Raw genomic sequence first — 281724 nt, 5'->3', positions numbered from 1 at the left:
GTTTCTCATCCATTATTCCCTTCCTCCCCTCCCCCACCCTCCTTTATTTTTAAATTAAAAAGAAAAAAAAAATGTTTCCATAGGAACTTGGTGAGAGGCTGATATCCCGACCTCATTATTTGCTCAGTGAAAGGAACTTTATTTTCGTCTGTTTGTGTACATTGTCAGATTTTGGCTAAACCTACTTTCCTGACTTTGTACAGTGTGTTCTTTTAAACTTCATTTCAAATGCATTCATCCAGTGGCTTAATTTATCCCATATTGTGATCAAATTTAGCTGAAAGTGATCTGCTTTGCCAATTTTGAATATTCATCAGCTGCCTCATTCATTCACTGAAGCAAACCCTGCTCAAAGCAGGCGGCTGTGTCCGCAGCAGCCTCCGTGGTATGCTGGCAAGTGGGACATTTGCTCAGGGCGCTGCCTTTCCTCTTCCCATTATCTGCTGCAGACACGTCCCCTGCAGCCTGCCGCTGGTGCTAGTGTGAAGGCGAGCTGTGTGCTCGCTGGCTGGCGGTGCTGGCACACCGGGAGCCTTGCACCACGCTGGCTGACTCACCGGGAACAGCCGGCCTCAGCACAGGCTCCTTGGTGGCATGCTGCAGTGCAGCACAGCGTGGTGCAGGGCCATGATCACAGGGCTGCTGGTACCATTGATTTTGGACCTGTCTGAAGCAAGGGGAAAGGAAGCTGCCGTGCCCAGAGGGAGAATCACAGGAGATTAAGAGGTGGATGAGGTGTATATCTTTGCCAGGGCCACCAGTAGGGCTTGGAGGTGGTTGAGGACAATTCTACTTCCCTCCATGCCTGTTTGGGATTTGTGCACAGACAGGATCTCCCAAGCCCCTCCTCGTGATCCAGTTGGCCCCCTGTTTATCCAGAGGGTTTTATCCTCTTGGCAGTGTGTGAATGCACAGGGAGGTGATTCTTCCCCTCTGCTCCACTCTCATGAGACCCCACCTGCAATGCTGCATCCAGATCTGCGGCTCCCAACATAAGAAGGACATGGACCTGTTGGAGGGAGTCCATGTGGGAAGGCCACAAAGATGATGAGGAGACTAGACTACCTTTCCTATAAAAACAGGTTGATGGAGTTGAGGATGTTCAGACTAGAGAAGAGAAGAGGAGAGGAGAGGAGAGGAGAGGAGAGGAGAGGAGAGGAGAGGAGAGGAGAGGAGAGGAGAGGAGAGGAGAGGAGAGGAGAGGAGAGGAGAGGAGAGGAGAGGAGAGGAGAGGAGAGGAGAGGAGAGGAGAGGAGAGGAGAGGAGAGGAGAGGAGAGGAGAGGAGAGGAGAGGAGAGGAGAGGAGAGGAGAGGAGAGGAGAGGAGAGGAGAGGAGAGGAGAGGAGAGGAGAGGAGAGGAGAGGAGAGGAGAGGAGAGGAGAGGAGAGGAGAGGAGAGGAGAGGAGAGGAGAGGAGAGGAGAGGAGAGGAGAGGAGAGGAGAGGAGAGGAGAGGAGAGGAGAGGAGAGGAGAGGAGAGGAGAGGAGAGGAGAGGAGAGGAGAGGAGAGGAGAGGAGAGGAGAGGAGAGGAGAGGAGAGGAGAGGAGAGGAGAGGAGAGGAGAGGAGAGGAGAGGAGAGGAGAGGAGAGGAGAGGAGAGGAGAGGAGAGGAGAGGAGAGGAGAGGAGAGGAGAGGAGAGGAGAGGAGAGGAGAGGAGAGAAGAGAAGAGAAGAGAAGAGAAGAGAAGAGAAGAGAAGAGAAGAGAAGAGAAGAGAAGAGAAGAGAAGAGAAGAGAAGAGAAGAGAAGAGAAGAGAAGAGAAGAGAAGAGAAGAGAAGAGAAGAGAAGAGAAGAGAAGAGAAGGGTCCAGAAAGTCCTTACAGCAGACTTCCAGGACCTAAAGGGGGCTACAGGAAAGCTGGGGAGAAACTATGTGCAAGGGTATGTAGTGATAGGACAAGGATAATGGTTTTAAACTAAAAGTGGGTGAGTTTAGATTTGATGTAAGGAAGAAATTTTTTATTCAGAGGGTGGTGAGGCACTGGCACAGGTTGCCCAGAGAAGCTGTGGATGCCCCATCCCTGGATGAGGCTTTGGGCAGCCTGGTCTGGTAGGAGGTGTCCCTGCCTGAGGCAGAGGGGTTTGAACTGGGTGGACCAGTTTTTTTTTTTTTTAAAAAAAAAGGCTGAATTTGCTGTAAAGACTTGGGGTAGGTGTAGAGAAGGAGCGAGAGGATATATATATGTTTGTAAGGTCTCAAGAATCTACAAAATATCAGGGTTCCACCCTTTCCCCTTCTCCCCTTGGTGTGCAGAGCAAGAACCCCACACACCTGCAGCACTAAAATGGCATACAGGTGTGTGGTTTGGGGGATCTGAACAGCCCCAGGCAAACATCATGACCAAAGGGAGTTAGCAAAGCGTGAGGCAACATTTGTAAAAGGGAATGAGCCATTTGTGCATCATCTTTCTCTGCAGAAGGGCTAGCATGAGATGCCCAGTAAATTCAGAAATTCATGCATATTGCTGCCTCCAAGTCTCCCATTTAATCCATCTCTGGGTATTAATGTCACTTTACAGCTCTTGCACTAGTGTTGCGCTGCCCCTAGAGACTAGAGATTGCTGAGAAGGAAGCACATTGGTGCTTTGTCATGGGCTCCCAAAGCACCGTGCCACTTTACACTAGCTGAGCATCTGCCCCTGATCTGGTTTAGCCAAATACAGCTCAACAAAAACACTAAGTGGATTGATTCTTATCTCTTCTCCACTAACCCAATCTGTGAATTAGATCTGTCTGTTTTTTTCGCATGGTGTACAAGTCTGTCCCTGAATCATTCAGGAAATTTGTACTGTCAGGCTGCCTTGGTGGCTCAGCATAGTCACAGAGCTGGCTTGCTCCAGCTGCCTAATGCCATCCGCAGCTGTGCCAACCCCTGAGTTACTGGGCACAGTAAATGCCCCCTACCCCATCTCCTCTGTGTCCTGTGCAGACCCAGGTCACCTCCCAGCTCCCTTTGGCTGTTGCAGCAAGGGAAGCAGCAGGTTCCATCCCTGCACCGATTCATTCATTCCCTTATCAGCAGCCCTGTCCACACTGAGAAGACTTTGAAGGCAGCAGCTGGGAGTCCTGCTGGGGCAGCTTTCCTGTTTATTACTGTGCTGGCAAAGGCTCTGGCACAGTAGGAGGGACAGGGGAAGACGAAGGGATAAGCAGGGTCAAGGCTATTGGAAGTTCCTGTCCTTCCTTTGACTTTGGCAGGACTGCTCCTGCCTCTTGAATCCTTCAGGCTACTGGGCCAGTGATACAGCACAATGCTCACAGCCTATCTGCAATTCTCTGCCTGCTTGCACCGGAGACAGCACCTTACAGCCCTGGAGCAAAATCATACAGCCCTGCCAGGACATAGCATTGCTTGCCTTCTTCTCCCAGGTGAAGAAAGCCGAGGTGAAGAGCAGGTGGTCAAGGGCTCCATTTGGGCATCCATTTGATGCCCTCCAGGGGCATCATCTAAGCTCAGGGTGGTGTGATGTCCCCCAAGCCATCAGGTCACATCTGCAGAGCCCTGTGAAAACAGAGCATCCCTGCCTCCACAACTCCAGGCACAGGGCAGGAGCAACGCTGTCCCAAAGCCAAGACTGAGACAAAATATCCTGGACTAAAAGCCCCTACTTATAGAAAGAAATAAGGAAAAAAAAAAAAAAAAAAGAAAAAAAAAAAAAAAAAAGGAAACAAACAAACAAACAAACAAAAAAGTACAGCCCAAAGCATTCTGCTCCCCAAGAAAAATGGGGATGAAAGGCATTTTAGCCCCTGAAGCCCACCTTAACCCCATCATCCTTTCATCAGAGAGCAAGAGGTGGCCTTAGCAGAAATGAGCAGACTTAATTATCTCCCTGCTGCTTGCCAAGGACAGGCTGTCTCCAACCAACAGCACTGCAAGATGTGCAGTTCCTGCTGGAGCCACATTACACCAGAGATGTGCTTGGCCTTTTGCAACCATCTTTATGGCTCCCTGGCCTTTCTGATTACTGGGCTTGTTGCTATCATTTCTTGTTTGTGGCTGGTGCTGGCTTTTTAATTTGCCAAGCTGCTTGCTAGGCAAGAGCAAATTGCCAGTTGGAATCAATTGAGATTGGATATGTGTTCTACCAGGATAGCCACTGTCTTGGGTTTCTTTGTTTGTTTGTTTCTGTGTTTGTTTGTTTCTTTCTTTAAAGAAAAATATAACCACCAAAGCTTTCAGAGACAGGTTAAAGGTCACTCATCTCTTCAAGGCTCCAATTTAGCTCAGCTTATTCATATTGTGAAGGTAAAGGACAGAAAGAGAATAATTTCTGGACATGTCCAGAGAGCTCTTCTCCTCCCAGATGTACACCTGACACAGCTCCCTTTCAGTCCCAGCTGCAAGTGTAGCACCTTATGCTCAGCTGCTACTAAGCATCATTTGCAAACAGGGATGCAGCAGAGATGAATGTTAGAATGGTTTTGTGACACTAAAACACATTGAGAGAGAGGCTGGTGTGAGGTTTTATGCTTTCAGATGGCCATTCAGATCTAGACCCGCTGCCCCTCTGAGACCACCACTCCCCTCTACTCTGCCTGAGCAATGGCAGTGATCCTTCTACTTATGGTGCTCCCATCTCTCTCCAGTGAAGACTGAAAATGAGGCTGACAGAGCTGGAAACCACGATTCTCTTCTATAGCAAACAAGGTGGGGAAAAGACACACACCTCCAAAACCCCAGGCCACCTGGGACCTTTACATCTCTTCCAGGTTGCTGTGCTTTCCCTCATGTCTTACCTCCTTTGTGCGGATGCACACGCAGTGCCCTGTGCTGTAAGTTCTCTTTCGCAATGTCCCAGCGTGCCAGCATTCAGCACTAATAACAGCTAGTCACTGGGCTGACTTGATTTTTGATGGCAGAACAAGGTAAGTGCTGTGCCTTGGCAAGACCTCACCCTCCTCCCTCAGCAGTGCTGACAGGAAGATGAGGAAAACGAGGCAGACAAATGCTCCTGGTTGTGTTTTGTCCCTGGGAGCAAAGAGGAGTGGAGAGGAGCTTGTGGTATGTTGGCAGTGACACCTGAGCATCCGATATGTCATGGGACAACCAATCTCACTTCACCACTTCTCGTGACTCTTGGGATAGAGCCCTGATGCCAGCCATTATCACCTTGTATGAACAACAGGCAGCAAAGGCCTCTTGGTGCAAACTGGGAGGATTTAATCCCTCTGTGAGCAAACCAAGGGCAGAGGAGGTTTGCCATGTTCAGCCTCACCCATGGTGGTTTGGAGCTGGTGTCAGCTCTCGTGCTGTGTTGTCCTCGCTGCAGGCAGGACTGGGAAAGCCAGTGCCAGGCAATGCTGTAGATCCATAATGGTTCCAGTGATGGTGGCTCTAAATGTTTCTTCACCAGTCTACAATTGTTGTCTGAGCACAACCACTGCTGTGGGCCCTGCCCACCCTGGCTTCAGCCCACTTTGGCCCCTCTCACCAGAGCACCATGTGAGGATGTAAGATGGTCACCCAACTTTTCAGAGGTCTCAAATCATCTCCTTCAGACGCGTAACTGGCCTCTCTGAGTCTCCTAGCCCTGGGCTGGTGCAGGATGTGATGGCTTTAGGACAGACTTCATCAACCACAAGAGCAAGGTGATCAGCACCCCAGGGGCAAGCACAGACCTACGAAAAGCCCTGCACAAGGCACGACTTCTTGGAAAAGTGGCAGGGTGGGAGGGAAAAATTAAACTGTGCTTTCTTGTTTCTCTTCAAGCAGTGGATGAGCTGGAGAAGGAAGACTATCAGAAGACAGCTTCATTTCTTACACCTGCTCTGAAGCACATGACGTTTTTAATATTTTCAATTAAGGCAGGCAGAGGAAGCTAACTATCACAGGGTATTACAGAAAATTGAGGAGTTCCGCACTCTGCACAAAACCTGAGCAGCTGAGAGGTGGCTTTGAATAAAGTGCAGAAATCAACACAGAGCACAGAAGAGTTTGTGGCTCTTACAAATCTAGAAAGGCAAAATCACCAGGGCTACTGGATCCCTGATAAGAGGTAAGATCTCTTAGCAATTCAAATATAGGGGGAAAAAACACAGAAAGTCAACAGAAAGACACAGAATTAACCTCAAACCAGGTAGGATTTGCTCACCAAAGGAAGATATCCAAGCTGGCTCCTGGAGCACGAGTAGTCCTGTTGCTGTTGACCTGTTAGAGGTCATTGCAGAGGGAACACCCTGGCTCAGAGTTTACAAGCTGCAGCACACGGGCACTCGAGTAAAGTGATCCGTGGGGAACAGTGGTGAAGGGGGACAGCCACCCTCCCTCTGCAAGGTGTTGCTCAGGATGGGGAAAGAAGCAGCTGGTTCATTCATGCTGGAGGGGTGCGCTGGAGGGATGATACACAGCAGGTAGCAACAGGGGAACATGAGAACCATTTTTGGTTCAGTGTCCTGTGCAGCATGGTGCAAACAGAGGGATGAAAAAAAGCCCATATCCCTTCCCTGGTCCTTGATGAGTAGAAGGAGAGCTGAAGGAATACAATGCATCTCTATGCAAGTAAGCATGTTCTGCATGTTCTGCTGTCTCAACCAGCTCCCCCCACAAATAAATTCCTGCCTCAGGTGAATCCACAGTGATTAATCTAAGGGTGATGCCCTTAGAGAAAGCGAGCACATTTTTTTGAGGATTCAGCATCTACAACAAGAGGTGTTTTCATCTTTGTCCATTGTCTTCAGCATTGAAGTACTTCCCAGAAAACGGTCCATTTTGGAAAGTATGGCAGGCCCAGGTTTGCCACTGATGTTTTTTTGATCTAAGAGAAACGATCAAAGAACATGACCAGACCTGTGAGAAGTTTTGTGAAGAGTCAGGTCTAATGAACTAAATTCATGAAAAGGATATCCTCAGTAAATAATGTCTGGGACAGTGATGAACAACATGAGGTGCCAGACTTGGCTCTGGGAGATCACTGGAAAACGCCAATTATAGCAGCAGGAGGGACATCTGGCCCAATTAGCAGCTGTGGGAAGTTGCCTAATGTCATCCAGACACCCAGGATCCCCAAGTCTCACTGAGCTGCAGGGGCTGTGCTCTGTGCTGCTGTCACTGAAGGAAGGACTCAGAGAGGCCATGAAGGAGCTGGGGCCACTGCCCCTTGGATGTGGACGTTGTCCGCACGTGACATCCATTGCCTGAGGTGCTGGTCTGTGCCACAAGGGTTCTTACAAACACCCATGTGGGGATTTTCCTGTCCCAGTACTGGAGCTGAGATTAGTCCCTGTGGTTACAAAGGGCTGTCAGTTTGCTGAGACAGCTTCACACAAAAGATCTGTCAGCTTCCGAGGCTGTCTGGCAGGAGGGTGACAGTGTGCTGTGCCAGAAGCTGCTGTTATCAGAAAGGGGAGAATGGGAAATGTAACGACATCAGAAACAAACTGGGCAAGAGAGGGGGAATGGCGAGGCTTGGGGTGACATAGGCAGCAGCACATTTTGGTAGCTCAACTGGAGGATGAAGGATCTTTGCAGTGCCCACCTTCCCCATCTGTATGGCTGCAGCCAGGCCTTAATGCTGAGGAACCCCCATCCCTATTGCTTCCCCTGCACTGGCAGCATCCTCCACCTTCCTTCCCTCACTGTAGGGGAAGATCAGGTTCAAGACCAGATAAGGAACCCGAAGGTGCACAAGTCCATGGGGCCTGAGGAGATGTATCCCCGGGTCCTGAGGGAACTGGTGGATAAAGTTGCAAAGCCACTGTCCATCATATTTGGAAAGTTGTGGCAGTCTGGTGAAGTTCCCACTGACTGGAAGAAGAGAAACATAACCCCCATTTTTAAAAAGGGAAGAAAGGAAGAGCTGGGACACTACAGGCCAGTCAGTCTCACCCCTGTGCCTGGCAAGATCATGGAGCAGATCCTCCTGGAAACTGTGTAAAGGCACATGGAAAATAAGGAGATAATTGGTGACAACCAACATGGCATCACTCAGGGCAGATGTTTCCGGTCAAATCTGGTGGCCTTCTACAATGGGGTTAAAGCACTGGAGGATAGGGGAAGAGAAACTGACATTATTACGTGGACTTGTGCAAAGCACTTGATACTGTCCCATACGATATCCTTGTCTCTAAATTGGAGAGACATGGATTTGATGGATGGACATCTCAGTGGGTGAGGAATTGTCTGGATGGTCACGCTCAAAAAGTTACGGTCAATGGCTCAATGTCCAGGTGGAGATCAGTAACAAGTGGTGTCCTTAAGGGGTCAGTATTGGGACTGGTGCTGTTTAACACCTTTGTTGGTGACGTGGACAATGGGATGGAGTGCAAACTCAGCAAGTTTGTGAATGACGCCAGGCTGTGTGGTGCAGTCAACACGCTGGAGGGAAGGGATGCCATCCACAGGGACCTGGACAGGCCTGAGAGGTGGGCCTGTACGAACCTCATGAGGTTCAACAAGGCTAAGTGCAAGGTCGCACACCTAGGTCAGGGCAATCCCAAGCACAAATACAGGCTGGGTGCAGAATGAATGGATTGAGAGCAGCTCTGATGAGAAGGACCTGGGGGTGTTGGTGGACAAGAAGTTCAACATGAGCAGGCAATGTGCGCTTGCAGCCCAGAACGTCAACCGTATCCTGGGCTGCATCAAAAGAAGCATGGCCAGCAGGTCGAGGGAGGTGATTCTCCCTCTCTACTCTGCTTTCATGAGACCCCACCTGGAGTCCTGCTTTCAGCTCTGGGACCTCCAGCACAAGAATGATATGGAAGTATTAGAATGAGTCCAGAGAAGGACCTTGAAAAGGATCAAGGGGCTGGAACACCTCTCCTGGGTTGGAAGCGACCCCAAAGACCTCCCAGTTCCACCACCCCTGCCGTGGGCAGGGACAACTCCCACCAGACCAGACTACTCAAGGCTCCATCCAACCTGGCCTTAAACACTTCCAGGGTTAGGGCATCCACAGCTTCTCTGGGCAGCCTGTTCCGGTGCCTCACCACTCTCACAGTAACGAATTTCTTTCTTACATCAAATCTAAATCTCCCCTCTTTCAGCTTAAAACCATTACCCCTTGTCCTATCACTATACACCCTGGTAAAGAGTTCCTCTCTATCTTTCTTGTAGGACTTGTAGGAAGTATTGGAAGGCTGCTTTAAGGTCTCCTCAGAGCCTTCTCTTTTGTAGGCTACCAGGCGATATTTATCTTCTGTAGGAGTTAAACGACCCTGTGTGGTCTTGTCCTTAGGCTGCTGCTGGCTGCTAAGCCTGGGTGGGCTTCAGGGTCCTATCTCTGCCATATGAGAGTCCAGAAGAGCCTCGAACTGGCAGGATGGAGTGAGAAAGGGGGAGTTCCCCCTGCCTTCAGCCGGTTCCCTGCCAGAGGCTTGTTACACACCAGCTGCTGGGGATTGCCTGTGCAACACTGTCATGCTGACCAGCATGATGTTTCTTGGTCTCTCACACAAGGACAGCTGGCTCCTTGGAGGAGTATTTCTTGATTTGTGTACATGTGCTGGCACATGGGGGTGGACAGCTTCGCCTCACCACACCAAGCCTGCCAACAGCAGTTGTCTGCATCCTACACAAAGTGACATTGCTTTCTGGGTACCTGTCACACCCAGAAGCATCTGAAAGTGCCATTGTCACCTCCCCTGTTAGGCGTGCAAGCCACATTTTGCCATCCCAGCATCTGCACCGGTGGGACGCTGCAGAGCTCCTGGGTGCATCCACCCATGAGGGCAAGGCCGGCAGGGCTCCAGGCCAGGCACAGCATGGCCAAGGGTAGCTCCAGGAGGCTCCGTGGTGGCCAGCCCTTGCCACAGCCCAGCCTGCAACCGGCTGGGCCCTGGCTCTGCTGAGCCCATGGGTCAATTTGGTGGCATCAGCCCCGGCATTCAGCACTGCTCTGGCCTTGCTGGGTGGTTGCTGCTTGTGTCCAGCCCCCATTACTGCCACCAGAGCAAGGCTGAAAGGGTTAGTATCCTTTAAACTGTGGTGAAGGAATACAGAACGAGCAGAAATCTTGCTTTATATAATATGCCATGTGAATAAACATGGTTTATGCATCTGGCTAGGAATTCCTGCAGTGCTTCTGGATGTTTCATGCAGCCAGGGGAGCCACAGAGAGCAGCATACTGTCTCTTGCAGAGCATTATCAAGGATCAGGGACCAGGAGGACAAATTGCCTCTGCTGCCCGATACCCAGCTCCTTCCCAGACCACAGGCTAGGCACTAGAAGCCATACACTTGCTGTACATTTGCACACGAGAAGAGCAGTTACCATACAGGGGAGGATTTTGAGGAGAGGAGCTCAAAGCTCTGCTGCCAGAACAGGCTGTGGCCAGTAGAGGATGTTTGTGAGGAAAAGCTTAAGAAGCAGAACAGGCCCCAGCTGCCCTTCCTGGCCATCTCATCATGGTGTCATGGTGTTCAGAAGCTTCTGAGGTTCTGTGCAGATCGTCATCTCAGATCATTGTTCTAGACCTATTCCATCTTGAGTCCCTTTATTCTCTTTGCCAATCTGATGCCCTGTGGAGGTCCACAATTTCCTCGTACATTTGTATGGACAGACCCTTCCATTTCCAAGTTTTAAGCCTAACAGCTTCCTTGCTGGCTCAGCTCCTGTATAGTGAGAAAGAGTGAATAACTCTCTCTGACTTGTGTTCCCATCCTCCTTGTCTCATCACCTATATCCTGCAGACCCTGCAGGAGCGGTACCCAGCCACTGGGCAATGTTTGACATTTCTGATGGAATGCTTCCCTTCATTTTTATTATTTATTTATTTACTTACTTACTTATTTGTTTATTTATTTATTTTTCTCAGAACAAAGTCTTTTGTCTTCCTGAAATTCTGAAATAAGGTGCAGGACAAGTTTATAGTCTGGCTAATGCTCACAACAGGCAAGCAACAAACTGGATTTCCATGGCTTTTTCTGCCTGGGTCCCTGGGGCCTTGGTAGAGCCAACAACAGGAGGCAACCTGCATTTCCCTGCCTACCTGCCCATGCCAGCCAACTGCTTCTCTTCTGATCTGATCCTGCTTCAGCAGGAAGTCCAGCCCTGGATTGTATAGCAACTGGCTAGACAAAACCCATCTGAATTAGCAGAAATTAAGCAAGCTGTATGTGAGACAAGGAGCCTGGACTGGGCACGAAATGGCTCTGTCCCTCCCCTGCAGTTAATTTCTAGATTGTCAGAGCCATTTACAGATGTCTTCCTGCTGCAGTCTTCTTGTCCAGGAATACAGCAGTAGCCAAAACAATGACAAATAATAAAATTCAGTGGTTTTATACATTAATTGTGTCTTTCAGGCGCATGTTCACATACACAGTACAGCAATCTCAAATTACTTGATAGGCAAGAGGCTGCAATGCTACCAGATCTCTGGGTGTGTTGACAAGAAGGTGAATCACTATCTAGACAGATTCAGGCAGACAACTGCCATGTGAGCACAAACCTAGGTAGACAGAGAAGGGAATAGGTACAGTAGCTGATCAGTAGGTGGAAAAGCATTAAAGATCCTTTCATGGTTCATCTACAGTGCAGTAAATAAGATTCATCTAGAACAGCCAGTACATCTCTCTGCAGTCCGCAGGAGCACAAGTGATGTACATTTGGCATGGTCTACACTGAGAGCAGATGTGGTCCCTGGTTAATAAAGCCAATGACTTTTGGCTCCTAATCTTCCAAATCTGGTCATACTGAACTGTGATCTGAGATGTGCAAAAGAAAGGAAAATCTCAACTCTGCAGAGACAAAATTTTAGGTTTCGGGTACAAAGTTTTTCAATTTCTGAGATTTTCTTTCTTAAAAATTGAGACTTTTCCCTGAAACTCACAAAATGGATATGCTGAGAACAACCCAAATCACACTTGTTTATTTATTTATTTATTTATACTTTACTGAGTAAATAAAGAATAGGTCATTTTAATGTAAAAATTTGCAGTATTTTTGAAATCTGTTGTGAAGAGAGGATGACTTGCATTTGTAATGAAGGATGAGGAGACTGGCAGAGAGCATTTCTCTATTTCATTACATGTATTAATCACTTGATGAGTGGAAAAACAAACAAACAAAAAAGAGAGATATACAGATGCACAGGCAGTAAGAGAAAGAAATCCGTAGGAAAAGAGCATTTTGTGAATGTCCATTCAGATGAGGGACAGAAAATGGGAGGAATTGGATGGAATTTGGGCAACATGTAGGTAAATAGATATTAAACCTGGATAAAAGAATACAAGCGGGAATGGGAAAGTGAGCACTCTATGAGAAGCAACAGACTGCATATTGCAGGAGTTACTCCACAGAGAGTGAGGAGAACCTTCTGCCCTGCACAGGGAATCAGCTGCCCAGCAGAGCTGGCCATAGTGCTCATCCAGTAGATTGTGCTCAACGAAGATCACCGAATGCAGCAGCAGCTGACCCAATGCTGAAACACCAGCCCTGGGCTGGATACTTTGCAGGACTGCATGTAAAAGCCTCACAAGCACCAGATCATTTGTCTGCAGGGTGCTGCAGAGCACCAGGAAAGCTCAGCCCTCTGTCCCAGGACACTGCAGCTGTGCAAACACTTTACCTAGACTACTCTTCATCTAAGTTTAGAGATGGACAGGAGACAGACAGCTTTCAGATCCACCTACCTTCAAATCCCGTCAAGTCCTAACATTTTTTATTTTTTTTCAAATTTCACTTGGGAAACAATATTTACTCGCAAAACTAATTTTGTTTTCAAGATCATTAGTCTAGTTCTCTGTTTTGTATCACTTATTATTTTTATATGGTGGTCCAGTGTACATATCACCTCATCAAAAGACACATCACGGTGTGTACAATCATTACTGATATATCCTAATACAATTGTTTTGTAGTGAAATGTTTTGACAATTCACACAAGATAGTAAGACAAGCACACTGCATACTAATTAGAGGACCAGAAGTTTTCAATATATTAAATAATGATTTTAAACTAACACAGAGCTATTGTGTCAAAATATTTCATTAAAACACAACGAAACACTTTGATCTAGAAAATAAGATGTTTCGGTCTATGCTAAGTATATTCAGAATGATATAAAACAAATACAGTAATTTGAGTAAAATAATGGAAGAGCAAGAATCCTCTACCCCAGTGTGAGTCTGATGCATGTTACACAGTACTGCTGTTGACACATCTTGAATGACAGAAATGTAAAGAAATGCAATTTGTATCCATGAGGGAAAGAAAAAAATAAAATAAAATAAAATAAAATAAATAAAATAAAATAAAATAAAATAAAATAAAATAAAATAAAATAAAATAAAATTGTATGAAATGAACATTTTATTTTGAAACACAATTTGTTCTTTTGTTTTCCAAACTATATTTGTTCCAGAATTGCTTATTTTATAGGACAATTTTCTCCTGAGATGAAATTAAAGCAAGTCCTCAAATGTGCCAATTTCATATTAAAAGCATTTTCCAGGTTTCGGTGAGTGGTAACAGCAGCTCATTGTCCCTCCTTTGGATATCTCTTGCCTGCCCATGGATGGTGCAGGCCAAGCACCGCCTGCCTGCGCCGAGTGGCAGCGAGTGCCAGGCTCCCTGTGGGCTGCAGCGCCCGTGTTGCAGTCACGGAGCCTGGTGACTGCAATGACCATGGCCCAGACTGCTGCAGCAGGGCCAGAAGTGGGTCTCCCTACTCTCCTGTGATGCTGACACTCTTTGCAAAGGTTTCAGGCACACAAGGATGGAGCCGACACTGCTGGTTCCTCGCCAGGCTCCCGCCGGCACAGAGCAGGGCAGTGCTGAGGGACAACTACTCTGCTGGGAGTGCTGGGATCCACCATGGACCTACAGCATCGTTGGAGAAGACAGCATCTAAGGGAGTCACTGTCAGCCTCCAGATTTCCCTCTGGGCTCCAATTCTGTTCCTTGTTTGCACAGGTGAGGCCCAGCTCCCTCGTGGGGCTATGGTGTCACTTTGAGTACATCCTGAGCTTCCCAGGAGCATATCCGACCTGTGTGGTCTGTCACTGCTAGCACTGTCACTGTGTCAGACAGAGGACCTGTTCCCCATCCCACGTACTGTGAGGGGGCAGCCTGGGGTGAGCTGCACGTTGTTCACCCACTCCTGGTTGCACTCGTGGCTCAAGCAGGTCCAAGGAGCCACACAGCAGTTTCCCTGCAGCACCACGCAGCATTTTCCTCCTGTCCCCAAGCCATGACCCTGTTTCTTTTCTCACTCTGAGCAGTTCTCTGGCCCCCATTCAAATTTCCACAGCGCGTGTGCCAGCCTGCCCCAAGAGCTGCACGCGGCAGCCAGGACATCCCATTGCTCAGCCTCCCTGGTCAGGCGGCAAGCCTCATGTCTTCCCTTCAGCTGGGTGTTTCATATATATGCTAAGCAGGTAATCCTGGCTGGAAGACATAACCCATTCATCTTACCTTGGCTTGAGATCCATACATTTCTTTCTCATGCTTTGCAGGGTAGTGCCAGAACTCACTGGCAGTACCAGCAGCTGGGGAAGTGCCGAGATGCTACAAATCTGTCAGGGGCACTGCCCAAATTCCTTGTTAGGCACACAGGTAGTGCAGCTCTCAGGCATGTGCACAGCCAGTCCCATTCACCTCTCACAGCCTCAGTGGGGCAGACAAACAGATGGACAACAACCCTCCCTCATGCAGGTCCCGCAGGCATGCAGACGACCACCCTGTGGGGGTGTCTGACCGGAGCACCTGGCCTCTGCTGCCCACCGCCGTGGCACTGGGCACCCTGGGGCCCGGAGGGATGAGGTGGAGCAGAGAGGCTCCTCGCAGCCACCTCCAGCTGCCACAAGAAAAAGCAAGCCTGAACGCATGTGTCCAGGGCTCATCAGCTCCCCCCCCTTGCCCCCCCCCCAGACCCCACACCCCAGTGGCATCTCTGAAAACTTGCGTGGCCTTGGACCAGGTGCTGCTGCTCCATGAGAGGCTCCGGGGAGGAGCTGGGATGCTGGGCTGTGCCAGAGCTGCTACTTTTAATGCCCCAGTCCCACACAGGTAGTAGCAGCCATCGGGAAATGTACAGATTGTCAGTAAAGGAGACAAAAATGGCTCTCCGTGAAAAAAAATATATATGTGTATGTCACTAAGAATGACAGGATAATTCAGAAAAGTCTGCTTTTCTTCCCTGCAGCTTCAGTCTCTCAGTGGTGTCAATGCCTTGAACAAATGTGGATGAAAGGGCTGCTGCTTGTTTCAAAGGTTCAAAATCATGGATTTGGTATAAAGGGGAGGGCTGCTCTCATGGTGCATGCCTGGTGTGGTCTGTCCATGCTGTTGGTCTGTCCCAGTTGTCCCTGGCCACAGGCAGGGTTCTTCCTCTGCATTTTGAAGCAGGTGATGTGCCTGAACCACCCTGATTGTGGCCCAGGCACAGCTGGGAGCCGCTCCCATGCAGGTGATTGCTGCTGACCAGGTGGGCTCCCACCTGTCTTGGGGACAGACATGGTGGGGACTTGGTAATTTTTCCTTCCAAAACTGGTCCAGGGAGTCAGCCATCTGAGTCAAGTCCCGCGGTGAACCTCCATCCCCAGCACAGATGTGATCCGATCCTACTTTGTGAAGGGCAGGAGGATCTCCTCATCTCCCAAACACAGGGACAGGCTCTATGTAACCCTGGAGAGCCCTACTCACAGCCAAGACTTCCCTTCCTGCCTGGCACAAATCCACACAACCTGGAAATAGCTGCTTCCCTGCTCTGCCTGGCTTTTGGTGGTTCTCTCCATGCCTTCTGCTGCCCAAAGCCTGGGAGACCCAGTGTACATCTTAGCCATACAACGGCTGACAAGTTGTTCTAGGTGGTGCCTTCATGAAGGCCTCTAAGGCTGCATCTGCTCCATCTCCTTAAGTGAGACCTGAGTGGAAAGCAAGTGTGCACTGCTTGGCTGGGTGTGTTGAGTTCAGCCCTAGCCTTCTCCTGCAGCTCTGCTTGCTCTCACCAAAGGACCCTTCCTCTACCGACAATATTGTCAAGGCTGTTCATGGGTTTTAGAGATGTCCATTAAAAATAGGCCTCAAGGAGATCTGTGCTTCTGATCTGCTCACAGCAGTGCCAGATGTACCAAACCAGATGTGCTATTTACAAGGACTATTAAAATTCTTCCCAAATTAATCTGTCCTCCCCAATAAGGGATGTAGCTCCACTCTCAGACTGGAATCACTGCTGTGGTGGTCCAGGGGAAAAAAAAAGAAATCTCAAAACCCAGTGACAATAATTAATGTATGCCCAGCTGTGGGGCCAGCTGGCCCTGGCTCTGGGCTCCACCCATGCCAGCAGGAGCAGATGTCAAGGAAGGAGGAGGAAGAGGACAAGTTCACATCAACTTTTCTCCTAGTATTACCCAATATTTTCAGCTCAGGGACTACACAAGCCAGATCTGGTTTGTGGATATTTAATAACCTCCCTGAGGATTTCACTTATTTCCATTTATTAATTTATTTTCTTGCTTGCTATAGGTGAACCCTCATGCATTTCTCTTTCAAGCATTTACCTGGTCTCCTTCTATTCCCATACGCTCTTGGCACCTGCAACATCCGATGGCAAGGAATACCACAGGCCTGCCCCTGCTGCATCCCAACACTCCCATTTGGCCCAAGCCTTGCTGCCATCAGTTTAGTGAAACTGATGAAGTAATATGCTGTGAACTTTCTCTAGTTCCAATTTCTTTGTGTGCTTGGGGGAAGCAGAACCGCAGCTGGTGTTCAGGAGAGGGCAAAATCGTGGTTTTCTGCTTGCCATCTCCTTCCTTCTCAGCCTGACCGCTGCAGGGCCAGACAGCATCATGGTGCTGGGCAGCTCCTGGGGTCCCATGCAGCCCCCTTGCCCCACGTGCCCAGGCCATACGTCCTCTGAAGGATCAGGGAGCCCTTCCACTCCTGAGGCACCACAGCATTCCCTGCACTTTACAATGGCCTTTTTATTTCATCTCTAAAATGTGCCTTGTGTGCTTTCTGTGTCTGAAAAATAGAAGAAAAAAAAAAATGAATGTGCTATCTCCACACTGCAGGGAGGTAATTAAGACTAATAATGATCTGTGTTGTAAGTGATTTTAAAAACAAAGCACAGCTATTTCTATTTCTATTAGGCTTTTGTAAAGCTTTTATAGGCTTTCATGAAGCTTATAGTTGGCTTTTTTAGATAATTAACTGTTGGCCCTATCCTATGGGATGCTGATGCTGCACCTTCAAACCCGCCATACTCTGCCACCCTGCACCAAGAACCCCTAGTCTGTGGATGCCTCTCAATCCATTGAACAAAATACCTCCTTGTGTTTCTTGACTTTCCTCCATGCAGGTGTTAAGCTAATTGCTCTGTGATAGCTCAGCGATGCCACTTGTTGAGTTTGCCAATCCTCAGCCCCTGGAAATCTTGCCTTTTTTGAGGGAACTCAGACCTGATCTTTATCTGTAAGCTACATTTCTCTTGTCTCCAAGTAAAAGCTGGTCCTTTCCTCAGCTGAATTTTTCTAAAGAAGCACCCTGCAAAATGGGAAGTGACACCTGACAGTTGGGTTTTTGTTTTGGCCAGGAATGGTATTTGGAGATGGTACCTGGAGATGGAAGCTCCTGGTCACCACCACCTGCCATACCCTCACCTCTGCGGCCACCACTTGCTAATGAGATGGAGCAAGTGAAGGAGATTTTTGCTGATATGCAACTGCTGTGTTTTTTATAAAGCAGTAGTGGATTTGAACCAAGAAAAGGAGATTTGATTCCTTTTGTGGTAACTTGATGGGCTTGATCATTAAGCATGAGAGAAAAAAAAAAAAAAGAAAAAAGAAAAAAAAAAAAAAAAAAAAAAAGGAGTCCCTCTGTTCACCATTGAACATTTTTGCCTCACTAACCAGAAAGGATGATTTTATGGCATACATGATGTCAGACCCTTAGCCCCCTCAGGAAAACAGAAGTGTTATTTGAGACATATCTTTGAGAAGAAATATCTCACACTGGGCACAATTTCAGAATTGCTTACTATATCCGAAGCAAATAAAGTAAGGTATCAAAGTCCTTTTGAGAAAGCCTTTTACAAGGTAACTGGAAAAGCTAAAAGAAAATGTGTTAGGTATGACCTGCCAATCAAACGTCTTATGAGATCAGCTGAATATAGCATGAAGAAAGGCAGGGAAGATGATGAAAAAGATTAGTCTGGTACCGAGGCCTATTCATCATGGTAAAACATACCCAAAATAGCAAGAGCTACTGCCCAGCAGGTCTGTGCATACCTGGTTTCCAAACCAAGTCCTCCCTGGGCAAACCCCAGTGTGGTTTGGGTCAGAGGTACTGGCAAACAGACAGGTTTGGAAAGGTTTCCCCAGCCTGAGCCAAGCAAGTACAATCCTGCAGCCATCAACGTGGTGGTGGATGTCTGCCCACCTCTGCTTTGCTCTGTAGATGACAGTTTCATCATTTCTAAGCGTTTTGGTTTGAATTCAGTGAGGTTGTAAAAATATTCATTTTATCACTAGCTCAGATGTTGAAATCAAATGTCATTTAGAAGCAGAAACCCAGAATTATTCTGTGAGAAAAATGCTAAAAAGAGGTTCTTCAAAACTTCTGTCCAAAAATAAAATTTTCTACCAAGGCAAAGTGCTCCACTAGCTCCCGTGCTCCCTCAGCCCGGCTGCCCCTAGAAGAGTCTGGTCTGTGCATCTGCTCTGGGATCTTTCCAGCATCACTGCACCCATTATCATACACCTCTGACAGCGGGGTGAGCACACCCATCAGCTCCAGGTTTCACCAGGAACTTCATTGAAAGTGCAACCTGCGACAGTGCTGGCTCACATGCAGGCAGGTGTCCCAGCTACTCTCCATGCTGGGGGCACGCTCATGTAGAGGAATTGGAAAAGTACAAAGTGTAAAGGTTTATATACCAGAAAGCAAATACAGCTACCAAAAATTATTATTTTTATCCTCTCCAAATCTGTAGTCCGATCACATGGATTTAAGAAACAGCAATTTATCCTATTGTACTTTTCAGCGAGGCTGTTTTTTTCATGCTTGGACTTCACCATGGAGTTACCCCTTGCTCCTACCAGAGAACTGGTGCCACAGCAGCCTGGGTTTATTGTGTCTGCTGACTGAGCAAAACCAGGAACTGGGCTGGGTGAGAGCTGGGCTGCCTTGGGTATTATGGCTTGCCTTTAGACTCAGCTTCCTGGCATTCCACACACCAGTTTCTATAAGGAACCCAATTCTCATCAATCACTGACCAGTTGCCAGTGTAGGATCCTAGTGCCAGGGGAAGACACGGGTACCCAGAGGGATGCTGCACTGGGAAAGCCAGGCTGTCAGCTTCTCTGTGCAGCCTGTTCCCAGGTCCAGCCCCTGTCATGGACATCTCGTGTGGCCAAGTGACATTACACCATTACACTGCCATCTTTTTGTGGTTAGAACACTGGCTTTTCTGTGCACATATTTCACCTGCATCCTCCCTGGCAGAAACACGGCTTGCTCCTGGTCGTTTGCATGCTGAGAGCTATTACTGTGCCCACTGCAGCTGAGAGCAGTGTATAAAAATACTGAGTTTTGGGGAGGGTGCGTAGATTTTGGGTGCATGGTTTTAATTAGAAATTGACATTTCTAAGCCTTTGGCTGCCAAGCAACAAGCATCTAGAAAATTATCTCAGTTGTGATATGTAGGTACCCAGAGTCCATCCAGTATTCATTGCTGCATTTAAAGCCTCAGACAGGGCCACCTCACCATTCTTTGCACAGGCATTCGTCAGTGGTTGTTGGCAATTAAACTGGAAAAGAACCACAGCACAGTGGCTGACTTGGGATGCCATCACCCCCCCCCAGCACTGCTGGAGTAGCAGAGCATGAACATGAAATGAGGTGGGAATTAAATTTGGTACCAGAGGCAGCAGGATGCTCTAAACATGGAGTCTAAGCCCTGGCTGAACGGGCCCTGGATGCTCTGTGGGTCAAGCCCAGGGCTTTCCACATAGCAGCCTGGGAATTCATCCCTGTATTTGGAGGGTGACCGTGAGAATGCAGCCGCAGCCCAGAGCCCATACAGACAAAATGGAGCAGGAGGCAGGGAGCACAGAGAGACACTTGCACAGCAGTGCTGGCACTGCCATCTAGCCTCCCCAGCCTCGTTCCTACAGAACAAGCAGCTTCTTCCTCATCCTTCCTTCCTTTCTGGAAGGGATTCTTGCCTCGCATTAGCCGACTGACTCACTGCACTCTTCGCAAACTGTTTTGTCCTCCCTGGCTCACAGCACCTCCCCTGGAGCTCTGCAGCTGGGCTGGCAGCAGAGGAGAGCAGCGAGGGACAGCCTCCAGGAGCTGAGCGCTGCAAAGCAAAGTGCAGACACTGGCACCTGGGCACCTGCTGGCTGGTGGGGAAGTGTGGGTGAGCACAGTGTGCTGCCCTGTGTGGCCCTGGCCCTGATGGCTGTTACACAATTACCCAGAGCTTTGCAGGGATTAAGTATCTCTCAAGGAAGAGCTGGGCAGTATTGTGAACTGTTTCCTAGTCCCCAGGACATGATTTCTTGCACTAGAATGTGCAGTCTCACTGGAGCAGACTGATGGCCTGTCTGGTGTGGCACTTTATGTCCAACAGTGGCTCGTGGCAAATGCTCCCAAGGAAGTCATGAAGTGTGGATAATGTGCTTAACTCTGCAGTCCCTCTTGTTGGGGAGATTCCCCTGATCCAGCTTGCCGGCAGCTTCTGTTCTGTAGCAGGAGGTCAGCTGTCCCTCATTCACTTCCCTATCTGACCTAGTGTGGCTGCAGATGCTCCTCTTCTCTCTAAGTGCCTAAGCTTTTTTTCTGAAGTGCCTGAGCTCTTTGATTCAGTTTTATCCCATTACTCCTCAGCCTTCCTTCCAGACATCGCTGCACTTAACAAGATATGGCCTTACACTCTTAGCTCTCCTGCACTCGTTGCTCATCTTATGCATTGAATTGACTTTGGTGCCTTACAAATACCAGAGTGTGGCTGGGTTTTGTCCAGTTAATTATTTCACCTACCCAAGTCCTTAGTTCTTGGTGTGCTCTCTCCTGCACACTCTCTGAAGTAGTGCTGTTTACCATCAGCTACAGGTGATGACTGTAGTTTGTGTGGAACCTGCTTCTCTTCAGATGTGCCAGTGGTCTGTCTCATTCAGGTAGGGTAAGAGATCCATAATCTGGTTTTAGTTGCCCAAGGGACAACTGCCCCATCCTTCCTCAGAAAGAAGGTGAGTTTCAAGCCTCCAGTGAAGCCACATTGTCTGGAGGAATGAGACATTACCTACCTGGTTAGGAGAAATTTTATGACAAGGGGTAGAAGAGGCTGGTGTGATGGACCATTCCTCTTTGGAGGGAACAGACTTTAATAACAGCTGCCACCAAAAACGAGTGCAGGGGGACAGGGAGTTATCTTCTGTGAGAAGGATACAGAGAGCACAGGGAGTCTGGGACCAAGGTTTGGGCATGTGTGCATGCTCTGAATAGTGTTGTCTTGATTTCTTGGTGGTTAAGCCAAAAGATCAGCTGTGTAGGACTTTCCCTCATCAGGCAGGCAGCACTGGTAGGCACTAGTTTCATACTCTGAGTTTTGTTTTCTGTCTCCTAAAAGACAAGCCTTTGGTTTTGCCTGGAGAGCCTGGAGACTCCTCAAAGTGAGACTGCACTGAAGCTGAGCAGTAAGGGGGACCTTTATGGGTCAGTTCTAGTTTTTGTGACATCTGGTCTGATTCTGGCTTTCACCTTTAGCAATTTTTTTTTTTTCTTTTAGGGGTATTGCAGCCAGGCTGTTACTCAACAGTGTTTGCTTTCAGCAAGGATCAGAAAGGAGAAAAGTTTATTTCTAAGTATTTCAAGAATCAAAGCAAACCAGGCCTGTGCTCTGCCTAGCTGGGACACTTAGGAGGCCTGCGCTGAGCCTTTCTGAGCTGTGCACATGGCTCTGAACAATTACAACCCAGTCCTTTCACCCCTCAGTAGTCTCCTGAGGTGCCTGCAACATCCTGAACGTGCAGGGGGCTGTAGGTTCTCAGAGGAAGAGCCACATCACTCTTCATAGGAAATGCCAATTTGTCTCGTGTTCAGTGCATCTCCCCTTTTCTGTCCTCCTGTGTCTGAGAGCACGGGCACCTGGGCCTGAGCCTGAACTGCAGTGCCCCTCTTCAGGCTCACTGTGTGCCTCTCCCTTGCCCACTCCAGCTCCACAGCAGTTACAGTTGTTATTCTCAGTCCTACAGACTCAACAGCTCCAGCACTGCTTTGTGCACGATCACCACTACGTCTATGACTCTACACTGCCTCATACAGTGCTATAGTGCAAGTCTCATTGAGATCTCAGTGAGAACTAAATCAGTTTTCTTTGGCTTTGGTTCCTCCCTAAATGACTCTGTTTCTCTCATCAAATTGACCTCCCACACAGCCTCCTGCCACTACCTTCGTAAGGGGTGTGAGAGATTCTGACTTGGCCAGTGCTATCTTCTTCTGCTCCTCTGTGGAACAAATCCCCCCCTGGCAACTCAGTGGGATTCTTACAGACCCCCCTGTTTCCCCTGGCCACCCTGTCCCCTCCGTCCCATGGGGACAGCCCCCTCACACCCTTCCTCTCCTCTGTTCTGCTCACTCCCTAACATCCTGCTGTGCTACAAGCCCTTATGCTTACAGTGCAAACATTTCTGTGCCTTGAGAAATCCCCTCAGCCTGTTGTTCTTCTCCCTCAGGCCTTCTCCTCCTCACCTCTATAGCCACACCATCTCTGTTCTGTCCCACTTGCTCAGCACAGAGTCCAGGTTTCCCGTGGTGGTTTCAAAGCTATGCTCATTCTTCATCTTTGATCTTTCTCCTAGTCTCTGCACATTCAGCCATGCTGCTTAGAAGTCTGATCCTTCTGGGGTTCGCCGATGTCCTTCCCTGGTTTTCTGCCTGCCTTTCTCATCTCCACTTCTCTGCCTCTTCCTTACGCCCGCCTCTTCTGCTGGATGCCCACAGCATCCTGTCCTTCAGCCCTTTCTGTTCTCCTTTCACACATTATCTCTGGGTAATCTCCACCACCCACCAACTCCAACTGCTATCTCTATGGTGACTCTCAGATCTACCGTGCTGTGCCAGACTTGTCTCTTTCTTTCAAAAAAATAAAAATAAAAATCAGCCAGCCTGGCTGATGTTTCCTTGTGGTCTAGCCCATCAGCCCAATTCAGCCCAGTGAAAGGAAAGTTCACCATCCCTCACGGCAGCCTTCCCTTGTCTCTGCTGAGCATAGAAGACCTTGGTGCTGCCCTGCCCGGCACCACCTTCAGCTTTGCTCCCTCATGCACCTGTGGCCCCAGCTATGCCTGAGTCCCACAGGTTCTCTCCATAACGTGCTTCCAGATAAAGCCTTTCATATTAATTCATCCTGCTAGAATTCTTGTCTGGGCTTGAGCACACTGCAGTTTGATTACCACCAAATTCTTCCGTCTGGCCGGACAACAGCAGCCTTTTTAATGAACTACACTGGTTCCTGTATAGATCTTTTCACCTTTGCCTTGACTCTATAACATATCTTCCTATGCCCCCTTGATACTTTCCTTTACCACCAGGAATGTGATCCATATGTCTTTACATGGAAAAGCCTCTACAGCCAGCTGCATCTTTCCTATTAGTGTCCTTGTCCCTTCTTGATTCCTGTACACCTGAGAAGTGAGACCTGGGGCTGTTTTCCAAATAAACCTCTTTGCACTCTCTCCCCAGCTGCCCTGCATTCCCAACATCCTTCCTTATTTCCCTCCTCCCCTTGTTGAAAGCATACAGGTAGCCTTCATTGCTCTGCAAAAGGAGCCAGGCACCCCTGGAACTTGGGAGAGGAGATTGCCTGGGTTAAGAAAGCCTTTAGAGGGTGCAGAGAGCACTGTGGGGCTTGTTGTTCCTCTCTACTTGGTTATTTCCCCTTGGGGATGAACTGAATGGTCAATTCTGTATTCAAGGCTGTGAAAGCAGCTGCACTTTTGCTGAATCTGCTGCAGGAAGGAAAAAAAAAATCTCTATATTTCCATTTTCCTTAGAGAATGAAGCTTTTTCCCCAGAAAGCCAAGCTCTCCATTTGGAAAAGGACTAGGGTGAAGTGATGAGAAAATATCTGTGCATCTTGTACCCCTGTTATCCCTCAGGTCTGACTCCAAAGCCTCTGAGCCGCACAGCAGCTGCAGGGTTAGTCTGCAGAGATGACCATGGTTTGGATCCCCAAACGCCTCACTCTCATATGGGACATCCCTGGTCATCAGGCCTCCCAAACTCCTGAGTTAGCAGCCACCTCCAAAACCACAGCTAACCGAACTGCCCGTGGCCAGGCTGTGAATCCATAGCAGGGGAAGTAGCCCAAGAGCCAAAGTCTTGCCCCTGAGCACAAGCAGAGCTGCCCCCTTCTGCCTTGGGCCCACTGGTACTTAGGAGCTCCTTGCTTGTCCAGCACACACCAAAGGGGCATCTGACAGAGGGACCGTCTAGGTGCCGGTGCTGGTCCCCAAATAGGATCCTAGGAGGGGGCTGTGCACGGGCAGGGGGAATTCCTCCCACCTGGCTGCGGATAAATGGTGCTGGCAGGGATGACCAAAGGAAGCTTGAGGAGTGGGGCTCCTGCTGCAGCCCACCGCCGGCTGCCAGGCCGGGCAAGGTCACCCCCAGCCCATGGCAAGCTGGTGCCTGGGAAGACATCAGGCAACGGAGCAATGGGCGAAAGAGGAGAGACAAGTGAACAGTTGATCCTAATTTGTGCAAGGTTGTAAATGAAAATCGCTGCGGCAGATGGTCAGTGGATTAATTTCCAGAGGGTTAAGAAGGCCTCAGATTAGGAAAATCTGAGCAACTTTGATGTGGGGTGCAGGATGTCGTGCTGGGGTCCAAGACCCACAGAGGTCAGTGCTTTCTGAGGGGCTCCCAGATGCGCGTGGGGCTGGAGCCTTGGCTCCAGGATGCAAAGAAGGGGCAGGGGCAGGGGCAGGGGCAGCGGCAGGGGCAGGGGCAGGGGATGGCCCATCATGCAGGCTCCCTGGCAGTCCTCACACTGGCCCAGCTGCACGGAAAGGGTGCCCCTGCACTTGATGCACGTTGGAAGCCAGGCTGCTGGCTGGGGAGGCTGTGCCCTGGCTGGTGCCAGCCCTGTCCTAGGGGGACACGGTCCTGTTTCATGGGGGGGCCCTGATGCCAGCCTGCCCTGACGGCTGCCCACATTCCCCAGGCTTTCTCTTGCCCCTGCCACCGCCACAGCACCCCCGGGCGCAGTGCTCGGCCCGCTGGGGGGGCTCGTGCTGGCCCAGTTCTGCTCCCTGCTCCAATTTCCTTGTGGAAATCCCGGAGTCTTCTCCAGATCCAGCTCTGGTTTTGGGGGCAGCCATCGCCCGCTGTCTCTCCCGCTCCCTCTCTCTCTCTCTCTCTCTCTCTCTCTTTCCTCTTCCCTCCTTCTGCTCTCCTTCCTCCTCCTCTCCCTCCCTCCTCTCCGCACTGTGCTCTCCGGGGGCTCCGGGTACCGCTGCAGTATCTCCAGCCACCTCCATCCAGGAGGCTGGGAGCGCGGGGCGGAAGGGGAGGGCTGCGGGGGGGACAAGCTGAATGAATGGGCATCGCCTCGGTGCTGCTGGAGCCTCCGCATAGGGGCGAGGCGGCCGGACCGCGCCGCGGGCAGGGGGGCAGCGGCTGCCGGCCAGCGGCCGGGGCCGGGGCCGGGGCTGGGGCCGGGCCGGGCCGGGCCGAGCCGAGCCGGGCCCCCCGCCTGGCCCTCCGCTGCCGGGGCGCTGCGAGGAGCGGGCGCTGCCCCGCCGCGGGACCGCTCCGGCACGGGCGCTGCGTCCCGGCGCTGCGGATCGAGGTGAGCGGGCGGCGGTGGCTGCGGCGGGGCCGCCCGACGGGGCGGGTGCGGCTGCGGCTGCGGCTGCGGGCGCGGGTGCGGGTGCGGGATGGGGCCGGCGCGGCCGGGGAGGGGTAAGGATTCTTAGGGTGCGGGGTGAAGCCGGGCCCCAGAGGGGCTAGACGGGGCGGGCACGGGGCTGGACGGAGCTGGGGCCGGGATGGATGGTGCTGGGGCCGGGCTGGACGGTGCGGGCACGGGGCTGGACGGGGCAGGCACGGGGCTGGGTGATGCTGGGAGCGGGGCTGGACGGTGCGGGCATAGGGCTGGATGGTGCTGGGGCTAGGATGGATGGTGCTGGGGCCGGGGTGGGTGATGCTGTGGCCGGGATGGATGGTGCTAGGGCTCGGCTTTATGGTGCTGAGGCCGGGCTGGATGATGCTGTGGCTAGGCTTTATGGTGCTGTGGCCGGGATGGATGGTGCTAGGACATGGCTGAGTAGTGCTGGGGCCGGACTGGATGTTACTGGGGCAAGGCTGCAAGGTGCTGGGGCCAGGCTGGATGGTGCTGAGCAGGGCAGGATGGTGCAGGGCCAGGCAAAGAAGGAGTTAAGTGTGTGCGGAGCATTCGGTCTCTGTGTATGTGTGATCGGCACCCCCCGGGGGGCGTGGTCCCTCCCACCCCGGGGTGTCGGTGCGCAGGGTGAGCACGAGGCAGTGGGGAGGCCGAGGCATGCAGGTGCTGGGTGCAGCGTGTCAGAGCTCCATGGCTGCACAGGGGTGTGCGACAGCCACGGCGAAGCGTGGCCCTGTCGCTGTGTTCCTGGGAGCCACACTGCACTTGCGTGTGTGAGAACCCCAGGCTGTGTTTGTGTCTGCGTGCATGCGTGTGTGAGCCACTGCGGAGCCGGTGTGCGCGTTTGTGCCGGGGTGTGAGCTCCACAACAAGCCTGTGTGTGAGATGCAGAGCTGAGCGTGTCCTTGTTTCTGCAGGCATGCAAACTGCACCGAGCCTGTGTGTGGGAGCAGCCCCAGCCTGAGCGTGTATGTGCATGTGTGCGCGTGCTGGTGCATGCTTGTGCACTGCTCCCCTGGTGTGCAGTGTGTGCATGCGTGTGGGCTGGTGGTGATGTGGGTGTTGGGGTGTGTGTGTGCTGCAGGGTCTGTGTGCACGTTGGTCTGCGTGTGTTTTGGGGGCTGCGGGTGGGTGCTGGGCAGCACACAGGCGTGGAGAGAGCAGGCACATGTGGGGAAGGCAGGGGGGTGAGCGTAGTCTGCGAGCACCCATGTGCAGGGCTGTCCACTTCCCCCGTGGGCTGGGGATGGTGTCTGAGAGGAGCCTCTAGCCCCAGGCTGTCTCTGGGTTCCTCTGAGTGAGAGGGGCTAGGGGCTCCTCCAGCCAGCTGCCCCCTCTCCGGAGGCTGCTGGCACGGGCTTCAGGTGCCCCAGGGGAGGGAAGCAGGAGCTCAGCCCTCCCTTCCCTGGTGGCCCCCCTCCTTTTCACGTGTGTGTGGGCAGGCAGGGCGGCCAGCCTGCACCTCAGCCTCTGCTGCGCTGCTAAAGGCACTCCTGCTGTGTGCTGGACAAAACTGACCTGGCGGGCCTGCGGGGAAATGAAACCTGCTGGCAGCAAGCAGTGGGGCTGTGCTCTCTGTTCCCATATGGATGCAGCTTCAAGTAGGCCTCCTCTGTGCATCTCTGACAGTAGCAATGGCACGGATGAGCCCTGCAGCAGTGGCAGGGTTGCTACATTTGCATTAGGCTTTTGGGGGGTAGACCATGCCCCTCCAGGAAAGAGAACAAGCTCCCTTGTGGGCCTTTGCCGTGACGCAGTTAGGAAACACCAGTCCAGGATGAGGCCCAGGCAGAAGCAGGGTTTAGAGCCTTGTTGCCATCATTTTGATCGGTTTGGCACTGAAATGCCTGTGAGAAGCTGCGTCTTGGTGATCTTCCCACCACCATGCCACCATCATGACGTCGGGCTGGTGTTGGCTGTCCTGTGCACAGATGTGACAGGGGACTGTCAGCCCACAAGACCTGGGCATCTTGCAGCGCCTCCTGCAAAATGGACTCTCAAAGGCTTGCAAATCCACCTCCGACTGCTGCTCCTCCAGTGAAGCACAAGGCAGAGCTCGCCCAGAGGCTTCCTGCAGGAAGCTAATGCCTGGTCTGAGCACCACTCCCGCTCCTGAGACCTGGGGCTGCTTTGCACACCAGCAGGAATACGGCACTTTAACAACCTGGGGCTTGGCAGCTGGTGTGTGCGAACCCAGGTCTGATCTCCACGGAAGCTCAGCTCCCTCACTCCTCTTTGTGTACACGACATACCAGTGCAGTTTAAGTGGTGAAGGAATAGAGCAGTTCAAGGGAAATGTGCCACTGTGCAGCAGGAGACCTTCGTGCCTTCTTACACCCTCATGCCAATCAAATGGCACTGGGCTGAATTTCACCCCTGGAGCATAAACATCTGGCAAGACAGAAAAAATGTAAATCAAATAAACATCGGTAGTAACTGGAGACCTGTTTTGAAATTGATTTGATACCTGCATGCCTCCCAGGCAAGCTTTTCTCATGTTAACCATTGTGCATCTTTGCATGAAAAATGAGGCTTTATTTTCAGACTGGGTAATAGCAGCACAGCATGGACAGAAATGAACACGCTGTTTCCCCTCTAATCTGTCCACAATCAGCCTTCACCCAAGCACTGAGCTGATGCTGCAGTCGTCAGAGATGAATAGTCCTGTACCCAGATGGCAGCCTGCTTTCCTTGGTGCCTGCAACATCCCTTCGCCATCCGCAGAGGAGGGGAGCAGCATGCGAGGCAGTGTTCCCGGGAGGACCACGGTGCCTGTAGATGCCCTCGTCCCTGGTTTTGCTGGCCATGTCTCGGGCCAAAGCCGTCAGCTTGTGCTTAGCGGCATAAACCACAGGCGAGGCATCACCTGTTTGCCAGAAGCTGTGCTGACTTCCGATTTGCTTTTGGCCACGATTCAAGGTGCTGATTCTGAGTTCTGAGCTCGGCGTGGTTGCTTTTCTCACCGCCTTGCAGCCTGTGTGTCCTGCCAGGGGCTGAAGCTGCAGCTGACAGGTGTGCCCCTGCCGGCCGGCTCCACCAGCCCCTGGCTCAGGCTCTGCCACCCCGGGCAGCCTTTTTGGCCCCCTGGGTGTGGGTGAGGAGTGCTGAGTCAGACTGGGCCAGGCCAAGCAGTCACCCTGCCCTGCCCACGGGAGGCTGGCTTGGAGGAGGTGACTCTCAGCCATCTCTACCGAAAGCAAAGGGGCTGCAGGCAGACCACAGGCCGCAGCTGGAGAAAGCTGGGGGGATCATAAGGAGTTATTTTGATCTGGGAGCCAGCTTGATTATGCTAAATTTTGGAGGGTATTTTATGTGTGTGCAGAATAGATGGACGTGAAGATTCAGCTCTTCTGCTTAGGGCTGGGCTGGGGGTGTGAGGGAGGTCCTCAGCGCAAGCAGCTGTTCCAGGTGCTTTGTGCTGCTGCAATTTGGTTACGTGACAGTGAAGCTTTGCTGAAACCACACTCCCTGAGATTTTTACCAATCTCAGCTTGTACTTGATGGTGTATTCCACTGTCTGTGGCATAAATATGGTGATGCTTTGTAGAATGTATCCACATTTCACATTTCATAACTGCTTTCCATGTCTTGTTCGGGAGCTTACCTAGCTTCCTCTGTGGATGCTGTCTGACAAGAACCTTGCAACTGCTAGCAGTTGTCAGTGGACTCCTTGTGTGAATTTGCATTACAGTTTTGTGTGCTCAAGAAAAAGGGCACCTCTTGGTTGCAAAGGCATTATGCAGGGAAAGTTCCCAGAAGGCTGGGCTCTAACATGCCTGCTCTGCTTTTGCTCAGGCTCTCATGGATGTCATCCTTTCCTGGCTCTAATGGCTGTCTTTTGGGCTTAGATCATGGGCTGTCAGGAAAATTACCTTTCTTGAGAGCTTTCTCTGAATGAGGCCTAGCTCACTGCAGCTCTTTCCAGCAGCTTGAAGGAAGCACATTTCAACTTCCAGAGCTGCTATGGCAATCTCTGTGGTTCCTGAAACTTTATGTCCTCTAAGGACAGAGGGAATGTGTGACAAGCAGCCACAAACCTACACTCTGATGGCTGCATGATCATTTAGGCATGTCCCCTGGGTCTGGCTCCTGCACACCCTGGCAGGGCATGGACCCTTCTGCACATCCCTTGGGCAATTCTCACATGGGGGACGCTGCTCCCTCAGGTCCCCATCAACTGCATTCGGGTTTGGTACCCCTTTCTTCTCCAGGGCTGCCTATAGATAAGTCGCTGAGTAGCTGGAGAGCTCTGCTGGGAGGGACCCAGGAGCTTTGAAGAATGGTGTTGACACTTGCGGGTGGGTAGAGATCTACCCTGTGGGCAAGGCAAGTAACTAGCAGCCTGTGTGCGCATAAAATATGTACAAGGCAGATGTATTAAAACTACTCAGCACTGGCTTAACCCTGCGTTGAAGAGGGAGCAGTATGAGACCAATGACAAATGTCATAAAAGTTCCTTTATATAATATCCATAATATTACATGACATATATATATTCATAATATTATATGATATATATATATTCATAATATTATATATTATATGATGCATAATATTCAAATCCATCAGACATTTGTTGCAATGTGCCCTGGCAGGACAGGGGCCACCCACATAATTTTCCTTGCAAGATGACAAATGCGTGACAGAGCAGCAGTCCAGCTATTCCCCTCACTGCGCAGCACTCTGGCTGGCTGGCATGGCCAGGTTGCCTGGACCCTGTTCCACCCTCTTCCTTTCCATTTGTCATTCACCTCAGACATGGTATTTTCTTCATCCACATTATCTCAGGGCCTTGGTAGAGGAGTAGACACTGGAGGTGGGTTATTGAATTGTCACGTTTGGTGCCCAGGATGGCCCAGATGATGCCCAGGGCTTTGCAGGGAGCAGCTTCCCTCTGTGCTGTGTACGCTGCAAAAAACTTGTGACAAATGTCACTGGGATATTTGAGGGGACCTGCTTGTACCTGAGGAACCTCAGCTGCTCTTGTGTGAGAAGCCCCTCTGCTCCTGGGGAGCATAGGGAAGGGCTGGCTGGGTGTATCAGGCTGGTCTAAGTCAGTCTGAAGTCCTCAGATGCAGAGACAGGGAGCCTCACTGTTTGCTTTGCAAACATCCTTTGAGTGCCAATGCTTTCCATCTTCTTACCTCCATCCCCTTCAACATCTCCAGGGCCTGTACAGCCCATGTCACATCCCTGCCAGCCACAGCTGTCACCCAGCCAGTGGGATGTTCCAGCTGCCCCAGGTGAGCCTGGCCATAAGGCGTCCTTCTGTCCTTGGGTCCCCTCCCCTCGAGGAAGGGCCAGGCAGCTGCCAGCTCTGCCGATGGCTGGGGCTTCCCCGTGAGGCTGCTGGGACTGGCATTGTGGTGGGCAAGGGACATGTCCTGCTGCTCCATCAGCAGAGCAGCACCCCACGAGATATTTATAGGCTCCATAATGTTATTCCCCTGCCAAACTATTACTGAAATAGGCTCAGTGTGTGTCATAGGAGAGAGGATTTTAATGGCACAGTTTCTTCACTGCAGGAATGAAGTTGATGCTCCCTCACCATTTCCTTCGTCTGATTAATCCTTTTGACACAGAGCAGCTATGAGGGGATGGCTAGTCCCGTGCCTTGGGGGGTGTTCAGCACCTTGTTTGCCACACTGCCCTTCGTGAAGTCCCCGAGACAGGCAGCCCAGGCACATATTCCCCACCAAAGGAGGGCTGGGCAGGAATAGGCCACCTGAGCTCTTCAGCCATTCCCTGGGGCTGGCCAGGCATTGTCGTCTTTACTAGGTAGTCCTGGTCCCAGAAGGTCAGAGAGGTCTGTGGGGTATGAGCCCTGAAGGCGGCATGCTGAGGAGACAGCAGCCCAGCACATGATGTGCAGCAGCACCGGAGCAGAGGTGGCCGTGAGTGCCCTGAGGTTGTGGGCTCTGAGCCATGGGGAGCTGCGTGATGTGGGAATGGGAGGCTTTTGGGCACTGGGGCTCCCTGGGGCTTGTAAATGGTTTTTCCTTGGGACACTGGGAGAAGCAGCTCTCGTGTAGCTGGTGGCCATGAAACCCTTGTTCTTGAGATCCTGCTATACGCTGGGGACAGAAACCTCCCTAACCCATTGCTCCCAGTCCCTGGTGGCCTCTGGCGCTGCCCACGTGTGACACACACAGCCACCTCTCCTGGGGGTCTGGGGCTGGTGGCTAGCAGCTGCCAAGCACTGGGCCCACTGGCCACGGCCACCCCACAGTGCCGCTGACAGCACAGCAGACAGGCCCTTGCAGAGACAGATTGGAAACTGAGAACCAATGCGACGAAGAAAAATGTCCTTCCCACACAGCCCAGCCTGTCCTCCTCCCTCCCCCAGCAATGCTGCTGGCGAGCTGCAGCCGTGCCAAGCCAGGGCACTGGGGGGCTGGCAAAACACTAGTGCCTGTGGGAAGGAGAGAGCCGAGGGCAAGGGCAGGGAGCGCAGATGGAGCAGGCAGCCTCAAGAAGGCTGCTCCTGTGATGCAGCAGGCACCTCCTAGAAGAAACACCTGGGGCTCTGCAGGCCTCCCTCTGCCTCCTGGCTCAGCAGACTGCCTTTCGGTGGAGGTTGCTTTGGATGGGGCTCTGGAGGTGGCTGTGTGGCTCTGGAGGCTGCCTCCTTTCCCTGCCCTCCTCCTGCCCACCCATCTTTTGCCTCCACCTTTGCTTGCACCTTCGCCAGTGGGCCAGCTGGGCCCCTCATCCTTTCCTCCCCAGTTATTTTCTGGATGGTTGTTCCTCTCCTTCCAGTGGCTGTATATCCTGAGATCAAGCACTGAGTGCTCTCCTCCTCCTCCTTGCTGTGTTGTCCCCTAGGACAGACCCATTCAGCTTGCTCCTCCTCCTCCTTTTCCACTTCATTAATGAGTCTCTGTGCACTAAGAAATAGCTGCTGGGGGACCTGGGAGGACAGGCTGCACTGGGACAGCAGCGGGGCTGTCAACCAACCCAGCTCCCATCAGGATCTAGGCTTTGGGGCACTGGGCGCTGGCTTGGGGTTCTGCTGTGGTTGCCCAGTGCTGGCTGAACATGGCACTGGCTGTGCAGGGCTGGAGGGAGGTGGCAGGCAAGGAGTGCTTTGTGCTTCTCACCTGCAGTTGCAGGAGGTAAATGAGTCAATGATGGGCAGCTCCCAGCTGCTCCACTGTGGTTTTGTACTGTCGCTGTGGAGCGCAAAGCTCCCCACACTGCTTCAGGGCTTCTCCGTCAGGGTTGTCCTGGGCAGAGGGTGTGCAGCCCCTGGGATGCCCTCCCAGCTCTATCCCCACTGCAAAACGTAAGCTCCTGCAAAGGCCCCTGCCTCTCACAGGGGTCTTTCCACCGACTTTGGTGGGCTTTGGAGCCAGTGGGCTCCGTGGGGGTGTGCAGCAGCCTCCAGACCCTCACCCAGCAGCTGGTGCTGCAGCCCAGTATGTGCTTGTCGGCAGCAGGGGGACCTGTCCATCAGCTGTATGTGGTTCAGAGCTTTCTTAATGAAAATGACTTTCAACGCACATTTTGTGGGCAAAATGTTAACTTCACCATGTCTCAACACTCTCCAAAACCTGAGAAACAGAGATGGTTTCTTCTCGGTGGGGAGGGAGGCTCTTGTTGTCACTCTCTTTCATATGCACACACACGCAGACACACACACAGTGGCTCTTCTTTCTCTCCCATCCCACTTTCCTCCTCCAAAAGACTTCGAACACTTTATGGAAATGTTATTTTCTCCCCAAACTGTTGCCTTTCTGCTGCGTTCTCACCAAGCAGCCTGCTTGCTGGCTTTCCCTGGGCTCCGCTCCCAGCGCGGGCAGTTGCAGCCGTCCCACAAGTGCAACGTCAGCGACGTCCCTGTGGTGACAATGCTGAGCCTGTGGAAGGTGAAGGTTCTGGGGTGGCCGTGCGGAGCTGCCAGGGTCCGGGCCACCCCATGAGCTAGCAGCACACCTCCCTTTGCTTCTGCTGGGGCTGATCTGAAACCTCTTAAGTTACTCCAGACACGATTAAGGAAAACCCTCCTTCCACCATCCAGCCATGCTCTTCAGGATGCCAAGGAGGTCCTGCTCACCGGAAGCACATTTGAAGACATCCACAGCCCTGCCCACAGCTGGCCTTCCTTGGCAGCTGCCTTGCCCCAGGGGTGCTGTGCATGAGCCTGCTCCCCTTGCACATGCCCAAGCGTGGGCTTCATCCAGGGGTCCTGCAGGAAGGGACAGGGCCCAGAGACAGGCTGGAGGTGGGCTGGAGTTAAAAAACCCTTTGTTGTCTTGTATGAAGGGGACTGACTCACTGCTCTCCCGTGCTGTCATAAGCAGATGGATGATTTAATCACCTAGCAACCAAAATAACGTCAGGTGAGGAGCGCTACCCCAGCCGCTCTCGGCCCACAGCCCTTCCATCAGCCTGGTGGCAGGGGCCAGGCAACCTCCAGCCTCTCCCCAGTCCTCGGGCTGCCCTGGGCTGAGGCTGGCAGGGACCCTCTCCTGTCTGCCCCACCATGGCACAGTGCAGGGCTGTGCACATGCAACTGGCAGCCCGACAGAAGAGGCTCTCAAAGCCATGGCTGGAGTGGGGTGCACAGGGCCGTGAGGGGAGCCCCCAAGGCCAGCTCCTGGGAAGGCTGAACATCCTGCCAGCATCCACAGAGTGGCCAAACCTCCAGCACTATTTCAGCAGGTTTCTGACTATCTGGAGCATCCAGAGGTCCCTTATGAGAAGAGGGTGGCTGGTGATGGCTGGGATCCACAAACTTGTCTGGATCCCCTTGTCTGCATGCACTGTTCCAGGGCCAGCCCTGAGCATCTTTGGCTCCTGCCAGGTCCTCTTGCCTGGCACCTTCAAAGGGTGAGAATAACCCTAGGAGCCAGTGTGTTCCTTCATCTTCTTCTGTTAAGGACAAGGAGGTATTTGCCTCCCCTGCATGTGCTCATGGCATAGACCTGATGCTGTCACCCCTGTCCTGAGATATCAGGTACCCCCTGATGGCTCCAGTCAGGCTCTTGGCATGAGCCATTCACTACAACCCATCCTGGCCCAAGCTGGGGCTGCAGGTGACAAGATCTCATGGAGCAGATTCTGAGCTGAGAGGGATAACCAGTACTGGGCAGGGAGAGGGCTGCCACAGCCTGACCTGGTGAGGCTCAGAGGCGAACACAGACATGTGGCTACTGTCACCATGTGCAAGGTGAGGACGCATCTGCTCAGGCTATGAGCACTATCTTCCTTGTGCATTTCACACTGCAGGACTGCCCAGGACTCTTTCCTTGAGTACCTGATGCTTGGACCTCTGTGTCAATGTGAGATTGCTCCCAGTCCTGGGCTGGAGAGTGGGATGGGGCAAGGCTGCTTGATGAAATGCTGACCTAGTCCCATGCAACCATCTCCCTCCCTCCAAAACAGCCAGCAAATGTCTGGACTGGGGATTGGGTTGTGCCTCACTGCCTCGTGGATGTGGAGATGTGGGTGGTGGGGAGCAGTTACTCCCCTCCTCCAGATGATAGGCCCAAAGGATGCGGGGCCACCATGGCACCTGGCTTAGGGACAGGCTGGCACCAGCATTGCATCTGCCAGAGGCCACGTAAATAGGGCACCCTGTCTCCCAGATCCTCTTTGTGGGACAGAGCTGATAAAATTAGCCAATACACCCTGTTCTGTGCAGCATGCTGAGGAAGTCTCTGTGCCACCATGGCCCAGGGGAACCAGGCAGCCCTACTTCGGTGCCTGCTTGTCCCGGTGAAGGTGAGCCACTTCCAGGCGACGAGTCCCAGCCAGGTTGTTCCCTGTGCTACTCCAAGAAGTTACAGGTCTAGGCAACCATGTCCTCTGTCCTTTGCTTTGGGGCTTGATGGCTTTGGTAGACTCTGCTGACTTAGGAGGGAGGCTGATGAGGTGATGCTGGCTGGAGCTGAGCACAGATCAGCAACTGAGGCTCTATACAGGCTGATCCAAACCCCTGTGGGTGAACCAGGGAGGGTTCTGTATGTCATTATTTCACATACCAAACAGCATCTGCCTTGCCCCTGGAGTTCCATGTCCCTGAAAATATGCATGCAGCCATTCTGGGGTAGCTCAGAAGTGCAGACTCCTGGTAGCATGTGCTCCTGTCCGAGTCTGATTGGGATCTGTGAGTGCTCCCCATGGAGCTTGGTCTAGGAGCATCCCTTGTGTTACCTCTGCCACAGTCTGCCTCAGAAACAGCTGAAGTCTCTAGAAACCCAGGCAAATTTCAGACAGAGAAAAGGGTTTTGAATCCTGTTTCCACAAGTACATGTTTATCCTGGTCTACTGGTTGACACTGGAGAAGTAAAGCTTCGTTAACCTCCCTGTCTTAGAGGGGTGTAAAGGGTTGTTTACATACATCAGATGAGGTGCTCAGCTCTTCAGGCTGCTCTCCCCAGGAGTCAGGCCCAGTCTCCTGTCTGAGGACAGATTTATTAACTCACTCAGAAGCAGTCTCCACACAGCATCACTGCCTGCTCCTCTAGCAGGTCAGCCATGGCTCCTGGGTCGCGCTGGTGGAACAGCTGAGTGACCTCGTGCACAGGGGACAAGCTGTGCACTGACTGCTGCAGTGCTGCCCATCCCGTCCCGTCCCATCCCATCCCATCCCATCCCGTCCCGTCCCGTCCCGTCCCATCCCATCCCATCCCATCCCATTCCACCCCCTCTGGGGTGCAGGCACAGAGCTGTGGGCAGATCCAGAGCAGGAATGGAGACTGACAGGACCCTGGCTGAAAGGTCAGGAGCAGACAGGGGCTGACTCTGCTCATCCCTGCAAGCTTCTGCAGCCTCCCCATGGAGATGTTTCAGCTGTACTGGGGAGGATCACAGCAGTCTCTCTCTCTCTCCAGACATGCTACATACAGCACTGACTGACCACCAAGCCTGGGAGGACATAACTGGTGGGAGAAAAGAGGAGTGAGAAGGGCAGTTGTTTAGATGTTTCCCCCTGGGCAAGGAAATGACCCCATGTGGGGAATAATGGGACTTTTTTTCCATGAGAAGAAGTCACAGCACATTGTAGCCTTCAGGGAACCTCAGGCTGGTGCAAGGAGGGGCCCTCACTCACCTCTGGCCCTGGGGGGTGCGGTGCTGGCAGGGTGCCTTGGGTGAGCCAGGTGCAGGCAGGGCCCTCCTGCCTCGGTGCTGGCACAGGGACATGTGGATCAAGTCCCATCAGGGTCATACTGGGGTGGAGGGGAGGAGTATGTCTGCCTTTGTGCCTTGAGCGTGTGGGTAATGCTTTTGAGGTCTGTCTCTCTCCTATGGCAAGTCTTTGCATGGAGCTTGGAGCCCTTCTGGAGGTAGTTGAGGTGGTGGTTATGTACTCATCAGTGGTTTGAGTTTTAGAAGGCGTGTGATGCTGGGGAGTGTGAGTCAGCACTGTTGGGCGCACCATCCTTTGGATGGCTTTTGGGAAGGCAAAAGTTGTAGAGCAACTCCTGAGATGGTCCTAGACTCACTCGCCTGATATACTATTTGCCCTGGAGCAAGGAGCCCAGGAGAAAGAAGCCAAGTCCCACAAGGATCTACATAGGAAATAAGGAGGCTAAGACCCCGACTAGGGACAGCAAGGACTCCTGTAGGGGCAAGACCATCTCCATTGTTTCTCTTTGTGTAAGAGCTGTGTCTGGACTCCAGACACTGTCTAGAGGAAGTCTTTGGAGAAGTCTCCACACACATGATGGGTATCCCCCAAGACACGTGCATGAGTGCAGCTTCAAGCCCTGACTTTGGCCTCGGGGCTGGAGTTGTCTCTCTGGGGTGCAGTCAGGCCTGACACACAAGGACTGTATTGCTCCACGGCCCTCAGGGCATCCCAGCAAAGTGCAGAATGGCCAGGCTGGGCTTTCCTCTTGCAGTCCTTCCCCAGTCAGAGCTGCTACCGCCCTGCAACCTGCAGCCACGTGGAGAAGGAGACAAGGGGGGAGCTCCAGGAAAGGTGGGAACAGCCTGCGGCGCTTGCTGTGTCCCTGTGGGACTTGGCAGCAGGAGGGCAGGAGGGTCTGTGTCCTCCTAGGGACAGCACAGGTGGCTCCAGCCTGGCACCAGGCTGCCCTTCTCTCGGAGCAGTGTGAAGATTCAATTTGTCTCCCCTGCCTTAGGTTGGCCCCACTAAGCAGGTTTTAATTTTGTTAAGTAAATATAAAGTAATGGCAGCGGGGATAGGAGCCAAATGGCCTGGAGACATCCTGGAGAGCCAGACGAGATCTGCAGCAAGGCAGGGCTCCCTGCAGGAGCTGGGCATCCAGCAGAGCCTCCCAGGGAGAGAGGGAGCGGGACTAGTGGGGCGGGCCTGGGTTTGCTGGCATGGAGCAGATGCAGCTCCATGCTGCCGTGTGCTTGCAGCACCTCCCTGCCTTCAGAGCAATTTCTAAATGGCTGCTAAGCATCACTGTCAGAAGCATGCTCATCTTCCACTCCTAATTAGTGGATCAGGCAGTAATTTGTAATCCTTTTGAATAGGACTATCTTAGCATCTAGCACTGGAGCCTGGGAATGACATGGGGGAAGGCAGAACAGAACAGAGCAGAGGTTGCTCCAGCAGGCAGGACTGAGAGGAGTGGAAAGCAGAAGGGCTTTCTTCAGTTCCCTCAGTGTGCACAAGTATCATTGCCTCCTGCTTCTGTGGTCCAATGCACCTTCCTCTTCTTTCTCTCCTCTCCAGAGTTTTGGCATTTTCATTTCTCTCTGTGTGAAGTAATCAGTGTGGCAGCCCTGGCGGGCTCTCCACTCAGCTCCTGCTCCTCATCGAGGCTGGTGGGGCTGCAGAGAGGTGCACCCGGCAGGAGCTGGAGCCCCGCACCCATGGCCAGGCAGCGGGTCACAGCCGTGCCAGTGCACAGGAAGGTCTCCTGTGCAGCTGGGAGCAGGTCTGGCCTTTCCTGTGCTGGTTTGCATTTTGCATTTTCAAGGGTGAGGATAAGATGGCACCTGGGAGAAGAAGCAGCAGCAGCCAACAAGCTGAAAAGTAAGATGCAAAGAGTCTGAGCTCACAGGGGCTTGGGAGAAGGTATGAGGGCAGTGTGTGGATCTGTCATAGATGGGCAGTGGGTGATGGCCCTGGGCCAGCATGGAGATGGGTTGGACTGGCAGCAAAGTGCAGCAAATGAAGGAGAGGCTTGATGTGATGGCCACAGCCAGTCCCAAGTGTTAAGAGCTCCATGTGGCCTTACTCATGCTCCAGGGGGTCAGAAGAGGTTAGGATGGCAATGGAGGCTCACAAAGGGAGTGCATGTGCATGTGCATGAGCTAGAGCAGGGGAGGGGAGGGCAGTTGTGCTGGAAATGGGGCTGAGCCAGGGAGGTCTGCAGGCATGGGGTGACAGCTGGTGTAGGGCTTACGGAAAGCTCTGGGTGACAGCGGTGTTAGGCAGGAGTGGGGCTTTGTGTAGGCTGAGGGGGCCAAGTAGTAGTCCTGCTGTGCTGCATGCAGCACTGAGCAACTCCTTGCTGTTGGTTGGTGTCTTTAGCATCAATCCATCTGGTAAAAGCTTATCTGTCCTGAATGCATTAACCTTTATAAATGACTTAATGTAAGGTACAACCACAAAGAAGGGGAAGGGTCATGGGAGTGGTGCAGATGCATTCAAGTTGTCGCCTTGGGCCTCAGTGGCATGAGGGTCCTGGCCCCAGGGGCCACAGCCTTGTGGGGGCAGGTGCCTGGGGGGCAGACGGGGGAGGGGGAACAGAGGGGGAACAGAACCGTTCCAGGTCATGGAGCAGAGATCTTGCTAGACGAAAACAGCTACTACCAGTGACTTCAAGGAACACCGCTTCCCTACTTTATTTCTTCAGCCTTTAGAAGAAAGTGTTTATAATAGCATCAGTGACTCACTGAGCGCTCTTTACTCACCAGTTAATGACTGAGCAGAGTTCCAGTGCTCTTAGTGATTTTGGCTTAAATAAACTCCATCCTTCTTTCAGATTTCCGATAATATGTGAGAGTGGTCTTGGGCATTCAGAGAGGGCAGGAGATAAGCACACAGAAAAGGAGAGCATCTTCTTACCCCAGTGTCAGCACCCCAGCTATTGTGGTGTTGAGGGTCTGCATCCCAGCTAAAGACAAAAGGAAAAGAAAGTGAGGCCAGGCAGTCTCGTATGTAGAGACTTCAGAAGTCACACGTTCTGGTTTTGGTGTTCATCGTTGCAAATAGGTTTTATTCACCTCCCCAGCCATCCTCCATGCATCTCCACCCAGAGGCAGCTGCCCACATTTGTGGAGAGGGTGCTGAGAGCCACCCCATCCCCAGTCCTTCCATCTTGGCATAGCCTGGCTCCAGAGAGGGACAAGCTCTGGCTTTCTGTGAGGGAATGTGCTTGCCCTGCAGAGATGACCAAGCTCCTTGAGACATGCTGCTGCCCCAGGGAACTGCTGGTGCCATTCAGTGTGTGCTGACTGCAGGGGTCCCAGCTAGTTCCACTGGCACCGGGGGTGCCACAGGGAGCCTGTCCACTGCGTGCCAGCCAGCACGGTGCCAGTGACCTTCCTTGTGCCATGACTGCTGGCTGCTCCTGCACCCACCTTGTGCTGCTGGGCTCTCGCCCCCAGCCTGCCACACTGCACTACCAAAGCAGTGAATCACGAAGCCAGGGTGAGCAAGTGCTTGCAGGTAGTCGCAAACCTGTCATCACGGTCGTGGGCTTTGCCCTCCAACCTGCCATGCTTGTCATGCTCTTCGGGTTTGGTGGCCCCCGGCACACCAGAGTCAAACCCTCCCCGGGTCCTCTTGTCTTGGTGCAGCTCTGAATAAAGCCACTCTGCATGAAGTGGCAGCACTGACATCAGCAGTGGCACTGATGAGATAAACCACAGAAATGGTGCAGTCAAAACCCTTGTGTGCCCGCAGCACACACAGATTCAGTTCGTGGGGGACAGGGCTTGGATGGATGCAAGGGCTGCTCTTCTCTGCCACACGCTCTCCTGGCCTGTTGTAAAGCCAGGATGTGAAGATGAAAATACAACTGATGCTCAAGTGCCTGGGATGGGGAGGGGACTCCTGGGAAAGGAGATGGGGAGGGTGAGCTCTGCACTGAGACCAAGAGCCAAGGAAAGGGCCCAGTGTCTGCAAATAAACTGCGTGCTTTGGGCTGCTTATTCTGCTGTAACAGGGTCCTTTGTGGCTGCCCTGCAGCCTCTCTGGGCTGCAAGGTGTCATCTCTTCCATGTGCTGGGATCTGCCCTGTACGTCCCCAGCCTGGGTCCCCCGGGGACATCAGGCTGTCCCATTCACCCCCAGCCCCCAGCCAGGTCACAGAGCTCACCTGAGCCATCAGCCACAGCTCTGCGTGCGTGTGAAGGATGGGGAGGTTGTCTCAAACCTTTGCACCAGGAAGGGGACAAACAAATATTTATAGAGGAGATAAGTGGAATGAAGAATTCATTTCAAGATTTTTTTTCCCCCGCTTTTCCTTTTTCTCTCAAAATTACCAAATCTGAGCCAGAGAGCTGGCTGTTTGCATTTGTCACACATACACACGATGTTATATCTATACATTATCTTGACATCAAAGGGAAAGTGTGACATTTTTCTGGCTGTGCAAGAAAGGAAGGACACCGACTGCTTTTGGGAGAGAAGCAGTTATTAACAAAGAGTTAAAAGACAGCTCCTGGAAAGGAGAATGAGAAATAAGGAAGGAGAGCACAGAACTGGGAATGACAGCCAGGAGCTGCAAAAGTAAATTTTCTCCTGGCCTTTTCATCTTCCCTCTCTATTAAAGCAGGGTGACAGAGAGTCTCTCAAGGCACTCACTGAGTTATTATTTTAAAGAAAAGGCAGCTGCAAATGTGGTAACAGCAGAGAGTTGGGGGATTTTGTTCGAGGAGGAGACCAAAGGAAACCTGTCTGCACGCAAGGCATCACCACAGTGAGGTGCGAGGTTAGGCCGACACAGCCATGTCACGCAGCAGGCCCAGGCCAATGCTGCACACCTCATGCTGGTGGCAGTTGTGTCACCGGGGCCCAGCCACAGGGATGGTGCAAGGCCCTCATCCTGTGCAGGACACTAATCCTGCCCTGCCAGCAGGCATTGGGCAGGTCCCAGAGGCCAGCTGGTCCCAGGGTGACTTTGGTGTCAGCGTGTGTTGCTGTGTGTCAGGTAGCTGGGCTGGGCAGCCCAGGAACCCAGCGCTTTAGTGCCCGTCTGCTTTCAAACAAGAGAGAATTGCTTAAATCCTTTTCCTTCTTTTGTACAACTTTTACATGAATGTTTTCAACTTCACGAGGCCTGCATGTAACCAGACTTGTGTCAAAGAAGCAGGTCTGGGCGCAGCTCCCCCAGGGGTGGTGAGCCAGTGCATGAGGACAAGGGGTTAATGGCAGACACACACCCAGCTGCAGTGGGGGATGCAGAAAAACCCATCTGAGCACAAACAGTGCATGCATGGGCAGCTGTGTGCCTGGTGCAAGAAATGTGCCTTGCCCCAGCGGATGTTTCCCCAGCCCACCCGTGCTGCACGCTGCCAAAGCAGTGCAGCTGGCAGAAGCAAAGCGCTCTCAAGGCAGAAGGGGCAATTCCTAAAGTTCCCAAAGCTGCCCTGTCAGCTCCGGCCAGCTCCAGCAGTGCTGGGTACTTGACAGGGCAATCACTCCTGATGTGGAGAGCTGCAGAGCCACCATCCTTCTGCTCCGTCTGCCCCAAGGCTGTGGTCTGGGTAGCCAGGAAGAAATGCAGGGCTGTGGCTGCTGCTGCCCAGCTGTTTTTTTCCTAAGGGACCCCACTTTCAGCCCTTGCTCTCCCCTGCTGGTCACTACATCAAAGCAGTGTGGCTGAGCTCCCCTCTTCTCTGTGCACCCGCTGTGGGAATGCAAACAAACCCAGGGCTGCAGGGAATCTGGGTATGAAATACAGTCAGGAAGAAAACTCGCAAGCCTGAGGCCAAGGGTAAGCCCTCGAGTTGAGTTTCTGCGGGAGCAGCTGTATCCCACCCGGCACGCAGCACGATCAGCTTGCAGCATTTCTGTGGAGGCAGTGGCAAACGGAGAGCAGCAAAGCAGGCGGGCAGGGTGTGCTTGTTGTCCCTCCTGCTGGAGCTTCTCATCCGCCTCTGGGGGAACCTGGAAGGTGAAAAGGCTCCTGCTGTCCTTGGAGTGGCCAAGGTCATTCATGGGAGCCGGAGCAGATGCCACATGTCCCATGGCTCACGCCAACAGCACTGCACAGCAATTAGCTGGAAAGATGGTCAAGCAGCATGGGCAAGGAAAGAGGGAAGACTACAGGGCAATGCCCGCACAGGGGCAGAGGAGGAAATCTCTTCATGAGGGGCCTGCACAGTCAGATTTTCAGACCCTGGAGGTATGGGAGGACTAGGTGAGATGAGGACATGGGCTGTCTTAACTGCCCAAATGGCATCTTGGTTCTGCACCAGGGTAGCGTGGTCTGCCCATGGGGCCTCTGCGGTGCCCCCAGACATCCCTCCCCAGCCCTCCATGGACAGATTGTGTTTGTTTCAGCTCAGCGCGCTCATTAGATTAAAGTGGAAGAGTCGATCTGATCAAACTTGGAAACAAAAATAAACGTGCTGGGTTCAGCAGATGGAGGGAACAGTCTGGCAAGTCGGGCGAGCCCTGGCAGTGCCCCGCAGCAAACACAGCAGCTGTGTCGCAGCAGCCCCCTCAGACACATCTTCCCTGCACCGGTGTGCACAGTTCTGGCCCAGCGGGATCCCAGCTGTGGCCTCAGAAGGGGGCTGTGGGTGATGGGGTGTGCGCTGGGGGATGTCTGGGCCCAGTGCAGGCATGAGGTTTTTCCTCCAGCACTCGCAGCTGCATGCTGTGGAGGGTTTCTGACTCACACCTTTCTTTTCCCTGTTTTGCTGTCCCACCACTTTGCTTCTCCTGAGCCCCCTTGGCCATGCATGAGCCCAGGGCACTGCTGCTGCTGCCCCCAGGTAGCCTGTGCTGGGGGTCCCAGGACAACCACCACTCCCACAAGCATTTACCAGGGGCACAGATTTGCTGTGTGCTTCCATCGTAAACTGCAGCAGTGCAAACAATTATTCTTGATCTCAAAGGATTGTGCCTGAAACAGAGATGAATGAACCTATGTGCTATAGTACAGCTGCCAGATGAACATTTTATGGGGTGTTTACTTTGCTATGTGATGCTGAAGTACCTCTGGAGTTCAAGCACTGCTGAAACACATCTCCTCTGTTCATTACACATCTCATCTGCTCATTAACACCCATACCCAGCCAGGCCCACAAAAGAAGCAGCAATGCCTCTCCTCTGGGGACCTGATGCATGCTGTCTTAGCAGAGAAAGCCCCCTCCAGCAGGGCAGAGGAGTCAGGGGGAGTCTTGCCCTCAAGCCATGCCCTCGTCCTTTCCTGGATCTCACCTCCAGGCTGGTGGCACTAAGAGCCCTCCTGGCAGTGTCCTGCCCTGCATTCCTGTGAGCTCCCCAGCACTGAGGGGGTGACTACACAAGCAAGAGCTCAGCCAGCAGAAGGGAAACTGCTTCTGCTGGAGACATCTCTGGTCTGTCTCAGCTGGGATATTCCCATATATTTTGCCCCTTACGTTTGGAGTCGCCTGACCCCCAGTTACTTCCCTCCTCCCCCAGCCCAGTGAGGGCTGCTTGTGCCTAGACCTTCTTCTTAGTTAAATCTCTGATGGGTTTTGCCCGAATTGGGGGGGGATCCCACTGCCTTGTGCCTGGGGGTGACAGGTATATCTCCTCAGGGTGCACAGTGGAGATCTGCCCAGGGTGGAGACACTGGCTGCTCCAGCGTGACTGTCCTAGAAAGTAGGTCCTGCTCTATTTGCATGCTAGAGGACCAGGCTCCAACACTGATACTACAGTATGGATTTTACATCCTTTTTGGTGGATTTGAGCTGTATTTAAGAGATAGCTCCTGACAGTAGTGATCCCAGGAGCTCTACTCAGTGGCTGGATCAGGATCTGGTAGTTCTCTGTTAAGTGCATCTTGCTGCCCAGAGTGTGCTGCTGCTGAACCAGAGTGGTTTTTGGGGAATGGTTCTGCACAGACCATGTACCTTCTTATCCATAACCCCCTTGCCTCTGAGATGGATGCACTTGGGGTCACTCTGGGTTGCAGCCAGCTTGTGTGCTGGATAATGAGGCTAAAAGTGTGGGAGCTGGGAGATGCAAACTATTCCTGGGTCTTCTGTTTGCTCCCTGATATCTCCTGGGCAAGTCATTACTCCTCTGTGCCTTGTGATACCTAATTGCAAGGCAGTTGTAAGGATCATGAGACATACTGGGGATGGTTTTGTGCAGTGGTGGGAGCTGTAGCGTGGTGGAGCATTTACAGCAGAAGCAATATAACCCCTCTCTGCAGAGTGGTGGGACAGCCTGGGCCAGCCTAATGCCATTGGCCCCAACCTACTCGGAAATGATGGGGCTGGGATGAATACCTCTCCCTGAGCTTCTCTGGGAAACCTCCCTACTGGCAAATACTTCTGGGTTTGCAGACCCCCTCGTGGGTCTGCAAATACTTGGGGTTATCCAGGACACTGAAGCAAACTGGTTTTTAAAGAAAAGTAAGACTTCAGGTCAAAACTATACTTTGCATTGTAGCAGGTGGCCTGCTTGGGATCAGGCAATCACATCTGCTTGCAATTTCAGCTGCGTTATAGAGTCGATAGAGAATGAAATGACTTGGGAGACAGCTGGACAGGAGGATTCTGATTATTGCTTGGTACTGAGGGAACAAGAATTGAAAGCTCTAGGGAGCTGCCTTGATCCTGACAAAAATGGAGGTGAAGCATGGGGAGACTCATCCCTGGGCTGTGCCAGGAGGGTGTGGAGGTGCTGTGGAGGTGATCAGGTGCTAGGCAGGGAGGCTGGTACAGCAGTTTGCATTTTCTAATGGGCCTGGGGGCAAATAACTGCAGCGTTGAAGGTAGGAGGTGGAAAGTCATAATGCTGGCGGAGACGGAGCTGTGACCTCCCCTGTCTGCCCATACCACCACAGCAGAACCCCCTGCCCCATGGATGGGACTTATCTCCAGGCTGCTGAGCAGTTTGACTGCTGGCCACAGCTCCTCTTTTCAGGGGCGGCCTCTGTCTGCTGTATCCTGGAACAAAGAGGGGAGTTTTGAACTCTCTTCCGTCTTATTAACTCAGTTTGTATTTTTATATACAAATGTCTTTCTCCCCTCTTGCCAAGAAAGCTGTCTGATCAGCAGCAATTAACAAAGCAAACTGCAGTGATGACTTTTATAGTGTGTTCTGTGTGGCCTTGCTGAATGCCCTCAAGAAGAAGATGTCAGAAGTTTGGGAATTTCTGCTGTGCAAAGGCAGGGCCAGGACATGACCATGTGCAGAGGGAGGTGTGCAGGAGGGGCTGTGCTGGGCAGGCAGTCGTGGTCACTGGTCTCTCTTGGCCTCATGCTGCTGAGCTGTGCCTGGGGCAGGCCTCCATAAGCGTAGCATCTGCAGGCATCCTAACGCCAGCTGGAGGATGCAGGACCAACACTGGCTGCAGGGTCTCTCACCAGGACTGGGAAACGTAGAGCTCAGCAGGGACTGGGCCTCCTGAGCTGCATAGGTCCTGCAGGCACCTGTGGCACCCCGGGCGCTTTCAGTGGTTTGCTCTCAGCTCTCCCTGTCTTGCTGCTGTTCAGGAGTACATCCAGGAAAATGCTGGACTGCTTTTCCATCCATCAATGATGATTCTCTTTTCATTTGCTTTTTGGGCTTCACCCTCTTAATCCAGCTGTCTCTTGCCTTACAAATGTTCTTTCCTCAATTACTTATACCAAGCTGCGGGGCTGTTTCGGTTGGTCTCAGGAGCACGATGAACCTTTGCTGTCCTGCAGGCACAAGCCTAGTGTGGGAACAGATCGCCCACCTCTGCCTTCATCAGAGGCTTCATCATTATTCCCTCCCTTCCAAGAAGTGCAGATGCAGGGTTATGTCTCAAGGCAAAAGGAATAAAAGGTGCCTGGCTTTTTCAGAGGAGCAAGACGGAGAGCAAGGGGCTTGTGTCTGTTCTGCTGCAACTGCTGTTGAGCTCCTGTATGGCCCACGGGGCACATGCTGGTGTTAGAAGTCACCTGGGTGATGGTGGCTATGGGTGAATACCAATAAAGGAGGAGCAGGCAGAAGAAGGACTTCCCGGAGGAGGGAATCCAGTCCCAGCTTGGAGCTGAACTGCAGCCGGTGCTGGGAGGTGCCAGATGCCCTTACAGAAAGGAGGGACTATGGGGAGAGATCCAGTTCAGGCCATTCCTGCACCAAGGCTGCTTTATCCCCACTTCATAATGCTCTTATCTTGAAGGCTCTGCTCAGATTAAAGCCCAGGCAGTCAGTCCCCTCCCTAGATGTTTTGCAATGAAGTTTTCTTCCTTTAATCCGATGAGAGTGTAAGCTGCTCTTTTCAAAGTGCACGGGGAGGACAGATGTACATGTCACTGGTATGGTGAACTAGACTGACTGAGGGCAGAGGGAAGGTGCCTTGTGCTTCAGCTTGGTGGCACATGTGGCTGTTGTCACAGCTTGAACCCCATTTCTCCTCCAGGCCTCTGGGAGCAGCTGTGTAATGCCCAAGTACAGCAGCAGTCATAAAGGCTAAAGGCTCACATGGGAGCAGGATGAGTTGTTCAACAGATGAGTCTGTTGACCTTCCTGGACACCTTCAAAAAGCTAAATCCCAATTTTGGTCTCAGACAGCCATGGAGGTCCTAGAATCAGGGGAATGGTGCCAGCCATTTCAGTGAGAACCCAAGGGTGGAAACCTCAGCAGCTGTTTAGGTGGTATCTGAGGACGTGGCCTTAGCTGTGTGACTGTCACCTAGCCACAGTGGGCTGTTTTTTCTCAGTGAGCTCGTGAGTCCATGGCCATGAGTGGGCTGTGGGAAGGCTCGGGAAGATGGTTCTCTTGCAGCGGGGAAGGGACTGGAGTTAATCCATGCCTTCCTGAACTTACAGCTGTCTTTGTCCTCCTCAGCCCAAGGAGCATTGTCAAACAGCTGCCGCCTGGCTCTGCCTGCCCCACAGCCAGTGCATGGACCAGCAACATCCTCCAGCTCATGCATGACAGCAGTACACTGGCAGAAGAGGCACCTCAGACAGCAACGTTCAGACTGTGAGTGCTCTGGGCACCATGGGCGGTGCAGGACCCTGGGGTCATGATTCTGCTCCTGCATGGAGTGTCCCTGGGGTGAAAGGCGAGAGGAGCCTGTGGGTCTGGGGAAGCTGTGGGGTTCTCCTTTCCCATGGGGACGGTCCAGCATGCAGAGCTGATCTGATGTGAGATGCGGGCATTGCCTCAGCAGCCTGGAGTAGGCAGATAACTTGGGCACAGGGTGGCTCCAGGACTCTGTTACTGATGGGCATGGGGGGAGAAGGAAGAGCTGTGATCCTCTCCAGCAAGCCAAAGGAGGAGGTTGTTGCAAGGGAAGGCTGAGGTTGCCTTCAAGCCACTGCTTTGCCATGTGGAACAAGCTCAGTACGTCTGTGCGTGGATGCAAAGCCAGGTACCGCTGCATATTTGCTGAGAAAGATTGTCCAGTTCTGCAGCCCTCTCAAACACATGGATAACCTGTATTTCTCCCCTGTGGAGACAGATGAACTTGTGCCAAGGACAGGGCTCTGGATTTAAGGAGTGTTGTCGCAGCTGCTGGGGTCCATTGGGAAGGAACTTGTTCTGGAAGCAGCAGACACTTGAGAGGTGGTAAATAGGCATGGTAAACCTATGGAGGAATTAATCACATGCCTCTCCTGCATCAGGAGCAATGTCTTGCCATGTTCTGGGATGTGACACCAGCAGCTCAGACAAGCCCAAGTTTTCAAACGGTCTTACTTTGCCTCCCAAAAGTACATGGCCATAAAATCCAATAATCACCTTGAATATGTTAGGAGTCTGGTTCGATTTTCCTTCACAGCCCTGCAGCCTCAGTCAACAGAGCAACTAAGGGATGCCAAGGGGTGGTCGAATGGAAGACAGTGCATAGGCTGCTGTGGGTGCTCTGTCCTGGCCTTGACACTGTTTGGAAGCAAATAGCTGTTACTCCAAAGATCACATACTACGAGGAAGCTCCTAACCCTCACAGGACATGGCTTTCTCAGCAGTTACAGCAGCTCCTAAAATCCTTCTCTGAGCTGTTGTTGCAGAAAAAAAAAAAAAAAATCCATGACACTTTATAAATCAAGTTGATCTTTTTGCCCGCCATCTAGGTCAATAAAAGAGCATCTTTGTAACCTTCTGGGGTCATTCAGAAAGAAGAGGCATGTGATTTTCTGCAAGCCCAGAGCTGACATATACGGAGATTTCTCTTTGAAATTAAGTCTTTGGCTGGTGGTGCAGACTTCAAGTAGATCTGAGGATGGGGTAGAGGTTGGGTATGTGTGCATTGAGGAAGGAGTCGTGCACCTGGCACGGCTGCTGTGTTGGGTTGTGGTTGTCACACACAACCCTATCCCCTTCTGTACTTCAGGAAAGACCTTCTCAAACCTTCCTACTGAATAACACATGCGCAAACACAACCCAGCCAACAAATTGAGCATGTGGTTTGGTGTTGAGTGAGACTCAGCAAAGTTCTAGGTAGCTTCTGCATGCTGTAGTGCTATGGACAAGGAAAGGCCAGAAGGAACTGAACTCTGATGGGCTTGGGTTCTTCTTGGATGTTACATCCAAAAGAATGGGTGAGAGGGAGTCTGCTGTCTAATTTGGGAAGGAAACTGGCAAACCCACATCTGCACCAACTTGACTTTTGTGCCTGCATACTGGAGTCTTCCCCTGGTCTGCACTGGGTGGTGCCGTGCTGTGTCCCACACCTTTGGGAGGAACATGTGTCTCTTCTGTCTTTTCTGACTTTAAATACCAGGGAAACACCAAGGAAGTAAAAAAAGGCACGTCAGTCCCCAGCAGAGACCTGAGAACAAATGGTCACCGTTCCTATGGGGCACAAAGGTGGATGGGTGCGTGGGGGGACAATGATGTCCTCAAGGTAGGAGAAACTTCTGGGGTCACTCCTGGGCACTGGGAGGCCTCCTCACTGGGCACACGGCTGGGACTGCCCCTCTCCCACAGGACCCATATGGCAACACTGGCCCTGGTCCCTGGCTGGAGGAGCACTGGGCAATGGCAGCAGGGACTTCCCCACTTCCCCACTCCCTGGTAATCACCCACCCGCCTCTTTATTCTAATTGCAGTTATTTGATCTCTCTCTGGGTTCTCTCTCTCTCTCTCTCGTTCTTTTTTTTTTTTTTTTTTTTTAATGTAGGAGACACATGTTTTGTTCCAAGCACTTAACTACCTCTTGGGTTGTGTTTCATTTATTCACTAGGATAGAAATCGGAGTTGTCAGGTTTGCTTTTTTTTTTTTTTTCTGTTTTTTTTTTTTTTTCCTTCTTTTTGCTCCTTCTCTATTTTGTAATGAAAGCGATAAAAATCCATGCATACTCCAGCATTCCCAGCCCATCTCCTGGCCCCAGCTCCTCCTATGGCTTCGGAGCAGAGGAACAGCAGTGGGGAGGAGCAGTCCTCCCTGGCAGGCTGCTGGCTCACATGGCTCCTTGGGAACTGGGAGGTTACTGGTGGTGCCAGTTCAGCTGCCACACTGATGGAAGTTGCTTGGAGGTGAGGGCCAGGTGCCAGGCACTGCAGCACAGGACAGTGCTCACGAGGGTGCTGTTGGCTGAGACCCCTGCCCCCACTCCAGACCTCTGTCAGGCTACAGAATTTGTCTAGGGCTAGAGAGGTGAGTGCCTGTCTCCCTGCCTGCAAAGCAGCACTCCTGCTCTGGGTTTGGTGTCTCTGCCTCATCAACACTGTCCTGTTCAGTAAGCAGCCTGTCCTCCTGCTCGTCAGCCCCTGGCACCTTCCCTTACCAAGAGCCTGCACAAATACTTTGCACCTCCTGTGCTTGAAGTTCAGCAAGGTCGCGAGGCAGTGCTGGATGGCCCAGGGCCGTTCCCCACCTCTGTCGTGCAGCCATGCACACCTCTTCTCCTTGGCTCCATAGGACAGGCGGTGGTGTTTTGGTTTGATTTTCACACTCTGAAGGCCACTGATGGAGACAACTGTGCTCATTCTGGGAGCTTGCTTGCTTAGAGACTGAATAAAAGCAAATAAAAGACTTTAAGGCTTGGTGACTTAGTCACCAAGCACCCAGACCTCTGCATTTTCTGGCTGGCCCAGAAGTAGAGCACACTTTCTTCCGTGTAGAGAAACACACAGACGCATATTGGAGCTAATAAATGGAGATCTTACTAGTTGCCTGGCTACCTTGCTTGACAAACAGCAATCCAGACAGCCAATGGATTTGGGATGTGTATAGATAAAAGAAAACTACAAAAAGACTGATGGACAGCCGTGCAGGTGGATGAATGGATGGATGAATAGTTTGTTCTAAAAAGATGAGCTGAATAAATTCTGACATGAAGAAAGCCTATGGCTGTAGTGGGGAGGATGGGACTGGACAGGCAGATCTGCAGGCTAGCTTGAACAAGGGCAGATGGATTGGGCAGCCCCATGAACCTGCACATCCTGATCGTGCTTCTTATCAAAAGTCTTGGTGCACAAAATCCAGGACCTTGTCCTTCTCATGAAAGGGTTCCTGGTCCAAATGTGGCTCTCTGTAGAAAGCCATCTGCACACCTACTGGACCTCAGTTCCATAGTGCTGCTGAACCTCCCCAAAGGCTTGTCACCTGCAAAAAATCTGCAGATACTTTCCCTGGACTTCCAGACTCTCAGTCCCTCAGCACCTGTGTTAGGGAGCACAAAACCAACCTCTCCTTGGCAAACGTTGAGTAAGTTAGCTCCCAAAAACTTGGCAATGGAGGAACTTGTACACCAGTAAACACAAGGATTGTTTTGCTGTGGATTCCCAAAAAAATCTTCGTAGCCAAGTAGTGCTGTGTCTCCAGCTTGAGAACTTGCTGTTCAAAGTGGGAGCTTGCAGTTGCAGATGAGCCCTTCCATGTATTTCTAGGTAAGGACCGTGGGTCTGCTCTTCGTTATTCTCCGTAAACCTCAACAGTTTGCAGCATACGGTCACTCCTCGGGGAGCCCCATGCTCTAGGGGCTCAGGCCACAGTCTCTCATACAGACCAGGCAGAAACAAACCCAACTTGACATGCCAAAAGGGCAAAAAATCCCCCCAGTCCTCATTCTTCCCATCCCGGATCCTCCAATGTGTCGATCAGAGGGACTGCACAGAAGCACAGGTCACACTGATGCATGGCATGGCGCTTCCCAGGAGCTATCTGGGCCTCACTGCTAAGGGGCCGCAGCCCCGTGCCATGAGCCCTTGGCTGTGTCGCTCCCACCATTTCTCACAGCTCTTGTTCTGCTGCCAGCCAGCCTCCGCAGACCTGGAAGCCTTCCTCCCTCTGCCTTTTCCTCCTCTCCTCCTGCTTCCTAAGTTTGAAGAAAGAGCCTAGCCAGGGCTATCAGTGCCAGGGACAAACACAGGAAAAAGGGAACGGATGGTTCTCGCTCTCAGCCAGGCTCTCTGCTAGGGAAGCTTTAGCTTTATCTATAGAGCTAGGCTCTCCTGGGGTCAGTCCCTGGACTTGCTTTGGGCAGAAGATGCCAGTGCTATTCCGGACCCCTTTCCTCTCCAAAGTGGTTGTTTTCCTTCTAAGCAGCACTGCAGTGCTCAAATAAGAAGGGATTTGCAATGCAGAGAAAAACCTCCCACCCGCCACTCAGCAGCGTGTGGGCTGAGAGCAGAGCTAGGAGCAGCTGTGCCACTTTGCTTTAACTGCTCAGGCTCAACAGTCCTCCTGTCCGTACCCTCAAGCCTCGGCCACTTTACAGCAAGTTCTGGGTCAGCCTGTGGCTCTGGTACCTCCCAGGTAGTGCCCTGGATTGTGGAGTGCTGCCCAGGGACCATGGAGGTGCTGGTTTAGGGCTTACTGCTTCCTTGCAACATTCCTTATTTTCCTGATCTGCTGAGCAGGGACAGTACAGCTGGCTTCACTCTGTGCCTTCCTAGGCATGAAAAATGCTATAGAGGGAATAGAAGCATAGAAGACAGCAAGACTTTTATGTCCACGATCCAGGAGATTACTGTGTTCGCAGAGGAAGTCGGTGGGTGCTTTGGGGCCCCAGGGAGAGGGCCAGGAGGGCCGAGAGGGACTGCAGGTTAATCCTGCACCAGAAGGAAGGACCCTTGATACTCAGGGTCCTCTCAGGTCTGGGTATACTTTGTTTTCTTGCAGGGAAAATGAGGATGAGTGATGGAGGCTGGTTTTGAAGGGTCAGTGTATGTTTTGTCTTGGCTGTCCCCCCCCACGCTGGGCCAGCAGAATTTCAAGCAGGCCAGGTGGGATAGGGCCCCAACCCCAGACTTGGAAATTCAGTGCTGACCATATGTCCTCTCCTGGGAGGACCACCACGCTCTGTTCCCTAGGGAAGCTTCAGTGTTATTTACAGAGAGAAGGAAGCTCCCTGCTGGACACAGGAAAGCTATTTGTGCACTTCCCAGTCTCAGTGGGACAGGAAAGGTTTGGGTGATCCCAAGGTCACCCCCTCACTGGGGCTGTGATGAGGGAGAACACAGTGGTGATGCTTTGCACTTTGGGCTGCCCACCCTGCTTCCAGCCTGAAAAAATTGGTTGTGGTATCTTACATTGCTCCACCCTAAAATGAGAGGAACCTGGGGATCAACTGTAGGTAACATGCTGTAGTTGCTTGGTTCAAGGGAGCCCCTGAGCCCATGCAGGACAGGCATCGTTTCTCCAGCACTGGCTAATGAGCTCAAGCATGGAGTCCCATCTCTCTTCCACCCTTATTTTCGTCTTACATGGCTGAGTGTGGGGTCTGAATGTTTGCTCTGGGCAGCTGGAACAGAGGGGGAGCACTTCCCTTCCCCAGGGTGTCGTGCTGCTCTGGTTCCTTGAAGAGTCATAGCGTGGCCATGGGTCCCTTGTGGCCCAAGCACCCGCTGACGGTGGCTAGGAGCACTGGAGGCCCAGCTGCTCCTAAAGCCTCTGAAGCTGTACCATGAAAGCCTGGGGTTTACCTTCCAGGAGTTAAAGAAGCTTAGCTTCCACTACTCCCCTCTTGGTTTGCCAGTGGCTGCTAGGTTGCCTTTCCTCACTACCCTGGGGGGAATTTCTGGGGAGCTGGAAAGAGGGCAGCTGATAACCTCTGCGCAGATCTGCAGGGATGTGGTGGCTCAGCACAGGGGGATGCAATGGGCGCAATTCGAGGGATGCTGCACAGACTGGCAGGGACATGGTTCTTCCTTGAGAGACTCCACCACAGACAGGCAGGTGCTGTGAGAGGAGAGGAGTCTGAGTTCAGTGCTTCTTTTCACTGGCGCAAGAGAGAGAAGCAAACTCCGTCCCCCTCCCAGGTTCTGGTTGCTCTGGCTTGCAAGGGGACACAAAAGACCCCAAGGCTCTTGGGCTAGGACCACCTGGGACCTCACTGGAAGGATGTGTTTTCTTGCTTGGAGCACAACTGTCAATGGAAAAGTCTCAGCACAGACTTCAGTGCTCAGAAACACTGTGGGCTGGGACACTTTGGGGAAGATTTTTAGTGCAGCAAAGAAATTTGGCAGCTTGGAAGCAATCTAATCATCCTCCTCCCATATGCTTGGTTCTATTTAAAAGGGAGCATGTACCCAATTCCTTCCGACCAGCACGGTGACATTTCCAGAGTGCGTTTGGAAATAAATTTGGCATCCGCTGTCAAAATCTCAGATTGAGCCCAGTGCAGCTAATTTGGGCTCTGAATGCCTTTGCCACTGCAGAGCACCTTTCCCTGCTGACAGATCCTAAAGACGGCAGTGGCAGGGGTTGCTTCCCGCCACCGGTATGGGGCAGGCACTGGCCAGGCTTTAGGGGCGAAGGGGATGACCTCTCTCTCCAGGAAAGAGGACAGCATTGGCAGCACAGTCCTGGTTCAGGAGAAGGTACAGTATCTACAAACTCCAGAATCAGCATCTCTACCACAGGGTTCTTCTGGCTGTGTGCAGAGCAAACCCCAGCGTGAAACTGTTTGCTCATCCTCAGGTGGATTTAAAGCCTCAGGTGACTTTTGGCAGTATACGTCCTGTTTCCAGTGAAGTTTCCATTGACTTCCCAAGTGATTTGGTTACTGAAGGTGGCTCAAGACCCTTTTCAACTACCACTAAAGCTGAGGAGGCCATTCCCAGCTGAGCAGGAGCTGCGTGCCTGGCTTTGCTGAGCCATTCACAGCCCAGCATGGAGGCAGCAGGAGCAGTGGACACAGAGGCTTATCCTGCCAGCCTCCCAGCACAGACAGGGTGGCCTCCTTCCCCTTGCTCGCTAACAGAATCCCAGACTGGTTGAAGTTGGAGGCACCTTTGGAGAACATCTGGTCCAAACCCCCTCAGTAAATGAACTTCTCTCTTTACATCCTGGTCTTTGCCACCTGCCTGCAGCCAAACCTTTGCTCCCTGGGCTCATAGGCTGCGGGTGAGGTAGAGCCCAGATGGCGCTCCCAAGGAAACCTGTGGCTTTGGGGCTGGGATACACAACTCATGGACAGCAGCAGTGGTGACAATAAGACTCGATGCCACATGGGTGCTCCTGGGAACACTGCACACAAGGCACATCACCTGGTTAGATTAGAATTGATGAACTCTATCTAGAAATGAGAGCAGGTACTACATCTCTGACCGGGAGCAGTTCACCCCCCTCACCCAAAATCTCCACTCCCTTACCCACTTTGTCTCCCTGGTCCTACCAAACCTCTGCTCATTCCGGTCTCTGACACCAGCTGCTGCAGGCTGGTAGTGTACAGAGATGGGAGTGCACATGTCCACCCCTTCAAGGGACACTCTTTCTCCTTTTCTCTTTCTTCCTTACAGGTTTGTTCTCCCCCAGTGCTTCAGAAAACATTGGGGTGGGGGTGGAAGAGTAAAGCAGGTTGAAAGCATATGGCCGGATTAATGCTTTATCTCTGCCTCCTAGCTATACATGTGTTCCTTCTCTGACTATACCATTAGCTTTGTTAGCACCACTGGAGTGATGGATTAAATCCAGTGAGCTGTGCAATGAACCTCATTGCTTGAGTCAGTTTTAAGGATTATGGCAAATTATGTAGATCAGAATCAGACAGCAATCCTAGCATGGCCAGTTGTCTCGAGGGGGTGACAGGGCTGTAGATTTGCCATTCGGGAAGTTTGCTGTAATCTAATCAGATATTCAAATAGAGCCTCCTGGCCACAGCTACGCAAATGCCTGCCTGCACTTACCATTCTCTTTTCTGTGCTCAACTTTGCTCAGTGTCTGTAAACTGCACGGTCTGGGCTAGGCCAGGGGACAGAAAGGGGCAGGATATGTTGTGATTAGTGTCCAGCTGGCAGAGGGTCCTGGAGCCATGGAGGGAGTGAAAGGAAGGAAAGAAAGGTGGGAAATGAACAGATCCCATCTGGCATCAGGTAGGAAGCAGGACTTGATGTCTCCCTCTGCCCAGGCTGAGTAATACAGGACTGAGGGGACGTGCCTGGGTGCGAGGCGCACCCCTGTTCCCCACTGTGCAGGTCTGTGTTGAGACATACATACTGTTTTTTCCTGTCTCTCTCCTTGACCCTGTTTGCTCTGCAGTGATTTGAAGTGACACTGGCAGCAGCCAAAACGCCATGGCCCTGGGGGCAGGGGAGCAGCCTGTGCTGCTGGAGAGGGCACCAGTTGCCAGCATGCCCTTGCCATATCCTTCAGCATGCTCAGCCCCAAGGACTCCAGGAGAAGGGCTGAAAGGCTGGGGCTGCAGCATGTAACCAGTGCCAGTGAGCCAAGGCCAAGGTGTAGTGGAATGGAGAGGTTTCTGATCTTGGCCAGCTCTGGGTTTCCCTGGCTGTTTCAGCCAGGTGAGCATGACAGGCTTGAGGGCCTGAGATCAGGTTTAAACATTACTGACTGGAGAGTACCTAGGCAGACCCCTGTCCTGTTCCTCCAGGCTGATGACTGTACGAACTTCATGACGTTCAACAAGGCCACGTGTAAGGTCGTGCACATGGGCGGGTGCAATCCCAAGCACAAATACAGGCTGGGTGCAGAATGAATGGAGTGAGAGCAGCCATGAGGAGAGGGACCTGGGGGTGTTGGTTGGTGGGAAGCTCAACAGGAGCTTGCAGCCCAGAAAGCCAACTGTATGCTGGGCTGCATCAGAAGAAGCATGGTCAGCAGGGCAAGGGATATGATTCTCCCCCTCTGCTCTGCTCTTGTGAGACCCTACCTGGAGTGCTGTGTTCAGCTCTGAGACCCCCGCATCAGGAGCACATGGAGCTGTTGTAGCAAGTCTAGAGGAGGGCCACAAGGGTAAGGGTGCCCAGAGGGCTGGAGCACCTCTCCTATGAAGACAGGCTGAGAGAGCCGGAGTTGTTCAGCCTGGAGAAGAGAAGGCTCCAGGGAGACCTAATAATGGCCTTCCAGGATCAAAGGGGGTCTGCAGGAAAGCTGGTGAGAGACTCTTTGTCAGGGAGTGTAGTGATAGGACAAGGGTAATCGTTTTAAACTAAAAGAGGGTAGGTTTAGATTAGACATTAGGAAGAAATTCTTTACTCCAAGGGTGGTGAGGTACTGAAACAGGTTGCCCAGAGAAGCTGTGGATGCCCCATCCCTGGAAGTGTTCTAGGCCAGGCCAGATGGGGCTTTGGGCAGCCTGGGCTGGTGGGAGCTGTCACTGCCCATGGCGGCTGGAGGTGGAATTAGATGGTCTTTCAGGTCCCTTACAATGTTATTAAATCTGATTTAAAAAAAAAAAAAAGAAAAAAAAAAAGAAAAGAAAATCCTTTCTATGACTCTGTGACTCTATGGCTCTCTTCGGGACAGGAAGAGGACAGGCCTTGCAGAAGCACAGCAGTAGCTCTCCCCCAGAGCTCAGACTGAGCAGTGAGGGCAGCCAGTGCCCAGTCCTTCACAGCCTGCTCTAGCTGCTGCTTTGCTACAATAGATCCATTAGGATTAAATGAAGAGTGAAACTTGCCCTTGTGTCTCTCTATTGTCACTGTTGTTCTTTGCAGTATGAGGCTATAAATTCTCTGCCTTGACCAGGCATTAAAATGCTCTCCCCCTTCCCTGAATGCTGGAAATAGAGCCAGGCTAAGGCTGTAGTTCAGCTGTACACAGCGTGCACTACCTCACAGCTCCTCCTTCACCAGGGCTTCGGAGGCTGTGAGCAACATGAGCGTGGCAGTCCTCCTGTAAGCCAAAGGGGAGCCAAGACATTCTGCAAGAAGTGTGGAGAGCTGAGGCTGACTTAGGTTTGTGCAGCAGGTCAGTGTCCTCTCAGGAAGGTCCACTGTCCTCTCTGCCAGCCATGGCTGGGGGACAACAGCTGTCCTCTGCATTGTAGGGCTGCTGCTCTCAAGATACTCCACAAATGCAACCTCTGCTGTCCCCAGCACCTCCCTGTGAGAGGTGCATGCGTGCACTGCCCACTCCCAGCCTCCCAGACCTGCTGTCTGTGGGACTGTGATGACCCCACTTGCACCCCAGGTGAAGGAGTGCTCTGTGAGCCAGGGAAACCCAATGCCCACCGGTGCTGCCTAACCCTGACTCCTGTCTAAATAACAAGGCCAGGATAGCCAAGAGCCTGTGCAAGTCCTCTAACTGTGCCAGAAAATAAGGAGGCTGAATCCTGCAAGACAGGTGCACAACAAACAGAGAGTTTCTGACTTGCGGGGTGTCCCAAGCTGAGCATTCCTTCTGAGCTCTGCCCATCCTTCCTGCTTCATTCTTCAGCCACCCCTCGTCTCACTGAGCCCTACCAAATGTTTGCACCACAAATGAAGCACAGCAGAGAAGGAGCTTGTGGTTTGTATTCATTGAGCCCTAGGCAGAAGTCCTAGGGGCAACCTATACAGAGACCATCGCATGAAGTGTTGGATGCAGAAGGGATTAGTCTAGCCTGAAACATCTTTGGCATCAGTGGTAGCAGTGCTTGTCATGAGTCTGTTCCTGATTTTGTGGATGAAAATATATCTGTTGGTATGAATCAGGATAACCTCAGCAAAATCTCAGATGGGCACACCCCAAAACAGGAAAGGTCTGGCTCGCGTGGGTTATTCACAAGGCCTGTAAACAAATGGGTGACAGATGCAGTCTCCATGACAACCCACAGCTGGCTGGGCAGGCATTAAAGGGCACCGTGCTTCAATGGAGTGCCAGCGTCTCAGATTCATCTACTGCTTGTAACTTGGATAATTACAGAGGCACTTGAAAATGTGCAGATCCAAACATGTTCTCATTTTAAGCCCTTTGGAGATAAGCAAATCCAAGTACAGTCATCCAAAAGGCTTATCTGCTGCTTGAGCTCCTGCCTCCCTGCGGTTTGCCTCCACAGCCGCTTCCCCTGCGCTCAGGATGGCAATGTGAATGGTGAAGCCTCGCCTGTTCTCCAGCAGCTTGCTGGAGGAGGAGAGACACTGGTGCCAGCACACACGACTTTTGTGTTTTGCATTGGGTTGTCTGGTAAACTGGTGGTTTGCAAAGAATCCTCTGTGCTCTCAGCCATGCAAATTAGCTGTAATAGGTAGAGAACAATTAATGGCAGGTCTAACTGAACACCATCTCGCAAAAGCTCTGCCCCATGGCCTGGGCTTCCCTTGCTGTAAGGACACAAATCTGACGGATTCCTGATGCTGGAGAAGTTTGTCACTGAGATGTTGTTCTAAGGAGGGCTGCTGAAAGCAGAACCTGCCCCATTTAAATTTGTGAAGGGACTTCATCAATGTAAAGAAACAAATGGAGACTGGTCCTCTCCTCTGAAAAATCTCTTGCTTGTTATTACTATAATAAGTCCCAAGTCATGTGTCTGAAAGGGCTGAAGGGAAAAATCTATTTTTCTCTGTTTTTTTTTAGGCTGCTGCCTCTGTGACAGTCGCTCTGCAGTCGCTGTGCTGGGTTCTGCGTAGAGGTAGCCAGTTTTTCCTGTTGTTTGTGTGGGTTTTTCACATGGCAACGACAGAGATAAAATCTTTTTTTCTTTCTTCTGTGTTTTGAAGAAGCAAATGTGATTGCATTTGCAAGGAAGAGAGGGGAAAGGGACAGGAACACAGGCATCAGTGTACTTCAGTCCTTTCTCCATTTTGGGACCAGTGCAGTTATTGTGTGCTTCTCAGACAGCCAGGCTCAGGTGTCATCTCCACCATCTCTCCAGAAAGAGACCCTGACTGAGCTGCCTGTGTATGTTTCCAAATGGCCAAGGCAGAAGGAGCTCAGCCTGATGCTGAAATTTTGCAGGCAGGCTCTGCCACACAGTGCTAGAAAGCATTAGGGGTCTGGATGCTTTGGTCTTTGGAGACCCTTCAGAAAGCTGACATAGCAAAGGGAACAGGAGGAGGATGCTGTCAAGGGAGTGGTGCTAAGCCCACAGGAGACACACCAGTGCTAATGCACCCTGTGCTAAGGCAGCTCTGGTGTGCTGGTGTCTGCAGGGGAAGGTGCCACCCTGCTACCCCCATGCAGGGCAGCCTTGACTGTTTATGGGCACCTCCCTTGCTGCTTGTGCCAAGCTGCTCCTTCCCAATCCTCCTTGCTCTGACCGCGGCCACTGCTGGGAACCACGTGCAGGCTCCAGGCATGCTGTGCTGCTCTCTGCCCACCAGGCTGTAACAGCCCGCCATGCTCCCTTGGGAAACTGTACCCTTCTTCAGTCCATCACATCCCTCCCACGGCTGGTGCATGCGTCACTTTTTTTCCCCTTCTTCATACAACTGCCCTTTAGATATTTATATAGTGTTATCATGTTCCCCCTCAGGCATCATCTTTCTAGGCTATACAAATTAAATTCCCTTAGTCTCTGCCCATAAGTCATCCTCACCAGTTCTTGTATCAGTTTGGCTGCTGTTTTCAGAGTGGCTTTTTACTCTTTCTCTATGTGATGTCTCTCTTCCTGTAAAAGCCACACTGGGTATTGTAGGGCACATTTACTACCACAGTGTTAAAAATAGGATTAGGACCTGTTTTGTCCAGTGAAAGATCCGTCAGGGCTCAGAACTGCAAACATGCACTGCCTTTCATCAGGCTCTGTGCTGCATTCCCACCCGAGCGCTTCCAAATCTCTGGTCTATGGTTGCTCTGTAGCTGATTGTGTGCCTGCTTTTTCCTCACCAGCAGCTCCTGCCCAGCCTGTCCTCCTTCCCAGCCCAGAGGGTCTCAGTGTGAATCCTCACTATCATTCTTGGTGTGAACCCATGGGAAAATTTTGCCTGCATCTCCCTGGATGCCCCCTGGTTTGTGGTAGCCCCTCATCAAAGCACTCGACCTGCTTGCATGCCTGCTGCCTCCACTGGCGGTAGCTTGGCAGTGCCAAGTGCCCTGTGACATCCCACAAAGAGCAAAGGAAAAGCCTCACCATTCTTCTGGACACACCTGGCTCAGTGACCGAGGAGGCAGTTTGGGAAGTGCGGGGAAAGGTGGCGTGGTCCCAGCTCCCAGCTCCTTGCTGCTTGATGCCAATGAAGCATTGGTTTGTCCTTAGCCTGTAAATGAGTCAGTTACCAGAACTGAATGCAATTAAATACTTGCGCTCTCTACCTCAGAAACCTGCAGCTGTGGTGGTAGAACTTGGTGACATTTTGTGCTGCAGCCATGGCTGTGGCAGAACGGACAGGGAAGAAAACATGTTAACATCGCCTACCCTCGCAGTGCAACAGAGGCCATGCCAGCGCAGTAACAAGTGCTTAACAGAGAATAAACTCATTCACACAGCAGCTACATTCTATTTTGCTCCTATTTTCCCCCAGAAAATTAGATTTCATCTCCAGCTGTTGCTTCTTTTTTACATTCAGTATAAAGTTAACAGAATGATGTGTGTTAATGGGGTGCCCCAGAGCAATGCTGGCAGGGTTTTCATGCCTACCTAGCAGACAGCCTGGCTCTTACTGCCTTTCCAACTCTGCTGCAGTGAGCATGTGCAGTTGCAGGGAGGCTTCTTGGGGGGAAACTTTGTAAATTTGGGAATTCCCATCAACCAAAATGCTTTCTGTAATTCCTGCCACCACATTTGGGATCTGTTCTTATATTTTGTCAGGCTCTATATTCAACCAAATCTATTTTTGGGACAAAATATGTGTGTGCGTGTTCACCAATACTCAGTCACAAGGAAACACCTGCAGAGGACGAAGGGAAGCAACACGATGGGCAGAGGCCAAGGGGATGACGTTCAACATGGCCAAGTGCCGGGTCCTGCACTTTGGCCACAACAACCCCATGCAGTGCTAGAGGCTTGGGGCAGAGTGGCTTGAAAGCTGTGACGGTGGTGGTGTCACTGTCCCTGGGGCTGTTCAAGGAAAGGTTGGACGTGGTGCTTTAGGGTGTGACATTGGTGGTAGGGTGATGGTTGGACCAGATGATCTTGGCAGGCTTTTCCAACCTTAATGATTTTATGATTCTCTGATTCTATGAACAGTGCTTGGCCTGTGCACATCAGTACCAGGGACACAGGGTGCCCACACCTGACCAACAGCATGTGGCCAGCAGGCCTACATGGCGTACACACCCTGACATATGTGTGCTTGTGCTAGTTTTTCTCCTAGACCTTGCCAGCAGGGGTCTCGAGTGTGCTGGGGTGCAGAGAGCTGCCTCAAGGCTCAGCACACCACTGCAGAGAGACGGGGGATAAACCAAAGCATGCCTGTGTCTGGTGGATTTGCAACCACCAGCCCACTGAGCAGGAGCCTGCACCCCTAAAGGATTTTGTTCTTATCCTGGGACCTCTTGGAGGTTGGCTACTGCCAGGCTTGACTTTGCCAAGCTGTTTGCCTCCTGGGCTGTCTCCCCTTTCTCTCCAAGATGTGCAAACACAGCCCAGATGCTGCCCTTCTCCAAACTGCTGCAGCACTGAGCAAAATACAGCTGAAGGACTGGGAAGCAGAGGGATGGCAGCAGGCTTGGACAGTCTCTGACTTCCACATGCCAGGTTAGGTTTTTCTCTTGTTGCACTTGGAATGTCATCTGGGGTGGTACCACCAGAGATCTGCATAACAAATGAATAGAATAGAATAGAATAGAATAGAATAGAATAGAATAGAATAGAATAGAATAGAATAGAATAGAATAGAATAAGAAACGGAACGGAACAGAAAGGAACAGAAAAAAAGAAAAGAAAAGAAAAGAAAAGAAAAGAAAAGAAAAGAAAAGAAAAGAAAAGAAAAGAAAAGAAAAGAAAAGAAAAGAAAAGAAAAGAAAAGAAAAGAAAAGAAAAGAAAAGAAAAGAAAAGAAAAGAAAAGAGAAGAAAAGAGAAGAAAAGAAAGAGAAGAGAAGAGAAGAGAAGAGAAGAGAAGAGAAGAGAAGAGAAGAGAAGAGAAGAGAAGAGAAGAGAAGAAAAAAGAAAAGAAAAGAAAAGAAAAGAAAAGAAAAGAAAAGAAAAGAAAAGAAAAGAAAAGAAAAGAAAAGAAAAGAAAAGAAAAGAAAAGAAAAGAAAAGAAAAGAAAAGAAAAGAAAAGAGAAGAGCAGCTCATGTGGAAGGGGCCTTCAAAGATCCTCTAGTCCAACTGCCTGACCTCCTCAGGGCTACCTGAAAGTTAAGGCCTGGTAACGAGGGCATTGTCCAAATGCCTCTTGAACACTGACAGGGTTGAACACTTCATTAACCACCTTGCTAGGAAGCCTTGTCCAGTCCTGGCCACCCTCACAGTCCAGACTATTTTCCTGATGCCCGGTCTGACCCTGGCACAGCTCTGTGCCCTTCCCGCACATCCTGCCATCAGTCCCCAGGGGACAGAGACCGGCACCTCCTTGGGAAGCTGCAGAGAGCAGCGAGGTCGCCTCTTGGCCTCCTTTCCTCCAGCCTGGACCACCCAGGTGCCCTCAGCCTCTCCTCACAGGACAGGCCTTCCAGCCCTTTGTCCAGCTTTGTTGCCCTCCTCTGGATGCTTTCAAGGCCCTTAACATCTTTTTCACACTGCGGGGCCCAGAACTGCACACAGTATTGCAGGCAAGGCCCCAGCAACAGAAAAGCATCTCATGAGACATGATGAGAGGATTACAAAGGTAAAGTTAATAACATATTTTACTTTGCAGCTTCCCTTTAAGCTGGGTTGAACTGCCTAGACAGGTGGGGACATGTGAGAGACAACATACAGACTGTCTTGGATGACTTACAGACTGTTATCCAGCAGTCTGGATTTGAGCAGTGAGTGCCTTGCTGGGGGGCTGTCAGCCACACAGCCCTGCCTCACTCTTGCACTGTGGCAGCCTGCACATTTGGGATTGCTTGAAACCTTCTGCTTTCGCCCTCTTTTCCCTTAAAGGGGAAAATCTCCACAGGATTTGTCCTGTTTTTAAATCTGCCGTAACAGCATCCCAAGTCTTTGCTCTGCATCGGTACTGCTCTGACTTCCCCTCACTGGTCACATCAAATTTGACAGGTCCTTTTGATGTCCTGTTTAATTCAGTCGGGTGGCACTGGAGAGGCTTTTTGCCTGCTGGAAAACAAAGAGTTACCTTTTTAATGTCTGTGTAAGCCTTTGGGAAGAGTGGAGCTGGGGAAATTAATCCTGAAATGAAAAACCTGCTCTTTGCATTGACAAGGGTGGCTGAAAAAGGAAACCATTAAATTACTGGAAAAGCAGACACTCTGGGGAAGACAAAGAATTAGGGTAGCATGTGTAGATTTGGAAACATAAGAGCTGGCAGAGGAGCAGAGGACAGCAAGAGGAGATATGATATGTTTTAAAACTCATTGGATGGATTCTGATCTCAGCGACAAGCATTTCTCTTGGAAGTAAGGCTGCTGGGTTGTTCCTGCCATGCCAGACCTGTCTAGATTTTTTTTTTCTCCCCCTACTGCTTCTGACTTTCTGCTCAAGGAATAAGAGCAAAAGGAAATCTTGTTTTCCGAGCTCTTGCAAAGCTGTCAGCATCAGCAGGAAAAGTACAGCATAGCCTGGATAGCTCCTGCCTGTGATCTTGGATAGTTCCTGCCTACCCAGGAGCAGAAGCCTGGGTAGCTCCTGCCTGTGCTGAGGACTAAACTGTGCAAGCAGGGCAAACTGAGCCCAGAACATGGACTCAGAGTACAGCTAGACAAATACAACACTGATAAAACTGCTGCCTGAAGGAAAAAATCCCTGAGCAGGACAATTGGTTTCCATCCCTTTGAATAACACGATTGGACCATCCCTGGGTTTTATTCTGACATAAAGCAGCACTTTAAAAAGCGAATGAGTGAGAGAGCTCATCTTGCTGCGCATGCATGACAGAGAAAGAACAGATTTTCTGCAAGACTGGCAAAGCACAATTAGAAGTTTAGCCATTATAATCTGATATGTGTGTCGTCCCCGTCCCCCCCCCCAGCTTCTCCCCTGGTGTGTACAGTTGCTGTGGGTGTGTCTTGCTTGTCTCCTCACCGTATAGGCATGCACAACATCCTGATATGCTTTGTTTCCTAGCTGTCTGGAGGATAATCTGAAGGATAGGCAGAAAGGCTCGTACCATGGTATGCTGAGTCCTCTGCATGTCGGAGCCACTACAGAGCACCAAGAGTCTGCAGTCCTTCTGCAGAGCTGTTTTTCCTATCCCCAGCATAGTACACAGTACCTACAGCCTGCTCTAAGCATCTCCTCTGGTTCTCAATGTCTCCTTTCAGCTCACCTCATGACAACAGGCAGCAGGAAAGATGTGGTAGAATAACCTTGGAAACATTATAGGGAGGCATTGCATGAATGAAGCTCATCTACCCTAGGTGTAGACAGTCCCGGGCACTTTGTTCAGGAAGGACACTGCCAAGGCAGGGGCTAAGCAAGTGCCAGACCTGTGTAAAACATGGATCTAAGATGATAATGGAGACTAGAAGTGAACATTTCACTGTTCATCACAAAATGAGGGCTGCAAAGGAAGATGGTGACTCCCTAAATACAGCTGGGTGGGCACAGTGGAGGGAGAGAGCAGCCCAAGGTGAAGAACACTGCTGGCACCAGAGCAAGTGGGTTTTGACAAGTGCTATTGATTATAGCTGTGGAGGAGACCTCCTACTACTGGAAATGTACTGAAGCCAGCCAAATGTCAGGGCAAAGTCTGAACTGCATTTTGTCTGGATCTTGCTAAAAACACTTGGCTGAATGCACAGGACAAGCCCTCCTATCCTGTGTCCATACAGAAACTCAGGGAAGTTAGAGACATCTACTAAGATGAGGCTCCTTCAAAGGCATGTACTGAGCAGCTGTGAGGAGCTCCCATATCCATCAGATGACAGAAGCAGAGCTACAGATGGACTTTGCAGCTGGGCCTGAATCCCAGACCTGCTGAAGACAGGCACCTGACCCAAGCATTACGCATCACTGCCCACCGGTTCCATCTTCTCCCACACTCCATCGTCTCCTCCCTCCGGTGCCCACCTGTATCACAGATGCCAAGTTCTTCTAGGATATGGTAAAAGGGCTGCGTCTCCTCTGCCTGCAGCATTGCTTGGCCTAAGGTGGTTGATGCAAGCAGACTGGAATGGGAGCCTGGTGGCACAGGGGCACCAGCCCAGGTTGGTCCCTGGGGAGCACTGAGAACACCAGAAAGGGACAGCTCTCCAGAGCTCAGGCTAACACTGGACAGAAAAGCCTTTTTAGTTTCCAGAGACATAAACTATCCTACACTAATGCCAATTAAATTTTACAGGCATTTAAAAATGTAATCTGAGTGTAATCTCCTTTGCCAAAGCCATGAGTCTCTGATAAATATTTTATTTTCCTCCATTATGAGTCCTTTACCCCACTTTGGCCCAATCACAGGATCCTGCTTTCAGGCAATGCTACCACCTGCCCCACGCTGCCCGACATGCCAGGCCACAGAGTCAGCAAGCAGGGGCCAGTCAGATGCTTTTTGCACTGTGTGCCTCATTGAGCAATTTGTAAAAACTGCCTCTGTAGATAATGAGAGAGTTTTGCTGGTTGCAGCAACATTTGAAGAAGGAAGAAAGAAAGGCAGATGAGAAGGTCACTGCTTTCTCTTTGGAGGGTTCATTTTTCCCTCAATGAAAGAAGCTGCTGTTTTCCTGGTCATTTGGAAATTGCGCTTATAGTACAGTGGCATGCTGTGTTGGCACACTTCATCAACACTCTCTGCTCTCCTCAGAGCAGGGGAGTTTTAAAAAGCATTTTTTTCAAAACCCATTGTAGGTTATGGGAAATGCAGCAGTAATTAGACTCCAAATGTAGCAGCAATAGACGAGATTTTTGGCAGGGAAAGATCTTCTCAACTTGCTAAGACAGGGAAGAGTTTTCTGTGGATTCATGGACATGGCTTCTTACCTGATGAATGAGCAACAGTAGTTGCAGGAAGATGAATGTGAAAGAAGCAAGCTTTCAAGAGAGGGTGAGTGCAGCTTCATGGTAACATTGGATTGATGGAGCTTGGCTGAGTTATAATGGCTTTGTCATGGAGCAAGTGGCTGCACAGAGGAGAGAAATTATATTATCACAAAATCTCAACAGAAGGAGTCCATGAAAGTCCATTCAGTGCACACACAAGGAAAACCTGTCAGGATAAATCTGCTCCCCAGCGAGAGCAGGAGGACTGTTCTTTCTGCATTGGCAGAAAGCAAGCCAGGAGGGGTCTGGAGGAAACATACTGGGCTGTTGTTAGTTTTTCCTGCTGTGAAATATTCATCTGACCTGTGGTTTTGAAGCCTGTGGTAGATGGCTGTTCCCTGGGAGCCTTATAAGAGCCATCTCCATCATCCACCCTGTGTTGGAAACTATCTCCACTGTGGCCCTCCATGGGCCTCCAGGGTCAGCCACAGCTGATCTGGGACGTAGAGGTGGTGGGACATGGTTCCTGGTGTGACAGGTGACATTCTGCTTGCCCACCCAACATATCAGAGGAAAATTGAGCATCTTCCCCTCAGCCCATTGTCAGCTTGTCAGAGGAGGCAAGAGTAGGCTGTCTTGTGGTCCACCCCGAGCTGGTGCAGTTCTCAGTCTATAGTAATGCTGGTGGCAGACCCATGAGCCACATTCATGGGCAGACCTTCTCCCAGCACCTCAAACCAGTCCAAAGCACAGTTTTGTAAGTAAATCCATCCACTGGCAAGTGGCAAGCAGGGTGGGTGGCAAGGCTTGGCTGACAGAGGTGTTACACTGGCCCATCAGCTGCAGCCTTGCTCCCCTCTGGGCATGGAATGAGCTGGCATGTTACACCATGTGCACTGTTGTGGCAGCTTTTTTCCTGTAATTCTTTATTTTTTTGGCTCTCTGAGATAGTGCTTGTAAAAACAGACATAAAGAAGGTAAAAGCAATGTGCTGGCTCAAAGGAGTCATTCAATATCCTTATTAAAGATCTGCACTGCTAGAGCCATAATAGTTCGTGGCACTCCGAGGACACCTTTCATCTCACAAGTTCAAGTCACTTTACAAGCGCTAATGAATTAAGCTTCATAACAGCTTCCCATGAAGAGCCTAGCAAACAAATTATTCATCTGTTCTCACAATATAAGCATTAAATAATAATAATAAGCTGGTTAATTCTGTCTTTCTTCTGGTCTGGGGATTGCCTCCGAGCTGGTATCAATTCCCTCCCGTTTATCCAGGTCAATATTACTAATGTGCAGGATTGGGTGAGCAGGGTTTTGCTGGCACACTCAGCAGCCAGCCTTTGTGTGGGCACAAGCAGCTGGCTGGGGGTCCTCCCCCAGGCTGGGGATTCACGCTGGCCAGGCTCTGAGCCTCGGACCCTGCCAGGGGCTCCGCCTGGCCCAGCAGAGCTGCCTTAGCTGAAGCACACGAGCAGTTAACATCCAGGAAAGCGCTAACCTTCCAGCAAACAATACATGTTCTGTAGGGTTTTCCTAGCTGGAGATGGAGTGCTTCAGAGGGTGAATCCAGAAATATGTGCTTGTGAAGAGTCATTCTGAATTGGTCCAAGTGCTTAAATTAAGCACATTCTGAAGATCCCGTTGCATCAGAGTATGGGTGAATGGTCTGTTGATGGCAGATATTGCCATCAGAAAGTTGAGGTGAGCGCAGGGCTTCCTGGGGCAGTTCTGAAAGTCTGCGAGGGAATCGGTTTGGTTCGGACCAAACCAGGAAGCAGTGACACTTCTCAACCAAGCAAAAATCATAAAATCCACTCTGAAACAACTTGAAGTGTTTCATCTAGTGGAAACTGAAGACTCTCATGCCCCATGGGACTGTCTAATCTCTGAGACTATCTGATCCTCCTGCTTTTGCTCTTTCTCTGCTAATTTGTGAGGTTTTGATGTTTAAGCTAAAAAAAAAAAAAAACCCTCACAGTTTCAAACTGGCACGGGAGTTTTAGGTTAGATGTTAGGAAGAACTTCTTCACTGAAAGGGTTGTGAGGCACTGGAACAGGCTGCCCAGGGAAGTGGTGGAGTCACCATCCCTGGAAGTCTTCAAAAGATGTTTAGATGTAGAGCTTAGGGAAATGGTTTAGTGGGGACTGTTAGCATTAGGTCAGAGGTTGGACTCGATGACCTTGAGGTCTCTTCCAACCTAGAAAATTCTGTGATTCTGTGATTCTGTGATATAATGTTGAATAGAATAAAGCAGCTGTTTCTGCACACCTGACACAGAAGTTATCCCTTATATACAATAAAAGGCTCTTCAAAATGCCTTTTAGATTGACACTTCCACCTTCATTTTTGGCCAAAGCTCTTCACCCAATATTTAATTGAAGCAACTAGATTTAGTCTAGATTAGTTTCAGCACCAGATGGTTTCCCTTGGTCAGGGCACATTATAGAAAGATGCCGCGTTGTATTGACGACATTGGTGGCACCCTCCTGGAGACGCTTGCAGAAATATTGAGGGGCTGAGACACAGTGGGGACTCTCCTGGTCCCAGTGGGTATCTCTTACAAAGAAATCTCCCCATCTTTTACAAAGAAATAACAAAGCATGTCAGGGGTCCTGACTCAGCTGCCAGGAGTGAGTCGCTGGTACAGGCCAGGGTGGCAGCAACAACTGGAAAACTGCCCAGAAATCCCAAGGTGAGGTGACTCCTGCCCCATGTCCATGTCTAGAACCCAGGACTGATAGCCATGGGCTCTGAGGCCATGGCACTCTCAGTCCTGGCCCCAAGGGCAGTGGTGCAGCAGGCAATGCAGAAGCACAAGTAGTCAGTATCTCTCCAGCCCTTGTTCTGTGAAGGTCACTGGTGTTGTTAAATGGGGTCAGTCAGCACTGGGACATGCCAAAAACCCCAGGAGCTTGCCTGTGCTGGAAACTGGGACAGTTAGGCCACACAACTGCTCCTGAAGGCTGCTGGGGCCAGCACAAGCTGGCCATGGCAAACTGCAGGCATCTGCCCTTGCAAAGGGGGGCTCATGGACCTGCTGCAGAGAAAGCAGAACGGGCACTGAGCCTACAAAGTGACTTAGAGCCAAGGCAGACCTCTTGCGTTCTGGGCAAGGCTCCAGCTGTCTCCCCAAGGCATCTCTCACAGCCCCTGGCTATAAAAATTGATACCTGTTTTGTGTCTCGATGTTGCCAGTCTTGTGGTGGCCATAGGGATGTGGCACTGAGGTGTCCCTGCTCTGTCCCTCACACAGCACATTGGTGAGAGCAGGGGAGTGCAGCACTTATGTTGGGCTCTTCCTTTCCCTTCCCAATCCCAAAAGCAGTAACAGCAACAGTGTGGACATGCTTGTCTTCTCCCTGGTCCCTCACTCTCGTACCAGTCTCCCCCCTTCTGTTGTTTTCCATGGCATATATTTGGGCAGTAATTATAAGGATGCTGCGGATGAACTCACTGCTATATTAATTTGTCTGGGTGCTGAGGTCACTGTCTTCACACTAACAATAATTATAGCTATAAAACACAATAAAATAAATCTCCAGTTGAAGCCCAAGTCTAAAGGAAGAAAAAATAATCTCAGGAGCTGTTTCTCTTGCAAGGATGTGAGATAAAGGGATGCTCACTAACAGGGATCTGCCATTTTCTCCCTGTGATCTGGAGAACACGAACACATTAGTGCGCTCCTGCACAGAATTTGGATGGAATGGTATGGCAGAGCATGAACAAGTCAGGCGTTCATATCACCATCATGGGCTGGGCAGCGTATCCCAGCAGAGGGTGCCGAGCCTCCCCAGCAGTGGGGCCAATGGTTGTCTCAGTCCAAAAAGCTCAGGGGAGTGAGAGCCGCACAGGGCGGGGACACCGGGGCATTGGCCCTTGCTGTCTGCCTCCAGCACCCAAAGCCTCTTGCTAGGGGTTCCAGCACTCACAGAGTCCCACAGATAATCTGTCCTTGACACCTGCTGTGCGTGTACACGTGTGCAAGGGGCTGCACATGGCCCTGGGCATGGGTGTGACAGCAGTGCAAGGCCTCGTGTTGGCATTGCTGGGTACTGTCACCTGTAGCACCTGGCTCTGCTCCACCCGAGCAAGAGGCGATGTCTGAGGGCTTGGAGAGCAGAGCCCGTGATCACAGCTTGATCTTGCCTGATCATTGCTGTGTCAGTGACCGGAAATCAGAATGATTTCCATGCCTTTCTGAGCATAAAAAACAGTTAGGAACCGGGCGCTGAGTGTCAGCGGAGGGGTATGTGTGCGTGGAAATAGCATAAGATTAATTACAGGAGGAACAACTACAATTGTTGATAAATCAGCTCCCGTTAGGAAAGTACCCATGGTCCTGTATCTACCATTCTCAAGCTGAGATGAATGAACTAGCTAATTGTTTGCTGTGCTGAAAAGCAATCTTCAGGGAGCAGCACATTACATTAAATGAGTCAGCTCCATGCTGGCAGGACTATTATCAAATATTATAATATTTAGCTGGACGATTTCTACTCAAGCTCGGAGTCGACAGAGAAGGGTGTTGTTTTCATCAACGTATAAAGAAAGAAAGACATCAGATACTGTTTGTTTCCTGATGAGCAGAGATCTGGCAAAAAAATGGGATCATTTCACTTGTTAGTGCACTTTTGAAATGAGTCATGCGTATTTCAGCACTGCTTTCAGAAACTTAATTGAAAGTTCTGGTGTCTGTTGTTGTAAGGGGAGAACCATATGCTATGGAAAGACATGACTTGTTTTTTATAGTCCAGAATGATTATAACAGCATCAAAACCCAACTGTTGTGGCAATGAATTCAGAGAGCAGGAATAAATCTAGGAGCTTCTACTGTAAGGAGATCAAAAACTTGACAACAACAAAAAAGGAGAGACTGTGAAAACACAGCTTTGTTGTGCTGTGTGATATATATAGGTATAGGTAGTCATTGATGACTGATCTACTTAAGGGCAAATGGCTGCAGGACTGTCTCACTCTCCATGCAGTGGTGCTTGGCTGTCCTGATTGCTGGCCCATCTTTGATATCCTGGTTAATCATCCCATACCATCCCATTCATCCTTTCTTATTATTATTTGCAAAGCTCTCTTGGCTGGAAAATAAAGTCAGTGAATAACATGCTGAGAAACAAACAAGCCTCATGATGCCAATCCCCAGCAGCATCAGGAACTCAGCCGTGAATCTGAGGAGTGTGGTGGTAAGAACATTGCTCCCGACATCCTCGTGTAACAGCTTCCTTGAGAAGTGCTGGAGTCCCTCTGTGACCATCTCATCAAAGACCGCATCCAATTGTAAAACAGAAGGCTTGCTAAGACGGCCTCTGCAAAATGACTGAAAGAAAGCAAAATGCATGAAACAACAAGAGTGATGATGTAAGTTGTTTTGTGTAGGGAGAGCAGTGAGGGTAGCTGAGGGTGTTTATACAGTGCCATCCCAGAGAGACTAAGCCCTCATTCATCTATTGGAGATGTGTGGACATAGTTTGCCAAGCACGAGTGTCACAGATTAGAAGAATAAGTTTACTTGGTGATGTCATTGAAGAGTGATAAGAGTTGGGTTATTGCCTTTTGCTCCTTTAGTTGGGATTTCTGTTTAGGTAGACTTTGAGCAGCCCTTTCACTTACATGGCAATCCTAGTACAACCCCACACCTCTCCTGTGCCTCCTCTACCCACTGTTTCACATTTAGTCCCTTCTTTCTGCAAGTTGTCTTCAGCAAAGCTTGTAAACCAGTGCATAGCTTGAAGGATATTCGTAAGCTACAAAATAAATTGAGCCCCTACTTAAAGTTAGAAACATGCTTAGTGTTCTGTGTGCCAGGGATGAAAGGGACAGTCACCCAAGCAGGGGCGTGTGTCCTGGACTGCTGTATCCCAGTCAAGAACCAGTTGGAGCAGGAATGGCTCCAGACCATGTTTTCATGAGGCAGCGAAGAAGAGAGTCCTTTCACTGTAGGTGGGACTGCAGTAGATACAGTAATGAAATAATAACAGCCACGTCAGAAGTGGTAACTCAGCCTTTTCCTAATTCTGCATTTCCTTCTTTTATACATATGCCATATGCTACAGTGGCATCTGTCAGAAGATAAATTGCATGTGGCAGAATAGTACATTATGTATAACTTGAACACAGGCTTCCTATCATTGATAGATTTTTCTTCCTTCTTTTTATTTCTTTTCCTCCATTGTTTATCAATTCAGAAAACCTCATTTCCCCCAAAGATGACCTGAGAGCATGCAGAGCGGTTCACTGCAAATTTAGACAAGGGCCTATGAAAATGAGCATAATTAAAGAGCAAAAAGGGGAGAAACTTGGCTGAGGGGTATCAACTTAAAAGTAGGGTGATAAAATTGAACTGGGTTTTTCCATGGGTACAGATGATATCCTTGGGTTATTAGCACAAGGAAAAGGTAAGCAAATGCTCAGAGGTGTGATGCTTTGCTGTTGGAAGGAATTTTACGAGGGCCCACCAGGCTTGGCTACTGAAGCAAAGGTACTGAGTTCATTTTAGCTAACATCTATTCCTCTCCTTAAAGGGGCCCTGTAGGATATTATGGAACCAAAAAACAACAACAACAACAACAAACCTGCAATTTCTAGTGCTCTAATGAGATACCTAAATAGCTGGGGGGGAGGAGAGGTGGGTTTTTTGTTGTTGTTTGCTTGTTTGTTTTTCTAGTTATTTTGTCTCAGGCACAAGAGTGAAAACTCACTTTGGCAAGGCTGATCCTGCAAGTCTGGGTTGCTATGCTCCATGAATGGGGGAGAATGACCTAGGACCTTCTGGGGCGTGTTTAGCAGGTTGAGTGATGATGGGATCAGACTAAAGGTTCAGAAAAGCCCAGTCTGACCTAAAGAGACAGTGCTGGGATCCAGCAGCAGGCTGCTCTCAAGGCCTTAGAAGTTTGCCGGTCTATGAAACCTTCAGATAAAGCAGCTGCTCTGGAACACATTCATTCACTTGCACCGCAGACAGGATGTGACTATCTCCTAGACACAATTCAGAGCAAAGAGTCAGGAAGAGCATCTCTCAGAGCACTTACAGCCTGGAGTGACACAGATACAACAATCATTTTCAAGTACGGCAGCGAACTCCCCACAACTGCAAATGGGAAGCCAGGGCAGGGAGGTGAGGATACAGATGGGCACCTCACTCTGAGGCTGTGCCCTGGGAGGGGGGAGATGCACCCTTCTCTGCTGGGGCCAGAAGTTGCAGAGGGCACAGCAGTGGGGAGGAAGGCACAGAGCCTGCATTTAGGTAGGGGTCTCTGTAGCCTCCTCCCATCTCATCCAAGTCACCTGCAGTAGCCATCCCTTGGAAGCGCCCTGGGTACTGTGCTGTCAGCAGACTGTCAGAGATTTTCAAGAATTTATCATTCGTTTTGGAAATCACCATCTTCCTCCCTCAGTGTTGGCAAAGCAGGGCTGTGGAATGCTTCTTCTCTGCGCTGCATATGAGAACAGCAGGAGCACTCACAAACTCAGGGTCATGCAGGAAAAGCAGATTTTGAATGGCTTGATGGGTCTTTGATTCCAAATTTATATATATATATATATATAGCATTATGAGTCATGACAGTGCTCTGGAAGAGCATCAGCTTAATAATCCACAGGAGGACAGTAAAAAGTGTGTCTGACCACTAGCTAATTTTAAGAGCTCCCTCTGTGCCAGATGCTCACCAGTACTGAGACACTGCTGACCTAGCAGATCACAGGCCATTTGGGAACTCAGCAGCAACCAGGATCCAGCCTCTCACCGTGTAAATCAAACAGCAGCCTGAAAAAGCCCCTGTGTGCCTATTCTGTGCAAGGCATTGAAGAATATCCTGTTGCCTTTCATTGTGAAGCACCATATTCATTTTAAGCTGCAGATATAGGAAATGGCATTTCTGAAATAACCAAGTGTCTATTCCCTCCATCTCTTCTCTGTAGAGGTAAATTCCATCTTGCAAGGGGCTCACACAAGGACAATGTCCCTCTTGGATCTCTCCTTTGCCCTTCTATGTTACAGATTTTTTGGCAAACAGCAAAGGTTGTAGCAACCATTACTGTAGGCCCACAAGTTGATATTCCTCCTGTTCCAGTGGCTTAGGAAGTCCAAATGGTCTTGCAAACCCAAGGCTGGCTGTATTGTTTCAGAAACAAATCGCAGAGATGCTAAAGGAAGCAGACAGAAAGAAGACACACCAGTCTGTGCTCTTCTGGAAGCACATAGAGAAGTAGGACCTCTTAAGGAGGAGATGTCTGCAGGTGGCTGAATTTAAATTCCCAGTGATTAGGACACACAAACACACCATGGGAGGCATGTTTTATAGATTCGTGCTGTATGCAGAAGCAAAGCCAATTACAAAACTTGCAAACTGGAAATTTGGCAGCACCAAATAAACCAAATTCTGCCATCAGTCAGAGAAGAGGGGAGCTTTAAACCCAAGCATGAGATGTTGTCCATTTGCCTGCCAAATTTCAGTCCACATCTGACTGCTCTAATGGGCCCAAATGCTGCAACACCCCACAGGGCATGCAGGGATCTTTGTGAGACACAAGCAGTCAGTGCCTTTCCACATCCCTCCCTGTGTCACTTCTCCTCTGCCAACAGCTGAAAAGGCTTGCCAGAGGTTATTGACAGAACGTTTCTTGCCATTAGGAGTGTTGTTTTTGCCCTTTGTAGAGCCCCAGCCGTGGCAGCCCCAGGGCTCAGAGCCACCCAGCAAGCTGAGGGCAGCATGTGGGCAGCCCCAGGGTGCTGGCGCCTCCAGAGCACCCAGTGAGGGGCTGGAGGCCACTTGGCTCCCATCTGAGGGCAAGTCAGCAAAGTGGCCGAGCTCAGTTATTCACAGGCTATGACCAGGCAGTTCTCAGTGTGCTTAGATGAACCAGTTGGGTATGTTTGTTGGAGAACAATAATTTGCCCATGTTGGCAGGTCCCTTCCTCTCACTTCTCACGTAGTACTTCTGTTTTACAGTGCACAGAAAGGGAGAATGAGCTCAAGCCCAGCAAGACACTGCTGAGGAAGGAGATCGTGTGAAGGTCATAGGTGATGGCTTCCTTTACTATTTACAAGTTTTGTCTCCTCAAGCGCTTCCACATGATGCTTTTGTCCTTCATCCTGTTTTGGAGAGAAATACTGTAAGAAAGCACAATCCACAGTAGCTCTTTCCTCCTTAATAATTATTTCCCTTGCTGCAGCTGATGTATACACAGCCCAGGGCAAAGGTTTTGTGGTCTCTTTGCAAGATTCTCTATGGCCAGGATGCTCTCTGGGTCCTGCTGACATGACTGGGTGGAGGGAGGGCAGGGTTGTGTTGTAGGGCTGAGGAGGCAAAGTCACTCGGAGAAATCACCTCGAGTGAAATCCTTACCCATAGGCAGCAAGACAAAAATAGTGTGTTTTCTGAGTTGTTGAAACAGGAGTTGATCAGCTGTGCAATATAATGCTGCTTGGTAATCTACAACAGTAGCACACTCCATTTATTCTCACACAGCTAAATATTGTCCCAGTGGCACAAATGATAAATACAGCACACCACACGTCATCTTCACCACCTTCATGGAGCAGGCAGACAAGTGTCTTCAGTCACCCAGGAGGACAGGGACCAACCACATCTGGGAGCTGCATCTGGGGAATAAGCAGCCCCTGGGGACAGCTGACCCCTGCCTCTACCAGAAGACAAGGGAGTGAAAAAGGGATGGGAGGAGTGGGAGGTTACAAAGAGCCCAAGGGCAGGTCCTGGGGCTCTTAAAAGAAAGATCAAGCCACGGACAGAGCAAAGATCCAGCAGCAGTTAGCCCTGGTGCTGTGCTGGAAGGAGGGCCCTGGCTGAATGGGGGAGGCTAAGGGCATTCACAGGGTGTGGGGGGGATACCCTGCAGTCTTGCTGGCTGCTGGACTGAGCACTGCCAAAGCTTGAAAATCAACTTGCTGGAGCCTGAGCTTTGAGCTCTGTGGCATCTTTTCACAAACACGGGGCAGCACGGGAACTCTGTAAGGGCCTTGAGGCTCCATGGCTTCATCTTCATTACCGGGTGTTTACACCTGTTTGCTGTCTCCTCTTCACAGTGCTTTGATTGTGCAAGCAATTAGCAGGTCTGGCGCTAGGGAAAGGTGTTGTGGCATGTGCTGTGGACAGGAGCAGGAGTTATTTTTAGTTCCGTAGAGCTGCAACCATAGCACCCCTGTGGTGCACCTCTACCCAAGGCAGCACCCTTCTGTCTGTCAGGATTAAGATCTGCCAAAGGGGGCAGAGGGCTTAGCCAATGACCCCAGCACCCCTGAGCTACTGCCTGCTTGCTAACACTTGTGTCGTGCCGCACAGCTGACACCCACTGCCACGCTCATGTCTCTTCATATTGAAACAGGCAGGGAGACTGACTCTTAATGGGACAGTCAGGGGTGCATGTTGGACCAGCCAGGTAGGTTAGTGGAAAAAAGGCATCTTCACAGCCAAGGAGAAAAGTGTGTTTATCTGGACCACCAGTGTGAATGTGGAAAGATTATGGCTAAATCAGCTTCTAAATCAGCTTTTTTTTTTTGTTTGCAAAAACTGTCTTGAGTGCCCTGCTGCAAACTGTGCAAATCTCTGTGCACATTTAGACCTCACACATCTGAGCCCTGCTGGAAGGCGGCATATGTTCCTGGAGCTACTCCTGGTACAGGATCAGAAGCCTTTGGCAGCACTCAACCCTGTAATTGCAGAGTGCACACCTTCTTAGCTCAGTCTGGACCAAGAACATCTCAAGAAGGTGACCCTAAACATGCCTTGACCTGTGAGGCTGGCAGGAACAAGGTGGCACCCTGAGGCAGCTGGCCAGGCAGGACCCTCGAGTTGGATACAGTCCCAAAGGCAGCCAAGCAGAGAGCTGAAGCTGACAGCTGCCTGCAGGGGCCAGGGAGCTCTGGTGAAGGAGTCCCTCAACTATCCAGGGGAGCTGTCATCATCCCTGTGGCTTCAGGAAACTCCCAGAGCAGCTTTCTCATGCTGTGGGAATGATTCATTAGCAGCGTATTGGCCTCCCTTCTGGCTGCTACATGGGATGTGACATGCTGCACTCTGTCCCGGGAGATCTGGCTTTGCCCTGAGTGCTGAAACTTAAGGAGTGAAAAACCAAACCAGTTGGAGAACTCTGGAGACCAAAGGCAGAAGTCTCTGTAGGCATGGTGCAAAGCCTTCCAACAGGTAGCTGTGTCATCTGGAAGCTGTCCCTGCCCTGTCCTGCCAGTGGTGTTCATAGAATCGTAGAATATCCCGAGTTGGATGGGACCCATAAGGATCATTGAGTCCAACTCCTGGCACCACACAGGTTGGTGTTGATTTCCTTTTCCTTGTCAGGGGATTGAGTGGAAAAGATACAGATACCAACCAATACTTATTGGAACACCTTTTATTAATGAAGCTGTTATTATTAATAGAATCAAGCTGTTAGCAACAGGTTGGTATTCACACAACAGTAACTAACTCCTACCTGCAGTTCCCTGGCTGGAACCCCAACAGGGAGCTGACCCTGGAGGGTCACAGTGATGTGCCAATGTCTTGTACGCTGAGAAAGTCCTTCAGGTGTCCCTTGCATTCATCAGATTTATGTATAACCTGTAGCCATAGTCTGCAGGTAGCACACACACCCTTTTGGGTGTGATCCCAGTATGATCCATACACAGCCGGCTGTGTATGGCAGTGATGCTGTGCCTTGTAACCTTGAGGTTACTGGTTCTTGTGGAACCAACAGCAGTGCCGAACTCCTGACCATATCCATCTTTGGAAGGCTCCACACATGTGCTTTTCTTTTCCTCCTCACAGCCCATGTGCCTGTTGGCACAACCATTCCTGGAGGGTGCCCTGGACTGGAGGCCAGCAGCTCAGGTTGGCTGATAGTTGTCATGTGCCACCCAGTGTGTGCTGTGCTGTCTCTCCTGCCACCTCAGCCTTGCCAGAACCCAGGGCAGGCATGTTCTTGGGCTTTAACCTGGTGGCAGCTTAGCACCATGCAGCCTGCACTGTGTCACTGTCCCAGAAGAAACTCCATGCAAGGTATGATGTGACTCACACGGTAGCTTAGGTTCAGAGTGTGTCATGTGTGCTGTCTTCAGGTCTACAGACCATTCCCCCAGGTTGCTGAAGTCTCCACTTCACTGTGCTATTGCAATGAAGTCCCACTCTGATCCCAGGATACCCACCCCAGACTTCTGGGACAGCTTCTGCCAAATCCAAGGTAGAAGTCTCTGGGTGCACGGGCAAGCACAACACTGCTGAGTTGGAAAGGGAGAAAGGAGGTGGCTGGTGGGAACAGTGGTGCTCCCTGGTCACCCTGTGCCACAGCCAGCCTTGTGCTCCAGCAGGCAAAGGAGCAGTTCTGTCACAGGAAAGAGGATACATGAGGTAGGAGGAGGAGGTGATGCAGCAAATTTTCCTCTTCAAAAGCAGGTCTCCGAGTAAGTAACAGGCTTAGCACTTCATCTCCACCTTGCCTGACCCAATTGCATCGGGGAGTCTCTGTCCTGAAGGCCATCTGTCTTGGCATCTGGAGGATCTTCTTGTTTGCTTCTGCCGTTATTTACTTATTTAGTCTTACATCCCCCAACCTAGAACCCAAGTAGAAGACCTCTAGGAAAACCATGCATCTCTGTGTGCCTGACAGCTTGATTTTTCTAAGGCAGAAGGTCAAAGAACAGCACCAGCTTACAAGACCTTGGAGACATCATGAGAAAGTAGGCAAAGATGACCAGGAATAGTCAGGAGAAAATGTGACGAAGGTGATGAGAACTGTTTTTAAACATCATGAGATGATTCCTTGTCTCTGGTACACAAAAAACAGGCCCTACAGAACCCCACATGGAGCTCAGCACCGTTGATTTGAAGCAGTGTTGCCCAGTGACGAAGCAAAACAGAGATTATGAGAAGAGGGTGGTCTCAGGACAAGTTGACTGGGACTTTGAAAAAAATCATCATCTCTGGGAAAAATTGTGATGGTGGCCAAACCCCCTGCAGCCTCAGCAGGGTTTTGGATCTGAGGTGGCTGGAGGAGCTTTTGCTGTGACACACTGTGCCACAACACACTGCAAGTCTCTGAGCCACTGAATCCCTCGTGCCCTGCACCCCTCATCCTAAGCTGCAGCGTAAATGATGGCAGAGGAAGGAAACACCGCTTCCTCCTGGCAACTCAGCTCAGCCAGAGAGCTGTCATCTGGGGCCTGCCTGTTCTGACCTGCAAGCTGAGAGCCTTGGTCTGGAGCTGCTGGGGGCTTTCCACTGGCCGCATTCTCTCAGCCTGGGTACCAGGCTCCTGTCCACATTGCTCTGTTTCACCAGCTGGGCTCTAAAATGGATACAGTGACATTTGCTGCCAGAATAATATTTTCTGCAGGAAGATGCTGAAGAAAGCAAATTAGGAGGGGAGTTATTTGTCCCTGGCGATGCCACAAGCTGGTAATGGATATTGTTTATATCCTGTACAAAAGTCCCTTCCCTCCACCCCAGGGCAGAAGCAGCAGGGACAGCACAAGAAGGCTGTACATGCCCAGGCCGTGCCCTCACATCTCCCCAGCCTCACCACAGCAGCGAGCCCGCTTCCCCAGCCAGACCAAGGGATCCGTGCTGTAAAGGCAGAAGCAGAGTCTGTTGCATCCCCTTGTGCTGCCTGTATGCTCTGGGACACATCCCTCTAATGAGGCCATGAAATCACTTGCATCGCTCACTGACCAGCTGGCCAGCCTGGCCAGGCCCTCAGCCCCTGCTGCTGCTGGCGGGTGGGTGCCTGCGCTGCGCCGTGGCTATGATGGGACCCGAGGAGCAGACCAAGTCCTGGCCTTTCTCCACACGGCTGCTGCCAGCAGCTCTGCTCAGGCTGAGCTCCACGACCCGCAGTGAGCGGGCACCAGAGACACCCAGACCCGTGGGGGGAAGGGGAAGGTCAGTCAGCGTGAGGCTGGCGGGGCTGTGCCAGGACAAGGGCTCGGGCAGAGCAGGGCAGCCAAGCTCCCTGGCTTACCCACAAAACTGGCCCGGAGGTGCCAGACTTTGTCTGCAGGGAAGTGAAATACCCTGCCTGGCCCACTCTGCCCATGCTGGAGAGGCTGGCAGCACAGCGACCGGAGCTGGTGGAGGGAACAGGGTTAAAGGCGAGAAGGAGGCTGGTGGCAGGGCTGTGGGTTCAGCAGAGAGCTGCATCCTTGTGAGGGAATGTGGGACCCTGTGAGTGCCATCACGCGTGGCTTTGCAAAGGGACACAGCACCGGTGCTGTGCCAGGTCACTGGGGAAGTGACAAGGAGCATGTGTGTTTCTTTGTTGAAGACAAATGAAACATTTGTCAGTCCCAGAAAGCAGTATCTGCACTGGGCCTTAATGAAAAGTCAGGTAGCAGGTAATATAATTACCATCTGGATTGTCAATAACAAATGAAGCCCTGTTTAGGCTGGATGCTGGCTTTCCTCAGGGGTTATTTTCCACAGGTAGAAGATCATGCAGGCGCCTGAGGGTCAGAGCTTTTCTGTTATTTGTGGGGATCTTCTCTCTCATGGACCAGGTCCCCAAGTTTCTCCTGCCCTGGAGCATTCAGCCTCCTGCCTCTTCTGATGCTGCACAGGCACAAGAGGCACCCTGACCCTTGATGCCCTGTCCTGCAGGGACAGATGACACCACCAGGACAGTCAGACCCCTATCTGTAGGGTGCCAGATGTGCTGTTTCAAACTCTGCTCCCAGTCTGGGCAATTGTCGACTGTGGGAGAGAATTCAGGGCATGTCCTGAGGGATGCTGAGTATTTTCAGCACCTCAAGAAGAGAGAGGCTTTGTACACACCACAGCTCTGAGTCCAGTTGCTTACACAGGAAGTGACTGGTCTGCTACCTCACTCCTGTGCCCTGAAGAAAGACCTCACAGCAAAGGAAGGTTGAATGTACTAAACTGGGTTGCAGTAGCTTTCTGGGCACAAAGTTCTCCTGGGTCCCCGTTCACCAAGTTAAAGCTGGTGCCAGCGTCACCCCAGAGCAGGGATGAGCCTGAGCAGATCTTCAGCACCCAGCCAGAGAGTGGGCCCTACACAGGACCATGCGGAACTGGGATCACAGAGAGATGCAGTGATCCCTGTCTAGAAAAGACGCTTATGGATTTCCACTGGGCTTGGGCTCCTTGGCCCTGTCACTTCACTGTTGCCATTTCCAGTACCAGTGTCCGTTAAAAAAAAAAAAAAAAAAAGAAAGAAAGAAAAAAAATTTGCTTGGCAGCCTCCAGCAGAGGTCATTAAAGCTGGGAGGGACATACTAGGACATGAGTGGCAGAGCTGCCACTACCCCAGGCAGTGAGTGACAGCACATCTTTTTCCCTTTGCCTCTTCCACACTCCTTGTGCTTCCAACTCCCTTTTTTGACCATGCATGACATTAGCAGCTGTTCTTAGATAATCACAGATGTACGGGAAGCCAAGACAGCTGACGGAACAAACATCCCGTCTCTTTTCCTTCCCCTGTCTGATTCTGCTCTTGGTTCCTCTGGCGTGGAGGAGACCAGGGCATGTCACCAGGCAGCTCTGATGAGCACGTGGCCTCCCTGCACAGCAGATTTCTCTGAAAGCCCCAGTGCCAGGAGCCAGGTGAGGATTTCAGTTGTCCCTTTCCCTAAAGGAGGATTTTGTCCTGTTGGTGGCAAAAAATGTGCTTCCAAACATGCCTTCCAGTGGGTTGACAGCCAAAATAACTGCCTTTGCCTGCATCTCCCATCAGCCCCAGTCCTCTAAGTGCAGCCTGAGAATTTCCATGAGGGGCCCGGGCTACAGGAGGCCAAAAGAGAGTGAAGCATCCTGTCCCAGTGTCCATTTGGGAGGGCTCACAAGCACTTTTGGGATCTGTGGGTCAGAAAGGCTTGTATAGACAGGCTGGTCCAGTCTGCTGCTGCAGAGCAGGTGAGGGCTGAAGCCACACCTGTAATGTGCAGTCTATTCCCCTTCATTCTCTTGCTTCACATTTAGGCAAAATCTCCTCTCCTGGCCCTTTGAGTAAGAGTGCTGGCTATTGTGCCAGCCCAGACCCAGGCAGCCTCCTCGGCAGCAACCCTCAGAAGCGCTGAGGGTTCACAAGCGCTTTGGCTTCTTGTGCCATATGCACAAACAGCTGTTGGGAGGATGGCTTTAAATCCCACTCTCTGAGCAGCTGGCAAATGCAAGCTGGCACACACAGGCAGACCAGGACCCTATGGAAGTGCTGGAGCATGCAGATCAACGCTGAGCTGTGCTGCCAGTTTCCACCCTCCTGGCCTCCCCGGGCACCACAAGGCAGGCAGGGGTGTAAGCAGGCTATGCCAGCCTCTGGGGGACACTGTCCCTGGACAGGGCAGCCCCACAGGCGGATGAAGGGATGGGCTTGGGCATAAGGGCATGTTTTTGCCATCCTGGGTAGTGGAGGATGCTCCATAGCATCCTGATGAGGTCTTGTCTCTTGAGGTGCTTCTGATGATAAATCAGCTCATCCTGCCTGGCAGTACATCACACTTACCAGGCAGCACAAGATGCCCTGATAATAAATAGTTTCAAAGACAAGACTAGGTAGGGCCCAATATATTATCTTACTATTAACACAGAGCTTCAGGTGCCAAAAAAAGCAGCTTTCCTGGCATGTTTTCAGGGCCATTATGCCAGACCTGTATCCCAGCTGTAACTTTGACAATGACAGTCTTGAGCTGTACTTATTCAGGTGCAGCAGGCAAACAAACCACAGAGCAACCAAGCAATTAATAGGATTCTCAGCCTGGCCTGGCCCAGATGTTATTTCTGAGCATGTCCTTGGCCAGGACTGCTCAGGGTATTTCAATACCATGGACTGAAGGTCCCAGGGATCCCTCCCCTCTGGGGCTGGTCGAGATGAGGAGCTGCCTCCTGTCCCTGTTGGTAGGTCCAGCCAGCAGCAGGGCTGAGCCAGATGCCCACGCAGCCTGCAGGACTGCTGAGCACAGAAGGACTCTCAGGCATGAGGGCAGCACTGTGTGGCTACCCATGGGGATACAGGGTACACAAACAACCCCATCCTCCTTGTGAGGCTCAGTGAAAAACCCTTTCATGAGCATCCTCGGTACACAGCTCCCAGGCCCTCCATCTCTCCAGGATTTGACTCCAGTACTGCCTCTTGCACTCACTGGCTCGTCTGTCTCAAATTCACTGCTGGGTCTGGATCACACAAGGATGATCCACACACATGTGAGGATGCACAACAGGAAAATCAGAAACGAGGACAGACTGCATGCTTGTTCCTCTGTGATCACCTGGATCCCTCCCTTCTTCCACCAGGAAGCCTTCCCTTAAACCTTCCCATAACAAGCCTTGTGCAATCCCCAAATTGTCATGTTCAGTCCCCAAACTTCCCCTACATGTCCCACAGGAGGCTCCTGGGCACTTTAGCTTGCACAGCTTTCCAGAGGGTTTCTTCTGCTATGTCCCTTCCACAGCAGCAAAGATGTGACTTCACCTCTGTGATGGTTTAGGGGTACCTGTGTGGAGAGGCCAGGTTAGCTGAGGTCAGCACTGCCTTATTCCCACTGGTCACTTTCTACTTGAATCATCCTTCTACAGCCACCTTGAAGGAAAAGCACTGGGAAGCAGCAGGGAAAGTGTGAAAGAAGGATGTTTATCACAGCTCTAGGTGAGCATAACTCTCATTTAAGGTGTTGCACCTCTGTATCATGTAAATATGTGTGAACACACAAGCACCATAGCAGCCCTGTCTTCGAAGAGTATTTGTGACCCCTTATCAAAGTCTGCAGTGAAAGAGAAAAAAAAAAAAAGATAAACTAGTGTTTGTGAATGCTGAAGCTGAGGCCACCATACTTGTTACATGGAAGTGCAATTTGCTAAATTCCTGTCAGCATTGTATTTCTCCTCACTAGATGCAGCACAAATGATCGCATTAGCCCCAAGAGAGCCCAAAGCCCCAGTGTGCAAGTCAGACACAAATTCGTATTCAGTCCCAAATGGCTTATGAGTTTTCCTGGTAAGACAGACAGATGAAATATAATAAGCTTTGCTTTCCAGATGGGAAATTGAAATACAAAAAGGTTGAAGTGATTTAACTGGGTTTTGGAAAGGAGGCTTGCTGCAGCCCAAGCACTGGAGCTTCCCTGGAAGAAGTCTTGACCACTCAGCGTCCACCTCATCTAAAATACTGGCTGGCACAAAAAGGGAGGTGCCAGCACCTATGGGAGCAGCATTCATGCTGCCAGCCAGCTCCTCCTCACTGCATGGGGCTGGTGGGATGGAGGGAGCCCTGGCAGAAAGCTGTGCCCCTTCCTATTCCAATCCTGTGGGCAGGGGCTGCCCCCTCCTCCGGGCAGCATGCACAGAGGGCACACGGAGCAGCACACAGGACACGAATGATGCTTGCACAGAACTGATGCCATGGTTAGAAAAGCAGCTAATCTATAGGTGTGAATGAGGTTCATCAGCAGCCCATATTGCTGGAAGCCTCCAGTGCACACTGGCACATGTGAGGAGAGCTCTGGGGCTGGGTGGGAGCTTGCTTGCAGGTCCCAGGGAGCCCTCCAGGTCCTGCTGAGGTTGTGCAACTCAGTTTCTCCCCTACCAGCTGCTGTCACCTAGACACTCCTAGGGTTTTCTCAACTGATTAGTCTCCTACTGCTTTGTTTCTCCTTCTCTTGGGTACTTGCAGTGTCTCTAGTGTGTTTTGTTGTTGCCTTGGGAATTGTGTCAGCACCTACCTTGTCCCTGCTCATGTGTATGTGTGTGCATCAGCATGTGTCTGTACACACGTGTGAACGTACAGACATGCCTGAAAGGGGAGGGAGAACCCCACAGTGTAAATAATCTAGCTCGGTATCTTGCTAGTGCTGCTATTGAGAATGACTGGGTTTCGGCAGAGGCCTCGGTGAGAGCTGGAATGCAGTGCTCCCGGGTGGGGGCTGTATGCAGTGAGCAGGATCAGTCCCTGAGGACATTCAAGTCAAGGCTGATCCACCTACTGCGCACAAGCCCTCAAGGCCTGTGGCTCCCTCCATCTTCAGTACTGATCTGGAAAGTGTTGGGGGAGGAGGAGGATATGTGTAAGTCCCCTGGCACCCTTGGGGGCTGGGGTTCCCCAAAGATTGGTCACCCAGGCACCTGAGGTGGGATTACAGAGTCAGTCCTGGCTTTCTCTTTTCTCTCCAGCACAGACAGGTTTGGTCAGCATGGGGTGACAAAGCTTTCCTGCACTTTGTAAGACTTCAGGAGGAGGCCTGCAGAAAAATTAATATTCTTAGAAACAACTCAGGTTTCCATACATGGGAGATCAGGATACTCAAAGCTGGATGCTGGGATGTCACATTTGGCTTTCTAGACAGTCAGAGATTGCAGATTTTGAAAATGCTACATGCTGAGACTTTTTTGGTTCTTCCTGATTTTACAAGCTCTTTGCCATGCTGTCATCTCACTGCAATCAGAAGACCATAGCTTTGTTACTTAAAATACAGAAAATCAAGCTCAGATTTGGCATAATCCCACAACTCCAGGAGCAGCACCGCTTGAAGACCACACCAAATACTGTGAGCTGAGAAGTTCACACGAGTCGGCCAGGGGCTGTGCATGTTTGTGAATGAATAAATCACCGGATGGACTCCGAGCAGGGGGGGGAAGAGCTTTAGAAATTTCCCGCAGAAGTGCAAAGTGACAGAAAGGCACTGCAGCATTTGCAGCCTTGGCACGGAGGCTCCTGGCTTCAGCCAGGGAGGGACATGTCTCAGAGGGGCTCCTGCAGGCTCAGGTGTGAGTTGCTGTGCAGCCAAACTGTCCCACGCTGCTTCACACCCTCAGCAGGCGGGCTGGGAGCTTGGCCAGGCTGCAGTGGGCGCATGGACCCTGCGTGCTGGCAGCACTGTGCAGCCCTAGAGGTTACCCAATCACCCCAAGCCCCAGCAGCAGTCTATTTGCAAACCAGTACTTTGGAGGGTTAAAAAAAAAAAAAAAAAAAAAAAAAATTAATTTGCTGCTGTTCTTTTTCCCTTGCCTTGCCTTAAGATGTAAAGTGCTTTAGCAATAGTGGTGGATGAAGGTGCTGAGATGGCACAGGACTTGAGGAATTGCTTAAGAGAGCAGGTGTGTGGCAGTGTAATTGGAGGTGTGAACGCCGTGCTGCAGGCAGTGTTGGGGGGGGGTGGAGGGGCGGGGAACAGGGATTTGCAACACAGCTGCTACAAATTTTGAGCAAAAGGACCTTGGTGGTTTTTAATCTCCTCACCTGATGAGGAGTTCCTGTTTCAGAGCATGAATTGCCCCTTCCCTGTTTGCAGGGAACCCAGGGCTGCTTCTGATAAGCCCTTTCTGTCTTGTTTGATCCCTGTGTTTCTTTGGGACTGAGTGTTTGTCATTGTGGCTTTCTATAAATATTAAATTATTCTGAAGCTATTCTATGCTTACATGAGGGTCTCAGTTAATACCTGGCTGATCTCCTGGTCCTTGTGAAGGAAAGCCGGCCACCACAGCCTGCCCGTGGCTCTCAGCAGGCTGCAGTTCCCAAGGGCTTGTCAGGGCTGTTCCCCCTGGGGAGCTGCTATGGGAAGATGCGGTGCTCCTGGGGGGACTCAGCTGGTGGTAACTCTGCTGGCCCTGCTCACGGGTGTCTGCAGGGCACGCAAGCCCAGCAGAACTGCCCGTCCTGTCCTGTCTCGTTTTGTGTCTCAGAAACAAGGAAATAACTGACCAAGAATGAGATTTTTGAAGTTGAAAGGCGACTGTGTCAGATGTGGTGCTGTCCTTTTTGAGGCATTCAGGACATCTGCAGCCCAAAGGGACAGCTTTCCTGCAGGCCCTGCCCCTGCCATGCCTGCAGGGCAGGCTGTGCTCAGCCTCCCCACAGCTGTGCTGCCCCCAGCCAGCACGGGGCCCACGGCCCCAGCCCCAAGCAGCGTGCTGTGTCCTGGTGTAGGCAGTGCTCAATTTCTTTTCTGTTCTAAAACCCAGCAGGACTTTCCTCAGTCTCCCAGATTTGCACACACCTCTGGCCCACCATGATCTGCAGATACACACAGCTCTCCAGGGACTGCCAGGAGCCAACAAGAAAGCTTGCGGACCTAATTTTGGTGGACCCTACCACTGCATGTTAGAGTTAGCATCCTGGCAGACCTGGTTTTGCCTGTTTCCTGGCTTACAAAAAGAGTGAAGCAAAGCTTTCTGGCCTCCTTGGGAGACAACTGAATTCCTCAACCAAACCGTGGTGAGAGACCTGGGAAGCTAGGAACCTGACTGCAGCCTGCAAAGCACTCCTGGGTGTCCTGCTAGGCCTCAGTCTCCTCCTTTGTGACAGGGGGTGGCTGCTCAGAGCCACGGGCATGCGGCACTGCTGCCAGCAGGCACCCAGGGCAGGGTGCTGGGCAGAGGAGGTTAAACGACGACTTCAGCCACCCAGAGCCCTACGGCTGCAGTGTGCCCCACTCATTGATGAAGATGTGTGTGCTTCATATGAGTAAATAGTAAGAGTGGGATCAAGATGCTAAAAAGTGAAATGTTAAAGAGAAAGCAAGTCCACAAAAAGGCATCAGATGTCTGGAGTCTGTTTAAGTAGCAGTTGGTGTCAGATCTCCTTTCTGCTTGGGTTTTTCTGTAGGAACAATAAAGATTTCAGTTTTCTTCATGCAGCTTCAGCAAGAAACCTCTTTGCCTGTCAAAAATTTAGGGGGCAGTGGTTTTCACCTGGCAACTGGCCACTGTTGGCTGCCCACCTAGGGCAGTCCTGCACTGCAGCAGACCAGAGAGTTGTCTAACTCATGGATAAAACACAGCACTTTCTGCTACCCAGGGCTGCAGTGGGTGACAGCACAGGAGCAGCAGCAGCCTGGCTCAGCTATGCCGACCTCCCTCACCCTACCCCTGTCCTGCCAGTCCAGGATCTCTCCCAAAGGGCTTTTTCTCTGCCACATTTGCTAGACATGAAGGCAGGTCCTTGAAGGCTGGTCCATGAAGGCAGCACAGCCACACAGAGACAAACAGCCTGCAGAGTTTTTCTTCTCTCTTCTTGGGCTCCTCCTGTTACTTGTTATGGGTTGTTTCCCATAGGGAAAATGGGTTGTTAGGGCATTTTAACAGGGACAGAACAGCGGGAAAGCCACATCTTCATAACAGTGTGACTCAGGAGCAACAGCTTGTCAGAGCAAGGAAAGTGCTTTCATGAAGAGGGGCTTCTCGGCAGCTTCAGCATCACTGAATTAAGACAAGAGTTTTGGTGGGCCAGTAGAAACCTATCCATGCAAAACAGAGCCTCACAAGGCAACTGTGAGACCTGGTCCAATTTTGGCAAGGGAAGTGCCACACAACTGCTATTGCTGAGCTGGCCTGAGTGTTTTTCCTGACAGTCGAGGAACCACAGTGAGGAGGGACGGCAGAGCAGGGTGCTTGGCTTCATACCCACCCAGCACAGGGCTCGCCCTGTCACTGTCCTTGTCCACTGCCAAGCACTGCAGTGCGTGCTCCTCACAGGAGGCTCCCACTGATAGCAGCTCCTGGCAGAAGCAGCTCCTGGGGCTCCCTGCCTGCCCATCTCTAGCACCGCACCTCCTGGCAACAGCCCTTCCCTTCCCTTCCCTTCCCTTCCCTTCCCTTCCCTTCCCTTCCCTTCCCTTCCCTTCCCTTCCCTTCCCTTCCCTTCCCTTCCCTTCCCTTCCCTTCCCTTCCCTTCCCTTCCCTTCCCTTCCCCTGAGCCCCATTTCCTAGTGCAGGAGCATTGAGCACTCCCCACCTGCCTCTTGCTAAGGCTTATCCCTTCAGGGTGGGTCCTCCTCAGCCCTTGGCCTATTTTGTTTCTCTGATTGAGTGTGAGTCACAGAACGAATGTCTCTGTGACTTGTCTCTGCCCTTGTTATTTTTTTATTTTTTTTTACTGCTGACCTATTTTAATGTGCTTTGCTTTGCACTCTTCATTACCTCACCTTTGTCTTAGCAGTGGCTGAACGTTTTGAATGCAGACCAGTGCACTCCACAACAGTAGTTTAAGCTCAGCCTTTTGGTGTTCCCCGGTCTCTCCAAAACCATCCCTGTGCACATCCTATCTACACCATACCCCTAGGTGGGGGCATCTCTTGAGCTGAGGCCATTCTGCTCACTGGAAGCAGGGGCTGGGCACCAACATCTGACTAAAGTTCAAGTGCTGGGCTATAGCGTGGAGGGGGTGGAGAAGTGGTAAGCCTTGTGCACAGCCAGGCAAACCCATCTGTGCTGTTGGGGGGAATTTTGTGCCCCTCTGCAGACCACAGGGCTCACACATAGGATAGAGAGCCCTGCAGCTGCTTGCACTAGGGCATAACATCATCCTGTAGCACCAACCCAAAGGTTTGTTTTAGAAGGTATCTCTTCATTAGGTGTGTGCTTCCCACCATTTCTGCCACCGCCACTCTACTTTCTCAAACCCTGGCAGCAGTGCTGTGCCTGCAGAGCACAGGAGTGTGCCCCATGAGGCTGCAGGCTCAGGCAGCCACTGCCCCAGCTCAAGCCGCAGCCAGCTGAATGTGGAAAGAAGGAGAGCTGCAGCTTGCACCGACACAGGCAGCTGGTATGCCTCCGAGGCAGATAGCACGCAGGCCCCTGCAGTAGTCATCATAGCCAGAAATACTGCTTTATTTCTTGAACAAAAAATGGTATTCAAGTGCAGTGTGCAAATCAGGTACTTGGAGTATCAGAGCCAGAGAGTGCAGGTGCAGGACATGGGGAGAAAGCAGAGCTGGTGGTGATCCACCTGCAGGAGGGCAGGCTGGGGGAGGCATTCAGATGCAGCAGGCTCCTGCAAGCACCAGGCAGCGCCGGGCTGAGCTCTGGTGGGAGAGCAGGGCTGAGTATGCTCACCCCCTGCTCTCCCACCCCTGATTACATGGAAAGCCCCATGGAGCAGAGGTAGATTGATCAAGTGATGAAGGGCAGCCAGTGCAAAGAAGCAGAAAGTGATGTCTGGCAGTCCCTCAGCGTTGCTCTAGGCCCATTGCATAGCTGGCCAGCATCTCTGACCAGAGGACTCCTGCACTGACTCTTGATGCTTTGTACCATTGCTTAGGGACAACAAGCCTTACCTTCCCCTGGGCCCTGCAGATTCCTGCTCATGCGTGGGACATTCATCAGACAGAGCAAGAAACAAGAGACCCAAAACCTAAGTCCACGTACTCTGGCAATGGGGAGTTTCTTGACAGTTCTGGTGTCATCCCCGAATGACATGTTTGATCACACTCTCCAATCTGGAGATCCCCATCTGAAGATTTCAAACCCCAAATATGACTTCCAGGACCGCTCAGATTTCTTCAAGCTCCCTGCCCATCCCAGATGAACAGAATCCTTGTGACCCATCACTTTGGTCTTTGAAGTTTGGGTCAGCTCTGCCTGGAGCAAGGAGAGCAGTCACCTCAGCTTGGAAGTCACCCCATCCATTTGGGGTGACTTCCCTCCTTTTCTCATCCTCTGACTCTCCGAGTCTGAGTGACGAAGAGCTAATCTCTGCCTCAGCAGAGGTGAAGGCAAGACAGGGCAATAAGGTCCCATGCCCATAGGTCTCCTCTCCATTGCTGAGTGTTTGCACAGTCCTCTACTGGGAAACAGCTCAAAAGGCAGGGCTGGATGCATTATGAGCTGGGACCCATCCCATAAGAAGGGCTGTTGTAGGAAAGACAGCAGAGGAAATAGCAAGGTATCTCTGGGCTAGTGCCAGCTGACCTGACACCTCAAATTAGTGTGTGATCGGTGCAGGGCCCCTTAGAGGAACAGGAACTAAATGTACTGGAACCCATCCCTGTATGCAGAAGGGCCAGAAAAAAACAGTCTTCTACCAAGTGCATGTGTCTGTATGAGATGGGTCAAGGTCTACTTCAAAAGCACAGCCTGTTCTGTAGCAGGTTTTCTCCAGCCTTAACCAAATGAAGCTCCCAGAACTAGACATAGCCATCTCCAGAAAAATTCTGTGAAAGGACTGTAAGATCTTATGCAAATGGACTGTGTCTTTCCAGACCTGTGGGCAGATGAGTGAGAAGAACCTCTGATCTCTATTTTTGGCCTTTGTATGCTGCTGTGTTTAAAAAAATATTAGGTATAATTTTGGGCACAGCAGGCAAGTCTCTCTGTGATGCAATGGACTGGTCCAATTGAACTCAACCTCCATGAAATCAGCAGGACCTTGGCTTGACTTTGGGTTTCCTAGATCCTTGGGGATTCCCTGAAATTGTAAGCCTGGAGGAGTCCAGGAGGTGAGACACAAAGAGAGGGAACAGCACCAGCTGTCAGCAGGGACCCCTGTCCCCTGCCAGCCTCAGTGGCAAGCACAGCACAGTCTCACAGATGGACATGCATCACCTGGCAAGGGGGTTTGTAGCCAAAATCCTTCCTAACAGCCGGCTGCAAGGAGGCTGAATGCAGGTCACATCTTACAGGACAGGGAGTGATATCCTAGTATGCAGTGATCCAGAAAAGGAATTAGGGGTTGAGATAGAGGAAGCATTGAATACAAGCTCCCACTCAGGCAAGTCCTAAGTGAGTACAGTCAACCTGCAAATCCCAAGGATGATAAGCTTGTTCAGGCTGTTGAAAAAAAAAAAAACAAAAACGTGATGCAGCAGCTCTCTAGTGATGCATAATGGGGTAAACACTAGAGAAGAAAGAGTTCAGCAAGAAAGGTCACAAGAAATGGTGCAATGTTTGGAGATGTTTAAGCTGGGAAGTCATACGAAAGCACAAGCGAGCACTGCAGGGAGGTGCTGCAGCAGCCCCGGCCCCAGCTCCGTCTGGTTGTACATCAATAGTGGGTGAGTTCCGGCTTTGTCTGGGCTGGGGAATACATGTTGCAGCTAGTGATGCTAATTAAATGGTAACTAGACTAATGGAGATTCATTTTCAGGCTTCTTGATAGAAACTTGTTATACACAGCTGGGAAATTGAAATCTGACCTCCTGCTCATTTCCTCTCTTCTCCAGAACAGCAGTTAATTACTGCAGTAGCCTGCAGAAGCTATGGGACAGGCTCGTCCACACTGTGTTCCCTTGGGGACACCCAGCCAGGCCTGGCAGGAAGCATCTCCCCAGCCTGGCTCCAAAGGCTGGGCCTCATCTTCCTGCATCCCAGACCCAGATCCAGGTGATCAGCCGTGGAGGCGGCTGGGGGTGGCCTGGGGTGGTCTCCCAATGCCCCTGCCTTGCCTTCCTGCAGCTCCCCAGGGAGAGACAGGCTGTTCACAAGTGTAGAGATCTCAAAGCCGTGATCTGCTCCTTGACGTGTTTTCTTCCATCTGACTTTGCACACATTTCTATCTGTGCATTGTACAGCAGTCTGGAGTGTGGAGCTGCTGGAGCCCTGAGATCTTCTTGTCTATGTGGAGCTAACGGGGCACTGCTGGACCACCCCAGGTACCTCCCTGTCTCCTGGGCGGGGTGGGCTGTGAGTTCCCTACTGTGGGGCCAGCTCCACACCCCTCATCTCCTTCAGTCCGCAAAGGAGAGATGGTGCCAAAGGGATGCAGGCAGAGGGAAAAGCAGCAGCTGCCTGAAATAGGCCTAAAGGGCTTTGCAGCACATCTGGCTTAGCGCTGGGGGCCGTGGGTCCATCTGCTCCCCATCACAGCCAGCAGCCTCAGCCAGCAGCAGAGTGGAGGCCTGCCTGAGGAGGGGCACAGTAAGTGGCACTCAGACTTCTGGGTACCTTTAACCCTTGCATTTCAGGTGGTGTGCAAACAAAGCCCACTGCCTACACACAATCTCCTGGTTAGCACCAAGAAACAACACAGCAGTCACCCACAATGCTTTTATAATCTGCTTTCTGCAAGATGACTGTTCCCACAAGAAAAGAGGAGGAGACATGATTAATTTTCATTAGCCTTGTAAATAATAAGCTAGTTTCCGCTAGTCTTGCCCTGTAATTAGGGCTCTGGTTCCAGGGACCTGCAGAATGAAGCAGGTGACTCATAGGAAGGCAGGACAGCCTGGCCATCTCCCATCCACCCACACTCCCCAGGAAAAGGGAAGCGGCTGAGGCACCGCTCAGAAGGGGATGGGGTTAGGGTTGGGGTTGATGTTAAGGTTAGGGGAGGTTAGAGAGCAAAGCCCACCCAAAGGAAGTGCAGGCTGAGGCTGGCAAATCTTAATTATTCAAACAAACAAACAAAAAAATAATGCAAAACTTCTGGTCCAGGACTGGCAGCGTCTGACCTGAACATCTGGATGTTGTGTGGATGTAAGGTGATCTCAGGAGGAGCCAGTTACATGGAGGTGAGGTGCAGAATGGGCGCCTGGGTGCCTGCAAATAGTCCAGGACTAAATAACCAGCAGCCATCAGCACCCAAGCACACATCTTGTGTCCAAGGTAACAGTGGAAGTCACACTCAGGAACCGGAGTAAACAAACCTCTACAGCTGAGGACACCACTGTGCCTCTGTGAGAGACACCACACAATGGAGATGGGTGATCTTTTGGGTAGATATGTGACTTGAGGGAGCTCAAAAACTTTCATGAACAAGAGAGGAGTTTTTTGAACCTCCGTTTCCATTTTGGTGCCTGCTAAACTAAAAAAAAAAAAAAAATCAGTTTTTAATATGAAAATATAATTCTGATATATTTTAAAAAGTGTTATTTTACAACAAAAAGACTGAATGGTTTAATAAACCCAATCCAAATGAAAGTATTTTATTATAGACCAAAGAAAATGGTCGTTCTCATCCCCAAACATTTTTCTTATGCCAATTCCTTAAGAAAAAAAAAAAAAAAAAAAAAAGTAATTGAAGAAGAACCTTCAAAAAATCAGCACTTTTTTTCCTAAATTTAGCCAGAAACTGAATAGTTTCTGTGCATGCAGATTCCCCTGGCCCAGTCTCCAGGAGCTGTACATATGTGGTTTGACCTTCCCTACTCGGAGTTGCTCTGGACAAGGTGGAACTCACCAGAGGAAGAAAGGACCTGGCTTACGCTCATCCAAGGGAATTGTATGAGAGGTAGACCTCGAACCCAGCTCATCTGTGCCCAACATATGAAGAGCAGGGCTTGGCACTACCTTACCATACACCCTGTGCAAAGCAGGGGTGCCATGCTCACCACAAACTCTTCTGTTTTTCCCCACAAGGAACATGCATTTCACTGCCTCTCTGATTTTATTCTTCCATAGTTTTACTGAGGCTGCATCATACCCTCCCTTGCTGGAGGCTGGATCCTATGAGTCTGTGTGCCGCAGAACACCTTTCCAGCAAGACATGTTTGGACACAGGGCTTTGGCTTGGCTGGAGACAGGTGGCCAGGTAATGCAGTATTTGGCCATTCACTTCACCCAGTGTAGCCTTATTGCTTGGAACCAAACCTGTGTCTGAGCACTGTGTTTGCCAGGTCAACAGCTCCCCCAGGGGTAGAAGATGCAGGATATTAGGCCAGAGCAGAGGTGACACAGCCACTGTAATAGATGTCTGCAGAAAAGTGTAGTCAGAAAATGTAGTGCCTTTAGGAGATCTGACGGATAACTTCCTGCTGGGAAACAGCATTCAGGCAGCGTGTAGGTGGCAGAGGGCAGCAGTGCTGGAGGCAGGAGTGCCTTTAGCTGGTCCTGTCCTGCAGTGCGGGCTGGTGTTCAGGGAATGCTGCCCAGCCTGCCTGCCCCAGAGCAGCCACACAGCAGCAGGAGGCTCGTGGCTGAGCAGCACAACTTGTCCTGACCCAAAAAAATCACCTGGGGAGAAATACAAGGGAACTCATGGGGCTGAGATCTGTGAAACAGAGCATGTTCCAAAGCAGGGAACTCTGCTGCTTTGGTGAAGCTTTTCCCTAACACAGGGACAAGGTGAGGTCCTTTTTCACAAGCAAAATTTACCTCTGTCACTCACTGCCATGAGATAGGTATCAGAAGCACAAAGCTAAAAACATTTCAAAAGGGAAAAAACAAAAAAGAGAGAGAGAGAGAGAGAGGTGAATAAGAATGTCTCTGCCTGAATGAAGGAAAAACACTCATTGGGCCCCCTGAAAAATGCCAGGGCCCTACTACCTGCACAGATCACCTCCAGGACTGCCCCCATCCTGGAAGCATGCACATGATCCCTTCTCGGGCCTGCAGGGCTCTGTGTGCAGCTCAGGTGGTGTGAAAGTCTCTCTGTGCACCTCAGGCAGCCTGTGAGCTGAGCTGCCTCTGACATACCACAAAGCCAGCCAGGAGCCACCGAGGCAGGGCAGACCTCCAATATCTGGATGCAAGGGGATGCAGTCCTTCATCAAGGCAACAGCCTGTCACAGCTAAACACTACAGCAGTCAGGGAAGTCATCCCTTGTTGAGGTGACCTTTTATTTTACAGCCACCCCAAAAGTCAGAGAACAGCAAGCGGCTCCTCTGCTGGGCACTCATCCCTGGTGTGAGCCATGGGCTGGCAGGACACAAGCCCTGTCCTGCAGCCTCCTTGGCAGGAGCCTCCTGCTGAAAAACACAGCCCATTCTGGGAACAGACTTTACCCAAAACAGCAGATGCAGTACAAACCCATCTCGAAAGAACAGTTCACTAAGGAAAAACAATTGGCACATTAATTAGAAGTGACTGATTAAAGAACTGAAAGGGAATTACTCATCTTGTTAGAGACAGGCACCTGCAGAGTTCTTGCTATCAGAGCAACAGCATCCTCCACACCACTGATAGGACACTGCTGCTCAGCAGCACAGCACATCCTCTCATCAAGCACAAACACACAGCCACCAGCCCAGTGCATTCCAAAGCCCCACAAATCGATCCACCACAAGGCAGTGCTAGCCGTGGCCATCAGGACGACAGCACAAAACAGAGAGTGTGATGGGCCAGGCTGCCCAAACAGTGCAATTCACACCCAGACACACAACACAAGCAGAGATACATACAGAGGGGAGCACACATGCATGCATGCTCCCTCTTCTGGGTAGGCTGTTCTCTTCTAACACCAGCCTGGTCTGCCCTTATTTTGCTTTTCCACATACAGCTTCTCCATGTGCTTTGTCTCTTCCATCCTTTGCAAAGGTGCAGCTGGTGGCTGTGTCAGAGCAGGATTCAGGCAAGAAGCACAGAGTAGAGACCTGTTCCAGGCAGCCCAAGTGTTTCTGTATCACTGGCACTCTCTTAGGTGATACAGGTTATCCCAGGTGTTGTGCCAGGAGCTTTGCATAAAAGCTCCTCTATAAACTCTCCATAACACCTCACTGGAGCAGGGAAGTTCACCAGTGCTTTTCCTGGCCCAATAGAGGGTCTGGCATTTGGGCCAACCCATCCATGGGACTAAACAGTACTGAGATGGTATGTCCATTTGATGCTGTTCTGCAACTGTGGTACTCACAGTGCTATTTTAAGGGAAAAAAAAAATGCTTTAAGTCTGGTCTGTCTTCTGGAAGACGTAAACATGAAATCAGAGGTCCTGAACTTGTGTGACTGTCCCATTTATCACAGTGTCCTAACACTGAAGTACAGCCACTTCTGGAAAGGTAAGAGCAACTGAGGAAGAAATAGCTGAAATCATCTATCCTTCAGATCTCTGAACTGTGTTTGAACTAAACATCTTGGGAAAAACCTCCCAGGTAACTTGAACTTTTGCCCAGGATGGAGAATGCACTGCTGCACTCAGTGGAGAGTAATCTTTTTAATGGCTGATTGCTCTTTTTAAAAAATACCTTACCTTTCCTGTGGTCTGGACTGGCATACGCTTTGCACTGCCTGTCCCTGGATGTTGTTGGTGTTCTGGAGCCTCTGTTGTCAAGCTTTTATGGACTTTTTTTTTGTGTTCTGCAGTTAAGGCACTTCTGTTCCTGGTATCTCCCTGTGTGAAGCCACATCATGCACTCACTCCCTGTGGCTCTTCTCTAAACTATCTCTAATTTATCAACACCCTTCCAGACACCACCTGCTATAAAAGGACCCTCTTTTCCCGTAAGATACCATCTTTGCCACGCACAGGTCCTGCTACTACAGTGTCCTTCACGCATCAAGGCAGAGTGCATTTTAATGATCATTTTGTACAGATGTCTTGAGTCCAGCTGCTGAGTCACCGTGGCCTTCAAGTCCATCTCGGAGGGTCATACTAGGACACAGTTCTCAGCACAGGTCACTCCAGTTAAGTTCCTTATACCAAGGCAACCTGTTTTCCATGTGTATCTGTGGTGATTTTACTCAGGAGTAAAATGCTCCAGCACAGGTCCCCCACAGGCGGCAGCTCCCCCCAGACCCCTGCTCCTGCGGGGGCTCTCCATGGGCCGCAGCCTCCTCCAGGCCACATCCACCTGCTCCACCAGGGCTCCTCCACGGGCTGCAGCATGGAGATCTGCTCCATGTGGGACCCATGCGTGCAGGGGGACAGCCTGCTCCACCAGGGGCCTCTCCACAGGCCACAGGGGAACTGCTGCTGTGTTCCTGGAGCACCTCCTGCCCCACTTGTGCACTGACCTTGGCATCTGCAAGGCTGTTTCTCACTTCTCGCTCCCCAGGTGCTGTTCCCCAGCAGCTTTTTTCCCTTGGAATATTCTCTCACAGAGGCACTAACAACATCACTTATTGACTCAGCTCTGGTCAGCAGTGGGGCCCTTATCTAACATGGGGCAGCTTCTGGATTCTTCTTTCAGAAGTCAGCCCTATGGCCCCCTGCTACCAAAACCTTGCCACGTAAACCCACTACAACATCACAAAGATGCCTACAAAGCAGGCTGCTAGGCTCACTTAGACAAGCTCGGGGGGTTGGAACTAGATGATATTTGAGTCCCTTCCAACCCAAGCCATTCTAAGGTGATGAGTTGTGAAAGGCTCTGTACATCTTCTGATTTCTCTGATAGAAAACAGAACTGTGACCATTCGTTATCATGTGCTTTACAGGTAGGTATGACTCAAAAAGCTGCCCTTGCCCCTTACCAGCATCATGACATTCAGTGTCCCTCTTTGGACCCTCATTCCTCCCTAAAGGCATTGATTTTAACATTTGTTGATTTTAACATTCCAATTATATTTCTCTCCTAGCTGGATTCATGCTCATATGTGAGCAGAGTTTATTATTCAGGCTCCTTCTCCTCAGTGTGAAGGCAATTAAAGAACTTCTTCTCTTCAAGTCCTCTTCAAGAACTCTTCAAGTTCTTTCTTAAAGTCTGGAATGACTTTATGCTCAATACCATGATGTCAGACTAAATGAGGTCCTTCCTACTTGTCCTTCTCCTTCATTGTTTCATATCCTGTTGGGTACTGGATGCCCTGTGCCCTCCTTGCTCCCCATCCCCTCGGAGGAAGGTCTACCATCATGAGCAACATCTCGTAGTCTGCTGCCATACCAGACCCACCTCATGCCCTCAGGCTGCCTGTGGGGCACTGCCACAGGAACCTTCAACATGCAGAGACATAAAGGCTCCCCAGGGCAGCTGTTGCCTGTGAGAAGAGGCATTAGTGCAGATTAATGAAACTCTCCTCACCAAGTACAGGCTGCCCAGCCTTTAGTATCAGGGCCCCAGGGAGGGAATGCACCACCTGTCTGGGGACACCTCAGTAGGAGTATCCCTCTTCCCTGCTGGGTGTCATGATTATCCTACTGCATGGACTGGACAGGATTCAGTCTTGTTCCATCTCTTGTTCCTCCACCAGAAAACTCAGAGCTGGTTTCTGCTGTTTGCACGCTAAGAACTAGTGACCTCCACTCACAGGGAATTGTGTCCTCTGCTCTTCTCTCCAGTGCTGCTGGCCTCTCTCTAGTCAGGCAGAGCAGAACCCAATTGTCTCTGTGCTAATTTAGTAAATTAATGAAATAAAATTTAATAAAGAACATTACTGGAAGGGAAGATGGTATTTCTTTCAAATAAAACATATTTCAGTCACTCAGACTTATTCTCTTCTAAGTCTTAGTCATGATCTCACAAGCTCCAAGACTTGTTTCCTGGTGGTCTTGCTAGTATCATCTGTAAACAAGAAGGAAGAAAATGAATGCTGCTGTTGAGTCCCCACTACATCTCTTGGTTCTTCTTGATGTGGATTTTGGGTCACCCTTTAAGAGTTAATGGCTGCTATGGGTGGATTTTGCCACAACTTCTTGCTTACTTCAATTTCCATAAATCTTGTGCAAGAATAGTGCGCATTGTCTTTGTGTCCTTGTTCACCATATCTTCCTGTCAGGAAAGTAGGAAAAGAAACAGCATATGCAGTGTTCTATAACCTCGTTTTCCTCCTCCCATGACCCAAACACAACTCTTCTGCTGACATATCATCTGTGCAGGGACCTTCACACAGCACAGCCCTTATGGACCCAGAGCAAGGAACACGGTTTAGCAGGACTTTGTCACTCTTCCCACCCTTGATTTATTGTTTCCTCTGATGCTTTCATACACAGATTTTCACATTCATACCTCCTTCAAACCAATCTCAACACTGACTACAGATCTCTTTGTTTATGAACAGACATATCTCATCTGTGCTCTCCACTCTATACACAGCATCTTTTTTTTTTTTCTTTCTTGAATGTGAGGCAGCGATAGCTCTCAAATCAGGCCACAAGCATCCTTCAAATGAAATTTAATTCTTTCTAGGAGACACAAAGGAGTTCAATCTATTTGTTTTAACCAGATAAATGGTTATAGGATTAAAAGTACAAGAACACAAATATATTTATTTTCATCATTTCTGTTCCTGGTATTGCACAGAGAGATGTTATGGTCTATTATATAAAGGAGAGCAGACCAGATATTTGTAATGACTATAGCTGAACTTTCAGCCTGTAAATCTAGATATTAGGGGGAACTTGAGTTATGGATGATAGCAGGAAGAGGGGAACATTGCATTTTCAGCAGTCCCTGCCATTACTGGCAGCTGGCATGCCTCACTGTGCTCTTCACCCATTTCTTATCGCCCCTGTGTTGGAGCTGCTAGTTGTGGTCGTCTCTGAAGTGGAAACACCAGGGATTACAAATCTCAGATCAGTGTCTCCTCAAAGTCTTTCCCAATCACATTTTAAAGCCAACAGGACCATGTGGGTACAGATCAGCAGGCTGTGGCCCACCTCTCCTAGACCAATGCTCAGAGGAACCAAAATCATGAGCTGATTTTATTTACGTCCCTTTTAAGGCCTTACTGCTAAGGTCTTTCCATATGCTGGTTACTCACAGCAGCTGAAATGATGAGGAGACCCCTCTGGGAAGGGTGCTGCTCTCCCACTCCTTCTTCCTTTGGTGAATAGGAAAACTTCCAAGTGCTAACATGGGTGATTTTCAGTACAAGGCAAAGGAAAGGCTGGGCACGTGTTAGCCTCAGGCTGCAGATGGACAAGAGGAAGCAGGCTGCAGTGGTCAGTCCTGACAGCCTAAGAGGACAGAGCCTCAGCAACAGGTCTTGATAGAGAAATGGTCTCAAACATCATGCTGCAGGTGACATGCAGCCTGAAATATGAGCAGATCAGTTCCTCCAGTCTTGGAGGAACCAGGTTCAGGGCAATTTGGCATCCTAAACCACACATACAGACTCAGAAGGACTATACCTGCACCGAGGAGACACTTATGGCTCTAGACAGCAACACCAGGCTTATTTGCTCTGTCTTGGTGCAGGCACTGCTGTGAGGGTGACACTGGATGGGACAAAGTTAGGGCAGCCTTGGAAGTGGGTGGCAGGAGGACTGGAGTCCAGCAAAGCCCAGGAGATGACCAGGTTTCACCAGTGAGGTTTGGCTGCAGAACATCTGAGGCCCTAGGTCACCAAAAGTGTCTCAAACCACGTGGCGGAGAAAGATCAGTTTATCAACAGGGCAGTTCTGAGAAAACAACGTGGGAGCATACAGACCATGTTGGCAGCCTCCTGTGCCTTCACTGCCTGGAAGCTCAAGGGCCCCAACGTGCCCCCAGCTCCCCACCTTCCCCCTCACTCTGCAAACCACTTGCCTGAGGTCACACCACCTCTCATAGGTGTCCTTCCACACACGTCTCCAACCTCACCCTCTCCATGCAGCAGCCAGGAGGTGGTGATCGAGCTGCTCCTGAGAATAAGAGAAAGATGGGGATGATCGACATGGATGTCCGGTGGTTAACATAATGTAATTGTGCTGGTGGCACAGGGGTTCATTTGCATTTCCTTGGGGCGTTTATGTTGATATTAATTAAAGGTAATCATAGCACTGCTTGCTCAGTGCAACACTAACATACAAAGACAAAAGCAGTATTATAGAAAAAAAAAAAAATACTACTTCCTCCAGAGTTTCACCTTTTGTTTTGAGAAACCTGCAAGGTGAGTGGAGGCCTGGAGCTCAGGCACTGCTCCTCCCACACATCACAGCCACTCTGTGGCAAGGGGCTGCAGGATCATCACCATCTCCAGAAGTACCCCAGGATACGCTGACAGTGCTGGTGGCAGACACAGAGGTGGTAGGTGATGGTGTTATGGTGTTACTGGGAGCAGATACTTGCAGCACAAGGAGCTACTAGTGGTGATACAGGATGCTGGGCAGTAGGAGTGAATACCTGGGCACGCTGGAGGGATGCTGAGAGCATTGCTAGCAGACACTGGTGACTTTCATAATGGACACTGGTGGTTCTAGTGACATATAGTGTTGCCCTTTGTAACAGCACTGGTGGCATTAGAGCAGGAGGGCAAGATGCTGGTGCTGTGGGTATCTGCGGGTGGCACTAGGCACAGATTCTGTCTGTGCTAATGGCTGCTGCAGTCCCTGCATGTCTGGATTACTGCCTCAAAGGTAACCCAACTTGTCATGTGGGGAGAGCTGTGAAAGTGCTAGGTGGTGTCAATGCAATTACTGCTGCATGGCCATCTGCAGCAACCAGGCTTGTCATACCTAGTCTTATCACATGCACAGAGTGCTATATTTAGTGATGGGAGCAGTGGCCTGTGAGCAGCAACTTGCAGCCTCATTCACGTCTCTGAGCTCGGAAATGTCTGAACTTGCAATGCGTAATTGTCCCTTGTCTTCAAGAGCTGATGCCTCCACCATGAAGGCCTCCTTGGTTAGGGAAAGCATGTTTGCTGAGGCTGCTGGATAGAGTTTCTGTCTCTAGATTTCACAGCTGAGTACATACTCAGCAGCAAGAAACTCAAAACAAACAAACAAAAAAAAGTGTTTTGGTGTAGACAAAGACAGGCGACTTCTGGGGAAGGACACAATTGCCTTGTCTAAACAAGAGCTGTCTCTTGCTTGGTTCTCCCAGGGCATTTGGTTTTCCTTTAGCCACTTCCTCTGCAGCATTGGAGTTCAATTGGTACAGAACCAGTGGGAAGCAGAAGAGGGCTTGTACCAGACTTAGGAGGGCAGCCTTCTGATCTTTCCAGGCTTTCCATTCTTCTGTCTGTTGGGATATCCATTGAGAGTCTCTAAACACCTCTTGAACACCAAATACTTCTACCTGTGCTGTATCTGTCTGTGTATCTTATCTAGCCTTTCAAGACCCAAGTGGCTCTTTGGTCCAATGAACAGAACTACCAGCAGAGGAAGGCTGACTCCTCAGGCTGTTACTGTGCTGTTCCCATCCCTCGCTTCTCAGCAGTGAAAAGCTGAATGCCCCAGATTGTCCTAGCAGAAAACACACACACGCACACACCCACCTTGGAAATTAATTGACATGAAACCCAAATAATATTTAATCTCGCTAATAAAATAATGCAAGCTGTGCTCTATGTTGTGATGCATAGGCCTTAGAGAACATTAAGAAATGTTATTTTTAACCTGTATTTACTTTTTCTTTTATTTACTTTCCTAACAGGGAGTATTTTTTTCTGTTGGTTGCAGTGTGGTTGATGGTGAGTGACAATAAGGGAAGAACCACAACATTTTAGCTGAAATATAGTAGCACCTAGTGACCAGTTACAATGTGGTCTGCTCAAGCAGAAGTTCAATGAGTACTGATAAATGAAAGGAAGCTGCAGATTTTGGCAGGGGTATAGCTAAACACACCAAAGGTGGCTGGCCACTACAGGGAAGGTGTTTATCCCCAGGACCAACTTACTTCTGTTCCAGACTCTTCTCCCAGGACTCAGAGCAAAGTGAAGAGCCCAAAGGATGAGGCACAGAGGGCTGCAGAACCGTCTCTGCTCAGGACAGTAAGATCCTGGCATGGCTAAGAAACAAAGACAGAGCCATGGGCAGCAAGGGGAGTCCTTGAGGGATTATTTCAAGACAGAGAAACAAGGGAAGGAAAGTCAAAGAGCACCATCCCCCAGCCCTGTGCCCCCAGGCTTGCACAGTTTCCTCCCCACCCAGCTGGTTTCCAGTCCATCCTTTCACTCCATGTGTGATGCAGAGGAACATGGGACTCACTTCCACATCTTCCCACCACAGGCATCACCTTTGCCTTTCTGTGTAGGATGCTTTATAGCATTTTCTTTGTGCCTTTGCTGAAACTTAATGAAGACAACCTGTGTATCAATCAGAGTTGCAGCAATTTTACATCTGGGACATTTGGCAGGGAAGCACTGTTGTGCTCTGTGACCTGAGGACATTTTCCCTTTTCTCTTTGCCTGACAGGTCTTCATGAGGGACAACTCTGGAGCCCAGAGAGGAACACGGTGCACAGGATGCTGAATCTGGCCTAGTCCTGAAACCCAGCAAGCTGTGAGAGGTACGGCATGGCCCAGGGCTGGCTGCGGGGCTCCTCAGAAATGGTTGGGAAGGAGGGGGGGTAGCTCTGTGCATGTGATTTAAGAAGCGGTGGTGGGGAGGGAGAAGGAGGCTGGGGAAGGGAAGCTGAAGAGGGCGTTTCAGTAACAACCCTCCCTCCATCTAGTAGTGAATCCTGCAACACACCCATCGCCAGTTATGAAAGTTATGAAATCTAATATTGATTGCTATAGTAACATCACGCCTCCACGCTGACCTAGTTTGAGACAAAGGAAGTACTCCCGCAGCTTTGAGCATGCAGGATGCTGCAGATGAGTTTCAGTGTGTTCTCTGGGAAGAATGGCAGACGGAGCTGCTGAGTTTTCCACCTGCTCCCCCTTGCCCCAGGACCCTCAGGCACCATGAGCTGCTTTGTCTCGGGCACGGAGCAAACCCAGTGCCAGGGAGCATCTCCATCCTGCCTCCCTCATGCAGGCATTAGGGCCCACCTAGCTTCATCCAGGCATTCAGGTAGCAGGAACGTCTGCCCTGGAACCAAGCAACGTCCTTGCAAGCTGCAGAGATCCAGTGGTACAGCAATAACAGCCAGTGCCATTCAGAGCACCCTGTTACTGTGTCACAAATTTTCACTGCAAGCATAGAAAGCCTCCATCCCCAGGAGCAGCAGCATACTCTGTAAGGTAAAAAGCAGATGTGTAAACTGCTCTTCATCCTCTGCCTGCTCCATGGAGGGCTTTGCAAACACACACACACACCTCTAGGCCTCTTGAACAGCACTGAACAGAAAAAAATCATTTTTTTTTTCCCAAGCTGTCTTATTAGCTGCTCTTCCAGAGAAGCCACAACATGCACCACCATGTGCCCAGGGTGCCTTGTAAGAGAGGACATACATGTACCTGCAGCTAGGCTTCAAACCACAATGACCCTCACTGACTTCCTTGGTCCTTCTGCTCCATCTCATCAGCTCTCCTGCCTTCTTCCTAAAAACTCTCCCTTTCTTATCTTATTCGCCCTACTTAGTGTTTTGCATCTCCTTCTTCAGAGCAGATCCCATCTCCTGGAGAATTTTGAGAAACTTCTATTTAGGGACAGTCAAATAGGTTGTAAAGTTTCTGGGTTTTTGTTCCCTTGAGAGTTGATTATATTACCAGTGACATTTGCATGAAAATAAGTTCTCTCTCTCTGGGGCTCATCTGCTCCTCCAGATTAGTCAACATCTGAAGTCAAAATTCTTTGTCATATTGCAGTTACTGATTTTCACTGAAATTGGTTGTGCTGATACCAAAAAAAAAAAAAAAAAATGTTTCTAGCATACAAGGAAAAAAGTTATGTTCTGTCTGTTTTGGGTGTTTTGGGATGTCTCCAGCCACATCCTGTCCCTCCCCATCACCACAGTGGGCATCAGTCAGTCCCAGAAGACCCTTCCCTTTGCCCAGAGAACAAGAAGGATATGGCAGCTCCCAGGGCTGCTGGAGCACACTGTTTATCTACCACGAGACCCTGGGAGCTGTATGCAGATTCTTTTTTTACATGGACACAAAATACTCATTCCAGTGTGAAGTCGGATGTGAGTCGGTCCCTCCAGTGGTGATACGGGACTCAGTAGTTTTGAGAGGTCAGTGCTGCATGCTTTTTTTGGTCTCAAACACCACCATAGCCATGCTGGGATTAGCTTCATCTATCTGTAGCTGCCTGGAAGGTGGATGAGTAGATGGGCTGGGTAAGCCCAGCGGGACACCTTCAAGTGGTGGGACAGACTGGCCCTTCTAAAGCAGGTAACCCACCTTCCAAGGAGGTATCTCAGGCAGATGGGCCAAATCACTTGCAGGAACCCCCTGTCCTGCTCCCGTGCTGTACAGAGTGAGGGGGAAGGGTGGGCGAGCCTCAGCTCCTGGTGATGCTGTCACACATCTCAGTGTGACGTTAGCCCTGGGGGGGCTCCCTGGGGGACCCTGGCTTAAGCTCTCAGTAGTGGTCCACAGCATGCAGCACTTCTTGGCCCTCAGTCCACTGGAAGGAAGCTCCCTGGCAGCACTGGCAGACTGCCACGGGAGGAACAAGAGGTAGAAGGAGCCTGGAGGAAGGTCTGATGTATAATGAATAGCACTAAGCAGAAACTGGTTATTTTTATCCCCTGCGATTAGATTCTGAACTCTTTGAATCATCATTAATGCAACGCCCTGGAAGCTGGCGGCCCCCCTCGCTGAATGCCACATGAAGTGTTCCTGCTAATTCAGGGAACATTTGAAATCATGCGTGTAGGCAGACCAACGTCACCCACACCACAGTATACAATTTTAAGCTTCTTGAGGTAGGGTGTGAGGAGTCATTTTTCTTGTGCAGGTTGCAAATCATTTATTCCGTATCTAGCTAGTTATTAGCATGCTGCTAGGTTGCTATATATAAAAGCCACCCATGTGTTTGCAGCCAGCTTGGATGGCTGGGCCAAGGTTTACGTGGGCGGTGATGGTACACGGAGCCCTGGCAGAGCTGATCAGCAGAGGGCACAACTAGTCGACTCCCAAGGGTGTCTGCAGCCCCATCAGGGTTGGGGCTGGTCCCTGTGGAGGGCTTACGTCCTGAGTAGCCTCGTGTTATGGGCTGCCAGCACCTGAATGGCCTCCTGGCCCTTCATGGACAGCCCTGCCTCAGGATATGTCCGTCCCCAAACACTCCTGCTCAGGCAAACCCTTCTTCGAAGGTTGTGATCTCAAGAGGTCTCTTCTACAGATGAGCCCATGATTTTTATCTGTATGCCAGCCAAGAAGGCGCTCTGACTTCTCACTGGCACCACTTGGGCCAAAGGCTGGTGTCTGGTGCATTGATTTTGTGGTACGTTATGTTTTAATAGGGGATATGTCAGAGGTTAGGATGAGAGAGCTGAGCTGTCCCAGGAGATATCCACCATAATAAGGTCCTCCTTCTGCTTAGCAAGGACAGAAGCCCCTGGGCTGGCATGTGGGTGGAGGCACAGCTTTGGTGTTTCCACAGGGAGCAGACTTAGAAGCTGGTGGAAAGCTCTGCTGCTGTAATTCACTATGACTGTGAACTGACCTGGAAGAGAGATGGGAACTGCAGGAAAAGCATGGCTAAGCTGTGAGGGGGAGGCAGAAAAGAGAGGGAAGCAAGGAAGGAGAGGAATTATGCTTTCAGTTGTGATTATGTAGCTCTTCAAGTGCCTCTTCAAGGCACCTCTCAGGCAGGGCAGCCACAGCTGTGTTTGCAGATGAGGGTGGCCAGGGGGAGGACATTAACTTCTTGCATGGAGGATGTGTGCCAAGGGCATGGTAAAAGGGAGGGAGGCAGCACAGAGCCTACACCTACTGCTGGCAGGCAGGAGGTGAAACACGTCCATCCCTGCAGCTCTACAGCTTCTACAGGAGCAGAAGCATCCTCATGCATATTGCAGTCCCTCATGCTGTAGGAGCTGCAGAGGTACAACTGGCCTCCTTCTAGGCTACCTCTAGCCCAAGCCCTGCACATGGGTCTCCACCAGACACACACACAAAATCCGCAGCCCCACAGATGTGTTTGTCCTCATGGTCCACTCCCAACATGCATGCACAAGCAGCAGAAGTCTGTAACTTGCTCATGCAGTTCCTCCAAACAGGCGTTACAAAGTGTTATGCTCCAAACATCCCAGGTAACACACACCATGTTTAGTTTTTAAACACATACATATCTCAACAACCCTGCTCTACTGCAGGGGGCACACTGCAGTATTCACTGTCCACTCTTAAGGTGAGTTTGTAGAATTCAAGTTGGGAATTTGGCCAGCAGGAATCCAAAGACATGAGAAAAATTGTAGTTTCTCCTGGCTTCCCCCTCGAAGTTACAATGCAGGCATGGTGGGAAGTGACAGCTGATGTGCCCAAGCCCCTCACAGTGCAGAGTCCCAGCACAGAAGGGGGTCAGAGCGCAGAGGGGTCTCCCAGACTTTGTTGCTCCACATCTTAGGGCTCAAGCCTGTTCAAAATGGGCAAGTAGCAGCCTCCATGGAGCCTCCAGTAGTCTTCTGGCAGGACAAGCACCTTCTGCTGCCCTCACCATGTTAGGGCAATGCAGGAGGAATTTCTATGGAGAGATGGAAATGAAACTGGCCAGCATCTCCCGGGCAGCCGTCCTCTTGAGGACATAGTGCACGGTCTGGTGGGGGCACCTCCCAAAGGACATGCAGTTAGTCTCCAAGGATGGGAGGGAGAAAAGAGATCTGTTCTCCATGTGGAAAGGGGACAGGACAAGACATCACAGGTTGGAGCTGCCACTAGAGAAATCCTGGCTGGACAGAAGTAACTTCAGAGGGCTTACAGGATTGCACGGAGAGACAGACATCTTGAGAACAGCTCATTGGACTTCTGTCCTGGGTGACGTTTTGAGAGATCTCTCTCACACTTTCTGCCAGGAGTTACAAACCATAATTGCAAGGACTTTTGTCAGAGTAATTCAGAGGCTGCCAGGCTGCTGGGCTGGGTGACTGGGTGGATGGACAGACAGAAGCTGAGCAGGCATGTGAGAGTGAGGACAAGACAGACAGCTGGGAAAACTGTGCCTCACTAGTATATGCACTGCGTTGCAGCTGGCTCCTCTTCTCCATCCAGTTCCTTTTGGATCTCCTGCTCTGTCCAGAGTTCAGGCCAGCCTAATCTCTTTGCTTTTAAAAAGAGACTGAAAAGCAAATATTTGCACTCAGTGAAGTATCTCTTACAACAATGGAAGATTTTCAGCTCACAATGAAGACATGATTCAGTCTTCCTGGAGTGGAGTGAACCATCTCCCAACAGCTTCAGCAGACTCTGGACCATCCCCATCTCCCACACAGCATGCAGCAGCTGTGGGCCCTACAGGAGGGAGAGGTTGGCAGCTCCCTGCCAGGGGAGGAGAGGACTCCCTGCTAAGCAGGAAGCTTCTTCAGGCAAAGCTATCATCTGCCTTGTTTGAGATCTCATATGCTATTCAGTCTTGGGAGCTGCAGATGTATTTTGCAGGATGTGCTGCTGCAGGTGATTCAGGCCTGAGCCTGCAAGCAGCAGCCCCCGTGCTGCTGTTGTAAACTGTGCCCAAGAGGACGATGACTCCAGCTGGGGTTTGGAATGGCTTGGGGCATATAAAACTGCCATAAATCAGCTCAGGTCATTTGCTGCACCTCAGGGACCTCCAAGCATCAGCAGAGCTAGTGGGAAGAGGGACCCAGAGAATGGAGTCAAGCTGTGACAGGGGAAGTTCAGGCTGGATATCAGGAAAAGGTTCTTTGCCAAGAGAGTGGTTGCACACTGGGACAGTCTGCCCAGGGATGTAGTCACAGCACCAAGCCTGAGAGTTCAAGAAACATTTGGACTATGCTCTTGGTCATATGGTCTGAATTTCTGGGTAGACCTGTGTGGAGCCAGGAGTTGGACTCAATGATCCTTGTGGGTCCTTTCCAGCTCAGGATATTCTGTGATTCTATGAGAACCCAGGCTGAGGGGAAGGAAGGTGAAGGGGCCACACAGCAAAAGCTGCCCCTTCTCCTGGGCTCAGGGATGCATCCACTCCATGCTCTGGCAAACCCCTGCTATGAGCATCTCCTAAACAGGGCTCTCCCCTGCTAGGCTGTGGCTTGGCATGGGGGTGAAATGGCAGGGCACCGGACAGCTGACAGGGGACACCACTCTTGCCAGATCTAATTCTAAATGGCCCTTGGCCTTCCTTGTCACATCCCTGCATACTCTGACAGTGTCCCCACATTCCTTCCTCTTGCTCAATTTGTGAGCTTCAGAGTCATGGATTTGGGAGATTTATTGTCAAAATGCCAAGATATTTCATCTCTCCAAACTAAAAAAATAAATAAAAGTGTGGAAGAGGCTTGGTTTTGTTCCTTCCCCAACACCATCTCTTGAGAAACTGCCAAGGGATGCAGAAGGAACTGTAATGAAAAGAGTTTAATTAATCATAAAGAGAAACCAGCTCACAGAGGATGCAACAGCCACCGTGAGGTGGGTGCCAGCAGCTGGAAAGCCGTGACCACCCCACCAGCCCCACCAGCCTTGACCCACATATGCCCAGCATTGAGGCTGCATCCCACATAGCAGCTGGCAATCAAGTGAGGGGATGCCCACAGCAAGCAGGACAGGATCAGGACTGGTTGGCATCCTTGCAGGAGGCCAAAGGAGGGAAAGGGAATTATAAATTCTGCCATACAGAAGCAAGTGTTCACCCTTGGCAAGAGTACAGCAGCCTGGGAGAGAGCGTGCCCCCTTTCCTCCCCTGCTCCATGCCCACCCACCTCCTTTCCCCTTCTGCTTCCATCCTCCCAGCCCCTTGCACAAACTTCACTTTTCCTCCCTGCCCACTTGTTCCAATAGCCCCTCAGTCTTACCTCCCCACCCCTCTGCTTCTTGAGCCTTCCCCAAGCCAGGCCAGACCCTGGCCCCACTTTTTTTTCCCTTACAAGTCAGGCTTTCATTTTATTTCATTTATTTTCATGTATTTTATTTAATTTCATTTCTCTATTTATTTTTAATCCTAGGGGCATTTTTACTTTATTTGTGGCCCAGTGCCCAGGGAATACTAAAGCAGTGATGCTGATGTGCTTTACGCAGACACCGGGCTGAAGTCTTTCTCAAGATTCCCTGGGAGATTTCTTCTTCAAATATTGACTACCCTTTGTAGGAAAAGTCGTATTTATTATCAATATCCAGGGACATCCCATTATAATCAAATCGGCAGCTGTGTTGTCTCCTGAGGGAGTGTCTGACTCCCACAGAGTAATGTGGCATGGTAGCCACCAGAGCTGGGATGTCCACGTGTGGCTGTGCCAGAGTGAAAAACCTTGCCAGGAGTCTGGACCCGCGGAACAGAAGAAAGGAAAAAAGAAGAGAGAGAGGCCATAGTGGGTAGAACTAAGCTCGGGCAGGTCTTGCTGGCATTCCAGGAGGATTTGGGCTCCCTGCTGCCTGCAGGGCTTCCCCTCCAAGTCAGGCAGTGTCCATTCACGGCCAACTGAAATTTTTCTAAATTTTCTAAATTTGGCAGCTGGCTTTGGCTAGAGCCAGCTATACCTTGTCCTTCTCTTCTGTCCAGAGACCAAATGCGTGGCTTCTCAGAAACAGTGAGCGTTTCCTCTGGGAACATCTCCCATGGCTTTGTCACATCCTGTTTGTCACTGCACTGATGCCAGCTTGCACAAAGTGGGAGCTGGGCTACCTGGCACATGAGTGTCTCTTGTAGGGCACTCCTCCAGACAGCCCCTCTGCTGCTCCACTGGCTCACTGTGATGTCCCATGGGCGAGGGACTCCTGAGAGGCTGCTGCACCCAGCTGCCAAGGAGCACAACAGGGAAGAAAGAGGATGGTCCCCAAAGATGGCCCGCGAGCAGCAGGACACCAACTGAGGCTGATGTTTCATGTTGTGCTTTGGTGAGAAGGATGGGTTTGGTGTCAAAGTTCCCCTAGGTCAGCCCAGGATAACAGCCATGTCCTCAAACCCAAGGCACATGGCCACCAAATCCCCTGGGGACACAAGTAGTGCAGGCCACAAGTTCACATTGACCAGCACTGCATTGCCTAGAAGTGGACACTGCTGAATTCCCAGTGAGGGGCTGGCAGGACCCCAAGAAGCAGCATTTACCGAGCCTGTCTGAATTTAAGAAGAGATTGGACTGTGAACTTAGGCACATGGTCTGAACTTTTGGGTAGACCTGTGCGGTGTCAAGAGTTGGACTTGATGATCCTTAAGGGTCCCTTCCAACTCAGGATATTCTATGATTCTATGATTTGTGGGACAAAGGATGGTGGTCTCCACATCAGAGCAGAGCCCAGGCTGCTGTCCACAAACCACTGCTATTTAAAAAGACGCAGCCCTTGCCAGCCCAATGGGAGTGATAGAGTTGGGCAGACTTTTCAATCATGTTTTCAAATCCAGCATGCTACAGAATACATGACACTTCTTTTTTTTTTCTTTTTTCAAATAATTTTTAAAGCCTCATCTGCTTTTCATCATTAATACATTTTTCTGTGTGAGGAAGGAAAACAAGACTGTCAATTCCTATGATCCGTCAGTGTTTGCTGACTGTTCCCCACACCAGCTCAATCCTAGCTGGGAGGCCAGGTTCCTCCGGGAGACTTGAGCACAGTTTGCAGCTCAAGAGGGAGAAGCCACCACTGTGCTTCTCGCAGGGACACACCATTATCTGACTGGCTTCTTGAGGAATAAGCAAACAATGCTTTTTCCTCCCACAAGCTCCCTGGGGCCTCTGAGGGTCCAAGCATGATTTCCCCTTCCAGGTGCATGTTGAGGAACATTGGCTCAACCTAGGGTTGGCAAATGGCTCATCTGCACAGACCCCCATCATCCCAGCCCCCAGGGCAGCCAGTTCATCTCACCAAGGAAGAGCCATTCAGCTACATTTAGATGTTTTGGCACCCTGGATTTTGCAAAAGTAAGCTAGGATCCCATTTCTCAGAATTTTTACACCCATAATATGCTTCAGTGTTTGCTAGTTATCTTCAAACTGCATTCAGTCGAAAACAAGAAACTAAACTAAAATGTCTAAGGGAATAAGAATTAGCTTATACGCTACATGATTCCAAAGCAGTTTTAAATACAGGAAATCAACTAATTGATTGATCACCTTGGCTTATCCATATGTTCATTGACTCTCTTTAAACTGAAAGTTTAAAAGTTTGTCTTTTCTCACTGTATAAACCAGCACAGATGGGGATTCCTCTGAGTAGAGCAGGACAGTCAGTGCACCTCGGTGCTCCCCTCCCCACACAAATTAGTCTGTCCCCTCCACCACACTGCAGGGATGCCTGTACCTGCTGCATGGCCCATGGAGAACCAGCCTCAGCCCCTTGCTGTGGCAGAGCAAGAGTGGCACAGCTCCCCCAGGAGCAACGCAGCAGGGCAGAAAAGATCAACTGAGCAGCAAACAGCTTCTCAGGTCAGGCTCGGAGTGTTCAAAAACACCTCTGCTCTCATCATAGCTACTGAAACATTTTCCTCTGGGGTAAAACATGCCATAAACACCAGCGCTTGTTGGAGAGGAGACGTTTGACATCATATCACATTAGTGCAGCTGCAAGCAGCACGGAGCAGGACTGCCAGCTCCCTTCAGAAATCCAGTAACCACCGAAACACAAAACACAATGCAGCAGACCGGATGCTCAGCTCCTAGCTTCCCTTGGCTCAGGCAAGGCCTATGTGCAGTGTTTGACAGCAGATTTTTCTCCAGCCCCTGCAAACCAATGGGACAGGAGCAGTGATTTGCTGGCAGTAGCCCTGCTATCTTTTGTTATGCTGGCCAGGGAAGAGACTTTATTAAATAAACATGTGCAGAGACCAGAAAAATAGCAGCAGCATTATTTAAGCTGGCTCTTTATGTGGATGAGCCCTGGGACCCACAAGCACTCAAAATGCAACTAAAAAGAAATAATCCTTCCTGTGCTCCAATTCTGTACCCTGTTCTCTCCAGTCCCTGGTTCTCATGCCCCTTCTCCTTCCCTCCTGCTGTGTGATCTCTCTCCTATCCTGCTTCTCTCCTTCATCCCTTAACCTTGAGGCATTTTCTTTTAGAGCTGGTACAGCCCTGGTAAGGTTGCCACAGTGAGCAGTGGGCTGCAGAGCTTCTCAGCACCCTCTGAGCATCTCTCTTCTTCCTCCAGGTGCAGAGGATTCTGCGGGGAGCAGGGTCAGCACTTGTGCACGGGCTCTGCTGCACCATCCCTGAGCAATGCTCTAGAAAACACTGGGATCATGAAGGGCTTAGGAGATAATAGAAGCCGCCACCTCTCTGATAACCTGGACTCCCCTCAAGACTCTCTTTATGCCCCTCAGGACAGGAACCCTTATCTCCTCAGCCCCACTGACTCCTTCACCATGGACCCCCGGTTCCCAGCCCAGAATACCCTCCATGGAGACTGTCTCCTTCCACTCAACAACCAGATCTCCAACAGCAGCACTTTCCCCCGCATCCATTACAACTCCCACTTTGAGGTCCCAGATGAGAACCCTTTTCCGAGCCATGCCCAAGCCACTAAAATCAACCGCCTGCCTGCAAACCTCCTCGACCAGTTTGAGAAGCAGTTGCCCATCCACAGAGATGGCTTCAGCACCCTCCAGTTTCAGAGGAGCGATGCAAAACACCGGAGTGAAAGCCCCGGGCGGATCCGGCACCTTGTCCACTCTGTCCAGAAACTGTTTGCCAAGTCCCAGTCTCTGGAGGGCCCCACCAAAGGCAATGTGAATGGCAAGAAAGGGGCTGATGACCCCAAGCAAAACCGGAGGAGCAAGAGCAAAGACCGAGCGAAGACATCTGAGCCCAAGCGCAGGACCAGATCCAACATATCAGGCTGGTGGAGCTCAGATGACAACTTAGACAGTGACACCTGCAGCTATCGCAACCCCATGGGCCTCATGACACTGGGCCGGCAGCCGGACCACAGCCAGCCTAAGTATTTCATGCATGCTTACAACACCATCAGCGAGCACATGCTGAAATCCTCCAAGAGCAATAATGACCTCAAGGTCACCCCTTGCACCAATATCCCCATCAACAACGACTCCAACTACATTAAGAGGGGCTCCTGGTCCACGCTGACACTCAGCCATGCCCGGGAAGTGTGCCAGAAGGCCTCAGCCACGATTGACAAAGCCTTGCTGAAATCCAAGTCCTGCCATCAAGACTTGGCCTACCACTACCTGCAGGTGGGTGCAGCGGCGGGTTATGGCATGCTCCATGAGGGGACAGTGCAGGAGAGCAGGGGACACCCTCTCAGTGGGCGCCCTATTGCCTGGCAGAACTTATCAAACAATTCCAGATGTTTCAGCGGCCACTTCAGGTCGCATTGCCAGGAGAGGGCTAGGGGGACATGGAAAGGGTAAAGTCACCCAGGTCCCAGCTATGCCCAGGGACAGCCCACCACATCTTCCGTGGGGACACGGCGCTGTCAGGGTCGGGCTGCTCCAGGCTTCCACCAGCCCCTGTGCTGGGCCACAGCAGTGTGGTCAGGAGATGTAGTGCCCACAACACGGGTGACCTGCCAGCCCCCTGCTCCCCACCCCGCAGCAGCCTCAGTGCCCTCTGCTGTGACCCCAGTTTGCCAGGAGACCCCCTCACACCACGCGTGCCCTGCTGCCCACTCAGACCCTGCAGCCATCGTGGCCGGGGCAAGCCCAATGCTCGGGCAACTGCTTCTGTGGGATGCCCAGACAGCCAGGCACACCGAGGGGCCACTGCACTGCATGGCCTCCAGCCAAGCATTGCCACCATCCCATGACGGTTTCCAGTAATAACTGATGTTAACCCCTTATATCCATGTGTCGCAAGGACGTGCCAGCGTGCCCCATCAGTCCCGCTCCACAGAGTTTCCCTGGAGTGCTGGTAGGACCTGCAGCGCAGCGGGGCTCAGCTCCCTTTGCTGCTTACCCCAGGGCTGTGGGGTGAAGAGGGCAGCGCCAGCCACCCAGCTTGCATGGCAGGGCCTGCATGGCTAACGCTGGGGGTCACAGGAGCCCCATGGTCACTGGGTGGTCCAAAAAACTGCACCTGAAGAACCCAGGCCTGGGAGATAGGAATGAAGATAAACAAGCCAGGCCTGGATGGGGGAAGGCAGGGGACAGGATGATTGAATGGGCTACCTAATGTCAATCTCCAGCATACTTTTCTAATGCAAAGGTGTCATCAGCTCCCCTGGCTGTGGCCAGCAGGCTTAGGGGCTTTAAAGAGCCGTGAATTATTGAAGCACATACTGCTTCTGATATCTTGCTGGGCACTGCTGCACATCAAATTGTGGCGGGAGTTATTGCATCGGGTATGTTGTCAGAGACATGTCCTCGGCCTGGTTTCTTTTTCTTTGCTCCCTCCTTTCACTGAGGAGTTTAAAAAGCCGCAGACCCCTTCTGTGTGAGCCCTGCACAGGTGGCCCCAGGTGCCAAGACCCCGCAGCCCTTGCCCAGTGCTCACTCACTCCCCAGGCTCTGGCCAGGCCCAGGTATGAGAGACCACCCTGATGGTTTGTTCCCCACCCATGTAATGAGCCTCCGTTTCTTGACAGCCTGACGGAGGGCTGTGGGCACAGCTGGGTGGCGTGAGTCCAGCCAGCAGCTGGGCAGCCCCACCGCTCGGCTGGGAGGACACGGGTGCTGCCCCGCTGCCACCGAGCGAGCCCCCGCGGAGGTGGGACCAGCCCCTCAGCCCCGGGCCAACCGACGCAGGCAGCGGCCAGGTAGGGATCTTGCTTTGAGGGGAAGATTTGCCCAGCTCCCTCCACTCCCTGACCCTCCTGGGGCTATTGGATGAGGCCGGCAGCCCCCCACCACAACTCTGGGTAGGGCACAGAGCCAGCACCGTGGGCACTGAGTCCAGGAGACACGATGCACATAACGTACCCCTGCCCCCAAAAGCCAATAGAACATGGGTGCTCATGGCCAGCCCAGGCCAGCCTGCATCCAGCCCTTAGCTTAAGAAGGGACCTAAGGCAGAGGTGGAGAAGTCACCTCCGATGTGGGAAATGTCCCTCCAGAGTAGCACAGGCCCTCTGCCAGCACCCGCTCCTGCAGTGCCTCTGCCTTCTTGCAGAGTCCGGTGTGTGGGGCCCGGCCCCAAGGTGCAGAAATGCCATTTTGAGCCAAGGGAGGGCAGGAGAAGCAAAATGGGGACGGGTCCCCCAGTCTCCAGGCTGGAGTAAGACCCTAAGGCTTTTCACCTCTCCTGCTCCATTCGCAAGCCCTGGGAAGGCTCCAGACTCATCAGAGACTATTGGGGCTCTCATTATATCTTCAGGCCCATTCCCAGAACCAGTCGGTCACTGGAGCTGAGAGCAGCTGATCACCCAGCTCCGCTCAGGTGCAGCCCTGTCCCTCAGTTTGGGGCTTTCTCTGGAGCAGCCCTCAGGGCAATGGCCTGGAAGAAAGTCTGGAGCACAGCTCCCAAGAGATGGAGGCCGAGCTTCCCCATCCCCATGTCTTCCCCTCCTGGTGGGCCCCACGCACGGCCAGCAGCCAGGCAGCCTGTGCCCAAGGGGATCGCTGGAGCAAGAGATACCCTGGGCCGGCAGAGATCAGGAGCAGGCAGGGCCCAGCAGCCTCTGCCCCACAGGCACTCAGGCCCCCATCTGGGCAGTGCTGTCCATTTTGGGCAGCCCACCCTATTTACACACAGTGTGTGCAAGGGAGGGACACCTCCATGCTGCCCAGGCACCACAGCATCCTTCAGAATTTTCAGGGGACGCTGTGGTTCAGCCTAGCTCATGCCCTGGGTGTTTCTCTCTCATAACCATCTCCCAAAATAAGCAGTGAGACAGTTGGGGTTGTGGCTGTTCTGGGCTGTGGGGAGGCGGATGTAGGGCCCCAGCTCCAGCGACACAGCCCCCTGCCTCCCTGTGCTCCTGGGGTACAGGGTCACACCACTGTCCATTAGCTTGGAGCTTCATTCAGGTTAGCCTCCCTGACCACACCAAAGCTTCCTCACCACCCCAGAAGCACCAAACACGAATTCATAAGCCAGGGAAAGCAGCCTATTAAGTGTCAGACATGCTGCTGATTGCTCCCATGGAGCAGAAAACCCAGCCCTGGTCCTTCCCAGAGCCCCCCTGCCAAAAGGCCAAGTCAGGCACATAGGCAGCCTGGGCTCCAGCTTTCTTTCTTGGGGACACACCTGAGACCACAAGGAACCCTCAGGACACCACAAGGGATCAGCTCTGGAGGGAGCGGCAGTGTGCCCCCATCAAGCTCATTCTGACATTGCAGCCTGGCTGCATGGCACAGGCATCCCTGTGTGCTGAGTCCAGCTCCGTGGGTGCCTCAGCGGGTATGCTCATGTGTGCTGCATGTCCGCATGTGCCAGGCTGGGCTGCATGTTGGAGCTGTCACATACGCAAACTGGAACCCTGCTTGCTCTGCAAGTCTCTCTGCCCCGTGCCCTCAGACGTGATGTGAACAGCAGGGCTCTTCTGTCCCTGCCAGTGCCCAGGAGGTGAATTTTCCCTTTCACTGCTCCCTCACTTCTGGTAATGCTCCGTTTGTTTCAGTGACTGGGGAATGCTCCATACTTAAGGAGGGGAGAAACCCCCATGTGGCCCCTTCTTTCCTGTCCCTTCTGTGCTTAGCTCATGATAACAGGATCAGAAGAGCAGTATTGCACAGAATGGTGCCAGTGGAGCCCAGCTCCAAGGGACAGTTGAGTGCCTGTGCCAAGGGACACCATGCAGCACCAAGACCAGGCAGAGAGGAATCTGCATCCCAAGCCCTGGCAGATCCTCTGCTGTCTACTTCTCCCCAGTGCAGCCCCCTGGGCAGGGTGGATCCTGAGCTTTCTGTGGCCACTGGCCACCTGTAAGAGTAGTGGACCTGGGCATCCTCTTGCTACCACTCCTTTCACACACACAAAAAAAAAAACAAAAAAAACAAAAAAAACATGGGTGAGACCAAGCATACATCTGAGAAACAAAGTGCACAAGGACTCCCTACAGCCTATGTGGAGCCTCCTGATCTTCCCTGTTCCAGGCCTACAAGTAACACATTGCAGCTCTCGTTTCATTTTTGTCCTTGTTTTAAAACATGGGCAGTGTTCAGAGCTCAGGGTTCCAGCTTCCACGAGAGATTCTACCAGGGAGGTGCTGCGTCAGTCACTATCAAGGTCTGTCCCTTGATAATAGGAGATGCTCTGGGTTCTTCATCCCCTATTTCAGAGTCTGTTGGACAGGCTCTTCTGGAACCAGCAGGATCCCTCCTGGCTGGCCTCAGGGCCACTCCATGCGGGTGGCTGGCTGGGGCAGCTGTGAACAATGTGGGGAACAGGAACCAAGTGGTGCTTAGCAGCTCTGGCTCATCACAGTTAGCTGCAACTCAGCTCTCTGCATTCCCAAAGCACTATATAAACACTGGCTGATTAGTCCCACAGCCCCCCAGGGAGCTGAGTAAATCCAACAGCTCCATCAGCACAGTAAATGCGGATGCTCTCAACAGCATGAGCTGATGCAGCACATGGCCCTTTGTTGTTCCCCATGGCGCTCTCCAGCCAGCCTGCTTCCCGCAGCAGACTGGGCAGCCTTGGGCTGTCCTGGTCTGTGTGTGTTTGTAAGAGGATATCTCCTCCAGACCCACTTTCTATGGCTTTCCCTCACCATCACCTCTATTTGGTACTGTTGTAGCTACAGTCAGTGCTGCAGGTGATACTGCAGGGTGCTGGACGTCCCAACCAGCCACAGCAGACCCTGTCTCGGGGAATACCCTTGCTGTCCCCAGGCTCGCCTGCCTTCCCACGCTGTTGCACACTGGATATGCAAACACAGCAGGGCAGACTGCTGAAGATGAAATCCCTTGGGAACCATTGCAGCAAATTGTTTCAGTCCTCACCTCAACCCTCACTTCTTGACCATGCTTCCTCGTTCCAAGAACTGGCTGTGGCGCTTCCTGGCTCCTGACAACTCAGGTAGCACAATCTTTCTTCTGGACTGTCCCACACCACGTGTGGCTCCTGTTTTGATCAGTCCTAGGCTGACATCTGACTCTGCTGCTGGCCCAGTGCCTTGGCCATGCCTCCGGTCACCTACATAAACCCTTTGCAGGGCAGACAGGCAATGGTGTTAGTTCCTTGAGATTCTCAGCACTTCAGGCCTCATGGAAAGCATTAGCTTGCCCATCTCTACTGAGAGAATGAAAGATGGTGTTAAATTAATGGCAGAGTTGTCACACTAGTGAAGATAGAAATGCTTTTTTTTGCACAAGTTACTCATCTCTGTGCAGGCACCACTACAAAGTCTATGTAACCAAGCTGCTCTAGGATTTGTGAGGGCCTGGCTTGGCTTTTGAAATGAATTTCAGACACTAGGAGTCCCATTCAACTCAGAAACCTTAGAAGGGGGGCAGGGCTCTGATCCGTAGGTCCTGTCTATGACAGCTCTTACAGACTTTGACCTGAACAATGTGTGCAATTACTTTAATAAGCATGGGCTTTGTGTTAAATGAATGTGTGCCGCTCCTGTCCCAGTGTGCAGTGCAAATCTGGTGAGGCTCTTCCCTCCTTATTATGTCTGATGTTGTGCAGCTTATATCAACTGTGTAAGCATGGTCCAGTGTGAAGTTGGTCTGCAGTGGTCATTGGGTGAATGCGTGTGGGTAGATGCTGAAACGGAGGCAATCAAATGCAAGGCTGCCTGGCTCAAGCTGCCAAGGGAGGGCTGGAAAAGAATTGCATTTCCCATTTCCCCTGTGCTCCATCTGAGGGTCCAAAACTTGGCCTTGCTGCCAATTCCCAAAATCCCCATGGTCCCCTTGGTCCCAGAGATGCTCTCTCACAAATGCTCATGCTCCCCTTACTCTTGCAGGTGCCTCAGGGGGAGTGGAACAACACGCTGTCTCGGGACAAAGACAGTGAGATCCCGTGCCGGCGCATGCGAAGCGGGAGTTACATCAAAGCCATGGGGGATGATGATAGTGAAGACTCAGAAACCAGCCCCAAACCATCCCCGAAAACTGCAGCTCGGAGGCAGAGTTACCTCAAGGCCACCCAACAGTCCCTGAGTGAGCAGAGCACTACCCAAAGGTAACTCTGGGGCTCCCCTAGGAGCTCTGTACGGGTTCCCAGGGACCACCCCAGAAGCAGTCCTTGGGGTTTGGTCATCAACACCCACATGGAAACCCCACATGGGGATCAGAGCCCAGCAGAGCTCCCACACACCAGCTCAACTGGCCATGGGACAGGCTGATGAGGAGACGAGCATGACAGAAGAAGATGTGGCAGGGGACTGAAGAGACCTGGTGACTCCAAATAGCCCTGGTGCTAGGAGTCTGCCCCAGGTCCCTGTCCTCTTGGTGATGGGGGGAATCCTTTGGTGGAGCTGTGTGGGTTTTCTCTGACTAAGGATCTGCTCCTCTAAGAGACTGTGGAGAACCCAACCCAGGGATGCTATTTAGATGCTCAGCCAGCGTGGTTGGGACCATGTGGCACACAGGCCACAGGCTACTGCAACTGTGCCATCTGCTTTGCTCCACAGGTGTCCCAAGGTGTCTGGGACCAGCCAGAGAGTGCCCCCTTCACACACTAGGCTGGGTGGTCCCCTGGAGACAGGAGAGATGAACTAAGAGGCCTGGGACCCAGTGTGGAGGGAGGAAGACTCACAGCATCTTGAGCTAGCCAGCCTGCAGAGCAAGGGGAACACAGCAAACGTGCTGGGCAAGGGGCTAGCTCCCTGTATGGGGTCTGTGTGAACCACCTGAACAGAGGTTGTGCTTCCCAGGACAAAGCACCCAGCGGCTGTGGCAGGCTGTGGGCAGTTCAGATGCTGTAGTCAGCACCAGACATGAGTGGCACAGGAGCAGGAGGAGGCAGGAGCAGCTGCAGGTGAACTGCTCACAGTTCGGCAGATAGAGCCAGAGAAGTGAGGAAAAAGCAGGCAGTGTGGAGACCCCTCACGGTGTCATCAGACTGTGGAGCAGATGCTGTTTTCTGGTGGGAGATGGGGACAAAGCTAACTGCAGGGAGCCCTGGAAATGCCTGCTCTGAATCCATCCCTGCTCCATGGCCTCACACGTACTTAAGGGGAAGCAGAACTGGGTCCAGGGGTCTCTGGTGTAAAATACCCAAGTTGAGACATTTGGGTTCTTCCTGTCTTGGGCTAATTAACCACTCAGGTCACGTCCATCAGAGTGTGAAACTTCACCTGGGCTGCTGGGACCCAGCACCAGGTGAGCCTGGAGCACGGGCACGGCTGCCATCTGCTGACCACCCCCTCGGCTCTGCCCCCACCAGGGAGCCTTCTGGAGCTGTGGCCACTTTTTTTTTTGCAGGGTCTGGCTGCTTCCCCAGCCTGGCATGCCGGTGGGACAGCAGCTAGAGCAGAGCCATGGCCCCATGCCCTGGCATGGCTGTACACCCACCCACGTTGCAGGCCTCAGTCTCCTCAGCCAGGGCTGCTGGGCCTCATCCTGGCGAGGGGGTCATGGACAAAGCCCTGTCATGCTGAGGGGAACAACAAGCTGAACAGATAGCCCAGGGCTTAGAGTGCCAAGGGACCCTTGGTGGGTGGCCAAGCTCCACAGTGAGTCCTCTGGGGGCTGGGTGTCTCCATCACCCCTGGCAGAAGAGGCCCCTCTCCATGCTCATCAGCTCTGGGATGGAGACTCAGGAGGTGCCACCATCCTTCCTGGAGGTCTGCCTGGCCAGGACACTCCCTGCACTCCGTCCTGCTGGGTACAGCCAGACTGACCTCCTGCACACCACAGCCCCCCCAGGTGAGGCAAGAGCTTCACCCCCATGCTGCTCTGCAGGGCCCACAGGTGGTTTAAGAGGCAGACCCTCTGCAGCTCACCCCTCACCATGCCTGTCTGTCCCCTGCTAGATGCCCAGAGCCCCAGCAGTCCGCACAGAGACCACACCAGAGAAGTGCGTGCGTAAAAGATGGCACTAAGCTAATGTGCAGGGCTGCCACACACCTGCCTGGTCTGACAAGGACCTTTCCTCTTCCTCCACATCCCTCCCATCCTCCCGCCTGCCTCCTGGCTGCTGTGCACCCAGCTTTCAGCAGGGACAGTTGCTCTGGTTTTGGCTGTGTCAGGCTCACTGACAGCCCTGCTCTTCTACTGCTGCTGTATAGGCTCCTGCTGAGCCCTGGGTATGGGACGGAGTTCTTCCCTCAGAGCCTGCAGCAGAAGCTGCTCTGGAAAAAAAAAAAAACCCTGCTCCTGAAGCAGTGCCATCCAGGCTTGGCTCACCTTGAGCTTCTTCCAGATAAACTCTGGGGTTCCTCTATACAGACAGAATCTCAGAATCACAGAATGAGGTTGAAAGGGACCTCTAAAGATCATCCAGTCCAACCCCCCTGCCAGGCAGGATCACCTAGAGCACATTGCACAGGATGGCATCCAGGCAGTGTTTGAATATCTCCAGAGAAGGAGACTCCACAACCTCTCTGGACAACCTGTCCCAGTGCTCTGTCACCCTCCCAGTCAAGAATTGTCCCCTCATATTGAGCCGGAACCTCCTGTCCTTCAGTTTGTGCCTGTTGCCTCTCGTCCTGTCGCTGGGCACAACTGAAAAGAGACCAGTTCTGTTGTCTCGACACCCTCCCCTCAGATATTTATACACATTGATGAGGTCTCCCTCAAAAGCCATCAAAAAGTTTTGAAGATGTTTCTAATTGTGAAGTCAATAACAATATCATTGAAAAATCGTTCCCCCTACTACCTTCCACCCCCTGCCCGCCAGTCCGGGCAGGGAAGAGCAGGATTCCCCCAGCATCAGCCTGTGCAGGAGCAGGTCTGTAGCCAAGGCTGTGACTCTGGGGGCTGGCACAGATACCATGTGCTCCCTGGGCTTGGGTTGGACAAACCTGGCATCTGCATTGCATTCCTGGGGGCTGGGGGACACAAGGTTTTGTCCCCTCTCCTTCTTCTGCACCCCACAAAACCTTCGCCCCTGTACCAACTTAAGCCAGTGGCCAGCAAGGTGAGAAAGTGTTTCCAGCTTCTCCAGCAGCTGCAGCAAGGGCTGAGCTGTGGAGGACCTGGTGTACAGCATCAGCTCTGTGCTGCCGTGCGTACCCGTGCCTGGCAGAGGGTGCCAGAGCAGTGTGGTCTAGCTGTCCCAGCAGCTCCAGCACAGCCCCAGCTCTGCCCCTCACACCCTCTCTCTCTGCTGCAGGAGCCTGGACCGCCTGGACTCTGTCGAGATCCTCCTACCTCCAAAGTTCCCAACCTGGGAGGAAGAATACAACCAGATCTCCGACAGCGTCAATGAGTCCAGTTGCATCAACCAGGTGAGATGCCAGGAAGGCAAACCCCACTGCACACCCAGCCCAAAAGAGAATGGAGGCTGGCTGATGGGAAGAGGAATATCCTTTTGCCCCCTAAAAATAAGGCACCAGTTGCATTCCAGTAACAGGTGTGCTGTTCTCTGGCAGTGTTATTAAACTCTCAGGGACAGCTCCTTAATTCACGTTAGACCTCTCTTGCTTTAGCTTTTGCCTCCTCTCAGCACTGCTGGTGCAGTTGCAGTCCCTGCAGCCGTGACCATGAGTATGGCAGCACAGAGCTCCCCCATGCTTCACAGCAAGAGGCAAAGCTCGCTCAGGGCTGCTCCCTGTGCAGGCTCACGCTGTGCACCACCTAGCAGCTGCCTGCACGGCCGCCCACTCCTGCTGCAAGCTCCGTTCGCTCGCGGAGTGGGCACAGAGCCTGGGCCAGCCTCACTGGTGCAGAAGGCAGCACGCAGCCTGAGGCCAGCTGCCAGGGACCCTGCAGAGGTTCACAGGGGACAGAAATCCTGCTCTGCTCTGAGGGCCCCGTCCTCAGGAAGCAAGTTGGACCGAGGCACAAGGTGCCTGGAATTCAGGAGGCTGTCCTGCCAGCTAACTGGGGGTGTCTCTTGTGTATTCCTGATTCTCATGCCACAGGGAAGACCAGACAAAGCCAAGGGGGCCAGTGGAGGTGCTAATGGTGGGTAGCAAACCCTGACCATGGCCTCTGGGTTTAACTCCTGGTCCCATGCTATGTCCCATCCTCCCCTTGGTATGAAACCAGAGTGGCTAAGGACCTGTGGCCGTAAGCCAGCTGCCAGCAGCCAGGAAATAACCCACGCTGGCATAAGACTGTTGCACAGTTCCCATGTGCTCATCTCCACCCCAGGACGGGGACCCCTCCTTTCGGAGGAGGTGTCTGGGGCATCAGTGGCTCCATGAGCTTTGCCCAGCTGTGTCACTGTCACCCTGGGCCTCTGTTATGTCCCTTCTCTGTCCCTGTGTGCCTACGTGGGAACATAACACACACATGCCCCCCTTCCATGCTGCTCCAGTCTGCCTCCCCACACGCTGCCAGTGCTCCCTGGTCAAGGGAGGCAGCACAAGGTTAACAAAGTGGGCTGAACACCAGGAAGCACAGCATGGAGGAGGGCAAGAAGTGTGTGCTGGCACTGCCCTCCAGGTGCACAGGGCTCTGAACCCACATCCATCCCCACCCAGCTGCTCCAGCCACACACTTTTGGCTTCTGCTGCTGCTACCTGCAGCTGGAGCCATTTGTGGAGAGCTCTGGGGAAAGGCACAGAGCATTGCTTGTGGGCATACATGTTCCTTGTGGTCAGTCTCGTTACTTGTACATTGATAAAAGTGTTCTGGATGTTTTGTCGCACAGAGAAAGAGGTCAGGCCCATTGCATTCCTGTCCTTTGCATGTAAACCTGTGTCTAAAGCCAAGCCTTTGCAGGGAAGGGGAAACCACGGGCAAGCTGAGTCTGTGCTCTCCCCCACCCCATGTTTGCCATTTAGCAGACAAGTGCAGCATCCTCACGAAGGCATCAGAAGTGTCTCGAGGGGCTGAGCAGCCTGCACTGTGCCAGGAAGTGCCCTGCACACGCTCTTTTCCAGACCCAGACCTGCAGCTCTGTCATACTGACTGCCACGGCACCAGCTCAGGCATGGGGCTGGTGTCATCAGTTGTGCTTTGCCTGCCTTCCTCCAAACCAAAGACAGTGCAGTTGCAGCTGAACTGGGATTTAGAGGCCTCTCACAAACTGCGTAACTCTTGAGTCAGGGTGGAGCTAGTACAGCCACCTCACGTGTGCTGGCCTGATCCTCTGCCAGGCCTGACCTGCCTTTTCATAAGTGCTGCAGGCAGCTCCTCCTCTGCCCTCCTTTTTGGGTGACCCCCAACATCTTCTTTGTTTGTCCAGCAAGACTTAGCATCCTCCCATACAGAAACGTATCTGTCTCTCAAAGACAAGTCCACTGTACCTGGCTTTGTGCAAGCTGAACTCCACCTTGCAAACCTCTGGAAGTCCGGGGTTCATCTGATGTGTGTCAGCATCCACCTCTCACAGGAAGGGACCTGCTGCCAGACAGAGCCAGCTGCTGACCCCCAACACTGCTGAGACACAATTTGAGCTGTGCCTTATGTAGGATGGCCAGACCCGGCCCCCAGAGCCAAGCCTCTTCCCTGAGGTACATTTTGAACCTGGATTCTTCCCAAGATGTGTCATCTTGAGCAGCTCGTGAAGGGAGGAGCTCCTGGGGTGGTTGTGCTCTGCAGAGTGGGGATGGAGGGAACAGCCAGGAGATGGGGAGAAAGGATTCCTCCTGGCAGGCAGTGCAGTGTCTGTCAGGCAGCTGTCCATATGCCAAGTGTGTGCCATGGCTTTGCTGTGGAGAGAAGGGAGCATTGCTTCCATGGGGCCTCTTCCTGGTGCAGGGGCAGAGGAGATAGCAGCAAGGTGGCCAGCCCAAGTCCCAGCAGGGCAAAGGATGGTTTCCCTGATGCGCAGTGCTCAGCCTGCCCGTGCACCCAGCTCTGCAGCCACAGGGCCATCGCCACTCCTGGCCATGCCACAAGCACTGGCCAGTGCTGGGGCTTTGCAGGGTGCTAATCAGGAGCCACACACCTCATCCCACAGCCACAGGCACCCTGTGTGCGCCCAGGGGTGCCCCAGTCAGGGCATTGTGTTTCTGCTGTCAGAGTGCCAGTATGCCCCGTGTGTGTATATATTAATACACAGTGCATACAACGTGCTGAATGCATCAGCAGCTTATCTCCATCTCAGAGGCGTCCCGTGGAGCTTTGCTGTGCCTTGTTTGTGGGGCCTGTGAGGCATTTTGTTTGGCATCTTATGGGCTCTGAAGTTTGTACTGAAGTGTCAGCAGTGGTGGCCCAAAGGAAAGGGCTGTGTGCTCCCCTCGTCCTTGGTCCCTGTGCAATGGCTGTCTCTGTGAGGGCTGCCCCTTTCCTGGCCTTTAACCTTCTCCAACTCTTTCTTCCAGATCTTTGGACCCCCCTCACTTATCCCTCAGATATTTACCCATGGAGAGCAGGTACCGTCCCGCTGCCATTCCCTCTTCCTTCCTCATGGAGCTTCCTTAGGTCTCCCTGGACCCCCACTGCAGGGTGCGAGGCAGCTGTGGGGCACCCTTGCCCAGGGCCACAGGAGGAGGAGAACGATGCACTCCCCAGCCCAGAGCACTGCAGGGCGACTGGACAGTTTGGTCCCCCCAGCCTCAGCAGAGGGTTCAGGGGTGTTTTTGGGGATCGTGATGAGTTTTTTTCAGCCAAACCCTGTGGAGCTTGGGGAAAGGCTACAGATGCCAGCACTGGTCATAAATCCTGTCCTTGAAGCCAAAGAAAGGGCCAGGAGAGGTGGAAGTGGCTGACAGGGCAAACCTCAGCATCTCTCATCATCAGTATTTCAAAACACTTGCTGTTCCAGGCTGGCTCTGGTTTGATCTGGGTGAGTCTCCTGAGCTGAAGCTGGATCAGCTACTGCCCCTCAAGGACAGGGCCGGACCAGGGGAGGTGGAGGCAGCAGGGGAGCAGGGAGTGGAGCTTCCCTGCTCAGGTCTCAGCCTGCACCGAGCTCTCTCCTGCTCCCCATCTCAGGGAGTGCTTTACTGGCACCGTGGTGCTAAGCACCTCCTGCTCCTGCAGGGATCCTCTGGCCTGGAAGGAGGAGCCCCTCTCCCCTGGCCGGGACCCCCATGCCAGCGCTGCTCCTCCAGCTCTGCCTGTGTCTGGCTGAGATCGCTTGGGAGCCACCACACGGAGGGGAGCGGAGAAAGCTGCAGGAGGGAAGGGAAGGGGCCCAGCCCTGGGCAGGGGGTGACTGCTCTGCCCCTCTTCCTGTGCAGGCGAGAGAGCCGGAGCTGGGGGAGCAGTATGAGGCGGTCTGTGACTCTACCTACAGCGAGGCCGAGTCGGCTGCCGCCGAGGTGCTGGACTTGCCTCTGCCCAGCTACTTCCGCTCCCGGAGCCACAGCTACCTCCGAGCCATCCAGGCGGGCTGCTCCCAGGACGAGGACACCGGCTCCATCCGCTCCATCTCCCCCCCACCAGCGGGCAGCCTCAGCGGCAGCAGGACCCTGCCCACCAACAGTGAGTGCCAGCGAGGCCACGGCAGTGGTGGGGATGGGGTGTGAGTGCCCAAGGTGCTGGGGGTGCAGGGCGCTGCCCTCAGACACCTTGCAGGGTGTCTCCAGCCTCGGTTGTCCAAGATTTCCACGGGGACTGCGTCTCTGAGTTTGCTGTGTGCTGGCAGAGCACGGCAGGGATGCTGCCAGGATGGCAGTGCCCAAGCCCCTGGATGTGGTGCCGAAATGGCAGACAGGCTCTGGTTGCACAGTTGTTGCAGGCTGCAGAGGTCGGACTCAGCGCCTTCGCTCAGTGAAGGCAAACCCGGCTGGGAGCACTGCGGCTGGGAGCGCCCCATGGGATGCCCACCTCACCCTGCTGCGTGTGGGGAGCACTGCCTGCCCTCCTCACCCCAAGTCCCACGGGGCTGTGGGTGCAGTCCTGCTGCCATGCAGTGCTGATAGCTTCCCTCCTCCTCCTCCTCTCCGTTATGCGTCTGACCGTAATTCCTCCAGTCTGGGCTGCGCTTGGCAGCTTTGGCCTCTCCCTGAAATTCCTGGAAGCAAAAATTGAGGTCAGGGACTCAGCATTCATTTCCCCAGAGTCTGAGTGAATCCTGATCTCTTCAGCCCCTTCTGCCAGAGGTAGAAATTGGGGCTGACAGAAGGAGGGAAGGCAGAAGATACCTGCCTCCATCCCTCGGTGGCCGAGAAGTGACAAGGCTTTGGGGTTCACCCAAAGTCTTTTCCAACAGAATCATAGAATTGTTTAGGTTGGAAAAGACCCATAAGACCATCAAGTTCAACCATCACCTAATGGTACCAAGTCCACCACTAAACCATGTCCCTCACTGCCATGACCACACATTCCTTAAATACCTCCAGGGATGGCATCTCTGTCTTCCATGGGCAGCCTCTTCCAATGCCTAACCACTCCCTGTGAATAAATGCTTCCTGACGTCCAATCTAAACCTTCCCTGGCACAACTTGAGGCCATTTCCTTGTGTCCTATCACTTGTCCCCTGAGAAAAGAGACCCACACCCTCCTTACTGCAGCCTCCTTTCAGGTAGTTGTAGGGAGAGACGAGGTACCTTTTCTGCAGACTGAACAACCCCAGTCTCCTCAGTCGCTCCTGGTAAGTCTTGTTTCTTTGCAGACTCCCGTACAGGGCAAGACTCCAAAAACAGGTCTGGGGTGCCAAGTCTGGGGAAGAAGGTGAACAATGCAAGTTTGCCCCCTCTGGACCCTCAGGGTTTGTGCTTTTGCCCAGCAGTCGCAGGCAGATCAGACCATGCCCAGCTAGGAGAGGAGTGTACATGGCCAGAGGTACTCCTGCGCAGCCCAAGCATTGGCCCAGTCCGTGCAGCAACCAGGGCAGAAGAGGTGACAGTGACAGTGTCACCTGGCCACCCCCAGCCCACAGGCTGCTGCTGGCATTATAGCCTGGAGAAGAGTCTTCCAAAACCTTCTGACAAGGAGGTGCTGGGAGTTTAACCTTTGGCTGGACTGGCTCCAATTGCTTTCTTTCCTGGAGACATGCTGGGTGGCGGCAGCCACACAGATGTCTGAGGCATCTAGTCGTGTATGTCCCTCACCCCTCAAACGTACTAACCTAGAGACCCCCATCTGACATCTCTGGTGTGAGGTTCAAACAGGTCTTGCTCTGAATTTCAAGGCATTAAGGAGCCTTTCTGAGCTCCAGTGCCTAGCACCTGTAGCCTGTGTTCTTGTCCCTGAGTGGTTAACACCGTATGCCCACCTCTAGATGCCTCTTCTGGCATTACTCACTCCGGGCAGGCCCTTCTCTTTTGATTAGTAACTATGGTATTGGACAAAAGTCCGGCCTCTTCCTCAGAGGTGACTCCAGGGCAACTCCTTCCCCTTGGGCAGGGCAGAGGCTGGAGGCAGCACTCTTCAGATGTTCCTGACCCTTGGGCTGTCTCTCCCAGCACCGCAGCAGAGCCGGTAATTTTGCAGAATGGTTGCAGGAGCCAGCTCTGCCCCACTGAGCACCGCTGCTGGGGTGAATCACTTTGCCAGGGTGCTGGGGTCACCAGCCCAACACAGCAAGGTACAGCGAGGGCAGCTCAGACCCTGTGGACCTGGCATCAGGGAAGCCTCAGAGGGCAGAGCTGGTGCACTGTTGCTCCCAGCTCCTTGACAGGTGCCAGTGCCCCAGATGACACTCACCTGTAACACAGAGGAGCAGAGGTCTCCCCTCTTGCCTGCCCAGCACACCCGCTGCATCCTGTCAGTGGTGTCACCATGAGCCTGGGACAGCAGCGGTAGCACTCTGTCCTCAGCCAGGCTGCACAGAGCACAGGGTTTCCATCCACAGATCCAACTTGCTGCTTCAGCCCCGTGATGAGCTGAAAGGAGGCTGTGTGACTCTCAGGAATGCTTTTAGGAACACAGATGAAAAGATGATGCTCTGGATATGGTAATACTAGGCAGACCGCAGAGTAGGCATGAGTGAAAGACAGCATCTCAAGCAGCAAGCCCTGTCAGCCACAGGGACACCCAGACAGGTCCAGCCAGGCAGGGTGATCCCAGCATGGAGGCACTGGAGAGCATGCGACCCAGCGCTGGGTTGGCACCCTGTGCCAGCAGTAGGGATGGGGAGCAGGAAGGGGAGCACGGGCAACCCACAAGCACAGCCCACTCCCACCCTGCTCCTCCTGACAGCGCAGATGCTGCTGAGCTCAGCACTGCTGCAAGCCCCCACCAGTGCTGGGAAACAACAGCAGGTGGAGCACAGGAAGGGGCTTTCAAGGCTTTCAAAATGACTCGTTGCCACCGTTCAAGAGTCACCTCTCTGTGACATGACCCAGCGGAGATTTGCTGATTTTCAGAACACCTTCCATCCCTTTGCTTTTGCTGCAGGGGCTGCGGGAGGGAAACAGATTTGATGGGGGGTGTGAGGGGGGGAGGAAGAGGAGGAGCAGAGAAGAGCATCTGTGTTTGTGTGCGTGCACAATGGGGAAGGCAGGAGACATATCCGGACAGCAGTCACACCTTTAATCAGCCACATGGTCCCAGTTCCTCCTACAAATGCATGTGTTCATCCCTGAGGCTGTAACTGCTGGCTGCGGTGCTGCACAGCCTGAGCAGCACGTGGGTACCTTGCAGCTTGACGGCATCAAACTAGAGCAACAGAGGGAAGTGGACGCCCCACCGCTTGCAGGACTAATTGTTCATGGCCCCTGCTCCACGCTGGGCTCTGGGGAGAAACAACCGGGAGTCCTCCCCCTGTCCCCTTCCCATGGGCACCTTCCTTATCACCATCCACGCACTGGCCCAAGGGAACTGCTCCCATCATGTTCCCGGTCACCAAGGGGAGGACTGGGTTTCTTGTCTGTACAGACACATCCTACAGAGGCACCAGCTGCAGGAGTGCTGTGCCTCAACACAGGTTTCTTGATCTTCGAAGGGCCAAATGGTAAAGCTAAGCAGTACTGTGGGGGTTCAGCCCCCAGCTGAGGAGAAGAGGACATGCAGCAGGCTGTATTTCCTGGAGGACTGCAAGCCTCAGGGTCTGCGGTGTGCGCAGACAAACTCCTGTGTCACTAGCATATTACAGGGCAATTAACTCCCATTTGACAGCCAGCTAGACAGATGATGAGCTGCCCTTGATCAGCCTTAAACAAAGCTTTGTGCTTTGCAAAGCGGGAGACTGAAAGCCCCAGTGAAACCTATTCATCTAATTGCCAGGCGTTCTGCTGACAGCCACAGAGACTCCTGTGTATTACAAAGGGCTCCCCAGCCCTTCTAATAAGAAGTTCCTTCTTATTAGAGGCATTACTGGGAATTGCTTGCTTAATAGACTGCATGAGGATACAGAGCTGCACTCAAAGGGCCTTGAATATTTGATGTCCAGGGTAAGAGGGAAAGCAGAGAGGTGAGCAAAGCACAGAAAAATAAGCTGAGACCCCAGCCCAGCCTATGCCCCAGTGACAGCAGAGAAAGCTTACACCAAACCAGTCCCTGCTCAAGCTCTTCTCCTGATGCTTTTTGGTAATGTCAGCCTTGCTCATGGCAGCACCCTGCCCTGGGATTCAGCAGCCTGTTCCCAGAAGTGCCCGTCTCCTTACTCTGTGCCCAGATCTCTTCCAGGGAGGCCAGGAGATCCAGCTCTGCCTCCTCCTCCAAGGCCTGGGCTGTGTTGACCTGTTTTTCCTATGGGTCGCTGAAACAAAAGACATCTGGAGGCGCCCTCCGGTTCTCCCTCTCTGCTGGCCCCGTGGCGGCAGGACTGGTGGAGCAGAGGCTGCAGCCCCTGAGCCCAGCCTGGCAAGGGAGTCACAGAACCTGGTGCAGAAGGAGCCCAAAGAAGTCCAGTCCTTGGCTCCAAGCAGAAGCAGGCACGAGGCCTGTGCCTACAGCGGCCAGGGTTGCACACACCTTGTGCCCATCCACAGGCCGTGGCTTTGCCAAGCCCAAGCGGGTATGAGGCTCTCTACCTGGAATAGATACTCCTCAAAGGCATGACAGAATAGCTCCTCTTCTGCCTCTAGCCGGTTTTGTGTCTCCTTTATATTTTTTTTTTCCACAACACTGCTAGTGAGATGGTTCCCAGGACCGGTGCCGTGCCAGGAACCCTGCCCTGCCCTGGGGGAAGGCAGATCCCAGCCCTGGCACTGACAGCCCCGTGCAGGGCTCTTGCAGGAAGGGGCACGGCGAGACAAAGCACCTGCACACCTCCACGCTGTGTCACAGGACAGCAGCACCGTGCAGCTGCCCAAACCCCCAAAGGCTGCTTTGCTGTGGAACGAGTTTCCATGGCTTCCAGAAAAGTGATGTAGCAACAGCTTTCGAGGGAAGACTGCCCTCCTCCTCTGCAGGTCCCAAATAGACAAATTGTGCTCTTCTCCTCCCTCAGCCGAGCAGCCACAGAGGCCACAGGCACACCTGGAGCTGGAGCAGAGCGTTCCCTTGGTGGGGAAGAGCCAGAGGTTTGAATGCAGAGGAAAGCAAGGCACAGGCAAGACACACTGCTCAGCCAGGGTGTGAGGGGCTGCAGCTGAGCAGTAAGGTACCGGAGTGGCCCCTCGCTAATCGTATCAACCAGGGCTGACCCCATATGGCCTTTGAAGGGAGAGGCTGTTACCATTTCCTTCAGATTTTCTCCTTCTTTTTGACCTAGATTTCACGTTCCAGAAATAGCTTTCTCTGACATAGCAGCAGGAAAGAGATTAAAGAGAGAGAGAGAGAGTTGTCTGTGTGTGTGCACACCAGAGAAAGATTTATGGTGTGTGCTCCTTGAGCACTTGTAAGGGAAAAGGGTGGGTATGTATGTTCCATGATCTGTTCTGCAGGACACAAAGAAATTCATGACATCTGTTTCTCTCCATACTAATCTGCTCATTTCTCATCTCTAACCTTTTCCTTGTTATTATGGAAACTCCGCTACCAAACCCTGAGCCCCAGCCTGTTCCCTTTTCCCCAGGAACCCCCTAACGCTGCTCCAGGGCTGTAACCCTGCCATTAAACTCCATCACCAAAACAATACCTCCGTCCTGCAGCAGCGAGGCCGCACTGGGTGCTCTCTGCTGTCACGTTTTAGCCCTACTCCAGGCAGCACCCAGTGCAGCAACCTTTCCTTCAGCTGCCTGCACCCTTTGTGGCACCGCAGGAGCTGGGCTGCCACCAATTTGGGGCAGATGCTCAGAAAGGGGGAGCTGCAGCACAGTCAGGAAGCCAAGTCTGTCTCGTAGCTTGCTCTTAGCCGTGCTGGCTGCAAGGAGCCAGCAGTAACACGGGAAAACCCAGAGCACCCAGGGGTGCCCCCCCCCCCCCCTTCCCCTCCCCACCGGCCCCGCGCCCCCCGCCCGGAGCCGAACCCGCGCCCTGCGGGGAGGGGCGGGGCAGGGGGCGGGGCAGGGAGGAGGGGGCGGGGCCAATGCCGCTCCCGCCGCGCCTGCGCGGTGACGCGCGGGGCGTGGCGGCGGCTTTAAAGGCTCGGCCCCGCCCGCAGCGCGCAGGCGGAGCGGCGGGCGGGCGCGGTGAGTGCGGCGGCTCCGCGCGTCTCCTCCTTTCTCTCGCCGGCCGCGGCCGCAGGAGCACCGAGCGCGGCCCCAGCCCCGGCACCCGCCCTTCTACCGCCGGGCCCGACCTCCCCGCCGCGGCCGAGCGGCCCGCAGCGCCCCCCCCAACCCACCCATCCACCCACCCACCCCCATAATTAATTCAGCCTAGGGGGCGAGGCCGAGCAGCGCCCCCCGCGCCGCGCCTCTCCCGTGTTCTCCGGTCCCCTCCGCCCCTCCTTTGTGTCTCCCCATGGCTTTGTGTCTGGAGCTCCTCAAGCAATGTGAGTGAGTGCCCGGGGGCGCGGCGGGCGGGCGGGCGGGGGGCCGGGCCGGGCCCTGCATGGCTCCGCGGCGGGGGATGCCGCGCCCCCGCCTGCCTGCGCCGCTCCGCTCCGCTTGCTGCTCCCCCCCACACACACCCAGCGGCCCGGGCCCTGCTTCCTTCCCCCCGCTTCTTGCCGTGGCTGCCGCCGTGGGGTCGGGGCCCCCGTGCTTCGCTCCGCCCGGCCGGGGACGCTCTGCCGCCGGCCGGCGCCGCCCCGAGAGGCGGGAGGGCTCCGGGAGGTGGCCCCGGGCCCTCGCTCGCTTTTGTGCCTCGGCCGAGGGAGCCGGGAGCGGGGGGAGCTTGGGGAGCTCCGTTCCCGGCCGGCCCGCGCCCCGCTGCTGTCCCCAGGCTGTGCTGAGCGAGGCGGGGTCACGGCAGGTCAGCGCCCGGGGGCCCCAGCCCGGTGCTTAAGGGCTTTAAAGAGTCCCTGGGGGCTGTAGGGAAGGAAATAGTGTTCAGATCGCACGCTTCCCGGAGTGACACCCGCCCCTTGTCAAGGTGCTGTTGGGATCCGGCCTCCCCTTCAGGAAGGGTGTCTGGGTGCTGAGTGAATGCTGAGGCTTGCAGGGGCTGGTGTTCAGCAGCACCCCACGCTGCTCTGTGCTGGATGCAGGGCTCCAGTCTCTGTGGCCTGGGATGAGATCAGGTCGTAGCTGAGGCTATCTGGTATTCCATGGCAATGGTGAGCTGCCCTGCCCTCTTTTATTTAATTAAATGCCTCTGGATTTAATAGCAGGAACAGTTCTGGTAGTGGTGTGAGCTGTCAGAGGGAAGGGTGTTTGACAGTTGCTTTAAGCACTGAGTAACTGCAAACTCTTAATTTCTACTGGAGTCTTTATTAAGAGGTTCAAAGAGATTATTTCTAGGATGATGTTGGTAGGAGAAATATTACTTATTCCGTGAAAGTATGGACCTTGACCTCAGGTCATACCGGAAGTGTGTGTTTGAGATGGGAATGGAACTGGGATCTCTGGCTCCTGGGCTTTAACTTGTGAGTTGGAGGAGGGCAAAAAAAAAAACACAGCATGTGGCACTGGATCCTAAAAATAAATTCCAATCATGTGGGATGATAACAAGCCAGATTGCCAACTCGTGTAAGTTGGCAGACTTGACTCTGAAGGGTCCAAATTGCTTAGCTGGTGCTTGTTGTTCAGGAGAAATTTGGTGCTGTGAAGTTAGTGCTTTGTGGTTGTGGGGAAGAGCACGCATAACTAGTGATCAGATCTAGCCTGCTTGTCTTTCAGATAAATGTGTGCTTACTCTGCAGCAGTACGTGGGTTTCAGGAAAAGGTTACTTGTGGCAGACAGATGTTGTAGCTAAGGAAAACCTGGAAGCTTGTCCTTCTTTATTAAGATGCAGGTGCTAAATGGCTGTAAGGAGTTCTGCATCTGTAGCCTGTTACTTCTGTAGTGTCTGTACAAGACTTTTCTCTGTAGCTGAAATAGGTGTCAGGAGGCCCCTGGATCTGTAATGTGGCCCTTAAGTACTGGGGCACAGGCACTGCGTGGCATGGCAGTTCTGAAAGGACAAGAAGGCCCTGTGCATCCCCACCAGATCCTTGTCAGCAAAGGCAATAATGGCAGAACTTAATTTTCTTTACTTGTGGGTTGGCTGTATGGAGAAGAGTGAAAATAGTGTGAGTTGGTAAATCATGCAGCCCTCAGCACCTCTGAGGTCAACAGGTATCTTTGTGGAACTTGATCAGCTGTAGCTTGTGCTCTGCTTCTCTGGCTGAAGGGGCAAATGTTGTCAGCTGCTGGGGAGAGCTTGCATTTTGCTTTGCAGCTGTGGGTGAGTCAGTAGTTGGATTCCTAATCTGCATGTGCAGTTCAGATTTGTGGACACTTCTGGCTACTTAGCTCAAGGTTATGTCTGCTGGTCTAACGTACTGTGTAATGCATGGGAGACCTGCTGCTCTGTGAGCTTGCTCTGAGCTGTGCATGCTGCCAGAGCAATGTAATTTTAAAAGCTTTTAATGCATAACTAATAACTGCCAAGCACTTACAAATAACTGTATGTCAGTTCTGGTCTCCTCTGTAGAGTTGAGTCCAGCCTCCGTTACTTAGGAGTGAACTATTCAGTGGTCCCTGTAAAAGTCTCTGATGCTAATTCTCTTAATGCTGTAGGTGTCTCTGCAGAAATAAGGTTGCAAAGCCATGCTGCAGCGGGGCCTGTTTTGTCTCCTCAGCTGATATTTCTGCTCTGTGCAACCTGTGTGACAGCCTCAAATATTTTTTTAATGGATTGAGGAGGCATAATTGGATTCAGTGCAGTGCAAGTTACAGTAACATATGTGAGCTGCAAGGATTAAGGCTGTGCAGGCGGGTGGCCTTGTTCAAGAAAAATCTACTTTAATTTCTTCAGTGAAAAGTTGTCAGTGTGTTTCCTGTCAGAGCAGATTTTAAAAGGGAGGGGAGAAATACTAAGTATAATTGCAGTTGCTTGGAAAGGAGATTAGAGTTCAGGCTATTGGATCAAGTTCTGTGCTGGCTGTATTTGGGGCTTGAGGGATGAGAATGGTTGAACGAGGTCCCCCTGGAGAGCTCACAAAGAATGTGTTTATCCTTCCCTTCTCTCCTGGTCTGCAGCCTGTAACCTCTTGCTAGCTACCACCTGGACAGAGGGAGAAGTGGAGGGACAGGATGATACCAGGGTGTTTGAAGTAAACTGTATTTAAACAAGTGAAAGGTAAACTATTCACAGGTGTGCTGCTTAATGAGGAGAGCAGGAATTGGCTGCTTCAGTTCCTCTTGTGGTATTAATGAATTATTGGCCACTTGGTGCAGATGAGCACCCTGTGAGCCTTCTGTCCTCTGGAGAAGCTGTAGGCAAGGGAAGTAACTACCCTGTGACTGAAGTCCTGGCTTCAGTTTAGCCCTCTGCTTCACTTCTCTGCCCTGCCAGGATATGGCCTATGAGCCTGAAATGTGCTGTTTCAGAAGCATTTGGAATTTCTGCTGAAGATAGTTAAGTGTTCAAATACATAAATGTGTGAATCCATTCCTTAGTTCTTATGGGGACTGAGCGTAACAGACAACGTGAGGTAGGGCAGTAATAGCGTTTACATACTGCAGTGTGGGCAGGCCGCTGGCCAGGTAGGTGACAAGCAGTCCTGGGGGAAGTGACAGTCCTTGCCTGCAGGTGATAATGAAGCAGAAAGGTTGTAGGGAGGTCTCTTGGGCCATGCTGCTATAGTGACCTGGAAACTGTAAGCAGGTAAACAGACAGATTCACCCAGCAGTGTGTAACAATAAGGTTATATAGGAAAGAAGTAGGAGGCCTGAAGGCAGCACTTGTTGCTGAGATGCTGGGGTCTGCTGAAGGTCTGAAACCTGAGCAAGTGATTTGTTGGACAGGGCTGTGAGGAGAAGGTGCACTTGATTAGGGGCTTCACAAGCTGCCTTTCTCTGTCAAGGAGAGGAAACTGGAATTCCCCTGGAGGAACTGTTCCTGAATTTTTGCTTGCAGCATTTAAATACTCTGGAGAAAACAGCAGCAGAGTTGTGATTCTCTTACCTTGCCAGGGCTGGTGGCTGGGTCTTGTGAAATTACTGCTGAAGGGGCGTGTACATATACTGGATGCAAGAAGGATGCATATGATACCTATCTGATACATACCTGATACCTATGTGAGTTGAAGTACTACAGCCTGCCTGCTGCTGCTCCCTTGTAGCAGACAGCGTGTGCAGGAACTTGATCATCCTCATTGCCATATGGGATGTCTGGGGGTTACGCTTGTCATCTCTTCTCTCAACATTGAGAGAACAAAAAGTCTTCACACTGGACTTGCCGGAAACAGGCTGCATCGAATGGCAGCACTCATAAGAGAAGCAGTACAAGGATGCATAAATTTAACTTACCACTAGTATTTACATTAAGGACATGTTGACTCTCAGTTTTATATGTGCTATTCAGTACTCTTTGTTAAGAAGTCCAGGTTTGACTGCAGTGATCTCCTCTTTTAAGCCTAATTCTAAGATCAAAGCTTAAGCTACTGTGTTGTCTCTCCAGTTTGAAACTGATGGAAAAACTCAAGTAGTGAATGTCTAAAGTAAGTTCTTACGTGACGTCTAAAAAGTAAATTCTTATGTGTAGTGTGAGCTGTCAGTGTAAAATTAAAGCAAAGATTAGAAGCCGAATGTGACTTTCTACTGATGCTGTCATAGTGCAAGGTAGCATTTGATGAAAGCTGAAAGGTATTTAAGAGTTGATAAAAGGGAATTTTTAATGGAAGTTCTTGTCATAAGATTAGTCAGACTTCTAAGAATTACTTGCATTTTTTTTTATATTTGGGGAATGTTCAAACTGAACATAGTCCCAGCAGGGCATTTGCTGTGCTCAAGAGGGATCTCAAACTTCATAGCCGGGGTAGGGATACCTACAGTTGCAATAAACTGAAACTCAAAACTGGGAAGTTAACCCATATCTCTAGGGCCTTATGTGCAAGGCAGTGTGGATGTCTGATGCTAGAAAGTGCCCCAGGCCACAATGGAAATGTCCCCACGAGGATTCTTGAGCCTTCCTCTAAAGGTGCTGGTTAGGAGCTGCAGCACTGCCTGTTTGGCTGCCAGACTGGTTGGTGCTGCTCTTACAGAGAGCAGCATGTGTCAGAGCAGCTTGACTGCCAGCATGCTATTGTACAGCCAGACTCCCCTTGCCTCTTGTAAGGTCATTTCAGTAACTGTTTTGTTAAGAAGCCTTCTCTTCCTTCTTTGAACCCTGAGGCTTTTCCCAGTCTCTCAGTGTGGCCCAAACATGAGGTCCTGAGTCACAACTCTTCTGTCCAGGAACTCTTCCAGGTTTTCGTGCTCTCTATTGAAAGGCTACCAGTGTTTTCTTGTCTGACCTGCCAGTTGAGTAACAATCCTGGGCCAAGGATTTTGGCCTCTTAGTGCTGCTCCTCTGAGCAAAGCAAGCTCCTTGGCAGTGTGGAGCTGGTGGCATGCCCAGCCGTGTATGGTGTGCAGGGGGACTCCCCTCGGGAGAAGATGGGTTTGGGAAGATGGCAGTAGTGGAACAGGGATGGAGATCTTCCACCCCCAAGTGCCTGAACAGCTGCTTATTCTCCTCCATTGGAAGGAGAAGGAAGTTAGACAGTGTTTGCACAACCTTGAGCTCTGGTGCTGCTTGGATTCAGAAGTGCTGGATTCAGTGACCCTCCAGGTTGCCGTGTACCAAGGGCAAGGCCTTGAGCAGGGAAATCCTGGGTTCCAGGAAATGCAGCTCTGTAACCTGCAGCCTGTTGCCTTGGCCACCGTGCTTCTGCTGCTTGGGCTTGGCTGTGCACTTGGCACCTGGCTCCAATGTCTGCATCTCACTGTCACCCTGCAATCTCCTAGGGTGTTCTGGAGGCTGCTGCTGCTAATAGTTATATTATGCCTCACATTAGCTTTTATCACTGCTCTGTTAACTTGCTTACTAGAGATGAGTACTGTAAAATGCTCCGGGTTGCTGAGGGGAGGCTGCCAACGCAGGCTCTGATGTTTCTGCTATTGTGGGAGCTGCTCGTGCTTCTCAAGCCAAATGACGGGGAGGAACCAGAGGCCTTTCGGGAAAGGAAACAAAAGGCCTGTGTGGATCTGTCCCCAGTCCTGAGCAAATGCTGTCCCTGTCTGCTATACACATTGTGCATGCCTTGTGTGTGCTTTCAGTGGACATCTTTGTCCCTCAAGAAGAGGCCAGTGTTTAAACTGACCTGTTTGGTGGCTGTGTGGCTGTGGACTGGTATCTGCAGTTTCAGTACATTGGCTCTCTTGGCTTTTCATCTTTGTGATGCTTTAATTCCTTTTCAGAGCGCTTCAGGGAGTTGATGTCAAAGAGCCATCAGATCTGAAGAAACATATATAAACGTTAGAAATAATGTAAATAGGAGTCAGGCCACTTTAGCTCTGAACATCTGGCCTGCAGGAGATGTAAGGGGCATGAAGGATGGCAGCTGGGTGCAGAGGAGCTGCTCTGCGGTTCTGGCTGCTGCTCTTTGCTGTAGGGTGAGGTGAGTGTTTGGGCATGGTGGTGCCATCCTCCCTGGGAGGCCCGCAGCTGACAGGATCCAGGCACGCTGGCCCCTGCTGCTGTCCAGTTGTTTGAGAGGAGCGTTAGGTCTCCGTGTTGCCAAGTTCTGGGTCCTATGCTTTGGCCGCAATAACCCCATGCAGTGCTGTAGGATTTGGGCAGAGTGGCTAGAAGACTGAGGAGGAAAGGGACCTGGGAGTGTTGATTGATACTCTGCTGGATGTGAGCTGGCAGGGTGCTCAGGTAGCCAATGAGGCCAACAGCATCCTGGCTTGTATCAGGAATAGTGCAGCCAGCAGGAGCGGGGAGGTGACTGTCCCCCTGTACTCAGCTCTGGTGAGGCCGCACCTTGAGTGCTGGGTTCAGTTTTGGGCCCCTCAGGACAAGAAGGGCATCGAGGCCCTGGAGTGTGTCCAGAGAAGGGCTACAAAGCTGGTGAAGGGCCTGGGACACAAGTCCTGTGAGGAGCGGCTGAGGGAGCTGGGGGTGTTTGGTCTGGAGAAGAGGAGGCTCAGGGGAGACCTCATTGCTCTCTACAACTCCCTGAATGGAGGTTGCGATGAGGAGGGGGTTGGCCTCTTCTCCCAGATAATGAATGATAGTACTTGAGGAAATGGCCACAAGGTGTGTCTGGGGAGATTTAGACTAGATACCAGGAAATTTTTTCTCTCAGGCACTGAAACTGCCCCCCCCAGGGAGGTGGTGGAGTCACCGTCCCTTGCAGTGTTTAAGAAGTGCCTGGACGAGGTGCTATGAGATGCGATTTAGTAGCTTAGTGTGTAGTATTGGTGATAGGAGGACGGTTGGACTACATGATCTTGGTGGTCCTTTCCAACCTCAGGTTTCTATGATCCTGTGTGTTGCTGTGACCCTCTGTGGAGCTGTGCAGTGACAAAAGGGGGCCAGCGCAGGGCGCACCGAAGGCTCCCAGCAGGCATGAGCCTCGCCTTGTATTCCAGCCCCGAAGCAGTGGCTCCAATGCTGTTCAGGGCTGGAGGAACAAATGCTCAGCAGTGAGCTACTGGCACCACGTGTGGGTGAGGTATGTACCCCTCCTCCTGTTGGGGCCTGCCCTGGGGAGGTGGCTCACCGGAGGGCTATTGAACATGCGGAGGAAACTTCCTCACCTGTCATCTTGGGTGTTAAATAGAGAGCTTTAAAGAGCAAAGATGAAAGTGTCTGTCATCTTGCCTCTTTGAAGTGCTGCGCTTTGTCCTGTCAGACTGACATTCTGCTGTGCTCTCCAGGCCTGCTGCAGCTCTCATCAGCTGCCCCAGCATACACGTGGCAGCTCTCCAGAAGAGTTGGTGGAGTTGCTGTGTGCTTGCTCCGCAGAGCAAAGCAGGACTCGGGCTAATGAGGCCTCCTTGAATCAAAGGACAGAATTGGGCCAGCCATTTAGGCTGCTGGTATTGCGACAGCAGTAGACTTTGAAGCACTGTCTTCTGGCATACTATTTGTGTGCTTACCTTTGATTTTTTTTTCTAATTTTTTTTAAAGTGTCTGAGTATCCAGGGTGCTGGGAGAGGTAGCTCTAAAAATAACTTTAGAGGCTGGTTGCTTCTGAAGTTGTTGTTTCTGCTTCTCTGATTTCTTTCCCTTCTGTTGATAATGTGTTTTTTTCCCTCTGCTTCAAGGTCTGGTTCACACTTAATCATGTGTTCTGCTTTCTTCTAGTTCTTGCTATGTTAACAAACATGCTTTGGGTATGTGTTCAGATAGCTGGTGGATGTGATTGCGGTTCTGGGTGAACTAGGTTGTGTGCCAGGAACACTGAAGAATGAATTAACTTTTTTGAAAGGGTGAAACAATATTTTTTGAAATGTGGTGCTCCTCAGGTACTATATTGCAGATGGAAGCACTCAGGTGTGTTCTTCAGCTCTAATCAGTGGTGTTCACAGGTAGTGGGGGCTGCAGGAAGACCTGTTATGCCATTTCTCAGAAGTGCCATAGGATGGCTTGTTTTTAGTGGCTGCATGAATCCCAGCAGTAACTCTAGTTGCTGTTAATGCTTTAAATCAGGTCCTGCTGTTACATGTGAAATAACTTAATAAAACTGAGGCGAGAGATGGTGGAAGTATTGTGTACAGTGACTCTCACTTGGATGGATTTATGGCTAAGAACTGCTTCTGCTGTAGTTGTTAAGGGTACCTGTTAAATGTGTTTTATGCTATTTCTTATGGTGCAATGATTTTCAGCATCACTTTTTAAGCAACTCAATTACAGTTCTTGCCATCTGTGCCTCTTACTATAAAACAGCTTCTTTCCTGATTACTGCCTGGCCTCCACTTGACACAAGGCAGCCAGGGCTAGGACCTGTGCTCTGTTTCCCCTGCCAAGAGTGACAGGCCTCTTCTTCCCATCAAATTGTATGAGAAGCACAAAATTGGTCTGCTCATTGCAGGTCTGGTAAGTGGTGTTATCCTCGAAGGCTTAATGCCACAGCTCATGAGCATGATCAGTATTGCTGTGCTTAAGCTGCTCTGCTGGGTGCAGCTGTTCTCACTCCAGCCTGACTTCATCCTGTGGCTTACACCTTCACGTTTGCTTTCTCAGAAAGTAACCCCAAGTATATTCATATCCTGCTGTTGTGTTTAGGCTACCTGAGAAGAGTGCTGTAAAATGTATTCTTGAATGTAGCTGTCTGAATCCAGAGATGAGAAGTGTCTGAGGCTTAAAGCCTGACTGTGGTATGCTCCAAGCAGCTGCTCTGCCCCAGGGACTTCCTAGTAGCTTTGTGGTGCTCCAGGCCGCTCTGCAGCAGTGCAGCTAGCAGTCACCTCGTCTCTGGGACTAGAGCAAGTTTTTCGTGGTTAACACGTGCAGTAGGATGGAATGTGGGGAGCAGTCAGGGAATTTGGCTGAAATCATTTGGGTATTATTAGGGGCAAGTTACCTTCCCATAGCATAGATTGGTTCTTTCGTACTGCTTTGGGTGTTGAAAACAACATGGTGTAGATACCTAGAACGTGCAGATCTTGTTCATGTAATCCATTTCAAATCCCAAGTTTGTTCTGTCTTTGAAGGTAGTTTTAGCTGGCATGATTCATTGTGTGGATTGGCAGCCTTGGGTTGGTTTCTTTTGTGTTCTCTTGTATGTGTGTGCTAATTGTAGCATGCTGAAAGGCACTTGGGAAGATTTGCTTAAGAGTGATGGGCTGAGAAGCCTCTGAAGCATGTGGGCAGGCTACAATGGAAGGGAAAACCTGATATGAGAGAAGAAAAATGGTATCTCTGATCCAAGCTGTGCTCTGTCTTCTCAGAGCTAGGAAAGAGGCTAATAATCTGATGACTATTCCAGTGTTAGAAGGGCTTTTTATGCATAGACATGGTTCAGGAGCTTTAGGTTCACCTGGCAAACTCGAAGCAAGGTTTTTGTTGTTGTAATGATGTACTTTCTCTAACAGCTTCTCTTATTTTTATCAATTACTATGGTTCAAACAACAAAAGAGCTTTCATTTTCTAACTGGCCTGTTCTGATTCAGTTGTGTTGCTCTGTCCCCGTGTTGGCAATCATGATGTCCCATGCTGTGGCATCACTCGGAAGTAGCTGCGAGGCAGTTGCAAATATTCCCCTGCACTCCTCCACCCCAGTAGCCAACACCTGGGAGGAGAAGGCAGAACAGCTCAGATGTCTGGGATGATGCAGAGCCCTTAACTGAGGCTGAATGTGGTGGAAGAGGTGTAATACAACCACTTTCCTGAAACTGTTCATTGCTGTGTGTTGAGCTCACTTGAGGGAGAAAAAAAAAAAATGGCAGGAAGCCCAAAATCTCCAGCTATCACAGCGCTGCTTCACTTGAGCCCTGTTAACAAATGTTTGATGCCAAAAACCCAAGTGCCTACTCGGCTGCATTCCAGTCGCCTTGTAGTGGGCTGGGTGCTTTCTGTGGCTGGATCCCAGGTACACTGAGCTTGTCACAGAAGCTCTGGTACCAGCCTAGAAAGCTGGTACATCACCTCTGTGGCCATTTGAGTGAGCTCTGGGGGTCTCTTGCTACCTTTCTAACTTCTGAAACAACTGTTTCCATTGTGGGAGCACGTAACCACATAATGGGGTGGCAGGGCTGTTGAGAGCTGTGCAATGAGATCATGAAGGCCAACAGGATTTGACATGTATCCCCTCATCTGTGAGCTCAGTGAGGATGGGAATGTAGCGGAGAACTGGGCTTCTTTCATGGCTTAATTCTGTTCCTTGCCAAAGTGCTGGGAACTTGCCTTATTTCCTGGAATGCCATGACTCACCATTGCTAAGACAATGTGTGAGAAATGTGTTCTGGTGTGTGCAGTCTCTTCCATGCATTTATCCTCAGCTTTGGCTGTTTTTTGTTTTTTTTTTTTTTTTTTTGTAAGGTGGCTGAGTGTGTGGCACAGCGTGCTGTGAGCTGTAGCAACCTCCCAAATAGTCTCCTCTTGGTCAGTGCAAAGCGGGACTCTGGTCTTCAGTGCTTTGCCTGGCAAACACATTGCCTTTGAAAAGGGGGCTTTGTCATAGCTATCACAGAAGCACATTGACTGTAACTCTTCTGTTTGCATTTTTCTGATATTATGGAAGGGGAATGTAGTTATCCCCTGCGCAGGAGGGGTAGCTGGAGCTCTGGGATGAGATTGGGGTGCTCAGTGTGTTGGCCACACTGTTCAGCAAGAACCCACTGCACTTGCATCAGTTGGCTTGGGCTGTTCTGGCTGTGATCTGTCTGGACTGGTGCTTTTTTTAAGCGGCCTTGTGTTCAGACAAAAGGGATAAAATATCATGTAAGATGGAAGCTGAAACATTCTTTTTAGTGAGAAATCTCTGGCTGTATTCCTGAAGGGATCAAAACTGTTTTCCAACAGTTCTGCTGACAGACGCCTCTTCTTGTTTTAATTTACTTTGTGAATTGCTGGGTTTTCAAGCTGAAGGGCTAGAGCAGCTCATAGCATGAAGACAGTGGTGTTCGTGTCATTTGGAACTGTTTGAGTGTCCTGTGGAAGGAAAAACATGACCAAGGTCAATTGCATTTGAATCCATGTTAATTGGTAATGATGTTGATCTTAATACAGCTAGCTGTCTGGCCAGCTTGGTTAAGAACTGAAGGGTGTAGAAAATGTTTAGTTTTCACCTGGCATAGGTCACATCTGTCCTGATCCCTACAAGGGGTGTGGAGCTGCCTGTACTGAGGCTACTTGACTCTTCAGACTCCTAATGTAATAGTTGCTTAAGAGAAGAAAAGGGATGCTAAAAAGTCTGACTAAAATTGCTTTAGACTAGGTTGCAGACAGAAGTAATTCAGGAAAAAAGTTAATGGCTCATCTGTAATTATACATGGTCTAAGTTTATATGTATTTAGCATGCTTTGAGTTCTCAGTATGTGTAGAAAACTACCTCATCTCTGGGAAGGATAAGACAGTGTTTCCCTTACATACAGCAAAATAGCCAATTCCGAAGTATTTGGAGATTTCCATTAAAGGCTAGGAATAGATTGCTTACTAGGAAAAAATCTAGTCCCTTCATTACACATGGGCTTGTCTAGCCAGCTGTCCCCAACAGATTTCTTTATTTAACAGAACAAGTGGCTGTGAAATGGCTTATTCTTTCAGAATGAGACTGCGTGGAGTTCCTTATCCCCAAACCTATGCCCTCTAGGGAGTTAACTGGGGGTAGTTCTGTGGATGAGTCTGTGATCGAATATTCGCAGTTGCTTTGTTCTTATGCCAGTGATGGCTTTTGGCACACTTGAATACCAGCTATACATCAGATAATCTGATGACCAGATAATTTCTACTACTAAGTTCTGAATAACTCATTATATGTAATGTGTTCAATGGAAGATCCTATGTAGGTTGTCTTTTGTATTCCTGTCTTTCAAAAAATATGAAGTACCTGAGTGAATTCATGGGGCAGCTTGGAAGCTCTTCTCCTTTCTCCACGGTTTCAGCAGGTAACCTCTGCCAGTGAGAAATGGGCAGAACAGGAGTGGCTCTCACAAGTGACAGATCTCTGGGTGTTGCTTTTTGATCGGTTCTCCCATGGTTGCTATTAGACAGATAAAGGAAAACTAGGTCAGCATTGTGCTGCTTTGGGGAGCAAGAGGTTGGCAATAGACAGAGACCTCTTCTGTTGCAGCTATGTGAATGCCAGTGTTCTGGGCTTCCTTGCAGGTCATCTGCAGCCTCTGAACTGTTTCCAGCAGCAGGTCTATGCTGACCACCTTGCACTGTAGCGTAGATGCTTTAACTTGTGTTTGCATGGTAAGATATCCTTTCCCCCATGCTAACCCCTTTTTCTACTTGCAGATTTCTTGAATTAATGCAATCCCTCAGACTGACTTGGCTGGCATTTATAACGGTTGCACTGCAGAAGGAAAAAGAGGCCAGCCAAAGTAGACTGAGCACTTGAGGATAGGAGCAGAACCAAATCGATATACTGAAAATCAGTGTATTCCACTGTGTTCTCTGAAATGTAGACAGAGGGGCATGTATCTGTCTCTCAAACAAGCTTAAAGATTTGGCTGTAGATGGTCACCTACAGGATAAAAAGCAGTTTCAAAGTTAGTAGCCCACTCTTCCCTTTTAAACTTTTTTTTTTCTTTGCAGAATAGCCCTCTGAAATGTATTTAAGTTGTTAAGGAAAATAGCATTTCTGTCTGAAAGATAAGGTAGTGAAAATCATTACAAGTTTGTCTGGGCATCTTTCCATTGCTGAAGTTGGAGACATTCTTTCAGCACCAGTTAGCTAAGGGTTGTGACACCAAGTGCTTGTTCAGATTGCAAGTCATCAGGTTGCGTGCTGCAAGCCAGGACCTGGAGATAAAAATCAAGTTGTCTTGTGTGATTTCTGATAGACTTGGAAACTGGAGCTGCTTGATCGTGTAGCAGCAATGGCCATGCATGCTTGTTCAAAGGTAAACAGCTCCTGCAAACATCGTGCAGAAATCATCCAAGATACAGATTTGTGCTCAAAGCAAACTTGCAGAGAAAAGTAGGTGGTGTAAAGCTGTCAGGTGCTCTTAAGATAACTAGAAGTGAAGTCACTTAAGTGTATCTGGAAGCCTCAGGCTCCCATCTAGCAAGCTACCATGCTTCAGAGTGGTAGAGTAGGACTCTGGATTTTAAGTCTCTCTACTTCTGATCAGTGAGTGGCAAGAGATAATGGAACCCTTCTCTCTTTCCAGAAAAATGCAGTTGTTCTTTGTCTTGTACATTCTTTTCCAGTCCCTCACCAGAAGGAAGATAACGTACTGAACCAAGGTCTGCGCTTGTCTGGGCTCTTTCCAGTCATGCTGAGCACTGCTTACTAATACAGTGTCACATACAGGGCAAGCATAAAGACAACAGTAGCACTTTACTGTTTCTGTGTCCAAGATCTCCTGGCCTAGCCAGTAGTGACATACTTCCAGGATGTGAATCAGTTCTGTGTCAGTGGTACTTGCTTTTTTCAGACAGACTTTGTGCACTGTAGTTTGGGCAACACTGAGTGAGGATAGGGTAGAAACATAGGTGGATAACGCTCTGCTGCACTGCTTGATCCGAACTCTTCACAGCTGAAAGTGGAGCTGCTGGTTTACCTCTGGTGCTCAGGTTGTCTGGTGCTGAAGCCTGTTTGCAGGATTTGAAGGCCGGGCCTCAGAGGCAGCATAACCTCCTCCTGCAGTGTGTTTCACCAGAAACTGCAGGCTTCCAAAATCCTTTGAGGTTTTCATGTAGAAAATGTATGCAGGAGGAAGCTGGTTTGGGAGATACCTGTGCATGCTCTGCTGTGACACCAACAGAATTGTAGACCTGTTTTGTCTGCCCACTGCATATGGTTGGCTTTGAATTATTAGCAGTCTGTCTCACTTGAAGGGGGAGCTGATGCTGTTCAGCTGGCCTCTTCTGAGGTTTTCCCAGCCTGTCCATGTGTACTGTACCTGATCCATGCCATGCTCAGCACTGCTTGTGGTTGACGGTGACAGTTCACGGCTGCATTGGCACAGGGTTTGTTGTGTGTAATGCACAGCAGCCCAGCAAGCAGGGGCAGTAGGCTGCCACCGGTGTCCCTTGCAGGAGCACTGATTGCAGTTCTCGGCTCTGTGGGCTGGTCCTCTGGTTACTCTTATCCTGTACCACGAAGTGGTGAAGGTCGGAGCTAAGGCTTCTACACAGCCATGATCATGAGTGTAGGAAGTAGTCTAGCAGTATCTACTAAAGGGGGAACTCTGCATATTCAGCAGTGGAGTTCATGCATATGTGAGCTTCTGTCCCTGCAGCTTGTACCTGTTCCAATATCTAATTAAAAACTAAAGTTCCTTTTTCTTTTTGTGGATGATATTTATGAATAACTTTCTTAGCTGGCTTTATGGTAAAATCTCTTTGACAGAGGAAAGGAGTGAGTTTCCGCAACACGGAGTCTGAAAAGGTCTACTTTTTTTCTGATATTAACTACTTCCAGAAAGCAGAATGCTCATTACCCCAAGTGGTACTTTGTAGTGTGTCTGGCACTGAAGTGTGAAAACCTGGGATGCTGTTCTCAAAGTAACCATCTGTTTCAAATGCTGTGATTCCAGCTGTGCTCATCCAGCTGTGTTCATGCTCCTCAGTGCGGTAGCTCTGCTGCTCACATCCCCATGAGTGGGACATCACAGGATAGTTTGTTTGTCCTAGGTGGTAAGTCATACTGCAAGCTAGCTTTAAAATTTCAGAAGTAATTATTCCATGTTATTGCACTGTTGCTCATGTACATATCTAATAGAAACTAATGAATGTTCTGGTAGTAATGTGCAAAATATATATTCTATGTATCTAAAAATCAAACATTTCCTTTAGATTTAGATAACTTAAAACTTAATGTTTTGAAGCTTCTTGCATCTCGTGCAGGAGCCAAAGCCCAAGGCAAACTTGTTCATCCTGGCAGGGACTGCTGAGTTAAACCACAAAACAGTTTTCTAGTTAGTCAGGCTCCTGAGAGTTTTCTCTAATAACATCCTGGATTTGAGAGCAGCAATATCATTTGCTTACTTGAACCCACTTCTAGCTTTAAGTGTTGCCATCTTCCGTGTTTTTTCTCTGCTTGGAGTGCTGCATGTACCAGAAGAGGTGGCTTCTCCTGGAATCTGGGTGGGCAGGCAAAGGACAGAACATCCTGGAATGTAACTTCCTAATGAAAAAAGCAGTGTGGTAAAGCCAGACATCCAGTGACTGCAGATTCATACTGTGTTAAAATTTGCTTTAAATCATGCTCTTGCTTCAAGATCACTGCTGACGCAAGCCAAGAGGAAGAACAGGTCAGAGTCCTTAGTCTTGAATTTATTAAAGAATTTTCTTAGCTTGCTGGATGGTGGTACTGGACATTCCAGTGAATTTGACTAAGTGTTGTCCTGAAATTGTGTATGTGCCTGGATAACAAAGTATCTGCAGAACATAGGTGAAATGGCTTTGTGCAAAACTTCCCTGCTCATTCAAAATGCATGATGAAGCTGAACCTGGGTGTTTTCCTTCTGTATTGCTGTAGAGTGTGAACTGTCCTTTAATTGCAAACAGGGAGTGCTTCTAAAACTGTCCCTGACAGAACAGTCCTGGGGTAGAGGCTGAGCTGCCCCAGAGGCAGGTGTCCAGTAGGGCAGGAGTTGGGAGGCTGTGTCCTATTTCAATTAGATATGACCCTGGCCCCGAGCAAAGTGGTACTTTAACAGAATACTGTTAATAATACTGTTAATAATGTTAGTGTTAATTGTACTGCAAATTGCCATATGCTTGGTTTCCTGGCCTAGAGAAACCACAAATCATATGGATCCTCTGTTCTGTGTGGTCAGCGGAATGCTGCTGAGCCTTGCAGCCTTCATCTCCCTGGCTCCCTCCCTCATGTGCTGTGTGGCCACACGGGGTCTGGTCCATGCCAAGTGGTAACTGGGGCTGTGGTGAGTGTGGTGGGGGACAGGTAACAGCTGCAAGGAGAAAGAAAAGGGTTTGAGTCTCTGGGTTGCTTTCATAGCCATGCTTTTTTTGCCTGGCCCCTAGGTCTGCTCCTCTTGTGCAGAGCGCGTGGTGTGTGGCTTGGCTGAGCTCTGTGCTGCCCATCCAATGCAGTGCTTCTGTGCAAAGTGTTCCTTCTGGTCTCACAGGTGTAGATCGAGGTCTGCTCATGGATCTCATACATACTAATGTGAGCTTGAGCAACATGAAGGGTAGTCTTTCACACAAATACCTTGTTTTGTGCCTTGCTTTCTTGGTGTCTGAGCTGTTTGCATCTTTTTTTAAGCACTCATTAATGACTTCCTGGTGTGAGGCCTGCTGAGGTATGCAAATCAAGTTGAAATCAGACTGGATCCTTGTGTAAATCCCCACACCATGGTGGCCTCCTGTGTGCCCGGTGTGACTCACTTGGGTTGTTACACCCTTTCCCTGGGGACAAGGCCCCCATGCTGGGAGGGTGGGGGATAGCAGAGGCCTAGGTTGCACTGGGCTTGGTAGCAATTCTGTCATGTGTCCTGTCAATTAACTGTTAATTAAGCTTGATGTAGAGGTGCCTCCTTTAACTGTCCTCGTGGTTGTTTGCAGTAGTGGTTGGAGCAGGAGGGGGAAGCCCTGCAGGACCAAGGGAGGTGGCACTTCACAAACTGTTCCAGGTGTCTTGCAGCACAGGCTGCTGATGTTGCAGCTGCATGGGAATTTACTGCTGAAGGTGATGCAAGCTGCTGAAAGCTTGCTGTTACATGGCCCTATAAGCGCTCTGCTGTTCTGTCAGAGCCTCCTTGTCCTAATGTTCCTGTGATTAGATAACTGGCCATGCATCTATTTACAAAACAGTATCCAAAATAACTTGTTGCTATTGTTTCCTCAGCTGAGCAGTGCATGCTGGTTACAGATAGAGAAACAGAAGAACTAGATGTCTATTGCTGAACGGGAGGTTGGACTTTTTTCCCATCAGTGCTTCAATGCATTGTTGTTGTTTTCACGATCTCAGAATTCAGCCTTGTTGGTACGTAGTGTGTCTGCTATCACCTCCCAGGTGTCTTGGCTTCTGGAAGTCTGGGCCAGTAACAGAAACGGTTTCACATTGCTGCCTGAAGTTTGGATTCCCTCTTGGTGTGACTGCCGAAGACACCAGCCCTAGCAAGTAGGGAATAGTCACTGGTGCAGGAAGGGCCCTCCTAGCTACTCATTGCATCCCTGTGAATCAGTAAGCACCACTCCGCTGCTGCTGGGGGCTCAGAGCCCCTTGGAGCAGGCAGAGCAGCAACTCCAGGTTTTTAACTTACGTTGTAATGGGAACAGTTTCAGCATTCCAGTTTTTTATCTACTTGACAGCACTTCTTTCCCTGTGTCATTCTCATGTTGATGGCATGTTCACACTGCATCTGCTGCCTGGCAGGAGCCATGCAGAGGAGGTTCTGGTAGTGTTATTCCATTCTTAGCCAGCTTTAGCTAAACCCTGGCTGAGACTTGGTAGGAGACTCAATAGCTGTCTTGTAAGGGATGGAGATCTGGTGCTTAGTTGCTTACTGAGCATCTTTAGTCAGCATGTGGTAACTGTTTCAACTCTTCTGGCAGCTTGTCTAGTCTCTCCCACTGGAAGTATGGCTTGAGTATCTGAAGCTGAATGCTTTCTTGAAGGTACTTCACAGGAAAATGCAGAAAGCGTTGGTTAGTTTGCTTCCCAGTCCAATATCACAGGCATCAGGACTGCCTCTGAGGCACTTGAGTGCGCTGTCCCCTTACTGGGGACAGACCAGCTGCAGCACGTGGTGGGGCAGAGCAGCTCCCTCGGCCTTGGTGGTCATGGTAGTTCCTACTTGTAAGGACACGAAATGAAAGCACTTGCTGACCCCAGAGTAGCTGACATGGTATGAATCTATACTGGGGCTTACCTTGTAGTAGCTACTCATGTATCAGTGTGCTCAAGGCAAAGGCTGAGCTGGTGGAAAGCACTTCATCAGAAGATGGGCATTTTGTTGGGAAAAGTCAGCTGCTCTTACTGTGAATTTCATCCTACCGCCGGTCTTGGTGTTTGATAATTGGCATGAAGAAGATTGGATGCCTGAATGCAGTGATTCATTCCAATTCAGTAATTGTTCCTGGTCCAAGTGTGGGGAAATGGCCAAGTGGAGAAATAACTCCAGCCTTGGGCAGTCTTTAAAGTGTCTGGGTTAGCTGGACTTTTCAGAGAAATACAGGGGGTTGTTTTTGCGTTGTTTTGTTTTGTTTTTTTCCACTAAGAGGTGGTAAAAGTATGCTCCCCTTGGTGTTGGTGTGGGAGCAGGATCAGGCCAATGCTCAATGCTTTGGCTCCTTGTCCAGGAAAATCCAAATTCATTTTTTCTCCAAAGCCTTTTTCATCCTTGTTGGTGTGAGGAAATCTCCACAAGGAGCAGTTTCAGTTTGTTCATTCCATTCCACCCTTGCAGGAGGAGTTTTCTTGGCACGTGGACTTTTGAGTTGTCTCTACCATCATGGTGTAGCAGCTGTCTGAACACTCAGATTTTGGGCAAGGGGAAACTGGGAAGAGATAGGGTTGTGGTTAACAACTGCCTGGCACCTGCTTGCTGAAATCTCTGATCATGTTCTCCAGAAGGGTTGGTAGCACAGCTGCTTGGTAGGACTGTGACTCCAAAGACCCTTGCAAGAAGACACACAACTTCCCTTCCAGAACTTCAGACAGGGTAAGCCCCTGATGTGAGAGGCAGGGCTGTTCCTCCTGTAGCTGCTATGTCAGTTCCAGTGTTGGACTTGCATACTGCTGTACCAACAGAGCAACAGATCCTGAGTTTTTGCTGTGGTACCACTTCTTACTGATGAGGTTTCTCTATAATGGAGAAAAGGCTTGTGTATGTTTGGAGTGGGGGAGTTGCAGCTGAAGAAAACAGTTTGTGGTGTTTGTGCTGCCTGGTACAGGTGTAGATGTCTGACATAGCCTTATGAATCTGTTGGATGTGCTAAAGAGAAAGCTGAAAATGAACAGGAGAAAGCAACATTTTAGGCTTCTGAGGCTGTTCTGTGCTTCTAAAAACTGTTGTGGAAAGGTTGCTTGTGACATCTTTGTACAACTTTTTTGACTACAGAAAGCCAGAGCAGTGTCTTTCAGCAGGCTTCCCTGGAGGCTCCTCTAGCTTTGGGCAATCAAGTGAGTGCTGTTCCTCAGGGTTAGACAGCTGTGGTTGAGCAAGGAGTGACTTCTTCCAAAAAACATCCCTGGTAAGCTGTTTTCTACTGGAGTAACTTTAAAACAGTCTGGCTTGCAGTCATTCTCAGCGCTTTCCTCAAGCCACTGTAAGTCAGTTTGCTACCTTCTTCCAACTCGGTCAGACTAACCTTTTCTGTCTAGTGTGGTGGAACACATTCGGAAAAGCAAAAGTGCCAATGCTGGAAGCTCTGCTTGATCTGCTTGTTGGTATTTAGCTTTTACAAGTGGAGTCCTGGGAGTAAGTGTTTTGGAGTATCCTACACAACAACCCGAAGACTCCTGGGAGCCTGAGCTAGATGATGTTTGTTACTGAGGAGGTTATGCAAGTAGAAAGCTGAAAGGTGTGCAGGGAAATTAATGATCTGTCAATAGCAATAAATCCCATGTGGAAAACAGAGCCCAGGCTGGGATAAGCAACAGGGGAGGCGAAGCCCAGAAGTCTTACAGCACAGAACTTTCAAGGCAGGAATATAAGCTGCTATGGCCGTGCAGGTTCCTGACAGCAGCAGGCTATGCTCTAGTGCCATACAGTGCTTTTCCTTGAGAGTGGAGTTCAGTGGTAACCCTGCCTAGAAGGTCAGGGAGTTGTCGTGTACAATACCGAGCTCCAGACAGCTGAAGACAAAGGAGTAGATCCCGAGCCTACCATGGTGGGCAAAATGGCAAGAGAAGCAGCACAGCTAAGACAGTGCCTTCCAGGCTTGTTGCCTAGTGACTGAATCTGTGAAATTGATGCAGTAGGAGTCTTCGCCTCTCCTCGTGTTCCATTTCTAGGTAATAGTCTTAAATCTTTAAAGACTCCATATGGCAGGTTGGAGGACCAGGTTAACGTGGTTGTGGGTGAGCAGCTCCTGCACATGAATCCGCGTCTCCTTGATTCCTGAAATAGAGTAACCCAGCACTCTCTGGAATTACTCTAGGACCCCCCTCAGTCCAAAGGCTGGGAGAAGGGACCATTGTTAGGGGAGTGTTTGTGGTCTTTGAAATTCCTCGGAAATCAAAGTTGAGGCCTCTGGGTGAGCAGTGTAGGTTAAGTAACTGCGGATATACCCTATGGTACCAATGTATCCCCTCTGTGCACAGCAGTGTGGAAGGAGGGGTATTACAGAGTAGTCAGCTCAGCTTTGTAATGTGGGTTAGTTCATATATGCAGAAACCCCAAGCAATGATAACAGCTATACTTTCAAAAGCCTTCTAATACCTCATCCAAAAGGATTAGAAAGCTGGTGTATTTGCTTAATTGCATGCCCTGACTCTCGAGCACTGATTTTCTTTCTTTAGATCAGATGAGAGGTTTGCAGCACTGCCTGCTCTGATTGGTGCAGCAGCTCACCACTGTCAAATTCAATGCTAATGAAGGAGAGAGGGAGCAACCTGATGATAGGAGCCTACTACAGCCCTTTGCATCCATGTTTTTAATCTTATAACTAATGCCATATTAGATTAGGAATTAGAATGTGGAATCGTTTCCTGTAAGTTGGAAAGCTCACACTGTCAGCAAACAGAAGTTTCCCAGCAACTTTGACTTTGATTCTCCAGTATTAGCATAATGTTGCCACATCTTGGTTTGTACATACTTAAGGGAGGAAATAGCTTCAATTGAATCTAAATATTAAAACTTGTTGATGACTGCAGCTTTGAAGATGTAAGTCGTGGTTGCTTGCTGCCTGAAAACAAATGTCCAAGTGGAAAAAGGCCATCCTGATTAATGTGTAGATTTTTTCATAGAGTGGGTAAGTGCAGGGAGAAGTATATCTAAGCCTGATGGTTTTCCCCATCTCCATTGCACAGAGACTGTTCTATTGTTGTCTTGTCTGCTGACACATGTGCTTTCCCTGGCCCTGTGGGTACAGGGTGTGGTTTGTTTTTAGCTTACAAAGAATTTCTAGTCATCTGGGTGTGGGGAGCATTTTTCATAATGTTCTGGCAAAACCACCTCTGCTGCTCTTGGTGGCATCACTGAATATTTCCTGCAACCTAAAACAGCTGGAATCTCATCCTGTGAGCGCAGATGCCAGCAATTCCCTGTTTGGGTAAAAACTGGAACATAGTAAGCAAATACTGTGGTGAAAACGTTGAGACTGAATAAAGTAATGGGGGATTTAATTCTTCTCTTGCCTTGAGGCTTTTCTGCAGCAATGGTGGCAACTTCTAGATATTCTGTCTGAGGTAGGTTGGCGAATTGCTGCTCCTTCTGTTCTTGGGAGTGAAGCAATCTTCCAGGAGCCCTGTTTGTACCAGGGGAGTGCTAACAAGAGCTTGGTTGTTGCTGACACCAGTGCAGCCCTGTTACTGTTATCACGGTATCTGACAAGCTGCTGACTGCCATCAGCACTTTCAGCACCCTCTTGGCCAGCTCTTCTATGAACAGTGTTTAAATGGCACACTTAAAATAATAGCAACCCATCCACGATGCTTCCAGGACTGTTGGTGGGACCAAGCCACTACTGCAAGAACTCTTCATCTGTCGAAGCAGAAGCTTCCTGCAGGACCTCCATCTCCCTGGCCAGGCTGGTGTTGGTGCAATTTCACCATGCTGCAGTACGTGTTCCTGCAGCTGCCCAAAGACCTGGACCAAAAGTGAGATTGACTGGTGGGATTGGAGGATGGTCACTGAGCTGGAAGGGACATGTGGGGAAGTACTGCAGAGTAACGTTGCTATTGGCAGCATGGTAGGTAGACAAATTCTTTCCTAGAAGGCAAAAAGTTGGGTTGTTGCACTCTGCAGGGTTTCAAAGTGCAGGCAATAAGCTGCATTTGAGTACCATGTGTCTCCTTTCATGTGAACAAGTGCTTGAGAATGACTTCGTGCTTTAGAGGTCATCAACTGCTAAAATAAGTCTGGGCTGTTGTTCTTTGGCATGGACGAGAACAGACTTGGGTTATCGAGCAGTCCTGCATGGGTTTCTAGCCATGTGTTTTTTGACTGGGTGTAACTTTAAGAAAGTGTTAAGATTCCCTGGATTTCCACAGTGACACAAGTAGAAAGCATCTGCAATGCCATCCTCTGAATGAGAGTAGTGTGGCATTGCCTGGAGTGAAGTGATGGCAAGCAGGAAGGAGTGTTTTGTGTGATGCATAATTAGTGTGTAGAACCTACCTCTGCAGGATATACTAGAAACTCAGAGAAAAACTAATAAGAGCTGCTTAATTACACTAGCTTTCCTAAATACTTTAATGCTAATACTCTAGGTGCACTTAGAAGTGGCTGTAGTAGTGGATGAAGAGAGGATTCTCAGTCACTTGTTATTAGAGCAGTGTCTCCTCTAAATACCTATCCCTGGTTGCTGCAGCTTGCTACTTCACGTAGCATCAATCGCTTCTGACAGCGATGGATTAATGTCCCCAGTGGAGAAGGGAAGCAGCCTGCAACACGGTGGCACTGGCTAATTCATACCTGGTTCGTGTATGTGCTACATCCACCTGTATGCTGCCTCTGTCCTTCTGAACAAAGCTCCAAGTGGTGTTGGAACAGGGAGAGGTGTGAAGGCTGCTCAGTGCTCTGTGTGACAGCAGTGCTGCAGCAGCCAGCTTGGGCAAGTGCTCCCGTCAGTGCTTCTCTGCGTATGTTGGCTGTGGTCTTGGATGTCCTGCACAGCTCTTGCTCTTCGTGAGGCCTTTCTAATACATCCAGGGCTGCTGAGCCAAAACTGGCCCAGATACAAGCTTCAGTGTGCGGCCTGCTGTAACAGACTCCTCCGGCCCCTCAGTGAAGGAATCATTGTTTCTAGTCACCACAGTTGGCCTTTAAAAGGAAGGAGAAATGAGGTCTGCAATAAGTGCTGTTCCTGGAAGTGTTCTTTATGGAAAGCAAGAATCTATATGCATCTTAAAGCACTTTCTCTCTCCCGTTTTGCTAGCAGATCAGTCTAGTCTCTCCGTTCTCTCTGCAGGACTCTCAGGAAAGGACTCGCTGCAGTGCTTTCTTCCCTCTGCCCACGATGGCTCTCAGCTGGGGCAGAGCCACTGTGTTGCTGCTGTGATGGGAAGGATCCTGTTCACATGGATATGAGAGGGGGTGGGAGTGACACATTCAAAGCCAAGCTGAGCTTCTGTTGCTGCAAGCTTTCTATGCTTGTAAAAAAAAAAAAAAAAAACTACTGTGGGGTTAGGATTGTGCTGGCACTGCTCTAGCTGCTGCTGTCTGCTCTGCTTGTTGAGCTGTGCTGCACAGGTCCTGCACGGCTGGGGACTTGGTTGGGAAGTGGTTGTGCTGTGGTCTTGGGGGAAGGCAACTCTTTGCAAACCTGCAGGCTCGCCGTTGTAGGCTTATGGGGTCCAGGTGAGACAGGCAGTGGAAGGAATCAGCTGGTGTCTCCATTGCTGCCCAACCTATGCAGGGCAGATGCTTGGTCACCCCTTTGCTGCTGCCTGGGAGCCTGCTGAGGCTCTGGTGACTTCTGCTGTGCTGGCTGAACTTGTAGAGGAGGACCCTGGCCCAAGAGGATAGAATCCTTGGTAGAGCTTGTGGGGATGTGATGGGTGAGCAGAGCTCAGGAGAGGCAATGGGGATGTGGGGACTGGGCATCTGGTCCTGCCTGAGCTGGAGTTCTGCCTCTTCTGGCACCATGCATGTGGCATTTCACTTCTTAGTGATGTCTCAAGGCAGGGCTGTGGCTTTTTCCCAGATTCTTTGTGCTTATTAATGAATTAACAGCTTGGGGGAGTAAAAAAAAAAAAAAAAAAAAATGCTCCCTTACAATGCTGCCCTGTGCTAGTTGGATTGGAGACTGCCTGACTGCACAGTCCAGATGGAGAGCCTTCTGCATGTGCATCTGCAGAGCAGGGTGGAGTTGTGTATTGCTGCTCTTACTTGCTTCAGAAACCTGTCCCGAAAATTACTTTGGGGAGGGTGGGGAGAAATTACAATGACACTTCTGACACAAATAGAAGCCCCAGTAATAGTTACTGCAGATGGGTTTGGGAGTGTCTGTGGCTGGCGTTCTCTGCAGCATGTGTTGTCCTGACAGTAAACTGCTGTAGCAGTCGGTGGCCAAAATCAGTCCGAAGTCCAACTGTGCAAGATGCGGTATTTTTAAACCCCCAGCGTTCCTGGATGGTGTCATCTAATGCTTTATACCTCTTCTTAAATTTGTGACCTTCTATAAGTGGCTGCCTTTTTCTTAAAAGGGAAGGGGAAAAAAACCTGCCTTCCCAGTGAGGCAGTTCTTGGTGTACAAGTACTTATTGTAACTTCTCTGCTTCAGTATTGATGTCAGTTCCTAATAAGAGCATCTTCAAGGTGCTCAGACCTCTGGTACACTGAAAAATCCAGAGTCCCTAAGGTAGAGATCACAGCCCTCTTAGCGTTCCCTTCACTGACTGAACATCTGCTCCTCCTGCAAAATACCAGGGACTACTCATCTCACCAGAGGTCTGAAAATGTATTGCAGTACTGTGTGGTGACTTGTGCCATCCTGCCTGCCCTCCTTTAGCTGCCTCACCCTGTGCCTGCTGTGCCAGCACAGCTGCTCCTTGCTGTTAACTAATGCCCCTCTTCACCCTGGAGGCATCTCCGTCATGGCTGGGCAGAACACAAGTGGTTGTACAGAGCATTCTGTGGTGGATCTGGATAGAAGCGGTACCTTTAGTCCAGAGATAAATGGCTGATATCAAATAAATACCTGCCAGAAATGCTATCCAGTCAGCTTAGCACTAGAGATTTGCAAGGATGCTGTGACCAAGGTGGGTACTGAACCAGGTGCTGAGTCTCGGCAATGTCTGCGCTTGCTTGGCCAGAAAGTATTGTCCCAGCTAGGAAGCAGAGACCTCTTTGTCTGACTTTATTATTGTAGCTCTAGCAAATGTGGTGGTGTTTGCTGCTTAGTGGTGAGGAGACAACTGCTAGCTTCTTGGGCTGACCTGTGGTTGGGTTCAAAGGAAGTATTTCTCATGCCTTAAAGCTCAAAAGTTATTTTTCTTTCTGTAAAAAAAAAAAAAAAAAAAAGCCAAGTAGCAGAAATTCTACAGGCCTCTGGCAGCAGTGAGCTGGGATATGCATCAGGTGTGTCCATGGTGTGATGGTGAGTGCTCCTGCAGGAAAGCACCATCTGTGTGGGAAGAACAGTGCTGTTAGGGCACATCTGGTTGATGCACGTTCATCTCACGGGTGAGGTAAGGCTTGTGTGAGTGGAAATAGCCAGTTTCTGCTGCTGTTTGGGTCAGGAAGAGTGACTTGGGTACAAACTGAACTGAGGTCTGGTTGTCTCCCAAAGCTGCTGCTGGTAACAGTTGCTGTGTGATGGAGCAGGGAGCTGGGGTGTGACCTTCAGCTGATTCTTCCTCAGGATGAGGTGCAAGGGATGAGCCTACTGCCCTTCACCTCTCCTTGACCTCAGATGCAGATACAGCTTCACTCCCCATGGCCTTTTTGGTTGTGTTCCCTGGTGTTGCAGTAATGTTGCATCTGTCTGGGTGTCCCAGCAGTGCTGGTGCTCTGCTCCGGGGCTGGCTTGAGGGGGTGCCCACTGCCTGGGAAGAGATGGGGCAGTGCACAGCAGCCCCAGACTTCACTGCATCTGTCCTGGAAGCAAGTGTAGTGGTGGAAGAAGCAGTGGTGTGGTGGCGGCCACCTTGCCCTGGCTGCAGTTCAGATGCATGCAAGCACTCTGTGGGGCTCGGTGCTCTATCTGCAGAGCTGTGTCATGGCCAAGGCCTGAGGATGAGGGAAGTGATCATGGGGGGGAACATGAGCTTGGGTTTCTCTAACCTCCTCCTGAAGTACTTGCAGCATTCTGGGTATGTGCAGGCTGTTGTGTGCATGGCATTAAGCAGGGGCTATAATACATGCCTGGTGGTGGTTCCTCCCAGATGTCTGCATACAGCTCCTGATGGTCACTGAGCATCACCTGGTGCATGTGCTGTCAGCTGAGTGGAGACCACAGCCAGGGTTATCTGCATGATTACATGGTGACAGCAGCTACAACAAAGGCTGGGTGGAGCTGGTTGGGTGCTGAAGGAGTTGCTCCTGATGATCTGAGAGCTTCCAAAGGGTCTGCCGTGGATGTAGTGGCTGGTGGGGAGCCTGAGCAAGAACCCTGCTTCCCACACTGCTCTTCTGGCCTGGTCACTGTCAGCTGCTCGTTTTTCTTCTCAGGCGCTTATTTTATTCTATGTAGTGTGGAGATTTTCTTTTTTCAAAGATTGCTACTGCTAAAATGGACAAATGGGAAGCACTGAAGGAGGAGGCATTTACAGCCTTTCCACAAACAACATATTTAAACAAGTTTAGTCACTTAAGTTTGCTTTCCAGGAGTGTGGCTTTGTTTAAGTAGTGTAAGTCTTCTGTAAAGGCAGTCACGTGTTCATTTGAGGAAATGGGAATCATCATGTGAAGGTGCCCATCTTGTCTAGATGGAAATATTTTCCTGTTGATTAATAAAGGTACCTAGATTTCTCTTCGTGCCAATTTAAGTATCTTCATCAGTTGGCAAATCTTCACCTGTCTCAATAGGGGAAATGTTTCATGACCCATAATCTGGTGAGATGGATGGAGAGGGCTTTAAACTGGGATTGGGGGAGGAGGGGTATGCCATTAGGAGCACTGAGGTTAAGCCAAGGGATCAGCTGGCACCATCTGAGGTGGAGGCTCATGGAGCATCTGTGCTGCTCTGGGGAGCAGTGAGGCTTCAGGAGCACATCTGAAGTGCTTGTATATCCATGCACGCAGTATGAGAACAGACATGATGAACTGGAAGCTCTGGTCCTCTCCCAGATGATATCACTGATAGTAGTGGGATTTGGTGGGATGAGCCCCATGGCTGGATACTTGGTAAAGATGGTCACCCAACAAGTAGGGATGAGGAAAGGGAGGCATTTAATGCCTTTTTTCCCCCTCTGTTTTTAATATTGTTAATACTAGTAATAGATCCTGTGGTGCCTGGTCTCCAAAGCTGGAGGACCATGAGTGGGGGAGCAGTGCTTTCCATCCAAGATGTTAAGGGCCTTGAAAGCATCTGGAGGAGGGCAACAAAACTGGAAAAAGGGCTGGAAGGCCTGTCCTGTGAGAGAGGCTGAGGGCACCTGGGTGGTCCAGGCTGGAGGAAAGGAGGCCAAGAGGCGACCTCGCTGCTCTCTGCAGCTTCCCAAGGAGGTGCCGGTCTCTGCCCTGGGGGACCGATGGCAGGATGTGCGGGAAGGGCACAGAGCTGTGCCAGGGTCAGACCGGGCATCAGGAAAATAGTCTGGACTGTGAGGGTGGCCAGGACTGGACGAGGCTTCCTAGCAAGGTGGTTAATGAAGTGTTCAACCCTGTCAGTGTTCAAGAGGCATTCGGACAATGCCCTCGTTACCAGGCCTTAACTTTCAGGTAGCCCTGAAGAGGTCAGGCAGTTGGACTAGAGGATCTTTGAAGGCCCCTTCCACATGAGCTGTTCTAAAACAGACCAGTTTCTGGTCAGCTTCTATACGGTCCAAATACAGTTTCAGGTAGGCCTGTGTGCTGTGGCCACTGTCTCAAGGGCTAGAAAGACTTTGCTTAAGCACAAGAATAAGGTCTGAAGAGATCGCTGTGAACCATAAAATCAATAAAAATCTGTATTGTGTTCAGTAGCAATTGTTAGTGGGAATCATTTTTACTTGGACTTCCTACAAATAAAACATCCTGCAGTTCATTATAGTTTTAGCTTTGAAGTATTGTGCAAGTTCATGAAAGTAGAGGTCAGACTGTTTGGAATGTGCCTGTTCTGGTTCTATTTGCTATTGAAAACCACCTCTAAATGTATGTGCTCCTTAAGTCCAGAGACGTGACTAAAACCTATGGGCTTAATGCAGCTGAGGATTCTTGTTTGCTGTAATATTATTAAGATGTTTCATTTAAATGGCAAATGAACTTGTAGTGGGAGAGATTTGGGAACACACTGCCTCAGGCATGGGGAAATGAGGTCATTTCTTCAGATCTTCCCATGGAGAAAGGGGATGATGCACAGGGCAGGAAAGTGATAGCAATCTGAGCCCTGCTACAATTGAGGGAGCTCTAACTTGTCATCACAACTGACTGTGGCTTGCAGCTTTTGAGATGATTTAATAAAAATGAGGATGGCTTGAATGGGTCTTCAAAGCCATGGGAATGATTATAAATACCACCTGGCTGTATTGAATCAGCAATAGCAACAAAAGAACTGCACTTCATGCCAGACACACACTTGACAGCAATTTCAATGTTTAAATCTAAAACTAAATACCTTGGCTAAGATCTTGGCAGTGCTGCAGGTACTAAACAGGTAAGCACTGCCTCGTGGTATTTAAACAGGGGCCTCTTAAAGCAGTTCTGGATTTAATATTTTATGACTCCTGTGCCTTAGTCTCTCAAGATGCAGTTCCCTGATTGTGCAGGAGGAGAGGATCATGGCATGCTCAACTGTTCTTGAGGGTCAGGAATGCCTGTCCAGGCTCTGAAAGTGCATCTCTTCTGCCTGAGGTGAAGTCAGTGGGTATTGCCCAAGCCTTCAAGAGCAGCAGGTAATGTTGTGAGGAAGATGTTAACTTTCATACATAATGCTTTCTAAAAACAGCTACACAAGGAAGACTATAAAAAGACTGCTCCCCCAACAAATCAATCATCCACATCAGCTATGAATTCAACTTACTTAGGAGTTCCTATGGGCAGGATATTTAACTGGAAGCTTAAGCAAAACTTCAACATTTCTGGTTCTTCTGTGCCTTTTTGTGGTGTGGGCTGATGTTCACAAGCAAATTTAGCTGATGGTGCTGTACACAATGGGCAAACAGAGTGAAATGTATACCTGACCAACTGCCTGTATGGATTGCAGCTCCACATAACATCACAAATCTCTGGAGGGTTTTTAAATACCGTAGGTTATGACCTCCAGCAGCTCAAGAATTGATACCTGGTGGGATTGATCTCTAAGAGTCCATGTGGGCGTGCTGCCTGCTCTTGGTGCAGCAGTATCTCCCTTACAGAAGCAGCAGGTGGCACTTGGTTTCCTCACGGCATCCTTTCGGCTTCTCATCTCTTCCCATGGACTGAAGAAATGTTGAAATGTGGTTCAGAATTGCATTGAAGGAGAAGGGAGCTGCTTTAGGTGTTTACCCAACTTCGGCTTTTGAAACCCATTTTAGCTAAGGTGTGGTTTCTGGGTTTGCAATCAAAAGTCTGTGCTTTAGGGTTGCAGAGGGCTTCAGTGGGATTTATTTCCAACTGTGCTCATCAAGGCATTCTGAGGAAGATCAGGAGACTTGAAGAACTGTGTTCCTTTCATTTGCATGAGGTCTTAAGAGCCATAAACTCCTCTAAGTTGCAATCAATTCTCACTACACTTATATTAACGGGGCATTTTGTGGCTGGTGTGATGGGATTCCCTATTTCACTGTGCCCGTCAGCTGGCCAGGACAGTGCAAAACCATCCCCTGGAACAAAAGTTGCTTCTTTGTTCCATATATACAGCACCACAAACAGTATTCTTACTGCCTGTAGGTAGATGGAAGGCTGAATTTATATTCCTGACCCTGAATACCACCTGTCTTTCTCAGGAAACTCTACTGCCGCCTTCTGTCTGACGTGCTACCCTCCCCTTGTTTTTCCTAGCTGCACTATTCAATACCAGATAATTGATTAACTTTCCTAAGTGTTACATACAGCCCTGTGGGCATAAACTGCAGCTGGGAAATTCAAGCTGTGCTAATCCATAAACACGGCAGCAAACCACCAAACCACTCCCTTGGGTTCTGCCCCTGCCCGCTGGTGTCACAGAGGCTCTCTGTGAGGTGACACGGGGCACGCTGTGGCTGAGTGCCAGGTGCAGAATGGTGAGGCTGTGTCAGGTGGGTATTTTTAATTGGAGGGTCATGCAGGCGGGCTTTCTCCTCTTCCCCTTGGGGTGGTTTTTGCTTGTCTTAGCTGCTACAGCCTCCTGGTACATGCGGCAGCATAAGCTTCCTGCGTTTTGGTGGCATAGAGTCACAGAAGGGCTTGAGGTGGAAAGGACCTCAAAGACATTCAGTACCAACCCCCTGCCACCCACTAGATCAGGTTGCTCAGGGCCTCATCCAGCCTGGTCTTGAACACCTCCAGGGATGGGGCATCCACAGCCTCTCTGGGCAACCTGTGCCAGTGCCTCACCACCCTCTGAGTGAAGAACTTCTTCCTAACATCCAATCTAATTCTTCCCTCTTTCAGTTTAAAACCATTCCCCCTTGTCCTATCGTTATCTACACGAGTAGAGCCCTTCTCTGTCCTTTTTATAAGAACCCTTTAAGTGCTGAAAGGTCACAAGGAGGTCTCCCGGAGCCTTCTCTTCTCCAGGCTGACCAGCCCCATCTCTCTCAGCCTTTCTCCATAGGAGAGGTGCTCCAGCCCTCTGACCATCTTAGTGGCCCTCCTTTGGACCCACTCTAATAGCCCCACATCTTTCTTGTGCTGGGGGCCCCAAAAGTGGACACAATGCTCCAGGTGGGGCCTCACCAGGGCAGAGCAGACACAATCCCCTCCCTCCCTTGCTGTGCTCCAGCAGGCAGCAGTGAGCTCAGCACCTGAGCACAGGCTGCTTTCACACTCCCTAGCGCATGTCTGGAGCTGAACTTTCTTCCTCTGCTTGCCAGAGCAGTCACCAGAGAGTCATCCTGCGTGAGCAGGTGTATGTGCAGATGAGCTATTTCACCACGCACCCCAGAGGCCGTTCAGGTGTACAGCTGGGGGGGAATGCTCTCCTGGCCGTGCTGACATGAGCACTGCACCAGTCTGACCTCGTGGCTGTGTAGGTGCAGCCAAGAGTTTGTCCTGAGAGAGCAGAGCAGGCAAACATCTGTAACAGTCAAGTTTTAACTTGACCAGGTTTACAGCATACTGAAGGAGGTGTTGGGATGTCCAGCAGGGATCATGGGGAAAGAGGGGGCAGTCCTGCAGTAGCTGGTGCTCTAGCATCCCCCTGCCTCCTGCTGAGCTGGCAATTCAAATGCATGACAAACAAGATGCAGAAAAGCAGCGCTGTGTGCAGAGGTCGGCTCTGTGCTGCCCTTCAGCCTGTACAAGTGGTGCCATCTGATCTAGGGTTTCTGCTGAACTGAGCATCCCAGGGGTGAGACTGATTGAAGACAGTTCTGACCTAGCATTGCTTGAGCATCTGCAAGTCCCGCTGCCGCCCTGCTGTATGAGTTTGCACCCTGCTGAGGAAGGAGGTGGTGTGGGAAGGGAATGCCGATACTGCTGGAGCCATCAGTTAGCAGGGACCTTGCAGTGCAGGGGCACGCTGTTTACATGACTGACCCATTGGCTCGAAGATGCGTGTAGCTGTGTTTTGGCCCATAAATTTAACAAGTTGCAGCGTTTGTATCTGACCTTCTAGGAAATGACTGTGGGTGGTTCTTAAAGTGCATAATAAGTTCCTGTCCCAGCTGGACACACAGCAGCTGTGGGCTCAGGCTGCCCTGGGCAGTTTCTGTGGCTTGTGCCAACACAAGGAATAGTACCAGGAACAGGTCAGGCTGAATTGTCCTGGATGTATTTCAGCTGCGTGGCTCCCTGTTGCATGGCCCACAAGGCTGCAAGAGGGACTCATGTCAGAAGGTGGTGTGGGGGCTGGGATGAGCAGTTAGGAGAGGTCCTGCTCTCGTGGCCATCAGGATGCTGCTCAATTTGTTCTGGACTTCTGTGTATTAAGGGCAGGAGGGAGCAGCTATTAGCTCTGTCATTCTGAGTTCCTGTTTGGATTCACGCTGAAAGGCAGCCTGTTTGGCAGCCTCACGGGCTCCCTAGTTCTCCTGTAACAGCAGGACCATTACAGGGCTTCTCAGCATCTTCAGGCACATAAATACTTCTGGAAACATAGATCTCCTTCTCTGTAACCCCTTCCTTTTAGCTCCCTTTGGAATGGAGCTTGCAGCTGTTAATGTGGTAGATGTGGGGATGTGTAACAAGTCAGCAGTGCACAATGTGTAGCTGTGCAATTTTGCTGCAGAGGATGTGGCTGTGCTACTGGGGGTGCCTGGGAGGGGCTCTGACCCCATCAAAGATTGATGCAGGCCCCGGGGCACCCTGCAAGTGCTTGCAGCAGCAGTTGACTACACAGGGACATTTCTGCAGAGAAAAAGGAGTTGTGAGGCTCAGGTCACCCGAAACATCACTTCCCACACCTGTACGCAGTTCTGATCAGGTTCATTCATTGCTTCTCACTTATTAGTGCTGAAACTACTCAAGAAACAGAGAGCATCCTGTGATGGGCTGAGCCAGAATTGTTCATGGCTGTGTCCAATTGCCCTAAAAAAAATATATATCTCTCTCAAATGTGCTATTGTGAGCTCCCTGGGGCATGCAGGCCGTGTGGTTTGTTGGAAGGTGACATTGGGAAGAAGCAGCAGGACCTGCCCTCACAGTCCCCAGGTGGATGGAGGACTCCTGACCTGCTTCTGATCTGGTGCTTGATTTATTAATGTGCCAGTGGCTACTTTGAGGGTGGAAATGATGCAGTTGTCATCAGTATTGTATAACGACAGCGATCTGTGAGGTATCTCTATCTGTGAATTGATGGCTGGGATTGCCATGCGAGGACAAAGGATGGTGCGGGCCTCTCTCATTATTATGAGGAAGATTGTTAGCTTATTTGACAAGCTGCTCAGCCCGCAAAGGGGCTCGGAGGCAATGGCAGGAGGGGGAGTCCATGTAAAACCCTGCTGGGCTACTGCTAGGCTCATTCCAGGGGCCACCAGCCCATCGCAGCTCCATCCATGTGAGCTCAAGGAGTGTGGGGGCACACAACAGCGGGGGGGGACCCAAAGCGAGGTCTCCTGGGGACGGGGCTCTCCTAGAAGAGCCACCAGCCCGGTAGCCAGGCCCAGCACCATGAGTTCTCTGGGTCTTGTGGGCCAAGGGGGTTGCTGCCAAGGGGGTTGCTGCCAAGGGGTCCGACGCGTTCTGGGGGCACAGAGGTTTGCCGTGACATAGGACTTGCTAGACCAAAGGTGGGATAAGGGCAGGGATTTGGGAGATCTGATCGAGAGTGAGATCTGATCCCCAGGGCTGTGTGCTTGCTGGGGAAGGCCAGCCCAGGTGAGCCAGGGAGTTGGCGACGAAGCCTTGGGAACAAGGGGATGAGGCGGGCCTGGAGCGAGAGCACGCGGTCCTGTGTAGGTGTGATGGACTGTGCTGCAGCTGGGGTGATACCTCAGCATCAGGCTCAGATCCGGGGATCCAGAGGCCATCCAGTGGGCAGATAAAGTGAGCCCAGCTGCTGGAGGGTCCACCTTGATAAGGCCACTGCTGCTGTCACCTGTTTGTTTAGTTGCTCCTGTCTGATGTGTGGCCGTGTATATATACGTATGTAGTCGATGTGTTTTCTGTGTGTGCTCACACTGGGAGCACATCTTCAGCCTCAATAGTGGTTGGACCTGGGGATGTGGAGCAACACTGCCTGGCCTGTCTCAGGCTGTAGGATCCAGCACGATGTATTTTGCTGTAAATGCATAGCAGATAGTGTTTGTTTTTTGTTTTTTGTTTTTTTTTTAAGGTACTTCACAAATGTTCATTCCTACCATCAACATCTAATACACTTTATGGCTTCTTTCCATTTTTATAGGAAAAACCACCACCCTGATCCAGACACTGAAATTTGTCAACTGATGGGACAAAGAGCTGAGACACTTGGCTGTACTAGGACACTAAAACATAGTGCTTAGCCAAACAGAATTCCCCCACCGTGGAGGCTTATATTTGCTAAACCTTGTAGCATCCTTGGGAGGCTTCTCTGTACTTCTTCTCTGCTTCTAGCCTTTCACCCATCATGGAATTCCTTTTGACTTCTTTTGCAAGCTAGCTCTGGCTCTGCCTTTTGCTTCCCAGTATGCTTTGGTGTGGGTTACCCGGTGTGAGTTGCTGGCTGTAGGCTGTTGCTGCATTTTTGCCTCCAGCTTCTACTTGGAGGCTCTTCTTGGATGTTGTGACTGACCTGCTTTTTCTTTCTCTTTTACTGTGTTTCTCCCTCTCTCTCTCCCTCTCCCTCTCTCTCCAATCTGTCTCTTGCATTCTCCATTCTTCCCACCTCCGTCCCTGCAGGTTCATCATGCCTAGTGGCATATAAAAAGACTCCACCTCCTGTCCCACCTCGGACCACATCAAAGCCGTTCATCTCTGTCACTGTGCAGAGCAGCACTGAATCAGCGCAGGACACCTACCTGGACAGCCAGGACCACAAGAGCGAGGTGACCAGCCAGTCAGGGCTGAGCAATTCTTCAGACAGCTTGGACAGCACCAGGACACCCAGCGTGACACGGGGCAGTGTTGTGACTCCAGCAAGAGACACTCCAGAATTACCACAGAAAAATGCAACCTTGAAAAGCGACAAAGGGACTCTGACTAACGAAGAGCCTAAAGTGGAAAACGTCCCCAAGAGAAAGCTGTCGTCTATAGGAATACAAGTATGGAACAGTTTTGTTTTCCTCTGTGTCCTAAGGAATGTCCTTAGCCCATCCATTTAGCGTGTGCATTTTGTGTGACCAGGTGCGCATCTGAACTCACCTCAAATAGCAAGAGAATAGCTTGTCAGACTAACTTCCCATGCTCCTGGGGTGAAATACAGCAGAAGCTGTTCATAGCAGACCAGAAAGGAATAAATTATTTTAGTACAAAATTAAAACACTTCATAAAGCAGTGGGGCCCTGTTAACCAAGTGTCTCTCTAAAGAGGCCTTGTACTGCTAGTACACCTGCGGGTGACCCTGTGCTCTGTATTGTATTACATAGTGTCAGTCTGCTCCTTGTCCCTCATGTTTTTTGGGACAACTTTGAGTGGTGGGCTGTCCTACTTGCTGTCTGTGTGGTGTGGGCTGCTGCAGTGTGAGTTGGTCCCAGGGCTGTAGGCATGCCAGGAGCACTTCCTTGGTGGCTGGCTGCGCCAGTGGGTTGCTACTGCTCCTGCTGGAAGCACTTAACTCTGTGGAAACTGGTGGTAATGAGCTGTAGGTTATACAGTCAAATGAGATCCCACCGAGTAGCATAAACCCATGCTTTTATCCAGCAAGGGTTATCATCTGCGATTGTCAACCTTTTCTTGAGAACAGATTTCCCAGGTAGAGGTGGCTGGTCCCTGCAAGCAGTGTTTCTGTCCCAAAGTGCTGGCTCCGTGCTGTGGGTTATAACCTGCAGGTGGGACCTGGGGCACTCGGGCAAGTCCGAATGTAGGAGCTGGGCCAGGCTTCTTTGTGTGGCTAGGAGGGCAAAATGTGTTAAAAGAGCAGTAAGCAAGAGAAGTTGCATTGGAGATGCTGACTTCTCTCCTCTTCATTTTCTGAGATGGTTCCTAGCCTACCTGCCCTGCAGCTGGATTTCCTTTCTAAAACCTTCTAAGCCTCTTATCCAGGGCTATGGAAGGTGTCAGTCCCTGGGAGAGAGGAAGCTGGGTTTTGCTGTCAGCCTTAATCAGATCACTGCCCTCTCAGGAAGCTCCCTGGTCTCGGCCAGTCTCTCACCCACCACATGCAGATGCTGCTCCCTTGGGCACACACAGCCCTTCCCCAGCCACTGCTGTGCAAACAGCAGCAGATGTTAGAGCCAGGTGCCCTCAGAGCAGCCACCTAGCAGCAGTCCTGGTGCTCAAGTGGAGGCAAACACGAGCAGCAGCCTCGCACCTCTCCTAGCACAGCCCTCCAGTTGACGTGTGGTGTCTGCATGCTGTGTGTGTGTGTGTGTGTGCAGCAGCCCTCCCGGTCTACTAATGTGAATTCCAGCAGCAAGTTCTTGTGTCTGTTTTTGTCTGTATTTTTTTGTTCAATAAGGTTGACTGCCTTCAGCCAGTGGCAAAAGAGGAGCCTCCTCCACCAGCCACCAAATTCCAGTCCATCGGGGTACAGGTAGAGGACGAGTGGCGGTAAGTGAAAGACGCAGGCTTTTGCAATTCTTACTCTTTTCTTTTAAATTGCTCTTCCCTCTAGTTTTGCTTAGGCCTTCTCCTTCTCCCGTTCTTTGTTCTAATGCAAGTGGGGTAGAATGGGGGCCCGTGGAGAGCTCTTCCTCTGCAGCACACACCGCTGAAAACAGCACTTGTTCTGTAAACAGCCAAATCAATGGGGGTTCGAAATAAAATAAAAAGTCCAAGATGTAATTATAGATGTTCATCAGTCCTCTCATCTGAATGGCCTATTGCAGTAAGCAGGCAACCTTATAATTCTGTCTGTCTGAATGTGTGGTGTGTGTTTGTGTGTGAGGAGGGGCAGGGGAAAGCTCAGCTGCAGCCTTAATAAACAAATGCATTTCATTGTTGATGTGTGCAGCCAGCCCCGTTGTGTTCTGCTATTTAATACGTTTGCTTCTGATCTCTCTAGAAACAATCACTCTCGCAGTATGTCCTCCAAACAGGACACAGACTCTGACACGCAGGAACCTAATAACTCTATCTGTAAATCATCTGAGAGAAGTGTTGCTGAGTGCCCCCAACACAACAACTCCGTTAGTGTTGATACTAGTACCAGGCAACCAGCCAAGCCCTCACAGATGAAGAGAAACCTCTCCTATGGAGATAACAGTGACCCAGCCCTGGAACCTTCCTCTCTCCCTCCTCCTGACCCTTGGCTTGAGACATCCTCCACCTCGCCATCAGAACCCATACAGCCAGGAGCCTGCCGGCGGGATGGGTACTGGTTTCTGAAGCTGCTTCAGGCAGAAACAGAACGTTTAGAAGGCTGGTGCCGCCAGATGGACCAGGAGACCAAAGAGAACAATCTCTCTGAAGAAGGTAGGTGCTGCCAGCCTCTGGATGCTAACCTGGAGCAGCCTAGCAGCTCTTCCTTTGAGAAAGAATTCAAGCCAAGTATTGGTTTAGCTTTCTGTGGTTAGCTGGCTGATTGCCACAGGGTAATGGCGAAACCTGGAGGTGAGGGTGGGACAAGAAGCAGTCTGTCCTTGGAAAGGATAGGATAGGAAAGGATAAGGCAACTTTCTCTAGCAGATTGGGTAAGAAATAATACTAAGATGCAGTAGAGAAGACTTCAGAAGCTGCCATCATCCACTGACAAGTCAAAACAGCTGAAAGCTTGACTAAATTGCTTTTAGGGAGGCTGTGAGGTCTTTGTCCCTGCCTAACCCATTGTAGCTGAGTAGACAGGTGAAAGTCTACTTGGTGGTGGGGCAGAAGGAACTGTGACTGCTGAGCCTGCCTAATTGGGCTTGTCTTAACAGCCAAGAGGAGGTTTCTTCATACAGGAACACTGTAATGAATTCACACTAAATACGCCAAAAGTATGTATACAGGAAACATAAGGCCACTTGACTTTATTGGGTTCAGCCCAGTTGGGCTTGTTTCATTATTTTAAAATGAGATAGCAAAAATTGTATTGTTTACAATTAAAATCATGCCTAGATGCGTACAGAGTGACAAAAGCGGCTACCTAGGCTGCAGGGGGCACGATCTTTGGGGCCTGTAAGTATCTGAGAAAGTTGAAACGATGATGAGACTTGGGTATAGCTCACTGTCACTGCTGGGGGTGGGGGCAACTAATCTCTAATCCTGTTGCATGGCGATGCTGTGCTGGCTGCCAAGCTGGGCAGGCAGAGCCAGGGTTCTGGTGGCCTCCAGGGGGTGGGGTGTATCAGGTCTCCCTGCCAAGAAAAGACAGGGAGACTGACCTTAAGAGCAATCTCCTAGCAGATTCTGTAACAGAGAACATAGTGCGTTTAAAGAAAGCCCAGCTTATGGCTGTCTGGCCAAGCACTGATCTATAAACGTTCAGAACCAATTCAGTAAATGCTGCAGCAGGCCAGGGAGGAGAAAACGTTTCAACCCTTTTCACGATGTATTTGCGTACACTGTGGGCCTCTCAACCCTGCCTTTGGAATGGAAAAGCCCGTATTCAGTGTTCTTCCATTACTGAGCAGAAGAATGTTGCTATACTCAAAGGTTTCTTGGAGATTCACTAAGAGCAGCATAAAGTCCTGGATTTTAAAAACATCCTGATTAAAATCCCTTGCCAGTCAGTATTTGAATTCCTTCTGGTAAATGGAGATCAGAGGCAGTTTTCCTGCCCCTTGCCATCTTTGCCTTGTTTGTGACCAGAAGAGCAGGTTATGGTCTGTGAGCAGGTGCCAACAGAACTACTCACTGAGGTGGTGCTTGTGGCTTGTTTGGTGGGCTGAAGCCTGCTTAAGGAACTTCCTGCGAGCTCTGATATCACGATCTCGGTCTGTTGGCCTGCTTTTGGCCTGCTCTAGAAGGAGCAATAACAGATTGCAAAGCCAATCACAGACTGCAGTTTCAGTGCAGCTTCTTTATCAGAGAACAGGTAGTTCCTTGGTGAACCTCTGGAACTCCCTAATGACTCAAGAGTGTTCCTTGCTCCAAACACTTGAATTTGTGGCTCTATTTGATGGTCTGTTCAACTGAGGTCCTTTTTTCTCCCCCACTACTGCAGTCTTAGGAAAAGTCCTGAGTGCAGTGGGCAGTGCGCAGCTACTAATGTCACAGAAGTTCCAGCAATTCCACGGCCTCTGTGAACAAAACTTGGTGAGTCTGGCTCTTTTTCCTGTTTGTTTGTTTGTTTTTGGGAGGGTAACGCATCTGTTTCAACAGCAAAACAGGAAGGCTATCAGGTATTAACTAACAGGCTGCTGTCAGTGGAACAGGGTTGCAGGGCAAAGCCAAAGCAGCTGTACACCATGCCACAATGGATGAATGCTGTTTTTAAATAGCAGGTGAGCAGTAGGAGGCTGTTTGGGCAGTTCTTAGGCTGTGCTCTGTTCAGGGATGAGTGTTTGCAGTTCCTTTTGGTGCTCATGCTATCGCAGGAATTTTCTTGAACTGCTAATCAGGGTACACCAAATACATTGATGCTCTCTGTAGCTCTTGTATGTCAGCTAGCCATTCTGCTGCGTGTCCTGGAAACCAACTCTCCTTTGTTACTTCCAAAGGACTTTTTGAGGTGAACCACAGATTTTGCCAAATGGGGGCAGTGTTTGTAAAGGCTACTGTTCCTCTCCAAATATGCTTGCTTTGCATGTAGTTTATGTGGATGGTTACTGTCCCAGTAGACTGTCCCTGGTTGGTCACAAAGCACTGTTTGAATTGGATCTCTCTGAATGTAATGCAAAGGCTTGCCCTTGCTGAGATCTAAATGGAGATAACTTAGGGATGAGTGAGAATCTGGGTTTGGGGTTTTTGTTTTTGTTTTTTAATCCCTCAAGCTTTATCAAGGCATGGATTTTGCAGAATTCTTGAGGTACATTCTCCTTTATTTGCAAGAAACTTGAGAAGGAAGGGGTTGAAGCGCTGGGCATCTCCGTGCTAATCTCTGGCTGAACATGGCTGAGAGATGAGCAGCAACACCACCAGCAGCCAGGCTTTCAGCAGGGTTCTGTGCTGAAGCTTTCCTTTAACGCTTTGTGCTGTGCTGCTCAGATTTGATCCCGTGCTTCCCTAAGAAAATGCAGGCTTATGATGGCAGTTCATATACCTGAAAATTGGGGAAATTCTGTTTATAATGGGGAAAGACTTACTTTAGCTACTTAGTTTTTCAACCTAGCCTGAGAAATACTGATACTCTCTCAGGGGCATGTAGCAAAGTGATCTGAGTGAGACAATTTTGAATTTTGCTTGTGAGAAGGCCAGCATGCAATTTCTCCAGGTGTCAGAGCTGTGTTTTGCATTGTGCTGTATCAATTTCCATTGTTACGCAAAGTTATGATCCGAGTACAAAACTGTGTTCTAGCTTAATCACATGCTGGGGAGCTTCAGCTGGGTGTTACTGCTGTGGGGCTGGACTAACTGCGGGTGCTTTGGGGAGAAGAGTCCGATTGCTTTTTACTACAGTGCCTTTTCAGGATTACATTTCAGGCTCCTAAAGGAGAAATGTCATCAGGATTTCTGCCTCCTGTTTGCTACAAAAATATTTTTGACTGTAAATGATGGTCATGTGCCTCTGTCCTCTTCGGGCTGGTGTCTCTTATGTGTTCTTGAAGTTTCAGTCATTGGGCAGCTGTAAGGTTTAAAAGGGGTGTATACGTACCCTGTGCAGACTGCTCTACTTGTCAGGAAGGTGTATTCTAACATGCTTTTATGCTTTCCCCGTTAGAATCCTAATGCCAATCCCAGACCCACAGCCCAGGACCTAGCTGGGTTTTGGGATCTCCTGCAGTTGTCCATTGAAGACATCAGCATGAAATTTGATGAGCTGTACCACCTGAAAGCTAATAGCTGGCAATTGGCAGAGACACCAGAGAGAAAGGTGAGTGTGGGGCAGTTTGGAGTGGCCAGAGCACCTTGCATCAACTCCTCCTGTAATCAGAAGGTCTTTAGGACCTTTACCACCTTCTAGTTATGCAGTGTAATCTCTCCATATACTACAGCTGCCTCTGATAATGCTTTTAGCACTTGTACTATAAGATTGCATTGTCTGTCAACCATCTTCCCCATGCATGCAGTCACAGCCTTGCAATGCATTGAGAACATTCCTCTTGAGTAACAGTGGAAACAATTTTGTACAAGAGGAAGAATATTAAGATGGGGAGAGAGGAGTGGTGCTTTTAAAGCGGTGATGCAGAGGAGGCCTCTAGTGTTAAAAGCACTGCATAAGTAGGTTGCAACTATTCCTGGTATCTGGGTGGTATAAAAAGCATCTGCTGGAGCCTTTTCAAAATTCAGGGTGGGCTGTGTACCAGGGCCAGGCTGCTTTACCAGATATGAGGGGAGAAAAGATTCTATGGCTGCAAGCAGGACAGCATATTAAAATTTTGCAGTTCCAGATGCTGTCTGCTGTACCCTGACCCACAGCTGGGCTACAGACATAGCCAGAAAGCTCCAGTCTGGGCCACAGAACACCTCTCTGTACAAATTTGAAGTACAAAATGTTCCATTTCTAGAAGTTGGGAAAGCTGAATTTATGATGAGTGTCTCACTTGGGAAGTGCTGCTGCTTCTTTCCCCTGACACTCCATAATCTCATTACTTAGTCCCTCAGGACGTGAGTCCCCACCATAGCAGAGAGCAAGCTTCTGTATGTGCATTTTTATTTTATGTTTGGGTTTTTCCTTACTGTCTCCCTAAAGGAAGAGAAGAAACCACCCCCTCCAGTGCCAAAGAAGCCAGCCAAGTCCAAATCCCAACTGAACCGGGACAGAGCCTCTGATTCAGACAAGCAGCGCCAGGAAGCTCGCAAGCGTCTCATGGCAGCCAAGCGGGCTGCTTCTGTCCGGCAGAACTCGGCCACGGAGAGCGCAGACAGCATCGAGATCTACGTCCCTGAGGCACAGACCCGCCTTTGAGCAAAGGGGCAGAGGAAGGAACCGCGTGGTTTTTATAAGTCATTAAAAAGGAAAAAAAAAGGTTCTCTCTAAACTAGTGTGATTTATTCAGTCTAGAGACAATGAGCCATCCTTGAAAAGGGCTCCTGAGTTGGCTTTTTTTTCTCTCAGCTTTAAGTAATGAAGATTTTAAAAAAAGAAAAAAAAAAAAAAAAGGAAAAAAAAAAAAGAAAAACATACCCCTCGTTTTCTCACTGGCTGTGGTGTTGCTGAATGGATTGAACATACTCCTGGAAATTCCAGCCCCTCAACTTGGAACTTCAATATTTTTACTTGTTCTATCTAATGAGAATTATTAGCTTGTTTACAAGAAGAGGACAACAAAAAACATGAAGCCTTGAGCACTTGCCATCCTATGTTCTTCCTCCTCCTTAGTTCTGTTCTTTCATCCTTTATTTTCCCCCCTTCTGCTCCTTTTCTCCTACCCTCTGCATGGCTTTGTTTACTGTGTTAGAAATAACCTCTCTTCCACAGAGCTCCTGAAGAGAACACCTATTCAGTGTGTACTACTGTTGCACTCTGCTAGCAAGCAGCCTTTCTTGGGTTTTGTTTTCCTTTTGATGGGGATATTGGGGTGGGGGGAGAAGGGGTGGGAAGGGATAGGGCCATGGGTTTGTATTCCTGTGTTAATGAAGTGAGAGGATGACAGGACCTGTGGAATGTAATGCAGAGTTGCTGAAATGCAGTACAGAAGCAAATGTGCAATAAGCTGGCAAAGAGGGGCAGGGATGGTGGTTGCCTGGCTGATCCCGAGAGCAGTACCCTACCCCAGGCGCAGGAGGGGAACAGAAGGACCACAGAGCAACTATGGACATGATCCCCACATGCTTCACTTTGATTTTTTTTTTTTTTCCTCTTCCCTGCCCTTCACAAAATTATTTTCCCTGAATTGCTTGTTGAGAAAGAAGCTGCTACACTATGGGACCTGTTTCAAAGTGGGCTGGGGCAGGGGAGGGCTGGGTTGAGTATGCTGGTATTTCAGGGTGGGAGGACTGGGTTTTGTACAAAGAGGAAGGCAGGGGTAGCTGAGAGTAGGCTGCCCGCCTGTACGTATGTGTACATATGCACATATACAGTTAGTAGTACCTGTACATTTAATTCATACACACGTATACATGCCCACACACACAGTGCAGACGGTGTAGTAAAGGCACCTTGGTGAGAATGGGCATATGTATAGCATATATTTTTACATGTACTATATCTAGATGTGTGTAAAAGTGTGTGTAAAAATATATACCCTGTGTGTAATCAGATGACTATTTTTTCCTTATCTTCCTGCTCTTTGGGTAGAGGAAGGATTGCTAAATATTTTTTAGCCCATTTTTCCCCTTTGTAGGCCTCCTTTTCAGTCTGACTTCTTGAAGCCAGGACTGCCACCACCCAGTTCTCTGCCACCCCCTCAAAATAAGCATCTGGTCCCATCCTGAGCGATCTTGCTGGGGATTTTTTGTTGTTGTTGTTCACTTGTTCGGCTGAGCTGGGAGATAGCGTGCTACGTTCACGGGGGTGGGGGTGGAATCCCAAAGAAGTTTCAGCGAGGGTGTTGGTGATCCAGAAGGCAAAAAAAAATAAATAAAAGTGAAATCTTGAACGATGCCAGAGTGCGCCTTGTCTGTTGTCCTGTCCTGTGAGTGCACGGTACTGGGGGTGCTCCCGCTGCCATCTGGCAGCAAAGGGGATCCCACCAGACCCTGACCGTGATGTGACCCACGTTTAATGTTGGGCTCGGGGTGCGGACTAACAGGGTGTGGGTATTTTATTTTTTTATTTTATTTGGAGGGGGGGGAAGGGGTCGAGGTGTGCGCGTGGGGCGGAGGACCCCTGAGGAGCCCCGTGACGTTTAACAAAATGGCTGCTCCCGCCATAAAATGGCGGCCGAGACAAAATGGCCGCCCCCGCTGCGCAGCGGGGAAGGGCCTTGTGGGGCCGGTGTGCTTCCGGGGAAAGCGCAGAGGGCGGGGCGCGCCCGTCCGCCTAGCCAATGGCCGCGGGCTGTGCCCTGATGAGGGGGAGGAGCCCCAGAAGGGGTGGGCGGGGCCCCGACAGGGGCGGGGCTCTGAGGGGGGCGGGGCTTTGACGGGGGCGGGGCTCCTCCCCTTGGCGCTGTGGCGAGGCGCAGAGCGGCGGCCGCCCCCCGGCGGCTCGGTGCTGAGGGGGGGAGCGCTCCGCGGCCGGCACCGGCACCGGGCCCTGCGCTGCCCTGCCCCTCCACAGAGCTGCCCGGGAGCTTCCCCGGAGCTGCAGCGGTGAGGCTCGGCTGTCTACAGGTGTCTCCAGGTGTCTCCATCCTTCCACAGCCCCTGCCCAGGCCATGGGGTCAGGCAGCAGCATGCCCGTGAGGAGGCACCAGCACATGAGGTGTCTGTGAGCCACACAAGAATGACATAACCCAGCCTGGCTCAGATCTCGTGTTTTTTTTTAAAAAAAGAACAAAACCAAAAAAAAAAACTTTTATTTGACAACAGAAGAACAAAGAAAAATATATTTACAGTAGTTTTTTGCTCCATTCAGAACATCACCCCCCCAGTCCATCCTCAGGGCAGCGACACCAACCCCACCCCATGGGGACAGCGGCAGCGCTCCTGCCCCCAGTGCAGCAGCACTGCCCCTTCCCGCTTTGGTTTGACTGAGGCAAAAACAAGAGGAGGTGAATGAGAAGTTTCCCCCTCCCCTGGGAGGGAGAGAGCGCTGTAGGGAAGGGCTACCTAGAAATAAGGGAGGCTGTCCCAAAATAAGGGACGTGCTCCAGAAAGGAGGCAGAGGGCAAAGGCTGGACAGAAATTGGAGCAGGGGGAGCTGAGGAAGGCAATGCTTGTAGCCACATGGTGAGCCTCAGCCCCAGCAGTACTGTGCTGGTGCCCCTGCCCAGCTGGGAACCACCAGCGTTGGAGCCATCCCTGCACTGCATGGGAGCGCTCGGCAAAGTGAGGCACCACCGGTAAACCTTCCCCAGCCCCTGAAGCACTTGGTAACGCCCCCTCCTTTCCTCTGAACAAGAAAAGGGGAAAAAACAGACCCCCAAATCACTGCCTTCTTCTGGCACTGCTGGCTCCAGCTGCTGCAGAGCACCAGATCCTGTGGACCTCATTATCTCTATTCATGCAACTTAACAATCAGGCTAATAACCTAGGATTAGTGTTTCTCAGGATAGGTTACATATGTGTGTACGTATCACTATTTAACTTAAATTTACAGTGAAACAATAGTCCCAGGACCTCTGCAGTGCCCGGGCTCCTGCTCCCCACAGACGCCGGCTGTCACTAGAGGTCACCAGCACCACAGCACCGGCCCCACCACGCTCCCCCGAGCACGAGGGGAGCAGGGAGCGAAGGGACTCGACACCCCCACACCCCCCCGGCCTTCCATGCGGCTCATCGCGCCTGGCTGATGAGACAACTGCATTCCGGGGGCTGCGCCTGCAGAGGGACACACAGGTAGCCCATGCCCACAACATGCTTCTTTCCAAATATTTTTTAAAAATAAAAGCGTTGGATACAAAAAAAATTCACAGTCTCAGCTTCGCATCCGCCCCCAGCAGCAGCAGCCTGCAGTCGGCGTTTCTCAGGCTCTGCGACGCGCTCTCTGTTCCAGGAGACAACGTGCACATCTTCAGCAGGAACGTGAGAGAAATACAGGGAAGTCGCGGAAATGTTTGTAGAAGAAATAAAAAAAAAAAAAAAATAGAATAAATCACAATTAGAGGGAAAATGTTTCAACAAAAAACTGCTAAACAGCACCATGGAGTTTTCTACTGGCAGCATCTGTAACACCCTAAGGCAGAAGAGGAGACTCCCAGGTTTTCTGTGCAAGAAAATCCCACAGATTTCAGGTTTCCAGTTCATCTGTCCTTTGCGCCTCCCCAGGCAAGGCACGGCTCCTGGCCAGCACGAGGTACCAGAAAGGTCCTCCATAAAAACAGGAGAAGGTAGAAAAAAAGGAAATCAGAGAAAAAGCTTTTCATCTGTGGTCCTTAAAACAGACACAAACTTTTTTTTTTTTTTTTAAATGGAAAGAGAGAAAGAACTCTCTCTCCCCCTGAAGAAGTGGTGTTGGCTGGACCCTTGTTTACAGGACAGGGCAGTCAGCAGGTTTTCTGAGGGAGCTCCGTGGCCTCGCACAATGAGTGCCGGTCGTGGCAAGGAGACGTTGCTCAGCTGCAGAGGTTTTTTCCACACTGGCCAGGCTGCAGCAGCCACATCCTCCTGCCTACCCGGCGTCCTGTCCCTACCAGGAGTGCAGACGGCGAGGGCTCTGAAGGATGGTGAGCGTTTCCCCAGGACAGGACGAGGACAGCCCTTCCTCTCCTCTCCCCCATGGCCAGCGGAGGTACCGGAGCCCCTTGGGACGCACGAGTCCGCTTCTGAGATGAGCTGTTTGGGGGTGCAGGCAGACAGGGGATCCTGCGGACCGGAGAGAAGGGACCCTGTGGGTGGCACGAGGCTGGAGGCTGGGCGCCCCCGAGGAAGGGCACCCCGTGGGACCTGGCCCGGGGGCTATTTGGCGACGGAGGCCCCTGGGGGCTCAGGCTGGGGTGAGAGGGGCAGCTGCCCGCCCTGGCGCTGCGACTCCAGCTCGGCCGCCTTCTGCAGCGCCACCTCCACCAGCAGCTGGAAGCTGCTGAAGTCATCGCCGAAAAGCTCCGGGGGCGTGGGGGGCGGCGTGTTGAACAGTCCGCTGGTGGGGCTGGCAGCCTCAGCCCGTGCCAGCAGGGCCATGGTGCTGCCGGCGGCACCCAGCGGCGCTTTGGGGTGAGGGTCTGGCTCCGTTTGCTTCTCCCGCTCGGGGCTGCGGGCACCCGCCACCGTCAGGTTGCTGCCCAGCGCCTGGGCGGGGTGGCACAGTACCTGTGGGCACACGGACATGGGCAGCACCTTGGTGGCCCCCGCCGCGGTCATGGGAGGAACCACCAGCACCCCAGAGCCAGCAGCAGCCCCCCGGGGCAGGGCCACGTCGCCAGCCTTGCCACCCCGGCGGGAGATGGTGAACTGGTTGGGGTCCTTGCCATCCTTGCGCAGCATGTCGGGGAGCAGCCGCCGCCGGGCGTTGATGAACCAGTTGCAGATCTGGGAGGAGAGAGGCGTGCAGCGCTGTCAGCAAGCAGCTCCCGAGCCCCCCACAGCTCTCCCCCGCCTCGCACCTCCTTCTCCCACGGCTCACAGAGGCAGAGCTGCCCCAGAAGGGGCTGCGCATGGAAACCTCAGCACTGGCTGCTTCCTGCCTGCCTGGGCAGCCCCTTCCTCCCAGCACCTTCGCTGTGGTTGCCCATGGGCAGGCAGAGCAGGGCACAGCTCCCACACCCTCCCTCGACATCTCTGATACCAACCTGCCCGCTCACGGAGCTCCCCATCCCCTGAAGGACAGCAGGGATGGCGGCAATTCACTGACGTGTCTCCGTGCCTCCTACTAACTAGCAAAGCTGGCCTTAAAGGCATTTCCAAACAGCTGGATGCAAAAGAGGCAGACCTCTGCAGCTACACCTCTGGAAGCCCCTCAGAAACGCAACAACCATACACAAAAAGCTAGGTTAAAAAAACTGCCTTCTTCCTAGAAAACAACTAGAAGAGAATAAATCAGGCAAAAAAAAAAAAAAAAAATCTTTCCTAAATCATTGTCACTGTAAAATATTTCCCCTGGGTAGAAAGAACTTACCACAACTTCAATCACAGCAAGATCTCAGTTGTCCTTTTTTTGTCTTTCAGACAATATTTGGCATTTAACGCTCTCAAATATGTGAGACTCACCCCCTTTTTCCTTGTGAACATGCTCCCTTGCAACCCCTTTGCCAAGAGCCCTTGACATGCTCCAGCGATCCCACAGCCATCAGCAGCTGTAAATCCCCAAGCAGAGGGCTGTACCCTGACACCCACAAAAAGTCCAACTGGCTCTGCAGTGCCCAGGAGCCCCCACAAAATCCCAGCTCCTGCTCCTTCCCCGCAGCAAGCACAGCAGACGGGCACGCTCAACCACCCAGCCAGGATGCAGGCTGCCGCATGGCATTCGCTTGCGGGGGGGAGCTAGACAAGCCTCGGCAGTTCCCCTTCCAAGCAAGCAGGCTTATTTTTAATGTTTCACGTTTTTAAACACCGCTGTGATGAGAGCAGCATCCTCTGTGCTCCTGGGGAAGAAAAGCCTGGCCCTGCTGCGTACCCCTCTCCCTCTGAGGATGAGGCCAGGGAGGCCGGTAGCCGCGGGGCTGGCCCGGGAGCCTGCACAGCTTCCTGACCCCGGCTTTCTGCGTGGGGCTCGAGGCTGCCCGGTCGCCCTGGAGACCTGGGGCCACCGTGCTGCTGCCGCCTCGTCACTGGCAGCCAGGCAGGGGCACGCATAAACAAACTGCAGGGCGCAGGGCCCGGCTCGGCCACTGCACTCAGGAGGCGCCCCAGGGAGTGGGATCGGCCCTGCTGGTTCAAGCACCCCTCCCGAGGCTGGCCCCCGAGGCCTCTCCGGCCTTGCCTTGCCATGGGGTGTCCCACCCCACCACCCCATCAGGCAGAGGATGGCCGAGCAGTGCCCCGTGTGTCACCTCGGAGCAAGGGAGGGTACGGAGCTCCCACAGCAGGAGAAACCTCACTCACACCTCCTGCCAAGGGCCAGCACCTTCTCACAGCTGCCCCCCACAGAATGAGGATGCCCCACTCCATCCCGGGGGTGGCTGCGTGGTGCTGGCCGGTCCCAGCACACGGGCTGGGTACAGCCATCGGGTCCAGTAGCACCAGTACCATCCTGGGCCGGTCACCGCTTCACAGCCAATCCGCCTGACAGCGCCCCAGCACCACCAGCCTGCCCTGCAGCAGCAGCCCAGCTGCTGGCTGGACACAAATCTGTTGCTCAGCCAGCATTTCAATAGATAAGTAAAACATTAAAAAAGAAGGTTTGCTGTGCCGGTCAGGGAGAGAGAAACCAGACAGACTGTCACGGCCCACACACCAGTGTCTGGGCCAGCTGGCCAGGACTGCGCTGAGAGCAGGGCAAGGAGACAAGAGGTACAGAGGAAGCCCCATGGAGGTGAGCTCGGCTGGGCTGGGCTCCCCTTTACATTGCCAGTGTGACCAGGGCAAGCAGGCAAGCCAGCACCCAGTGCTACCTGTGGTCCACCCAAGGCCAGAGCCCAGCCCTGCATGGCGCACTCTCTCCTGGGACACTTGTCCCCTGCCCAGCTCTGACCTGGAAGGTGGCCTGGCCCCTTTGCTGAGGGGTGCCCGGGGAAACAGGATAAAGCAGCCCGAACCCCTGGAAACCCCCACTCGTGGCAGCATTTACTAACAGAGTGGTATCGCTTCCTTTTTCCCAATCTGAATCCATCTTCTGGCCAGCCAAAAACGCCTGCTCCATTGCTCCCTGGGCCACAGACCTCTCCCAGTTAGAGGCTGCCTACACACAGTACTTCTGCCTCCCTGCCGTTCCCTCTCTGCCTCCTTACTGCCCCATGGTTCAAGCATGCCAAGTCCTCTGGGGTCTTCAGAGGGGTTGCCCCAGTCCGTCCCTTCCCCAGCGCTGTGGCGGGGGGCCCAGCAGCAGCCCCAGCACAGGGGGGCTGGGTCATACCTGCAGCACGGAGAGGCTGGTCTGCCCTGAGAGGCTGAGCTTCTCCTGCTCGGAGGGGTAGGCATTGAAGCGGTGCTCATACAGCCAGTCCCGGAGGATCTTTACAGACTCCTTGGGCAGGTTGCCCCTTCTTTTCCTCTTGTTCAACTGAGACGGTTCCAGGCATGTGGTGCCGTCGTCCTCCCCGGGGTCGCTATCCGACATGGTGGAGCTGCCTGCGGACCTCTCCTGGTGAAAGCCTGGCGAGGTGGAAACCAAACAGCGCACATCACCTGGTGCCCCGGCCGGGGACACGGGGCCGATGGGGGCACGCAGCCCGAGCTTGGGGGGCAGCTCCCCCCCAGCACCCACCCCACAGCACTCCAGCCTTCCCGAGCACAGCCCCTGGAGCTCTGCAGGGACTTCACAGGCTGGGTCCACGAGGAGCTGCCCCCTCAAAGCAGCGAGAGGAGCCGGGAGGGGGCAGAGCCGGGGGGGCTCCGCTCATTGTTCGGCGGGGCTCGGGGCGGCTCCGGGCGGCCGCTGTCAGCTCCGGGCACCCCCCCCCCCCCATCCCCGCCGCAACAGGTAGCGGGGCGCTCGGCCCACACAAAGCCGGGAGCCCGCCCCGCACGGGGAGCTCGGGAAACGGGAAAGAAACCCGAAACCGCGGCGAGAGCGAAGAAAAAAAAAAAAAAAAAAAAAAAAAAAGGCCAGAAACCAAACGCAGCCCCCCCACACACCCCCCCACACACACACACCCCGGCCGCTAAGAAAACCCCCAAAGCCACCAAAAAGCCTCCCCCGGCCCCGAAGCAACTCTCCCAAACTCAACACCCCGCGACAACAAAGGGGAACGGCGCCGAGCGCCAACAAAACCCCCCCCGGGCGCACCGAGACGGCACTCGCGAAAACTTTTCACGCCGCCCCGGCCGCACAAAGACAGCGGGGGCCGCCCCGCACGGGGAAGCCGAGCCCCGCAGCGCCCCGCCGCAGCCCGGCCCGGCCCCGGGCAGCCCGCGGGGGCTCCCCCGTCGTGCCGTGTGCCCGCTCTTACCCCCGGGCCGCCGCCGCCGCCTCCTGGGGCCTTGCATGGGCCGTACCGGGGGGGGGGTCGCGCCGCAGCCGCCGCCGCCGCCGCCGCCACCGCGCCGGGGCCGGGGCCGGGGTGCGGCGGGGCCCTCCCGCAGCGGCGGGGCCGGCGGCGAAAAGTTTTCGGGCCGCGGCGGTGACAGATGCCGAGACAGAGTTCCCTTTGTTCCCAAGGAGGCAGGAACTTGGGCCGGGCCCCCCGCCCCCGGCCCGCCCGCCCGCCCCCGGCTGTCACCGCCGCGGCCCACGGGGCAGCCGCCCGGCCCCCGCCCCCGCCGCGCCTTTGTGCGGCCGGTGCCTGGAGGCGCCCCGGGACCCCCCCCCGGACCCGGACCCGTTCCCTTCACCGTTCCCGTCCCCGGAGCCCCGCTGCCGGCGGGGAAGGGGCACGGTGGGCACGGGCTGCAGGGCCCGGCCGGACGCGTGCCCGGGGACGGGGGCTGCAGACCCCGGGGCACCGCCAGGGCTTCGTCTGGGGGCTTTGTAACTTAGGGCAGGGGAAATCAGAAAGTCGGCAAGCACTGCCGTGCTGCTGGAAAGCGTTTCAAAGCAAGCGTGGTGATTGGGAAAGCACCAGAGGGTGTTTGCTCAGAGGACAGCACGCCTTCTCCTTCCCTGACCTGCGCGCTGCCCTGTCCCTGTCCCTGTCCCACCACCATGGTGGCATCACCCGTAGGTGCAGGGCAGCATCACCCGTAGGAGTGGGGCCAGCCAACGCGGCGAGGTCTTTGGAGGCCTTACCGTGCCGCCACCGCTCTCCCTGCAACCACAGCGACCCTTTTGGGTTTTGGAGACCAAGCTGCTCTGCTTACCCCCAGGCACACTGCCAGACCCAGATGAGGCTTCCCGTAGGATGTCCCCGTCGCGTGCTCTGCGCCTTTCTGCTACGCACAAAGGTCACTCCTCGCTCTCAGCTGGCCAGAGCCCACGCCACAGCTGGCCAGGTCACGCACGTGAGCAGCGCCGAGCCCAGCTGGGGCCATGCCCGGTATGGTGGCACATTTTGTCAGGGTGAGCCATGGGAGGGAACCACAGGGAGAGCCGCTCCAAGCAGCAGTGCCACATCCCGTGTGTCAGGCACTGATGGGTATTGAGAAGGGCTGCCAATAAACTTCTGTCACTGCAGGCTTTTTTTCATACCGATACAAGCCTGAAGCAGGAGAAAAAGTTCAGCTTTGCAGCACTGTGAGAGCCCGGGAGGCCAGGCTGGAGATCTCTCCTTCCCCAGCCCCGTGCCCAGGAGGGTACAGGTCTGTTTCGGAGCAGCAGCGCATTTGCCGGCATTTTCAGGCAGCCCTGATTCAAACCCCTTCACTTGGCTTTCAATAGGAGCAGGCGCCAGGCTCTTAGCCCTGAATTGTCCATCCCAAATGTGTGAACTGAGCTGATTATGGTGATTAGGGGGCCTGGGCGTGGGAGAGGGGCTTGAGTCTGAGAGGGAAAGGAGCTGGAGAGAGCTGCCATATACAGAGGCTGTTTGTCATGGCCAGCACCTGCATCGCTCTGGTTTGCAACGAGAGATGGGCCGGAGCAGCCGCGTTTCCATGTGGTGGCTGCTGGCAGCAAAGATGCAGATCTGCACAGAGCGGCTTTCGTGATGCAGGAGAGGATTAAATAACGAAAAAAGAAGAGAACTGCTTAAAGCCTTTCTTTAGATGCTGCTAAATCTGCAACGTCCTGAGTGAAACAGTACCCCGAATCGCTATTGCTCAACCAATGGAAGCGCCATGAGGGACAGTGAACCACAGATGAGGCATGGAGCCCGTGCAGGGTGCAGAGCCCCCCTGCTGCCCCTGCCCGCAGCACCCTGCAGCCACCACTGCGGCCCCAGTGAGCCCATGGCCCTGCCCCAGCTCCTGCCCAGCGGGACCGGGCTGGGCCCCGAGCCCCCCGAGCCCCCCGGGGCCGCAGGAAGGCCCAGCGGGCCACAGGGGCCGGGGAAGGTGGCAGTAGCCCCCGGCTGAGGGCTGGTCCGGGCTGAGTGTCCTGGACCAGCTGGGCCACCTCCCAGGCAGCGCCATTGACATGATAGCGCTATTAAATTTCTGCAATTTGGAAAACAATCCAGCAGCCAAGGCCTGAAAGGGGCTGCTGGAAACCTCGGGCAGCCTTCGACAGGGCTGCAGGCTCTGCCCAAACAAGACTCCTTCTTTGCCCACCCTCTGCTGATCTGTATTATTTATTTATTTATTTATTTTGCTAGGGAAAGGCTTCCATTCCAGTTGTGGGGTTCTGCTGGGGTGCCAGTTGTCCCACGTTCAGGGGGCCACTGGCTGGGCTTGCCCCACTGGGACGTCTCATGTGCTGGCATTTTGCTGGTAGCAGCTTGCCTTCTCTGCAAAGGCATTTGCCAAGGCTGCCAGGGTCATGCTAGTATTAATTAGGAGGGAAATGAAAGCGTTCCCAGGGCTGGCCTGGCTGGCTTCATCATTTCCCTGCTCAAGGGCTGGTGTGCTCCTTTTGCCCAGCTCCAGCAGAGCTTTAAGGACTAATTTTAAAATATTCAGTGCCTGTGTGGAGATGAGACTGGTGGCTGCCTCAGGGTGCCTGTAAATGCCTGGGACCAGCACTGTGAGAGCAGCGCGCAGCCCAGTCCAACACCCTGGCCTCCCACCTTCAGGTGCCCTGCTCTGGCCTCCTGTGGTCTCCCACCTCCCCTCATTCTGCCCACTCTCAAATAACCCTGAGCTGGGCTCCCCAATGCTTTTTTTTAATTATTTTATTTTATTTTATTTTATTTTATTTTATTTTATTTTATTTTATTTTATTTTATTTTATTTTATTTTATTTAAGCTGGAAAGCAGCAAGGCAGAAGAAGACCTGGCTTTGAACAACCTGGTCTGGTGGAGGTGTCCCTGCCCATGGCAGGGGGTTGGAACTGGGTAGGCTTTAAGGTCCCGTCCAACCCAAACTATTCTGTGACTCTGTGATCTGAGCTGACCAGGAGCCACCAATGTGCCTCTGCTGCAAAGAAGGTCAGCAGTGTCCTGGGCTGCATTAGGCCAGGAATAGCCAGCAGGTCAAGGTGCTCTTGTCCCTCTGCTCAGCACTGGTGAGGCCACGTGTAGCATGCTGGGTCCAGTTCTGGGCTCCCCAGTGCAAGAGACATGGAGCTACCTGCTCTAGGTGGCCCTGCCTGAGCAGGGGTTTGGAGCAGATGAACCACAGCGGACTCTGCTCACCACAACCATCCTGTGATTAAGCGGGTGCCTTGGTGGCAGCGTGCACTGGCCACTGAGGAGAAGCCAGGAAAGAAAGTATTTCAGGGTGCTGTGCTGACTTGAAGCTTCTTGGAGCTCTGAATGCAGGAAAGGCCGCAAACAGGTGGGGGAGGAGGGAGGGGTGGTTTGCCAGATTGCTCTGGGTGTAGGCAGAGAATTAACTCCTCTCAGCAGAAACAAGCCACAGCCACTGGTGAGCCTCGTGAGCCAAAATCCAGGCAAGGCAAAGCTGCTGGCATCGGGAATCAGTGGACTTGATGACTGTGCACCTCGGAATATGATCAAAATCCTTCAATGTTATGGGAGGAGGCAGGAGACTGGGTAAGTCAGCAAGGAGAGGGGAAAGAAGCTGCGACAGGTTGACCCCCAGAAATGTATTCTTAAGTGTCCCTGCCCCAAGCAAACACTTCTGAAATTAAATGTCTAGTTTTGTTTTGGGGATGTTTAATACGTTTGAAGAAACTGTTTGTTTGTTTATTTTATTTTTCATTTATTTTTTATTTTTATTTTTAAAGAGAACATCCCCTAGTAGTAAAGCCTGGGAACCTTTCACAAGAAACTAGTTTGGAGGTTTGCTGATGTTTCTTTCTCCCTCTGTGGATGAAGTGGCTTTGACCAAAGTGGATGAAAAACATTTGGGGCATGCACAGCTGACAGCACAGAAGGCAAACAGCCCCAGCTGCTTGTGTTGGTGACAAAGCACAGAAAAGGCTCTGAGCATTGCTGATAGAAGCCCAAAAACAAGCTCAGGAGGTAGCACAGGAGATGCAGTCAAAGGGGAAAGGGCTGAAGGAGCCAGTACCCAGAAGCTACTTCTGCACCACTCTGTGTAGCCAGCACAGCCCCATTACATGTGTGCCCTTAGTTCCTTTTTCACCTAGTTTAAGTCAATCTGCTTTAGTAAACTAAGTTCCTTGATGTCAAACCTCCCTGGTGCTCTCCTCTGATGCTCCTAGCGTGGCAAGATCTTTTTTATACTCAAGATGTGAAGGTGTGGGGGACATAGAGACTGAGACAATGGCCAAACAGCACTCCCTCTTGGAATCCCTTCTTTTCCTAGTAATTCCTAGTATGTTATTGTTTTTTTTTTTCTTTGTTTTTGTTTTGTTTTGTTTTCTCTTGTTGGGTTTTTTGTTTTGTTCTGTTTTTTTCTTCAACAGCTGTTGAGCTCTTCCCTTTCCTTGGGGCTGCCCCTCACCTGCTGCTGCTCAGTGTGACACGCTGAGATGGGGCATTGCAGCTGTGAAGCTGGGGCTGATCTTCCCCATGTGCTTCACTTTACATCAACCCACTCAGAGCAGCACCTGCCTTTTGGTGCCTCCCTGCAGTCTCATAAGGCCCTCTGCAGCCCTTTATGGCAGCCCCATCTCCGTGTGCTCCACCTGCAAGGAGCTCCAGCAGCCAGGGGAGGCAGGATGGCACCTTGCAAAGCACAGATTTATTCTTCCCACACACACCCCTGTGTCCACTAACAAGATTTCTCTACTTTGCTGGCATCAGGGTTGAGGGATATCTTCTGAGAATCAGCTCTGAGATCAGATCTGTGAGTGGATGGAGCCATTGGCCCCGTGATGTTTGTGAGATGTTCGCTTTGCCATAAAGCTCAGTGAAGAAGCTTTTTAAGAAATCATCCTGCCTTTCAGCAGCCTTCAGGCCTGGGACTTTGCTTTGGAAGTGGGAGGACTGCATGTTTTTCCCCAGTATACAAAGCAGTAGGGAATAAACAGTGCCCGGCTTTGCTCTGTGAGCCTGGAGGTGGGCTTGTACCTGGCTGCTGCTGCAGACCACAAGCCCCCCTGGGAGAGCTTGGCCTCCCCTCTCCCCTCTCTGTGCCCCGATAATACAACTTGTGCTTCCTTTCGTTGGCAGTGCCTGGAAAGCAGAAGCACCAGGAACCGAGGACAAGCTCTCAGACCATGGGCCATGTCCCAGGCGAGGACATGGCCCCAGGCCTGGCAGGTCTGGGACAGGGGGGGTGCCAACCCCAGCTCCACATGCTCCTGGGGTGCTGGCAGCCCCATCTGAGCTCTTCTGGCAGCTGTGCCCTGGGCACCATCTCGCCAGGCCCTCTGGGTTTGTCATCACATTTCCCTCCTCATCCTTTGAAGGGATGGAGGTGGAGTGACCTCCAGCAATGTGGGAACCCCCTTATCTCCTCCCGCTGTGTCAGGATGGTGCTATTTAATCAAACCACTGGGACAAACAGCACAACAAAGCTGACTGCTGAGGAAGGGCTGGCAGTGCAGGGACCGTGCTGCCTCAGCAGTCCTGGCTTAAACAGGGGTGTTGGCAGCGGGCATGGGATGATGCTGAGCGCTTGAGGAGAGGGGAGGAGAGGAGAGGAGCAGAGCAAAGAGGAGAGGGGAGGATTCCACCCTTGTATCTCAGTCCCTTTCCTCTGCATGTCCCAAAGCACAACTATCAGCAAAGGCAGAAAATGATGCTTAAGCCAATTTTGCACAGACAGGTTGGGAATGATTCGGTTTGAAACAGGGTGTCGTCAGGAGAAGACCCCAGAGGGCAAGGGCAGAGGCAGGGGGATGTGGTGTGAGGCGAGTGGCCCTCAGCCCCAGATCTGAGTGGCACAGCACCAGGACTGTGCTGGTCAGGGAGGGAGCCACACAGCACCGCGTTGTGTTACACCATCAGACTTTATAGGCTGCTTCAGCTTTCTGACCCCCTCGAATTACAGGCTCTAAAGCCATAAAACAGACATAGAAGGGGAAACAAAAGTGTTCTTCTTTTTCTTTCCTAAAGGAAGGGAGTGTGGGAGGTAAAGGGAGAGCTTCATCCTGCATCAGGTCCCCTGGACTGCACTGGTTTGAGCCAGCCAAAATCCCCACCGGCCGGTGCTCACCTGGGCTGCTCGCCCCTGCCCTAGGACCCCCCCTGCTCCACGGGGAGAGCAGCTGCTTGGTGGGGATGGAGCCTGGCTGGGTCCTGGGGGCTGAGCCTGCAGGCAATGAGAGGCAATGGGGGAGGACGGATGGTGCACAACGGCACGGTGAGGGGAGCGCTGCCTCCAGCAAGGGCACGGTGCCACGCGCCAGCATCGGCATGACATGGAGCAGGGTGATGTCCTGGGTGAGGGGAAGCCTGCTGTGGGGCTGGGCAGCAAGGGGGCAGGGGCTGGGCAGCGTGCACAGAAGGCAGGGAGCGGCTCTCAGCACTAATCGTCTTTGTCCTTGGCCCCGTGCTTCAGAATGCGGGTGAACTCCACGTAGTTGAAGTTGCCCTTCTTGTCGATGGGCGCCTCCCGGTACATCTCATCCACCTCCTCGTCGGTGAACCTGTCCCCCATGGTGGTCAGCAGCTCACGCAGATGGTCCTCGTGAATGAACCCTGCGGGGACGGCAGGGACTGCGTCAGCACGGGAGGCCAGAGGGGTGGCCGGGGACCTTCACTGCCTCCCCTGGAGGCTCCCTGCTGTCCCGCTCCCAGCCCTGCACCAGAGGCCATGGCCCACACTGTTCCAGAGCTGCCTGGGGGCTCTCCCCAGAGCTTTGACCCGTACCTGATGCCTCCTCGTCGAAGCAGGCGAAGGCGTTGCGGATGACATCCTCCGGGTCGGTGCCGTTCAGCTTCTCCCCGAACATGGTGAGGAACATGGTGAAGTTGATGGGCCCTGGTGCCTCGCTCATCATGCCTTCCAGGTACTCGTCGGTGGGGTTCTTCCCTGCCGGGCACAGGTGGGGGGGTGGGTGTGGGGCCCACCCTCCCTGCAGCCCCCATCCCATCCCCAAAGTCAGCCCCCCTCCCCCAAACACCTTTTCATTCACCCACGCCACAAGCAGTGGTTTCTGCAGCACCCACGACTGCTGCCTCAGCACCTCTCCCCACGCCGTCCCCGGCCCCTCGCCGCACGACCCCATGCCAGAGGCAGTGCTGGGATGTCCCAGGCACAGTTTGGGCTCTGCTGAGTGCAACCTTAACGCCCATGGGCCCCTCAGTGCACGTCCCCTCTGCTCTGGGATCTTTCTCTCCCAGGCAGTACCTTCAGAAGGGGTCTGGCCACCGTGCCAACAGGTGCCAGACCTCGCAGTGTGGTGCTGAGGCAGCAGGGAGCTTTTCCTGACCGGCGAACACGGCTCTAGGAGCAACAGCCTAGGCTGCTGTCCTTAGATGCCTCCACAAACGCACTTTCTAAGGTCAGCTAGCACCAGCAGAGCAAGTTGCCCATTTTTACAGCATCAAACAGACCCAAAGCAGGAGGGCTGTGCCCCAACACCACCCCAACAGTGGCTCCTCAACGCAGGCAGTGACCAGGGCTCCTCACAAGGCACCGTGTGCCCCCAGCAGCAGTCCCTGCTGGCTGTTACAAGCAAAGGGGCCGAGGGGTCGGCAGGGGACCAGGACAGGGTCTCCTCACCCATGGAAGCCAGCATGTCGTGCAGATCCTCCTTGTCGATGAACCCGTCGCGATTCTGATCGATCATGTTGAAGGCTTCCTTGAACTCCTGGATCTGGGACTGATCAAACATGGCGAAGACATTGGAGGTGGCGCGCTGCGGGCGCTTCTTGGTGGTCTTGGCTTTGGCACGTTTGCTGGACATCTTGGTGGCTGGGGGGGTACCTGCAGGCAGGACAGGGGCATCAGGGGGCTGAGGGTAAGCAGAGCCCAGGGAGTGGACACAACTCCCCCTTTCTGGCTGCTCACCAGGTCCGTGCCTCAGTTTCTCCATCTGCCACACAGTTTGGCTATCTCCAGTGAGATAACATGGTCGCAGATCGGGGCACAGGGACAGGTGAGACTCAGGCTCTGTTTAGTCCCCTGGGAAGTCCCACGAGCAGGCAGCTCTCCCTGTCCCCCTTCCCAGCACGTCCCAGAGCTCCCCACACCCTCAGCCCCCACCCCCACGTGCTGCCTGTCCCCTTCACCCCGGTTGCAGGGAACGATGGTGAACCCAACGCCTCATTGGGTTCGGTCTGGGAGGGCACCCAAGGGTGCTTTCTAGGTGCTGCCTTGGGTTTCGGGACAACTGCCCCCTTCCTGGAGGCTGCCCTGGGGTGAGCAGACACAGCTGCCCTCGCCCCGTGCCAGAGCAGCCGGTGCCTTGCCGGGCTGGGGGCTGAGCCGGAGCCAGGGGTTATCGGCTGCGGGCGCATTCCTCGCGTGCCGCTGCTTCCCTGCCCTCCCCCCTCACCCCAGCTCCAGCCCTGCTCCTCGAGGAACCCCAAAATGCGGGGAGGGGAACACCCAGGGGGGTCGCAAGGAAGCAGCTGAGGGCAGGAGGGTTCAGAGGAGCGGTGAGGTTGTTGCAGGCGATGAGGGGCACGAGAAAGGAGCAGGCTGGGGGGACGGGAAGGAAACAGTGGATCCACAGGACGAAAAGACAGACCCGGGGGGAACTCAGACAGGGAAATACATGGCCCAGAGGGGATGGCAAAGGGGACAGCCACCACCTTCCCAGCAGGAATAGTGTCAGGGTGAAGCAAAGAGCCATTTCCCAGCAGCGAGGATGATCAGAGATAGAACCTGAGCCCCTGAGCAATGGTTTGGTGTCACTGTCCACGCTGCCAGGCTCAGCATTTAAGACCTTGCACCATGGTGCTGGGGACCCAGCCCTGATTCCCACAGGTTGTGGCTGCCTCTGGCGTTACCCAGGACGAGGATGCTCAAACCTCTCCCAGCCAAATCCCGTTAAGTGAAACTCAGCAAGCAGCTGTCAGGGACAAGCCTGGCACAAGGACACTTCCAGTTGCTGCCAGCTCAGCGTGGCCCTGGGAGAAAGCCCGGGGTGACAACAGAGACAGTGGCCACAACAGAGATGCTGCTCAGATCCTCGAATTTCTACCGTGGTCAACTCTAACTCACGGAAAGCCCCGTGCCTCAGTTTCCCCACCTGGGGCAGGGAGCCCATGCCTGCTGCAGGGTGGGGAATCAGAGTTAACAGACTGTGAATGAAGTTCCTCAGGTGAAGGGCAGAGTATTCCTGTAACCATTGTGCGTTACAGAGGTTACAGGGAACATCCTGCCTGGCGGGACCAGAGCGAGCAGCCTTTTCTCACAGCTGCACAGCTCCTGCGAGCCCTTCCCAGGCTGTGCCTGCCTTCCAGCCATTTCCCTGCTTCACTCTGTCATCTCTTCACTCCCTGCTACCCCTCCTTTGAGGCTGCAGGGGTGTGGGTATGAGCACACAGCCCCCCCAGCCTGCCCTTCCCCCCCCCCCCCCCCCAGCTGCAGCCCCCAGGTTCCCCTGGCTGGGCTCTGTGGGAAGGAGCCCCAGTGGCTGCAGGCACTGGGATGGAAATGCCACTGCCCTCATCTCCCTCCCCACCACCGCCTTTGCCTGCTCTGGCTGGCACCAAGCACCTAACGCCACTCGTGAAATCTCCCCAGATCACCCCAAAACCTTCGATCATTTCCCAGGCATTTGCCACCAGCTTGCTGAGGAAAGCAGCACCACCAAAGAGCCAGGGCATGCCCACAGCTGTGTGGGCAGACGACAGCCCCGTAGCCCTCCTGCCCACTGCTTCCCCTGCCCCGCTGCACCACAAAGCTCCTTGCAGTGGCACAGCCCTTGCTTATGTACCCTGCCAAACACCAGCATGCGTGGGCATCAGCCCAGTGCAGGGAAATTCAGCTGAGCAGCGTGATTCACCTTAACCTGCTGCACCGGCCAGAGCCAGCAATAAAAGCTCTGGTGCCAGTACACGGCGCTGTGCTGCAGCCAGCGCTGAGCTCCCAAAACACAGGGAGTTATTAGCAGAATTATTAGCAGAAGACTCGAGAAATAAACAGGAGCTTTGCTCTCACCGCAGGAGCTAGCATTATCAGGATATTTACCCTGCCCCAGCTGTGACCAGTGAGCATGAGCACAGCTTGGCACACTCCCCTGAGAGATGGTTCTTGTTAGGGGGATTAAGCGCGATTTGGGCAGCCCGTGGTTTTGCTGTTCGATTCTGCTGTTTGATCCTAAACATTCCCTGGGAAGATGCTTGGTCCCAAGAACAAGCTCAGCTCCTCGTTTTATTTCACACTCGTTTTATTTCCACACTTTATTTCACACTGCAGCCAGGCCCGATGTGCCGCGGGCGATCCATGCCCTGCTGGAGGAGGCTCGATGGCTCCACACACAGCTCCAGGGCCCGGCTGCAGGGCTCTGGCTGGCCAAAAAACCCCACGGCCAGACTGTTTGGTGGCCTGGCCACAATGCCCTGCATGCCTCGGTGGCCTCAGGCAGGCTCAGCCAGTCTGAGCACCCAGCTTTTCCTCAGCAAGAAGAAAAAACGCAGGATGGGTCCTGCTCCTCCAGCCCCTGCCCTTGCCCCCGTGTCCTTCTGCTCCCTCTGCAGCCAAGCGCCATCCCTGCAGCCACGGGGCTGCCTTGAAAAGTTATTAAATAGTTGCAGGTTTAAAGAGAAAGAGCCACGGCTCGCTGTTACCGGTAAAACAAGCCACCATACATTTCCTCGCTGGGAAGCAGCAAGCAGCTTCACCCTGCTGCTGTTTCCTGACCATGCTGGGGAGGGCAGGACAAGCCAAAGGCACATCTCGGTGCTGCCAGGAGGGATCTCCACCTCGCAGCTGCAGCACAGCCCAGCTGCTTGTGATGCCTTGAGGCCGTGTGGTACAAACACGACGTTGTCTACGTGTGTGCTGGGTGCCCCGTTTCCCAAGGATGGCTCCTCCAAGGCTGGGCAGACAGCTGCAGGAGCTCTCTCTGGAAGTGCTGACAAGGCTCCCGCTCTGCACGGGGCTGCTGCAAGATCTCCAGCATAGCTAGAGAGGGAAGGACATCATCTCTGTGACATCCCGGCACCCAGATGCACGATGTACATCTGCTAGATGCTTTTGGTCAGGCTTCATCGGATAGGGGGAAGGGCAATGCAAACAGCCCGAACTGTTCCACAGGACATCCCTGCGGGGATAGATTATGGGCCCTTTGAAAGACCGTGGTTAAATCTCTGCCCCAAGACTCTTCCTAAGGTTAGCTGCAAGTAGCAGCAAGCCAGAACAAGTTTACCAAAAGGTAAGTATGCTGGGGGAATGAGCAGTGAGCAGCCCATCTTCCCTGCTGTTAAAACAGCCTTTTTCTCCCGCTAGCCCTGGGATTTAGCATTGCTCAGCTCTGTCCTCACTGCAGAGCTGCCTGGGGGGGCAGTGCCAGGGTGAGCCCAGGAGCTGCAGCAGGATCCTCCTGCACCACTTGGCGTGGCTGGAACAGAGGCGGGCTCTTCTCCTTTATGACCTTAGAATCATTGAATCATTCAGGTTGGAAAAGCCCTCCAAAATCACCCGGTCCAACCACCCCCCTACCACCAATGTCACCCCCTGAACCATGTCCCCAAGCACCACGTCCAACCTCTCCTTGAACACCCCCAGGGACGGTGACTCCACCACCTCCCTGGGCAACCCGTCCCAGTGCCTGACTGCTCTTTCTGAGCAGAAATGTCTCCTCATTTCCAACCTGGCACAACTTGAGGCCATTCCCTCTGGTCCTATCACTGGTTACTTGTGAAAAGAGGCCGACCCCCAGCTCCCCACACCTTCCTTTCAGGCAGTTGTAGAGAGCAATAAGGGAGATCGTAACACAGATGGGTGGGAAAAAGGGAGCTTGGAGCATGGGGAAAGCAGAACCTGAGCCCCAGGCTGTGTCCCCCAGACCAATTGCAGCCACCAGCACTAATGCCAGTGAGCAGGATGTAAGTGCGAATGGAGCAGGCAGGTGTTGAAGAGACAGAGCCAAGGGCACAGGGACAAGGTCCCCACACTGACCCGACAGGACACAGAGGCTCCAGGGCTGGGTAGCAGCAGGGGAAGAGCCCTGAAGCCCTGTCCCTCTCCCCCAGCCCGGCAGCACCAGGCACTGCTTGGCTCCTCTGGCAGAGCGTGAAGGGCTGGAGGCTTCTGTAGCTCTGATGATTTTGGGGTAGGAGAGAACAGCATGGTTTCTGAGCCAGCTCCTTCCCACCACATTTAGGGGACAAGGGCATCACCGTGCCTGTGAGCATCAGGAGGGTGATGCAGAGGGCGTCGTGGGAGCGCAGGGCTGGAAACCTTTGTGGCCTTTGGCCACCAGCATCACGTGCCCTGGGCTGGCTTTGACATTCTCCTAGGAGAATGAAGGGGCTCACCTTGGTGGGAGAATCTGGCCTCAGGACGTCAGAGGGGGAGGCAACCGCAAACTCCTCCTACAGCAACCCAGAGCCTGCCAGTGACGAGAGGAAAAAATTCAAGTGACCGAAGAAACCAACCATCTTTGGTAAGCAGCGGTGGTTGTTGACACTTGGGGATGTTCCATTCCAAAGAATGCTGCTGCAGCCACTGCTTTCTTTTACACGTCGATGCTTAAGAACCTCCCTGGCTTTTATCACCTTCATAACACTTTGTACCGAAAAGGCATGCACGGAGGGAAGCAGCTGAGCGGAAGAAGCCAAGAGGACCTCGAGTTTTCACAGGCAAAGCTACATAAGACACAAAGTTCCTCTGCATCTGAGGGAAAGGAGCTAAATAAAGCTTTTCTGCCTCCCAACAGTTCATTGCCTCAAGTTGCTCCCGGGTCACTTGGGACATCTCCAGAGTGTCATGCATGTATCTGGATCCTGCCCCTGGCCCTGGGTGAAGACTTGCGGAGGGGAAAGCAGCTGATCGAGCCAGCAACAGCTCCCACTCAAAGGAGGCAGGGGGAGCCTCGGTCAGGCTGCACGGATCAGCTCCTGCAGCTCTGCCATCCCGGGCAGGTCACCGCAGTGCCCGGGAGCTTTGCTCAGCGCCGTCCCTCGCCTCCCCCGGCCGGGACACCCCGGGCAGGGACCCCGGGGCGAGTGGCTCCCCGCCTGCCGGCCCCCGGGGCTTCTCCTGCAGCCTCCTCGCCCCCTATCCCCGGCTGCCCCCTCCCCAGCCCTCCGCGTCCCTCCCGAGCCGCCTCCGGCCCCGTCGGGGCTGCAGCATCGAGGGCAGCCCCGGATCCCTCCCGGTCCCTCCCGCCCCGTCGGGGCTGCCCAAAGCTCTCCGGAGCTCGGAGCCGGGGGCAGGGGGAAGCCGCCCCCCGACGGGCGATGCCCGAGCCTCACCTGGGCAGGAGCGGGGCACTGCGGGGCGGGCGGCGCTGCTCTGCCCGGGACCGGCCGGCGGCTCGGCCCTAGGTGCTGGAGGGCGACCGGGGCGGTGCCGGGCCCCTCGTCCCGCCCCGGCCGGCCCGGCTCGGGCCATACAAGGCAGAAAAATGCGGCGGGGCCGGGGCGGAGGGGCCGCGCTGCCAGCCTTGTACGGGCGGGCGGGCGGCCCACGGGTGCCGCAGGTCCGCGGGAGGCTCCTGGGGGGGGGCACCCCGGGGAGCAGGAGGCTGTGGGGGACCAAATCCACGCGGTGCCGTGCTGCCGGGACCGGGGCATCGCCCCACCGCCCTCCCGGGGGTCGCAGGTCTCGGTCCTGCTCAGCTCCGGGGGCACGGAGCGGCCGCCGGTGCCGTGGGGTCCCCGACGGCGAGCCGGGGGGATTCGCGCATGGTGGGGGGCAGAGCTCTGCCCGCAGGGGAGCGGTGGCACAGGGGGGATTTGGGAGCCTTTCCGAGGGGGATTCGCCCACCCCGGCCCCCAGCTGGGAGAGGGTTTGGGCGACACCGCCCGCAGCGGGGTCCGTGCACCTCGGGGGCTGCCCAGCGTGGCAAGGGACAGCCCGGGGCCACGCACGAGGATCGCTGCCACGAGCAGTGGTGTAAAAGTTCACCCCGATGTGGGGCATCCATCTGCAGGGAGCCCAGCAGAGCGCAGGGCTGCACGGAGTCTGCGCTGAGCCTGAGCTCCAGCTGGGGCTTTCCCACGGAGTTTGCCTTTTAAAGAAAAGGAAGGAAAGGAAAAAAAAAAAAAAAAAAAAAAAGGAAGAGAGAAAGAGAGAACACGGTCTCAGGAGGCAGAGAGCCTGAGCTGCCGCCCCATGGCTGCTGCTCCCGGGTTTTTCTGTGCATCCACCTCAAACTCATCAGTGTGTGTGCAGCAGCCGGGAGCATGGTGGGGAAGGAGCCGCCCCCGGCCATGCACCAGCTCCCTGCAAGTCCGCGGGCACTGCACAGGGGCTGGGGGCAGCGATGGAGCAGGATACTGAATGTGGTAGCTCCTCGCACGCTTTGCAGCCTCTGCAGCTGCGTGCACATAGGGAACTGCTGCTGGAACACCTGCAGGACTCTCCTTCATCCCTTTCAACCCTTCCCACCTTCCCCCTACTCCTCTCAGTGCTCCCTGTGTACTCTTCCTCTGCCAACACATGTCCCTTAGCAGGGAGCGTGTTTGTTCCTCCACACTTTCTTGTGTCACCTCTCTTCTGCATCCTCCTTGTTCTTTCAAGCCATAATTTCACTTGGTTTTCTCTCTGAGCAGCAGGTCAGGCAATGGAGATGGGGTAAAAATACAGTTTTTTAGCCTGTCAGTTTAGATCTGTTCCCTGATCCAGGCTTTTCATCATCATGTAAATGCTTCTGCCTTGGCAAAGCGGCATGGGGCAGGAGCATGAAGTTGGGGATGCTGAGACTCAGCACACAGGACGCAGCCTGAAGTCCTGGAAGAGATCAGCTGTGGTGTCCCTCATCGCTCCCGCTGTGCTCCGTGACCATCTCCATCACAGGAGGGCACAGAGCAGGCTGCCGTGTCCCAAACACCTGAGGAACCTCAAGGGCAGCAAGGACGGGGCAGGATGTGTGAGCCCTGGCCCCTCAACAAAGGACGACTCTGCCATAGTGGGGATCGGATACAAAAGCTGCTGTGGGAGATACAGCAATGACCCCCTCCCACTGGGTGTTACCTCCCTGCTAATGTGACAAGGGTCACAGAATCACAGAATTGTCTAGGTTGGAAGAGACCTCAAGATCATCGAGTCCAACCTCTGACCTAACGCTAGCAGTCCCCACTAAACCATATCACTGAGCTCTACATCTAAACGTCTTTTAAAGACCTCCAGGGATGGTGACTCCACCACTTCCCTGGGCAGCCCGTTCCAATGCCTCACAACCCTTTCAGTGAAGAAGTTCTTCCTAACATCTAACCTAAACCTCCCCTGGTGCAACTTTAGCCCATTCCCCCTTGTCCTGTCACCAGGCCCGTGGGAGAACAGGCCAACCCCCACCTCGCTACAGCCTCCCTTGAGGTACCTATAAAGAGCAATAAGGTCGCCCCTGAGCCTCCTCTTCTCCAGGCTGAACAAGCCCAGCTCCCTCAGCCGCTCCTCGTAGGACTTGTTCTCCAGGCCCCTCACCAGCTTCGTCGCCCTTCTCTGCACCCGCTCAAGCACCTCCATGTCCTTCTTGTAGCGAGGGGCCCAAAACTGAACACAGTACTCGAGGTGCGGCCTCACCAGAGCTGAGTACAGGGGGACGATCACCTCCCTAGCCCTGCTGGTCACGCTGTTCCTGATACAAGCCAGGATGCCGTTGGCCTTCTTGGCCACCTGAGCACACTGCTGGCTCATATTCAGCCGACTATCCACCATCACTCCCAGGTCCTTCTCTGCCTGGCAGCTTTCCAACCATTCCTCTCCCAGCCTGTAGCTCTGCTTGGGGTTATTGCGCCCCAGCTGCAGGGCCCCGCCCCCCACAAGCCCCGCCCCCCTCCACCACGCCCCCTTTAGCCCCGCCCCGCGCCCAGCGAGCTCCGCGCTGCGCCCTGACCTCCTTCCCGCGCCGTACAGCGGGGGGCGTGTCCCGCACCGTCACGTGCCTCTCCCTCCGCTCCCCGATTGGCGGCTGAGGGGCCGCGCGGCGGCCGCTTCCGGGCCGTGCCGTGTGGTGCCGGTGGCGGCGGCGGTGCCCGGTGTGCGATGAGCGGCGCGCGGCGCAGGGAGGAGCCGCCGCACGCGCAGCAGCACGCGGTGCCCGACGGCGGCGCGGGGCCGCGCGGCTCGGCCTGGGGCAGGGCGCTGCGCAGCGACTCCGCCTGGCACGACAAGGTGAGGGGGTTACGGGGGGGGGGCACGGCCACCGGGCTCTGCCTCAGGGGTGAGGGGGAGCCGGGCCCGCTCGGTCCGTGAGGGGGTTGAGGGAAGGGCTGAGGCAGCGCTGTGCGGCCCCTGCGTTGTGTTAGGGCTGCGGGCGGGCGGCAGTGACCGCTGCTGCTGCTGGGAAGGAGCCCAGGGAGGTTATAGCAACGCCCTGGCCTGGGGTTGGCAGCAGTAGGAGAGGGCCTGGGGCACCCAGAGCGGCTCCAACAGGCTGGAAGGTTCACACGACATTTTACGCGTTATTTTTGATGGATTTTTACAGAATGGAGTCTTCAGCAAACAACGACCTTAGGTGCTGCTTCATTGCTGCCGCTAGAGTGTTAGAGGGCAACGCCATGCGTTTAATCTGCAAGCAGAAATGTCCAGGGTGCACGATACCATAAACTGCTTTATGTGCTCTGAATACAGAACCACAGAATCACAGAATTTCTAGGTTGGAAGAGATCTCAAGATCATCAAGTCCAACCTCTGACCTGATGCTAACAAGTCCTCCACTAAGTCATATCTTACATACAGCTTCTAATGGAGGGGTGTTTGGTGTTAAAATTTCACTTGTCAGTCATATGGTGACTTTAAAAAAAGAAAAAGAAAAAAAAAAAAACATAATCATTGCCAAAATATTTATTTTGCTTTATCTCCTCAGGATGAGTTTTTAGATGTCATCTACTGGTTCCGGCAGATCATTGCAGTTATTTTGGGAATCATCTGGGGAGTAGTTCCTCTGAAAGGCTTCGTGGGAATAGCAATGTAAGGTTTATTTCCTTTTCTGCCTCGTGTACTTTCCCACATTTGGACTTTACTTCTTGTCTGTTTTAAGCTTATGTTATAAACAGTGGAGTGGCCAAATGCAGTGTCTGTGTCTGTCACATACCTTAAATCCAGCATCGCATTCCAGGCTGTTATTTGTCATGAACTTCATACTAATTACAACACGCCCCTTTTCCTATCCCTGACCTAACTATTGCTTTTTTTTTCCTCCCGTTTTCTAATATATTTGCTTATTCTTGTTAAAGGGAGGGGGGCGGAGGTGGAAGAAGGGAATAAGCTCAGTTGACTTGTGAAGTGGCCTGTTCCCGTAAATGCTTCTAAGGGCTTTAAGAAATAAGGCACACGGGGGAAAGGGGAGATAGTCCTTCTCTTCGAGTCAGGAGCCATCCTTGGAGAGGAGGCTCTGTTAGTAGACAAGAGGGGTAGTTTCTCTTCGAAAAGCAGTCTAGAAAGGTGCGTGCACATCCCACCGAGACATGGGATTTGTGTCACCTTCCACCAGGCTGCAGTGAGCACTCTGAGTTATGAAATAAGTGTGCTTGGCACTGGCATGCACTGGTAAGCCTTTGGAGAGACACCAGGGGTGGAAAAGCACAGCCCTTCTCTCCAAACTTTGTGGGGGGGAAAAAGTTCTGTTTGCTTTCGGGTGTATTGGTTTGCAAATGTCTCTGCCTAGTCAAGGTCCTGCATGTCCTAGCTATGGCAAGGAAGTGGAAGGAGCGTCTCTAAGGAAAAAAAAAAAAAGAATTTGAAACTCATGGACAAGTGCTGTAAAGCTGTGGTGCTTTAACAGGAGCTCAGTAGCTACGTGCAAACAGTTAAATCTGAATTGCTCCTGGTAATAGATGTGGAGTGGTTGGGAAGCGTTGTCCTTACTTAGTCATCCGTTAATTCACAAGACCCCTTCCGGCACATCAGCCAATTCCTGGGCTAAATGTTAGAAATAAAAGCGATGTGGTGTCAGATGGAAGCTCAAAGCTTCTAGAACCGTGTCCGTGGTTTCTCTGTGCTGTACAGGTGAACAGCTGCTCACAGCTTGCTGCCAGTCTTTGAACCTGTGAGTCTTCCAGTATTGCCTTTCCTACACAGTTTTCTTTCCAGGAAATGTACTCGCTTCTTCCCAGGTTGTCTCAGCCCTAAGCTGGGGTGGTATAATTCCAGACTGTTCTAAGAAAAAATAGGAGGCCCCATTTTTTTTGTTTCCATTGCAGCAGAACTGTTGGTGCAGACTACAGAGTGCTCAGACTTGCCTTAAGTTGAACCCCAGTGCTATGGCTCTGAGGGTGGTACGGAACCTTCAGTTCTCATCTCTGGCACGTGGTCGTGAGACACTAACACAAGGGTTTAACACAGAGCAGAGAGCCTAACGCTCTTCCCTTCTGGCAGCCTCAAGATCGAGGAGCGCATGAAAGGAAATCGGATTCTGTGTTGCTGTGCACGAAGTATACTTTGTATGTGGCTGTGTGGTATGTTGGGTATCTGCATTCTGGGTCCTGGAAAATGACGGCTCCTAATCTCTTTCTTCCAGATTCTGTCTGATCAATGCTGGTGTTCTGTATCTCTACTTCAGTAGCTTCCAGCAGATAGATGAGGAGGAGTATGGTGGGACATGGGAGCTGACAAAGGAAGGATTCATGACATCTTTTGCCCTGTTTCTGGTAACGTGTCTCACTTCAACTTGATTTGTGAATTGTGTTGATAAACTTTATGGGGGAAAAGGCCTGGAAGACAAGTAGGTGAGCTGGGGCACTGGTAGGAAGATGTGTTAGTGTCCACTAATAAGGGAGATTTGATGGGAAAGAGAAGCCTGAAATCTGTTGTTTGCTGGTTATACACAGTACTAATGCACAGGATTTCAGTGTCAGAAAGGAAATGAGAACGGACTGCCGTGTTTCTGCATCTACCACTTTTATGCCATCCCTTCCTTTGTCCCAGAAACACTGCTACCTTGTCCTAGCAGTTTCATCTAGGTATACCCAAACTGGTCTAGGTAATACCAGCTGATGTTTGGGGCTCTTTATGTTTTCCCCTGTTACTGCCCTTCCACAAGTCCCTGAATATGCTCGTGACTTGATTTGGTGGTGGTTCTAAATCACTAGAGAGACTGTGATGGATTTACTGTAGATTGGCTTCCAGAGTGACTAACCTATCAAATGGAATGCCACCGTTTGTGCTGTACGGTGACCCTCATATATCTGATACAATCTCAAAAGCTAGAATTCAGTCCCCAGTGCTCAGCTGAGGGCAAGGCCTAAGGCTTGTTTTCTGTGTTTTAACCCTTTTCGGAGGCATGAAAACAACTTTCCCTTCCTTTCCTCTCCACAGGTTGTTTGGATAATCTTCTACACTGCCATCCACTATGATTGACACAGTCTGCAGCTTTTGTCTGTTAAATCAGTTGTCAGTAAATCAAGAAGATTTTTAATAAATCATAATCTCTGGCAGACTGGTGGGAAGGTTGGGGATGTCAAATCAACTCCCTTCTGTACCAGCGGTCTGATTAGAATGGAAGAGCCCCAACTCTTCTGCTGGAGAAGCCAGTCCATCTCCGTTTTATATACCTGTTAATTACTGGAACTATTAAAAAGCCATTGGAATTTTTGGAAGCAGTTCAAGACTGTTCAGATTTTGAACTTTCTGCAACTCTAGCCAGTAACTGTATTGTTGTCCTTTGGGACTGCAGTATCAAACGCCTGTATGCTGAAGGTTGTATCTGTTAATTTAATGTATGTATGCTCCTTCGTTTGAAATCTGTCATTACATCCTGACTTGTCTTCCATTTGTTGTCCTTCAGACAGACAGTTTTTAAAAAGTGATTGTAGGGTACGTGGGAGGAAGGCACTGCAGCATCCAGGATATGAGTTCAGTGGCTGTCCTCAGCATGTTCTGTAGTAATCAAACCTGATTTGATTAAACAGACTGTGTCGTTACCATTTCTAATAAGTTTTGTTTTACTTGTGGATGATTTGTTCACCAGAATTTTCAAATGCTGAAATGTCGTCTTTGCTAAAGACAAATTTTTAAGCAACTTAACTAGAATGAGTTGTGATTAATTTGGTTAATGAATGTTTAACTTGTGAGATGTGTTTGGGAGGGTTGGAAATACCACTGCATTCTGCTGGCCTATGAAGTTGCCAGCATTTACCTCAGAGCTCAGCAGTCCTGAAGAACAGTCATTCTGGAGGTACACTTTTAATGTTATGTATGTAAATTCTAATTTTTTTATTTTTTTTAATTCTTGATTTCAGCTGGCTTCAGATGCTCAGTGCTAATTAATGCAAGAGACTAACACACAGTTGAGGCAGCTAATATCTTAAAAGCAGAATTACTAGCTTGCAAATCAGGCGCATTCAATATGTAGTGCATTATCTCTGGTTAAAGGGGTGCTCTTTGCGTTGGTCACATCATAGCGCAATTCTTCCCTAGTCTGTGGGAATTTGTGCATCAATGGGGGAGTAGTCTCTGCTCTAAAATATTTGTAAGGACCTGTATTTCAGAAATAGATCTCGGGAAGCATGCACAGTCCTTGTTTTTGTCAGAGGACCTTGCAGTCTAGCTGCCACGTAGTCCTTGTTTTTCTAAACAGCACATGCTGTACCCAAAAAGAGTACTGACCTAGAGGTGCCTTATAGTAAGGAGTTGATAGTTTTGGTGTGCTGTTGTTGAAAGTCTGTGTTACTTCCTTGTTGGCGGAAGTCCAACAGCTCAGTTCCCACATGTGACTATGCAAAGTCAGGGATCTAATTCTCCAAGTGCTGAGCTGGGGCTCCAGAATCACCCACCTATGCAGGCCTCCATTCTTACCAGGGAAAATGCTGTCTGCTTTTGGTGAAAAAGACGCACCTGACTATCTTAGATCCTTGGCATGCAGAGGGAAGAGTGCAATAGCAGACAGCTTCTGCTACATGAAAGTTGCCAATTTAAATGATCTCAAAGAAAAACTTACATATTTGATGTCCCGATCCCCAAACTTGCTCAACCATTCAGTCTGATGCTTTCAGCTGAAATAAGAGGAAAAGAAAGCATCAATCTCCCACGAGAATTACATAGCCTGCTAGTTCTAGGTCACCCTTTGCTACTGGCATCGTTTGCATCTTAGCTGTTCTCAGCCACCCGTAACATCACTGTATACTTGAAATGCTGTAATAAATGTGGCCTGAATAATCCACTCTGGTCTTTGAAGTTCTGCAAAATGTTGGGAGCGTGGGATTCCGTTAGGAGTTTTAATTTTGGTAAATACTTTAGCTAGCATATCTCTGGGATTCTCAGGTCTCTTGTATTGTAGGCTTGACTGCAATGCTTTCAAAAGTGGTTAGAAACATTTCTTGTGTAAGTAGGTAGCTAATGCTTATATCCATGCTTTAATGGGTGATTAAGAAGGTTAAGCCACGTGTTGCCTCTGTATAAGCTGTTCTGCCTCTTCAGCCCCTCCATGGTGATGCACAAGCATGGCAGAGCTGCCCCTGTCAGGTCCAGGGCATGACTTCAAGCACTGTTGTAAAACCTGCAGAGTGAAAGAGTGGAAAACAGGAGAGTTGCTTATCTGCCTTTTCCTCAGTTGCTCACAGCCCCACCAGCTAAGTTTCTTGGTCTTTGCAGTTCTCTACTATTATGTTGGACAGAAGCTGCCAGCCTGAGCTGAGGAGGATCCTCTGTTGAGGACTGTGACCACATGGAAAAGACATTGGTTTTTGGATCTCCTCGAAGCTCCTGGTAACTTATGTTGGTGACTGCAGTTGCTAAATGGCAAGTTTTTAACCTCTTAAGGTTTCTGCTTTAAGGAGTGCCTCAGTGGCTGGAAGCAAGTTCCTCTAGTGCTGGTCTCTAAGAGAACTAAAATCATAGCATCTCTCCTGAAAGAAAGGAGGTCAACTTTGAGAAGCCCAAGGGGAAGGGGCATCCTACAGAGTGGAGCTGAGCATCTTTCAATGACGAGCACTGTAAAAACAAGGTATTTTTGCAGAGCCTCAAGTGACTGACAGAGGAATGGTCTAGGAGAAAACATGAAGGTGACAGTATGAAAAGCAGCAACAGCTGGGATGAGGCAGTGCGGTGGGTTTGGGCAGCACCGTTGTGCTCAGCAATTTTGGTACTGGCACCATGAGCATGCTTGCTTTGCTCTCCCTGCTTTTTGAAGACTTGGTGACTGAGCTGATGGCTGGTGGGAGTCTGCTGCCGTGGAGCTGTGACCAGTGGAGAAAAGGAGTCAGAGAGCTAAGTTGTGCAAGCTGCAGCTGTTGGGACACAGTTCCATCAGGAGGCCACATCCTTCAGGGTCCACATGATGGTGCAGAGAGGAGGCCGTACTCTCTGCAGGCTCTGTGAAACTCACTGCTGGATGCAGCCCTGTAGGAATATCATTTTGGCTCTCAGCAAAAAGCTGTGGGTCCCTGGCAGGAAGGAGCATGAGGAAGATATTCCCTGACTTTATTGTGAGGCAAGGATCTCGTGTGGAATTGGCAGAGAAGTTTTCTGTGGTCTTTCTAGAGCTGTCTGACCCTAGCTATAGGGTCAGCTTTTTGTTGTGAAAACAAAGCAGGCTGAGAGTGGCTTCCAAAAGCCAAACAATCCTCCCATCAGCCTTTATCTGGTTGTGCCCATCATCCCCTCTGGCTGCTGGAGAGCATGAGCAAAACCCCTTCCCCAGCAATGGTTGGGTGTGCATCTGTCTGCATGAAGGAGTGTTGAGCAAGCCAGGAGAGATCCTCGTGTGCTTGAGCTTGAGAAGGGCAGGGGGCATTAGCTAGCTCCTTGGAGGCAAGTAGGGCACGTACCCCGGGGGACTTCCCAGAGCCAAACAGCCCGTCATCACGCAACATGTTCCGCTTACAAAAGCAGCAGATGTCCAGGATTAACCAGGGCAAAGGATGAATTCTGCAGATTCAGCAGCTAAGCAGCACGCATCAAGCTGAGAGAGACAGCCCCGCGTCCGCATGGGGGCACAGGGAACTCATTAGCACAGTGCTTTGGTCAGCCCAGAGCGAAGCGACCTCTTCCATCTCCAATGGAAGACTTATTTATTTATTATTTATGGTCAATTTATCGCTGTTTTTTAGGTCAGCCCCTGAAGCAGCACCCCTCTCTGAGCTCTGGCCCGGCCTCGCTCCCTCGCCGGGGGGCGCACGGAGGCCGCTCCGGGCCCTTCCCGGAGCCTTCCCGGGGCTCGTCAGGCGGGGCCCGGGGGCTGGGGGCGCTGCGGAGCCGCCTCTGAGCGGATCCCGGCGGGGCCCGGCCCTTTCCGGCAGCGCGGAGCCGGGCGGGATGGCGGCACCGGGGGCCGCGGCGGGGCCCGCGGCTGAGGCGGAGGCGGCGGCGGGGCCGGGGGGCCGGCAGCGCGCCCTGGGCGCCTACTCCCCCGTGGACTACATGAGCATCACCAGCTTCCCCCGCCTGCCCGAGGAGGAGGCGGGCGGAGCGGCCGAGGGCGGCCTCCGAGCCCGGAAGGAGGAGGACGCGTTCCTGGGCGAGCAGGACACGGGTGAGGGGCGGCGGCCCGGCCCCGCATGCTCCCGGCTCCCGCGGCGCCCCCCGCCCCCGCGCCGCGCCAGGGCCGCCAGGTCAACCCGGCACCGCCCCCCCCGCCCGGTCCCTCGCGGCCTCCCCGGGGTCGCTGCCGTCTCCCCCCGCGTTCCCCTCCGGCGGAGCCGTGGCAGCGAGCTGCGGGCGGCACGGCCGAGCCACGGCGACCCCACGGCTCTGGGGGCTGCCGCATGTTGTCGCCTCGCTGCCCGGGCAGAACGTATGGGCGCGGGGCATCCCATCAAATCACGGCTCCGTGTCATTCATTTCACAGCTCGCATCCACATTTCAGCCTTTCCCACTGCAAACATCTGGTGTTGCTCGTCCTGTCCGCCTCGGCCACGTGCTCCAGGGGGGCTGAGTGGTACCTTCCTGGCCTTGATGCTGTACACAGCACGCAGGAGCTTGCTGGGCTCCCACATCCTTATTTTTCCCAGTCCTTGCAGAGCCCCTCGTTGGTCTTGCTGGGACATGCCTAGAGTAGCGGGCACTGGGACTGACCTGGAAGTTGGTGTTAGCAGCAGATACAAGGACTTTGGCAAAGAGCTAGCACTCCTTCCTGCCAGATGCATGATTTTAATAAAGCCAGGTGTACCTTTCATCCTTGAGAAAACCTTTTGCCTGTTTTTATTTTATTGCTTTCTTGTAAATAGTCCAGAGTATTTTTTTTTCTCCTCCATGTCATGCTTCCACAAGCAACATAAGCCTTCGCTGCATAAGATTCCCCGATAACTACCACAAGCCCTAAGCTCTTCCCTGTGTAGCACCACTGACTGCAGTTCACCGCCCCTGGTTTCATTAGTCCCAGGGCCTGCTCCTGCTCTGACCCATTTGCTGAGGGAGCAGGATTTGGGGTCTGAGGAGTGACAACAACTGGTCACAAATTGCTCCACAGCCAAGTGCATGCAGCTCCTGGACTGCTCGATAACCCGCAGGTGGATGTCAGCGCCACTCGCTCCGTGTCCTAGGCCTCATCTCACTGTGTCCAAGTGGTTTTCATTGTCCTCATCCCATTCCTCCCAGCACTCCCCTGTGACTGGACCCTGCAAGGTGAAGTTGCTGTGGGCAGTATGGCAGGAGTAGCACGAGATCTCTTGTTTCGTGTGTGGGGCACAAGCAGAGGTTTTTGTGGTTTGGGCTATGCAGGGGTCCTGCCAGGTGCAAGTCTCCACTCTGAGCACTTGGTGTCCCCAGGTGCCACCTGGAAGAACTGCGTTTCCTGTGCTGCCACGTGGAGCCTCGCATTCATCTGACATCGTGTATGTGTTGCAAAAGCCATCCATGCTTCTTCATGCCACATCATGTGCCAAACCCGTAGGGGAGGTAATCCAGACCTTTGGTTTCTGCCACACAGATGGTCTCACTAACAGGGGTGTCCACTGTTGTGCTGTTGGTCATGGGGAGAACCACCCCAAAGGACTGCAGAGTGCCATGTTGCAGCGCCCACTAGGGCATGCAAACAGCTCTGGCCTCTGCTGTCCCCACCGCAGCATGTCCTGAGACAAGGTGGTCCTGTGTCCCCACAGCGCCGGTTCCCACAAGAAAACGGGCCTCCTCCACAGCTCCCATGGAAGCAAAGTAGGGTTTGGTGGCTTCTCTTGCAAGGAAGAAGGGGGAACACTGGTGCTGGGACAGGTATCTGCACATTAACCGCACAGGATGCTTCTTGCCCTCTGTGCTCCAGACCAGCCCCCTCCTGTCAAATCATGGCCACGCTGTCCACATGTGTGGTGGTTTTACCTTGCTAGGCAGCTGAACACCACAACCATTCTCTCACCCCCGCAGAAGAGGAGGGGAAGAAGAAAAGGAAGGAAACAAACAACTCACGGTCTGAAATAAGGATAATTTAATTATAGGAAAAATAATCATTAAGGGGAAATTATTATTAATTAAATAATTTAACTAAAGGGAAAAGGGAAAGGGAAAAAACAAAAACAACAAACACGAGCAAAGGCCGTGTGGAAGTGCAGAGGAAAGAAATTACTCTCTGCTTCCCACCAACGAGCGATGCTTGACCACATCCTTGCAGCAGGGCCTCAATGCATGTAGCCGGTGTTTGGGAGGACAGATGTTTTCACAACAGGAGCCCATCCCTCCCCTCTTCTTCCTCTTTCCACCTTTTATTGCTGAGTGTGACCCCACATGGTATGGAACATCCCTTGGGTTGGTTTAGGTCAGCTGCCCTGGTGATGTTCCTTCCTCACCTCGCCCACACCCAGCCTGCTGGCTCTGGGGGTTAGAGGGAGTCCCGATGCTGTGCCAGCACTGCTCAGCAGCAGGCGCAGCACTGGGGTGATCCCACTGCTGTTCTAGCTACGAGTGCAGAGCACAGCGCTGTGTGGGCTGCTGCAGGGAAAGTTAACGCCATCCCAGCCAGACCCAGTACACCATGCAGCACCCGTGGGCACACAGAGCGAGCTGCCCAAGGCCCTGTGGGACGCCTGTGGCTGTGCGTGACACCCCTTTCCAGGGCATCTCTGCCACCCCCACCAGGGACACCCCAGCCCTTTGCCCTCAGCTGGGGCAAATTAGAGCTGCCACCCCCCTGCCTAGTCCCAGGGACCTGCCTGGGGCTGAGCATGGCCCTGGGGTACTGTCACAGGACAGGGTGGCAGCCCCCAGGGAGGTGCTTCTGACAGAGGAGGCAGAGGTGCAGCAGGGCTGTGGGGCTTTCTGCTTGCTTGTCACCAAATCCAGAAACGTCCCCAGAACAGAACGGCCCCAGGACAGGCACACCACCCTGCCACCACCATCACCACCCCTTGGATGTCTGCTGAGCGAGTGACGAGCTGGGCTGTAGGGACCCCTCAGCCTTCACCTCCCCAGCCAAAGTTCCAGGTTTGTGCCCCAAACTCCTGCTGGGCCCCAGCAGCTCACAGTCCCCCAGTCCAGGCCAGCCCCGCTGCTGACTGGTGGGGAGCAGTCCTGAGCACCTCGCCTTTGCTGCTGAGTGCTCCTCTTCCTGCCCTGCTTGTTTTTGGGGAGCCCCAGGACCTCCTGGCTGCCCTGAGCTGATCGGGGCCAGGTGGTGACCATCAGGGACAGCCCAAACGGTGCTGTCTGGGTGTGCTCAGCAGGCCTCCTGCCCACCTCAAAGGCAGCAGCTGATCTGGGCAGAGTCAAGGTATGTTTTGGATCTTTTTGGTCACCCTGAGACTTGCTTTCTGCCTGGCCAAAATTCTCTCCCATTGCATTCACCACCTGGGCATTCAGCATGCAGCTGGATCTCGTAGGGGATCTCGTCAGCCAGAGGAAGGAATTCAAGCAAAGCCTGTCCTGCAGCCAGGCCTGGAGGACCCGCTGAGGTCCAATTTGCAGGTTTGTTCTTCTCTGCCCCCACTTCGTCATGCTTCAGTGGATGTTTCCTGTGCCTGGGCCTCTGTTTTGCTCAGATGCTCAAGCATAGCTCCAAATAAGGCTGCTGCTCGTTCAAATCTGAATTTCCTTTTCTTCAGTCTTGATGCATTTCTGAGACCTGTTTGCAAGTCAGCCATCCAAATGGGTCCGTCCCTGGAAGCTTGTGAACAGACTAAAATGGAGAAAAATTCCATTTTTTTTTTTTTTTCCTCTTAATCTCCATGGAAGTCATCTTGGAATAGGTAGAGCTAAAGGAAGGAAACAATAAAACAGCCCAGAGCAGCATCTGAGCCAGAAAGTCTATTGAGAGCTGGTATCAATAGGGAAGGTAATAGCCTTGCTGGACACAGCTCCGTGTAATGTTAGTGCTGGGTAAACACTGCAACAGGAGCCCTGTGTTGCTCAATACCTAACCCTTGTTTTCTCCCTGCTGCTCACAAAGACCCAGACTCCTTCCTGAAGTCTGCACGTCTCCAGCGCCTGCCCTCGTCCTCCTCGGAGATGGGCAGCCAGGACGTGTCCCCTCTGCGGGAGACCAGCAAGGACCCGTTCTCCGGAGACTGCAGCTGCCGGCAGGATGGGCTGACTGTCATCATCACTGCCTGCCTCACCTTCGCCACAGGGGTCACGGTGGCCTTGATCATGCAGATCTATTTCGGGGACCCTCAGGTAAGATGAAACTGGCTTTAGAGCATGCTGTGGGCTTTGGCTCTGAAAACAGAAGAGGTTCCCTCATCTGCCTCCTTGCCAGTGGTTTAGCCCTGGTAGGTGTCAGTGAGACCCTGGGTGCTGAGTCCCACTCTCAGCAATTGTCCTAAATTCATAGAATCATAGAATAACCTGAGTTGCCTGAAAGCTTTATCATGTTGCTTTTTTAGGAGCTGGGGGTGATTGGTGATGTCAGACTGAGGTCTGAGCTCCTGCACTGTGCTGGGGCAGCTGTGCCCAGCAGGTCTGGGGATGATGTGGAGGCAGCAGGCAGCCCCACTGGTGTCTCTCCAGCCATAGTCAGAGCCAGCTGTGAATGCTTTTCAAGAGCTGCTCTTAGAACAGCAGGAGGTAATGTCTGTGCATCTCCACTTGCAGAGTTTTAGGGATCCATATGTCAGGGCCCATCTCTGGAAGGATCTGTGCAGGGGAATTGCTGAAATCAGAGCTGACCCCTCTGCAAAACCCTCCCGTGGAACAGTGCTCCTCTGCAGAGCAAAGGCAGCGTGGCCGTGGGGTCATGACACCCTCAGGAAAAATACACTGCAGAACATTTTCAGCTGTAGCCTGAGGGGCATACAATCATCATGGTCATCTTCTCCACCTCGTGCCCAGCCGGGCAGACCTGGCTGCAAATCCAGAATGGGAGCTTTGCATATTTTTGATTATTTGCTTTCTTACCGGAATTCAAAACATGGCTGTTGGGAGTGGAGCAGCTTGGCCATGCGGCTACCTGGCCGAAGCGGGTTGTGATCCTGGTACAACCATCTCCTCTCTGGCAGATCTTCCAGCACGGTGCCGTGGTGACGGACGCTGCCCACTGCACAGCCCTGGGCATCAAGGTGCTCAGCAAGCAGGGCTCCTCCGTGGATGCAGCCATCGCCTCAGCCCTCTGCGTGGGAATTGTGAACCCCCACGTGTCGGGCATCGGCGGGTAGGTGGTGACCCCTGCCCTCTGCGGGTGGGCTCAGGCGTGTTGGTTCCTGTCCTGCCAAGCTACAGCATGCAGGACCAGGACTCTGGCCTCAGGCAGTGGACGTGTCCATGTCTGCACAGGGACATTGACCTTCCCACAGGCTGCAGCCACTGAAAGGGCCCAACGTGGCAGCAAGGGACAGAGCCCCCTGTGAGGGAAATTCTGTGCCTGTGGTAGCAGCTGCCAGGACAGTCCCAGCCGCAGGCTTGAGAGAGTTGGAAAGTGACTGTGGGTGACTGAGCCCCCGTGCGGGGTGCCAGCAGCTCACAGCACCCAGGGTCAATCCCAGCACCTGCAGAGATCGAGCACTTCCCTCTGTAAACTCTGCTTCTCGTTAGCAGGAGCCCAAGGCCCGATTCCAGCCGGCCCCGACTCCAGCTGGCCCCGACTCCCCTCCGGTACATCCCTGGGCTGGTGCCTGCATGGGCCCAGTGCACTTGGCTTCACAGGAGATCCCGGGAACATTGCATAAAACCACCCGATAGCTCCTCCAAGCTGGGCAGGAGGTTGCTCTGTTGTAAGCAAAGCACCTGCTTTGTTGCAAAACAGCTAGTATTAGAAAGAAAATCCCACGCTGTCCTAGCCCAGCAGTGGAACAGAGCCAGTGGCTCTCTGGGCAGGCTGTCAGGGGCTGACCCAGCCTTGCTGCAGGCTCAGTCAACTCAAACCCACGCTTTGTGCTGGCATTATGGCAGTGGCTGCATCTGGGACAGACGGTGCCATGCCATGACCCCACTTTTGCCACAGGGGTGGGGTGATGCTGGTCCATGACATCCGGAAGAACCGGAGCCAGGTGATCGACTTCCGTGAGGTGGCTCCCCTGGGCATCCCGCTAGAAGGGGACCTGCAGAAGGACACCAAGGTGAGGAGCCTTCCCTCAGGGCCAGAGCTGGCTGGTGTCCCCAGCTGTCCTCTCCCAACAGCTCTTGGGCCCAGTGGAAGATGCCCAGGGAAGTGGCTGGAGACCTCTTCCACCATGGGACGTCCATGCCCTGCAGACATGGGGAGCCTGTGGGAAACACTCCATCATCCCTGGAATGCCTGGAGTGTGCAGGGCTTGGGGAGCAAGGAGGTCCACTGGGGTGAGGGCAGGGAATAAGGCATCTCCCTCCAGCAGGGGGTAGCTGGGAGAAGAGAAGTTCCAGGAGGGAGCAAGGTCCTGTGTCATTCTGCTGGGTTATTTCCCCTGACCAAGTTGGGCTGACACTGGTATTGAAGTTTCCTCTTTCCTTCCAAGGACTTATTCCCTAATTTAGTGTCTTGCTACAGACCCCTTCTTGTCTCCTAAAAATGATGCAAACACCTTCCTTATGAGCATGGGTTGCAGCTCCTTGACTTGCAGCTGGGGATCATGTCCTCACAGGAAGGAGACTCTACTCTTCTTTTTCATCCTTCCTTTTCTACAGCCAGGTCTGCTGGTGGGGGTGCCAGGCATGATACAAGGCATGCACCAGGCGCACCAGTTGCATGGGAGGTAAGCTCTCTGCCCTGCACAGGCTGTGCCCCACGGTCCCCAGGGAGCTGGGAGTATGCAGCCCTCACCATCAGACTGTGCTCTCAGCCACTAGTCAAAAACATTTGTAAGCGGGTAGTTGTGGGCTTGTGTTGAAAAGTACCTTCATCTTTTGGCGCTATATTTAACAAAAGAAATAAATCAGCTTGGTCAGATTTTCTGCAAAGTGAAATTCTGGCAAATGTTTTCTAACAGGACAGACAGTTAATGTTATCTTAGAAATATGTGCAGAATATTTTCACGCATTTTCATACATTTTTCAGCTCTCTCTTTAGATAGACACTGAGAAATGTGGTTGTCCTTGTTGCCCTACTGGGACAGCAAAAGGGAGAGTCTGAATAACTGCTCAGGAATGTGAGGTTTTGCTCCAAAGATGCCCATTTCCCCATCTTTGCATTGTCATTTCCGCTGGGGCACAACACGGATCACTGTGATGATCCTGCTGAAAAGAAATGACAAAGCTCAGTGCTCATTTTGGCCACAACTGGCCCTGCAGCCTGGTGTGCCGAGAGCCCCCAGGTGCAGAGGCCAGCCTCTGCCCGCTCCCCTGGCTGTGCCACGCACCTCCAAGGCACATGGCTCCTCCTCTGCTCTCCTTTGGCAGGCTCTCCTGGTCAAAGCTGCTGGGCCTCGTGGCTGCTGTTGCTCAGGACGGGTTTAATGTCACACATGACTTGGGTGAGCACATGCTGGGGAGTCAAGGTGGCTGCTCCGTGCAGAGGAAGCCACCACAAGGGTACCAGGCTGTTGGCAGGGCTTGAGAGGGGGTAGGGGGTTGTACATGGGGTATCAGAACACTTTGGAATTGGACATGGGTGGTGGTGGGAGGTGGGCAAGTCAAAGCAGGGGTCTACAAGAGGGGAGCGTGGTGACAGCTAACCTGGAGCCCTTCCCCCGGGCTGGTGGGGAGGTGGTGAGGTTTCTTTGGGTTTCCTTCCTAGCTGCAGTGGGGATGCAATCTACCCACCTGCAGTCTGGCTCGCTGGTTTGGAAATGGCAAGAGGCAGCAGCAAGTCCCCAGGTCCCCTGCATGTCCATGCATCCTGGGGTTTCTGGATGTCCTTCTCCTGCCCCTGCCCTTCTCACCCACAGCCAAAGCTCTGACTGAACTGAAGGACCTGAACTACTCTGACAAATTCCGGGAGATCTTCCTGCCAGACGGCCAGCCTTTGCTGCCTGGCATGTTTGTGAGGCGCCTGGACCTCGCAGCCGTCTTGGAGCTGGTGGGAGCAGAAGGGCCATCAGCCTTCTACAGCGGCAACTTGACCCAGGAGATCATCTCTGAGGTGAGACACATCTGTCCTTGTCCCTGCCCAAGGCCACAGCACAGTACAGCCTGGGATGGGAATGCCACCTATCACATCACCTCATTAAGCTGGGACAACACCTGGAGATAAGCTCCTCACTCCTTATTGGAGAGGTGCACTACTGGTGAGAAGAAAATTGTTGTTGTTAATGGGACTGTGTGAGTTACAGGCTCTGTGAGGATGATTTGAAAACAAAACTGTGAGCTTTGTGGGTGGATGATCAGACAGTCTTGGTTCCACTTAGGTTTGCCCAAGTTTAACTCCTGTTGCTGGAGGTGCTCTAGAAAAGAAAACAACAACAAGGAATTATTCCAGTAAAAAACAAACAAACAAACAAAAACCAAAAAATACTGTGGCCAGAGTGGGAGAGGTGATGAATATTTATGAGCGCACTAAGACAATTTTTATGGAAGTTATACTGGAAATCTACTTTATACCTGTGTAGCTACAGTCAGAGTGGTTAGTGGGACCATTTTCCCCTGCCATCATGGTTCAGGTGATGCTCCTTCAACACGTCATCAGGAATCTGGGCTGGGCTTATTCAGCTCCAGCCTTAGACATGTGAGCTCTGTGTTAGGAAACCTTCTCCTATGGTTCACATGGACCACAGCGGAGGTGGAGAACAATGAACAGAAGTCCCAAGCCTGTGGTACATCTCCACAGCCTAACCCTGCTTTATCACTCCTTTCCCCTGATCTGAGGGCTGCTGCAAGGAAACACAGGCTCTCCATGGAGGAGCAAGGCCCAGGGTTGCAACACAAAGGACCTCACCAGGCTCTGGATCAAGTGTGCTAGTCCAACTTCAGCTGCAGTGCGAAGTGCTGGCTTCCCACATCAGCTTCACAATGTTTATTGTTTCAGCAAAGGAAGGGTTGGTAAAACTCCAAAACACCCTACCCTTTGTTTCTATCATGAGTTGGGAAGGCACTGGTGCAGAAAAGTGTTATCCAGGGAATTTGAGACGGTGTCTGCAGTATGTGGCTGAATGGGTTTTCTGTACTTTCTGTGCCCTCTGACTCCACCTGCCCCATGTCCTGCAGCTTTGCCCCAGCTCTCCTTTGGCCGAGCTCCAGGAGCTTCTGGGCCAGGCAAGTGCCTGCAGATCTCAGCCTCTGAAAGCAACGTGGCTGGCTCTCTAGGATCGCCTTAGGGAGGGAACAGGCACTCCACAGAGGAGCTACAATTTCTTTTGCAGTTTTGGGGTGGTTTGACATGCTAACCCCTCTAGATACACACTACTTTAGCTTTCCTGCTTCGGTGACTCCACCACTTCTGCTGGAGTTTTCCTGCCAAGTTAGGTGTTCTGGATGGAAATCCAGAGGACACACCCTAGCAGAACCTCTTAACAGCCTGCATGGCTTCTCCTGGGAGAAAGACAAGAGGTGGCCCACGAGCACAGTACCACCTGTGTACTGACTGTGGTACTTCTGTCAGGGGATTTTAAGGCCAGCAGAGTGATGGTCTATTTCCATCATGATTCAGCCATAGAGGACCTGCAGTGGAGGGAATTACCCACCTTTACTGCATACATGAGAATTACTAAACCCAGTACGTTCTACCTCATGGGTTGGCAGAACTTCCAGCACAGCTAGAGTGAGCTCAGTGGGTGAGCTTTTGAAGGTGAGCTGCAGAGCTTCCAGAGGTAGTGAGTGGTGAGCCAGGCCACCAAGGCCATGAAAACACAGATTATTCAAGGGATCCTGAAAAAACTAGCGCCTGGATTGCACTGGAAGTGGTCGGAAATCTCACAGGTATTTAACAACATGGTGATTGCTCACCCAGGCCAGCATGAGGAATGCAGAAAGCCTTGACCCAGCTTTTTCAGCATGCGCTGCCTTGTTCTCCCACTCAGGTGCACAACTATGGAGGAGTCTTGGTGGAGGAAGACTTCAGCAATTACAGTGTCATAGTGGAGGATCCTGTCCACACGGTATATCGAGGTAAATGCTGCTGCCTGACCCACTGCCACACAACTGCAGTTAAAAGTTTGCTTCATCTGGCAGGAGGTGACAGTGTCTGTAACAGCATCTGCAGAAAAGCCCTCCTGGGAGATTCCTTCTGTTGCCTACTGAGCCTGATGCATCAGAGGAGGTTCAGGAGGTTTCTAGAACTTTCAAATGGGCCTGTTTTTTTCCTTGGTAGTGACCCATTGTGTTTTGATAGAATTTTACTATGTAAAGATGCAACATGGTCACATATTGATGCAATATCTAGATGTACATGCAGCTGGACCACACACTACTGCCTACATCTGAAGATGACTCCCAAAGTTGATCTACAGAGGAGAAAAGTTTGTTTTATGCAAAAAAGTTTTTAAAATATCATATTCTTATAGAAATCCCTGTATTCACTCTCCTTACATCTGTAACATTACAAACCCATTTCATCTCCATTCAGCCATACTGAAGACCAGAAACCACACAGCCAACCAACAAGAATTGAATTTCAGATGTAAAGAAACATCCCTCTCTGGACTTCCTTTATGCATCTTAAAGAAACAAAAGACACAGCAGGAATATTTTAGGAAACACTTTTTAATTATCTCCCCAAATCTGGAAAGGCTTCCCTGTCCTCAAGAATACTACCTTATGGGAAAGAATTATCACTGAATAGTATCTAAAAATGGAACTTCATTTCTCTCTTCTTCCCTTCACAGGTCATCTTGTTTTGACTCCCCCACCTCCACATGCAGGTCCTGCACTGATCACAGCACTGAACATCCTTGAGGGCTTTAACATCTCAAGTCAAGCATCCAGGGGGAATATCTTGCACTGGATGGCAGAGGTAAGAGGAGATTCGACATTTGTCTGAATTTGTTAGGCTGCTGGAGAATAGTTCATTTATTCCTTGGTTGTACAAAAGTGTTTGTAGGTAATTCCCAGAGGAGAATGAGCAAATAGACTTCTAAAGTGTAAATCTGAGCTGTGCTGCTGCCTCAGGTAGTTGCAGATCCTGGAGCCTCCTGCTCCCTCATATACAAAATATCGCCTGATACACTCAGCTCCCTCAACATACAGTTTGCCATGAAAATCTGATGCCCCTTGATCCCCATACCCATGTTTCACTGAAGTGGGCATTTGAGTTCATAGGGTTTAGCCAACATGCTGGAAGAGCAGGTGCCTCCTCTTTGGGGTATCAAAGATGGTATTTCCAGGTCCACCTAAATGATGCTATATGTCTTTCTTTCTTTCTTTCTTTGTGTGTTCAACTTAGACCTTAAAAGTAGCCCTGAGTCAAGCTAGCAACTTGGGAGACCCATCCGATGATGTGTCTGTCACTCATGCTGCAGAAGGCATGTTGAGGTAGGTCTGAGGCTGATGGGCACATTGGTAGTTGCAAGATGTCTGATCTGGGTATCATTTGGGGATTTGCTCTTTTCAATGCACAGGGAGACCTGAGTTTTTTCTGCCTCTGTTTTACTGAGGAAAGGTCAGTCTTTGAGTGTCCAGCCTAGCACTCACTTTCCCACAAGGATCACAGCTGGTACCGTAGGTCTCTGGAGATGAATCATCAAATGTCCTTACACAGAGATTTCCTGGAGCCAGTTTGATCTTGAGGGTTCCTCCCACTTTCTGAGGCTTCTAACTATTCCTTCTCAGGAGGTCAGACAAACTCTCTCTGCAGTACATCCAATGATGCAGGAGAGGCCAGCCTCAGGACTTCAGCCCAGCCTGCTACCTCAGAGCCAGGTTTAGCCATGGTTGGTGGCCAGTGCTGGATCTGTCTCACCCTCCTCTGCACTCAGAGGACCAGCACTCAGCCAGTGGTGACACCTCATGACTATCAGTGGTTGAGTTCGTGCCCACAGATAGAACCTGGGAGGTTCATGGTGTTCCCTTGTTTTGTGGGCTAAACCTACATTTCCTTCCATCAGATGAACCAGAGGAGCTCCCTGTCCTTAGGACCAGCCTCCTCAGAGAAGCACAGCCCTTAGCTATGTAGATGTACTCCCACCAAGAGATGTCAAGCATTCTAAGCTCATTGCCTTCTTATCCCTTTCACTCCCTCATTGCTGAAGCAAATCAGAAGCTAACTCCTTGCGCCAGCTGATCAACGACTCCCAGTCCTTCTCGTCTGATTTCCGCCTGCCACACTTCTCTGTGGAGAGCGGACCTGCAGCCAGCCAGGTTCTTGTCATGGGGCCTGACGACTTCATTGTTGTGGCCGTAAGGTAAAGGAGTTGCTTCTCTCCACAATATACTCAGAGGGTGGGAGCGGCGAGAATAAAGCAGGTTCAGCAGGACAGGATGGAGCCATATCTGAAGCTCTGTCACAGGGGGCGGCAGGCTTCCCCCCCAAAACAAACCTAGCCTAGAGCTGCTGCTTCAAGCCTACTGGGTCAGCCCATGGTCTGCCCCTCAGAGAGCCTCAAAAGGTAAAGTTTAGTGAGAGAGGTTGTGCTTTTCTAGACAAGATTTGTGGTCACAGAATAAATTTAGAATTGATCCTTAAAGTAAAAACAGCATTCCCAAGCTCCCCAGCCCTCATGGGGCTGCTCTGTCCCAGTTAGTCCTGCAACAAGAAGAATGGGGAAGATGGGATGGAGACATGTGGGCTGTGCAGGCTTTGAGGTACTGCTCTGCCCTATGCAACCCTACTAACTCTGCCCACAGCCTTTGTGTTCCTGGTTTGGCCAGAGTCTGCTCCCTAGAGAGGTGATGAATTCAGCAGCATGGAGACAGACTCATCATCTAGAGGAGAGTCCTTCAGTACAACGAGGGTCTGTCCCACCATTACCCATGTGGTCACTGTGCCTGCTCCCAAATACATGGAGACTCCTGCTGTGCACATCTTACTGGCTGTAAAAAAAAAACATAGAATATTCTCTGTCAAGCCAAGATGGTAGAAAAAAATGGAGGACTGAAGGCCTCAAGGTGTACAATAAATCACTGAGAGGAATATTATGAGATTTCTTCTTGTTTCTTTTCAGTTCTTTGAATCGTCCCTTTGGTAGTGGAATAATAACACCTTCTGGAATCCTTCTGAACAGCCAGATGTTGGACTTCTCCTGGCAAAACAAAACAATGAACCACTCCATTCCCAGGCCGGTAATGAACAATGTGACAATTTTTTTTGAGTTGTGTCTGCACAACTTTTTTTTTCTTTTTTCTTTTCTCCACAACGGTGAGGCTGTTTGTTGCCTTATTAATAACCTAGTAGCTTTCTATAGACAGTTCTTTGTATCTTTTTATTATACAAGCCACTGAAACAGAGTAAGCAGAAGGCTTTTTGTGTACCAGTTATCACTATAATGCAATGTTATCAAATAGCATAGTGCAGCTGCATGTCTCAGGCACCTATTTTTGTGCCTGAAGACTGGAGGATAGCCAATGTCACTCCAGTCTCCAAAAAGGGCAAGAAGGAGGATCTGGGAAACTACAGGCCAGTCAGTCTCACCTCTGTCCCTGGAAAGGGAACAGCTTGTTCTGGAGGCCATCTTCAAGCATTGGGTCTGTTCAGCCTTGAGAAGAGAAGACTGAGCGGGGATCTTATTGATGTTCATAAATATCTGAAGTGTGCGAGACAGAGGGATTTGCCCAACCTCTTTTCAGTGGTCTGTGGGGACAGGACAAGGGGCAAGGGCCACAGAATGGATCACAGGAAGTTCTGCACCAACATGTGAAAGAACTTCTTCTCGGTGAGGGTGACGGAGCACTGGGACAGGCTGCCCAGGGAGGTTGTGGAGTCTCCTTCTCTGAAGATATTCAAGACCTGTCTGGACACCTACCTGGGCAGCCTACTCTAGGGAACCTGCTTTGGCAGGGGGGTTGGACCTGATGATCTCCCGAGGTTCCTTCCAGCCCCTACAGTTCTTTGATTCTGTGATTTTTCCTGAAGCCCAAATGCACTTTAGAGCAACTGTCCTTTGGGAACTTGAATTAAGAATTCTTTTCATTAATTACTGCTCTACAGGTTTAACAGTAATAGACAGAAGAAGAAAAACCATAATTTCTTGGAAACATAAAATTACAGATCAGTACTGGTATCTTCCAGTGCTGCCTTGTTGATTCGTCTTGCCATGTATCACAAAACAGTCCCACTTTGAGTTGATACTTCAGGAGTGGGTGAATGGCTCTGTGTTTCCTCTGTAAAACTTCCATGAGAGCCATGGCAAGAAATGGGCTGGATCCTGTTAACATCAGAGAACATTGTCATAGTAGCGACAACGGCAGCCTTATCAAACTACAGAGGTGTAATTGCCGGCTCAAACAGAGAGAGTAAGAAGTTAACTTGCACAACTTGAACACCAGCAAAGCCTTTGTCCACTTGCTGAATTTTTTTTGGTGTGTCTTTTCCTCATCTGCAGCAAAACCTCATTCAGCCTCGGAAACGGCCCCTGTCTTTCTTGTTGCCCACCATCGTGAGACCATCTGAGGGGATGTGCGGGACATACCTGTGTCTGGGAGCTAACAATGGGGACAAAGCCTTGAGCGGCATCGTTCAGGTCAGTGCTGTGTCAGGGTGCCCACTCCCTCAAGCAGCTGCTGGGCTCAACACCAAGGGAGGGTCTCCTCCTGCAGTGCACATTTTCCATCCTAATGTCCTAGTCTGTGTAGCTCTGGTAGCTCTTTACCCTATGGAAAGGTCTTTTTAGTGCACTTTAGACTAAATTCCTCCCTGTTCAGCACTCACTACAATTTGGGGATCTCCTTGTAATTTATTATTTGTAATTGGGTGAAGTACTTGCCAGTAGCATGACTGTATGCACAACAACACTGGGTTATTAAAAAGAAGGTTGGCTCCCATTTTCCTTACCCTTGAAAAGCATCATTCAGGGCAAAATTAAAACCAATCATTGTTTCCTATTGTTTTGTGAGGAGAAGTAACATACTGATCTTCTGGCTGTAACAAATACAGTTTTGGAGATTATGTCAAGTTCCAGATTTATAACTCTTCTAATTTAGCAGTAACTATGTGACAAAATGCCCATGCAATCCTTAAGAGCTACCATGTTTCTATCAATGATACATGGGATGCATTTCAAGGTTCTCTGCGTGTGTTTGAAAACCTGCATTAGTTCATGCAGTTTGGCAAGCAATTCAAATTCTTCTTTGCCTGCTGCAACTGCAGATGTTGGAGCCACCTATTAGGGAGATGCTCAGGAAGTTCACTTCTCCTACTCTCATTACTTTTTTACTATTGAGGATCTTTCATTCTCTCACAGGTTTTGGTAAATGTTTTAGCACTTAACAAGAATCTGAGTGAAAGTTTGTCACTTGGTCGACTTCACCCACAGCTTCAGTCCAACACCTTGCAGGTTGACAGTGAGTATGGATGCTGGGTGTGGTACAGTCTAGAGGTCTGGCATGTTCAGGAGAGTAGCACCATTTCCATAGCACACTGCTGTGGAAGTGCAATAGCCCAGTGTACAGCTCCCCATGTTGTAGGATCCCTGTTGGGTGCAGCAGGTTTGGGGTCAGACAAAAGTAGTAATCTAGCTTCATCAGAATTTGGAGCCCTTGCTGAGCCATGCTGTTGTCTTGTGAACAGTCCCTGGCCCCTCCATCACTACCTCTTCCAATTCTTTTGGATGCTTCTCACCAACCCTCCCTCTGTCCCAACCCACCTCCGAGCAGCAGCCTTGTCCTTTCCTGAAAACCTTTTGTGTGATCTGATATTATGTCACTGCGTATATCCAGATAAACAAGATTGTAAACATATCTTCACCCAGACAGGTTATGAAAGCTAGCAGATCTTCACACACTTTATTACCACTGCCATAAATGCTTTCCTGTCACTTTCCAGTTTGTCTCTCTAACTCCGGGAGCTGCAGAGAAGACAAGGCTTAGGACAAGGCTTTTAGGCTGACGGTACTGGAAATTCAGCATCAACGCTGACACGCTGGAGACTGTACTGCCAGCTCTTGTCCTTGTTTTTGCAAGTCTTGGTCTATTTGGTGTTTTTCATAAAGCCCCATATCTTAGCACAGAGGGCCATAAATGATATTTTGTTCTTATTTCACACAAAATAGCCAAATTTTCTAGGCCTTCCCATTTCAGAAGAATATCTAACAATGCCTGTCAGGTGTGACCCACAGGCTTGAAAACTAGAACATAATTAAAACAAATCCAAAACTTCAAAAGGCCCTAATTTGTAGTTTTGGACATTTGGAATCAACAAGGTATATGTATGGGATTTTTGTGTGCCTGCTGGATTTCTCCAGCTGCATCCCCTATTTTGTATCCTCAGGCACTTCTATTAATATGAAAATTACAACACACCAACTAAAAAAAATAAAAGCAGAAGAATGAACAGCCTAAATTAGGCTGGAAGATTAAGAATTACATAAAGGGGAGGTTGGAAAGCTTATCACGTTCTAATTTACGTTTGGCAACTAGGTTTACTGTCATTTGTTTTGAGTTGCTTTGTATCTTACTTTGATTAATGCCATTAGTATTATTTTGAATTGAGCTCTTCAGAGCAGGGACTGCCCTTAGTTCCGTAAACAGAATAATTAGGATCATAGAAACATAGAACGGTTTGTTGGGTTGGAAGGGACCTTAAAGACCATCCAGTTCCAACTCCCCTGCCATAGGCAGGGACATCTCCCTCTAGATCAGGTTGCTCAGGGCCTTGTCCAACCTAGTCTTGAACACCTCCAAGGATGGGACATCCACAACTTCCCTGATCTATCTGTGCCAACGACGTATTTTTCCCCTTTTCTAAAGAGGAGGGTCTTCCATGTGTTTGACTGATCTTCAGGATCTTCTCATTTCCTCCCCTACACAGAACACTGTCCAACTCTTTGCTGCTGAGTGCATGCTCAGGGCGGTGAATTCTGGTCCTCTTCGGCCACTCAAGTCTATCTGGGACACCTGAAAACACCACAGGCAGTTTTGTAGACACTGGAGATCCCAACAGGATTAAGACATAGCTTTGTATCAAAGGCAACAGTGGCTTCAGTTACAAACCCCTCTTTTAAAATCCCTACAGGTGAACTTCCTGAAGAAGATATTGAATGTCTTGTAGCCAGGGGCCATGAAGTGGATAAAGTCAAGGTGATCTCCCTAGTTCATGGGGCCAGGAGAACCAACAGCTTCATCATTGGCCTGAAGGATCCCAGGAGCGTGGATGCTGCTGGAGCCACAATATCATAGCACCTCCCAAACAGCATACTCACTGAACAAGGCTTTAGAGAGATCAACCCAAGTGATGTGCATGTTCTGAAATGGCTGCCTCCTTCTCTCCAGAGTGAGACCACTGCATTCACACACATGTATCTACACTGCTGAGTAAACTTTCTGTATTCCCTACCCAGGATGACACAGGGGGGTTAGTGGTGCCAACATACATCTGTTTTTTTCTTAAAAAAAAATATTTGAAATGTAAGCAGCCCAGTCATTGTTATAGGAATGAAGGGAGGACACTTTTCTTTTGGCAGCATCTTATCATTAATTTCAGTCTTTTCAAAAGCCCAATTCTAACCAACATCTTAATTTTAATGAGCAGGAACGTTAGCAAAGAAAACAATGACAGGAAAAAACAGCTGCTGATAATACTGTAAACTTTATCTCCTTTTTTTTTTTCCCAAGTTCATTCTTTGCCTGTTGTTTAAGTCAATAATTAATGCAGCCTAATGTAGTATTTGTAGGTGCCTGTATCTGGAATATCAGGGAATCCTTTAATGTTCTGTATGGGCCAGCTGACTTTTACCAGCATGCAGCCTCCCGTGTTAGTTCCTTTTCTCACATCACTGCATACCTTGATTTTTTTGAGTAAATATTTTGAATCAAGTAGCTGTGCATACTCACTGGAAGACCAATTTTGAACCAGTCTGCCTCTTTATTAGCGTAGACCAGCAATTCACTGCTTTTGTTCCCAGAACAGCTGCCCCACCACACGTTTTGTAACCAGAACAATGGTTTTCAACTTTTTACAACTTATGGACCCCCCAGTAGTTTTCTTACATTAGTCCAGCCTCCTCCATAGTGAATTTACGCTTAGTGGTAATGGACTTACTTTGCTTAGATACTCTCTGGAGATATCTTTGAAATACTACACATACACATAAAAATGCACAGACCATGGACTGAAAACCACATGGAAACAGATTAGGTGGATTCAGAGCTTTCCTTACACTGCCTTATCTCAGTCTGCTTTGAAAGCCTGAGTTGTATAATCCCTACAGAGAGGCTTGGGATTTTCTGCTTTCTAAATTCAGGCCTGTACTTCAGCTCAGGTGGCTATTAGAAAAGCTGAAGAGAATGAGAGAAAAGGTACAATACGAAGCAAAAACTACTGAGATATTTTTCTGTCCACAGCACAAAATACAGAATATACGAACAGTTCTGCATTTCTTGACTTAAAAAAATGAAAAAAGCACCACATCTGTTCACTGCACCATTTCATTCAATCTATGCTTGCACATTTCCTCCTATTTTATTTTATTTTATTTTATTTTATTTTATTTTATTTTATTTTATTTTATTTTATTTTATTTTATTTTATTTTATTTTATTTTATTTTATTTTATTTGTTGTTTGTTTTTACTAGAAAGTTAGATAGAGCCACCTGGCACTGAAAAATCTGGAATTTGATCCTTTCTGAGGTCTAAATTGTGATGATTTCCTTCATGGTGCAAACATGTCTATGGCCATTGTACTTATTACATATGTATGTCTGTTTGTTGTTGCCTTGGTCTGTCATTTGATGCACGTTAGCCCAACTGTCTTTCTGAGGGAGCCTCTCAGACACCGATTTGGTTGAAATGCGCCTCCCTCACACAAGCTGCCATTTAGCACAGGGCATGCATGGGTTGCTTGGAGGTGGTCAGGAAGCTACCATAGATAATTGGACTAATTGTTCCTGACACCAACCAGCTGAGCATCTCAAAGCACCTTATGCTAATTCTTGCAGGTTGTGCTGAGGAGGGAGAGAGATGTTTTTAAGCTCCACTGAAAGGCAGCCACCCATGAGGCAGCTACTTAGCAAATGGGAACATCTACAGTATTTTCTGTTACAAAAGCGTTAGTGGCCTCAGCCAAGAGACGGGGCAATTACGGTGTTATCTTTGGGAAGTTATACACTGTGTCACCAAACTGCCCGTATGGCAAGAACAGGCTTTCCTCATGAGAGGGACCTCGAATCTATTTGTTTTTCTGTCATAGGCGATAGAACTCGTGACTGCCCGAAGTTGGAACATTCACAAAACATAACATATCTTGCAACAGACCTCCTTGGGTTTAACAGGAAGGGGAGGATGCATTTTTGTGTGTTGAATCATACTGGTGGAAATTTGGGACTTTCTGGTAGAGGACAGCAATGATGTGTCCCTCAGACATGGAGGTTTACTGGGCACAACTGCAAAATAAATAGTCAGGTAACTGCTGCTACAGTACTTTGCATGAAATATTACAGAACACTTTGAAAGATAACATTCCTATTTATTCATTCAATTATTTTTCCTAATTCACTTTTGATGCTGCAAACTGTATACATTTGTAAGATAAAGACTCTGGTCTTGACTCAAAACGGCACTTGAAATCCCGAAGGTACAATTTCACAGCAATTAATTGCAAAAAAAAGATAAAATTTAGAATAATTGGAAGATGGGTCTTAGTCCCCTAAGTAATGGCTAAGAGAAATAAGGATATTTTGAATTATTTCCCATTTTCTCTGTTTAAAATGGCATCAGTGTAGCACAGATATATTCAGTACTGAAACCTTTCATCAGGTAATTGGCCCAGCATCTCTGGTACTTTGACTCAATCTGTTGTGAGGAGATCTGATCAAATTAATTTGTGGTACCACGAAGTTCCTGACACTTCATTTTGTACGGGTAAGACAGACATTGTAAAATAAAGGGCCATATCTGGAGATGTGGGTGTGCAGCATCTGCATTGATTTCAACCCAACTATTGCAGATATCTAACAACTCTGAAGCAGAATTTGTCCTGAAACTTGTACATCAAAGTGTCTGAGGAGCTCAGAACACAAAATACAGGATGGCTGAGAAAAACAATAAATAAAATAAAATATTTTAAAAAAGAACAAAATAAAACTAAAAAAAAATAAACAGATGCCTTTGTCAAATGTAACTATTATGGTCTCAAAAGCAATCTACTTGTTTCGGTTCACATTCATATTGCTTCCCATTGACATATGCAGTTTTTTCATTGGGATAAGCTGATAACAGGATCTGGCACTAAGTGTTGGCTCAATCAGTGGTTTCTCACAAAGGTTCAATGCCATTAATGAGTGCAGTTAACAAGCAGTGCTTTGCTAGCTCTAGATACCTCTGTTGACCTCTGTACGTAAAGCCCAGAACACTGCATATAAAAGCCTAAAGGAGGAACAAGGCCAAGGCTGACATCCAGGGGGAATAAGGATGGTCTGGCTTCTCTGCTGTGCCATTCTGTTCCCATCGTTTTCCTGTTTGGTGCATGGACATGGGGACAGGCTGGAGCCTGCACTGCTCCCACCAGCCTGGGCTGGGTGAAACGCTGCTGATCTCATTGGGGTTATTAGAGCCACGTTGCTGGTGGTTCCTGGGATGAGGAAAGGCTGGAGGCCCCTGCTGCCACTCAGCAGGGCTGTGGGAGCAGCTCCCCAGGTGTCTCTGCACAGTTGCCCGTACCCTGCCACCGCTCCCTGCCAGCCTTACTCCTGCTCCCCACACCACTTCATGTCTCGGGCCTGGGGGCCACCAGGGGCCCACAAAGGCAAACTCAGGTCCCCTGTCTGCCCTTAGATCTTGCCCTGCCCTGTGCAGCCATGCCAGCATCTTGTCAGAGGGTGTCCCAGCTGAGGTGGTGGGTTTCTTCTCATGAACGTTCTTCTCTTTCATGATCGACAAAACTGTATCTATCATGCATCAAAGATGCTGCAGATTTTGAAGTTTGAGGACAGATCAGGTGGAGTGGGAATTGCTCCTGCAGCACACAGGTGTTTTCATAACAGCCTGGGAAAGATCTTTCCTGCTTCTGTGATGGACTTCTGCATGTTGGTCAGAGAAAGGAGAGCTCTAGCAGGCAGAGAGAGCTTCCAGAGAGGCAAGGTACCACATGGAAATGAAACAGGCTGGAGCAGAGGGCAGAAGGCATTACACAGCTGTAGCTCTCAAGCACCAAACCATGCTGCCCACGAAGGGCCCTCCAGTGGCCAGAACATTTTTAGATGCAGATTGTCTTCTGGAACTGAGCCTGTCATAAAGTCATGTGTGACCACAGCTACTTGACAGTCATGGCTCTTCCTGCTGGCTACAGGCTGTCTGTCCACCACGACTGTCCCCCAGCACCTCCACGAAGGCAGGGGGATGCTAACACCAGGGCATCCCCAGCCTAGCCCTCAGGTTTGTAGCCAGCTGACCACCTCTCTCATTCTCACCATGCTCACTTACAGATTAACATCTAAAAAAAACATCTAATTTACACTAAAAACATTTAAATCATAAAACATTTTAATTTACATCTAAAAACATCTAAATTAACATCTAAAATCCTACATAGCTACGGTCCGGGATCAAAAGTGATTACAATCACAACACAACAGGTCTTCTCCCTTCTCTCTATAAGTGAGTGCTGTACCGGTATTAGAGGAGAAATCATTCTGTTCAAGTCTGTATGAGCCACGAGTCTACCTTCTTTTTCCTTACAGTATCTTTCCTTCTAAAATACTGCCATATAAAAATGCATGTAAGTATAACTGGAATCTTAATTACCCTGATATCAAATGCATTTCTCTGTTCTGTTTGTGGACAAGGACAAAGCTCAAATACAGCTGTCTTTACATGCTGTAAATAGCTCTCATTCCTCACTGTGACCGCTCAGCAGGTGACATTGTATTAGTAGGCATCACTCACTTTGCAGCAAAGCTTTGAAATCCAAACCAAAAGTAGGGGCTCCTTGGGGAGAAACTCTACAAACATGGAATGACAAGCCAGATCTGGCCTGGTAAATCTGTGGTCTCAGTTGCAGTGTAGCAAGGCCAGGCAAGAGCTAGAAATATTCAGGCTACACAGGGTGGATCCAGGCTGTGTACGAAGCTCAGCTGAGCTGTGGTATATTCTGGAGATCGGCCTACAGCTCACATTGCTGCAGAGATGAGGCTGCACATGCAGACAGCAGGGTACCAGGGCAACGGTGCTTGAGATGCACTCTGTCGCTCCGCCCCAGCTTCCTTGGACTGCAAAGTCTAGCTGGGGAAAGTCCCCCTCCTTTCCTCTCACAGTCCTGCACATCATGTTATTCCCTTCTGACCATCAGGTGCCTCTCAGGCTCCTGCTCCACACATTGGCAGCCAGAGCCAAGGGTCTTCCACCAGCTGCAATGTACCGGGCAGCCAACCCCCTTTGGGTCCTCCAGCTACTGGCCTTAAGCAAAGATGTCTCATGAGGGTCCTCGGTCGTGTCCTTTCACCCTGGTGTCTGTTCAGCTCTATCTTAGAGCTACATAGTAAGAGCCACATGCTACTTTTGTTTACCACAAGCAGATAATCATTTTCCGATTGAAGCAGTGACTGTCAGGAAGAAAATCAGACATTTCTACAATGCCAACGGTTCTTTATGAGACTTTATTTTTCCCGTGCTAATAAAGGTTTGCCAGATATGATGTGCATTCCTGGATGGACTCCGTGCCCTGCAAGCTGCTACGTGCTAGATCCCTGCTGTAAACCCCCGGTGTGCTAATGCATGTTTTTAGGCAGTAAGCACCATCATTTTAGGAAGAGCTTCTTTACCGAAGGGGTGGTTAGACATTGGAACGGGCTGCCCAGGGAGGTGGTGGTCACCATCCCTGGAGGTCTTTAAAAGACATTTAGATGTAGAACTTAGGGATATGGTTTAGTGGAGGACTGGTTAGTGTTAGGTCAGAGGTTGGACTCGATGATCTTGAGGTCTCTTCCAGCCTAGAAATTCTGTGATTCTGTGATTCTGCGATCTGCATTAAAAATATTGTATCCTAGTAATCTTCTATAAAGATCTTACACTTTTATTTTTTATTTTTTTTTAAGCTTCATGCAGGAAACACCTTTTATTATTTTATTTTACCAAACGGGACACTAAGCCCACAGGGCTGCCCCAGGCGAAGGGTCGCTCACCGGGCTGCCGGTGCACACAGAATCCCACTTGGGCTCCCCCCGCAAGCCGCGGGCACCCCCCGTTCCCCGCCTGCCGCCCCCTGCTGCAGGACGCGGCCCTTGGGGACAGCACCGGGACCTCGGCGGGGACCGGGACCGTGAGGAGCGGCCCCGCTCCCGCTGTGGCGGCGCCGGGGCCGCGCTCGGACGCAGGCGCGCGGTGCGGGCGGTCACGTGGCGGCGGCGGGAGGCGGAGCGGCGGCGGCGGCGGCCTGCGGAGGGTGTCCGGGCGCCCCGAGGGCCGACCGCCACCTCCCGCCCCCGCCGGCACGGGGCGCGGGCCCCGCGCGCCCCCGCTCGCCCACGGCGGCCCCCGCCCCTCCCGCGCTCGGCGGAGTCGGGCACGGAGGCGGCGGCGGCGGCGGCGGCACCGGCGCCAGGTGAGGGCGGGGCGGGCCCGCGGCGGGGCCTCTCCGCGGCCCCCCGGCGGAGCGGAGCGGGGCGGGGGAGAGGGCGGCGGGGAGCGTGACAGGGCCGGCGGGGCGGAAGCGGCCGCGCCGCGGTGTCAGGGCTGGTGGGGCCCGGTGCAGGCCGCGGAGGGCCCGGGGCCGGGCCGGGCCGAGCCGGGCCGCTCCCCCCCCCCACCCCCCCTCGGCCTCGCTCGGCCCCCGGGAGGCCGGAGCGTGTCAGCGGGGCCGCGGCCTGGGCCCCGCCTGTGGTGGGGGAGCCCCGGGCCGCTCGGGAGCTGCCCCGCGCCGGGAGGCGGCTCCGGGGCCCTGCGCAGGGCCCGTGCCTGAACCCGAGCCCGGCCGGGGCCCCGGAGCCGCTCTCCTGGCTGAGGCCGGTGCTGGTTTTAGTTTCCCTGCCGCCGGGCCCGCACCGCCGGCCTCTGGAGGTGTCAGCGGAGGTGCCTGGGAGCCCCAGCTTTTGTTTGGAGTTCCCCGTAACTCTTCAAGGCGGTAACAGAAAGGCTTCTCGGCTTATTCCTGTAGTTTTCTGCATCCCCATAAATTTAATCATTGTAGATTTAAACATCTTAGAAAAGTCGGAGTTCTGATTCCTTCTAATTTCTATTTATTTATTTTTTTTTTGGGGTGGGAATGGGGGAAACAGGAAGCAGCAGGCTTTGCTGTTGCTCTCCTTGGCTTGGTTTTGAAAGCTGACGGCAAGCTGTAGCTTTCTGAGCTTTGTTGCTAAGACTTCCTAACCCCTCGCCTTCCAGACCTCGTGTGTGTCATTACCTTAACCAAATCGTGAGTAAGCTGTGGAAAGCTAACAGAAAACTGTAATAAAATCTTTCTCAATTGAACGTTATTGTAGGAAAGGTAGCGTTTCCCATCGGTGTTGATAGTTAGTGTTCTTTATAGTCTGTCTGTTTCTCTACATATATACAACTAAAGCATCTTTCAGTATTTCACATATGAGAAAGCAACCACAAAAAACAAATTTGGTGTTCTCAAAAAAGAGTCACCACGTGAGATAACCACAACTTTTAGATTTATTGGCTCTTTTTCGGTCACAGCAAGTATTCCCAGCTTCTGTGGGTGTCTTGTGGAGCGAGAAATGAGCACCTCAAGATAGGTGTCTGTAACGTCTGGGTCTGCAAACCTCTGGACTAAACACACTGCATGCAGTGAGGCACCAAGGTGCTTGCTAGGAATTAATGTGCTTTTGAAATACCTGTATTCACTGAGCCACATGGCTTCTTTTTCAAGTTAACCGGCTTTACCAGGAATTATTTCACAGTTGTACTGGATCCTGACTCTCCTGTTAGAAGTCGTAAATCAAAAGGGGAGGGAGGGCTGCACACAGACCTGATCTTTTATTGAGAAATGACATTTTTCAGTATTTTATAAGTACAGAAAAAAGTACAGAAGGGTATTCCATTAGACTTCACATTTTGGTTGGAAAAATTCCCAGGCAGCGCTCTGCAGCCGTTCTCTGTAGAAAGGCTGTTCAGCTATAGAACTTGCAGGGAGGAGTTGTTAACAGCAGGCTTCCAAGCGATGCAGTAATTTTATGCTATTCTACTAAAAAATAGCTGCTCTCTTTTTTTAAAATTAAAAAAAAAAAAAGAAAAGGAAAAAGGAAAGAAAGAAAATGTGAAGGGAAACCTGAGAAATCCAGATCCCCACCTGCATTTGTAAACTAAGTGTTTTCATTCTTTAGATGCTTAAAATATTAGAACTTGAAAAATATTGGGGTATAGAGTTAAATTCTGATGAACAATTGTAATATCCCTCAGTTCTTCTTAGGTATGATGCTGTCAAAGATTGCATGCATCTGTAGTAGATATTAAATATTTTAAATTTATACAGTAAACCTGTTTAACAGTTTAGTTATATTTTTATTTTCTAATACTGTATTTTTTGTTCTTGGTTGGAAGCTGGAGTTGCAGTTGAGTTACATACATGTAGATATACTAAATGTAAAAGATTTGCAGAGGCAAAAGATTTGCTACTGAAGATATCAACAGGTTAAAGTATCTGTCACAGTTCAATTGCATTTGGAATAGTGAAATTTTATAGGTCATTAGCGTCCGCCTGCAGGACAGAAGGTGTGATGTTGCTACCTGTTTCAAAATCATGTTGTCTCTATTGAGAAATACAACTGCCGTGGTGTGCAGAGAACACCAGTGCGTGGGGCGCCTGCCAGTGTGTAGCACGTGCAGTGCCCGCTGTATGAACAGCAGCACTTACCCCTGGCAGTGTGTTGACCTGAGGCAGGGAAGATGCATCGTCAGATTCCAGGTGAGAGATGTTCCAACTGTTTGCAGATGACTGAGGTTTTTTTCTTCACGTTTGTTTATTGAGACAATGGTGATGGTGTATTCTGTCTAACGCTTGCTCTGTCCTGTTTTCAAACTCTTCCGTCACTTCCAGAGCAGATCACTCGTGATCTTCAGCAAGAGCTACCTCGTGTGGATAACATTTCAACCACGTAGCCGGTGCATTTCTTAGTTTGTACACCTTGATAGCTGAAGGTTTGGCTCAAGATGGTATGAGAAACTCTTGATTCTCTACTGACCTGACTGATTAGAAGGAAGAGAATTAATAATAATAATAATATCAATAAAGGCTTTCCAATGATGCAACTGGCATTGACAGTTCAGCTAGGCTTTGGATTGCACAGGAGCGGTAGTAGTGGAAGTGCTCCATAGTCCAAGGAGCATGGGATTTTCATCAGTCCGGGGCTCATTTCCTTTCCATTGTGTCCGCTGCTGCTGCTGCTAATAGCAGCCCATCTGTGTTCTGAATAGCCCTTCCAAAATTGTTGTTGACATACTTACAAATAGGAACAAGAAGTGAATTCTGGTGGGTGCCTGTGTGTAGTGACTTTCGTGCTGTGTCACAATAAATAACTGTTCTTCACGTATTTGGGGAAAAGAAAGATGAACAGTCAGGCTTACACAGACTGTAACTGGTGTGAGAGCTTGTATAAAGAAGGGAGGTGCTCTGTAGACTCGGCAGCATGCACGAACCATCCTCTTTTTGCAACTGGGAGGACTGTTGCTGCCTTCTCCAGCTTGAGTGAGTAGTCCTGAAGGATAGTCCTACATAAGGCTTTGGATCAGACTTGTACAGTAATTGAGAAGTGCAGCAGAAGAATGATACCTTGTCTAAGTTCATTTGTCCTTATATAAGCTGATAATTTGGGGACAGGAAGTTGCCTGTATTGAGTTGTGTATTTGGGAGTCTGAATTTTCAGTTTGTAATCTATGAAAGGGAATCGTGTATTTATTCCCAGTAGAAGTTGCATGCTGTTATCTTCTCCAAGTCCTATGTTTATCATTTTAATTTTATAATTATTACTCTTTCAATAACCAAGTAAGTGACATTCCAGATGCCTGAGCTGCTTTCTGGGTAGTACTTACAGAGGCTGAATTAAATGTAAGCCTCTGTTTCGCATACATGTGCACGGGCACACTCTGATAAGTCTCTTGGATGCTACAAGGAAATCATGAAGATTTTTTCTGCCTTGCTTCCTGCTAAATTAGCAGTTTTGGCTTGTGTAATACATTACTTTTCAAGCAGTGGGTGGAGAGAACGCGAGAGATGAGAGAGAGGGCTCAATCTGACAGTTCTGATGGGTCTCTGCCAGCTGCTCCAGAGAAATGGAGGAGTTAGCGGCTGCAGATTTGGGACTGCGGCTGCAGGAGCTGAACCTCCCAAGGCAAAAACATTGCCGGTTTTTTTAGTGAGGCTCAGTGAAGAATAACACGGGACAAGAAAAAGTGTCTCATTTTCTGGTTGCGATGTGGAAGGTGTTCCTTCTGAGGTTTTCTTGGGGTATTTTTCCCATCCCCACAACAATGCATTGCCATCTACTTCAGTTGTGTCCTAGTTTTACCATCCTAGGGATTATGTGGCCCATAATAGCAGTAGTGGCAATAAATAGAAAAAAAAAAAAAAAAGAAAAAAAAAAAAAGAAAAAGCCTGGGAGAATGCCAAGTATGCTGCAAGTTTTTATACAATCAGGAAAATCTCAGAATAATCTTGATTTTTAACAAAAGGCACACCTACATAACGTGTGTTTATGATGGTTTTGGTTGGTTTGTGTTTTAGTTAGGGAAAACATTCTCCTTACCAAGTGCTTCATATCAAAAGAATTACTTTTAAGCCATTTATATTAGCTTATTTTTTTTCTTCAAACTTTATAATGTTTCGGGATTTTGCGTGCTTTAGTGAGATTTCATAGACTTTTATTACTGGGAGCAAGAGCCTAATGAAGAATATTCTTCAGTTTTCAGTCAAATTCAGTTCAGGACTAGTAATCACAAGAATACCCGCTGCTGTTATACTAACAGTTAAGAGCCTCTGGAAGAATGTGGGGATAAGGGAGTTACCTTGTGGGGTACATCAGCCCAGACTGGTTCAGCTGCAGCTAAATTCGGCTTCAAATGAAAAGCTTGTCACAACAGACGCAATGGATAGGTTGCTACTTGAAAAGGTGTTTTCCCATAGCCTTCAGAAGATGAGATAAAATAATTTCTTGTCAAGATGCATCTAATTGTAAATAGCTTCTCATTTTACTTATTTGCCAATTGCGTTGATGGGTCTTAATGAAAAGTTTCATACTGCAGGACTCTGTCACAGTATTCATCTGTTACAGGCTATGGTATCTTTCTTCCAAATAGGAATAGCCTTAATATGTGAAATTAACAATTCAGCTAATGAGAAGTATTTGATCAGGTGCTATACCATGTAGACTGTAGCTTCCACGAGTGATGCTGAAACCGGTTAGCTCATGGCAGAGAGAGGGCTGGGAGCCTGCAAATGGGAATCCTTCTACATGGCTGACTTAGCTGCAGTTAAAACTTGTTCTGGAGTTATCATCTTGCCTTCTTATTTTTAAAGCAGTCTTGGTGATCAGGTTGATCAACTTCCATTGGCATAAAAATGAATTGCTCGGATGGAGACATGTCTGCTGCAGCATGGCATGCGTTGCGGAGTTTCGGCCAAGTTCATAAATTGTAGTTTCATAAAACTTTAACAAGTCTGTGTTCCACTAAACAGGCTGCTATCAAAATGCATCATGATAACAAAAGGTCAGATGTGCTATAACAAGCTGTAGTTTTCTACTTTGCAGAAACATTGAGGTTTTAGGCATTTTATGCGTGAGAGCTATGGGAGTTTAGCAGAAAATTATGAAATCAGTGAGTAGTTGTGCATCAGAATGAATGTAGCCTGCCGTCCTGTGAGCTTACTTATTTAGTTTTCTTGACATCTGGGGAATGCCCCATCCCTGGAGGTGTTCAAGACCAGGTTGGAGAGGCCTTGAGCAACCTGATCTAGTGGGAGACATCGCTACGGCAGCGGGGTTGGTACTGGATGGTCTTTGGGGTCCTTTCCAGCCCAGGCCATTTGATGATTCTATGCCAGTTGAGCTGCTTTCATGGAGTTACCTGTCTGTAATGGCAGAGTCTGAACTTCTGTGTTGTTGGAACTCCCCCAATCTGCAGTGTTTTTAAAGGAAATGTACTGCATGTTTAAGTTTATTTTTAGGTATTCCTTTCATGTTGTAACAGTGATTCTTAGCTGTATCTAATCTCTTTCTGTAATGATATGGCACTTGCTTACTATCTACGTGAAAGTCTTTTTGCCAAAAGCGATTATGTAATTGTAGTCTTTGTATCATAGACGCGCTGTGTGTGAATAGATGTGGTCACTGCTCGGATTTAACAAGCTCCGAGGTCACTGTGTTAGACAATAAAAAACATGTACATGGTTGTAGGAGGATAATAAGTTGTTAACAAGTCTGCAGTAAGGACGGTGTTGTGATCAGGCTGTTTTTGGGATTTTCAGGTGCTGTGTTTTGAAAGTATGCCTGTGTCTGTGTGTCTGATTTATTAAAAGAAAGCCATCTTCCCGACAGTATTCTGGCAATGCTAAACATCCTTCATTTCCATCCTGAAAAAATTGGTACAATTATGTATTTTCTCACTGACACCTAAACCAAAGGAAAAAAGAAAGCTTTCACTTGCATTATCCAAGGCATTTTGTTTGTTTGTTTGTTTTTATTTCCTTCTATTCCTATTAGGCTGTTTGAACAACATCTTTTTTCAATGAAGGCAAAGGCAAGGAGGGTTCTGTGTCCTTTGGAAGTCGTTTCACTGTTTGCTGCTATCAGAGGCATTTTCTTCTCCTTCTCAATTCTGGACTCACTGAAGGACTTGGTTGTAGTTTTGTTTCGGGATTGATTTTTCTGCTTGTTTCCAGCTTCAGCAGCTGTAAATAATAGCCACTGTGGGGCTGAGGACCCTGCTTGGTGTTGGCTTCTGGCATCAGCTAAGGAATAACATCTGTCCATCCTTCCCTCTGGTTCTTCTGTGTTTGTGAAGAAACTGCTGTCACCCTTTCCAATCCTTTGTGTAGCTCTGAGGAGTACTGTTTGAAACATACAGCAGGATTTTAGTACCTTTATTTAATTGGGCTCCCTGCATATTTGTTTGAGAGGGTGCATGTTCTGTTGTGACATCAGTTGTGAAAGTGTTTATTCTGAATTGTCCGAAATACATAAACAGCTTGTAAATCAATAGACTGTGTCACAGCAAGGGCTGTGTTCAGTATCTCCGCCAAGGTTATTCTGTTTTACTTCATTTTGTGCATTTGCAATGAGGGGGAAAAAAGCAACACAAGAGGGTTCAAGTTGTGTTTAACAAACAGCTGGGCATAACCCTCAGTTTGAATCAGTCGAGCTCATCTGGGTGTGAGAATACCAGGACATCAGCTTATTTTTTCCCCAGACACCAGCACTTCCAGCTGGCAGTGCTGGCGCTCCAGAGCCTGCTGTGCCCCTTGCTGGGGATGCTCCAGTCTTCGTGTGCCATCCCCTGCCACCTGCACCGTGCTGTGGGTACGTGGGCATTGGCCAGAAAACTGACACACTGCTGATGCTTTGGCTATTAGTCTGTAACCTTGCCACGTATCCTCACCTCTCTTAATTCAGCAGCACTTTTTTTTCTTTTTTTTTTTTTAGTAATCAGCAAATCCTATCTAAGGCCAACCCTGTTTTAAACAGGTATAAGGCACTTCTCATGCTGTTGTAGCTTGCTGCAGTCTGGGGTGGCAGGTTCTTTTTCCCAAAAAAGATACTGCTTATTTTACACTGGATGCTCATTCAGGGCACAGAATGGTTGTGCTTTGTCCTTAAAAGATTGTTATTTGTGTAGGACTCCAAGTTCATTTCTTCTGCAAGTCAGTATATGTGTAATGAATAATGCAAGGATGCAGGAAGAGAAGGAACTACCTCCGGGGTAGGGTAACCAACCTAGTGAGGAGCTTCTGTGAGACCATTAGTTAAATCGGCTTTTCACAGAGGTTTATCAATTGTCATTCCCATTTTCTGGGCACCTGATGTGAAACTGGAATTTGACTTAATGGAGCTGCTGAATGCTCAGACCTGTAAGTTAGATACAGAGGAGCCCGAGGAGAAAATAAAAGATGTAATTGTCTCAGCGTTCAGTTTGTCTCTGGTATTTTTAAAAAATTTTTATATCAGTTCCCCATTTTTAAAATTTCTGTGTTTACAATAACTAATTTATGAAAGCACGGTGTAAACAGATCAGTGACTGTGCAATATTTTTACTTCAGTGCACGACCGTAGAAGAGTTTGGATTTACAAAATCAGAATTCCTGTTAATCCCAGATTTGAGTAGTGTTCAAGAATGGGGGTCTGGTGCTGCACAGTGCAAAGAGAGCAACTGTATGTAAACTAGAGTATTACTCATTAATGTGAATAACGTAAATTCATTTAGTCTGCGTGGTGTGGTGTAGGGCTGTAAGGGAGAATTAAAAATTGAGTGTTGTAACATTGCTGCCCAGTGAACGTGTGTGCAGAGCTGCCCTGGGGCTGTGCATCCTGACTTTTGGGTGCTTGTTTCTTCACGTGTGGTGCTGTCCCTTCAGCAATGGTAGGAGAGCATGCAAATAATGCAAAGCTGAATCTAAGCTTTTCTAGCACAGTTACCCTTTTGTATTATTTTTTCCCCAGCCTCTCTCTGCAATTCACCTTGCATCTCCGACTTGTGGTTTTAATTTGTGTTGGGAACTTGAACCTCTGCCAAAAACCCCAATCTGTATCCCATTTGATGGCATCTTGTCCTGAGGTAACAGTTTGTGGTGCATCATATTTAATACTGACAGCGTTGGAGTTACGAGGTCTTGACAGCCTTGCCTGTTGATTTGATTTGACAGTGGTGGTCAGGAGCAGGTCCCTTTTTTAGCTTTGACATCAGCTTTGGCTCGTGATGGAGATGGTTTTAATTCCTTAAGAAATACTCCCGAAGCATCGAGTGTGAGAGCAGAGGTAGGAGGCTGAGCTGCCTTGCATGGAGTTCATCCTGGAGCCCTTGTCACAGTCTGCAGTGACGTGGAGCGACGTGCGTCCTGCCTGTACGTTGGCATTGCTCACCGTGCTTGTAGGGATGACCTCTGCCTCAGGTTGTACTTTTGTGTGGATAACTCTCATAACGTAACTAAACTCGCAGCTAAACCGAGGATGTGTGGTCTGGAAGATCAGGTGGTGAAATGGGCTGTGAACTGGCTGAAGGGAAGAAGCCAGTGGGTTGTGGTCAGTGGGATGGAGCCGAGCTGGAGGCCTGTGTGTAGTGGAGTCCATCAGGGGTTGGTACTGGCACCAGTGTTGTTCAGTATATTCATGGATGACTTGGGTGAGGGAAAGGAGCGCGCTGTCAGCAAGTTTGACACTGAACTGGGAGGAGTGGCTGACACGCCAGAAGGCTGCGCTGCATCCAGCAGGACCTGGACAGGTTGGAGAGTTGGGTGGGGAGAAACTCCATGAAATATAAAGAGGGCAAGTGTAGAGTCCTGCACCTGGGCAAGAACAGCCCCGGACACCAGTATAAGCTGGGGACTGCCCTGTTGGAGAGCAGCAAAGTGGAGAGCGACCTGGGGATCCTGGTGGACAGCTGGATGACCATGAGCCAGCACTGTGCCCCTGTGGCCAAGAAGGCCGGTGGCATCCTGGGGTGTATCAGGGCTGTGGGTAGTAGGGCGAGAGAGGTTCTCTTCCCCCTCTACTCTGCCTTGGGGAGACCACATCTGGAATATTGTGCCCAGTTCTGGGCCCCTCAGTTCAAGGACAGGGAACTGCTTGAGAGAGCCCAGCGCAGAGCCACGAGGATGATTAAGGGAGTGAAACATCTCCCTTATGGGGGGAGGCTGAGGGAGATGGGTCTCTTTAGCTTGGAGAACGGGAGACTGAGGGGTGACATTATTGATGTTTATAAATGTGTAAAGGGTGAGTGTCAGGAAGGAGGCAGGCTCTTCTTGGTGACATCCAATGATAAGGCAAGGGGCAGTGGGTGCAAGCTGGAACATAGGAGGTTCTGCTTAAATATGAGGTGAAACCTCTTCATGGTGAGGGTGACAGAGCACTGGGACAGGCTGCCCAGGGGGAGTCTTCTTCTCTGGAGACTTTCAAAACCTTCCTGGATGCGTTCCTGTGTGACCCGATCTAGGTGTTCCTGCTCTGGCGGGGCACTGGACTAGATGATCTGTCAAGGTCCCTTCCAAACCCAAACATTCGGTGATTCTGTAAAAATTTATTGCAAAATCTGGATCTTTCATAAAGTGAAAAACATCAGGAATGTGACATGATTGACTGAATTCATTCTTATCTATGCTCAGCAGGGAGATGGGGGGGAAGTTGTGGGCTGGCACAGGAAGAGTACATTTCAGGTAATAATATGCATAAGCATCTGAGAAACACCTACATTTTCACAAGTTTTTACAAAGCAAGAATAGCGTGCTTAAGATTTCCTTGGACATGAATAAAATAGTTATCTAATGCTAAATATCTCCTGGTAAGAATGGTCTGTGGCTTTCCTTCTGCTTTGTTGTACAAAGTATCTGCAGTCCCTAAAGTTAAATTTGGTGTTTCCCCACCTGTCTTTGTGTAATTGTATTACTGTGTGTTCCTCAATTTCCTGGCAGTCGGGCATTGTAGCATTGATACTGGGTGCTTTTTGTCCTCTGTGTAATTGATTTTAATTTTTTTTATTCTCCCCCCATCTACCCAACTATCATTTAGGTCAGCTGGAATACTGCTCAAGGCATGCGTGGAAGGATTCCGTCCGGAACACACTTCTGTTTGTTCTAGTGGACAAACAACTTGGCTACTGCAATGGCCACGGTTTTCAGAGTCGCACAGTTTGTCTCACAGACCCTCGCACTGGGTCACCTGGTAGGTTTTCTGTCAGTGTTCTTTGCGAGCTGTTGAATGCCATAGTTAGTGTCTTTACACACTGTACTTATTATTTCTTTTCCCCCCCCTTCAAAGCATCTTCTTAATGTCTGATTGGCTCCCGTTGTTGGACACAATGGTTTTGGATGACCTACCAAACCTGGAAGATACATATGCCTCCTTGTACTCCTCAGCTATGGAAGACTTAGAGGTGGAGTTTGATTCAGGACTGGAGGAAGATGAACAGAAACAGGAGGCTACTCCTGAAGATTCCACAATCTTTGTAGCTTTTAAAGGAGATATAGGGGACAAAGACTTTGAGCAGAAACTAAGTGTCATATTGGAGAATGTGCCTGGCCTTTTACACATGGGTAATGTATTTTTTTTTAATCATTTTTCAATTGTCCTTAAAATGCTTAATTACATAATTGGGGTGCTTGTAAAAAGAAGCTGATTATATTGTTTTTGAGGTACTTAGTTGGTGGTAAGATTTGTGGAGGTTGTTATTAGTGAGTTTGGGAGCTATCTTAGGCACAGAGAACAAGTTTTTGAAGTTAATTTGTTGTTTCAAACTGATTTCATTAGTGAGTTCATTTATTCCTATTCAGTTCCAATGTTTTACTTGTTTTTTTTTTCTCTTTCGTTTCCTTGCATTACATAATGGTTTGTAGTGTGAAAGTGAAACCAGACGTCCAAACAGGACATGATTTTTAATAGTGAAACAACTCAACTACTGCAGTTGAGAAGAGATTTGCTCTGAAATAACTGTGCTAGTTCAAGTCACTGCTGCTGCTTTGCTGCTGCACTGACTTATGTGACTTTTTCAGAAGGGGGGGCTATGGAGTGTTCTCATATAGCCCTGTGTGTCCACCGAGGTCTTGTGACAGGCAACTCTAGCTAGTAAGTGACACGGGCTTTTAGGACAGCGTCTTTTACCAGCACAGATAGATTTGGAAAAAGGTATCTGTCCACTGTACCTTATAACTAGTTGGAAGTAGATATGACTGACAGTGGTATAAAAGGGAACATGTTGATACCATAGCTGAGTGCCGCAGTATTTGAATGGAAACAAATTCAGTCTGTCTCTGTATGATGCTGCCTTTGTTACACAGAGACATCTGCATACTGGGTTTGTAACGAGTATTAATGACAGGATCAGTGGATATGATTCAGACTTCAGTTGAGAAAGCAAGAAGCAAATTTTTTAAATCAATGTCAGATTAGTTTGAAGATGATCAACGTGACAAGTTATTTAAGGCGATTCAGAGTAAAACATGATATATAGAATTAATAAAGGTTAGTAAGTAACTTTAGACTTAGCAGATTCAATGTTTGAAAAATGAGAGATCGTTTACTAACATCTAGAAATAATGAAACTGGTAATGCGTTTCTTTATATGTAAAATGTTGGAATGTTAATAAGATTCAATATAGGACTGTTCAAACCTCTGCAAAATGGGATTTTAAAACCTCCTGTCATGTGTCCAGCTAAAGAAGTTTGGTAGAAAGTGGAAGTTAATACTGCAATTACTGTAGCAGCAGAAGGGACTTAGTGAACTAGTTAAGGACAGGCCTTTCAGTACTCAGAGGGTACCTATAAAAAAGGTGGAAAGTGACTTTTTGCTTGGGCAGGTAGTGACAGGATGAGAGGGGAATGGTTTTAAACTAAAAGGGGGGAGATTAGATTAGATGTAAGGAGCAAATTCTTCACTCAGAGGGTGGTGAGGCACTGGCACAGGTTGCCCAGAGAGGTTGTGGATGCCCCATCCCTGGCTGTGTTCAAGACCAGGCTGGATGGGGTTCTGAGCAACCTGATTTAGTGGGTGGTGTCCCTGCCCATGGCAGTGGGGTTGGTACTGGATGGTCTTTGAGGTCCCTTCCAACACAGGCCATTCTGTGATGCTGTGAAGTTAGGAGTGAGTTACTGACACTCTTAAATGGCACGTTCTTCCGAAACAAATACTTAGCACGCTTTTTGTAAGTCTGCTGTTGTAGTGGACAACATAGCTGACTAAAATTTTAGCAAATGCTTACTGTTTTCAAAAGGACTTCCTGTTCAAAAAGCTTGAAACTGGAAGCTTATAAATCTGTATTAGGAATGTATATTTTAATGACCCTAAAAAGCATTTTGTAGCTATATTTTAGCTAGGTATCACTTAGAATAAATATATCCAACATCACTTGCCTACCTTTTTTCTAATTCTCACGTGTTACTCTTAAAACAATCGATCAGCATAGAAACACTCGTTCATAGAACAGGTTTACAAAAAATGTGCAGCTAAATATTTTGCACAACTTTAATATGTTTTTTGCAGGGAGTTGAACATCCCTATTCAGAAAAGTTAAATAATATGGTATAAATTAATGAAATACAACTAGGTCTCTGGCACCTGCCTTCTGCAAAGAAGTTTCACAAGCATCTTGCAGAGTGAAATCGGTGATTTCATTCTTGTATTCACTTATCTATGTGGTATGCTAACAGATGTATTTTATCTGATTTATTAGGTATTCTGTCTTTCCAAAGTAGTTTATTCACAGAAGATTTCAAATCTTGAGTAATGTTGTCAAGTATTTATGTTGCCCGTTTTATTGTTTATAATTTGGGAAATTCTTATTTTGCTAATTTTTGGAAAGTATTTCAGTGGTTTGGCAGTATGAGTCACTTTACATCTGTTCTGGAGAACTCTCCAGTATTTGAGACTATCCTGGAATAGTTGTTCCAGATTTTTTTCAGCTGTGCTTTTTTAACAAGTTATTTCACTATACTTGTTTGAAAACTGACTTTGCAGTGACCTTTTCTCTTTTAAGAATCCAACCAGTTAAAACTGCAGAAGATAGAGCCTTGGAACAGTGTACGTGTTACCTTCAATATACCACGGGAAGCTGCAGAGCGACTGCGGATTCTGGCTCAGAATAATAACCAACAACTTCGTGACCTGGGAATTCTCTCAGTTCAGATTGAAGGTATTTCACACCTAAGTTATTTTTAAAGGCATTAAGCTGCAAATGCACTAGAGTTTAATTATAGTCAACAAGTGACTTTGTGTACTTGGTTAATGTTGCAAAACTTTTAATTCAACAATTTGGAGAATAACTTAAAAAAAAAATGAAGAGGTAACTCAAGGCTTTTATTCTTCTGAGAATAAGTGTAACAGTAGAAACAATGGCTGAAAATCCTCTAAGTGTTGGGAAGCCCCCTGAAAAACGTTTTTGTGAGTGCTACTAGCAAAATGTGCCCTATTTTTTTTCCAGGTTGTTTCATATGAGACTTTCTTAAAAACAAGTTTTACATGGGTTTCACAACTGAAATATCTGTGTTGCTCAAGATGAAACTGAGGGCATTTAATGTTTGTTGCAGTGTTGTTTTTTCTTAAAATTGAAGCACTAATAATAAAAGTAGTCTGCATAACTGTTCTTCTAAAGTGCATATTATTGGTAAAGTTTGTCCTTCCTTCCTTTAAATCTTTTAAATGTCCTTCTGAAATTGTCTCCATTCTGCTTTCGTGTATATCATTCAGTTCCCCAAAACTGTGTATTACTTCTAGGGGAAGGTGCTATCAATTTAGCTTTAGCTCAAAACAGAAGCCAAGATGTCCGAATCAATGGGCCCCTGGGAGCAAACAACTCAGTACGAATGGAAACAGGATTTCCCATGCAAGGGGGACAAGGTAAATTTTTAATTACTTAGTTTTATACAGTTTGAAATTTAATAAGCTTATTGTGAAATTTCACTAGTTACAGCAATTATGATTCACAGAATTATAATTGCCATTAAATTATCCGATGTTCTTGTTTCCATACTGTCAAACTATGTCTGATATGTAAACGGTTGGCTGAATTGTGCCCCATAAATGTTGGAGTGATTTGGATGTGTTTTTTTATTTTTTTTTCTATAGAGGCTGTAAAATCATTTTAATATAGTCAATTCACTTCATGCACAAATTATCATGCTTTCCTGTCTTATGAAAATGAGCATAAGTCTTTATTCAATGCACAAAAATGAGCTATTTTAGATTAAATCTTATAGGGGGAGGACAGGACACTCATTACTGTTAGTCTCTCTTTATTTTCACATAAACTTTTGAGATCTGATAATAGAGAATTAGTTTTCTTGGAGAATTGTAGTTTTGTTGGATGGTAAATTTTTATATGGATAAGTAATTTCTAATTACAATAGTCAGATTTCATGAAGAGTTGAAAGAAAAACACGATATTTTATTTCAACAGCTGAGTAAAAGGCAAGATAAATTAGTTAGCACCTTAGTAAATAGGATTTAATGCAGTTAAAATACTGAGACCATTTTTGACAGTTTAAGATACGCGTGTGGCTGGTGGTGGAATGAATGGAAATAACATTTTACCTGATTACAGTAGTTTAAATCATTGTGCTTAGCAAAGAACATAAAATATTTAAAGGAAGTTTGACTTTGAAGGCAGTTGCTCTGATCTTCCTTGTGATGATCATGAGCTTCATTTGCTGCATACAGGTAAACAATACAAATAAAACAATTTAACCAGCAGGTCAACTATATAAACCATTTTACAAGATAGCAGCCTTTGTAAAAGAAACAATGAAACTGTTTATTCTTACAATGAATCAGCTACTTTCTACTATCAGATTTTTCAGAAACCTACTATAGGCGTAACTTTGACAGTATTACCACTTGGTGGCAAGTGACTTTAGTGGCTAGTCAGGAAACTGAAGTCTCAAATAATTCTCAAGTAGGCAGGGTTTTTTTCTATAGCCTTGAAAAGGCTTGGTGCTAAAGGAACAGCTTCAGTATGATGTTCACTTCTTCTATTACAGACAATCTGAATTTTGAGGCAGAAATCTGTGTCCTCAGGTTATTTTGGAGGAACAACTCGTCTAAACTGACTTCTTTATAAAGACACGTTTTATTAACAAATCAAAAATCTTAAAACTCTTTTGATGTAAAACTGCAATACTTGATAATATGTATTGTGTTTTTGTTGTTGTTGTTTGTTGTTTTTTTAAGGTTTAATAAGAATGAGCAATGCCGCAGCTGTCATGATGTCCCAGAGTGGGAATGTGCCCTCCTCTATGGTGGCAAGTGGTGCTAGTACTGAGCTGCAGCCAAGAACACCTAGACCTTCCTCACAGCCAGGTGGTAACAGTTAGTTGTAACACTGACCTTTACCTGAAAATATTCTTTCTTTATCTTTTCTTCAGCATACGCACTAGTAAATGAACTACAGAGTTACCCTGCATTATTTCCTTTACCTTTTCTGAGAGTTGCTCTTTCTGGGGAACCCTCCCTGCCCCTATTAATACGGTAACATTTGTCATATAATTTGGGTATCTAAAAGTCACCGGGTTGCTTGTTATTTTGTTCAAATACGTTGCACAGTGGCAGTACCTTTTGCTAGGAGAGCACTAGAGCTGTTATGATTGAGTTTTTTTTTAAGGAAGGGATTGGTTGAATGCGAGGCAGGTAGGAGGCAAATGCATTAGACAGAGGACAAAATGCTTTTGCAGGAGTAGATAAACTAGAAGCATAAAGTGTGGAGATTTTGTGGGGGTGTAGGCGCTGGGGGTTGTATGTTCAGTTTTGTTTTGTTTTTTTCTTCATAATTTTGGTAGTATAAGCTAATTGCATTTTGGGACTATAGAAAAAGAGGAGGTTATTACTTCTCACTCAGTAAAATGGTGGTAATACTTGCCAGCTTCTATAGACATTTGCAGTATTTATTTTTACAGTGTTTTGTGGTAAATGTTTTAAATACTCTATGAATGCTAGCTTATGATACTGTCTTAATTCATTGTTATGCCACATTTTTAGTTGGTAGAAATAATGCTGCTAATAATCTGTATTATTCTACCAATACGTATGTAGAAGGCTTATGTTTGTAGGAACAAGTGCAGTGGAGTTACCGTGTTGTTTTATTGGAGAGGTTATAAATTCATGAGACCTTCTCAGGATTCCCAGAGACTTTGAAAACTTTCAGAGCATTGCCTGCTCTGTCTATTGGAGAAATTGAAACACTGGAGCATTTTGTTAGACCCTAACTTCAGCAGAGTGAGCATATGCAAGCAAACAATCTATCCTTTCTTGTTTTGTGGTGTTTTTTGCCTACAGTAGGTTATTTACTTTTTTACTTTTCTTTGCTATTTTAATAGATGCAATGGACCCACTTTTATCTGGGCTAAATATCCAGCAGCAAAATCATCCATCTGGATCTTTAGCTCCGCAACTCCATCCAATGCAGTCAGTTCCTGTAAACAGGCAAATGAACTCAGCCAACTTTCAGCAATTGCAGCAACAGACACAGTTGCAGACACGTCCTCCGCAGCCACATCAGCAGCCCCAGCAGGGTATTCGACCTTCATTTACTTCACCAGCACAGGTTCCGGTTCCCCCTGGCTGGAACCAGCTTCCTTCAGGAGCACTTCAGCCTCCTCCAACCCAGGGAGCACTGGGTACATTGACAGTAAACCAGGGTTGGAAAAAGGCCCCATTGTCTGGACAAATGCAGCAGCAACTTCAAGCAAGACCATCTCTAGCCACAGTACAAACTCCTACTCATCCTCCACCTCCATACCCTTTTGGAAGCCAGCAAGCTTCCCAGGCTCACTCAAACTTTCCCCAAATGAGCAATCCTGGCCAGTTTACTGCTCCTCAAATGAAAAGCCTTCAGGGAGGGCCCTCACGGGTTCCTACACCACTACAGCAACCCCACCTGACCAACAAATCTCCTGCTTCCTCACCCTCCTCCTTCCAGCAGGGATCTCCTGCATCATCTCCAACAGTTAACCAGACGCAGCAGCAGATGGGACCAAGGCCTCCCCAGAGTAGCACGCTTTCCCAGGGATTTCAGCAGCCTGTCAGTTCTCCCAGTCGTAATCCTATGGTGCAACAGGGGAACGTACCCCCCAACTTCATGGTGATGCAGCAGCAAAACCAAGGTCCACAAGGTTTGCACCCTGGCTTAGGAGGTAAGAAGTACTGAGACAGTCTTTTATTTTAAAAGGAAAAACATAAAATGTCTAGGTTACTGTTCCTTTTGAAAAGATCCTCGAAGAGACAAAATAAAGACATAGTCTATGGATAAAGTGAGTGTGGGTGAACTAGCATCAGTGTTACTTCAGTTCTACTACCTAGCTTTCTGTTAATAATCTAGAAGTAAACTCTTGGCCAGTGCAGAAAGAAATTGCTGTATGCAGTTGCTAGTTACGACTCCCAGTCATCCTCTTGACAGTTCTTTCACTGCCTTACAGCAAGTTCAGGATATTCAGAGGTGTTTTGGGTTGGTTGTTTCGATGTTGCTTTTTTGTTCCTTTTGAGAAAGGGAGAAAGTGACAAAAACAAATGAACCTTTTCTTTTTCTCTTCAGCTTCCTCTCCCACCACTTAAATTTCTGCTATAGAAGTGAGGCTTTTATTTTTCTTTGAATTTTCCCTTCTAAGTTGTGTGTACATCCTGTCTTTATTTGTCATCAGTTTCTTCCCATACAAAAGAGGAAAGAGCTATTACTGCTATGGTAATTTACTCCCTGCACTAAAACGAGGAGGTCAAAGCATGTTTTCACTTCCTCTTTGGTTGTGTGGTATTTAGTTTTCTCCTTGGACCTCTGCACTCACATCTTTGCCTTATTGCTCTTCGAAGGCTTCTGTAACAGTGAAAGAATTTCATTTGTCCATCCAAAGATCTTTTGTGTCCTTGTTTTTCTTTTTCTCTCGTGAGCCTTTTCTAGTACTTTGTCTGACTTCTTCTAGCACTTCTCTCTCCCTCTCTCTCTTTCTCTCTCTCTCTCACTCTCTCAAAATATTCATTTATTCATCTTTCTCTTGAATGGCTGCTCTCAGATACCTGTACACAAGCTCTTGGTTAAGTCTTTAAATTTTTTTTCTTTCCATACTTGTAGAATATAAGCAGTATTCTTTGTCCACAAATACACACAGTACTGTATGGATTTTAGTTTCCTTTATTTTCACACTGCACATCTGAAATCTGTAAGGAATACCTATTTTTTGGTCCACTGATTTAGGCAAGTGTCCTGTGTCTTCACTGTCTGCATTGTGGATCTCATTCGAGTTTGGATGAGTTTGTTTTACGTGAATTGTCTTAGTCTCAGGGTTTTCCTCTTCCAAACTGTTCTTAGGGCCTGCCAGCACCCTGTACTTGCTATATCTTCTCTCGTCTCCATCTTCAAACTGTTATTATTAGAAATGTCACATTTCTTTACAATTTTGTCTCACTAACTACATATCCCCAGTCAGAAATCACTATCCTCTAGGTAGGGTAACCCTGACCTCTAGATAGCATATAATCTGTGTTCTCTTTGTTTTCTACGTAAACCTGCTATAGACAAAATCCTGCTTCTGCTTTATTAAAAAATAATATTCCAAATAAACTATCAAAATATGTTCTTTGGGACTCACTCTAGAACTTAATTGTTAAAATCAGTAATCCTCAACTGATTTAAAAAGACAGGATTCTGTTGATTTCAGTAAAGGTATCTTCCACTTGTGGAGGTTTTTGCCTGGCTTCTGTCCATGCTAATGTCCATGCTTAAGCTGTGTTTAGGGATCTTTCAATTTTTTTAGCTATCTTGCCTTTGAACACTTTCATTTCACATAGTTAACTTTGCAAATCAGAATTTTTATTAGATTGCGAATAGGCCAAATTAACATTTTTTTTTCTCATTTCAAGCATTTCTGTATGCAGAACTTGCCTAAAAGGTCAGAACTAAAATTATAGTCCTGTGAGGTGATGCCTGAAGAAGTATTTGTTCCCTGTTTGCAGATGTACCTCACGTTTGACCTGTAAACTTGATTATCTTAAAGTTTTAATTGTAGAACTAAGACCAGCTCACTTTACATAAGCAATACAGTAAAGTGTATAAGGAGGCTGTAACCACAGAACCAAGGTTAAATTCTGTCTGTGGATAAGAAAAATGCAGGAGGACAAGGTTCCTTCTAGGTCCATGGCACTATATATATGATGGTGAATTAAAAGAAGTGGGTTCTGTTAAAGTTGTGTTAAAGTGGGTCTTTTTTAAGCTGCTGCTCATGTTGGTAGGCACAGTGATGTTTTTGCTCTCTGTCCTAGAGCAGCAGTGGTGTTTTGATGTGTCAAGGTGTGGACATTGTGCCAGATAGAGAGCTGTCATGTCTCTCTCTGGCTATTGGAATAGCAGGGTTACTTGTGTAAAGCTGGGACTTGCTGCAGCCTTTCTAAACTCTTTGTATGTAGCCCTGCCCCATTCTCTCTCATTACCCTGGAGATTTCTCAACCCGTTTTGGATGGAAGAGTTATTCTGATCGTGCGTACACACACCAGTAGTGCAAAGGAGTGCTAAAAAGTGTGTACCTGTTGTGTTATGGTGAGAGTTCCTGTTCAAAAAATAAAAAAAATGTAATAAAAATACAAGATGTTTGTGTACATGGATGCAGTTAAGGGTCTGATCAGAGATGAGATACAATAGAGAAAACAGTGAACTATCTTACATGAATTTCTAAAAAGTCAGAGTTTTCCCTTTTCCATGGGTTTAATTTTCTGCTTAATCTAGGAGCAGAATTACATTTGGAACTGAGTAGTAGTGGTTTGTTAGACAGAGCTATTGCACAGATAAGAACTGTAAGCACGCCTTCAGTGTGTTTCGTATATTGGCAAAAAACTTTCTGCCTAAACCAGTAATGTGACAGTACAAATTCAAAGGTATTTTTCCTATTGTAATCCAGTTGTAGATTTTTTTTTTCCCTTTTTTCTTCTTTCTTCCTTCTTTTCACACTTACTAATAAGAAAATTCTTGTATCAAGGAATGCCCAAGCGCCTCCCTCCTGGGTTCTCTTCAGGCCAGTCTAACCAGAGCTTCATGCAAGGTCAGGTGCCTTCCACCGCACCAGGAACACCGGTGAACAGCGGAGCTCCGCAACTACAAACTAGCCAAAGTGTGCAGCACACAGGTCTGTTTGGAACTAGTTTTTCCTCCTTTTTTTCTTTTTTTTTTTTTTTTGGTAGAAAACTGTGCTTATACTTGTGTAACACAATTACTAAAACATTAAATTATTGCCAGTAGTAGAGAGTTTTAGCTACCTGGGGCTGAAAGTGCTGCAGTGGTGTGCTGTGCATATTGTTAAATGAGGAAAATTAAAATGGGAGGCTGTTTGTGGTTTTCAAACAACACAAGTGTTACTGCTTAGGACTGCTATACTAGGATCCAGAAGTATCCGTTTCGAAATTAAATAGAAGTAGTGTTGACAATTGAAGACTAAGGGTAATAAGATGAAACATAAAAGGAACTTCTTGTCCAGAAAAAAAAAAGATGATGTTATCTTAGAAACAGAAATAAAAATATAATAAATAAAAAGCTCTTGTGATTTGAAAAGATAATTATTTCATTCAAAAGATTTGGAAGTCTGCTTACAGACAATCCTGTAAAAATTAAATCCTTAGTTCACAAATGCCTCCATTTAACAATTCTGTTAGTAGCATTTCATCTGGATTATGGATACCCTGATAATGTGATGTCATCACTATTGTGTGTGTATTTTGCAATCCATTCTAAAACAGCCTCAGTTTTGAAGTTTAGTTTAGTTGGAAATTGTTCCATTGAGTTGGGTGCTATTGTGGAATATTTTTAAACTTATGTGCAGATAAGGCTTACCAGGAATTTCAGTCGTTCTGCAGCGTCGTATGTACATGAAGTGCCAGGCTAAGTGTTTGTTTTGAAGTGCCAGTATGATTTCCTCTTATGACATGTATCTCTTTTGAAGTGCCAGATGTGAAAACTTTTTATACCACTCCAATTGTTTCCTAATTGGCCTTTTTTATTAAAGGTGGCCAAGGATCTGGACCTCCTCAGAATCAGATGCAAGCACCACATGGCCCACCAAATATGATGCAGACCAATTTAATGGGACTTCATGGAAATATGAACAACCAGCAGGCTGGTGCTAGTGGGGTGCCACAAGTTAACATGGGCAACATACAGGGCCAGCCACAACAAGGACCACAGTCTCAGCTTATGGGAATGCATCAGCAAATCGTATCCTCCCAAGGACAGATGGTAAACATTCAGGCTCAGGGATCGATGAACCCTCAAAACCAGATGATACTTTCTCGAACTCAGCTCATGCCACAAGGCCAAATGATGGTAACACCACAAAACCAAAATCTTGGCCCTTCACCCCAAAGGATGACCCCGCCCAAACAGATGATTCCCCAGCAGGGACAACAGATGATGCCTACACACAATCAGATGATGGGACCTCAAGGCCAGGTCTTGTTACAGCAAAACTCATTGATGGAACAGATGATGACTGCTCAGATGCAAGGAAATAAACAGCCTTTTAATACTCAAAACCAGTCCAACGTTATGACGGGGCCAGCTCAAATGATGAGAGGACCAACCCCAAACATGCAGGGTAACATGGTGCAGTTCACTGGGCAGATGATGGCACAGCAAGGCCCTGTGAACGGTAACCCTTCTCAGGTTATGGGGATTCAAGGGCAAGTTTTAAGACCTACTGGACCTGGCACCCACATATCTCAGCAGCTTGGGGATACTACCACAACAACGAATAATGATGTGAACTTGACACAGATGTTACCTGATGTTCCCGTGCAGCAGCCAAACATGGTGCCTTCCCATATGCAAGCAATGCAAGGAAACAACAATGCTTCGGGGAGTCATTTTTCTGGCCACGGACTGCCTTTCAGTACTGGGTTTAGTGGAACGCCAAATGGGAATCAGATTTCCTGTGGACAGAATCCTGGTTTTCCTGTCAATAAAGATGTCACGCTCACAAGTCCGCTCTTGGTTAACCTTCTACAAAGTGACATATCGGCAGGACACTTTGGTGTGAACAACAAACAAAATAATCAGAATGCCAATAAGCCAAAAAAGAAGAAACCTCCAAGGAAGAAGAAAAACAATCAACAACTGGAACAGACAAAGTAGGTTTAATATCACATTGGTTTTATATGGGACCTGGGAAAGTCCTGCTGGCAACTTGTCAGTATTTTTTTCAGCAAGCATGCAGTGAGCCCTGTATTATTTCATATGTTAGCAATTTCTCTTAAGCGTTAAATGATAGTGCCATGGCAAGTCTGCCCCTGGAAAGTTCATTCAGGATAAAGAAAAAGATGGAAACATCCTAGTTCAGTTATAAATCTATTCAAAACAGCAATGTTCACTACATTTACTGGGTAGAGGAGGTATAGAAGTTGTTTTTAAATGTCAGTGGACACATGGGGCCGTGGCCTTTGGAGAGGAAGCTGCCATTCTTGGGCAGTCTGACAGCCACCATCAAAGGTTGGGAAGTACTTTCAGCTTTCAGAAGAGTTATAAACCTCTGTATTACGATGTGCTGTATAGACTGGGGCTAGGGGGGGTGGCTGTTTTCTGAGATGTGTGTATATCTGTGTGTTTCTGCTTGGGACTGAGTTAGACTTCTCTTTTAGTTGAAGCTGCAGCTAGGAGTTTGAGTGTGGTGCTCTCTGGTATGGGGATAACAAGCCCAAGCAATGCTGGCCTTCCTGCCCTAGGATAGGCTAAGAGGAAAAAGAAAGCCACAAGCCTTGAGAAAGAACCTGCAAATGCAACAGTATTTGAGAAAAAATGAACATATTAATGTAGTAGAAATACAAGATTGCTGAATCTTTTGATTCCTCTTTGACTGGTATATTTTGTTGGCCAGCTATTCTGTGATCTTTTGTTGGTGGCAGTGTATTAATGCCAGCACAGGGTGGTTGACTACTGCTGCTGTGTCTTTAATCAGCTAAAATGAATATGTAGGCAGATCTGCTATATCTAATTATGTGCTGTATATAACTTTTGGCTGCAGGTGAGCCACAGGGAAATTGACAGGAATCCATGTCATGAAATGTCTTTTTTTGTCTTTTTTTTTTTTTTTTTTTTTCTCCCAGTTCACTTTAGGAAAGAATGGAAGAACTTTGCACAAATTTACAACACAAGAATATCCAAATTTGCATAACCTGTTGCAAGGGATCTTTTGTGACAGTCCTTAACTATCTTAATTCCGTAGTACTGTAAAATGCAGGAGCTGTTACTTGTATTTTGGTGATCTAGAAATGCTGCATAGAGAAGGTAAAGCAAAGCAAAGTAAAATATGCAGTCCTTGTGTCTTTATTCATCATCTGCGTCTTTCATGGAAAGCCAGTTCTTTTTGCCCCAAATTAGATGCAGAAACGTCCATGTATTTCTAGGAGGGAAGGTCTGGTGCTATGTGTAGAAATAAACTGCTTCAATTCTAAATAGATTTCAATAAAATAATAGCAATCACTGCTGTATTGCCATGGGTTCAGAGGGAGCAAAAGAGTTGGCACTCTATTCTGAAAAGAAAGTCCATTAATCATTAAAGAAAAGCCTTATTATGTTTCTGTTCTCATTGATCTTGCTGATGATCACCCAGCTTCCGTGTGGCCTGGGAATATCAATAAAGGGATAGATAAAGTTTCCCCGAGCTTACCAAGCCCCAGAAGACTATTTGCTTGTTATAAAGTTTTCAAAATAAAAGAAGCCTAAATTAAAGATTTTCCTATTGAGATCTAAAAATTTAAAATAATTTCTAGCTCATAAATGATGCTTTTAATGAGATTTCTGTTTACTTAACAAAAGAAATACTACTTTCTACTTCTATCACTTTGATTTTCAGTGAACTTTCTCCTAGCATTGTTATTTGCAGAATAATGTGTTTGTCGCCTGATACGGATTAGCATTTTGTTTCTTAACTGGCTGTGTGTTGATCCCTTGTCCTCACAGGAGCATGCAGAAGGGTGTTATCCTCATAAAGGGGTTAGAGTGAAAAGTTGAGACTGCTCTCCAGCAGAAGAAGGGAGACTGCAGTGCAGACAAAGTCAAAGCTGGTCATGATTCCTTCCTGCCTCACTCACTGTCTGCATCCTTGGCATAGTTTGCCAAGCTCAGTGCTTACTTGCCTCGGAATTGCGGATTCTTTTATGTCTGACTTGGATCAATAACTTTTATATCAGAAATAAATAGGTGCTTCTCATCACGGCTTCTCTGTAGTTATTCTTCAGAACTGTAGAATTCAAAGCAGCAAACCTTGTTTGGAAATGCAGCGAACTTGATAATAACACTAAAAATGATTCCGTTTTTGTTGTTGTTAGAAATTGTTGTGGAGTTGTAATAATGCAGCAGTACCATTAATAAAACAGTTTGTAGGCTGGGCCGCATGGGATTGTTAAATGGGATAAGTGTACTATTGAAAAACTTTATTCAACTGAATCTAAAAATAGCTTTCAGGATTTGCCTAACTGAGCAATTCAAACACTGGAATAAAAACCGAGACATTTTGAATAAATAGGTGGTTTAAAAGTGATTCTGTCTGTTTGTGGAAAAACATAGGTAACAGGATGGAAAACAAGGAAAAAGATGCTAGATGAAAGGTGATGGTGGAGAAAAATGTGTTGTTAATGGTATTAAACATCAGCACAAGCACGTTGCCCTGTTGGCAGCCCTTGGCCACATGTGCTGGTGGAAGTAAGGTGCGTGGTAAAACGCTGCTGCCGCTGGCACCAGGACGGGTGGTGCCTGGCACTGCACCACGTCAGCAGGGCTGGTCCTGCCCACCTCTTCTCTGTAGCTTTATTTTTGCGTGGCTTATTTCACCATCTGCAGCCCTGGTTCTTGTTGGTTTGCTTTCTCTCTTCTGGAGTTCTCTTCCACTCCGACTGGGATTTTACATCTGAATGCTGTGCTTGGCAGTGCGGCTGGTAGAGCTGGGGGTGCGCTTAGGAAACTGATAATCCGTGCTGTGCAGCTGGTGCCTTCTTACGCCGAGAGCAGTAAGAGGGAAGAACAAATAAGGAATGTTTATCCCTCCCACACAGCCTTATTGTCGTGCTAGTTATTTGTGTTTAGAATTTGATGGGTTTTTAGATATCTGGTGGTTGTTAAATGTGTTCAATGAATTTCAACTCCATTTGAAATTCAATTTATATTGAATTTTTCCAGTAACTATAGTAGCAGGTGTTCCCACGGTCACTGTTATTCTTTGTTACCGTATAATAAAACTCAAGGTTTATTCTGCAAGGATTTGTTTGTAGCTCGCCTGGTGGAACCCATCAGGCAGGAGGTGTTTTTTAAGAATTGATTTTACACAAAGATTGTTTTCTAGGTAAACCTGTTTACGTGGTAATGCTCGCACACCAGCTTTTTGTCTAATTTTTAGATGTTGCATTTTTATTCCCCACTCCCGTTTTAAAGAATCACCAGTGGCAAAATTACAAATTTAAGGTGGTATTCACAATTTTAGGCAGTTCATGTTGCCTGCACCACGTGGCCTACAGCAAAGGCTGAGCTGCTGTGGGAGATCTTGTTGTCGGAAATTTTTCCCACTCATGTCCACTACATGCTGCTGGGACATGTGGCTGCGTGTTTGTGGGCTGCATTAGCAGACACCCCGGGCTCGTGCCCTTGCTGCAGTGCTTGCCGGAGGCTGTGTACACTCTGGGGTTTCATGCCAAGTGGCCATTCTGAAGGAAGAGGTTGGGGTTTGTCAGTTTTCATCATATTTATTAGCAGGGGCGGATAAGCCTGTAACAACTGCATCATAAAACTTAATGGTGTGCTGGATTAGACAAAAGATTTAACTCCAAATACTTTCCTTGGCAATACTTGCCTACTCAGTAGTAATGCTTGGAGCTGTTCTGTTCCTTAACTTTCTTCTCTCTTGATTTATGTTCTCCCTTCTTTTGACCTGTGAAAGTTCAGGGACCTTCATGTCACACTCTGCTCTTTAAACATGTTTTAGGTAGTTAATAGGACATTAGGACAGGCCTGGGTTTCTCCCCATCAGCTGTGCAGATGCCAGAAACTTTCACTGTCAAGTAAACTTAAATAGCAGAGATCTCTCCACCTTTAAATACTTCAAGTTCTTGTTTTGCTGAAAATTTCTTATGTCCTTGGCATTTCTGTGTAATTCTGCCTCTCCTTATAGGCAGCGGACCTATTTTGGTATCTTTAATTTTAACTTTGAGCTTTTATCACATAGATCTCCCTACAGCCTTGGTGTAGTCGTGAAGCAGATAAGCAGTTATGGTCTTCTACTCTTCATCCCTCTTTATCTTGCATTCTCTGACCATATGTATTGATAGTTATAAAAAGGTGGTTTATTCCCAAGTCTGCAAAAGCTGTCCTGATTGGAAGTATTGAGCACTGAATCTCAACAATTTTAAATGCTCCTGCAGTCTCCTGGAGCATCAGTTCTAGAGCCTCAGCATCTTAGAAAGCTCTGCCAGCTGACCTTGAACATCTGATATGTCAATGTATTTGTGCTGTGGCATTAATAGAGGTCTCCAACACCCTGAGCTAGTCACCTCTGGGTATGTGGTGATACCAGTGAAATAAAACGCTGTGCATCTACTCCTTTTATTTGTTAATAGAGATGTGATGGCAGTATGTGAGGGAAGCCTATTTATATGTGATTTGGAGTATCCCTTGCCTATTTTATTTTTTTCTACCTTGAATTTGAGTTTTTTAATTAAGGAAAGAAGCAAATAGAATCATAGAATATTCTGAGTTGGAAGGTACCCATAAGGATCATTGAGTCCAACTCCTGGCACCACACAGGTCTGCCCAGAATTTTAGACCATGTGACTAAGCGCACAGTCCAATCGCTTCTGAAATTCGGACAGGCTTGGTGCAGTGACCACTTCCCTGGGGAGCCTGTTCCAGTGTGCAACCACCCTCTTGGTGAAGAACCTCTTCCTGATGTCCAGCCTAAACCTCCCCTGCCTCAGCTTAACACCATTCCTGCGGGTCCTATCCCTGGTGCTTACAGAGAACAGGTCACCTGCCTCCCCACTCCCCCTCGCGAGGAAGCTGTAGGCTGTGATGAGGCCTCCCCTCAGCCTCCTCTTCTCCAGGCTGAACAGGCCCAGTGCCCTCAGCCGCTCCTCATACGTCTTCCCCCCTAGGCCCTTCACCATCTTCATGGCCCTCCTCTGGACGCTCCCCAACAGTTTCACGTCCTGTTTGTACTGTGGTGCCCAGCACTGCACACGGTGCTCGAGGTGAGGCCGCACCAGCACAGAGTAGAGCGGGACAATCACCTCCCTCGACCGACTAGCGATGCTGTGCTTGATGCACCCCAGGATATGGTTGGGCCTCCTGGCTGCCAGGGCACACTGCTGGCTCATATTCTACTTGCTGTCAAATGCTTAGATGAATAGAGCAACAGGCATCTTGCTGCTTCTTGAGTAGTATGTAAGGCACGGGAACGATTGTCAGCAGACCTCAAACAAGTGTTCACGTTGGTCATGTTATACCTGAAGCATTGATGTATTTCCATGAGTTGCTTGCAGGTCTGTTCAGAAGTGCTGAGACAATAGTAAAAGCGGAATTCAAACACTGGTGTTAAGGCTGTATCTAAATTGCAGTTATTTTTCTTTCAGCTCTTCAGAACCTCGTCCAGGTGGTCTGGAGGAGAGTGATCAGTCATCAATGTCTGGAGATCAAGGAATGAATGTAGATAACTCAGGCCCTAAACTTTCAGACTTTGCAAGTAGGCCACCAGGTAGTAGGATTTTTATGTGGATTATTTGAATGTTGTAACTACAATAGATATTTTTACTGATCTTTGTGACAGTACTTTTTTTTTTTTTTTTTTTTGCATTCTCACATGTCCAAAGCTTTTTTTTTTTCTCCTAGTAAATAAATGATGCCATTGTTTAAGTGTGTTATTTGAATTAGCTCAGTATGAATAGATGGCCATGTTCTCATGTATCATTCTGCAGGTATCATGATGAACTCTGCAGAATTATTTAGCAGTATCGTAATTGATAAAGATTCCTGTGCATCCAGCAGTAGTACAAACTGGTGCTCTAAAATCTGAGCATTAGCCAATAGGTGATTTTTCAGAATTAAGAAATGAAGGTTACAGTTGGAATTACCCTTTATACATAAGAAGGATTACATCCAAAGTCCTCAGGAATTTAATGTTATAAGCCACGTGGGTTATTTTTAGCACTATTTTTGGTTCAGTGATACATTGTAGAATCTACTTTGTATGCTAGGAGCAGTCAGATCTGTATCAAGCTTGCTAGTTCATGTTCCATAGTGGCTGTCAAACTTTTAGGTTTGCTTTAAGGATAACTAATTTGTGGAAGTCCAACTCTGCATTTTTAAGTAAAAACAAGCCTGGGGACAGTTGTAGAGACTATTTGAGGTGGAGGAATCCAGAGTAATAGCTAGTAGCTGCTAAAAGTTGGGAGTTCTCCAATTCAGTGTTGTGCAGGTCATTCATAAATTAAGTAAAAATGTTTTCAGTCTCTGTGTTTTGATGAATGTCACCATGTCTTCTTAGGTTATCCTTCTCAGCCGGTGGAACAAAGACCACTTCAGCAGATGCCACCTCAACTCATGCCACATACACAGCAGCCACAGCCGCAGCAGCAGCAGCCACCACCACAGCAAGCCCAGGCACCACCACAAACACCGCAGCAACAGCAGCAAATGATGATGATGCTTATGATGCAGCAGGATCCCAAATCAGTCAGGCTTCCTGTGCCACAAGGAGTTCACCCACCTCGAGGACCTCTGAATCCAGATGCTCAACGAATGCCAATGCAGCAGAGTGGTAACATGCCAGTAATGGTTAATCTACAAGGTCCAGGATCAGTGCCTCCATCTCCTGATAAACAGAGAATTTCCTTGCCAGGCAATCCTTCTCTGGGAAACAATGCAAGAAAAATGGTTTATCAAGATAATGTACAGAATCCTTCCAGCTCACCTCTAGGGGAGGTTTCATCAGTGCCTTCCATTCCAGAAGGAGGTGGAACTGAAGTCCCCCCAGCATCGGGAGCTCAGAATAATTTGACATCTCATTTAGTAGTTTCACAGAACCAGTTAATGATGACGGGACCCAAACCTGGACCATCCACACTTTCAACTGCCCAAGGTGCAAGTCCTCAACAGCAGTCTAATTCTCTGCCTGGCACTCTCACACACCATTTTCCAAATGTTGCCACCCCATCACAAACTTCAAGGCCTAAAACCCCAAACAGGGCTAGCCCAAGGCCATATTATCCTCAGACTCCTAATAACCGTCCACCTAGCACAGAACCCTCTGAAATAAGCCTGTCTCCAGAGAGACTCAATGCTTCTATAGCTGGTCTTTTCCCTCCTCAGATAAATATTCCTTTACCTCCCAGGCCTAATCTCAACAGAGGATTTGATCAGCAAGGTCTTAATCCAACTACTTTGAAGGCCATTGGACAAGCCCCATCAAATCTCACAATTAACAATCAGTCTAATTTTGCTGCTCCACAGTCACACAAATTGGAAGGTGTGGTCATGAATTCAGGAAAACAAACCAACACTGGAGGAACAAAGAGAGCAAGTCCAAGCAGTAGTCGAAGGTCCAGTCCTGGATCCAGTAGGAAAACAACACCAAGCCCTGGCAGACAAAACTCAAAAGCAGCTAAATTATCATTGAATACTCAGCAGAATCCATCTCTCTTGCAGAACATAGATATGCAAAGAAATATGATGGTTGGTCCCACTTCTTTGCCAACACCGGTGACAAGTTTTCAAAATAATAACATGCTAAATAATCAGAATCCCACAGTTTCTGTACCTGCTGTTCCTGAAGACAGTAAAGAGAGCCTTAGTGTTCCTCAAGATAATGAGTGCCAGAGCACACAAGGTGTCCAAGGTAACAAAGACCAACCCAATATTGAACTAAAAGCTATCCCTACTCCGGAAATAAAAACATTGGTTCCAGAGGAACAGTCAAAAAAAGATGGGCAGGCCTTAGACACAGGTAAGCTTCCAGTTCTGGAGGAGAGTAAACCCATGGTATCTCCAGCTATGAAGGAAGCACCCACTTCTTTAAGTCAACTTCTTGATAATTCTGGAGCTCCTAATGTAACCATTAAGCCCCCTGGGCTGACTGGTCTTGAAATGGCACCAATAGTCACCACTGTGGAGGACCTAAAAAAGATAGCTGTCATTCCTCCACTGCAAGATACATCCTCTAGCAAAGAGCCATCTAATTCACTTAGCTTGCCTCAAAATAATGAGTCCTGTTCAAATCCAGGGCATCAGGAACTGGGAGAAATAAACTCAAATGTTACACAGAGCATTCCTCCAGTAATGCAAAGGCCTGTCAGCTCTTCTTCTGTTTCAGGTCCTTTACCACCCAACCAGATAACAGTTTTTGTAACTTCAAACCCTATTACATCTTCTGCTAATACGTCGGCACAATTGCCATCTCACTTGCAACCTGCATTGGTGTCTACTGTTGTCACAATGCCTAATGTAGGCAGCAAAGTTATGGTTTCTGAGGGACAGTCGGCAGCTCAGTCTAACGCCCGGCCACAGTTCATTACACCTGTTTTTATAAACTCATCATCAATAATTCAGGTTATGAAAGGGTCTCAGCCAAGCACGATTCCCGCAGCACCGATGACATCTAACTCTAGCCTAATGCCTCAGTCAGTCGCTGTTGTGGGTCCCTTACATATACCACAGAATATAAAGTTCTCCTCTGCCCCTGCACCTCCTAGCACGTCCTCTAGCAGCCCTGCTCCTAGTATTCCCACGAGCAGGCCCCTGGTTCTAAATCCCTTGGCACCTCCTGTGCAGCTGCCTTCTCCTGCTACCACGACTTCAAATGTTTCTTCGCATCTTCCTGCCCAGCCAGCGAAGGACTTCAGCCTCGAGGAGGCAGCTTCTCAAAGCAATGGATCGAGTGACCAGTGCTCTGTTACAGTGACACAGTCTGGACCTGTTGTTTCACCTCTTCTTACCAGCAGTCCAGGATCTGGGAACAGACGAAGTCCTGTTTCATCAAGTAAGGGAAAGGGAAAAGTAGACAAGATTGGTCAGCTCTTACTTACAAAAGCATGTAAGAAAGTCACGGGCTCCCTCGAGAAGGGGGAAGAGCAGTATGCTTTGGATGGAGAAGCAGAAGGTCAGGGACCAGAAATGTCAGTCCCAAACAGTTTGGCAACAGAACAATCACCAGCAGAACTAGACAATAAAACTGTGACACCTCCAGCACCCAGTCTTACAAAACAGAGCACTTCTGGGCCTGGCAATGTGAGTGTTAGCACTGCTGCTGCAGTTTCTGCTTCTGTGTCTCCAAGCTTATCAACAAGCACTCCTACAAGTGCACTGTCAGCTGTAACCACTCCAGTAGTCCCAGAGCTTGCACCTGCAACACCATGCACTAATGGTAGCAACCACAGCAGCTTACCAGCTGAGCAAACTGGGGTTGGTTTGGTGGAGGAGAAAACAGGATCACATCAGGAACTGCTGCAAAATACAGGTAAGTTCACTGTTGAACTGCTTAAATGGAAGACATCAGATTGCTTTCGTAACTTTCTTGCGTGCCTTTTTCCGTGAATGCAATAATATAGATGCTATAAGCAGACCACTGCTTTTTGTTCTTAATATCTGAGCAATACACAGGCTTGTATTTCAACAAGATTTGCATTTCAGATGTTTTATCTTAATTTTCATTTACTGCTTAGATGTGGTGTTTGATGTGAACGTATGATGCAATAACAGAAGAGTGACTTCATATAACTTTTAGAAGTGGGGAGGCAAAACTGGATGTATCGGCAATGACAGAAGCAATGCTTAAGGCATCTTTTAAACTGGTAGATGGCTTTTTCTGCTCTAGCCTTCCCAGAGAGCTTTTATAAATGTAATATTTAAATACATTGACTTAATTGTGATACTGTGTGTTAATTTTAATAATTCTAGTTCCCAGTGTGGGGACCTTAACCTTCTAGGGAAATAGCTGAGCTACTCCAGGGAAAACAAAAAAAAAGTCCCACACCTTATGTCAAGGGAAAAAATTAAAATGTTAATTTCAGAGAGACAGTTGAAAATGGAATTATGAGTAAGTCGCATCCAGTGACATAAAATATCTTCATACCTGACCTGTTTCCTTACGGCTTTAATTCAAGCATCTGGCAAACTTTATTTATGACATTGCTGCTATTTATTGAGGCTGGTTTTAATCTTTTGAAAATGGTATGGAAATAAGCCATCACTATTGAATCAAGCTATTTGAATATCCATTGTGCTTCATATCTTGAATTTTGGCATGAATTTTATCTTTGAGGAGATAAAATCATAGAAGATAAAATCCACCTAAATCAGTAGAATTGAGAGCTTCAGCTTGAGTGTGAATTTCCATTTCCCTGTGGATAGATGTCTTAGATGTGGATACATACATCTTAGCTGTATGCTATTAGATGTTGTTATTAAATGTTTACTTTGAGTTTCACAGAAGGAGTCCTCTTTTGTTAGGAGAAAAAGTCGTTGACAGGAGAATCACGACATAAAACTGTAAAGCAGTCTTAAAACAGCAAGCAGCGATAGCACTTCTCAAATGCTCTTGCTGCTGCTCAACTTAGTGTGTAAGAAAAAAATCAGGAAATGTTTCTAGCTTCAACTTCAAGAGTATGGATACAGTTATTCTTAAGTGTGAAGCAATCTGTGTTTCCAGTCTGGAATATTCTGATTGCAAAGTAACGGTGTGTACATTCTCTCTAGATTTGGGAGGTGGTATCAACTAGTGAAGGACAACGATGTAAGCATCTGAATGTACCTGTGTTTTTACAAATGGAAGTTAATATTCTTTATTTAAATGGGAACCTTTAACTTTACATCTCCATGCTCTTCATTAAGTTCATTATCACACCTAAGGGAAAACTGAAAGGCATTTGTCTAACAGGAATTGTTTTTTAATCTTATTTTTAACTTGGCAACCTAAGGAAAAAAAAAAAACACATTAAAAGTCACTTTATCTTATTGACAGAGCTCATCATGGGAGCCTCTGAAGCACGTTTTGCTCTTTTGCAGTTTGAGGGAGGGAGGGAATGAATTCAGATTAACAAAGATGCTATTTTTCTTTTGAAATGAGCATTAAGCTGAGAGAGAGAGAAAACTATTTAGTTTCTAGGTCTTTCTTTAGTTTCTTTGTCTAGTGAAAAGAACATTACCTTTAAAAATGCGCTTTATTTCATACTTAACTTCATCACTTATTCTAGTTTGGGAAAACTTGCTTGGAGTAGCTTTGCTAAAGGGTTTTTGTGTGTGTGTTTTGTTTTCATTATTTCTTTTTTAAAAGGGAGAGGTATTAGGGTGGGAGGGAGTAGTGGATGGGTTAAAAAAATTGCATCTATAAATGTAAAAATGCAGTAAATTGGAAGATTCAGAATTTTGCAAAAGCAGCCCAATTGCATGATAAAAAAAATAAATTGAGATTCTCTTTGGAAATAATGCTTTTTCCCTCCACTTCTATTCTAGCATCCTCTCAACATTTAACGCAGAAAAAAAGTTCAGTTGCAACATCAGAAAGTACTGTTCAAAGAACAGGTAAATCTTACTTTGGAAAAGCAGAATTTAGGTGAACTAAGCTCATTGTGTTTTTGCCTCAAAATGGTAAATCATTAATATTTTTATCAATCATGAATATGCTTCGTAGATTGGTGGTGGTTTTTTAATATTATTGTTGTTGGTGGGTTTATTTTTCTGTTAGATATGTTGTGCTTTAGAAATCTCCAAAGCCTTGCTGGAGCTTCAGTTAGGGGAATGAATAAAATGAAAGAAAAAATCCCCAAAGCAGTTTTTATAAGTTCAAGTTGTAAGCATGGAGGACTGGATTTGTAATGATGCATTTGGTGTGTTTGAGTTTTGAAGATTTTAAGAGCAAATAGGAGTTTTCTCTGATATGGGACACTTCTGAAAATATTTCCCAAAGCCATGGTAGGAACATAATTTTTGGAGTTCTAATCCTTTTTTTTTCCCCCGCTCTGTTCAAAGCTTTTAATGAACTCTCTGCAGTGTTTCAAGGATTGAGTCATGACAGATGACTTTCTGTTGTTGCCATCTATTATCATGCACATCAATTCTGTGGTGTTTTTAAAAAGCAGCTTCTGAGATGAGTAAGGGAAGTGGATAGATGTGGACGTGAAGATGAGAAGTGGCACTTCCATCAATTTGCTTTATGTAGTACGATGAGAATTTAAGCTTGAAGAAAGTAAAAGTTGTACTACGTTACTTTCATAAAACTTAATTTTAAAGATGTTCGTGCACCCTGTCAGGGTTACATCTGTCTCTGCACTAGGGCTTATGTAGTCGTATTAGGGAGTTCCTGCTCAGGGAAAAAAGCACTGGTGTTACTGATTTTTGTTATGGAGTGTTCTGTCCATTCAAGTTTTAGGTAGGAAGAAAAATAACTCTTCCTATATGTTACTTAGTCTGGTTTTTTCTTTTGTCACCGAGACACTTTTTTGGACATGGTAATATATACACTTACAATGAAGAGTCTGATGTTCCAACAGCACAAATCATAAGGAGTTGTTTATCATAACAGGACTAGCATTATGCCTTCTTACTCTTTTTACAGTTTTGTTCCTTCTGTGCATTATAGCAAACTTTGAGTACTAAATTGCTCCTAAAGGCAAAGCCACAGTTTTGTGCATCACTGTCCTGAACAGTGTGGGGTATTCAAGGGTGAGGTGAAGTCCGGTATAGGTGAAGTGATAAACTAACAGTGCATTAAGATGTTACATTTCAATGATAATCCCTAAATCAGTGGCAGTTTCTCACATCAGGTACTGTGTTTAGATACAGGTACTCCATTTGAACAAAGTGTCTGGTACATATGGGGATAACTAAAAGTACAATTTTACACGTATGATAGATTCCAATCAGTATTTTTAAGGTGTAAAGCTGATTACATGTAGAAGCTCTAGAAGGAATAAACTGACTAAAATAGAAATTTTAAAAGGGAGAGGACTGTAGCCCTTCTTGAAAAGTTTCTCTGTAGTTTCCTTCTGCAGGGTTTCTTTTAACTTTTCTTTGTCATAGCTGATGCAGGCCAAAATCAGAGAGAGCACTGCCTGATGTCGCACTTCATTTGATATGTGAGTTTGATTTGTTTGAGAGTAACAGTAGATGAGGGAAGCTTATTCATCAGATGTTAACACATAATGAGACAACTGTGATATAGTCATGCCTTGTCAGCAAGTATGTAATTCTACAGCAGACCTAAAAATTATCTTTTTCTCTTGTAGAACTTGAAACAAATGCTCCCGTAGTTGCTGGTCAAAGGTAAGGAGATAGTTTATATAGATTCAGAATAGATACAGCTTTCATGCAAGGAAGTCCTTTTCTCTTTGCTTCAATTGCACAACTTAAAAAATTCTTCTATGTTGTCTTGTCACTTTCTTGGCCATACCCTTTCTTTCATGCTGAAGAATTGGGCTAGATGACTGTTTCAAAATGTTACTGAAATACAGAATGTAAGGTAACTTTTTCCCAAATCTGTCTTCATGATTTGAGCAGTATTTCCTTACATCCTTTCAGACCTGAGTGTTTCACATCCTGGAAGGGTCTTGATGGTTCTGGCATTTGATATTTTCTGAAAACAAATCTAAAGTGCAATCCCAAAAGCCTTCAGAGTAGCTGTCATGTAAATTTTTGTTTTCTGAAAGTAGGTCTTTCCAAAGTTTTTTTTATTATTTTATTTTTTATTTTTTCTTCTTCTTATAATTTATATGTGCTTTAGTTATCGTTTTCTCCGGAGTTCCTCTGTGTTTGATTTTTGACACTTTGTTGAAACCCGGTAGGAAAGCATGGTAGAATCTTCATCTTGTCCTTTTCAAGACATTCACTGATTAAAAGAATAAATTTCAAATGGCTGTGTTCTGTCTAAAGAAAATACTGTTTTCAAGATCTATTTCTGTTATATGTCTGTTATTCTGTTCTAAAACTACCAAGCTCTTACACTCACTCTAGGCAACTAGACAGACCTTTGTAAGGTGTTTGATAACTGCTGGCACAACTGGCCATGTTTTTGATGGTACCTTTATCAGACTGAAATGATCCCATAAGTCAGGGTAAATGGATTAATTTACTTGATTGGTTCATCAGGAAATAAGGCAGTGTCTTCTTTTGGAAAGGAGGTAATGCAATTTACTTTCTCAGATCAGGAAAGACTCTGAATTGAATATGTAAATATATTTACCTTCAGATGGGTTGGGATCTTTCTGTAGTTATATCAAAGATGAACTAAAATTCTGACAAGTTTTATTTAGGGTAGAATTCTTCTAAAAAGCTGAAGGTGAGACTCTTGACAGATGAGGGGATTGTCCAAATGAAGTGTCATTGAGCACATCAAATCAAGTACCTTTCTGTTTGGATTTTTTTTTTTTGGATTGGTGTCTTTCTGAGCAAGACTGGAAGAGAAGGAACGTTTTCAGGCAAACTAAAAATGTAGTGATGTCTGATATTCACAGCAGTCAGCTTTAAGTTCCCAGGGTGAAATGGTGAACAATACAAACCTCAGAGCAATCTTGTAGCATACAAAACACCAGAAATATTTTTACTTGGGCCAACTTCAGTTCTTTCTATAAAATCAAAGTAGAGTTCTATTGGTCCCTATGAAACAATCCAAACTTAAGGACACTCATTTTAACTCTTCAACAATTATCCCTAATAATTGAACTTTAGCTGATGATGCCCGTTTGCTTATTCAGTCCTCCAGATCTCCTCTGAAGTAGGTGTCTGTTGTTTCTGCTGTCCAGGTTACTTACTGGAAGACCAGTTTGTCACCTGGTTGGTTCAGTTTATAGACTACCCATAGTACTGACGACTGGGGAAATTGATTTCAGTATTTGTTTTGTGTCTGAGACAATTAATGTGCTTCCATATTCTGCTTTACTCTGTGTTCCCTTGCTTTTGAGAATGCATGACTATCTTTCCTTATTATTGACAAAGTGTGTTTTATTTCAGATAACTGTTGCTTAAAACTGCAAGTATTTGTAGTAGTTTCTTTTCTCTTAAAGCAGGACTTCCTCTCAAATACTGACACTGTAGTAGAATCTCTAATGCACAGGTCTGCTTTGTGTGTTTTCCCATCAGTTCTCTGATTAAGGCATCCTTTAATGAAATCTTGCAGGTTTCAGACAAAGGTCATAGAATGAGTTTTCTTTCTCCTTTTCCATTTTCAGTGGAATATTTTATTTGATTAATTATCTTTGAATTCACAGGAGATAAGTTTAGCTTCATGTTCAGAAACTACTTAGTCATCAGTTTGTCTGGCATAAGCGCATTAAATAGAAAACCCCCAAACCTCAGGGTGAGTTTACAGGGCTAATAGTAACAAAATAAGAGGAGTTTGATTACAACATGTAACACTCCATTTATTGTATTGGTGACAAGAAACCTAATTTCCACACTACCTAAAACTATTTTTTTTTATAATAGAAGTTCGCTGTAAAGCTTGAAGAAAGTTTTAAGTAAACCATAAGCTTTTTATTGTGTGAAGAAATCATATAGATCAATTAACTGAGTCTCTGTAGTGAAAACAAGAGCTGGCATACTTGCTTAAGCGTTCATAATTCCTCCTTATGTTCATCTGCAATTTCAATTCTGTATTCCCATATCATAGCAGTCTCTAATGTAACTTGTTTGCTTTTCCTAGACTTCAGTAATGGTGGCACCTGTGGAAAACAGAGCAGACAATTTATAATGCATCTAATTTCTTGGTCTTCTAATGTTGAAAATATTCTCTTTGAGGACTTCTCAATTCTGTATCCTCTGATAATTTTTAATAGAAATGGACTATACTCTGGCTTACTCAGGTCATTCTTCATCTGATAAAACTTCTGGTATCTCTAGCATTTCATATCTTCAGTGCTAATAGTCCGGAACTGGTACCTGTGTCGGTCCATCCTTCAGCTTGTCTGAGTTGCATAGAAAAACATAATCCTTCTTACACTTCATCAGAAATATTTTGTCCCACTTTATTAGTAATGAGACAAAAGAGAATTGTGAAAAGTCTAAAACTCCAAGTAGAAGAAATTCAAGAACAGAGGATTCTGCCGCTTCACAGGAAACTGTAGAGAATGGACAGCGCAAGAGGTCCTCCAGACCAGCATCTGCATCCAGCACTGCAAAAGGTAAAATGCACAGCCATCATTTCTGTGGAGAGGGCAGGAAGTAAAATACTTCCCAGAATATAATCCTTTCAGTAACTGGGTCATAACTATGGTTTACAGTTTGTAAATGTTGTGTGCTTTTAACTCTAGTTTCAATGATTTTAGACACAGGTTGGGTTAAAAGTGTTTACCAAAATCTGTACTGGCAGTGAATCTTGTATGGATTTCCTATTGTTAAATTTGTGGAACTTGTTTTCTGCAGTACTAATCAACGTAGTATTCAGCAAGCTTGCCTAGTTGAATTCTCTTGGCAGATGTTGTTAAAAGGACTGTACTCGGGTTTAAAAGCGTTTTTTTATTTTTTTCATCAAGTCTGAAAGACATGAGAAAAATGCTCAAGTCTTCCCAAATGCATGGTCAGCTTTTGCAAGCCAAATGCTCGTGCTCAGGCACACTCAGAATGCTGCCTGGGTGGCAGCCTGCAACCATCAAGGAGCGCTGTGTGCTTGTGCACAGCTCCTCAGTTGTTTTTTCCACAAACACATGAAATCGTAAAGTTCAAGATACTAACCCATGGCATTGGCAGATGCTGACGTGCCTTACTTCTATACGGGTTACAATCTTTAACAAAGTATGCAGCATTTGTGTGATTGACACGTTTGTTACCAGAATGCATGGTCCATGGTGCCATTTTGCATTTCTGAAGCTAACTGTGTCAGCTCCTTATGTTTAAGGGTCAGAAAAATTCTGATGGACGAAAGTTGTGCAAGAGGGTAGAGAGACCACCAAGAGGAAACGTTTGACCTATATATTAAAGATAACATACAGAACTAAGAGGTATTAATATAAAATTATTATAAAAGTAAAGTTGAATTCAGCAACCATTTTCCGTATTAAAGATGCTAAAGTTTGCTGGTAAGAGTATTTGCATTTATAAGAGTTTGAGAGATTTCCAGCTATACGTAATTGTCTAATGACTCTCAAAGATTATATGAAGAGCCCTATATGTTCTGCAGTTTTATGGCTGCTGAATTTAATTAAATTTTAGTGCTGCTTACTTCTTGTGGCAGGATTGTGCAGAATGCAGAAGAATCAGTCTGTATTGTAAAAATAAATTATATTTCATGATTGTGAAAAAAAAGTTTGAAAAATGTGAAGCAAATGTAAAATGGATTCAGTGATGCTTCGTGAGTCTGAGGCTATCTGAAACGTGTGACCTGCCCCACGTACTGTAATGAATAAACCTAAAGATGACAACCAGTGGCATGTCAAATTCTGAAAATGTGGGAACGTAAAAGTATATTAAATTTAAATAATAGCAGAACTGACTTAGGGGTTTTGTACTGAATTACTTGTTTACCTCTGTAACTAAAATAATTGTTTTTAAAACATGTATCTGAAACTGCTGTGGTGTCTTAAGGGTTTTGCTTGAAAGCGTAGGTTCAGTTTATCATGTAGTACCCTGGGCTTTGATTACCTTATCTCTGTGCAAGCAACTGCCTACTTCAAAGCTGTAGACAAAATAAGTAAACCCGAACACTTCTGTGGAAGAGTTCAGCATGAAGACTTAGTGAGGTGTAACGTGAGAAGCGTAAAGAGGTTTGCCACTTGTGCCTACTCTGTTCTTTGTATTTATTAGTGAAACATAGCTTAAGAAAATGTATATTTTGTATGATCCTGGCCTCCTTCTAGATGTCTATGGTTATATTATCTATGTCCTGACAAACTTGCTAATTTGCGTTAAAGAGAATGCAGGGTTGGGAGAAAATACCTTTTGAAATAGAGACTGATTATAAAAATGGCCTTTAGAAAAAACTTAGGTATAGCAGGGAGAGAAAATCAGATTTTGACCAGTTCATGTATGTCTAACCCTTGGAAAGTATCATGAGGGAAGGAACAGAAGGATAGCTGTAAAAGAAGAGGGCAAACAGAAAATCAGCCCTCATCGTTACCTGCGTCAGGGTGCAGGTTTGGGGCAGAAGCAGATGAGGGATGGCTGGTGGTGCTTACAAAGGAGCGGGGGCTTCAGGACTGCACGGCTGCACAGCCTCTGAAGGCTGCTGAGAGCTGACCCATTTATTCTGTCAAGCACAGACTTGGGCAGCAATGGGGATGACTAGAGCTAATGCTGCAGGTGAGCAAGCTACTTAAAGGTAGTGTTACTGCTCAAAGGGAACTCCAGTAACTGTAAGTCATGCCTGTTAAGATGTTTCACTTCTGAAAACTGGTACTGTACTAGTATTTTTAGTCATTAGAGTACCTTTCCAGCAAGGGCTGTTTCAGTGTTTACTGTAGCTTTGGGGTTGTTAAATTTTGAAAAGTTTATCTATTTATTTATTTTTAATGCAGCATGTAATAGCAATGGAGTTGTATCATTGCTCTTCTAATTTTAGAAGTTCTGGGATTTTTTTCCCTTTTAACTCTGAAATACACACAGCTCTACTAGCTATCAAAAAATATTGTGAAGAGCCAAAGATTCATTGCCAACATTTAAAATCACATTAAAAAAAAAATCTAAAGATGCAAATTCTCAATTCTCTCTTTTTTTCTGTTTTGAAATGGAAACGTAGTGCCTTGGTAAGTGCACTGAAAATGTCATCTGGTTTCACTGTAGCTTCTGCAAGTGCTTCTAGTTGTTTTGCTGAAGTACTAAATAATATTTTGTATCTTCTGCATAAGCTATTTTTTGTGAATCATGTACACCGAAGACACTTGTTTACTAATGATCTGACTTTCCAAGGAGTCAAACAACTAGATTTTTTGTGGCAGAGTCCAAAACATTTTTCTAAGTTTTCAAACAACACCATCTCCAACTTCTGTGCTTGGATATAATTTATGCACTTTGTGTCCAAAGCTGCACAGGATGTTTCAGGGAGACTTACTTCCACGTTATGTCTGAGCAAGTTGTGGCATGTGGGGAACTAAAGTTAAAGAACAGTTTAAAATACAGAACATCTACTTTTAAGGCCATTACGTTAAGACTTCATACTCACAGAACTCTGAAATTGCATCTGCGTGTTTGTAACAGAAGCTAGTGGGGACTTTTCATTATTGTGTGGCTGCTGATGGCTGTGATCAGGATGAAGGGTCCCTTTGGTGTTGTGTTGTGAGAAGTCGGTTGCTGTTTCCACTCTGGTGTGATTTTAGGAACATAAAAGGGCAATCTGTGCAGCTCTCATGAATGGATTACCAACTTAGTATCCATGCTTTTTTTCTTCTCTTAATTTCAGAAACGAGTGCCAGTGCAATGCAGTCAAAAAGAAGAAAATCCAAGTAAATTACTGCATGGAAACATGAAACTTGTAAATGAGTGTGAATTTATCAATAGCAATTTTGAGCTGTGATTTTTCTTTTTTAAATAAAATTCTGTACAGTAAGTCATTTTAATATTATTCTGTTCCCAATAAATGATTTTTTCTAAAAAAAACGATAAATAGATATTAAAAATGGGTTCTTTTAAAACCCTCTGGATTTACAAAGTGAAGTCCAGGGTTAGCACATTAGGTTAACGTGTTTGTAAGAAATGGAAGGGGAGGGGAAGACAACTGTAAATTTATTTGTTTCCACTTTTCATAAACAAATTAGAATACAGGGTTGTCATTTTTAGGTATTAAAATAATGTATTGTGCTGTTGTTTAAGTACTGTATGTGAATAGCAGTAAGAGGGTTATAAACAAACCCAATCTTGTTTGGAAGTGTAAATAATTTTATTATATAGTAGATCTGATGTATTTGTTGTAGAAATGGACCAGTGAAACAAAAATAAATTTAAGGGTTTGTATAATGTGGAATCCCTCATGCTCTAAATAAATGTTATTGTCCTATAATTTGGGTTGTATTATTATTAGCAGCAACAACAACAACATCATTCCAAACAGAAAGATTGAACGGATTATTTAGAGCTCTAGGCCTGCAAGCTCCTTATATGGAGCTTTAGAAAGGAATTTGTTTAACCACAAATGAATTAACTAATGCAGCTGTTCTTGCAAAGCAACAAGAAAAAAATCAAATGCTACCCTCCAGCCCTCAGGATATGTGCAATTAATACATATTGAGGACACCCAGAAGACAGCTCTCCCCACAAATAATGCTTCTCAGCAGGAAACACAGCTGAGAAAAATACTGTATTAAATGGTTTGAAGACTTTCTGAAATGTGGTAGCCTGAAGCATGTTTATCTGGGTAGCTATACTGCCATCAGTGGTGACTTGTTTGTATGTGCTGCTACAGAAAGTAGGTCAGCCTTTTTGTTCCCTGGAGTTCTCATGGTGAGAAACTGAGAAGCGAGTCTTTCTAGCTTGCTTCTTGCCTTCTGCATAAATAGGTATTTACACTTTTTTTCTTAGGGATTTTTTTACATACTCATATTTAGGCAGCCTTTTAATATATATAAATTGTCAGGTGCTGCCTCTTACAATGGCAGAAATTGCCTATTTGTGCGCAAGGTAATGGATACAAAGCAAAGCTAACTTTTCCCCTTCCTCCCTGTCAGAGTTTGGATGCTCTGTGGCTGTTGTATGGTAAAGTCAGATTTTGGTGTCTGTCTCGGCTGTCCCTGAAACCCCAGCTGTCCCCTGGGTGCTTAAGCTTCTCATCCTTAGCAGGGGGTGGGCTGAAGTTGGTTTCCAGAGAAAGTATCTACACCTGTAGGATTTCATATATATTTTTATAATATTTATATATAATATACATACATTTCACACTCCCATATGCAGTCAGTAGGAAGCCATTTGGGTTTCTGAAGTGCCCATTTTACTGCTTCCAGCCTCCACCATGTTTCTTAACCTTGCCTTTAGTTGGCCGGCTCACATAGTTGATTTTATTCTACAGGTGAGCTTGTGCTAAGGACATGGCAGAATTACTGCAAGCCCGTCAGAAATCCTGGTGACTTTGCTGGAGGTGGAAAGGCCATGCTGTGGTGTTACTGTCCCATGTTCTACCCCTGAGTCTGCCTGAAATGTCAGGGGTGAGGGTTAAGTGTGCGGCAGCCTGGGGTCTGCCTCATCCTGTGCCTGGCCTCGGTGCTGCTATTGCCTGTCAGGTCGGGGCAGGGGGGATGAGGAGCTGGACAAAGGCCACAAAACTGAAGGGTCCTGTTCACAACCCGAGGTCTATGTTCTATAGGCCGGGAAAGGGCACGCAGAGCCCAAAGCTCTTAGCGTTTGTGCGACACGTGCTGAAAGTGAGATCCTGCTTTCAAGCTTAGCTGCACTTGTGCTTAGTGCAGCACTGTAGTCTGGACAACTTGTCAGTGGCTGGCTCAGGAGCAGCTCCGCAGGAGGAGCCCTGTCCTTGGGCAGCAAGGAAGCTTAAGCTGATGCTCCTAATGGAGGTGTAGCCAGTGCCCCTTCCCTTGGCACTTGTTAGACCAGATGTGGGGTATTACCACCCAATCATAAAGTCCAACTCCTGGCACCACACAGGTCTGCCCAGAATTTTAGACCATGTAACTAAGTGCACAGTCCAAACACTTCTTAAATTCAGACAGGCTCGGTGCAGTGACCACTTCCCTGGGGAGCCTGTTCCAGTGTGTGACCACCCTCTTGGTGAAGAACCTCTTCCTGATGTCCAGCCTAAACCTGCCCTGCCTCAGCTTAACACCATTCCTGTGGGTCCTATCCCTGGTGCTTACAGAGAACAGGTCACCTGCCTCCCCACTCCCCCTCACGAGGAAGCTGTAGGCTGTGATGAGGCCTCCCCTCAGCCTCCTGCTCATGCATCTTCCCCTCCAGGCCTTTCACCATCTTCATGGCCCTCCTCTGCACACTCCCCAACAGTTTCACATCCTTTTTGTACTGTGGTGCCCAGCACTGCACACAGTACTCAAGGTGAGGCCGCACCAGCGCAGAGCAGAGCAGGACAATCACCTCCCGTGACCAACTAGTGATGCCGTGCTTGATGCACCCCAGGATATGGTTGGCCCTCCTGGCTGCCAGGGCACACTGCTGGCTCATATTCAACTTGCTATCAACCACAACCCCAGATTCCTCTCTGCAGGGCTGCTCTCCAGTGTCCCATCGCCCAGTCTGTACATACAGCCAGGGTTGCCCCTTCCCAGGTGCAGGACCCGGCACTCGCTCTTGTTAAACTTCCTGTGGTTGGTGATTGCCCAGCTCTCCAACCTGTCCAGATCTCTCTGCAAGGCCTTTCCACCCTCAGCTGAGTCTACAACTCCTCCAAGTTCGGTGTCGTCGGCAAATTTGCTCAAAACACCTTCTAGTCCTGCATCCAAATCATTTATAAAAACATTGAAGAGGACTGGCCCTAAGATGGAGCCTTGAGGGATCCCACTGATGACCATCCACCAGCCTGATGTGGCCTCATTTACCACAACCCTCCACAACCCTTTGAGCCCTGCCCATCAGCCAATTGCTCACCCATCGTATGATGGATGGAGACCACAGCCTCTGGGCAACCTGCTTCTGGGCAACCACCTGCACCGTTTTTAGTGTGCTTTTTTTCATGTTTAAGTGATTTTTATTTTTTAATTTCTATTTGTGCTTCCCATCTTGTCACTGGGCTGAGAAGACTCTGGCTCTATCTCTACTACTCCTCCCGTCGGGTATTTATACATTGATGAGACCCCTCCACAGCCTTCTCCAGGCTGAGCAACCTCTCAGCCCCTCACCTGTCAAACCCTCCAAGCCCTTACTTGTCTTAGAGACATGTCTCTGCCTCTCAGTTTTCAGGAGGGTGGCACGAGCACACGAGGCTATTGTGTATTTTTGTTTGAAGGAACAGCTGATGCTGTAGGGATGGTTGGGCACATTTTTATTCTATTGACTTGTCTCCAATAGTTATGGTATTGACTTCTAAAAGCTTATTTTGAAAGCAAAAACTTTCTGCATCTTGCATACAGTTTGTAAAAAAGTTTTCTTTCAGGCTTCAGAGCAATACACATAAAATAGACTTTAAATATATTTTTTTTATTTCTTGTGTTTTTTCTTTATATTCTTTTTTTTTTTTTTTTCAGTCAAAAGACAGCATTACAATCTAACAACCAAAACCAGGTTACACACACACAGGCACACTATGCAACATATTCCAGGCAGTCATGTCCTTCAGTCTGTTGACAAATGGCAAATTTTTGAACAATGTCCTACAAGAAGTAAACACCCTTTCTCTAGTAACCTTGCTTACATCAATTTAACACGTAACACACAAAAAAAGGACGCATTTTGTTAGCTTTGAGTTTTGAACTAGTTTTCAGTTCTACAGCATAAGTGATGTAGAAAATGTGGGGCATTTTCTCCCTTCTTAAAATCGCGTGGTCAGAGTTGTCCCACTGTTGTAAGGCATTCGACAGAGCCCCTTGGGCAGGACACAGCTGTGTGTTCATCTGCTGGAACGCGTGGGCTCGTGGCTTCCCTACAACGCGACCAGGCCAGCACGGGCCCTGCCGGCCATGGGGCTGGGCAAGGAGCAGAGCCAGCAGACGTACTCCAGTGCATTTGAGGGAAGGCTTAAGGTGACCTTTTAGCCCAAATAGCACTTTCACTTCAGACGAGCCTTTGGAAGGAAAAGCTGGATGTTGAGCGTGCCACCTGTCCTGGCGAAGCGCTGGGGGCCGTTCAGCCACTGCTGCTCAGCCTCCATGCACAAACCGGTGAGGAACTGGGCTGGGGGATGAGCTTTTCAAAGCTGCCTAAGAGATTTAGCAGCTGAAATGGTGGGCTTTTTAGGGCATTAATTCTGTTAGGCTTCTCTGAAAAGCCTAGCATCTAGTTTTAAAACATAGAAATGCAGAAATATCAAAAAAGTAATTCCCAGTCATCTCTTGCATAGGACTTTTAACTATAGTTCACAAATTCAAGTTCTACAGTTGTTTAAAAAAAAAAAAAGATGGCATACCATGAAAAAGGGTGAAAGGCACATATACAGACATACAGCATGGAGATGTACAACGTGTGTAGATGAGCTTTACAAGCAGAATACCTAGTTGTAGGGTTGATACAGATAAATAAAATATTGCAATACTTAACTGCTCCATACAGATACATTTATGATACAAGATAAAAGACTATTACTATTTTACCATTACGCCTTGTGCTGTTCTCCCATCCCTAGATTTCCCAAAGCATAACCGTGATGAAACAGAGCTGAAGATGAGCTTTAGCAAGGTGGGCATAGCTGCTTCCAACTTCCCTGACAAGGACAAATGGGTGGACGTGAAGGAGCAAAGAACCACTGGGCTCCCCTGGGCTGTGCAGCCCATTTTTGAGCTACAGCCTGGAATTTGCTGTGCTGGTTTCCCTCTGTTTGCAAGGAATAAAATCTTCTCGCCCCCCGCAGAGGTGATAGATTACAAAGGTGGGGGGGGAGGCAGCAGGAGTTCTGCCCTTAGCTGCCGTGGAGCCGAAGCATCACATTGGTGTTTCTACGCTCCAAGTTCACATGTTGTGGCTGGAAGGGGGTACACGGCAAATCCCCCCTAAAAGAGCATTTTGGTCACTCTGGGCACAGGGCTGGGAGAGCAGCACCCTTAGTGCAGCCCGGTGGGTGTTAAGATGTGAGAGTGGAGTGGGTACCCCGCACATCGCCTCCCCGCGAGAAAGAATGAAAGGACTGTCATCAAGGGACAACTTTGTTATTAAATGGAGCTGCTTGCCTTTTCCATCTTCATATTTAAAAAAAAAAAAAAAAAAAAAAAAAAGGAGTATTAGCTGTCATTAATGGCACAGATCTCTTCTCAGAAGCGGGAAAGCTGTTTGCTGGTGCGTGGACAAATGGCACGAAGCTCCAGGCCACGGAAGATGCCGCACACAAGCTGAGTCCGACCACCAGGGCTGGGAGCACTTCCACCGCGCCAGTCAGGCGACCCAACCCGTCACAGCCTCTGCGGTCACATTGATGGGACAAGGACAGAGCCCTTGAAGACACCAGGGAATTATTCATGATCCTGAACGGTACTGAACAGATCTGAGAGGAGCGGGTGGAGGAGGAAAGCTTTCCCCAGATGGCAAGCTCTGGGTCGATCAGCCCCAACTAAGGCCCTTGGGTGTCCCAGATGGCTCCGGGTGCAGGTCTCTGGGGGCAGCAGAGAGGGAAGAGGAGGCCTGGGAGGGCTCGAGGGGATGAGGTCTAGGAGGGGGCATCTCCCTCACACTGCCAGTAGCTGCTTCTGAGTGCTAAAATCAAGGTACATCTGTGCTGTCCGTGGAAACAGTGGCAGGGTTGTATTTGCCAGGCACAGATGAAGGGGCACAGTGGCCCTGGCCACACAAGGGTGCTGGCCTCTTGCTGTAAATCCAGGTGTCTGGGGGAGGCTCAGGTGCTGCCATCGACCCCGAGCTGCCTGGGGGGCAGCAGCAGGTGGAAGGCTGAGCACCACATTCTCCAGCCACCTCCACGGGGGTTTCCTGCTACTTCTTACTGGATTCACTTTCTAGCTATTAAATAGTTTAATATTTGGGACTTGTTTTTCAATAAATTTACCCCAAACCTAATTTCCACTTTATGCAGGGCACTGGAATTGATGTTTAGCCTCCACGGGAGCAATTGCAAAGCTGTGTGGTTGGAGTGTGAAATCCCATTGGAGTATCTTTTTCTTCGTTTTTTTTGCTCCGATGACAGGACATCTGGCTTTTCCTGCCCAGTGGGGCTGAATGGAGGTGATATCAGTGAAATGTAAAGGTAAAAATTATGTATTCATTAGATATGTGCCTAGAGGTGACGTGAATATTCCCATGGTGGTGATCTTTGGGATGAGCTACGTGTTTAACATTTTCCATTACAGAAGAGAAAAGCTGGCTGTCATGGAAAGAATTGTTTTCTTCCCAGACCGAGCTTTCACAACAGTTTTTTGAAAAGCATATTTGCGGGCGCGTGCTTCAGCAAGCCAGGTGACCAGGGCCTTCTGCCCCACCACCTCACAGCCTTCCAGTGCCGACGAGAGCCAAAATTCAATAGCGGGACTTTGTCACAGCTGCCACAAGCTGCCAGTGAGGAATCCTGCTTGGGTGATGCCAGAGCTACTGGGCTGCCAGTGCAGGGTCGGGAAGCGGGGCTGCCCCGGCGCTGCCAGGGGGGACACACGGGTTCAGATGCATCCTGCTGCAACCCGACTTTCATATCAAGCGGTCGCACTTCTCCAGGGGACTGCCCCTGCTCTTCTGGCGTTTGTGGGAGCCTTGCCACTTCCTTCCAGGGTGAAACAAGAAGTGCAGTCCTGCCTGTCCCCAGCACCAGCATTCCTCTGTGACTGCCCCGCTGCCTCACCCGCTCCAGTCGCCTCATCTCAGTGCCCAGTGGGAGCCAGGTGAGCTGGGGCCGATTCAGAACTCACAGTGCTGCTTGACTCCTGAATCCCTGGGGGCTCTTACACGCTGCTTAAAGTCGCATCTAGTTGCTCACAGCCAAAATGCCTAAGGAGGGACTAGCTACATCCTAGCGGTACAATTTGAATTGTGGGGACATACACAAGGGAATTGGGGGTGATGCTCTGGGATGCTTGCACCACGAGGAAGCGGCTGCAGCTCCTCCGCCCGGGCCGCTCAGTCCCTGCGTCTTCAGCGGGTGGCAGCTGGCCAAATCCCCCCTCCACTGGGGCCACAGCACACATCCTCACAGCTTCAACATGCCCTGTCAGGACCACGCAGATGAGTAACCAACGGCCTCACAGGCAGAAACAAACCCCACATCTGAACAGCAGAGTCCAGAAAAAACACACTTCTAAAGACCCCAGCCAATTTGTTAGTCCCTGAGTCCACGCTGTAGTTTCCTCCTACACAAGTAACAGACAAAAAGAAACCAAGAGCTCGTCCTCGCCGTGTAAGCAGGACACAGCCCAACACCTCCCTGCCAGCCCTCAGCATGTTTGCTTCAACTTCCCATTGGGAGCATTGCACAACTAGTCACAAATTGAAAATACTGGATGCAAAAAAACTAAAAACCCCAAACCCCAAAACAACCTACCAAACATCCACAGTGTTTTAAAATATTTACACATGTACACATGTGCACAAGCAAAAAAAAAGTGTTTTTTTTTTTTTTTTTTTAAGCACCTTTCATTTGTTTTAAGATTCGAGGAGACTCATAACCTCAGTGTAAAGGATTTTCCTTGATCTTACAATACTAGGGCAGGAGATTTGGTATCAGGCCAGCTGTAGTGATCACCACTGTACAGGACAGGAGCATTGCAGGCCTTCTGCAAAGCACAGTTCAAACATGTCTCTGCCACAGCATAAGACGTATCGGTCACAATGTGTGATAGGTACATCAGTACTCAATTTTTGTATGGGGTTAATACATGATTAGTAGATAGATTAACCTCTTCATTAAAACATTATTAATAATTTATTAACCCTTTATAAAGATACTCTTGATATCAAGTGTGATAATAGTTCTGCTTTTTTTTTTTTTTTTTTTTTTTTTTCCCAGTGTTGGCTGGGAGTAGCATGGTGAAAGGTGTCTCAGACTGGCACAGAAAGATGAAAGGAAACCAAAATATTTTGCAGTCACTTCCCCAAAACAGGACATAGTAATAGCATTAGCTGTTTGAAACAGATGATGGGCACTAGCAGGGCACAGCCGGCACTGCTGAGCCAGCGGGGGCTTTGCCAGGGGCTGCACAAGCAGGAGGCCGAGGATGGTGTCGGCACGGGGCTCTCTTACCAGAGCGATGCTTGCGAGCACCTGGGGTAATTCACCACCCGGCATGGTGGCCCCAGCACATTTGCACCTCTCAGCTGAGGAAGGGGCAAAGGTATCGCAGCCAGCCCTAGTTTCAGGAGCTCTCTGCAGCAGCATCTCAGATGTGCAGAACTTGCAGCAGGTTAATATGAGCCGGGAGGCAGAAATTGCTATGGTTGTCCACTTCTTGATGTATATTTGGGCTAGAGAGAAAATTCTTCCTCTGAAGGCATTGCATGGGCAGGGAACAGCCTGGTGGCCACAGAGGACACAATGCAGAGCCATGGGAAAGAGTGAGATGAGGGGTGCGGCTCCAGGATTCAGCCCCAGCCCTCCTTTGCCACTCTGAACCTTCCGGGCAGAGGCACCCGAATGCTCAGAACATCTCCTTTTGCCTTCAGCAGCACTTGTGGCAGCGTTTGTTTGCAATGCTCCCAGTTTCTCTCAGGGATCACTTTAGAAATAAGAAGGCATTTAATGTGAAGCCAAGGAAGCCAAAGGATGTAAACTTTCCCCTCGAGTCAAGGTGTCATCGGTCTCTGGTGGAGAACTGAAATGGCGCGTCCTGTCTGCCAGGCAATGGTGTGCTCAGC

The 281724-nt window shown here is 49.7% G+C and overlaps 7 protein-coding genes across 15 annotated transcripts in view; 4 read left to right on the top strand and 3 right to left on the bottom strand.

Moving 5' to 3' along the window:
- Positions 1 to 47713: 47713 nt before the first annotated feature.
- Positions 47714 to 176473, top strand: DLGAP4 (DLG associated protein 4). Of its 6 annotated transcripts, none has more exons than XM_032198219.1 (13): positions 47714 to 47839; positions 104316 to 104409; positions 114050 to 115091; positions 116441 to 116611; positions 120713 to 120930; positions 124027 to 124141; positions 127991 to 128234; positions 168717 to 169078; positions 170434 to 170525; positions 170980 to 171389; positions 173062 to 173153; positions 174718 to 174870; positions 175679 to 175738. In XM_032198219.1, exons 3-13 carry the CDS (start codon positions 114141 to 114143, stop codon positions 175685 to 175687), a joined length of 2817 nt encoding a protein of 938 aa, XP_032054110.1. In that variant the 5' UTR covers positions 47714 to 47839; positions 104316 to 104409; positions 114050 to 114140; the 3' UTR covers positions 175688 to 175738. The 6 variants fall into 6 exon arrangements, with proteins under 6 accessions (XP_032054110.1, XP_032054106.1, XP_032054108.1 ...); XM_032198215.1 differs by having other exon boundaries at positions 47715 to 47839; positions 175690 to 176473; XM_032198217.1 differs by lacking the exon at positions 116441 to 116611 and adding an exon at positions 115714 to 115767 and having other exon boundaries at positions 47716 to 47839; positions 175690 to 176473.
- Positions 176474 to 180440: 3967 nt separating this feature from the next.
- On the bottom strand, positions 180441 to 184565 carry TGIF2 (TGFB induced factor homeobox 2). The gene is made up of 3 exons (XM_032198388.1): positions 184529 to 184565; positions 183493 to 183731; positions 180441 to 181010 (listed from the first exon to the last, which is right to left on the bottom strand). The coding sequence occupies exons 1-3, from the start codon at positions 184563 to 184565 to the stop codon at positions 180441 to 180443; spliced, it is 846 nt and encodes a 281-aa protein (XP_032054279.1).
- A 5506-nt stretch (positions 184566 to 190071) lies between these two features.
- On the bottom strand, positions 190072 to 197857 carry MYL9 (myosin light chain 9). Its single transcript, XM_032198319.1, has 5 exons — positions 197802 to 197857; positions 196863 to 196936; positions 192154 to 192357; positions 191299 to 191460; positions 190072 to 191126 (listed from the first exon to the last, which is right to left on the bottom strand). The coding sequence occupies exons 3-5, from the start codon at positions 192335 to 192337 to the stop codon at positions 190954 to 190956; spliced, it is 519 nt and encodes a 172-aa protein (XP_032054210.1). The 5' UTR covers positions 192338 to 192357; positions 196863 to 196936; positions 197802 to 197857; the 3' UTR covers positions 190072 to 190953.
- Positions 197858 to 200501: 2644 nt separating this feature from the next.
- Positions 200502 to 204423, top strand: RAB5IF (RAB5 interacting factor). Its single transcript, XM_032198551.1, has 4 exons — positions 200502 to 200664; positions 201359 to 201462; positions 203012 to 203141; positions 203809 to 204423. Exons 1-4 carry the CDS (start codon positions 200536 to 200538, stop codon positions 203848 to 203850), a joined length of 405 nt encoding a protein of 134 aa, XP_032054442.1. The 5' UTR covers positions 200502 to 200535; the 3' UTR covers positions 203851 to 204423.
- Positions 204424 to 207828: 3405 nt separating this feature from the next.
- Positions 207829 to 226277, top strand: GGT7 (gamma-glutamyltransferase 7). The gene is made up of 15 exons (XM_032198480.1): positions 207829 to 207961; positions 211802 to 212028; positions 212850 to 213001; positions 213791 to 213905; positions 214450 to 214517; positions 215161 to 215234; positions 215649 to 215842; positions 217716 to 217803; positions 218520 to 218647; positions 219077 to 219165; positions 219882 to 220034; positions 220794 to 220911; positions 222171 to 222308; positions 223029 to 223128; positions 224798 to 226277. The coding sequence occupies exons 1-15, from the start codon at positions 207850 to 207852 to the stop codon at positions 224959 to 224961; spliced, it is 1920 nt and encodes a 639-aa protein (XP_032054371.1). The 5' UTR covers positions 207829 to 207849; the 3' UTR covers positions 224962 to 226277.
- A 5032-nt stretch (positions 226278 to 231309) lies between these two features.
- NCOA6 (nuclear receptor coactivator 6) lies at positions 231310 to 272890 on the top strand. 3 transcript variants are annotated; one of them, XM_032198660.1, is made up of 15 exons: positions 231310 to 231318; positions 241433 to 241585; positions 241682 to 241956; positions 244393 to 244548; positions 245130 to 245252; positions 246582 to 246710; positions 247724 to 248539; positions 251366 to 251512; positions 252386 to 253505; positions 258990 to 259111; positions 259901 to 262867; positions 264862 to 264930; positions 266634 to 266670; positions 269374 to 269522; positions 272732 to 272890. In XM_032198660.1, the coding sequence occupies exons 3-15, from the start codon at positions 241692 to 241694 to the stop codon at positions 272776 to 272778; spliced, it is 6147 nt and encodes a 2048-aa protein (XP_032054551.1). In that variant the 5' UTR covers positions 231310 to 231318; positions 241433 to 241585; positions 241682 to 241691; the 3' UTR covers positions 272779 to 272890. The 3 variants fall into 3 exon arrangements, with proteins under 3 accessions (XP_032054551.1, XP_032054552.1, XP_032054553.1); XM_032198661.1 differs by lacking the exon at positions 272732 to 272890 and having other exon boundaries at positions 269045 to 269432; XM_032198662.1 differs by lacking the exons at positions 264862 to 264930; positions 266634 to 266670; positions 269374 to 269522; positions 272732 to 272890 and adding an exon at positions 263073 to 263836.
- A 7958-nt stretch (positions 272891 to 280848) lies between these two features.
- The window catches only part of TP53INP2 (tumor protein p53 inducible nuclear protein 2), a 14198-nt gene continuing 13322 nt past the window's right edge, over positions 280849 to 281724 (bottom strand). For both annotated transcript variants that reach the window (XM_032198404.1, XM_032198405.1), the window contains exon 4: positions 280849 to 281724. This exon is cut by the window's right edge and continues 2533 nt beyond it. The gene's annotated coding sequence lies outside the window, so the exon portion shown is untranslated.

This window comes from Aythya fuligula, chromosome 16 (assembly GCF_009819795.1).
Source record: "Aythya fuligula isolate bAytFul2 chromosome 16, bAytFul2.pri, whole genome shotgun sequence".
NCBI classification, from domain to species: domain Eukaryota; kingdom Metazoa; phylum Chordata; class Aves; order Anseriformes; family Anatidae; genus Aythya; species Aythya fuligula.
The sequence above is the reverse complement of the archived record's forward strand: the minus strand, read 5'-3'. Positions and strand labels throughout refer to the sequence as shown.

Bases quoted from the DNA above. Each gene is read 5' to 3' on its own strand.
- DLGAP4 (XM_032198215.1), top strand. From the start codon at position 114,141: ATGAAGGGCTTAGGAGATAATAGAAGCCGCCACCTCTCTGATAACCTG. The intron at 116,612-120,712 runs GTAGGGATCTTG...TTACTCTTGCAG, and splicing joins CCGACGCAGGCAGCGGCCAG to GTGCCTCAGGGGGAGTGGAA. The intron at 128,235-168,716 runs GTGAGTGCCAGC...CCGTCCCTGCAG, and splicing joins CAGGACCCTGCCCACCAACA to GTTCATCATGCCTAGTGGCA.
- TGIF2 (XM_032198388.1), bottom strand. From the start codon at position 184,565: ATGCAAGGCCCCAGGAGGCGGCGGCGGCGGCCCGGGG. The intron at 183,732-184,528 runs GTAAGAGCGGGC...CCACCTCGCCAG, and splicing joins GCGGCGGCGGCGGCCCGGGG to GCTTTCACCAGGAGAGGTCC. The intron at 181,011-183,492 runs GTATGACCCAGC...CTCTCCTCCCAG, and splicing joins CCAGCCTCTCCGTGCTGCAG to ATCTGCAACTGGTTCATCAA.
- MYL9 (XM_032198319.1), bottom strand. From the start codon at position 192,337: ATGTCCAGCAAACGTGCCAAAGCCAAGACCACCAAGAAGCGCCCGCAG. The intron at 191,461-192,153 runs GTGAGGAGACCC...TGTGCCCGGCAG, and splicing joins CGACATGCTGGCTTCCATGG to GGAAGAACCCCACCGACGAG. The intron at 191,127-191,298 runs GTACGGGTCAAA...CCGTCCCCGCAG, and splicing joins CTTCGACGAGGAGGCATCAG to GGTTCATTCACGAGGACCAT.
- RAB5IF (XM_032198551.1), top strand. From the start codon at position 200,536: ATGAGCGGCGCGCGGCGCAGGGAGGAGCCGCCGCACGCGCAGCAGCAC. The intron at 200,665-201,358 runs GTGAGGGGGTTA...TTATCTCCTCAG, and splicing joins ACTCCGCCTGGCACGACAAG to GATGAGTTTTTAGATGTCAT. The intron at 201,463-203,011 runs GTAAGGTTTATT...TCTTTCTTCCAG, and splicing joins GGCTTCGTGGGAATAGCAAT to ATTCTGTCTGATCAATGCTG.
- GGT7 (XM_032198480.1), top strand. From the start codon at position 207,850: ATGAGCATCACCAGCTTCCCCCGCCTGCCCGAGGAGGAGGCGGGCGGA. The intron at 213,002-213,790 runs GTAGGTGGTGAC...CTTTTGCCACAG, and splicing joins CACGTGTCGGGCATCGGCGG to GGGTGGGGTGATGCTGGTCC. The intron at 215,843-217,715 runs GTGAGACACATC...TCTCCCACTCAG, and splicing joins CCCAGGAGATCATCTCTGAG to GTGCACAACTATGGAGGAGT.
- NCOA6 (XM_032198660.1), top strand. From the start codon at position 241,692: ATGTCTGATTGGCTCCCGTTGTTGGACACAATGGTTTTGGATGACCTA. The intron at 259,112-259,900 runs GTAGTAGGATTT...ATGTCTTCTTAG, and splicing joins CTTTGCAAGTAGGCCACCAG to GTTATCCTTCTCAGCCGGTG. The intron at 264,931-266,633 runs GTAAATCTTACT...TTTCTCTTGTAG, and splicing joins AAGTACTGTTCAAAGAACAG to AACTTGAAACAAATGCTCCC.